General features: G+C 40.1%; 3 protein-coding genes and 1 long non-coding RNA gene across 7 annotated transcripts; 2 read left to right on the top strand and 2 right to left on the bottom strand.

The window, feature by feature from the left end:
* Positions 1–1,909: 1,909 nt before the first annotated feature.
* On the bottom strand, positions 1,910–10,364 carry VIM (vimentin). The gene is made up of 9 exons (XM_054192493.1): positions 9,733–10,364; positions 9,485–9,545; positions 5,334–5,429; positions 5,028–5,189; positions 4,379–4,504; positions 3,446–3,666; positions 3,308–3,351; positions 2,806–2,891; positions 1,910–2,277 (listed from the first exon to the last, which is right to left on the bottom strand). The coding sequence occupies exons 1-9, from the start codon at positions 10,272–10,274 to the stop codon at positions 2,236–2,238; spliced, it is 1,380 nt and encodes a 459-aa protein (XP_054048468.1). The 5' UTR covers positions 10,275–10,364; the 3' UTR covers positions 1,910–2,235.
* Positions 10,365–23,731: 13,367 nt separating this feature from the next.
* On the top strand, positions 23,732–54,009 carry TRDMT1 (tRNA aspartic acid methyltransferase 1). The gene is given in 15 exon segments (XM_054192494.1): positions 23,732–23,851; positions 23,883–23,992; positions 23,994–24,188; positions 30,029–30,081; positions 30,351–30,457; positions 32,428–32,537; positions 34,217–34,293; positions 35,773–35,844; positions 39,553–39,618; positions 41,155–41,224; positions 42,105–42,188; positions 42,687–43,057; positions 47,050–47,107; positions 48,116–48,245; positions 53,280–54,009. Coding segments are annotated over 15 exon segments (1,674 nt in total). The 5' UTR covers positions 23,732–23,781; the 3' UTR covers positions 53,381–54,009.
* On the bottom strand, positions 31,719–37,750 carry LOC128905883 (uncharacterized). Of its 2 annotated transcripts, none has more exons than XR_008465005.1 (3): positions 37,428–37,750; positions 36,597–37,184; positions 31,719–32,176 (listed from the first exon to the last, which is right to left on the bottom strand). It is a non-coding gene; the product is annotated as an uncharacterized LOC128905883 (long non-coding RNA). The 2 variants fall into 2 exon arrangements; XR_008465006.1 differs by having other exon boundaries at positions 36,826–37,184.
* An 8,785-nt stretch (positions 54,010–62,794) lies between the features above and the next one.
* CUBN (cubilin) lies at positions 62,795–211,267 on the top strand. 3 transcript variants are annotated; one of them, XM_054192490.1, is made up of 67 exons: positions 62,795–62,922; positions 63,083–63,212; positions 63,552–63,644; positions 64,643–64,681; positions 65,453–65,554; positions 66,476–66,579; positions 70,242–70,368; positions 71,582–71,750; positions 72,527–72,658; positions 73,904–73,999; positions 74,524–74,645; positions 76,848–77,034; positions 78,779–78,897; positions 80,241–80,475; positions 81,814–81,995; positions 82,796–82,958; positions 83,168–83,355; positions 87,266–87,422; positions 88,065–88,243; positions 88,734–88,896; positions 89,141–89,357; positions 90,384–90,514; positions 98,862–99,048; positions 102,830–102,990; positions 103,520–103,701; positions 104,359–104,515; positions 107,030–107,217; positions 120,245–120,404; positions 129,485–129,666; positions 136,317–136,491; positions 138,124–138,305; positions 144,342–144,498; positions 146,187–146,303; positions 148,621–148,734; positions 150,018–150,146; positions 150,423–150,555; positions 152,769–152,974; positions 154,262–154,443; positions 155,637–155,826; positions 156,851–157,048; positions 157,365–157,511; positions 158,399–158,589; positions 158,874–159,057; positions 160,399–160,573; positions 161,621–161,799; positions 163,513–163,722; positions 164,024–164,164; positions 165,925–166,106; positions 167,684–167,855; positions 168,840–169,046; positions 172,089–172,238; positions 173,089–173,210; positions 175,101–175,326; positions 177,367–177,554; positions 179,876–180,032; positions 181,580–181,729; positions 188,777–188,977; positions 191,242–191,371; positions 192,302–192,519; positions 203,735–203,940; positions 204,799–204,961; positions 205,702–205,910; positions 206,546–206,693; positions 206,809–206,990; positions 208,296–208,461; positions 210,289–210,524; positions 210,920–211,267. In XM_054192490.1, exons 1-67 carry the CDS (start codon positions 62,804–62,806, stop codon positions 211,025–211,027), a joined length of 10,902 nt encoding a protein of 3,633 aa, XP_054048465.1. In that variant the 5' UTR covers positions 62,795–62,803; the 3' UTR covers positions 211,028–211,267. The 3 variants fall into 3 exon arrangements, with proteins under 3 accessions (XP_054048465.1, XP_054048464.1, XP_054048466.1); XM_054192489.1 differs by having other exon boundaries at positions 83,165–83,355; XM_054192491.1 differs by lacking the exon at positions 146,187–146,303 and having other exon boundaries at positions 83,165–83,355.
* Positions 211,268–214,036: the final 2,769 nt, after the last annotated feature.

Genomic DNA, 214,036 nt, shown 5'->3' with positions numbered 1-214,036 from the left:
GTTCAAAATTAGCAATTGCACACACCCCCAGCTGTCATGATGACACAAAGCATCTCCCATGCAAGTTCAGTTGTGCTTTTTTTATCATTCTGGAAGTTGATAGGTAGTAGAAAACCTGGTGTCTATCACCTCTGCAGCATGAGAGGCTGAGTTCACTCTTTCACTTTCTAATGAAGGTAACCTACTCACCACACCATAGACCAGGTTGTATCTGTTCTGCTTTGCAGCAAGCAATGGCTGAGGCTTGGGTCCAGGCACTCTCCTCAGTCACTTCTGTCCCTTTTGCATGGAAGGGTCACCAAAGTAAACACACGACCAGCTGCAGAACTTTTCTCTCAGGTGGGCACCTAAAGCACCAAGCTGAACAGGCCCATATCCCAGACTAATGGATTTGTGTGTTTTGCTGAACATCAGCCCACGTGTAGTAAAATGGGGAAGAGAAAACACCCCCTAGCCTGCCGGGAGGTGGAAGTGAGAGGCTGAAGTCCGCTGTGAAAGCAGGGTAGGAAGAGCACCACCATGCCTAGTTTGAAAAATTAGGTGCTTTTGTGCTGTGAAGAACAGCTTCAGCGCTTCTCACTGGGAGGTTCAAAGATGCAACCTGCAATCATGGCTCGGCCCCTACCTCCAGGTTGTGGGACACCTGTGTGTCTGAGCCAGAGAGGGTCCCAGCTCACCCCAGGCACTGCCAACCTCCCTCTTCAGCATCCTGGCTGCAGAGCTCCTAACCTGGTGCTGCAGGCAACTGGGATGGAAAAGTGGACTCCTACTGCCCCCTTACTCCCGTGCCTGCACTGCACCTGGTTAGTCAGGCACTGGAGCAAAAGGAAGAACTGATACCCCAATCAGATGGGGATAACAATAAGTTACCTATAAGAAAACCAGTAAGATTTTCCTTACAGATCAGTTCCCAAGTGCTTGTGAGAGTGTCTGTACAACATGGAACTACTACCGTTACCCCAAATGAGCACTGAATGCAGTTCATACTTACTGAACAACTCCAGTCTGCATTTACTCATGCCACAAGAATTGTACCTGAGTGAAAGCTTACGGGAGGCAGGCTTTACAGGAGGAGTGATGCAGAAGACAGTAGCTACTTTTGTGGGGCAAGAGCTGTGCTGAGGTTTTCACTGTGTTTTAATTGGAGAAGCATCTTGCTCTGCAGAAGCAAAGAAAGCTTCTAAGTGCTCACAGAGGACGTCAACCTTTCACATCTGCCTCCCAGGAGACCATGGCAGGCCAGATGGCAGTTTTCTGTTCCCCATTCTGCTGCATGTTCAGCAGAGAACACTGAGCATGGTGGCTCTCCTTTTCTAAAAGGGTTTGAATACTAGAATCAAGTCACCACTAAGACAAATTACTCTTTCTGTGCATTGCCTTTAAATACCTCTCCTAACCCCCACTCCCTCTGAAGCCTTCATTTAGCTTCTGTAATACAGACAAGCCTTTGGGAACTAGTCTTTCCTGGAAAATGAACTCAATGCATGAAGTCAGCTGTTAGCTTCGCAAAGGTGCTCTCTCAGATAAGGGCTTGCGTGAACTATTGCACAGCTACTTAACTACTACGTTTTATAGAGCCAAGTTTTAAAGTATTTTGGGCATTTTTAGCTCTTAGTAACTAGGTTAACTAGTATATGGAAGCAAGATTAATTTTTATTAGCTTGAAGTATCATATTTTATTCAAGTGATAAGAAATATCATAATACATTATGCATCTGCCAGTTATAGTCCATTTTAGTTGGTTCCAAAATCTAAGCAGTAAATGAGTAACACAGTTTATCTAGTTAAACTGAAAAAACAGCATTCCACACAACCAGTACTGGAGATGTCAACCGTATAGTAATTCCAGCATCATGTTGTTATGGCTTTCCAGAAAGTTATAAAGTTAACAAATTAGAACACATCAAGAGCCATTTTCCAAAGATTTATTGAAGTAGCGACAGGTTGCTCATACTGTGCTGGAAAAAGCAGTTTTATTGAATTCAGATACTTAAAAACAGTATTGCAGCACAAGATATTGCTATTTGTAAACTAGACTCCATTGTAAACTCTAATCCTTCAGGGAGAGTCAGTTTGCAAGATCTAAGACCTATTTCCTAGCATAATAATCTTGCGCTCATGGAAAAACTGCAGAAAGGCACTTGAAAGCTGTTTCTTCCTTTAAGACATGGACTGTTTAAATCTTGCTGGTAAGAATTTCTCCTGCATTAATAAGTATGCATCTTCACTTCAGCTTTACTCCAAGTCATCGTGATGCTGGGAAGTTTCATTAATAACCTGTTGAAAACCAGAGACACTTGCATTAAGTTTTAGCAGTAAGACTGTTGGGTTTTTTAGAGTTAGAATTGGAACATCCAGTACCATGGATATGTGAACAAATGGGCATTAACTTTCACTTACAAGTGAGAAGGTCTAGTTGGTAAATGGTGTGCACAAACCATTTAAGCTTTATCGACTCAGTCTGAAAACAGTATCTTGTCCCAAACAAGTACCTCTGTTTACTACTGTTTTTCCCTCGGATGATGTGAGGAATCTTTTGAGAACTTGCTAACTCAGCTGAACTTAAATACTCACGACACAGGTAACTGTCAGCCACTTAACGATTTACTATCAGATGAATTTTATGATCATTTCCTCAGAAGCCTGTTTGCTACATCTGTATGTTCAGACACGCAGCTTGAACTGCCAGATGCTGTTCTACTCAATACTTACTACCATATACAGACTCCACTGACTAGTAGACAAATTCAAGAGTATTTTAAGGTAACCAGCTGTGACAGAAATAAAATCAAAATTACCACCAACCTGTCCATCTCTAGTTTCAACAGTCTTAATTAGAAGTGTCCTCTTTGAGTGAGTGTCAACCATTGGCTGAGACTCAATGTTGGTTTCTGCAGAAGAAAATGTATTGTTACCAACAGGTTAGATGAAACACCTCCTCAAAGAAGTAAGGTGTAACAGATTTTAGTGTCTACTTTTAGCATCCCTATTTAGTATATGAAGAAGTCTCCTGCTCTGAAAGATAAGCTATTTTTCTCTATTTTCTCCCTGTTCCCCTTAAAGCATCTTCAGCAGGCATCTAAACCAATCACCCACTATGTACTGATATATAAAAATATCTGTGCCCAGGAACAAAGTAGCTCGTCCCAGCCAAGTTAAGTAATTGCAAATATTCTAGTTACAGTTAAAAACATTCACACACAACTGCACTTATCCACGTTCAAATACTAGAGTAAAAGGAACTATATAGGACCCTTTTGCTAATGATCGAACAGGTGTCTAAACTGGAGTAGCAGAAACAGCTTACCTCTCAGGTTCAAAGAAGCAAAGGTTGGAATAGGCATGTTAATCCTGAAGGAAAAAAAGAAACAGATAAAGTCAGACATGGGTAAAGAGTGTCTTCTTGTAATTGCTGTTTAGAAATGTGTCTCTATGTGACTTTTACCTGCTCTCTTCACCCTCCAGCAGTTTTCTGTAGGTGGCAATCTCAATATCAAGAGCCATCTTTACATTCAGCAGGTCCTGGTACTCGCGGAGATGGCGAGCCATTTCTTCCTTCATGTTCTGAATCTCATCCTGCAGACGGCCAATAGTGTCTTGGTAGTTAGCAGCTTCAAGAGCAAAATTCTCCTCCATTTCACGCATTTGGCGCTCCAGGGATTCATTCTGGAAGAGAATAATGAAGTCAAGCACCACTGCAGTTCAGACACTCTTTCCCACCCTCAAGACCCTTAAACATTTTTAAAAAGGGAAGTTACTTTAGCATCCTTTCCCAAAGCAACCAGGCATGATGCCCCAAATTTGTCATCTCCTTATCTTCCCCCTTGCAAAGTAAAGGTGGGTTATTCCACTACTTGATCTGAGGTGTGCTACATATTTGTTCTACCAGGTGGCAAAGCAATCCCTTACAATAAATCCGACACATGCAGTACAAGTCAGCATGCAGGCAGTCCTCAGAGAGAGGACTTGCAGGTGTTTTACTATGTTAAATCCATTTCAAGCCAGCCTTTAAGGTAGTCAGGTTCTAGCAACAGCAAGATTTGCACCTCCTTTCCACTGCTCCTCCAGCTTTTTGTATAGCTTCAGCTGTACCTGACAGACAAGCCATAAACATCTCCAGGAAGTGTTACATAAACAGTGAACAAGGGAATGAACTCATTGTTGATACCTTAAACAACACCTTAGGTACATCAATTAACCAGTGCACTGTAGTTCATACAGGCAAAGTGAGCCCATAGCATCCTTTTCAAGAAGCACTAATATGCTACTGTATTGCATGGGAGATCAGCTGCATTCACATCTATGTCACCAAACAAACTGCAGTGCAGTGCTTAAAGCTGCAAAGGGAAGAATGTCCCAACCGCTGTCTTCTACTTACGCTTCCCTTGAGGGCATCAACTTCGCAGGTGAGAGACTGAATCTGTCTGCGGTATTCATTAGCTTCTTGTTTGGCCTGGCGCAGGGCATCGTTGTTCCTATTAGCAGCTTCGGAGAGATCTGCAAACTGTGGAAATCCCCAGTTTGGTTAGCGTAACACTTCAACAGAAATGGTATAACAGACTTTTTTTGGACAGAGCATTCAAGGGCAATTGAAGCCATTACAAGCCCTAACACTTGAAACATAAATATTAGTATTATTCTTAAAATGCCTTTCTATTTTTAATTGTTAAATTGGAATTCATAGTTAAACCTTTCGTATTTGTTTCCCCCACCCTGTATATTTTCCATCTTTTCATGATTTTTTCACCCATTAATTCACTCCTTCCTCCAGTATTTCATCCGACATTTGCTTCCAGCTACAAGCATGGGAAAGACTCCAAATATGAACCCATTACTTTGATGCTATGCTTACAGCACAAAGTAATGTTTTCAGCTATACTCTTCCCAGACTAGGATTTCAAAGAAGACCCTGTGCCATCGCTGTGTTCACGTCCAGTAGAGAGACAGAGGGAACACCAAGTGCTACAGCAAAGCTGTTATGTGCAGTTTGTCTGAGTGCCTGATGCACCTGAACAGATTCCACTTACTTTGGACTTGTACCACTCTTCAGCTTCCTGAAGATTCTTAGCAGCAACGCTTTCATACTGTTGGCGAACGTCACGCAGGGCAGCAGTAAGATCAGGCTTAGAAACATCCATATCAATTTGGATGTGCTGTTCCTGGAGTTGGGCCTGAAGTTCCCGGATTTCCTAAGAGAGGAGCAGACACTCAGTGTTATTGCCCAACAACACAGAGAACATACACAGGTGGGGACCTTGGGCCAGAACCAGCAAAGAGCTTACATGCTCACCAGGCTGTCAGCATCTGATCAGAGACTCTGTCATTCAGCTTACCTCATCATGAAGCTTCTTCAAGAAGACAATCTCCTCTTGCAGGGACTCAACTTTGCGCTCAAGATCAAGACGTGCCAGAGAGGCATTGTCAACATCCTGACCAGAGAGAAGAATGATTAGCAATCTTACAAGAGAAGAGAGAAGAATTTTACAGCAAGTTCAGTAGCGTACAGACCGATGCCACATCTGAGCTTCTTAGCAAGACAATATGAAACCAGGACCTGGTAAAAACCTCTATGTTTTTGTCACCTCCTACCCTAGCCTCAGAGACCGCTATATACACCTTTATTGTGATTTTGGGAACTATATAGCACATGTAGATTACTTCAGCTTTGCCAGTGTATTGCTAAGCATGATGAAGAGCACACAGATCGTGGTGGGTGTAAATCCTGCTTGAAGATTAAGCAGATACTTGTGTCACAAGCCAGCAATAAGCTCTTTTAGTTTGACTACACTGAAAAAGACTTAGTCTTACAATTTGCAGACTTCCATTTTTTTCCAGTGGGGCTTAAGAAGTGCAACCCATGAGCCTACGTGCCTATCAGTGGGCTTAATTTCTTATTTATTTCTTATGGACTCCTTGATCAACCCCAGAGCCATTTGATTCCACAGACCACAGCTTGAAAGCATACTTGTAAAGCTTGTGAGGTACATAGAAGAACTGCAAACATTTACTTCTCCAAGCGGTTCGAGAGATCTCCCTTGAGAAAAAGAAGGTATGAACATAAACACAAATCGAGTTAGTCACCACTGCCTACACCCTCACATTAGCTGGCAAGGACTCCACCTTTTGCTGGACAGAGATAGTCTTAATCAACAGCAAAAATTCATTTACAGCACAACAGAAAATATGCCATGAGTGTTACATGGGGGCAGCTTGAATTAGTTCAAAAACACAACTTAAGACTAAACATTGATTGGTAACTTCCTACATTTTAAATGTGCAAGTAAGTCAATTCAGACTTCCATACCGGTTACATACGCAGCTGCATTCTTATATTTACATGGTATTAATGCAGCAGGTTTTCACAGCTTACTCTAAAGCTATTTTGGATTTGCCCAAAGTGTAAGCATTCCTAATCAGCAGTTCTCACTGTTACAGCACCTTTGAAATAGGGAGTGTTTTCTTTAGACTCCTAGAAAGCCATTCCTTGGGTCACTCCCACTCTGGGGGAAGGCTCTTGCTCCAGAAGAATTCTTCTGTTTGATTTATCCAGCAAAACACCCCTTTGATGCGTTGTTCCATAACTTCCCTATCAACTCCAGTTTTACATCCACAGTTCATATCGGCTTTGTTTTTCAATTCAGAAAAATAATTCCTTAATTCATTTGTTCTCCTACCAAAAAAAACTGAAGACCATTCTGTCAGGAAATTACATAGCTATGACCTAAAATGTTTACACAATTAGACAGACATCCACAGAGTTTCCAGCAGATTTTACAGAAATCTGCATCTTGAAGACTATTACTTTTTTCAGGACAACTGCACAGCTACTGGATTTTTAGTAGCTTTTAATAAATCGAAAGCATCTTAAATTGAAGACACTTTGAATATATGGTATGTATTTTACTTTAGGGAGTTTGGACTTAGTAGTTAGCGAGTGATGAATCAGAGTATCTGCATTTCCTAGATGCATAGAGAGCCACCTAAGTGAACAAGCTACGTGCAGCCTGAGCAAAGTGTAAGGCATATATACGTGCAATTGGACAACATATTGATTTTATCCTAGGAGATTGTTTAATGCCAGCCACAGTTTGCAGGGCTGAGTATCCATAGTTACTTCAGGCAAGCCTCATGTTAGCCAGGAGTTGACCTGTTGGTCTTGTCGTAAGTTCAGGATCCATTCCTTGCTGCCAGAGTAGCTGGCAAAGCTGCAGTAAATAACCTTCTCACTAATAATGATGCTTGTTTTGTCCCCAAGGAAAGAATTCGCTGTACCTCTAGGTTTATTTTATGTAGTACACCCCTCAGCATATGAGTAAAATCATGTGGTTTTGTTCAGGAGATTAAAATTCAGTACACCCGAGTTAAACAGTCTCTAAAGCAGGCAGCCTCTGAAAATATAAAGTTTACATTCAAATATTTGTTAGTTTTCTTTTAAATACTGAAGTATACAACTGTTCCATCAAGTAAAAAGTAAATCTGATGCTACGTCAGAAGAGAGAAGTATTCCGAAACCATGTATACCACTTTCCAGTGCAAGAATATAATGGTTTAATGAAAAGCTGTGCATTTTTTACAATGCAAAGCACAACAGGATGTTTCAACTTCAGTGTTCTACGAATTTAATTTCATTTGCAGGAGAACAATACTTACACTGGAACAGATTTAGTTTTCAAAACCTGTGTGTTAACCCTACTCTTTCACAGTAAGGAAAAATTAGATATTACTGTTGTTCAAATAAAACATACTTGCATGCACGACTTATGTCAGGAGTGGCTTTAGTGTAGTGTTTCCACAGAACGATTTTCAGTTCTTACGCATAAGCTGCGCCTTAAGAGGTTAAACGGATCCAGTTCAACCGCACTGCACACACACAGATCTGCTCGTGGCTGAGCTCCTGAACAACGCCTTACCCCAGTGCAGGGAAGAGCTGCATAATTAATGTGGGATGCGCACAAAGCCAAGTTCACTTAAAAGCCTTGAGCCTTCACGAAGCTAAACTGGCTTGAAATAGAGGTAGACATACATGCCTTGAAGTGCACCAATTAAGTATGAAAGATCATTTAAGCCAGCCTTAAGTCAAAGGATCCTTCAACTGAATTCGGCAATGAATCAGAATAGCTTAAGTTCTCTAAAACTTAAATTGCTTCTGCACAGAACTTCACACTACGTTGAATTGGCTTAGCACTCAAAAAAACAGAAGCTGAAGTTAAGGCAGTCTCAAACTGTTCTGTTTCAAACTTCTGTCCCCAGAATGCCAGCAGTGACTCTGAATTCCCAGACTCCGAATGGGTGTAGGTGTCTCAGTTTCCACACGTTATCTCCTGAAGACACCTGCTCTCCTTCAGACTATAAATATGCAATGGTGAAAAGCCTTGCCCAGGGAAATGCTGATAATCAAGTGATGATTTCCTGAATGGTGACATCTAATAATGTCTATGAAGAGCTTTGGGACAAAGTCAGCCTGTGCCCAGCTGTCTGGAGATAAGGGCAGTCACTTCCAGACAGGAGGAATGCCGGTTCACACCGGTGGTTTTAGAGAAGAGACCTTGTTATGAGAAGGCACATTCCTAAATATCTCCTAGTCCAAACAAGGCTTAATCCAAGTTGAAAGCTGGTTTTGCAGAAGTGAAAACCTGAGCTTAACACTTTCTGAACACTGTTTGCACAGTCGGTTCTGGCTGTCACGTAAGTTTTAGTTTATCTGGATAACATAGTAGCTTCCTACAGAGACTAAACTCTAAAGCAACTTGTTTCCTATGTTAACATTTTTGTTTACAAGGGATTAAATTCTGTGTTCTTAACGGACATCCAGAGGAGACACACATGACTGCTGTGAGCTCGCTGCAAGGAACAAGTTGTCCAAATCTTGTGAGCAGCCAACACCCATATGAAAAATGTTAAATTTGAAACTCTTATCCAGTAATGCACTGACCAAAGTGATTCATTAAAAAGGAGCTCTGTTTTCTATAAGAACGGGACCATATACATGATAGACATTTTTTGCTAGAAATATGCCCACACCATTACACATTTCATAAGAATGCAGCCCACTGCGCCCTCCCCTCCGACACAAAGGGATCTATTATTTCAATCTGCTGCCACCACACTTGCCATAATGCCTCTATCTGCATTCCACGGTGAATCCCATAGAAACCATTAATACCCTTCAGCCAAGCGAGCAGATGGCCCCCTTTCACTTTTATTGGATCGGAAAGTGATTCCACATCGGAGCGCTTTTTGTAAAACAGGCTAGACTTGGATAAACCAAGACAATAGTTTCCCCCCCGCACCCCTCAGACCGCAGCATCCCCCTAAAGAAAACAAGGAGGGGTTGCGTGAGAGCTGATAGAATTCCTTTGTGCGAGGAAAGCAAACTCCTGCGATCCCACCCTCCCGTCTCAGGCACCACCACCACCTCCTCCTCCTCGGGCCCTCCTCTCCTATAGCTCCCTCAGGCCCTCCTCTCTCTCCAGCCCCCACAAACCTGTCTGAAGGACTGCAGGGTGTTCTCGGCCTCCTCCCGCTGCAGCATCTCCTCTTGCAACCTGGAATGGGTGAGACAGCGGTGAGGAAGGAGCGGGGGGGTCCCCCCAAATCCTCCCCCCAAGGCTCCCGCCGTCCTCAGCCCAGCTGGGGATGCTCAGGGGCTGCCTCCGCGCCGGCGGGCGGTGCGGGGGGTGGGTAACGCAAGGCGCCGGCAGCCCCAACCCGCCCTCCCCGGCACACACTCACTTCTCCCTCAGACGCATGATGTCGTCGGCGAGGTTGTCCCGCTCCACTTCCACGCGTGCCTTGTCGTTGGTGAGCTGGTCCACCTGCCGGCGCAGCTCCCGCATCTCCTCCTCGTAGAGGTCGCCCAGGCGGGACGTGCCCTTGCCCTTGAGCTGCTCCAGCTCGGCCAGCAGGATCTTGTTCTGCTGCTCCAGGAACCGCACCTTGTCGATGTAGTTGGCGAAGCGGTCGTTGAGCTCCTGCAGCTCCACCTTCTCGTTGGTGCGGTTCGCCTTGAACTCCGTGTTGATGGCGTCGGCCAGGGAGAAGTCCACGGAGTCGTGGAGCCGCATGGGCGGCATGCTGCTCCGCAGCCGCACCGACGTCGTCTTGGTGGCGTACATGCCGCCGGGCGAGGCGGACACGTACCGGGCGGTGCTGGGCCGCAGGGAGCTGCCCAGCGAGTACCGGCTGCTGGAGGTGATGTAGCGGGTGCCGGTGCTGGGGCGGCTGCCCCCGCCGAACATGCGGCGGTACGAGGAGTTCTTGGTGCTGATGCTCATGGCGGCTTTGCGGGCTTTGTAATCCGGGAGAGGAGAGAAAAGGAGCGGGGCGGCCGGAATGCGCGGCGGGCGAAGAAGGGCGGTGGCCCCGCACCGGGCTCCTTCTTATGGGGCGCCGGCGGGCCCGCCCCGCCCCGCCCGCCGCCCCTCGCCAATGGCCTCCCCGCCCGGCCCCGCGGGGAGGGGGCTGCCGGCCGCCGCCGCGGCAGCGGACACAAAGGCGGGCGGGGAGAGGAGAGGAGGAGAGGGGGGCAGCGCCCCGACCTTCCCCGCTCGGCCCGGCTCACCCCGGGAGCCGGCAGATTTCCCCCCGGGGCTGCGGGAGCGCAGCCGCCGAGGCGGGGGAAGTGGCCCGCGGGTGGGGCGCGGGGGGAACTCCGGCAGGGCGGGGAGCGGGGTGCCCGGGGGGGGCCGGGGGGGGTGACAGCGGCGACATCCGCGGCTCGGCAGGGCTGGGCGCTGAGCGTTACCCTGTCTCTCGCTATGCCCCCTCCTCCCGAGAGTTAGCGCCCTGGCTGCAAGGGAGGGTTGGCAGGTTTAATGTTGTTTCGACAGCAAAATACTCCACACAACCCAGGATGCATACATAAAAAACCCTTTATAGGTAGAGATCTTCTTGAGAACCTGTTTCTTTTCTTTTTTAGCTTTCTGAAAGAGAGTAAGATCAGGGAAGAGTGATGCTGACTATTCACAAAGGGCTGCCAAGTGTCCAAAATAAACAGGCAGAAAAATAATAACATCTGCGTCTTCTTCAGCTGACAGCAATCGCAGATCCTACTTCTGTTCCGAAGACAGGACGTTTACAGGCTAAATGTGTTGTCCCTGTAGGTGGGTGAGCATTTACACGAGTAAGGCTTAATTCTGTCATTACTGTAACAACGATCGCAGCAGTAACTATTTTTAAAGTGTGGACACTACATTATTGAAACAGCTGCAATCAGGATCTGGCTCCTGGATGCAATCCTTCTAATACCTAGGATAGTGGCAGGCTTGATTTTAATGAAGATTTGTTTCTACACTGTTGTACCCAACAGTCTTTTGCTATTAAGTTTAGTAAGGCACTAAGTTTAGTAAGAGTCTTAGGAAAGCACCTGGTAAAATGGTAATTATTCATTAGACATGGCCCACAGATATCCTTTGTATGTAGCTTCAAAGGCCAGACAAAAATCCCAGTGTTTCAAGAGCAATTTTGCCATCAAAATGTGCTACCAGCGATTGAGAAGAATGATGTAGGTAGTACAGGGCAATAGCATAAAATTCAATAGATAAAAACTTAGACTGAGTAGCAGCAGCTTGTTTTCAGTATGAATGCAGAAGTCGTTTAAGGGAGATACAGGATCCCTGTCATTTAGATAATTTAAAACTTGAGTGGCCAAAGCATGAAGCATATTCTCTAATCCTGCACTGACACGTCAGGAAAGGCACATCTCTTTCCTCATGGCTATGGGAAGTGACTGATACAATGTAGAGGTATTATCTGTAATTTATCACTTCAGCATTTATGGGGTGCAAAACCACCGTTGATTTTTAATCCTTTTTTAACTTGCAGTCCTGCAGAAGCAAACATCTTCACTGGAAGTTCTGATAATGCCGAACACGAACAGCAGGCAGAGAGAAAAGTAATTTTCACACCCCCAATTCACAGTGAAGTCAGCTATTATACTTCAGGTATTGTACCTTGTGAGGAAGACTAGAGCCCATATATTTTATTAAGGATTTGTGGGGTTTTTTTGGTAAAGGAAACTGTGCTTTAGTTTCATTCTGATGGCACCCAGAAGTGCAGGAATGCAGCTTGTATCTAAATGTAGGTCCTTAAGGTTTTCATTTTCTTTATTCGCTGAAACTTAGTCAAGCAAATGGACCTGACAAGGTTGAGCTACTGAAGTGCTTGCAGCGTGAGTCCTGGGCTACAGCTCATTCCATTCTCCCGCTGAATAGGAGGCAGAGGTCACACGGCATTCCTGAGGCTAAGGGGACCCGCAGCCCAGCCTGGACGCTGTTGTGCTGCCGGGCCCTCTCACAGCTCTTTATTTAAGCCGTCAAGTTTGGGCTGTAAGCCTTTGTGAGCCCTGGCACAAAAGTACACACTCCTTCTACGAGCAGGCAAAAAAAGTAAACCAGCACTTAACCACCAGCCTCCCAGATTAAAGATACTTTACTCAGAAGTACTGATAGTTTTAGCAGGTTGTTGTTTTTTTTAAAGGTGCGCTGTGACCAATCTGTTTTTCCTAACGGAGCACAACTTATTTATGCTTCACAAAATCTTTAATGGCACACACATGCCACAGTCATCCTCTGTTCAGAAACTTCTTTGCCCCTAAAATCTAAGGAGGTCTTTGTTTTAGTAGATAAACGTGACCCCCTCCACTGCCATGTTTCCAGTATGATTTCCATATGTTTATGTCACTGTTGCCATATGTACTCTTGGCCACCTGCCTCATTGCTGTTTCTCATCATGAAATTTTCCTAGAAATGTTTGGATACTGTCAGTTGTCGGGACTACAACAAAGCTTTAAGCGCCTTTTGCTGGGCATAAATGGAGGAAGCTCGAACTTTCTTACAAGGCTATAATAAATTTAACGTAAATTTGCATCCCGAACCCCAAAGGAAAGCAAGCACTGATCTCTTAAAACGTGAAAAGATCTCCACAGTACTCATCAGGAAAGACTCTATCTCAGCATAGCCAAAAGAATCATGGAGATTGTACTTTGAATCGAAATGAAACCACAGTAATCGGCCTAATTTTAAGGGAAGCACCGGGGGACTCTCGGAGACCATGGCTAGTCAGGATCTTGACCATTTACATGAAGGACAGACAGCTGATAGCATCACTAATCACCACGTTGGGGATTATTCATAAACTGCTCTATTAGTTGTCATCCATGTTGCTTATTGCGATGCCTTCCTTTGCAATTCCAGCTGCTATGCCACTGACCTCTACAGAGGTAGATCAGAGGCAATCCAATGGCACTCTTAAAAAAAGAAATGGGGTATTTTTTATCGTGAGCCTTTTGGTTCACACTGCAAAATTTATTTTGGCCTTTTTTTTGGCTTTTTGCCAGAGAACCAATGTATTGATTCACTGTTAGGAATGAAATACATAATCAAGCCCTAGAAGTGTAGCAAAAAATATTGGATTGTTGTGTAACTTTCATTAACAGGGAAAACGGTTGGGGACAGGGAGAGGGTACAGATGCCTGAATGGCTTCACACTGAAAATCTGTTGCATTAAGAATGAAAAAGTCCTCATAACAGTCAGAATTTCTCTGATTTTCTTGCACAAATATCTGTTGGCCTGAAAACATCACTGAAAAGAATGGCATTCACGTTTTTCGATTTGCCATTTCATTTAAACAATAAGAAACTAGAGAAATTTAGCCCAAATATTGAATGTGTTTTCCAGTTACTATAGACCTTAACTGAACAGATGTGAATGCTTTCATTAATCAGATTTGTGCACTGTTAGTAAAGTTTCTGCTTCCAGGAGGCATAAAATGACCCATGAATATTAAATACTGAGGAAAAACACGCTGCTATGCAAATGCAGTCACTTTTGTTGTCAGTACCATACAGCGACCTTAAGCCCTGGCGTGCATGGGGCCGTAGAGGCATTCCCTTCACACTTCCCCTGCTCCATGAATATTGAATGAACTCCAGGGAAAAGGGACATGCTTAAACAGGAGGATATGAAAGGCTCTTACTGTCCTACAGCAAACTGAACAGCGAGTCTCCGTAATGCTCAGCCACAGCAAGCGCTGCGGCTTATCGCTTGAGTGAGTGCTGTAGCTTTTAGTCCGAAAGAGCACTTCCTCCTTCAGCCCTGGTCTGAAAAAACTGAGTACTACGGTTTTGAAAACATAAAGGTTCTGGTTTCCAAAAAAAATGGATTTTGGCTGTAAATCTTCAGCGGGGGCTGGTCCCTCCCTTTAGCTGGGAGCTGTGTAACGAGGAGGCCCCAGGAAAGGCTGGTGCATCCAGGGAAGAGCTGATTTTTCAGAGCCCAGAGAACACATCTCCCTGCACGCTGCCTGGGAGAAGCTGGTTGGGGTTTTTGGACATGGCTGGGCTGCAGAACACCTAAATGTCCAGGTATAGAAGTCTCCCCTTGAAAGCAATGGGACTAATTATGGTCTTAAGAAAGAAATTGTCAAATTCTTTCATGAAATTTATTTTTAAAATGATGTTGCCTACAGTCACTGCCAGTGTTGCGAACTGGTGTGGCTAGCTACTGATTTTTTCAAGGAAATTACTAGGTTCTATACGCAAAACTAGCCAAGTCTCTCTGCAATATTATATTTTAATGTAAAATGAACTATATGAAACTGGCAGGGGTTTCATCACTAGGGAAGTGTTCTGAACATGACTCACACCACCCAGTTGCATGACTTACGTTTCCAAAAATTAATACTGTTGTGTGTAAAGTTCCCCTCTACTATGGTTTCTAATTGTCAGAATAGGATGTTTTCTGTATCAAAATAGGACATTTCTGTACCAAATCAGGTAGTCATTTTCAAAGCCAGTACAATCCTCTGCCTCGAGTCCCTTGTTTATCTCAAACACCATGCACAGTTCTAGCAACAGAGAGAAGACAAAGAGAATTATTTCAGATCTATGATAGGTATAGCAATTTATTTAATCCATCCCTTAAACAAAAAAAAAAGGATGAGAACCTGTCTACTCCATCTGTCTCACCTCACTTAGTAGCAATTGCACTGACTGATGAATGTCAGCAATACATCTAGCAATGACTGGGACATAAAGGACAAGGTTTTCCAAACTGACAAGAGGTTTGGCATGGTTTGATGTGTTTTTTTAGCTAAAGCGGATTATTCCTAAACTGAAAAAAAAATAAAAATCAATAAATACTTGGATGTGTGTTGAATCCTTATACAGGTAACATACAGGAGCACAAAAAAGCAAAATTAATTTCTCTTTACACATCGAGAACTTGAAGAAACATGAAGATATCCAGGACAAGGTACGGGAAAGTCTGAGATTATTGTTTTTACTTCATGGTTCACTCTTGAGGACTGATGTAAAACTAGAGGAGCTACAGATTACTGTAGCTACAAGAAAAGCGATGTTTTGCTGGTGGTCCATTCTGTCAGCCCCACCTTGTGCTTACTGTCTCTTAGTCTCCTATTCTTTGATTTGGTGGTACTAACGTCTGCTAAATATTTTCCTATGGTGCAAAGCTTCCCTAGCTCATCACAAATGAACTGAGGGAGGAATGGGGAGAAATTTTCAGCACTGTTGACTTCTCCCCCTGATACTTCATGTTGGAACTTGTTCATGTAGACTTAATTTTGACTGTGCATTTGGTGTTGAGTGGGTCTCACTAATGGAATAAATGGCCATTGCAAACACTTGCATGAAGATGATTTTTCTGGAATACGTTTTTTTCTTTCAGTATCAATGCAAACAATTTTAGAATGCATTTTGATGACGATACAGGTATTCCTTTTCAAGGAACTATTCAAGGACCATGATAGGCACTTCATAAAGACCTTTTAACTTAAAAATCAAATAAAGGATTTTAATTTATAGTCAGTTTAAGCTTTCAGTAAGATCTTTGTAAAATGTTGTATAATGTGCAGGGCTTCTTTCTGTCCTTAACCACATTGCTGACTTCGCTATCTTGACCTTGCTATCAAGAACAGTGCCCAGCTGCAATCCCTGCAGTAAGCTGTTGGCACAGGTAGAAGTCAACAGTGTGGATGAACATTCATTTGTCACATTACAATGGGAAACCATAAATATTAATGTTTGGGATTGCTGTTTTAAATTTTGAGAATGCAAACCTTTTCAAAGATGAGTCATCCATCCACCCATTCTTTCTTTTGGAAAAAGCTAAAAAGAAGTAATTCTAGCATGCCATTAATGAACCCTGTCAGTTAGACATTTACTACTTCTTTTTGGCCAAGCTTTTTCAAAGCAAACTGCTTAAAGAGCTCCTCTCGCCAAGAAACAATTAAATCTGAGGAGTCATTTTATTCTTCTCTCTCCCCCAGTTCCATCACTTTCACAAAGCATAAATAGCAAAATGTTTTCTTGTCATGATATACCAGGAAATGATGATGTTCATTCTGAGGAAGAGGCAGGACACAGCAATGGACTCGTTAATTGCATGCAGCAATTGTTCGATTCTTCCTTTGAGATGCCCAGGACAAGCAGAACAGTACTAGCTTCTCGAGGGCCAAGCTTTTAGTGATTCCTCAGGCCAAGTCCCTGTGCCAAACCCTTGGTTCCAATGAGACTCATAAACTGAGCGTACATTGTGTTAGCCATTCTGGGATTAGTTGGCTCCCTACAAAGGGAAGAGGCGGTGGTGCACACACCCCAGAGCTGAGAAGACTGAGTTTCTAAGAAGCCAAGTGGTTTTTACATGCCAGCTCTATGCCTAATTTTCAAGCATAAGTATACTCTGTTCAGTTGGGATTGAGGTGGGAAGACGATCCAGATTTAAGCTGATAGTGTGCATAAAACATTGTGGGCTACAGGGAATGGAGTGGAAAAATTTTTAAATAAGTGTAAAGCAGATGGTGCATAGGGCTGGAGAAGGAAGAGAGCATATATCTGGAAGAGTCCATATTTTTTTCAGATGGAAAGGTGTCCTGCTTCCCATTACAAAGACAAATTCACCATCTATCTGAAATTTTCCTTGAGAATTTGGTCTTGCATACGGTCATTGGGTATGAGAGAGCTTGTGTAGGATGACAGGAGCAAGGGCATAACAACAATTTAGGAGCTTTGTAGATGCTTTAGTTTTGCTGACTCAGACTTCTGCCAATGTTTATGGCTGTTTATTTGCCATAGATTGGGTATTTACCATGAACTCCATGACATGGAAGTTACCAAGTCTACCATGTAAGTCCAAACAACACAAGGGGAATTATTCACAGTTTAGGTTAATTAATTACTTGAGTTTAATTCTGTTATTCTGTTCATCCTATACCATAGCAGATGAGTGCTACATCTGACTTGGCACTGTTACTGAAATGAAGTCATCCTCAGGGACTTCATCTCACATGCAGGGTTCCCGACAGACAATTCCAACAATTTCCCATTGTATTTCTCTTATGAATTATGTGAAACATGTTTGCTGGAGTCTTAAATCAGCCAAACTCCCTACAGCTGAGTATTGACACTGCTAGTCCATACTGGCAGATGTCTTGTGCAAGAAGCTTTCTCTTGTTCAGAAAGAACTATTTTAGACTTTCTTGACCCATTTAGGTTAGGCTTATTGGGGCTTCTGTCTCCAGATGGTCTCAGCAAACATAACATTTTAAATTCCTAGCCCTTTTTCGAAAAAAGGTTTCTTTCAACTTTAGGAAAACCCAAAGATATTGTTGAGGCAATACTTAAATGGGGGGAAGGGACTCCAAAAGACCTAGCAGCCAAAAATGACACTTTTATATTTTAGCTGGGATTTTTTTGCAGAATTACTTTTCAATTTTTCCTTCATTTCAGTTCATCCTTACAAAACCTCATTTCTTCAAACCTGTGCTTTTTATTATAGACTGTTTTCCAAGAGTTTTTCAAGACGTTTTGGTAGAAAAGAGCTACGTCCCAGCTTTAGTATATTGGTATGCTTGACAGACATTTGTAGACACATCCAAAGTGAGAAAGAGAATATTTAGAGTGCAATCACTTGTGTAACTGCAGTTCGTAAATGATACTAAATAGCTTCAAATTAGCTTTAAAATAACTCATTTGCAAAGTGCCAGCAACATAGTCATGGTGGAAGACACCTCTGTGCTGCCTAGGCACCAACTGCTCAGCTTCTTGGGCAGCTTTTAAGGCACTTGCTGTGTGCAATTGTGGTTTATCTAATTTCAAGGTATCTCAGCAAGTCCACAGTTACAGCTGTGATGTGGCAGCATTAAAGATTTTCTTTCTTTCTAGAGGAAACACCCCACTACTGAAATCCTGCCAACATGGTGACTAGCACAGGAGATCTCATTTCCTGTGCTAACTACAGTCTTAGTCAAAGATTAAGCTCATCACATAGGACTGAATGAAAAAACAAAGTTCGGGCAGAGGCTGAACTCCTTAACAGACAAGTCCGCAGCATACAAAAGCTTCAGGTGATACTAGATAGCCTTGTGAGCAAAAGGCATGACCAACACCACCATACAGCTACAAATCTTTCTCAGTTTGCACACTAGAGTCTGTGCAAATTGTATGGGGATGCTGGAGATGAAAACTCCTGCCTTAAGCAGAAAGGTAAGAGGCACATCCAGGCTCACTGTCTGCACTATTTTTCTCTCCTTTCCCTCATCCCCCCTCCTCCTGAGAGAGCAGCAGGCATCACACCGTCTCTTCCTGCCCCTGCAAGCGAGCTGGGATCTCCCACGCCATTACCTCATCCCGCCAGACCAGCTTGAACTGATCCCCCCTTTACCATCGCCTGGCTCCGTGCCTGCTGTCACCCATTCCTGTGACCCTTCAAGGGTCTGATTCAAAACACTTTCCTTGCAGCAGCAATCTTTTGGCTGGCTGCAGTGGGCCTTATGGAGCTCAGAGTTTGTTTTGTTCCGTCCAGCAAAGGTTTTATAGAGAGATTATTTTTTTAAATTTTTTTTTTTTGTTACTCGCCTTTTTTTTTATCCTTTATCTTTTTGGTCAAGCACTGGAATGTGTAACTGCAACAAGACAGTCAATAACATTATGTAAACATACGTGTCTCATCCAGCCAGGGTGACTGCTGCAGGCCAAACATAACAAACAGGCCAGATTTATTTAGACTTGAATTTATTTAAACCAGAGAAGTAAAGATTTAATTAGAGAAGCAATGTATCTTTATTCCTTATTCCCTACAGAGTATATGCATAGTTCCAGAACCTGAAAATAAAATCCTGAACTGGAGAGAAGAGAAAGGTTAAAAATATTTGTGTCTAATGACTCTTCTGAATAATTTCAGCTACATAAATTTCCCCTGTAAAGAGTTCTTAGAAACTCATTGGGAGAGACTAAGAAACCTGGTTTGATGTGGGTTTCATTTCTAGTCTTGCAGATGCATGGCATTACAAATGTAAATCGTAGGCTTCGTTAGCCGTACTGTCACCACCCAGCAGGCTTCCCAGAAACGCCACGTCTGTGGCTGACAGCCACCTTTACTGAGCATCACTTCAGCAGAAACCAAGCCTGATAAATTCCCTCCTGAGACATTACATCCAGTACAGATTGATTTTGATAAACTGCAAAAGGTTTTCAGTTTTATTAGAAACCTACTGGGCCAATGGTTATGGAAACAATAATTTATGCTAGACACTCTCAGTGAACTTTTTCAATTCAGTGATTGCATTGCAAGGGTATGACATGCCTCACATTCTTCCCCAGCCACAGTGATTTCTGACCCAGAACATGAGCTTCCCTTCTAGACAGCTGAGATGTCTGTATACTCTCCCTGATCCTCACTTAGGTATTTAGTAGGTTATACTGGACATTTGGACACAAGAATCTTTTGTTGTTCAGCCATGAACATTAATATTTGCCTGTATTGAAGTTTTGCCTGATCTCTGTGAATGCACTTTTAAACATCTGGTGTATCAGCAGAGGGAGATTTTTTTTGTACTCTCTCTCCGTTTTATGAATATAGAGGAAATGCTTACAAACACTTCACAGTTACAGGTCTACTAGCTTCCACTACCTAGTCTTACATTGAGCGTTTACATTCAAAGGAAACTTCAAGCAATTTACACTGCTGTGGTATTGCGGCATCAAGGAAACCCTGTGAGACACGCTGCAGAATGGCAACCTCCAGCTCACAGCTGGGAGCAGGCAGAGTCTCTGCTCTGCTGCGGATGGGAGGGCAGGGAGAGGAGCTAAGTGTAACTGCAGAAGGCTTGAGACGCCTATAAAATGTTTTGTGTGTGTGTGTTGTGTGCATTTGTTGCTGGGGTCAATTATAGAAACACAGCAGTGAAAATCTTCTCACTTGGAGGACAAGAGTACATGGTCCAGTCACAGTTTGTAATTTTACCTTTCAGTTGCCAAGTACAATGCAGAATCTTAAGGCAGTGGTTTTTGCATGTTTCTGTGATGTTGTTTGGCAGCATTGATCATTGTAACATTTTTAACAATTCTAAAGCATTTTAAGAAGAGAAAATATTGCAGTGGTTTCGTTTGCGTGTTCCTCTGACCACATGTTGCTGTTTCACTGGATGTGTTTATTGGTTACCAGGGCAACAGTTTAAGATCTCGCATGATTACCTGTATCATAGCACTCATCAGAGATGTGGGCAAAGTTTGGAAACTTCTACATTGAGGAAATGCTGCTGGTTGCTAGGAGGCAGGAGTTTTCAAAAGCTGTCTCAATGAAAATGCTGGTATAACATGCTTATGTCAACGTCTTTAAAAATGTCATTAAATGATCAGTTAGCTTAAAATACATTTTATTATAAATATATTATTCAAGAAAATAGATGCTTCATTGATGCATTATCACAGTTCTATAGATGTGCTCATTTAGCATAAACTAACATATTTTTAGAAAAGCATATCAATTGTTATTTAAAGTCAGCTATATTGTTGAGCCATAAATGATATATGAAAGAGCCCATACCTGTGTCCTAAAAAATATTAAGAGTGCAGAGGTGGACATTGGACTTCAACTCTGTTATTAATCTCTTCTGTTAATCAAACGAAATGTACATTAATATTTACAGGAATCCTATGCATCCTATATGCACGGAGCAGAGAAGGAAGGAGCTGTCACAATATCCAAATTTCAGTAAATCAGAGAGATCCAGTTGGGAAATTTTGCAGACATGTGGCTGCTTTGGGGTCACAAGACAAAGAGTGAGCAACTGTTTAGCCTGCCCCATGGCAGTGGCAGCATGCGTTAGCAAGATTTTCTGAGTGAAGCATGAACAATCACATTCACAGGGCTCATCCTTTCTCTGCAATCATTCAGCTTTTCTGTAAGAATAAAGATAGGAGTGGCCAGGGAGCTCAGCACTTCTCAGCCATTGCCTCAGTCTCTGAAATAAGCAGCATACCTTAAACACTATTATGTAAGGTCTGATCCAAAAAGTGTGGTTATTATTATGCTGACTTTACATTTGTAAAGGGAAGAGCCCTAAAATAACTGTTTCCAGATTCCCTGTTTTCCTTTTTTGCAGCTGTCAATTAATAATGAGAACCAGGTTAGGGCAGACACAGTTACACAGAATTATAAAACTGACTACTGGCAGTTTAAAAATGAGCACTAGGGAAATTTTGGCGTTTCCCATTCTGTGCAAGCAGAAGCCAATAAAATCCCAACCTAGTTTATTAATTTCTTTGTTGCTAGAGCGGAGGCATGTTGATCAGATTCTCCCATTTACTACACTGGTGGAGGACGTAGGTGGAGGATTTCCCCTGAGCAGGGAATGTTCTGCTGCCACCAGTACCGAAAAGACATCTCTGCTGCTTTCTCCACCAGACTCCACATTTCCCATGTATGAATGGCAAGAATACCTTGGAGCCAGGGAAAGGAGAGGGAAAAACAGGGCTCAGCTATGTCTCCCTGTCTGATATAATTTTGCTCCTCTGTAGCTCTAATTGCTCCAGGTACTGGGCAGCTCCAAATAAATGAATTGCTCCTGGCTGCCCACAGCTCCCACTTATCACAGTGTCTACCATTGCTGTGATGTATAGGCTGCTGAAAAAGTAATACAAGAAGCTCAAAATCATTCATCAGCTTTCCTAATTTTGATAGTCTAAAAACTGCCTTTTTCTTAACCTTCACTCTGCATCTGTATTTTGAAGGGGTTCTACTGAGGCGTATCTTCTTAGCTGATAACAACCTTGCTTCATCACCTTGAACCCTCTTCTTCAGAGCCTTCACTGTCTTTGTCCCACAGCTGTTTTCTCCAGCCATCACATTGATGGTTTTGGTATGCCATGTGATCCAGCCACCTTTCTGCGTTGTCAGCCATCCATGCAGGCAGCCTGCCTCACCGCCGGTTTCAATGTGGGCTGCTCTCCTCTGATACCTCGGCTGCCGCACTTCCTTTCAGAAATTCTAGAAGTAGATCTTGGGCTTCTTGTTTTAGCCACCTGCTTACTTCCATGGCTGAAAAATAAAGCAGCAGCCCCAGACTCTGATGATGAAGATCCACAGGTGAATGACAGAACTGTTTCAGAAAAGCTGGCAAGGACCAATATTCCTACTTTGAAATTTTGTTTCACTGTTTTCCACAGCTGATGTGTCCCATATTGTGGAGAAATGTGTCGAAAGGCAAGAGATTTCTCTCTTTTTTGCCTTCCAGTTTCAGCTAAAAATTATACCTCCATTGAAAGGCAAGAGGTAGGAGCTACTATGACAGGCTGTATGAGGCAGCTTCTAAGGAAAAATAAATATTCCTCAAATCCACCTTATTTTTGACAGGTTTCTAGGAGGCTCCACAAAAATATCATTAACTGAAAAAATTATTAGAGAAACATGTTCAGTTTTTTGTGGAGGTGTTTTTGTGTGTGGTTTTTTTTTTTTTTTAATGTTTCATCTTCACTTTACAATCTAAATCTGCAAACTGGGCATAGGTGAGTGTCTACTTGTATGTGGTGGGTAACCCACGCAGTATCGTACAAGATATTTACTCTGGTTGTTATATATGTAAATGCATCTGTCTGACATTTGTTTCAAAGACAAAATACTTTCCACGGGCAACAATGTCTTTGAGTCACCTCTTCCTTTTCAATTTAGCAAAAGCAATTTCATAGTGTTGGGGCAAATTAGAACAGTTTCATCAGTTATTTCCTTCCTTCCTGTTCCACCAGCAGTACAGGCTTTGAAATTACTTCTCAAAAAACATCACTGCACACTGAAATCACGAAATGCTTGGGCCCATAAAACTGTTGGGGGCCATTTGCACCAGCTGCCAGCTGGACAGCAGGCCAGCACGCACATCCCCGCACGGGACTAAGTGCCTTTTCCTACCCCGTGTCCCCTTCTCTCCCTGTGCCCTGGCCCAGTACAGGCCACCTGAATTAGTTTCTGCCCTTCCCTGCTGCCCTGATGCTAACGGCCGGGCTCGGCCTCCACCTTGCCAGTGACAGCTGGGTGCCCTGTGGTGGCGTGGGGCCTGAGGAAGGGCGATGGGGTTGGGGATTTCATCGCTGCCCCTGTATGGAGCCCTCGGCCACGACAAGATGTTGGCCCCAAGGGGAGTGAGTGATGGTGGGGAGAAGGGTCTTCTCCTGAGCCCCTACTCCCGGGAGGGTGCAGGTGGCAGAGATGTATTGGCCCCATGTCTGCCAGTGGCCCCACCTTGGAGTAGCGGAACCAGTCATGCCCGCGGGTGGCTTCATCCTCCGGGCCTAAGCCCACTTTGGGGTTTAATGGGCAATTAGCAACGCCAAATTAAGCCGCTAACTCCCGGGGTGCGCCACGGGCGGGGTCTGGCAGGGAGCTGCCGGCCCCAAGGAGATCGGGCGGGTAGGAACGAAAGAGCGGCGGAACGGGCGGGCGGCGCTTAGGGAGGCCGCCGGGAGTGCCGGGCCGGGTGCCGGCTGCCGGGGGATGGCGGCGCTGCGTGTGCTGGAGCTCTACAGTGGCATCGGGGGGATGCACCAGGCCCTGAAAGGTACCGGCCAGCGCCTTCCCTCGGTGCTCGCTGCCGCCGCAGCCCCGCCGTGCGCCCCCGTCCCCCTCGCCCCCACGGCCGCCATCTTCTCGACGCGACCCCGACCCCCGAGGGGAAGCTGTGGAGGGCGCCATCTTCTCGATGGGGTGGGATGAGGTGGCCCCTCTCCTCCCGCAGACCCTTCCCCAGCCGGGCATGTCCCCCCCCCACTCCCGCACTTCCTCCGTCTTGCACAAACACCGTGTGGAAAGAAGCTGTGGGGTGGGAGGGCGGCCTCGTCCCCTCATCCCAAGCCGCGGAGTCACAGCCTCTGGCTCTGCAGGGGTGGGAAAGTGACATTATGGTGGGTTGTTGGTGTTAAGGGGGAGAGGGCTGTTTGACTGGGCCTGCTGTGGGGGCAAGTTGTAAGGGGCGATGGCAGCTGAGTTTTGGCTAGGGCTGGGTTTACGCTGTGGGTCTATGGCTGTAAACTGAGCAGTGACCAAAAGCGCTGGTGAGCTGTTGGGTGGTACTGGGTACCCAGGAGCACACTGGGATGGAAATTGTGGATCCATGGTCCTGCTTTGGCTGAGGCCGCTGCTCCTGGGAAGGCCTGATTTTGTGTTCGTTAATATGTGTTCTGTCTTGTGCTGAAAAACCCCTGCTGCAAATGGGATCGGGATCGTGCGGATGCATGGTTTGATACACGGTCAAATTAGCCAGGGTATGCCATAGGCCTGCATGCAGACTTGGTTTTTGTGGCGCATAGCTGGGTGGATAGCTGATACGTGATCCATATGTGAGACTTGCATAACATTTTCTAAAAATGAAAACTGGTATAGTGAGTTCGTCCTAGACCATGTGCCCAGGTAAGTTTTTGTTTTGGTGCAAGGAACCCTGGAGCTGAATTTGCTGTATTGTTAAAGCACGGCCCGGGTGACCTTCAGCAAGCCCTGTAGGCTCTGTGACTTGGCTTCCCCAAATAAAAAATTGAGCTAGGGCTATTGATCTCCTTTGTAAAGTACCTTGGGCCTTGTTGCTTTGCGATACAGGTTTCAACAAAAATTTGTATAATTTAAAGAGAATCACTGTAATAATTTAATTGTAACTACAACACTTCAGATACTTCAGCCTTCATAAGCATTAGCAGCCCTTCTACTACACTCTACAACAGAGAACATTTTCATAAAAACATCAGGTGAAAACTTACCTTGTTAGTTTTCCAGTGAGCTGAGTAATACTAAAAGGTTATGCTTACAGAGCAGAATCCATTTAACATCATACATTCACATAATGCATACTCACAATTGGCAGTGTGGCATTTTTTCTATCTAATTTTTACTTGAATGTGTATATATGTGCTCTCTCTCTGTATATAATATGTAAAAATACATGCCATATCAAAATAGGTACCTGCATTGTTATTGTAATTAATCCGAACTACCTATTGTAGGGATGCATTTTCCTTATTTCCAGAGACATCTTATTAAGAGTAACATATCTATGTATGGAACTGCAGATTTTTGGAGTCTTTGTGGAATGAAAATAGGGTGTTAGACATTGTATATTGTGTTTGTAAATGTTATAATAGTCTACTTTTCTAGTAGTCTGGTTTCTGAAATGTTGGGGAACTATTGAGATTTATGTTATAGACAATTTCCAAATTTCTACAGAAAGTGAACTGCTTCCTGAAACTTAGCCTACACCATGGCCCTTCACTGAACCATTTGTCATGTGTTGGTGTGTTGTATGTATGTAACAAATCTCTACTGAATGTTGTCTAACTCTGTTCTTAACATAATAATAGATGTGAATTCTGAATGTTTGGTAATGCAATAGTTAATAAATTGTAATGTCAGATGAGATATCCTATGGATGACTACATAAGAAAGCATCATTTACAACACAACAAAATACTTAAAAGAATGGGAATATTGGGAATGCAGCCTTAAAAGTTTATCAGAATACCGTAAACCTGTACCCAGTAGATAGTAACTTTGTATATGAAGGCTTGAGCACGTATATCACATTTATATCTTGTGTAGTTTGGAAGGTGAAGGAATTAACCAAACCCCTTGTATGATTTCCTGAAAGGCTAAATTTATTTCCAAGCTTACTGTTTCTGAACTTGCTGAACAAATGCATTAGTGTCAGTGCATGTTGTAATTTCTCTTATTCTGGGCTTATCATTGACTAAAGAAATTGCAGTAAGTATGAAGAGTGAGACAGAGATTTTTTTTTTTAGTGGTACCAGCCAAAGCTGATGAAGGGACTGTGTATAAGAGGAGACTTAAATTATTACTTGTGTAAATGACCCTAGATAGTACTACATGGTTAAATACCAGTTGAAACTTGCAAAGCATATACAGTTGGTATAACTTATTTTCAAATCCGGATACTTACTTTTCTGGGAAACATATGAGAACTCAGTCCATAGGCATTGTGTTGTCTTGGAAAAAGTCCAAACCATATACTTCTAGATGAAAATCTTGTTTTGAGTGTTGTTAAAGCTAATAATCAGGCAATTTGAATAAAAAGGGTTCTATGCAATTTGTACTGAATTAAGTATTTAATGACAGGTCATTATATAAAACTGGTTTTGATGAATAGAATTACTTTCAGGAATACTGATATAGTCAGGCATTTTGGTCCTTTCTGCTGTTTTCTAAGTTTCTTAGACATCTGGATTCAGTTTTCTTTTACAATTTATAAGGAACAAAGTAAAGTCAAGGGGGATTTAAGTGTTTGCTTTTATGTGGAAATCAGACTGAAAAAAGTGAATGTTCCTCTGTAAGCACTTTTTGAACATAATAACAGGGTTTCTTATACGTTTTAGGCCTATATGTGTACATGAAGCCATGCTATTTGAAAATCTGTCTGATACAATTTTTTGGATATCATTTAGCAAATGACACATTGTTTGGCATTTTCCATTTAAATCAAGTACAGAAATATTAGAAGTCTTTTTTTTTACATGTAAATATGAAGCTTGAAAGAAAGCCCTCCATTTCACCAGTGCTTTTATAAACCAGGTAAGTGAGAGATGAAGATTATGTGTAATACTTTATTTTTTTGCTGTGGTTTCTAGTGAATCTATACAGCCAAGAAAAATAATAGAAACATGTAGAAAAGAGAGAGAGCATGGAATACTTAAGTGGCGGCACCCCAGGAAAGCTACTTGTTCTACAAAAGGGATTCTGCAGTTTGGCACGTTCTGGCTCAGTGTTGGTTCCTGGCTGTGTCATGTGGCCAGTTTTGTGGCCGGTTATGTTTAGCAGAGCTGGTCCAACTTTCTACTTTTCTGTCAAATTGCCAGTGTTTTCAATTGGCAAATAGGTATTTTCCAGGAAATCTCACAGTGCCTTTTCTACTTTGGAGCCTCTTTGGCTGTGATCTTTCATGAGTTTAGTTTTAGGATAGCTTATACTTGAGCTTGCAAGACGAGAATGTTCATTGGTTTGGCAGCTGTCGTTAAAGTAGAATGCATTTTACACCAAATAGTATTCAATTGTTTTTGAGATTTTCCTCACCTTCAGTAAGAAATAATTGAATTTGAATAATTGAATAAATTTGTGGAAGTTTATACTCCCTTGCAAGTGTTTCTCTGTAAACAGTATGTAGAGGTTATTGGTACATGCCTACATAGTTGAACCAGTGAAAAGAAGGCTCATCCTGAACTTAGATTTCAGTCAAAACTGAAAAAGAAAAATCTTGGGCTTATCTACTCTGTGTTAATACTTAGCTGTAGATATTTCATCATATGCAGATTTTCTAGTTTTAGATTTTGAATTCTTTATGGTAGTATTTTAAGTTAAACAGCAAAGACATTCTGTGACGTGCAAACAGATATAATTTAGAAAGTTGAGCTTGATTACGGTCAGAAGTCAGCAGCTCCGTTCATATTCACACTCTTGATTGAGGCAGCTAAAAGACGGAAGTGCATTTCTTCCTTCTTCCCACCCCATGCTCCAAACTTTGCAAGATTTGTAAAGCTTGATGTTTAGATCGTGTAGGTCTAGAATCTACAATACTTTTATATATATGTGTGTGTGTGTGTGTCTGAATGTATTCTTTATATATAAAGTGCAGTGTTTCTGCAGTGAAAAATAGTGTTTTATTTTTAGAAAATCAACAGCTACAAATTAATTTCCTTAGCAACTTTCCATCAAACAAACAGCCTGCTCTTCCCCATTCCCAACCAAAACAAACTTAAGCTGGTTTATTAATTCAGGCAGTTTTCCCATGAAAAATGGGTTCCAGGTCTCTGCTACAAGCATTTATAATCTGCCAGGTCACTGAAAAAAATCCCCATGCATAAACCATGAAAGGACATCTTTTAAAAATACCATAATTTTGCAGTGATAAAGTTGGTGATATTTTTCCTCTGCAATTGTTATACTTCAGTTTTACGGAGTAAGAATTTGAGTCTCTTGTACTCTGTCTTCTCTGTTTATTCTTTTATTTGATTATTTCTGTAAATTGCACAGCATAATAAACTGGTGTGCTTAATTACACTGAGCATAGCTATCTTGGGAGGAGGAGTAAAGGAGACAAAACTGGCAAGCAGCTTTAGGATTCAGCACACTGCAAAACAAAAATATTGCCCACTTGAGCAAGTTTTTACACCTAAACTCATTTTGATGTAATGCTTCTCCGAAATATAGCCCTTTGTAGCACAGGATGGTGCTAGTTGTGCTATAATGTAAATTTGCATAGTTTATATGGCTGAACATGAACAAATCCTGTACAAACGGAGCAGTGAAAAAAGTTGCCACGTATCTTGCAGGAAGCAAGTTATCAAGTTTACTGATACTTGTGGTGACTGTAGCCATGGGCAGTTCAGTGTAATCATTTCAGCCATGAGGTGACAACTGCTAAATGAGATCTTTCTCTCTGTTTTAAAAGGAAACAGGACTGACAAAACATATGACTAATCTTCCCTTTTCCATCTGTTTCCATATACCTGTTAGAATAGATAATGGTTCTGGCTCTGATTTTCCAGTATGCTGAGATCCACCAGGCTCTGCCCTTGGTGTAATACCGTTGTCTTTCATGTGCTTTGCTGACATTGATGATTCTATTACGAAAGTATAGTGGTGAATATAAACAGATCTATGTTAGTTTTAAGGTTTGCTAGAAACACATGACAAAGGAATCGATTCTGAAGAGGAAAAAGACAGATATTGTAATGTCAGAAATTTTATTTCCGGTGTTTGAAGATGCTACCCTTTGGGGTGTTTTTTTCCAAATCAGAAGCTAATGCATGCATCCTGTATTCCTTCGTTTCAATGCTGCACCTTCCAATCATTACAGCAGTGTCCCTTTCACTCAAGTGACTACTACATAGCTGAAATGGCTCATAGGCATTGTGTATACAACGAAGTAGAGAATTGGGACCCAAAGTTTGATTGCTGCACCCTTAGGCAATTAAATAGCAGTTAAAAGAGTTTCTGCTGTGTGGATCCTAGAGGTTTTAAGACTCAAGTGTAAAATCAGTAGTTTCCTAATATGATGATACAAATTTGAGTTCACCAGCTTTCAGCCAAGAGAGAGTATTGCAATCTAGTCTACCTAAAAATAAGCTCTAACACCTCCCTCAGTAACTTCCCTATCATGTCTGTGGCTTCCTTTTGAGGTACAACGTCTCGTTTAGAAATGTGAAGTCTTGGTTCAAAAGCTGTGGTGTTGAGGAATATTGCAAAGCAAGTATTCCAGCAGCTACTTAGTTTCACTTAGAAAATGTGTATTTTTTTTTCTTAGTCTGCATAAAATTAAATTATTTTCTGCATAGTTGTAATTCTCTTAAATGGATGTTTTGAAAGTCGGAGGTACTTATTTGGGGGGAAAAAAAGTCTCCAGAGTTAAGTCTATTTCTGTTGAAGTTCTGCTATATATTTTGGGCAGTTGATTTAACATCTCACTAAGTCAGCAATTCAGGGGCGTTTTCATATTCCTGAGTTGCTTTTGTTTCTTTTGTCAGTGGGGATAGTTAAACAGAGTCTTGATTCTGTTTTTTTTAGATTCTGCTTTCAGTCTTTTTCATGATATATTCCTACAGACATTTTCAAGCAATAAATATAATTGCTGTAGCAAAACAGAATATCACAGTTTGACATCAAAGTTATTTAAATTTCAGGAGGAGGAGTTCTTTAAAAATGTGTCATTTTCGCATTGTTTGAAATTTACACAAGCTTTCTTTGTTAGGTTGGATGTGTGAGATCTGCTTGTCTGCTCGAGCTCCTTCATGCATTTCCAGGGTATTTCCACACAAATACGCTTAATCAGCTTTTAGAAGGAGTCTGCTCTGTATCAGGAACTCCCAAGTGAGCTGCAGCTTTTGAGCGAAAGGCGGAGAAGCTTTGAAAAAATTATCAGGACTTTGAATTGGGAAGAGAGGATGTTGGGTGGAGTAGTTCAAGAAAAGTTTCTGTCCCTTTTCCATGTGGGTTAACATCTCTGGTTTAGATTGAACATTGTATTGCAAGGGGATTCAATAAATGACTATTGGCTATACACTCTCTTTCAGTATTTCCAGGCATTTGGGCATGCGAAGTCCCTTGGTGCAAATCCCCAGCACTTCTTTTTTCTTGTATGTGTGCAGAGAGAGAGATTGGATTGATGTTCGTAAAAAGGGTGAGCGTCTGAATCATGAGTTGTGAGAGAAAGCACACTGCCTCTCTTTCCAATTGTAATTTTTAAAATATATGTTAATTTAGATAATAATTTGAGGTTCTTGATTGGTTTTTCCTTTTTTTTTTTTGTCTTCTGGTGTGCCTGGAGCACATAGTAAGGGTCAGCTTGTCAAGACAACATGTTTTAAGAACTGAAAGAATAAATGAGAAAAGGAGAAAAGCAGTATCTTAAAAAATACTTGAAGCTTGTTCCCATCACCCAGGTGTTACAGCTTTGTTTTAGGAAGATGAAAGTGTTGGTTCTTGAATATGCTTGTAAATTGAGACTGTCAACCTGCTAAGGTGACGTTCTTTTCACACTAGATGTCAGTGTTAACATACCTGTTCTGCAACCTCAGGTGTAGTCATTTTGTTGTCCTCGTGAATACACCTGTATTTAATACTTCAGTTACAATTTATAGTAAAAATGTCCAAGACAGTAACTGCAAATAATGATTTGTATGTTGACCCTTGGTGGGCGACCATCTGTAAACATTTTTCTTGTGAAACTCCTATTCTTTTTACTCTCTATTGCACCAAGTAAACCGAGGAGAACCAGGTTTGTCTTTGTTAAAATGTCTGCTACAATCTTTCCAATACCCAGATTTCTCTTTCATCTTAGTTTTGAACAAGACGGCAGTGAAAACCTGAAAGATAGTAAATGGGTGATGAATGCATCACTCAAATCCAATGGGGACATCATAATTGGTTTTTCATACTCTCAAACTGTAAATAATTAGCTGACTAGCAGTAATTCATAAGGTGTCTCATTAGGTCATTTGTTAATGTGTTACTTGAGCATATTGTGAGACTAGTCAAAGCCATGTGGCTATTTGCCTTGTTTCTTTTGGCTTACAATTTTTTTTTAAATTGCCTGTGTTTCATCTGGGGCTTTTGTAATGGTGACTGTAATGTAGATTTCCTGGTGGTTGAAACTGGTCTTGTATATCAGGAAGTATGGTCACTGCTTTCTGCCTGCGGCTGTAACAGTGACCACAGCCTATCTTCCTTGATAAAAAGCCTCAGTGAAGGTATTGTGGTTACTAATACTAAATAGTGTGGCATGATGAGCAGTGGATTAAACACTGTTCTTTTTATGTCTTTAGCTTCTGTAGAACCTATTATTCTATTGCTCCATAAATTAACCATTGTTTATTTACATACTTTTTAGTGTAGTTTTCTTTCAGTGTTTTAGCTGTCAGTAGATTTGTTACGCTGTGCTCTCTTCTTTTCCGTAACACTTCTAAGTGTACAGAAGTACTTCCTCTGATATCAAGAGGAGCTGCCAAATGTTGTCCTTCAAAATGCTTGGTATTTTGGGAACATTGAACTCAAAGGAAGAAGCAGTTGGCTTCAAGGCTCAAGGTTTTTTTTGGAATATAAGCACAAACGTTTTTCAGGCAACTTCTTTCAGGCAAGTTTTATTGCAAGGGTAAAAGTATCTCAAACATATTTACTGGTGCCATTTTTTCACAATGAGAAGTAATATGCTTCTAAAATGACACATTTAGTTCTTGTACGTTGTCAGTGGCTGGAGAGGTTCAGGCAGTGGCAGGGCGTCTCTGCAGGTTGACTCAGGCTGTGTTCCTATAGCTAAGGAACTTGGTGGCCACAGAGGCCAGCTGAGTGCAGGTGGAGACGTTGTGGATATGCACCCTATTCGGAGTTTGTGTAACCGTATCTACAAATAAAGAAATGCACAGTTAGCTTCCGGTTTTGAATATATAAGGAAGGGAAGTATTTGCCATACGATTAGAAACACAGTGTATTTTTCATATAAAGTTCATATAAAAGCAACACAGCAGAGTTTGATCATGTAATTTCCCTTTTTTTTTTTTTTTTTGAACATAGCTGTAACACAACTGAACAAATGCATTTTCCCAAGAGTAGTAAAGAGAAGCTATAGTTTTCAAATTCTTTTTTTAATTTTAGAAAGCTGTATATCTGCAGAAGTTGTTGCTGCCGTTGATGTGAACACTCTTGCCAATGAAGTTTATAAGCACAACTTTCCCAGCACACCATTATGGGCAAAGACAATTGAGGTGAGTAACGAATGTCTTTTTTACTCTAGTCTGGCATTTGTGCAAGTAAGTTGTCTTCAGTATCCTTTTTAGTAACAAGAGAAACAAAAAGATTTCATTTATGTTTTTATGAATGTAGCAGTTTTACAATGACTTTGATTTCTTGTGCTGTGGTTGCTTTTGAAGCTAGAGGGATACTCACACTGCAGTCTTTTATTGAAAGTCTCGACTGCTGCCTCAAGAAAGGTTATGTGAATGTCAAGAGGAATGCTTACCACCAATAAAGGAATGACAAAAATCATATTTTTAGATTAAAAAAATATTTTCATGTATTTAGAGAGAATTTAATTAAATTACTTGGAGGCATGCCTTCATTTTGTAGTTATAGTTGAGCTCAGTAAAACACAAGAAAATATACTGGATGGAACAGTCTTGTGGTTTTTTTTGTGGGCTCAATAGATCAAATGTTTTAGGAATTCTGTCCCATTTCCAAATTATTTGAAGAACAGCTAGGTAAAATTAGATTCTGTTTTAATAATTGAGGGGCAAACTAGGCATGTAGTTTTGCCTGGATTTAGTTAGAAATTACTGTTTACTTCTTAATCTTCTTTTACAGTTTTACAACATGACGGTAAAAGATACTGAATTTGTTTTAAGACACCAGCTTAAGTAAGACTTAAATAGGTGGTTTAAAGTTTAAATGCTTATTCAGGATTCAATAATTACAAGCTAAATGGTAGTTTACAGTTTTATATTTGAAAAGAAGAAGAATGCTTGCCTATTTCTCCCTAAAGTAGATAAGAGCAGATTACAGTCAGGAAGATCTTCTTTAAATTTATTGGGGGAAAAGAAAAAGCAGCTTTTGTGTAGTTTCTGTGGGCAGATGTGTTACATTTGCTATATAGATATCCCTCAAAATAATGTAAGGTAGTGATTTCTTTGTCCAGCCCATAGTAACTTGTTCTTTATCCTTCTTCTCTCTTGGCCCCTTAATATGTTGTCCTTTTACTGTTGGTTAAAATGTAGTCTAGAGGAACTTCTACCTGTGTAATTAATTCATTCCACAGATCTAATTCTTCTCTGAACAGAAATATTTTTGCAGAGTAGAGTGATTTTTACTCGTCAAAAACTATAATGAAGTAAACTTTATAGGATGTGTGAGTAGTGAGCTCCTAAGAGTTAAACCCCACGGTTTGGACTGGTAAAAATTACCATCTTAACACTTGAGCTACTTTTCTGTTCAGATATTTTGTCTTTTGAGAGGGTCTAATATTTTTTCGTGTGTTTTGAATATGTTAACGTTGTTTTTGATGTACAAAGACTTCGTATCTGAATAATGATACTTTATTTGGAGGAGGGGTGGGGAAAAAAAACTAGTGAGTATTTTGATGTGACCTACTGAAAGAACCACTACACACTTCTTCTGAAAGAATGACTAGATAAAAACCTCTAGATTATGTATAGATGCTAACATTGTTAGTGTTTTTAATTCATATTCAAAGCAATTAATGCATATTTTCATTGTATGGTTTGCTAAGGTAGAAAAGATTGAAATCATTAGGTCAAATGAGAGTTTAGGTAGTTTTTTTGCTAGATGAAGCATATAGTGGAAGTAAGAGGGGCAGTTTCATCTGAAAGATGACTTAGAGTTTTGTGCAGTTTACAACACTCAACATTCTTCTGTTTTTTTCCTTATTTAGGGCATAACACTGAAAGAATTTGACAGATTATCTTTTGATATGATTTTGATGAGTCCTCCCTGTCAGCCATTTACAAGGTAGATATAGTACACTTTGGAGAAAAGTGCAGTTATTACAGTATGTGCTCTTAAAGGAGGAACGTTTTCAAGAGTGACACCGTTTGTGGTTCATCTGTGTATCTTTCTCCTCCTAAGCAAAAATATTGTAGCCCTGTTCATCATGATGTTTACTGAAGTAAAAGAAATGCAGCAATTTGAATCTTAATTATTGATAATATTTCTTGTAGTATATATTTTAATTCAGTTTAAGTAAGCTTCTTACAGCACTTATTTTGCATACTGTATTGTTCCTCTAACAGTGAAATTCAAAGATCTTGCTGTTTAGGAGTGCTTCCTTTCCCTTTAGTTATCAATCTAATCTTTTCCTGGGGCAACTCCAGGAAGAGGAGTGGAATTTCTCACTTCTGCCTGCGGCTAAGACTGTAATCTGTTTTTATTTGTGCTTTGAAAATTGCATGTGTGCAAAAATAGTTTATTCTGAGAAATATTTCTATTTTAGCCAAAACTAGGAGACTAATGGCTTTGAAATAATTTTGTAGATGATATAGAGAAATGTCTATCTGATTAAGAACTGAACTTCCTGAGGTGATGTTTGTCAGATTAGTTCCAAATTCATATTGTTTGATAGCAGTGACCAGTGGAGGTAAGATTTTAATAACTGTACTCATGCAAAGTAGATTCATGAAAAAGTCTGTTGATGGTGATGGTACTTGTGTAAGAAAGTGTATTGCATTGAATGTTCTAGGATTAAAAAGAAATCCCTCAGAAGTGGTGCTGATCTATAAAAATATATTTGTGCAAACCTATGGTGTATGTAGGAATCATTCCTTTTATTTATTTTTTTTTTTATAATATGGTGAAAAGAAAAAACTGTGTCTGTCTAATTAATTTAGAGATATGCTAATGCTCTTCTACCAAGGCTTTATTCTTTTTAAAGAGATAATACAAGTATAAGTTAGGGGAATAGAGGCCTGGAATGATTGTATTATATTACCGTTTTTATAATGTACATGAGCTGTCCAGTTTAATGTTACAAAATCGGTTACAAAGTTATTCACATCGGGCTCAATCCTGCAAAATGGTGAGCACTGAGGCTGTAATTCATAGAAATAATTTAATATATTCAACGTAAAGTAGCTGAGTATTCCCAGGAACCCAGTGGGGTCTTTTTGTTCTTTCAGAGCCAAGTATGTTCAAGGGGTTTGCTGGACAAGACCAGAATGCTAAATGCTTTGCAGACTGGGGAGTGGATTTCATTACTGAATGCTTCAGTTTTAACCTCGCTGTGAGCTGATGGATTCCAGGGGCAGGCTTTCATTCCTTAGAGCATTTCTTAGGACACTGCCTCTGTGAGCAGGTCCTCATGTCTGTACATGATGCTTTTGCAGAATCCGTTTTTGAAACTCAAAGTAAAACATGTCAGCATTTATAGAAAAATATAAGTCAAATGTCAGTCTGGTTCATGTAATATACAGGTATTTCTTTATTCTTTCTTAGAATTGGCCTGCAAGGTGATGTATCCGATCCACGGACAAAGAGCTTTCTCTATATCCTTGATATTCTCCCAAGGTATAAATGAACTTCTACCCCAGTTCTTAAGTCTTTGTTGTAACTAAGTAGCTCTTTTATATTTCAGTGAGACAAGTCGCCTGTAATGTTTTGTAGGGATACTACTGGTATTGCATTGTATTACTTGTTTTCACGTGATCATATGCAACTTACAAATACTTGTATTTTACTAATGTCACTATCATCTCATAGTTACTGTATATGCTTTTATTGTTTGGTCTTCTTTTTATTGTGTGTCTGTTTAAACTGTGACTATATCGTAAACGAAAAAAATTCAGTTATTTTCAGTTCAACATCAAAGTTGCACTGACTTTATGTAGGAACAGGGTAGGTAAAATAATAGTTTGCTAACGGGCATACAGGAAATATGGAAATAGTTTTAAACACTAGGTGAAAAAAGCTTTGATGCAACATTTAGTCACCTTTTGAATAGGTAACATTTGAAAGTTTGTTTAAATATGTTATTGGCTTGTTATTACGATACATCTTCTGTCCCCTTCCATTCTTTCTTAAAGTGTCTATTCTGTCTCTTTGCTGCTTCTAGATATCTTTTGGTTGGTGGTACAATCTCTTGTTTTGAGTAGTAATACTAAAGAATTCAAATAGCACTGATTGTCTGAACTTGTATTTGTATTGATCTGTCATTTTTGCCTGGTCAGACCTCAGTTTCTAATAAAATAGCCATAATTATTTGTATTATTTATGCTTTAAATTTGGAAACAGTAAATCCATACAAAGTGGTTTTTGCTGACCTGAAGTGTTCTTACTGAGAGTGTTAAAAATCAGCTCCAAGTAATGCTTGTAGTCTTTTCTGGGAAGAGATACGTAGCGCTGTAAGAACCCTTCCTGGGGAAGTGAATCAAGCAGTTGCTTAAGGAGATTATCCAGCAGAAACCTCTGCTTCTGGATTGAGATGTCCATTGGGCACTAATTGGCCCGAGCCTGAGAATTTGCATCAGTTACAGTCCACCAGACACTTACGATTTCTGGCAGTCCTGCTTCTGCTAGAGTCTGGGACGGGTGCATATTCCTTCATTGGTTAATCTTGCTCTCGGAATTGGAGGAGGACGAAGGGAGGTTTGACTGTCTCTTTTGTTTGTTTGTTTGGTTGTTTTTTTTTTAATGAGTACTTTCTTCACAGAAGGAAACCAGTACCAACAACAGCTTTTCTTTCAAACTGCTGTTAACACTGGGAGAACAGGGTCTTCATCATTCTTCCAGAAACAACTTTTTTGCAGCTAGCAACGTAAAATGGGACTACTGTTCTGCCCTTGTCATCAGCAGATAGAGAACACAGATGCAGAAGGGCTGAGTGGCTTGGCAGGGCTCACCTAAGAAAGCTGTGGCAGAGAACACAAAACAGAACACAATACAGATTCTGTAGCCTAGTAAGTTAGACAATTAATAGGTAAAAAGAAAGGTTATTATTAATCCCCCATTTCTAGCAGACACAGAAAAAAGTTGCATAGGATGTCTTTTTTGGAACAATGAATGTAACTTGGTCTTCCAGACTGACGTTTCAAAATGATAAATTAAAAACAGCAGATAGAATGTAAGTTAATAATTTGTCAGAATAATAGTACCTTCCTTATCTTTAAGGGAATCCTGACCTCAGTGTTCCTTTCAGTTAAACTGAGACACAGTTAAGAGGCTGGCTGCTTTTGGGACACTGTTGTGCATTAATATGGAAACGTTGCTTCCTGGTTGCTGTGGGCTTTGCTGGATAAAGGGCAGAAGCTTTTCCTTCTCAAAACCAAAGCTTTAGAGACTGCAAGACATATGTTTTTCGTCATGATGATGCAAAGGAGCTGGGCTTGGCTGTGGCACTTTATCTCAACACCCCATGAGAGACTGCTGATGTCCCTTATCTCCCTTGGGCAGGTTGTTTCTTGAGGCAGCGCTTACTGTAAGCAGCCTGTAATATGTTCAAGATGGTGGCTTCTGCAGTGTTTCTCAGTTCCAATAGATTTATGTTTTACTGAGATAGTGGCTGTGTATTTTTTGTATATGACGTGTTTGCCAGACATTGAGTATGGAGTATTTCAGCCCAAAAAAGGGAAATTCTTAATATAGGAATTATCACTTTGCATTTTAAATTGGTACGGCATGCGCTCAGTTTATGGAAACTATAAAATAATTTCTCATCCCTTGGCTCTTCCCATCTTATGTTCAGGCTTTTATAATGAAATGTAGCTGAAATGAAGCTCAAAGATAGCCTGGGAAGACAGAGATATGGAAAGGACAATTTCAGGAATCGGAAAGAGCTGGAAAATCCTTGAAGCGTTCAGCCAGCAAAGAAAGCCTGACCCAAATGGTCCGGATACTGTCTGTTTATTGTGCCCAAGCCGTAACCCAAGGAAATCCAATGCTAAGACGTCAAAGTGCTACTTTTACAGACACATTTGTAATGTTAATACCTGCCAAGTACTTCACACATACTCTTTGTATAGTGATTACTTGTCTTGTGATCTGTTGATCCTGTATGAGCTCTTGCATTTCAGGCTATGCTCTGGATTCATTACTTTAAAAACAAGTTTCGTAGTAGGTGATGATGATGTTGAATGTGGGTGAACATACCAACAGATATATTCTCAGTTCCTCTGCAGAGAATTTGGCTGCTGCTTTTTTTCTGTTTGGAATTATTTTTTTCACTATTATTTTTATTAACTTGTACTCTTTCCAATTTCTTGTGAAACACTTTAGGTCTTTAATTCTTCATGTGAATGTCTTTAATTCTTCATGTGAATGTCTTTAATTGATGGTAGTTAAGAACATGCTAAAACAAATTCTGCTGTGATTTGTAGTGGTGGAAGTCCAAAGTCACTTCCTGACTTAAATAAGCATGGAAGTGCTCTCTGCTGTCCGTATCCTGTTTCTATATGTTGTTCTGAGATCCCAATGTGTGACAGACATATTATGTCTACATTACCCTTACTAGAGAATTAATCAGTGCCAGGGAATGTTCCCAGAGACTTGAATCTGAATCATCTATGCTTCTAAATTGTTAAAATGATCCCTGGCACAGTTTGGGCATGTTCCTTTCTCCAGAGATTTAATATGCTATTTTTGGGATGAACCTATTTCCAGACCTCTGCACTGATCTTGCTAAACCTCAGGCACCCCGCCGCACCCCCCAAAATGAAAAAGTTAAATATAGAAAATTGAGAATATATACAGTTTGAGCTCTAAACGTGTTGTATTTCTTAAAGCGGTTAGATGAATACTGGTTCTGATGTGTTATCACTAAAGTTGATGTGACATTTTGACATTGATTTCGGGTTTAAGCACTTTAAAACAAAAGTTTTCTGTTCTATGGCTAAATAGTGATCTTTTTTCCCCTGACAGTTATCTTTCCTTTTACAAACTCAATCTGTTGAATTATAATATTATGCTTTAGGAAATGAACATCAGTAAGCATTTTCAGAAGTACATGCATGGGGTACAGGAGGTTACAGCAGTCCATCTGAACATAAGTGGGTTTTGTTGTTTTTTATAATTACAAGCAGTCCACTTTTTTAATTCAGATGGGAATGATTTGATCTAGGCAACCTTGAAAGTTTTTTTTAAGGATGCTAAACTTAAACAGGTAACATAATGTGGAAATACTGTGATCTCTCTTGTAGCTAAACAAATCTGTGGATGAATATAATGTAGTTTACGTCTTGTTACTCCGATTTGTTTATCTTTTTTTTTTTTTCTTCCTCGTAGACTCCAGAAGCTTCCAAAATACCTACTTTTAGAAAATGTTAAAGGATTTGAATCCTCTTCTGCGAGGTAAAGTCTAATTTATGCAGGTTTTCGTTTTTAATAAAGGACACTTTCTGTAGAAGGGGAAGGCAGGATTTTTATTTCCTTGAATTTAAGTTAGCAAAATAGAGTGAGATGAGACAGCTGGCAGCTATGGGTTAAAAATGTTGTTTGAATTTAGGAGTGAAAATCTTACGTTGCGAAAGGAACTTGCTATTTCTCTAAGCAGATAAAATATGTTATAATAGTTGACTCCATTGATATTTTATTTGATGATCATGTGTCCTTATGAAAGGGTCAATATTAATTTTCAAAGAAAAATAACAATATGTATAGTATTCAGATGTTTGGGGTTTTTATCCATGTCAGAAGCTCATGGAATCTTGTGTTAAGATATACAGTAGGGGGGCTTTCTTCAGTACCTGTGTTGATAGTAGATTATCGCTGATTCACGATTGCCATCAAATGGTCCAGAGATACATTATGAAGACTGTATATGTTCTGTGTCTGAAATGTGGAAGAGGAGAGCTGTCAATAGGATTACCTAATGACAGCAGGAGTGTTCTTGTCTCTTGTGGGCAAAGCAGGAGACAGGAGGTTGTGGTCTTCCTTCTCGTTTCTTGCTGGAATAAAGTAGGATCTTTCCATAGCGTTCCTTAAAGCACCAAGAGAGCAGCCACCCTGCATATCATGCTCCTTAATGAGTATGGCAGGCAGCTGGGAGACATGTTCAGCTCTCTCACTGGTTTAGGTGTGCAGCAGTCCTCTGTGAACGCTTGGACGCTTTGTTGGAGGTGCAGGCTGCTGCTGTAGACCCTGTGATTCCCTAGGCTATACCTTGCGGGCCAGTGTTTGGAACAAGTTGTAGTTCAGAAAACACACCGGTCAGATACTTGCTTTCTCTTATGATGCTTGGAGTGCAGTGTCACATACAGTGCCAGGTATAGGTCACAGCTCGTGCTTTTTGTATAGTTCCAGCCTTGTGCAGTCTGCATGGAATAGAAAAGACAAGTCCTTTTAAGAAAATTTCCATTTTGGTGATTTTGCATTGTTTATAAGGTATAGTCCTACTTCACTGTTATTATCAAAGCCACCGATTTTTGTCATCCCTTGAGTTAGCCTTTTTGTTAGGTTTAGCTGATGCCATGTATGTAAACAGAGGGAAGTAGTGAGCTATTTGTAGTGGTTTTAATCTCCTGTTTTATAATTCACAATAAAGAGAATGTCTTGCCCTCTGATTATTTTCCTTGTCGACACAATATAAGTACTCTCCTAGAGATGGGGTATTTTTTGAAGGAGTGTTTGCACCGAAGTAGGTGTGAGATACCTGTGAATGTGTAATAGTCATTTTTGGCTACGGTAACACTGAACTTTGTATGTTGTCTCCTCAAGTTCAGAAATGGATGACTTCATATCTATAATTCTCCGTACAATTCTTTCACTGAATGTGCTGAATGTCTTGGTACCTAAGGTGGTGCATTTAATGTGTTTTTATTTAGGATAAAAGAAGGCCTAAAGGTTGTTTGAAGGGGGTAATTGCTTTTTGATTCTTTTCCCTGTCAGAAATGAACTTCTGCGAACACTAGAAACATGTGGATTTAAATATCAAGAATTTCTCTTGTCTCCAACCTGTGTGAGTACTAAAATTACTCTAATATTATTTAACTGTTCAAACTGCATTGAGCCCAAGAACATTCGAAAATGATCTTTTGTATTAGAAAAGAAAGTGATGCCCACAGCATACACTTCTGAATGAGAAAGCCATCTGGCATGACTTCTGATTCCTCATCAGTGTACTGGCATAATCATACTGCTGTTATTGTTCAGATCCTAGTCCCATATTACTTTGCTACCATTTGATATTTTTCAAGAAGGCAGGAATTTACACCATGACCAGGAAGGTGGTTTTCCCTGCAGGAGCCTCATTGCTTCAGAAATGCTGATGCCTGTGAATTTCCCAGCACAGAAAATATGACTCTCATTTGTGGGAGGAGGGGCTTTGTTTGCATGTTTCCCTGGCAACTGAAAACAGAGTTGAGAGAGATTTCAGATTGTACAAGACTAAATGGAATCAGTGAAGTACTGTATATATCTGAGAGAAGCTGATAGAGGGTAGCTTGAAAACCAGTTGAGGTGCATTTGTTTCATTGTTAGATGTCTTGTGATTCCGTGTTCAAAAAGGCAAGGAAATGCCTTTTTGCTTTTTTAAAAGAAAACAGATAGCACCTGTAACAAGAAATCATGATGCATGCCATTTTTCTTCTTACCTTGCATAAAAATGTGTTTACATTCCTGTTCGTTTACAGAGAAAATAAAACCAATGAGGTACAAAGAATAATTGCCCGCTTGTTTCCTTGAAAATACCTAGGCATGGAAGTTATAACTGTTCAGGATATATATTTGTGTAGCATAGTTCTATTAGTGTATATAATGGTAGGTAACTTGTATGACGCTATAGACCACTTTTTCTCTCTTTATCATGTGGACTAAAGGCTTGTGGATTTTGCTTACAGCTTGGCATTCCCAATTCTAGACTGCGATACTTTCTAATTGCAAAGCTTCACCAAGAGCCATTTTCCTTTCAAACTCCTGGTCAGGTGAGTCCGTTAGTGTTATTTGAATTTGCTTTGTTTCATGAAGATTGATTATTAAATTTTCACTTTAGTGGTGTGTGTTGATGAATGAAGAGAGGGGTAAGTGATATCAACAAAAAAGTTAAATTCTGTCTCTCTCTTTCAGTCCGGATACTGAGTTTTCTAAGGAGTGAAATGCATGCCAGTGGCTTAGGTGTCTTTAAACAGTTGGGGGTCAGTGGCTGATAGTGGGCTAGAAAACAATGTATTCTGCTACTTTTTTCAAACCCTTGGAAAGGTCTTTTTGCAAAGGCAATTATTTATGGTTGTTCCTGACATCATTGCTGGTAGGTCAGCAAATCTTGATGCTAACAGTTTTTGAAATCTTCATGAAAATAACATTGAATGGTTTTTTGCTTTATTTTGAGCATCTCTGAGGGAATTCTTATTCACTGCAGAGACTGCTCTCAAGTTGTTTGTCAAATGCAGTTCTTTAATATTATTCTCACCATTTGTTCCTAGATTTTGACAAGATTCCCAGATCAGGATCCAGAAGACTTATTCAAGGACAAAGTTGCTGACAAAGTGGGTGAAGCTATTTCTTTCTCGTCTTCTGAAGAGAAGAATCTGGATCCAAACATCGGTCCTGATTGCAGTAGCAAGAAGAGTTTACCGAAAGGGTCCTTTCTTTTTAAGCTTGAAACAGTAGAAGAAATTGAAAGAAAACATGGTCAGGACAGTGATTCCTCTATTCAAATGCTAAAAGATTTCTTGGAAGAGGAAAATGAAGAAATGAGTCAGTATTTCTTACCACCGAAGTCCTTACTGCGCTATGCTTTCTTGCTGGACATTGTTAAACCCACCTGCCGCAGATCCACATGCTTTACAAAAGGGTAAGCTGTCTTGCTGAATCATCTTTTGAAATGTTAACTGTGTTTTTGCTTGTGTACTGTAAAAACAAGGAGAGACATTTCATCAAAAAAAAACCAGGCTTCTGAAAAAATCCTTCTTATATAGTATGCTTCCTGGTCCAGTGGAATGCCAGCATGAGAATCTGTCTGGCAGAACATCATGTGCCCACTCTAAAAAGGCATTCACAAAAGACAGAGCCATTTGTTGTTGACCTTCACAGAAGCTTAATTACCCCTGCGGAAATATGGTTCCAGTAGAATGGTATAGTACTGACTCACTAATGACTTTTTTTATGTTGCTCAATGAAGTGTCATGCATGAGAGATCCATTCCTCATTAAAACTGTCTCCACTGTACATTCTATCGATTTCTTGGATTTTTCGGCTGTGTAGGTCAGAATAGCTGTGGATTGACCATATGTCGTAAAACCAGTTAAGTTGCTGCATTTCAAATTGTATTTGATGGAGCAGGACATCAGTGCTTTTCTGTCTGGTAGTTTTCTGATTTGTACTTTGCAATTTCAAGTTTGACTGCCGGAGGTAGTTGAGTGTTCTGAAACCCCACAGAAAACCAGTCAAGAGCTTTTTCACTGAATGCATTTGTGTTGGAAAATGACAGCTGGAGCCTGGAAGTTTGTGGGAAATGTTAATATCAGTGAATTTTTCAAATTATATATTTTTTTTTAAATTCTCAGAATGTATCAACAAAATGTCTTAGTTGATGAGTTAAAGCTAATTACAACTTTTTTTTCCAATTAGTAGAAATTAGACAGCCAGGTTGGCAGAGTTGCTGCAGATTTAATGATTTCAATTTTCTGACAATAAAAAAGCTGAGAGAGAAAGCATTTCAGAAGTTCAAAATTTGTGCAACAGGAAAGCCTTTCTCCCAGCTCTCATTGCCAGACACCTTTCATGCCCTCACTCTTTTGAGTTGTGGGGGAGTCAGCATCTCGTGGGATCTGTTTCCTAACTAGAATAGTCAAATAAAAAACCTTAGGCCGGAATGATCCTGTATGTATTTCACATATGCCTTAGGTGTCATCAAAAATAAATTGGCCACTTGTGGTTTCACTAGAATACATCATGGTAGTTTGTGGTCATGTTTATCAAAATCACACTGAAGGAGGCTCCTGAGCAGTTAATATGAAGTCGTTATGTATAGTGGTGGGAAATCTGACACGGAACGTGACTGTTGCCCTTCTGCTGATGTGGAAGGAGCCAGGCCAGATAGCTGTGGTAGTTTTTCTTGGCTCAAAATGTAGGGATCTAATTTACTGTCTTTGTTCCCATTTTTAAGAGCCTTTGGGAAGGAAGGTTTCCAACATGGTTCTCCATGGGGTCGTATCATTTACAGCTCTGCATTAAGAGAAGGATTCTAATTACATGTCAGGCTTCATCCAGGTCACTCTTCTGAAGCCAAGAATAAGTTGCTGCTGCATGTGTTCTAGGAGTTCTAGTTCTATGTTTCTCCAAAGCATGAGATTTAGGAAAGAGGACCCTGAATGGAGCAGAACAGCACTCCAAGTAGTGCAGAGAATCTCACTGCTGAGATGCCTACCTGGTGTCTGTCTTACAAGTCATACTGATCATCAGCTTTGAGACTGGAAGAAAAATTTCCCTCAGTTCTGATTGGTCTTCAGATATTTCCAGGTTTGTGTGATGAGGATAATCCAGGTATGCCTTCTCCAGTCCTTGCTAATTCAGGGACCATAAACACTGATATTTCAGCCATGTTTTGTGCCTTTCTGCCTTTGTCATACCAGTATGTCATCTGAAAGGCTTTGGTAGAGTATAGGGCAAAATGTAATGGCCTGTGATGCATGAGAGATCAAGCAGATGATCCTGTGTTCCCTTCCGACCTTAGACTCCTAGGCAATTGGAAAATGATTGCAGAGTTCCTTGAGACTACAGATGCCATGGTTTCTCTTAGGAGTATGTTTGTGGTGACTGAATTTGGAAGAGGAAATTGTCCCTTTTAAAGGACAGAGCAAATGAAAACTACTTCTTTAGATATAATCATTCTGGACTTGTAAATTCTTGCTATGCTATTGACAAGAGAAGCAATGTCTTTTAAAATACTGTAATATTAGTTACAGAAACTCTCTCTAGTATTGTGGAAACTGCCTTTTTGTTAGTCATAATATAGGACACAATATATCCAGAAATAATGTATTATGTGTATGAAATTAAAAGGTTTTTTTGAAAGCTTACAGAAATAAAGAGAAGAGGGAAAAAAAATCTTGAGTCAGATGAAAATGGAAGATGTAATTTCTTAAGCGACCTTCTTTCATTATAACTGGTAATGAAATGTCAGAAAATCAATGCATCACTTTTACTGTGGCAAAAATTCCCATCTTTAATTATGTTCTGAGTCTAAGGTAGGGATGTTAATTTTTCTGTAGTCAGCAACTAGAATAATGATAGCAATCCAGCTAACGTTGGCTGTCTGCCCACATTTGTGTTAAAAAACCAACAGGCACCCCGCAGCCCCCAAACCACTTTTACACCAGTTGGATTTTTCTTTTTGTGAGGAGTTCTGTACTCTAGTGCCAATTATTTAGACTGAAGTGTTTTATATAATGTGGATCTTATTAAAAGATTCTTTTCTCTCAATAAACCTCTAAAATGCCACTTTGAAATTTATCCTCGTTTATTTATTTTGGCTCAGATATATTCATCTGAAATATGATCCAATGCTATATAAGAAGATCATCAGGATTTTGCAGTGCTAAGTGTGTTACATTGTTAAACTTGTTGCATTTTCAGAATGCAACTAATAAGTTAAAGGTGATGTATTTACAACACAGTTTGATTCCATGTGTTTTTAATCTGTATCACTGTTTAGGGCCTTTTGTTCTGATCCTAAGGAAGATTTGCAAGCACTTTATTTTAAAATGAGTGCTGCCCTCACTGATACTGGCAGAATTACTCGTAAGCTTTTACAACTAAAGAAGAAATTATCAAGATTGAGCCATTCTAGGTCATTGTATCTGTGCTGAAGGGAGACCATTCCTTTATTCATTGTGGAATTAGAAAGGCTTGAAACAAAAATTGTTCCAGTGCCTTGCTTTAGAATGGGCCCCAAGTGGAGCAAAAGACTTTTATAACTGACTTTACAGATGCATGGATAAAACTAGAGAATAGTGTCTTTTAATGGTTGCAAACCAGATCCCTCTAATGCAGGGAATCTTCCGAAGTTCTTCAGCTATGCAAAATCCATCTCTTGACTTGACTTAGTCTCTTTCTGTACAGGATGTTCAAAAGCTGTCGTAGTTGAATCAGCAGAGCATGTTTCCGAAAGCCCATAATTATATTTAAATGATATCCTGGAAGAGACTACAGGGTAAACATGTTGTTATGCAATCAACCACAAAACATCCAAAAAAACTATCATATGGTTTTAGAATGTAAGTTTGCTTACTCTTTAGTTGGATTTAATTTTTTTCTTTCTTTCTTCTACTGCTCTGCATAGATGTCTGGCCATCCCCCATCCCTTCCCTTTGGAAAATCCACAAGCAACCGAAAGTTAAATATAACTGAACCACTTTGTTCCTAATGGATTGCTGGAGGCTCACGCTAATGGTTCTCCTTTGAATATGGAGAGCTAGGTCCTCTGGGACCATTTGTCCTTTAACACATTTTGCCTTAATGTAAAATTGGTTTGTGCAATGTAGATGTCCCTTTCTGATGATGTTATGCTTGAATTCCTTGGCCTTGTATAGTTGCCTTATAAGGCATTAGTGTGGGTGAACCCTAGTGCATTGATTACAAACTCATCCCTAGAGAACATGTTCAGAGGCTACTGCGCTCCAAAGGTTAGCATTGTTAATGACAAGGCCTTTTGCTTTATCTATCCAGGACGCTATTTGTTAATCAAAGCAAAGGAACTTTAATTAACCTCCTTGCATCTTTGCAATTGTCAGTCCTGTGAAGTCTGATGAAATACTAATTTAAGATTGTTATTTTTTTGTTAAGGTATGGACACTATGTAGAGGGCACAGGCTCAGTTCTGCAGACAGCAGTAGATGTACAGGTAAAAATGTGTAGACTATCATGTCAGAACCATTTCTTTCAAAACTTGTATTTTTTTGGTCTTCTGCTTTGTTATTCTGAATATTGTAACAAAAAAAAATTAAAACTACATTTTATGGCAACTGAGTTTCCAATCAATTTACTGTGCATTCCTAAACAAGAGTTTATTTTAATCAAAATTATATGTGTTCCCCTCTCAGTGGAGTTGCTATTATTTTATTATCTGTAGTGTCATGCAGAGGTTTCAGAGGGATATGTGAAAACATTAAAAATGATTAATTCTATTGATAAACTACAGTACAGTGTTGCGAATCTAGGGCCATTTTTTGTGCACAGATGATCCAGTAAATATTGTCAAATGTTTAACATGTTTGAATTTCAAAAGTATTATTTGTCTGGGAAGACACAGTATTTTGAAAAGTTCTACTATTAATATTAAGTTCATCACAAAGTGGTATTTTGGCACTGGGGAAGGTAAAAATAAATGTATCGGTGAATGATCATTCAAAGATACTTTTCACAAAGCCTGTTTTGTACACAAGCACCTCCTCGTGCACTTCTGTGCTGTTTGCTAATATTATATGGCATTTCTAAGCATAAGAAGAATGCAACTTTGGAATTCAGGATAATCTCAAAGCGGATGTGTTAAAACAGCTGCATCCATACAGCTTAATTTGTGTGCATGGTCTGCTATGGAGTTATATTAAGTCACTATCCTATTATTAACAAATGTTTATAGTTCTTTGATTGCCTAATTAAGTATTGGTATAGCTTGTAACTGGAGGAAGAAACGATGAATGTCCTCATGGCAACATTGATTTCTTTCTTGCAAGTCCATGTGTTGAGATATTGGCTGCAAAAATACAACACCAATCATACTTTCAGGTAAAACACGTTGTCGTCTTTGGCACTGTGATAATCAAAGAAATATTCTGTTAAGATATGAGTGTTAAATTTTACTTATTTGGCCTGCATCAGTGATATCTTTTGTTTTGGATATTCTTCATAGCTTGAATCAGTGTTTAAACACATTGAGGAGTTACCAGAAGAAGAGAAGCTTATGAAATTGTCAACACTAAAACTGAGGTATTTTACCCCAAGAGAAATAGCAAATCTTCATGGATTCCCTCTGGAATTTGGTATGTGCTGCATAGTACACATTTCTACATCATTCTTCAAAAATGCCAATGTAGCCTTTTTACTGGGGACTAAATCCACGGGTTTTATTTTGGTTGTTTTGTTTTTTTTCTTTTTGGACCACTCAATTCTTATGATTGATTCTGGTTATTTAACTAACTCTGAATTTCTGAGTTTCCACTAGCTTTTTATATTTTATAAGAGCCAGCTTCTGTGGTTAGGTTTATCTTCATAAACTAAGAAAAAAGTTTTGGCATGAAAAATGCTCTCTTATTGAATGGCAAAGAAGGAATACCTTTGTTTAAAGTTGAAACTATTTAATCAGCAGCCAACATTACTCACAACTGTGGTAAGGCAACGTATCTTGCCAGTTTAGGAGGTCTGTTAGCGGTTCTCAGTGCTTGAGCTGCTTGCTTTCTCCCTTCCACACATTTGCAGCTGCTGACAGAAAGGGAATTTTAGAAGATACAGATACTTCTTAGTTCAGGAGTAACCAAACTCTTCAGTTAATGATCTTTTAAGTCATCTCTGTTTTCTAGAAGAGGCAGTCCTAGCCCTTGGTCAGTTACTTCATTTTCTGACTGTTTTTGTGGAGGAGAGGGAGTCAAGGAACAAGACTCAGCAATACCAGTACGTTGGACAAAGGTCAACCAGAACTAAGCCTGAAACATTCACCAGAGTTCCCCTTCTAGAGAAAGGCAGGCAGGAAAGTGTAGCTGTTACTGCCTGCTAAGGAGCTTCGCCTGCTGCCGTCACGTCGTATCTATGTACTGTCTCTCAGCAACACGAGCATCCGTAGAAGATGCCACTGATCTTGAGTAATTTGTTGTATTTTTCTTCGACTTCCTCAGTGACTTAGAGTTCTGAGGAGTGCTAATAACTTATGTATTTCTTTCTTTTGCAGTTTTGGTTGCTTTCTTATTTATTGCTTACAGTTATATTCAAAATTACTACATTCAAGGAACATTATCGAGGTTGAAAAGTCAAATGTTAGAGTTGCCATCACTAAGCTTACTTGTTTAAGAGTGTTTGCAGCACTGTGCTTCAATGAGTTAACATGACAACATGCAGGATTCTTTCATAGCCTCTCTCCTTTAAAAGATTTGGGGGTGTTTTGTAGACAGCTTTTTTCTTAGCACAGAAAGGTAGGGTGATATAGGCTGATGTAAAGAAACTTAAGCTTAACATGGCTGGATTTGGCTTGTATGAGTTTATCATGCTGTTCAAGCTCCCTTTTGAGCACAGAATTGCCCGTTTTCTCTCTTTTTTTAAATTTTTAAGTACAGCTTGTGTTTTCCAAATGCTAAATCAGTCTTTGCAACATCACCAAGAGGTGTAGTAGGGTTAATACTGCTTGTATTTTACAGAGGGAGAACCGAGACAATGGGGAAATTTATGTTTGGCAGACCCCATTAATTTAGGGTGATAAGTTTGCGAAACCTGACCTTTACTATTTCATAGTGCTTAGAATGGTGACGTGCTTTCTCTGTTCAGAGCTCATCTTCAGGAACAGCTGTGAGCTTCAGTATTTTTACAAACCAGAACTGAATTCTCAAGACAAGTCAGGCTTCTGAATTTGAGCAGCATCCAGGTCGTCAGCATCTGTTGTGGTTTTGGCCAAATTGGCTAATGGCCGGCAACAGAGAGGAGGAGGAGGAGAGATAAAGAGATACATAAGTTTAGAAAAAACTGAACTACTTCAATGAAATATTAATAATAAAATAAAAAGGAAATAATAAAATAGATACAGTATATACCACACTGTATTAAGCTCCCAGGATGATGTCACCGTCAGGCACGGGGGAAGTCCCAGACTGGACTCGGCGACGGGTGGGAACTGGATTCCAGAGCTGGAGTCAGGAACACACAGATCAGGATCAAAGGCAGATGAACGGATAGGGTCCTCCTCAGACGTCAGCCATTGAAGAAAAGAGAGCTGACCCTTTGATCCCTCAGCTTTTATACTGAGCATGGGGCAGATGGGATGGAATACCCCTGTTGGTCAACTTTGGGTCACCTGTCCTGCCCGATCCTCCCTGCAGGTGGGACCTCTCTATGCTTTTCCATTTCCGACCCTCCAGTGGGGCAAATAACGAAATTATCTGACTTTGGTTGTTATAGCAATAAGTTTAAGCAAGAGTCTCTCTGCATACCATTCCTTGGTACAAACTGTAAATATTGGTCTTATCACTCTGAGAACGAACAGTTTTTGGCACAATATGCTGTTAGTTTCAGAGAGTTAGAAGAGGCCTAGCTAAGAAGTAAAATTACTGAACAGAAAGTTGGTTCCATTTTACCTCAAACCAGGACAGCATCTACACAGCGCTCATTTAGCAAACTTGTCTTCTGTCACCTGGGAACTGCAGATGGAGGGACAGGGACAGATTCCACGTCTCAGAGGGCAGCACCCTTCTGCCTTAATCATGGGACCTTCTTTATGGTTCTTGCAGTTCCCTGCCTCAATTTTCCAACTTCCACAACACATGAAACAAGCCTCTCCCATCCAGTGGCTTCCTCTCACATATACTCCTGATTCATAGGCACAACAAGCTTTTCCCACTGCGCTGAGTCACAAGGCTGACATTTCTTTCCTTTCTGTTTAATCTAAGGCATTTCCCACTTTGTACTTAGTGTTACTCAGCTCTAGGCTGATTGAAATCTCTGGTGAATTTAGGTACTATAATCTAAGCTTCTTTTGAGGATTTGCAAGATATGGGGTTTTTTTGAAAGTTGCTGTATTTATGGCTACAGCAAAGGGTGTTTCCCTGACAGCATTTCTCCCATGTTAAATTTCAAGTCATTATTGTGAAGTGTGGTATTTCCAGCGGGAAATGTGCTATAATTTCGCTGCTCCTGTGTTCTGTAGTGACAGCAACAGTTGGACTCAAATTTTCAACAACAGAAAGTCTGGAGATGTACCCACTGCAAATATGTTGTTGGTCTAAGAAGCTAAAGAATGAGAAAATTATACGCTGAAAATGAAATAAAGAGAACGTCAGGAAGCTTTGTAACAGATGCTGTTACTAGCTGCAGCTGCAGTATTATCAGAAGAAACATGATTGTGTCTAAATGGTTCTGTATTTTAACAAATTGATGGCCTTTTCTAATATGTGAGATCCAGAGTTAAAATTATTGTTAGTTCTTAACATTAACAGATTTATTGTGCTTTTAACATCTAAATGTATAAATAGTAATTGCACTATAAGTCAATGAAATATTGCAGTCATTCTTCTTACCCGCTGCTGTGAGTCCCACAGCAATATCATTAATAGTGATCAGAGCATTCTTGCACCTGCGACCTGCTTTCATGAGGGTGATGTCAGGATGCCTTTTCCATTTCTCCTGTTAGTGATGTATGTAAGCTATTAGGAAACAAATGGCAGCCTAGTAGAAAGCCAGCACAATGTGGTAGTGCATGTTGCCAAGGCCATGACGTCATCAAATAACATGCATGACCTAAATGATGTGGTGAGAGCTGTGCAGCAAGTGCCAGCATACTATGAGTTGTTAAATCTGTCCTGATGTAGGCTACTCTTGAGCCAAGAAGGTGCAAGATAATTTTAACATGCAGATGGAGGAGGCTTGGGATAAAGGAAACAGTGAGCCCTGACAATTAATTCAGGCTTTCAGTTGCCAAAATGCAGAAGGAGAACCTTTGAAATTTTCAGGATACAGGTAAGCTTCTTGGGCGATAAGTGCATGTGCACATGTGTGTGCACGCATAAATGTGTATTTATTTTTATATACTTTTTAAAACGTATAGATTCTGTACTTTATTCAGTGATTTAATGTGAAAACTCCATCTAAGGAAGTGTGTGGGAGCACAAGTGATTGTTCCAAAGAGAGAAGAACGGTTGCCCAGATATGCATGCCAGAAAGCTGGGCAGAGTGGATGGAGCTGGCAGAAGATGTATTTACCAAAGCAGTCTACATTTGAGGCATTAATAACTGGCAGAGAAGGATGGAACAACTCCTCCCAGACACCTCCTCCTTGGCTTTCCACCCTTGGCTCAGCAACTGCCCAACCATGTTCTCTCCTGAGCAATCCCTGGAAGAGAATTTTTCTGAAGTGCTGTGAAAATTTCGGAACATATATATCGCTACTTGCACTCAAAGCTAGGTTTTCTTCTTAGGGAATGATCAAGTAATTGAATGTGATCAAGTTTCGATGGTTTAGCAAAGGACCCAAATGGTTGAATCACCCCTGCTGTTTGTCTTTCACTCAAATTGAAGCAAATGTACTTTAGTGCACAGGTAGAGTAAGTTACAGCAGACCGGCTGGCTGTTGTCAGCGTCTTCATTCTCAGAAGCTTGGTCACATTTGTGCATTCAATACACAACACAACCCTTTCACAATACCTGGGCCAGTTTTTTGGGCCTTCCTTCTTTCTGCCAGTCCATGTGCTCACCATGTGAAGGACATTTCAGATGCTGTCTGTATTTCTGAGGGCATTTGACAGGGTCAGCATTGAATTACATGGAAAACTGTTCATCTGCTTGATCACTTACTGAATAAGCCTTGCGCATTAGTCTGTACTGGTGGTGTACTGCACTGCAAAACTTGTTTGATTTACCTCAACTGGTTAGAGGGGCTCAGATGTGAAGTACAATATAAAGCTTATTAAGAAATGAGATTTAGTCTATCTTCAGAATCATCACTTTATTTCTGCTGGGGCCATCTTCCTCTGGATATTTTCTAGAGTAGCAGTTGTGCAGTGCTTTAGGTGCTACTGCCCCTCCTTGAGACTGCTGGGTGTTTTGAGCCATATGAAGAGACGGTAGATTGGCATTAGATCTACAGTAGAGCAATGTTTTGAGGCTTGTTGTTAAGCTTTAGAGATGGCAGTACTGCTAATGGAAGGACTGATAAAAATACAATGAACTGGTTGGGAATTATTTTTGTAACTTTGTGATTTTTTTTTTGAGGGGGTGAACCATGCTGCAATCTGAGATAAATGCATTAAGAACTGTTCACTGAAAAAGGAGTAGACTAAAACCCAGACTAACGATGTTGCACTATATGTTTTTTGTTTTAGGCTTTCCTGACAAAGTAACAATAAAGCAATGCTACCGTCTTCTGGGAAACAGCCTCAACGTACACGTGGTGGCAAAGTTGATCTCTGTTCTACTTGGATAATTTAGAACCTGAATCTGATGAGTATGGACTGGTGACAGAAAATACTTCCATCTTTCAAGAGAAAGCCGATGGCAGCTGAACAAAAATCATAGCTTACCAAAATATCTGTGCAGATATTCTGCTGAACATATATATTTTTAATACCTTGCTTTTATGGTGGATTTGTACTGTAGAGGTATTTTATTTAAATGTAAGTTGCCGGGACTTAATTGCTTTATTTTAATGTCTTTTTTAGTTTGCAAAATGAAAAAGAGCAGCATTTACATATACTTCAATGAAAATGGATGACTAGTTTATTTTATATTAAAACTATCTTCTCAGTACAGTATAAAAAGGCTGTAAATGTAAAAGCTCTTTTAAGTAAGTGCAAAGACCAAGTTCTGCATGTAAAATGTCTTCATCTGTAAATATCAGTGTATGATCTGAAATTTTGATTATTTTTTTTTATAGCTAATTAAACTATTAAATTCAGTATTTTGTATACGCTTTTTAAGGAGAGACAGTGTCATCCTTGGTTTATGGTTACCTCATCCTCTCTTAAAACTTGCAGGTTTCTGGAACCCAACTGTATCTGTCTGGAATTATTTGTTTAGTTGCAGTTGAATAAAAATATTTCAAGATTATCACAACCCTGACATTAACTTGCAATGTTTCTGTTCTCACTTATATTATTCAGGATAAGATCTTGCTCCTTACCAAAGACCAACACATAAGACAAAAGAAATTCTAAAACTCCATTTTTACGTTCCTATGGCATAAGAACTGGAGAAAAACTATATGCGCTTCTTCTGAAGATTTCTTCCCACTTGATAGTAGTACTAGGGTTAGGAGTGGGCGTTGGGATGAAACCACTGCATATGGCCATCCAGAGTGCCGCAGCTACACCATCTCATAGAGCTGGACCGAATGTTTTGTTTAATCATCAAGTCTTGTGAATTTAGTATCTCTGAAATAATAGAGAAAATTGTGGGAAAACTGAAAGCCTTCTAAAGAAGCATATTTTCTAGTTGTTATTTTTCCTTGCAGGTAATATTATATTGGTATCCAGAGAAAAAGCAGCTTGAGGGAGAAAAAGGAGAGATTATACTTAGTAAGCATCCATTAGGGAGCAGATGTGTCACAAAACTGAAGGATCTCGTAGATTGATCATAGTTCCTGTGCACCAAAGCAGTAAGTTGTCAAAGCTGCCAATCCTGAAAAAGACCGTTTCTTGTTTTGCTTGTTTGTTTGCTTGTTTTTCATGTAGGATCACATAGGAACAATCATGGTGTATTGCATCTAGGCTTGGTAATACAGGAGAAGCTAGAGACTATAGAGAACAGAGTTGCTGTGGAGATACTGCAGCTATTCTCATCTGCCCTAGTCCTGAAAAAGTCCTTTGTTATTTTGTGCCATAGTTACGCTGACTCCTTGTGTATTTCTTCTTCAGTCTTGATTGCATGCTGCTTCTGGACTGTTAAACCGGGAAAAGCTTGGGCTGACCTACTTCAGCCTGTCTTATTCCCCAGGTACTTCTAGATTTCTTGGGCTGTTCCAGGTATAAAAGAGAAGTGGAAATTGATTCTCCTAAAAGAGCTCTGGACTAGGCTCTAGAGAAGGATGAGCTTGGCCTCTATCTTTACCTGGTCTCTTACAGTACTGTCATGGCAAAAAATACTAGGTTAACTTTAGGCTGTGCATACTACTAAACTACAAAAAGCAAGTGTATTTTTGACACTGTTATGAACCATACTTTCCTATTTACGTGGTGGTTATTGTGTATGTTTATCAGCCAGATCAATAACTAGTACCTGTGTGGTCTTGGGAGAAATATGATAATTGGAAGATCTGTTGCTGTCTAATATGATCCAAATATTGAAATTAAAACAAAGGAGGTCAATTTTATGTATAAATTGTGATTTCTTTCTGCTAAACCATCTAAATATTCTGTTCATTTTGCCTCACTATAATAATATTAGCAAAATATTACTATTAACAATTAGTTTTCAATTCCTTAATCTGTAAAACATGTTTTAATGATTTATATGCCACTTATAAGCAAGCAGTATTAAAGTGTAAGTTGTAAGTTATCTAGCTGCATCTAAAACTAATATAGCAATACAGCCTGTTACATGTTGACAGTGAATTTTAATTGAGTGTGATTGTGAAGTCTGAAATCTGTTTGCTAATTAGAGCTGTTTGTGAAGGAGCTAGTTTGAAAGAACAGATTTCAGAGTTGTAAATACATATTTCTGTATTTTGCCCCTGCTAACCCTGTAATACCAGCACAGCTAAATTGAGTGGCTGCTGCTTATCCCATCAGTTTATCATTCATAGACTCGTTTACTGACGTCTGTTGGGTTGCACCTGCTTGACCTCACTTGGTGATCACGTTGCTTCCTTTTCCGAGCAGTCTGCTAATCGTAAGTGCTTTGTGGCCTGCATCAGTGCTGCACTTCGCAACCTAAGCTTAAGCATTTTCACAGCAATGAGATGTGATTACTAAAAGCAGCTGAAAGGTAAATGAGTGAAATCTGGAAGACGACTCTGGAAGTGGAAGGAGTTTTCCAGAATCTGGTTTTGTAGCTCACTTATTCTGCACATCTGAAATACATTTTGTTATCTGAGTGAGATGATGTGGTTGCATTCCTTCAAACTTGAGAAACTCCCCTGAGGGAAAGGATGTCATATTTGGTGGTGTCATATTTATGCAGTCATTTTTGAAGCTTTGTGCTTGCCTTACAGAATGTCTTACCTACATAAGCTTGTTTTTATCTGAGTTAATCTAGGAATTTGTTACACTCATGAAGAAACCTGTGTAGCTATGAAGTTACTAAAATACCGTTTGTTTAACGCAGTGGGTTTGAATATATTTTTGACACATGCACTCAGAATTTTACAGTGGAGGTGCATCCTTCCCTGCTCCTGCCTGCAGGCTTTTTTGTCTCACCTCTTACTGACCCTCACAGGAGGAGTGTAAGGATTGTCAGGAATCTGTGTGTTACAGGCTGCAAAAACATTGATCTGTGAAAACACTATCGTATGTCTTAAACTTAGTCATGGGTAAGCCCATTTTGTTTTCTAAAGAGACATCTCAATAGAAATCTGAACAGTTCCAATGCTTCAATGACTGTACAATTTTGTTTTAGCAGTTGTCATGTTTCTAAAATAAATAGAAAATTTAGCAAATATTTGTTACATCTCAGGATGAACTATTCATTTTCAGTTCACCCTTTGATTTCTCTTGTCTATTTGTTTGCTATTCATACTGAAGTTTTACACTCTGTTGGCTTAGTGAATAAATACTGAATTATATTTCTTTTCCTTAGCAGTTTAATATATTTTGCCTCTTAGATATATGAAACCACATGTATGCTCTGTGTATTTTTTTCTGCATAGTGTTTAAAGAACATGCCATACTAGTAAGGACGAGGAGACAAGGTAATAGTTGGTTAAGAACACTAGGCTTTTCTGGGCAGTCTTATATAAATAGTGTATGAAGTAGAAATGTTAAAAGAAATACCCAGGAAAAATAATGTGAAAGTATAAGAATACTGGGGATAGAGCCCCAAATGAATTCCAGTAACCATTTTCCTTTTGCCTGTGCAAAGATGAGTATTCTAGTATTGCAACCTCATTAGGGGAAGATTATGCTTGTTTAATAACAACTTATTTGAATAGATAACTGATATCCAAGACACCAGGGAAAATGAAGTACTGAGTAGTGATAGTATGTCAATTTAAATGTTATTGTGAAGAGAGTGTCTTATTTTTATCTTTATTTAGTTACAAAGGTTGGGGAATTTATTTAGCTGTTGAAGAAAAGAAAAATGTGGCCTTAGATGACCACACAGACATCTGTAAAGACAAGACAACTGAGTTGTTCTCTTTGACTTTCCTCCACCTGGTCCTTTTGACAGTGGGAGGAAGCATGGACAAGGGATCTTTTGGTAAGAGCTCTGAAGAAGCAAGAAGCAGAGTTGGAGGGGCTAAAATTGAGTGGAATGCACCACTTTTAGTGAGAGAGGGTTGTTGGAGGGAATTTCAGATGGCTACTGGTTGTGTTGGGTACCCTTCACTGGGTAAATCTCACCCTAAAGTCTCCTCCAGTGGGCAGCCTCTCTGACTGTAAACACAAGAATATGTCCCAAAATCCCAGCTTTGTTGAGAGCATGTTTATCTTGTGCTGTTGTCCATGCACTGGGCTGTTGTACTGCAAACATTTTTAAATTGCAACGTGGCATTTGGAAGCAAAGAACATTGACAGTGCTAATATATTTTCTCATGCCTAGACAGTAATAAAGAGTTGTGATGAGTTCAAATGTTTGCCCTGTATGTATTTAAAAAATGAAACATCCCATTCTGTTTATAAATATCGTACTTCAAAATGGGATTCTAGTCAGAATTAATATTTCTGAGTGGCATTTTGACTGTATATTGATCTTACTTACCTTGTGGCATTACTCATTCATTGTACATGCATTGTAAGGTGAAGAGTTCAGAAGAGCGGACAAGTTCATGGAATGAGAGTCCTTTGAGAGTACTGAATATGTAGACTTCTGGCTGAAAAAGTTCCCAAGCTGCAGATAAATGGAGGCCAAGAGAGTAGCTAGGAGAGGTACTGTATGTGCTTGCCCCTTCGGGTACCCTTCATTTCTTAACTACCTGCTTCTGTCCACTGTTGAGACAGGCAACTGCCCTAGATGGATCTTTTTCTAATCCAGTATGATCACTCTTACTTCCTTATATTTGTATGATGACAGAATGCCAATATTTGTAATCACTGCATCGATACAGGAAATGATTTATGGACGTAGCTCAGATCTAAGCCTCTTGATAAAGCCAACAGTACAGAATAGAACAAATCTGAGGGAGGCTGTGCAGTCAGGTCCATTCATGGCTTTAGGGTTATTAGTGGAGAAGAGTGACTATGCAAATGGAAGTCCCTAAAAATAACTCCAGTGTACGTTAAAGCAATTGGAATGTGCTAAAAGGACTGGAATAATCAATAGAAAAGAACAAAGCCAACGTAACTGACTGTAAACTTTTCATGAACCTAATTTCAAAAAAGAATGAAACAGAAAATTGGAAGCATCAAAGTGGTTGGTGGCTTGTAGAAACAACATGTGTAGGAACAAAAGTCAGAAAGACAGAGGAACTAAAATATGAGTCGCTTAATGAAACTAAAAAACTAATAAATGTTATAACCACCTTAATTTTGATAAAGACACACAGGGAGAATTAGGACAGTAGATCAATTCCAGCTGAAGTAGCTAACCAAATCAAAACTCATCTCTTTGTTAATGGCTATTAAAAACTGAAACCCCCAGATTTCCTGGCCGGTTAGTTTAACTTCATCAGCAGGTAACTTATTAACTTCATCAACTGTGTTGAGGGAGCAAAATCTTAAGCAGGTGTCAGAGGGCAGTATGCTGAGAAGTAAAAGAAATCCATAAGGAGTGGTGTGGGAAATGGAGCCTTGCAGCTGCTGTGGCCCCTGGGGAGGGTGCTGTGCCCATGAAACTCTCCAGAGACATGTAAAGAGAAGGAAGGAAGCGATGATGGGTGATTATGGGTAAGGGACAGAAAGGATTTTCAGAGTTACCCCTGTTTGATGTAAACCTTGTGGTTGTTGATCCTCCATATAGGGCCTAATACCAGCTTAGTGCTCGGTCGTCTCGGAGCTGTAGGAACACACCAGAAGTGCTGAGTTCGATACAGAGCACTGTTTACACTGGCAATTTGCACATTTGTACCATACAGGTAGGAGACGTGATTTCAACTGAGGGGAAGCTCGGGTAAATATGCACTAGTCAGGATTAAACTGGCAACAGGGCTGGATTTGTAATTATTTGTAAATATTTGAATCATAACATTGAAGAGCAGGGATCTTTGTTGCACCTCTGGAACAAAATAAAGGATTATTTGTTAGTCTTTCATTAAAAAAATTAGCCAGGTTGGGATTCACAGCAATAGTTGGCTTTCCCCCATATGAAAAGGGAGCATTGTCACAGACTTGTGTCATGTCTCTGCATCTGAGTTGACTTCCTAGGTGCAATTAATGTGTATGTAATTTTTGGCCGTAATCTGAGTCAACTCTTGTCTTCTACAGCAGCTCTTTGCATTGCAGGCATGTACTCCTGGAGAAGGAGAGGGACATCACCATTTAATTTCACACAGCTACACAAGATGGTGGTAAATTGTATTCCCTGCTAGTACAGGATGAATAGCCAGAGTTAGAGACAAATGCTCTATTACTTCTGCCAAATCTGTGCACAACCTATGCTCTTCAGAGGTGTTTCCTCAGCCATAAAGTCAGTGAGGTAATGAACGATGTGTCCCGGGAGGAGGGGTTCATGCCAGCTCTCTTTGTTAGAAAGAACAGCCCCTATTCTTATGCCAGACATTTGCAGGGTTTCCATTCTGCTCCTCCAAAAATGATGTCCCAATCCGATGTATTTCAGTAAAATTAAAAGGTGTGGACTTATTTTTCTCCTTAAAATGGTTTCTAGATTTACCAACTTGGCCAGCCTCAGCTGCATTCACTAGGAATAGAAAGTAAATTAACTAAAATCTGGAAGGTCTAATGAAATGGAAAATAGTGTGTCATGCCAAGTTTAGATGTCCAGAGCTCTCTTTCCACCCTATAATCAGTCCATAGACAAAGTCACCTTGTCTTAAGGTCAGACATTTTCTAAGCTATAATGCCTGCATGAAGAGAAGGTGAAAAGGGTTATTTCTTCTTCCTCCTTGCATTAGCAGCTTTCTCCTCATCCTCTAAGGTTTATTGCTTGTTGGTCATTTGGTATATTGGAGTTAATTAGTTGGAAAGGGGCGCTTGAATCAAGGATTGACAGGCAGCAGAAAGGGGCAATACATACTCACTATGCAAAAGAAGTGAATAGAGAAAAGGAAGGATTTTGTGGGTCAAAGCTAAAGTCCAGGCTGAAAACTGTCAGCAGCAATGGACTTCGTGAGAGAAAGTCCTTGAAGTATGCATACATTCAGCCAGCCTGCTAGGAAGCGCAGGTTTAGTTGGCCCATAGTTTCAAGTGTACACCCAACTGACAGTTATAAAAACTCTGTTAAAGACTGTTAAAACAAAAACCAAAATGAAACAAAAAGAGTAAAAAGCCCCAGACAGAACTGACATCATGAATGTTTGTGAGCAGTAGTTTAATGGACAGTACCAGGATACCCAGAGGCAGAAGGTGTCCTGTCGACTAGACAGAGCTGTCAATAATTTATTTATGCTCTCCTATATGTGAACAGAGGTTTCAGAGTAAAGAGCAGAATAGGAAATTAAAAAATGTGTGAGGACAGATCCTCAGTTGATGTAAAATATAGTAACTCATTTGGATTGAATGGTGCAATGATAGTTTTCCACAACTGAGGATACAAGTCTGTATTTTCATGTAAACACTCTTCCCTATGATGGCAAAGGACAACACATGGGGATTCGTCCTCAAGTTCCTCTGTTCTGGCAGCAATGGCTGGTAGACTCAGTCTCCTGGAGGCCATGGAGCAGGTGAATATCCAGAGAGCTGAGCTGCTGCTACTGCACCAGCAGGCGTGTGGGATGAGCTGCCTCCTGTGGGTTCAGGAGGAGCTTCACCTCTGGCCTTCCGGACCTCTAGGCAGTGGCAGTAACTGCTGGGTTACCTGCACCACAGTCTGTGTGAGCACAAGATGGTCAGCAGGCTAACGCTGTTCTGAATTGTGAGATATGTTTCTAAAAACACAGATAATAAAATGTAACAAAAATCTAGGTTTTATGCAAACAACAGAAAGTAATGGAGGTGGTGGGATGCAGCTGATGAAATCTTGGACATTATATTTATTCATAGTAAAGATCAAGTTATTATCTGTGGTACTACCACAAACATTAGCTGTCCTGGCTTCACATTCGTATTCACAGTCCACCTCTGTCTCTTTTTGAGGTGACATTAATATTTTTTGTCGCCACATCCAATCTCTTCCTAGAGTGCTTTGACCTCGTAACTTTTATGTCTGTGAAAGCTCTAGAGTTCATTCAGTACCCCAGCTCCAGGGCATGTCCCACGTGTGTGTTGGACATCTGTAGGTGACAAGTGCCAACTGAAGCAGAAAGGAAGGCTGAGCAGGGTTAGGAAGTGTAGGAGCTCTGTGGTCTCCATGAAGGTCTTGGGTATAAAGGATCAGTGAATGGTGGCTACTGTTACCCTCGAGCAAGAACAGCTACAACTGTTGCTGCTCTTTTCCCCCAGTAGAGTTTTGAAATGTGAGCAACATGAATGAGCTTTCTACTAAGCACAGAGAAAAACCAAAAAGAATGGTGGTTCTTTTTGCCCACGACAGGCCTGGATGTTCAGGTAGCTTCTAGCATGAGGAAGGAAAATACACTCAAAGCTCCCCTAAGCAGGGAGAGGAAAGCACAGCAAAGTCTTGTGCAAGGGGATTATGGAGACTCCTGCAAAAGCGAAAGGGAAGTGGGATGTTGACTTTGCCATGGATGCCAGCCACAACAGCGTGGGGTCTCAGGAACAAGTACAGACAAGCACCTGGGTGGGACACTTCTTTTGAGAAGGCTGCAAGGTACTGCTGAAGGATAGAGGAAAATGGGGTCAAGATTGAAATTTTGGCTCTCAGAACATGTTAATTTGTATTTTTTCAATTACTTTTTAGCCTCCTTTGAATTCTTCCTTGGACTTCTGCATTTTCTATGTCTGGCCCTGAATTTGGGAGCCCTAGTGTGTACAATGAAGACAGTCTACACATGCCAAACAAAATGAAGTCCCCTTCGTAAGCGATTGTCTCTCCAGCATCTGGGGACTGAGTCATCCTTGAGTCAGAGCAACCATATTTGGTTAAAATTGTATTTTGCTGTTATAATCCATGGGATGCTGTTTGGTAATGCTAACTCGTTTGTGTCATCTGCCCAATGAATTACTGGCTGGAAGCTTCTCTTTCAATACAAATATTCCTTGCCAGCCACTGTGGGTTTTATATGTGGGCTTGGTGGTGGTTTTTTTTGGTAACAATCTAGGTCCTTTACTGCTGCTAAATACTCTTTCTTTTGCCTGCATGGTGCAGTGTGCTGGGAGAGTGATCCTTTCCCGCAGTAGCCAGCTGCAGATTACAAGGTGCTCTGAGACCCAGGGGTGCTCAGCTGTACAAAGGTCAAAGACGTAATGATAAAATACAAGCATATTTCAATTAATGATCTTTCAAAGCTCCTGAAACTGAAAGACAAAAAAAGAAAAACGCATATAATGTCTAAACGATTTGCATGCTGTCGATCTTTAATTAAGATACTTGAGATAAATTTACCCTTGCAAGACAAGCCAGCAGCATGGGCACCCTGTGAATAAAGAGCTGTGTGAGAGCAAAGGGCACCTGGGCTCACCACAGCACAGTCCAGCACTGGAGATTTCACTTCAAACGCAGGACAGCTGGAGGAGAGCAATGCTTTGGGCTGCTCCGGCTCCTGGGCTTTTAGTTGCATTATTATTACTTACTGGATTAAGCTGTGAATCAAACCACTATGAGAAAAAGAGGCAGAAAAGAACCATTTATGATGAGCAGTAAGTACTATTGCTTGCAGATGCATTTTTCATATGGTGGCTTCTAAGTGCCAGTAATGGCAACAGAATGGCGTTACTGCAGCACTTTTTTACATGCTCTTTGGCAGATATGTGTAACTAAATGATCTCTTTGTTGTTTTTTTTTTCTGTAATACAACAGGCCTCGGTTGTCCTCAGAGCAGGGTAATTTAGTGTTCCATGCTGGCTCCAGCAAAAATATTGAATTTAGAACTGGACCACTGGGGAAAATAAAAATTAATGAAGAAGACCTTGCAGAACTTTTTAGCCAGGTGATACAGTTACTTTTCCTTAATATGTTTTTGTTTTCAGTTTTGCACATTAATAGTTCAGTTGTCTTCAGAATTTGTCTTAGCAAATGTTTGATGTGTTTTTTATGATTGTTGTTTTATATTATCCGTGTCAGCACTCTAATATGAAAGTAAGCTATTGCAGACTCATAAAGTAATTATGCCATTACAGAAAATAATTAAAAGATTAAATCGTGTATGTAACAGAGCTCCCTGTATTTAAGTGGACTTTATAATAGTAAAGTTAATCAAGAACAAAACTTTACTAAGCTTTTGAAAAAGCCAAGCTTGTTTCATATTATCTCTGTTGTTTAAATTTAGGTGAGAGAAAGTAATGCAGAGATTCAAGAACTTAAAAAAGCCACTGGCGCCTCTCAGAACGTGTCCCAGCAGGTTGCTCTGCTGACCTCCAAGGTGAGCCATACCCTTGTGGTATCCTCCTCCAGTGTTCCCAGTTTTCGCTTCCTCAGATTAACATCATTACCTGATTCATTTTAGTATTTCTGGACTCCAATTCAGGGAACTGGGGCAGAGTCCATATTTAACACCAGCTCAGAGTCTGTGTTTAATGTTGAGATACTTATTCAGTAACTCTGGAGACAATGGAAATATTCCTGTAAATCCCGTATTTTCCATTTACCAGGATTCTTCTTTTGAATCTCTTCAACATCTCTATGGACTATATCCTCTAATATTTATGGAAGTGAAATCTCACTAAATTCAGGAAATCGACTATATATGTTCTTACAGGTGTTACACAGACATTCCATTCCATAGGTGAAATGGGCCATAGGGGTTTGCAGTGGAAAGAAAAGACCTATGCAGTAGTTCTGTCTCTTCTCTCAACTAAAGATTTTTCTCCAACAGAAGATTTTGAAACCTGTGTCTGACTTGGTTTAAGTGTCTTTTGTTACAGTGTTGCCACAAGTTCCTTATAGGAAATATTTTAAGCCTAAGAGAACTCCCTGTAGGAAAATTGCGCTGATACGTATCCATCATATTCCCTGATTCAGTTTCAGCTTGCTGGTTGTGATTATAACCCAATGAGATATGGTGGACCTTTTCTTGGCTTTTGGTGTACTGTCTCAGACCTCCATCCTTTGCATGGGCATAAGCACCCAAACAGCCCCATTGGAAAATTCACGTTCTTAATGTTGAGCAGCTGAATACACTTCACAACACTGGGTCTCGCTTTTTGGAGACAAACTGGGACGTATTTGAGCTGTTATTTTCTGACCAGCCTAAAACACTGAAATCCCAGTGAGAGAGACCTGATTTGAACCTGACTGTCACCTGGTTTCACATCCCAGCTATTCTCTGTTCTCAAAAGAAAATATTTTGTTAGCCTGCCAGCATCCAGCGTGTACCTCTGTGCTCACTCAAGCACAACACAATTTGCATTTCTCTTGCAGATCGTGAGTCTTGACAACAAACTTCAAAGCTTAGAACAGGTGAGTAAATGGGAAGCAAACTAGATCAAAAAAGGAAAACCAAGCCCCAAGTAAATAAAGTGAGGTTACAATGATTAAATAGCTAAATGATTTCTTTCCTCTCTTGCATTACTCAGGAAAATTTTTTTTGGTAACAGGAGGTTAAAAAAAGCCAAGATTTGTAGAGGAGGTGAAATGCCCTCTTACAAAATATAAACTGTGTAGGAGCCTGCATTCCTGAAAGAAAAAACCGCTGTAGACTCAAAAACAACTAGATACCAAGGAGAAGCAAATTCTTCCTTCACTGATCTGTCAAGAGGAAGGCTGCAGAACTCAAACTAAATTTCATATTGTACTGGAAACAGCTGATTTTCAACTGTCACCTGCTTCTCCACGAAGCTTGTGACAAGCCACAACTACAGCTGCCAGTTAAAGCAGTTATCAGATGAGTCACCCATGGAATCAAGAAGACAAGATAACCCTCCATTTAGACTCACAGCCTGCTGCCGAAGAACAGTGTCTATTAATATTTACTTCTTACAGGGCTTTTCTCATCCTAGTGCTTGCAGCTGGCCATCTTGTGTAAGACCAATCATTTTAGTCATTATTTTGTACAAGGAAGAGCGAAACAGCTCAAAGACTTTACAAATCAACCTTGCTGAAAAAAAAAGGGGGGGGGGGGAACCCAAGAAAGCATGAAAAAAAAAAGAAAAAGGTTTGTCTTGAAAATAAATGCTAATGAAACACCAAATAAGCAGGAACCTAATTTTCTGTTCTTTTCCTGGATTTCAGGCTATCCAGAGGGAAGCCTGCAGTAGTAACCCCTGTGAGAACTCAGGGACCTGTGTAAACTCACTGGATGGTTTCTTTTGCCTCTGTCCCAGCAACTGGCAGGTGAGTCTTCAGCCTCCTTCAACGCAGAGTGTGTTAATTGTAAGGATACAACTGGCAGTGTAATTGTGATGAAGCGCAGCATTTTAGGGTTGCTCAGGACAGAGTGAGATATACTGAACAGCAAAGCAGCAGTATCACACTCGTTTGGTTGAAGGGCAACACATTTGCTTCTCAACAGTATCAATATATACCAAAAAAGTGAACTGTAAACCACTGGGCCAGCCCCTGCACTGTTATATGCAGGCGATGGCCCATGAAGTCAGTGATGCTTGGCAGTTCCCACAGCAGAGAATTAGTCTTTGATTTTTGCTGAGTGGAGTGAACTGAACTGCATGCCTTGCTGTTGATGTTACGCAAGCATAGAGAGAGAATAGGGGACGGGAATGATGTTTATTCAAGCTCAGACAAATGGGGATGTAAGTAATCAACCCCATTCTGAGTTTTTTAAATCCAAAGACTTTACTGGCATAGGCTTTAATGGTTCTGTTACATGCACTAGACATGGAAAAGTTATATCTTCTTTTCAAAGGCTCTCAACCTGAAAGTTGTTCCAGCAAGATTTGGGTCAAAATTGCTGTGCTTTCAGTCTTTATAAAACAGCATCTCCTGATAGAAACAGTTTGAAAGAAAGTTTTCTGAGCCTTTTGCTAGCAAGTTGGGAAGTAGGGGGGATGACAGTACTGTGCAGTCCATATGCTTTCTATAAACATCTGAAATATTTTATCCCTCATCTGACTGATAAACAGGGTCACAGAAACACAGCTGAAAAATAGAGTTTTGTTATAAAGTTTCGTAAGGGAAGCTGTGTTGATAGCGGTCCATGGTTTGTATATCTTTGGGAACTATATTAAACATTGGCTCCATGGTTTGCTTCATTTCTCAGTTATTTGGAAAATAAACTGGTTTTCCATTTCATCTTAGGGCCTCCTGTGCTCAGTGGATGTTAATGAATGCCAGATTTATGCTGGAACAGTGCTAGGCTGCCAGAATGGAGCCACTTGTGTGAACACACCAGGCAGCTACAGGTAACTTTTCAAAGCTATACACAAAACCCCAATGTAAAACACTTTGGTACTTTTGTACCCCATGTCACACCTGCAGCACAAGTTCTAGGAATAAGTCTGTTTAGTATCTATGCACTATAATCCCTTGAGTCTGAGAGAATCTAAAATCCTCAGTACACGGTACACCCAAGCCCACCGCAAACACAGAAGGCCCTCTGAAGCCACCGCCTGCTTTGAGACAAGAAGAGCAGCAAGAAACAGATTTATGACACAGCCATGCTGCAAATCGGAGACAGGCTCTGGTGACCTGGCTCTCCATTGTAGGTGCAGATGCTTTAATGGAAATTTACTGCACCATGGTGTGCCAATGGGGCGGTGAGATGCACCATGCTGGTCTGTAACCAGCACTCACCAATGTGCCCATCTAGCAGAGCCACGTTATCATCCCTCCGTTATCACCTACCCCTTGAGACCGACAGGAGTGAGGAGATGAAGGAGGTGAACAGCTTTGGCCCAGCAAAGGCTTTGAGCTGTTGGAAATCTCCTGAGTAGATGGGCACCCTTGATCACTGGCATTCCCAGCACACAACATTATACTGAGAAATGCCTTTAGCCCCTCCAGAAATGCGGGCACTGCTGAGGTGGCAGCAGAGCAGGCAATGCACAGTGCTGCCAGGCAGAAAGGGAGGAGAAATGTAGCCAGCTGGCCAGGAGGGTGCCTAGGCTGCCCATGTGCAGGCCCCCATAGACATGAGGTCCCTGGAGCATATCCTTCTCGGCTGTGCCCAGCTTCTTAGGAAAACTGCTCTTGTTTACAGAGCAAGTCAGCCTGTGAACATTCTGCATCTTATTTTCCAAGATGTCAAATAATGTGGTAAATAAATAACTTTCAGATATAATACAAAGCTCTCCCTGTGCAATGGGAACAAGCAGGCTGGAAAGCATGACACAGCTTTCTGCAAAACATTTTGTCTCCTGCTTCTGCATGAAAATCTTAGCCCCCACAAATATTTGCTTGTAGTGCTTATAGTGCTTTGTCACTGGCTTATAGTGCTTTGTCAGTTCTCAGAACTTCACCAAGGTTCTCTTCCAAGAACCTTCCCTTCTTCCTTGGAGAAGGGAAGTTCTCCTGCAGTGGTCCTCACACTTCAGCTTTAACACAGAGCCCGCTGAGGTGTCACTGGTGCGTGATGCTTCCTGCCAGCTTTTCTTTGATTTTAAAGGATGTTTGTAGCTTGCCTGCAGCTGTTCCTAACACTGATATTTGTCAAGGAAACGACACACAAAGCAGCCTGCCTTTACTTGGTTTTTCTTACTGTGCTGTACAGGTCTGTGACTAAATTAAGGTTTGAGAGGAACCTCTCAAACTCTCTGCCTTTCTCACAAGTGTTGTCATTGGGTTAGTACAGTCATGATTCCTGTAAGTTTTTTTCCCAATGTAATTCTTGCCCTCCTTTGTACCTGCTGAATCAGTGCTTCCTGAAATGAACCTCTTCATAAGTCGTCCAAATGTTAATATTACTGCTTTTGCATTATGCCTTCAGGATTATTGAGGGCATTGAGGGATTATTTAGCCCTTTCCCCAACCCCATTGTACTGCCTTCACAGTCTCCCTTCACGTACTGTCTATCTGTCTTCTGTGTACTCCCCATATGCTAAGTCCATCCAGGTAGAGCATGACACGGCTCTTTTCAACAACTGTGGGAACATTGCTGTTAGTTTTTCTAGGGCCCAGCAACCCAGGTGACCCCAATCCTGCTCTGGTGTAGTTCTGTGCACCAGCATGGAACGCGGGCAAATGGTGATATTTGACTTTCCATAGCCCCCAGTGATAATGCCAGGTAAAGGGTGGTACTGGATCAAGTACCATCAAATGGAGCATAAAGCAGTCTTCACTGCCTGTTCAGATTCTCCACTTGCGTGCTTCAAGCCATAATTCAGAAAAGCACTGGAGTATGAGGATAAAAGATCAGGTGTTCAGGAAACACCTTCCTGAATCAGGGCATTAACAGGACATTGCATCACTTGGATGAAAGGCTGTGAGAGTCCCCATGTCCCTCAGACTTTTGTGTCAGAATCAAAATAATGGAGGCCTCATCACAATGTGCCATCAGCAATGGGAGAGAATGAAGGCAGCACATTGCAATTTGGCTAAAGCTCCTTGCAGCATGACTGCCTCTTGAAGATGTTCTCTCAGCAACTTAGTTGGGTAGCAGATTAATCTTTGCCAGACTAGGCAGGAGCCAGTGGTGTTGTCCTCCTCCTTTGGAGCCGTTCTGATTGCCTTGCTGTGTCCTTTGAAGTTGAACATGAATCTCTGAACGTACTTTGAACATACAAAGGTGATCCGGTTCCCCGACCTGTTGCCTCTCTGCTTGCCCACTTTGAGCTACCGCGCTGGCGAGATGGTGTTGGTCTATCTGCCCTCTCTTACAATAATCAACATGCTGCCTTACAGTACTGCAGACTGCAGTTAAGCATTAAGCTATTGTGGTTTTTTTAAGCCTAAGTTCATCCAGGTTGCTTGTCCTGGGTGCAGCGTTTAGTTACCTGCAATTGTCTTATCAAACTGCTACTTTCAGCTCAGCACGTGACACCCTGGCAAGGACAGTAGCAGCTTATTAATAAATTGCTCCAAGGTCCAGATCAGCCGCACTGTAAAACCCTGATTCAAACTCTGCAGATAGTTGCTTTTACAGAGTAGTTTTCTTTAGCCAGCTTAAAAGCAATTCAACAAGGGTGTCTACCTGCCATATGTCTCTGCAAGGAGCAGACATCAGCAGACATCACAGCATATAACTTACATCCAGATAAGTGTCTCACTGTCATTTTAATAAAAAGCTAGTATAAACTGATAGGAGGCTTTCTGCAGGTTCAGATCACTTTCAGGTGTATTTCAGAGCCTCAGATTTGGTCCATGTGGAAATAAAGGGGCAGAGAAAAGGGAAATGTTACTTGATGGCTTAAGAAGCTCTCAATTTCAGTTCCACCACGTATGCACAATACTGTGACTAAAGTGTGCCCTATAAATAGCAATGTGATGCAGCTGGCAACCTGCAAGCCAGATCCCCTCTGCAGGATGCATCCCTTCAGCCCACTACTCTGTTCTTCCCACCCCATCAGCCCCATATGCCTCCTCCTGCCTGTCATACCTGCAAGCTGGCTGTTGCTGAGAGAACAGCTGCCACATGCTGAGGTGTGGGTGTGAAGGTCACCCGCTCTCTGCAACAGGCCAGACATGGCATTTCTGCATATTGCTAGAGGTAGGGGTTCGGGCACTTGGCATCATATGTGAGGGTCATAAACTGAAACACAAGATGTCGGTGCTCTCTGACTGAAGTGGGGATTTCCGGGCTCATACTCTGCCGAAGTCTCATGTTAGACATTTCTTTTTTTCTGGATTTGCACTTATGAATGTAAAAAAAGGCTGTGAATTCTCCCATAGGGTCAGACACTCATGGATATACACGAGTCCCACGAGATTCTTGAGTCGCCGCTGAACAAGTGCCTTGCCTCTGTGCATGATTAATAATAGGTTCGTCAGTATTGCTAAATAGAGGGATTTCATAAGAAACACCACATAAATAAAAGAGTGTGGAATGATCTCTTAGTATGGCAATATGTGTTCTTTAAGTGCTATATATAAATGACATTTTGATTTTTCTGCCTGCTTTCACCACTAGCTGCTCCTGTACTCCAGAAACATACGGACCTCACTGTGCCTTGAAGTTTGATGACTGTCAGGGAGGATCTGAGATGCTCTGTGGGCATGGCACCTGTGTAGATGCAGACAGGGATCAGCCCAACAAGGTAAGGAGCAACATACAAGTTGTGCGTAAGCACAGCATGAATAAGCACCAAATAATGCCGAGCACCACAAAACTGCATAGCACCTGCTGCTGCTGAAAAACAGCAAGAAATGCCTCTGTACAACATAACCTAACCTCCCTGTTGTCCCACGGACAGCAGAAAGAGTTGAAAATGCCTTGTGTCTTGTTACAGGTACTTGTCATAGTATCAATATCGACTACTACATCCATAGGGAGCTTGGGAATATTCTTTGAATAGTCAAAGTCGTACTTGAAGCATAATATTCTTACTGTTCATTATTTGGGGAGTTCTAAGCTGCTTGAATATTTTATTACTTAAATGATTAAGAAGAACAAACATCATGAATCTGTTTTTTCCTGGGAAAAGGCATACCCATGGAGCGTTATCGTCAGTGGCCTGGGAGCTGCCTCTCAGAGCAGCCCTCCAAAACTACCCTGGCATGCCTGTGCTCTTTAACACTCCTATACACCCATGCACCATTCCAGATACACCACATATTCTCCATGCTATGCTATAAAATCATTCTTTTGCTCAATTTGTAAAAGCTTTCACAGCTCATCACTTGTTTTCTGCTCATTTCTGTGGAGAAAGCTTTTCAAAAGGGTTCAGTGTTGGCTTAACAGTGTCTGCTCCTGTGACAGTCAACAATAAAGCTCCCATTAGCTTTAATTGGACCAAAGCTAGAAAAATGCTGAAATCTGGCCATTAGTTAAGTTTACTAGAGAGAAAATTGTTTTCCTCAAAGAAAATGTATATTTGCAATTTTATGTCAGTGCTGCACATGGCACAGATTACTGAATAGTTTGCTTAGAAGAAAACAGCCAAGCTGATTTCAGGTTGCTTGCAGTGATCTGTTTACCCTGGTTACAAAGCAAGTTGATGACTTTTAATTATGTTTATGTACAGCTCATAATTGCTGTTCATTTTCTCTGGGAGCTTTGGGGTAAATTACAAGTTTCTTTTATGAACCTAATGAATGAGCCTGTTGCTGCTTCCATAATCTAAATAGATAAATTCAGAGGAAGAAATAGACTGAGAAAACTACCGAAGCAACTTGTAAAACAGAATGTGCGCTACCATGTAATGCCCTGAAAGCTTTCTTGCTGTGGTTTGAAAGGCATTTTTGTAAAATAAACTCCTTCTGCACTTTTCTTGGCTGTTCTAACTGTCTTAAATATGTTTGCTGTGGCAGCCCAAGTACCGCTGTATCTGTGACACTGGCTGGATGTCCCCTCCTGGCAGCCCTGCCTGCAGTGCTGATATAGATGAATGCAGCCTCCCTAATCATCCGTGTTCACATAATCCGCCTGTGCAGTGCCACAACACACTGGGCTCCTATCGGTGTGGTCCCTGCCCTACAGGTATCACATCCTTCTGTGCTCTCAGGTGGGATGGGGTGGCAGCAGGTAGTACTGCCTGTGTGTTGTAATCACAGACACAGCATCCAGATGAGAGCAACTCCATGAACTGCTTTTGTCTGTATCGAGGGAATAAATGCCTCCAGGTTGTCTTATCTGGGTAAAGTAGGCAGTGGAGTCGAATGCACAATTTATCCCACCCTAAACTGAGCATCTGAATAGATCTGATGTACCTTCGTGTCCCTCTTGTCCTATTACCTTCATGTAGTAGGTCCAAGGTACCTTCACATCCATCTGCTCGCTGCCCTAAGGCAATATAAAAATGTATTTGTCCCCTCAAGCCATATAACCTATGATTCCTCTTCCTGAGTTGGGTAGGTAGTGTGTATAGAAGGGGTATTCAAAGTATATCATAACTGGAGTTATGATAAAGCTTTGCTCCAAATTGTACATGTGCTTTTGCTCCAAACTGTACATGCATCTACTAGACCAGAACTGCCTCCTCTTAAGGTAAAATGTTTTTGATTCTGGAATATTCAGAATACAGTTAAACTAAAATGTTCTTGCACACACATCTCCACTCTAGTGTGTTTATAACCTATTTTGCAGACCAGTATTAATTTTCACCAGTTATTAGAGGGACAGGTCTGCTCTTGGGTTAATGAAATAAAATTCAAAAGTCATATTTTTCAGCTCTATGAAAAGATCTAGTCAAAGAAAAAAATGAAAAGCCAGGCACTTTCTATTTTAATGTCTCTCTCTCCTGTGTTTCTTTTTAGGCTGGCAAGGAAATGGCTACAGTTGCCAAGACATTGATGAATGTGAAAGTAATAATGGCGGCTGCTCCACAGCACCAATGGTTCAATGTATCAACACAATGGGATCCTTCCACTGTGGGCTCTGTCCACCAGGTAAAATGGATTTTTTTGTTGATAAAACTCTAGAAAGGCTTAAAAGATGAAGATTCAACACATGTGAGCCTGTTTTATGGTAGACTTAAGGGGAAGATTGGTTTTATATATAGAAGTGTCGCACACACAAAGCAATACTGTAATATAGAATGCTGTCGTGGTTTGGGCTGGGCTGGCTGCTAAATGAATGACAGATGCTCTGCTCTGCAGAGTCCAAGTATATTCAAACTGCTTCAGCTATTAATGAATATTTTGTAGAGTATGTCTCTAATGATGATCTTCTGAAATGTGTTTCTCTTGTGCTAGGTAGCACTTTTCAGTGTTAGAGCCATGATTTGGCAAAGTATGTCCTTTATAAAATCATTAATGGGAAACAGGGATTGCGTAATTATGCTAGTATTTTCATTGTCTGTATTCATTGTATCCTGTGTGCCATAAATCAGCTGTATTGTCTGGCTTAAAAAAGCATAGATAATTGTTTGTCATGCTCTGAATGCTGTCGAAGAAGGCAGTGTTTCTATTGCAGTACAGGTCAAGCAGTGGAAGTCGTGACTTACATCTTTATAATTTGCACTTTATGATTTAAAATGCTTTATAAAATGCATGCTATCAGTACTAGAGATGCTAGCAGGAAAACGTGTTTCTAATTGACCTTTCAATTGCTACTTAAATGACAATAGACTGCAGGTAGTGAAGGCTCTTGGTTACTGAGCGCTGAAGTGCTATCACCATGCTGGAAATGCAGCCTCAGACAAATTTTGATGTGGTGTAGTGGACCTCAGCTCTGGCCATGCAGAGTCATGCTGCAGGACTTTGGTCCTGCTGAGCCTCCTGAGAGGAGCTGGATGTTGTGCCCTACCCAAGGGCAGCTCTGGTGCGCAGCGGGAAGCCTGGAGGAGGTCGGGGCTGGCTGGATGCAGAAGTGCAGGGAGGGCAGCACATGGTGGCTGAGAGAGCTGAGCTCCTATGGCCTCACTCTGACCCCACCTATATTTGCCTAATGCTAATATATCTTTTTTCTAAAATCATGGGAGGATTTAGTTAAGATCAGAATTCATCCCTGCAATGTAGAAACCACAACAAATATGCCAGGATATACTCCAGTGGTGATCTCAAATTTTTAACTGCAGAAGACTATGATTTTATACCATAAATTAGTTCTTTTTCTCACCCAATGATTGTGTTGCAGTCGAGACTCGGAGAATGTAGTTTGTTATGAACTAACTGAGATTTACCTCTGAACAGGTTATGAGGGGGATGGACAAACATGTACCCAGGTTGATATCTGCTTAATAAATAATGGAGGGTGCCATCCTTTGGCTACTTGTACCTCAGCTCCAGGTATGTAAGTAATACCAGTGTGAATCTAAAGGAGGGTCTGGTTAGGCTGAATCCACTTTGTAGCACCGCATTTATATTGCAGCCCCTCCTCCGCAATCAGTTTAGCCTCACCCGAATGAGTTTACAGGCAGGTTAGCTAAAGCCAGCAGGCCTTTCCACAAACACTAACAGAAATAGATTTAGGCTCCACCAAAGGGCAGATTTCATCATAAAAGTGTGGAGATCTTCAACTTTTTCATGGCAGTTTTCCAATTTCAGCCACTTTTACTGTTCTTCTCTTTTCCGTATAATACCCTTTGACTACTCCTATCACTTCCCATGAAGGTGAGCTTGGACTCTCAGATACCCATAACAAAGCAACAGTAAGGATCTTTCCATAGTCAAACTGGGCACTGACCAAGGAAGGTATCAAAAGATTGAATAAGTTAGAATTCTATAAATGTCAAGGACCTTTACTGTCATGGTTGGTATTCTCATTATAACAAGGACCAAATTATTTTCTGTATCTTGTCTCATCTTTCAAGGGACAATTCCATTTTGTTCCTGCACATCTGGGTACACTGGAAGTGGATATGGGCCAAATGGGTGCTCTCCTCTCAGTGATATCTGTCAGCTGCAAAATCCTTGTGCAAATGGGCAGTGCTTGGTAAGTGCTGGACTCCTCGCAATTCGTGACAACACTGTGTAGTTGTAACCAGGAAAGGCAGGGAGACTGGTGAGACTGAAAGCTGAGTGCAGACACACTAAAGGTAATGAGGCAAGGTCAGCGGGGAATGGGAGATCAACAGATATACCTGGGGAAAACAAAGTGAGTTTCAGGGCACACAAGCCATTTCTTTGTGTTTGAAGTAGAGCAGAAATCTTGGCACTAATAACCTGAGAAGTTGTTGGTGGCTAGCAATAGGATGCTGGTGCTGGTTGGGGAGAACTGGTGAATGGCTGTCCCTGGTGGGGCAGCAAAGTGATTTACCATCTTGGATCATGGAGGAATTACCTGTGATAATAAACCCAGTAACTCTGCTGACCTTCAGACTGCTAATATCTGGTACAGTTAGTTATATGTTCCTAGGCTGATCTTGTGAGATCCCCTCCAGGAATCTCAGGCTGTTTATATGGATATGGAAAGGGTGTTTCATGGGAACTGATGGTAGTCCCGCTGGTAACTGAGTGTTTTGGACCTTTGCTGATTGATGGTGTGAATTCATTCTCATGCACTGCGACTATTTAATTTGTCCACATGGAACCTGTGAAGGCCTTTTGGCTTCCTCAGGGAGGTGTGCTGTGCTCAAGAAAGTCCACGCTGTGCACCTGGGGATTTTGATAATTCTGTTGTGGAGGATATTTATTATTATGGTTTTGGAGAAATGTTTGCAAATCGTAAATTTGCTGTTCCAGTAGAGTCTGATCCCATTTGTCCACATTGCTCTGTAGACATCCTCCTTTTGATGATCCTGGGAGGCAGGGGGAAAATTGGACATACAATGTGGACTTGGTAGTGTTAGGTGAAAGGTTGGATTCAATGATCTTAAGGGTCTTTTCCAACCTAAATGATTCTATGATTCTATGATATGTTACCTTTCCCTTCTCCCATTTTCTGTGTGAAAGGAGACGATCCCCTCACCTCCACTCCACCACTTACCATCATTCCTCGCTCTCTCTTCTGTTCTCTGTACCTGTTGTCTTTTCACCCAGGTATTTAAAGAGCGTTTTGTGCCCAGATCTAATCTACTTTTTCTGACTATTTAGAAACTACTTATTTTAGTCAGTCTATTAAAAGATATGACGTCTTCCCCTAAATATATCCTAACATACAACTGTAGGCATTCATAGCTACAAACTACTACTTAAAGATAATAACACAGTCAGATACTTCAGTAATGGGACTACAGAAGCATCTAATAAAATAGAGGAACAGCAGAGCTATATTTGGCCAGCATAATGACAGATGAAATGTAATGTTAATTGAAAATCAGGCAATGCAGATCACAAAACACCTTTTTGTCTTCTAAAGCAGCAGTCTGAGTCCTAATTCAAAATCAAGATCCTCTTCCATCATACTGAAAATCTCTGTTCAGGACACAGAGGACGTGAACAGAGAATGCAAAAGGAAACAGAGAATATAGCTCACTGATTGTATGTCATCAAAGATGGTATTGTTAGCATTTGCCTTGGAATACCATGTTCTGCTTTACCTGTAAAAAGCATGTCTAGAAAACAAGAAATATAAGGAAAGAGGACATAAGAAATTAAAAGTTAGAGATATGAAAAAACTTGATTATAAGGAGAAGCAGTAAAGATTGAGACAAAAGAAATGGAAGAGAGACATACAGAATAAGGAATAATGCAGAGAAGGCAATGAAATTGTTCCCATTTAACATCCCTCAGGGTGAAAATGAAAGCTAACAGCCCACGTAACTGCAGTGCAGACTTCCTAGAGAATAGGTTTGAGAGAAATGATTTATAAACCACTGTTATCTTCACTTGCTATTTATAAAGTTTAGATAAAATGATTGACTTGTTTCTAGGGTGATCATTTCAAAGCCAAGCAAACAGTTTTCTGAATGGCTAAACGAATACAGATTTTGACTTTTTAGAAAGTAATTTGAAAGAGCCCTGCAAAGAAATAACTTAATAGAAAAAAACAAAGATCTGGATAATCTAATTAGGCTTCGGGTTTATTTTGGTATTCTCCAGTGACCATCAAAGCTGTTAAATTCCAAATGTTTTATTTCTTTGCTCTGATACCTCCACGTAAAATAAGTGTAAATATCATTCTTTCTGCTGACTGCATTGATTCCTTTAGGTGATCCATGCTCATTAAGTTTATTGCATTTGCTTATACCTGTAGGCAATGATCTCTGGATATTTCTGCCTGTGTAATGCAGGCTGGACGGGCCCTAATTGTACAGAGAACATTGATGAATGCATTAGCAACCCGTGCCAGAATGGGGGGAGCTGCACCGACGGGGTCAATGGCTACTCCTGCGAGTGCACCAGTGGCTGGACGGGACCACAGTGCCAGACTGCCCAGCAAGGTACGGCTGGGACCTCCTCCTCAGGAGAAATGGGCCACCAAGCTTCAGCGAGTAGATGCTTGGTGTATATAATTAATAAGAACCAAGTTCGGATGGAAAAAAATGCCCCTTCTTGGATTACAGGTCCCAACCTAAAGTCCCTTGGAATCCTTAGAGTTGTCCCTGAGTTTTGTTTATAGCTGCTTTGTTTAGCAATAGAAGCATAACAACGAAGTTGATCTGCAGGCCCACTGGCCTTGAGTACATGCCAGACATCCTAAAAACAGATCTCTGTTCCTGAGAAAGTGTTTGGGTAAGCTCGTTGGGAAAGAGGATCCGATATAAGGAGAACAGATTTACAAGAAACAAATTAATGTTTCTCTTCTGTGCATACTATTTCATTTGTTGCAAAGCTGAGAGGTCCTGAAATTTTTAGTCAAGACAAAAAGCCAGAAAAGGTTTTCAAACAGAAATCTAATGAAAGAAATTTCATCCATGAAAATGAGGGACTCTGAGTTTTATAGAGTGACTGCAAGGTCCTGCCTTTAATGTTTCTTCTTAGTATCACTTTTTCTGTTTGTTTGGGATTTTTTTTTGTCATTAATTTTAATTAAACAAGGTCAGGATAGCATTCCAGTGAGCATCCCTGTGGCAACCATCTGTCAGATGGCTTATATTTATTGCAGGCTTATATTTATTGCAGGCTGTTGTGAAGAAAGCAGATTAACTTTCACAGAACACAGAATGTAAAACTTTCACTGAGGCCCTGGGAAAGCTGCTCTATTTTAGAGCTACTTCAGGCTTTTTCCTATTTTTCTTGAATATCTAACCAGTAATGTTTTATTATTAAGCACATATGGAAAAAAATATTTTTAACCATTCATAATAGAAGGGATAGAAAATAATTTTTTATCCAGTGAGAAATTAGCATGTATAAACTTTTGGTTTAGTTCCTAATTAAGAGAAAAACAATACATTTTATACATGACAATTCTGAATCTGGTTGAGAATCGTGAGATGTTTTAGATGAACACTTCAAACAAAATTATATTATTTTTACCACTCCTTGAAACAAAATACTTAATTTCATTTTGCTGAGAATTTAATATTTCTTTAGCATCAGTTCAATGTTAAACTACAGCTGCTTGTTGTACACTGTAGCTATATGTGCATTTTATTGTGGGTGCTTTATGGACATATTTTTCTGTGGCTGTTTGGGATTCCCAGTTCACAGCTCCCGTTCATTGAATGGCTCAGTGAGAGAAGAGACCACAGGTTATCATGAGACGTATGAGGCCCAGAAATCTGATCAAAAAGAATAAACAGGACAGTAAGACACCTGAAGGATAACTTCTATGATACACCACCACTGAGAAATAATTTATATCATGTTAGCTTCAAAATGTTATTTCATTATAGGTGAAAAATTTAAAGGTTCAATCTGGAGGTAGCATTCTGGAAACAAACTAGTTTATAGACATTTTCCTGAGACAGAATCAACATCATCTGGGAGTATCCCCATATTCCTGCTGAAAATATCTGTTCTTTTACCAGGAACTATTTTTCTTCCAGGGAGTAGTTTTGATCATTTTTTGTGATGTCATTCCACCTTAGAGGAAATGCTGAGGAGTCTTTTATATAAGTATCTTTCACTCTTGTTTTAAATATTTAGGAAGCCAAAGCTATGCAAGAAAGTTAAGATTTGTTTCAGTCTGAATAGTGATAGCACAAATTAATCCATTTAATTTTCTCTCTCTTTCTGCAGTTTGTGGAGGATATCTCTCAGGCCTCAGGGGGACTTTCAGTTACCCTAACAGCCCAAACAGCCAGCGGTACAACAGGGGGGTCAGCTGCGCTTGGGTGATTCAAACTAATTCCAATAAGGTAAAACAGAGTTCACGTTAAAGAAACTGTTACTCTGCAGGACCCCTGAGCTCATCAGAGCAAACGTGACCATCTTCTTGCCACATATTCCAATATTGTGATCCAATCCCTTCAGATCCAAACCTTCAGTTTTTCGAAAATAATGTTTCAGATCCTTAAAAGCCTTCAGGCTCCTTGGTCTAAGAATTTGCTTGGGTCACGTTTTCAAGGTTCTTCCTATGCAGCTGAGGGTTAGAATTTATTCACCTGTCACCACCTAGAGAAGGTGCCTGTTTCACATCGCTTTAGAATGTGATCTGTGAGTAGCTGCATGAGAAAGGCCCTGCTCTGATGGGCTCCACAGTTGGTTTGTGAGCTAAGTGACCCCAGAACAATTACATGTTTCTGGTTTCTGAGTGCCAGAAATGTGGTATCTGAATTCATATTGTCAATGGCTTTGTGTAGTAACAACATTTGAATTTTTGTAAGGATTAATTTTTAAATGTTGCACTCAAATGCATATTCTGATGATTCTGATCTGCAACTAACAATTCCAGTTGTGTTATAAATAACAACTAAAAAATTTATTACTTCACACTTTAGCCTGGGACTTCTTATTTGGGATCTAAATATTTGATCTATTTTTGACTTTTCATGGAATGAATGAAGTAGTTTTATAAACCAGTGGTTGCTAGTGGTTTATACGGCACTGTATATGTATGTATATGTGATATATCCTCAGCTTTAAGCCTGAGAGCCACTACTGTCTTCATCAGAGCTGTATTAAAGCACGTCAGTGCAGATTCTGAACCTATATAAAGCTCTGTGTGTCACTAAGTATCTAGAGTGGGCTTGTGAGACACTGATTTTGTATGTGCAAAAAAAAAGATCATTTCATTCTTTAAATCCCTTGACAATGCTTTAAATCATAGCAAGGATGAGAGAAATGTTAATTATCTGATGAGAAAACTGTCCTGGGGAATCTGGAACAAAGTATTTTATGCTGTATTTCAAGCCTTTCACATGGCTTGAAATATATACACACATATACATATATATATATTTCCCATATATAACAGACACAGGCAAACTATCTCAATTATTACTTTATAGAAATAATGCTCTTTCCAACCAACTTCCCTGTGCAAATTCTTTCCTATGTATCTTCTCTCCTTTTGACCCTTAAGATTCTGTAATATCTTCTTCTCTCCTGGAACTTTTCAGGAAATGATATAATGGCTCCAAAGCTCATAGATTCTCACAGTTGCATGAACACATGTCTGCCCTATACAGAGTTACTGCATAAACAGTGTCTCAGCAGATCGTAAAAAAAAGAAATTTCTTGTTTTGTTACTTCCTGTTAGATTCTGCGCATTACTTTCCCATTCTTTCAATTGGAGGCAAGTAACGAGTGTAACTCTGTCTTCCTTCAAATCCATGATGGGCCTTCAGCGTCAATGCACATGCTGGGAAAATACTGTGGCTCCTCATCTCCTGCAGAGCTTTTCAGTTCCCACAACTCCCTGTATTTTTGGTTCTACTCCAACCGCACCATTACGGCTGGAGGTTTTACTGTTCAATGGGAATCTCGGGATCCTGGTAAGCTTAATGAAATGTCAAGTAATTTAGCATCTTCATGGCTTTGGAGCAAAACGAATTACTTATTTCCCTTGATTAGGAGACATTAGGAGCAGTAGGACAGTATTTTACGAGGGAGTGAGGCTGAAATGTAGATATATATGTCACTTTATAATATTGAAACTCCAACTCTAGGCCTCTGCATGAATAACTTTCTGCTGTTTTATACCTCCTGTGAGGAATCTCCCAAAGAGCATGTGTTCCTGGAGATGCCGTTCTTCTGATTAGTTCTCTTTTCTCACGGAAGTATCTAGTACTTTGAGCAAGCAATTTACCTTTTTTCGCCACGGCCAATTTACAAGAGGCTAAAGAGTTTGAACCATGCTTTCCAAACATGATAGATTGTTGGGAATTTATTTTAAATTATCTGTGAGATTTTTGTTATGATTTGCTGTACATTTCTGCCTGAATTCTTGGTAACTCCACTTGCATGATTCTTCCAGCAGGCCTGGCAGTGCATTTCTACTGATAAACCCCAAATCATCCTGTGCAATGTCAAGCTCACTTCAATGTTCTGTGTATTGTCTAGAAACAAAATTGTGCAATGGGTTGTTTCTTGAAAAAAAGACATAGAGTAAAAGAAGTATAGAAAATTCAGGGGGGGAACAGTTTCTTTATTTCCAGAAATATTTATTGAAATGCTTTTAATGTGATTTTTGGTGTTTTTTTTTCTTTTAATTGACATTATTAGATAGATTTTTACTAATTGACAAATATGGATACTGAAAAGTGAAACCAGATCTTTTTTTTTTTGGGGGGGAAAGCAAAAAAGGAGAGAGGTATAGATGTGACTAGCTATTCCTTAGATATAACACAAAAGTTATCCCTACCATTCACAAATGTTACTCTGAGAGAGATTTTTTTTTTTAATTACAAGTATATGAAACAGCCTTCCCTGTTATTAACATTTTTTTAAAAATGAAAACAGTCTTGTGCTAGGATAAAACACAGAGACTATTTACAAAGTACAGAAATTCAGATTAATTTTGTAAATCCAATCCAAAACACAGTGCTTTTGATTATTCTCCTAACAACATTTCCATCATAACTGGAAAAGAATCTTTCTTTTACTGTGCAAATCAGGAAAGATTTGGAGTTCTGTTTTTAGAATTGAATTGCAGAATTAAGTGTAAAATTTAAAGAAAGAAGTAACTTGTTGGGTTGTTTGGCTTGGTCTTTCGTTTTGAATTTATTCTGGATTCCAAAGTTGTACCTAGTTTTGACGCTACAGGAGAATTCATCTTCTGTCCTGACAAGTGGTCTTAAAGACTGTGTTCTTCCACGTTTCCTTTCTGTTAGAATGTGGTGGTGAGCTGACGGGTACTTACGGCTCGATAAGCTCTCCAGGATACCCTGGTAACTATCCTGTAAACAGAGACTGTTTCTGGACCATCTCAACCAGTCCTGGCCTCTTCATCACATTTGCTTTTGGCACACTAAGCCTAGAACACCATGAAAACTGCAGTTATGACCATTTAGAGGTAAAGTTTAATTGTGGATTATGACAACATTTTATGGCTATGTTATTGCAAAACAAGATATTTCAAAACTTTTTGTACGTACAGAAGGGGACTGTTTGAAAATTAAATCCTGGGTTAAAATACTAATTTTTACTTATTCCAACCATCGATGCACGCTCAGATACAGGCAGTATAACACAAAGAGGATGATATCCCACTCCACTGAAGTAAGGAGAAGTCTTGCGACTAAAGGGAACAGGATTCAGGCCAAATATCTGGCAGGAAGCATTCACTTTCTTACAAAGTTCAGTCTCCAAACTCCTTGTCAAATGTCAACCCACAGAGAATTAATCAGCCCAAGGTAAACTGTGAGGTAATAGGATTAATAGATTCATATTTTAGTACAGTTCATGACTTGATGTGTGAGTCTAGGGCTTTTTCTTAAGTGCAAAGTAATGGTTACAGAATTCACCAATGCCCAGTCATGGAAATGAGAAGCTGGTGTGTTCTCCAAAGCCTGTTCTCCAAAGTTGTGCAATGCAGAGCATGATTTCAGGAAAACAGTTCAACAGTAGATCTCCTGATACTTTCTTTCCCTTTCACAAAACCCTTGATGACTCTCCTAGGAGCACCATCACAGTTATGCTGTTGGGTCATTTTCTTGGTTCCTGTGTGTTTGGAGGAAACTTCCTATGAGCTTTCCTTCCACTTACCACCTACAGTATCTCCTGGGGCCCCCAAGATAACTTTAAGAGTGTTGGTAGCGTTCACAGTTGGCATGCATCTAATAATCCTAAATGCTGATCTATGGTTCTGTCTAGATTCGAGATGGTCTTCTTCCACAAGACCCTATCCTTGGTAAATACTGTAGCACTCGATCTCCACCTCCACTCCAAACCACTGGTCCATACGCATGGATTCACTTTCACTCTGATGACTTAGTTACTGATAAAGGCTTCCATATTATCTATACAACATCTCCTGGTAAGTAAAATTCAGCATTAGAGGTTGGTCTGTGACATTCCCAAGATATAGCCAACAACACATGAATGGATGTAATTAGCACTTGATAGTTAATAATACAGAAATCCTCTTTGATTTGCATCCATTGTACAGAGGCAGCCTAAACTGAAAGAGTTACCATGCTTTTGACTGTCATCTCAATTGATATATTTTTTCCCTTAATATAGCAGATCCCAGTTGTGGAGGAAATTACACGGATAGTGAAGGGGTTATCACATCCCCTTACTGGCCTAACCCTTATATCAACAACCGACAATGTATCTACATTATCAGACAGCCAGAGGATGAAAAAATATACCTCAACTTCACCCATATGGAGCTGGAGAGTCACACTGGTTGTTCATCGAATTACATTGAGGTGACTTCCCTTAATTAGTTGATATGAAGGTTGATTACATGTGTGTACAAAACCATGCCGCATGATTTCTGTCCCAAGGGCCACTGCAGAAATAGATGTTAATCAAAAGACTATACCAATTTATTAGGGTCCAAAAGTCACAGGGGCTAAAAGAGCAGGACTGTGCATTTGGAATGAAGAAAAGATAAGAGAACAAGAAAGTCTGTCTAGCTTAACGCTAGTTCTTAAGCGGCTGTACATGATTAAGGTGGAGTTTGGACCTCCAGTAAATGCATGCCAAATGCAAGAAAAATGGAAATTATGCCGTAGCCACTATGCAGCATTTTCTGGAGTCACGGTGTTACATGGAAAATCTTGTTTTGTCACAAAAAGGAAGTATACCATATATAGATTTGTATATACATACATATGTAAAGCCAGGAGTTTATTGTTAGCACAACTGAAATCTTACAAGTCTGATTCAAGAATTGTTACTGTCTAAATCTAATTATTATAGAAAAAATAATAGTACAGTTAGAATATTTCTATATGGAAAATGTAATAATAATGCAATAGTAATGTTGATACTAACTGGGATCCACTTGAGGCGATGTTTATGTTTGCTTTTACACCTGTCTCTCTCTTCATTGGTCTGCAGCTTCATGTTACATCCAAATTTGCTAATATAGGGTGCCTTTTAAGTACACTAGATACCATTTCTTCATTGTCTTTGTTATCCCTAAACCCTGTTTTGCCCAGCTCTGGGTCTGAATTTCTTTATCTGGCGGGGGATGAGGTTTGGCTTGGTGCTGTGCCGGTGGGGGCTCCCCGGAGGGGCAGAGCAGGGCCTCACAGTCAGGGCTTGTCCCACCTGGCCAGGGAGCAGGGCAGCCCCGGGCATCGGGCACCTCCCTGGGGACAGGGATGGGCCAGGGTCAGGCTGGGATGTGGACATGTGGTTGGGCCCGGCTCAACAGAGCCTGTGGCTGGGCAGGGCAGGGCGGCGGGGAGCAGGAGTGGGCCCTGCTGCAGTGCGGATGGGGCAGGGGCTCATGGCCCTCGGGGGCTGACGTGGGGTCCTGGGCCATGGCAGGGTGTGGGGCTGGGCCAGTGAGTCCTGGTGGTGCCCTCAGGGCCTGACAAGCTCTTTGTGTCAGTGGTCCGTGCCCCTTCTCCTGTCACCCCTGTGCTCTGCGCTGTGCCCCAACTCGCCACGTCTCAAGGTGTCTGCCATTATATCTGGCTTGTATTCCTCCCCACTGCATCATGATGTTACAGTCATAAATACCTTCTCCTACACGGAACGAGTGCTGGGTACCGCTCTCTGTGTAAAACTGTGGCTGCGTCGCACAGAGGTGGACAGAAGGAAGACAAACAGGCTGCAGACAGCCAGTTGATTAGCCAGGGTGCTGCCACAGCAGGGGCAGGTAGGAGCAAGCCCTGCGGCCCCACTGCAGAACCATGTCCTGTGCTGCCAGCTGTGCAGTACCTGGCAGCCCGGGTTTGGTTTTGTGCTTAATCTCTTCTTTACCAAGCAGGGAATAGGCCCCTGTGAGCTCTGTGCAGTTAATCTGTTTTTAAAAGATGTTATTGTGCTGACATCGTTCCCTTCCCTCCTCTAACTCAGAGACTTTGGTTGGAATGAAGTGTAATTAATTTCTGAAATGAGAGGGGAAGTGTGTTTAATGAAAACAGACAGCTTTTGTTTGTTTGGCCTGGTAGTCCTGTTGCCTAATTGCTGGCAGAACAGCAGCTAAATTCACAACAGCCAGAGAAACAAAACCATTTCTGTTGAACGCAATCAGTTTGTATTAGTGCAGCAAGGCATTTCCCTCGCTGTTTGCTGATCAGTCACAAGCCATTCAGTTTCCCTGTGTTTCTGTCCTCCTCTTCTGCCTAACCTCTCACTTGGTGGCTCAGCAGAGAAACAGGACCGACATTTTCTGAGCAGGACAGTCAGTACAACTAAAGCAGTGTGCTCTTTGATCAAGGCCTGATTTTCCACATATGTCTTTCTAAAATATTGTCTCACAGGGTTTTATAATGAGGTTCAGCTAGGGAGATAGCTTTTGGGTGTTTAAGGTAATTTAAAAGTAAGTCTCTGACAATTGTTTTGTCACTTTGAAAAGGTGCAGATTATTCCCATCCCTGGCAATACCGGGAAACCTGCAGAGTTTCCACAGGGACCAGACACAGCTCACAGGCGCTTGCTCAGCAAGGGATGTTTAGTCTCTTACTAAGGAAGGAACAGCCTGGGGCCAGGGATCTGCAATAAGAAACTAGAGACAATAAAAGTTCTTACTTGAGAAAGACTGTGACATGGTGCTGGAGAGGTAAAGTGTTAGCCAAGGCAGCTCCTTCTCCTTGCCATCCTTCTAACTTGCAACAGGAAACATTACTCACATGGTTTAGAGAACCTGTTATTTTTATCACTACTCTCTGGGCTTTATAAACCAAAAATGTAATGAGAAAAAATGCTCAACAAAAAATGTAAACTCCCGCGAACTATAGTTCTGGAAACTTTCACTACTGTCCAAAGATCTTCTAAATATTCTGTCACAAATTCTGATCACACTTGCTCCACTGTAAATCCAGAATAATTCTGTCACCTCAAACTCAAGTTCCAGGGAAATTAAAGATATCTGTTAGTCAGGAAGCCATCTCACCAGCTGGAGATTGCCAAAGCTGGGTAAGCAGGCCAGCCACTGCCTGCTCACCAGGGCACCGACAAGGTTTCCCTGCCTTCTCTCCCAGCCTATGGAACAACACATCTGAGGAGGAAAGAAGAGGTGATGAGAGGGGACCTGAAAGCTGGATGTCCCTGGCTTTGCCAATGATTTTACTGGAATAATTTTTTAGGGGTCAACAGCACGTAGGTGCATTTAAAAGCAGCTCCAGCTACACAAGCAACCACCACTTTTACAGCAGAAAAGAGATGGTTTGTTTTCAAGAGAATCTTTGGGAGAAAAATTGCATTTTTTTTCGCATGGGCAAATAGCAGGGGACCTGTTTTATGGACCTCAGCTTGTTGGCTGCCCTCTTGGAACGAGATGGGTGCCTCAGAGGGTGTTCAGAGCTCCTTGGCTATACTAGTGCTCTGCCTGGTCCCTTAGATGCACCCACTCTTACTTATGGACTGTGGGTTCAGGGCCTGAAGTTTGGACGTGCAAATACCTCTTTCCCTTCTAGTCCCCTTGATAATCAGGATTTAGAATCAAGTTCTGGGAAAACACGTAAGATACATTTCTCCTTTGATTAGCAAATTGATTGAGGTCAGTAGAGTGGCAGTGCAGAAGGTAAAAGATGGAAGCGATTCCCTGATATTGTCATTATCATGAATTGGACCCTTCAGATAAAGTAATGGAAAGACATCAGTATACCTCTTTACTGCTTTAGGGACTCAGAGTTGCACCTCCTGTTAGTGAGCTGTCTGGCTGCAATTATTTATGGGTGTGATAGGACATGTGTTTGTTCTGGAAAAGTGCCGTTCACTACAGGCTTCATGGCCAGAGCAAGGAAATCAAAAATACCCCCTTTTTTCCCCACTAGATTTTAGCACTGGCAAAAATTTCTTTGCTATCACTGGTGAGAACCTTACCTGTCTCTTTCATATTAAAGGTGTCACTTTTGGAAGCACAGGCCCAACTTGTATTAAAGCTGTGGTTCACAGAGAAGATCCGTTTCATCCTAATGTCCTGTGACAGTAGCATGTGCGTGTGTCTTCTGTGCTGATCATCTAGTCCTTCCTTTGAAGTCTTGTAAATCATGTTCTTGTGCCAATTACTGTGATGGCTTTTTGCCCCTCTTATAAATGTAAATAGTTACTCCTTTTATTATTTAGCAGCTCTTGTGAGATTATAATTTTATCTGGATATCAGATCCCAACACTTTTATGATCTGATATTTTTCTTTTTTTCTTTTCGATGACTAGGTTCGAGATGGTGACAGTGAGATGTCTTCCCTTATTAGCAAATTCTGTCATAGTACGCTCATGTCTCCAATCACTTCTACCAGCAACAGTCTCTGGATCAAGTTCAAGTCTGATGCTTCTGCGCAAAGGGCTAGCTTCAGGGCCATTTATCAAGTTGGTAAGAGGAACTGGTGACTTGCACAGTGAACTGATCTGTAATTTAGACACTGTATTATATGGAAAATACAGTCATTTCCATGCTGTGTTATCCATATAAGGGGCTTAAGACAAACTTCAAAAGAAAAGAGAGAAAGAAAAAAAGAGTTTATTTATTTATTTATTTCTACTTTTAGAAATGCTAAGATGATGTCTGCAGCAGGTCTGGTTTATGCACTCCTAGCATGCTTGGAAATGCACCCTCATTGCTTCTATTAATGATAAATCACATACTGCTAACATATCAAAGGGGATATAGCTATAATTCTGCATAAATCTTTTTGCTTTAATTTTTCATATCTTTTAGTTCTTAATCACCACCAAATCTGTCTGTGTCTGTGGAACAAATGAGTCAAATCCATTAGTTTGCATGGGCATAGTTAGATTGATCGTCTGTATATACATGTTTATGCTATACGTATAGCAACATGTTCTTTTAAATACTTTCTTAATACTACTTGGATGATCTGTAGTAGATGCTGTAAGAAGATAGGTTTTTAGGGATGGTTTTCTTCTAATTTCATAGTGATATTTGCTAGACATCACATTATACATTCCTTGGAAATATTCATCACAAGTACTGATTCTTGGTGTCTCTTGGCAGCCTGTGGAGGCTCCTTGTCTGGAGCAGGCACTATCCGTTCACCTTACTACCCCAGGATGTCCCCTCACCCAAAGACCTGTGAGTGGATCATCTCCCAGCCAGCTAGCAAAGTGGTGATTCTTAACTTTATCGACTTCAACATTCGAAATACAACCACTTGTGACTCAGACTACGTTGAGGTAAAGAATAATGCACTTACACTATGAATAGTAGATAGAATCTTATCTGTATGTTCCTTCTCATACTCATCTCCACAAAAGCAGACAGACAAGCACTTCTTACAGCAGTTATAAAAGCTATTCCAGGTTCACAGTGGGATCTCAAACCTTTTCTTGGTTCTCCAAAGATGATATGACCGTTTTGGTAGTCAGAGTCGAGTAGCAGGTGTCTTTAAATAAACAGACCTGCTTTGGGAGGTTTATGTGCTACTTACTGTTGAGGGTGCAAGATCTCAGCTTTTCTCCATCTGACATGCTTTGGGTGGGACAGTGCTTCTCTGGCAGTCATGAGGTTGCATTGTATATGCCTGTAGTAGAAACCATGCTGAGGAAAGGGTAGGGTTTGATTTACTGAGGATCTCTTTTGCATGGTTCTTATGAATTCATTTATGCTTACAACTTTAATATGATAGAAACTTGTATGGGATATTTTGAATACACTGTTCTTCAGGTCAGAGATGGCAACAACACAGACTCTCCTCTTTTGGAGAAATACTGTGGTACAGCTGTACCATCTAGAGTGCAATCTACACGGAACAATCTCTATATCAAGTTCAGAGCTTCCTCTCTTACCAACCTTGGCTTCAGGGCTGAGTACTGGCCAATAGATACAGGTAAGGATTTTTTTGTTGTTTGCTATGATGTAGAGTGTTGGGCCTTTCCAAATTTTCCTGTACACTGAAAACAGTTGGCCATCAAGTTTTATGATGGTGTAATGGGAGATAAATTCTAAATCAGTTAGTTTAGTGTGCATTGAGGAAAAAGACTATGAAATTTGAGAAAGAAAAATACCAATTTTATAAGTGCCTAATTTTGTAATAAATATATCATTTAACCTGATGTTTTAAATCTCTACAGTATGTGGTGAGACTCTCACTGGACCAGAAGGAACCATTACAAGTCCTGGTCACCCAGATGTCTACCCACATGGTATTAACTGTACCTGGATTATCAACATTCAACCCGGCTACCTTATCCGCCTGACGTTCACTTCATTTAACTTGGCATTTGATTATAATTGCAGAAAGGATTATCTTGAAATATATGACAACAGCACTGTGCAAAAATTGGGAAGGTGAATATGTCCATTAGCATACAGAGCTGAATTACTGTAGAGTGAGCACTGTTCCATAGATCTCGACAACTAATTTATTTCCTTAAATTTTGCGTATAGATTAATTTCTCCACATTACAGACACAATAGCAGCAACTTCTCTGCCTAGCATAGTAAAGGCAGATTGCTTTCTTTGACCATGGAATGAGAACCACTTTTAATAAATAGTATACTGGGAGAAACTAACTTGTGTCAAGAGGACAGCTTTTTTCAGGGCAGGTTTCAATAGCTGCCATTGTCCTGATCCATTAACATTTTGATTTATGTGAAATAAGTTCAAAAGCATTAATATATCTGTGCCCAGGTAAAGATGTCATTTGAAACACTTGCAGAAGTGAAAGAAACATTACTTAAAAGATTGTGTATTTGGATCTCAGCAAAAACTAAACCGAAATCTGCATTTTATAGGATTTTGTTTTCACTTTCTTCTGATATGTGATTTTATCTTAGGATGGAATCATTTCGTTTTTTTTCCTCTTCTTCAATTGGGTATACACAGGGTTTTCTTGCCATCCTAGAATTCAAGAACGTCTGAAATACTTAGGAACAGTATCCAGCTGCAGCTACAGACTGTAAAGTAGTTGGCTGACATGGCAGTATTTTGGAAAATATGGAGCAAATGACTCTCATATTATAATGGAGAGTGTTTTGCAACCTTTGTCTTTGGCCAGCCACTTCGACTGCTACAAAAGAACAGCATATGCTGTAGGTACCGCATAGACTACTTTGAATAAGAATTTGACAGCTGATGGACAGTTTCTCCTCTGATTTTGCCAGGCAAGTTAGGTTTGTACCCTTGTACACGTCGAGTGCTATTTAGTCCCATGATACAGCGTGTATGGCTGGGATCTGTATAATCCAAAGGAGAGATTTGTGTGTGTGTAGCTGCTCAAATTTCTCAGGGTTCAAGAAAGCTGAATCCTCTTCCAGTAATACAGATGCTTCATAAAGTACTGCCATTCAACTTGGGGCATCTTTTTGCTGCAGGTACTGTGGAAGATCAGTTCCACCATCTCTCACTAGTGGTGGCAACATGATGATGTTGTACTTCGTGACTGATCACAGCATTGCATCTGAGGGCTTCGCAGCTAATTATATCTCCCTGAATGCATCAAAAGGTAATATGTCAGTCTGTTCATTATGCAAATTAAATGTTTTCATCTGTCACTGTAAATAACCACTACAAGAAACAGAAACACTATTTTCTGAGTTAGCAGAAGACTGCCTGGTGCCTCCTCTGCCCTTTCTTATTTATCCTGCTTGATTCACAAGCTTTTTCCTACGTAGGAAAGCAGAAAACTATTTCTGTAAGCAACACTGCTGTTTTCTTTAAAAAGCTAGTAAGAGCTGATATGGCAGAACTGCATGAATTATTTAAGAAAAGTATTTTCTGGATTTGCTTTGTCTGTTCTGAGCTGAGTATGTGTGATCTAGGAAGCTCAGCAATCGTGGACAACTCGCTTGAACGGGAGACTCTCAGGTGCCATAAAAATTAATTTAGTCCATATTTAGGTGCAATATTGGTGATGGGCAGAGAAAGGTCATATAGGGTGAAATCTGATAAAATAACCTGAAAGCACAAGCTGGTTTTTTCATTACGACAGTGCTGTGTTTCTGTCTCCAGCAGACATCGAGGCTCCTGTTACGCCTTAACTCTGTTCTTTAAGGATCTCCTTTTAAGGGGCCAAGACACACATTAGTGGGGAAAAGACCATTGAAGAGAACAATGACTGTTCATTCCCTTAAAGCAGAGAAAAACTGAGAAATTACTCAGAATTCTAAATGATTTGAAGGTTTTCCAGGGTGGGAGCACATCTGTGTTTTCAAACTATGCTGAACCCACCATGTGCGATCCAGTGTTTGCACATCTCTCCAGCACTGAGAGCGTTTAACAGTGACTGAACTGCACTTGAAAAAGCAGGCTCTTGGTGAAAGACTGCAACTACCAGTTTCATAGACCCAATTAGATGTGGGTCTGCTGTTGCTCCGCTCACTGCTAAATGCAGATCTGTAGTAGAAGAGGATTTATGTGGGTAGAGAGACAGGTTCTGCCTAGCAGAATTAAACCACCGAAGAGGTAGAGTGGGACAATGAAAAAAAGTAAAAATGAGAATACATTTGTAGCTGGGTAACTTGTGTATCCATCGTTAACCAGTTTCTAGGTGGTTTGTGCATGTGAGTGCAGACTCCAAGGGATATATTAGATGAATACCAGAAATTCATAGTACTCATCTATGCAGCCATGAACTACCAATGTTTGCTCATTGTTTGCTCTTAGTTTCTTTAATAATTTAATTTTTCCTACTTTCTGAGTTTCTCCAACCTGTTTAAAACCAGCAGAACTTCCAATTACTACCTTGTGAAAAATAACTGCTTTCTTGGTGACAGCTTGGAAAATTTGGCTATTATTTCATCTCTCAAGCATGTGTGTAGGCGAGACCGGTACAGATTTTGCCACTGTGTTTTTATTCACTACCAGATAAATTATAAATCCAAATAATCCATTTTCTCAGCTGCCTTCATTCATACTTGAGTTATCTGGCATGGAAATCAAAAAGCCAGTAAAAACAATTAAGATTTAATGAGAACTATTCCAAGGAGGAAATTTCTATTTGTTAGAAATAATAGGCCAAAACCCAAGTTCTACTTTTAAAAATCTTTCAAAGAAAGACTCTCTAGTTTGAAAACTGAGTTCTTACTAGTGAGAAATTGTGAAGTTAGTTATCAGCATTATAAAGTGTTTTATGAGCCTGTTTTTGCAGCTGCAAACTGTAACTTCTGTAAATATAGTTGTTGCTTGTTAATGTGATATTTTTTCTTTTACTTTACCTCAGATTGATATTTCATAGAGAGATTTTATTCCTTCCTAACTGTTCTTACAGCAGCTCTTCTCACAGTTCATCAAGATCAAAATATTCTGTATTCAACATTAATCTATATTTCTGTCTCTGTGTAACCCTGTCTGTTTCTCTGGTTTTGTTAGTTATCTCAGTGATGATGAACCCCAATATTTTCTGTCCAGCTTCACTGCTCTGCCTCCTCTGTTCCATATTTGCCTCCCTTACCACCACCATGGTGACTAGATTTTCACATCTTTCATCCAAAGCACTGCTATATGCATCACATGAGGTTCAAACTGCACCAATACTGTCCCTGGAATCGTATCAAGCTATTCCTTAAAGATGCAAGTCTAGTTTCTCGCCAATGCTATTAACAGCTAGAAAATGTATAAAATTTTTATATGAAATTAGAACTGTATAATATCTTCATCCAAACTCTAAACAACAGGTATGATTTTCTTTTCCCATAATTAACACAGATATCTCTACTACTTTTCAGCTAAACTGGCCTAAATCTCAATTTATTCTCACTCAGACCTAGAACTATGATCTCTAGAATAAATGCTTTTTCATTTCAACCACTACAGTTTGTAGAAGTACTATAAAGTAGCAGATAACTACTGAAACTGGGAGTAATAAATGTATGGAGAAGTTGAAACTATGATCTGTTTTCTTTTCAGCGATTTGTTTCTTTTCATCCCAGCACAAGCATGGTAGTACTATAAAGTTGTCATAAATACTGGACTGCTAACATTCTTTTTTTTTTAAGAATAAAGTGTTTTGAAGCTGCTGTGGCCTGAGAGAAGGCAAGCATATGTGTGTATGTGGACTTTGCTGTGAGAAGCAACTCCCCACTTCCCTGAAATCATATCAAGTTTAGTTTTCCCACTGTGAAATGTTTAGGCCTGATATTCATCTTATGTATATCCAGTTACACTAAGGTAGAAAACTGCTGAACATAATCATATCTGAGAGATTTACCAAAGCTATGGATTTTTTGTTCTTTACATCTGCTGCCCATTTTCATTTTTCTGCAAAGAAAAATATGGTTCTAATAATGTTTCTTGTGCAGTAAGAATCCTTCATATTTTTGAGCTGTGTTTTCTTAGCCAGCTAGAGTGTAACCAATATCAGAACTGGTCAAAGCTGTTCTGGTTCATATTAGACATTTCAATAGGCTTTTGCCTGGAGTTATTTTGCAAAGAATGAGCTATTGAAAAGATGGTGAAGATTATCTCCCAAAGAAGAATAAATGGGAGTGAAAAAAAAAAAGATAAGTAGGAGTGAAAAAAATATTTTCTTCTCCATGCATCTTAACGAACAATGTTTTTGTTAGCATGGTTTATCTGTGATATATTAATTAGTTGAAAAGTCACCTGAAAATAATGGCAAAACTGTATTTTGTGTCAAAAAATTTGAATGCCACGAGATACAGCCATGGCCATGGTCCATAAAGCGCAAACAATTGTTTTAGCAGTCTGCCAGCTAGTAGCTGTGAATAGCTCATATGGCAGCAATACAAATGGAAATTCTTCAATCAAACATGCCCACGTGATCCTCAGTTGTTTAAAATGTACATTGCCCATTTAAATTATCTATACCTCAGATGCTTAATTCTTGACCATCTTTCTGTCTTTTAAAGGGGAAAGTCACGTGGAAAGCAGGGTGATGTTTGGATTTATCTCCTAGAGTCCAGGTCTCAAATACCGGATAGACAAATGTTAGAACAATCATATAAGTGTTACGATGGATTTTAGGATTTTCTTTTGCCCATCTTGGCAACACAAAGAACCCATGTAAAAGTACTGAAAAATCTTTTAAAGGGCTCAGTCTTTCCTGCAAGTGTTGCTCAGAGTCTTGAAAGATCCAGGCCACAATTTTCCAATAGGAATAGCACTAGAGTCAGAGTATGTATTTTATTGTCCTTGACTTCTTCACAAGTAAGTCTGAATTTATTTGTCTTACTTTGAAATGGGGTTGAGGGGGGATTGTTTTCGTTTTCTTTTTCTTTTTCTTTTTCTTTTTCTTTTTCTTTTTCTTTTTCTTTTTCTTTTTCTTTTTCTTTTTCTTTTTCTTTTTCTTTTTCTTTTTCTTTTTCTTTTTTTTCTTCTTCTTCTTCTTTTTCTTTTTATTCTTCTTTTTCTTCCTTTTCTTCTTCTTTTTCTTCTTTTTCTTCTTCTTTTTTCTTGTTCTTTTTTATTTTTTTTTCATTTGTTTCATTAAAGAGGCTTCATTTCATCCTTTCTGCTGAGAAAAGTCAGCCTTAATAAAGCTTTTAGCAGATTGCCTTCCTGATAGAGTTTTTATTCCTGCTCTTTCCTTGGCTTTGGTGAAAGATAATATTTTTCCTCCTTATCATCCTGAATTGTGAATGATATTATTTACCAAGAAGGGTAACTTGGTTTTAAATAGCTTCATTGTGTGGTATATGTTAGCTGACAATGACTGACTGGAGAAGCCAGACTTTGAGAAAGATGAGGAAAGGAAGAAAAATATTTGTGAACCCATGGACTTAAAAGCGCATCTGAAAGCTTGTTAGCTTTCACTAACTCACTCTTGATAGCTGAGTATACGTTGAGTCCCATCTTGCTGACTGAACCCTGTAATTATTAGGAGGATGTTACCTGGCTTTTCTCTTCAGCTGAATGAGCAAAGACAAGAATGGAAAGTAATGTCTGACAACTATGTGCATGCAGAGATACAGGGCATGGTTGAACAAGGCTGAGCTAAGAGAAAAAAATACTGAAATCCTGTATGCATCTTGGGTATCTACTCCGCTTACCCTGAGTCTCAGGAAAAAGGCTCAATCAGCTGGCACCTGATAACTCATTAGGCCACTGTAACTTGGTTGTGTTTCATCAGGGTATTAGTCTGCCTGTATACACCTATATATGTGTATACGACTCTATAGTATGTGTGTTTATCTGTAAATCAGCAGAAGAGAGTTAGAGGTTCTTTTTGAACAGCTGTACCCAGCATTTCTAAGGAGTTTTGGTCTGAAATGGTACAAAGGGCCTTTGTGTGCTTTCTTGGTAAAAGTTAAGCCTGTTAGCATCTGCCAGCAGCAGTAACAGAAGGCCCTGAAGTGCAGATGTGCTTTTCCATTGCCTGTGGAGAGGCGTATACTTCATGTGATAGTTTCTTCCTTTTTTTTTCTAAACATGCATAGTGTTACAAAAAAGTCTAATTGTTAGGGATCCCAGTTTTCCTTTGGCAGAGTGAGATCAAAAGGAAGAAACTGCCATTTTACGTATGACATTATAGGGTGTTTTTTTATTAATTAGAATTGTGGCAACTGATGAATATCTCTTTATGGGAAAAAAAATGGATATGATTTTCTGCAGTATGCAGTCATGAGCGAGTGGTACAAAAGCTGGCATTTTTCTCTGCTGTTGGCTGTTACAGTGGGTTACTGACATTTATTGCATGTTTTTCAGAATAGCAAACACATTTAGTACCAAAATCAGAAAGTAGATTGAATAGCTTTCAAAACCTCACACACTGGCAAGGCAAGATGTGCAATTGTCCTTGACAATTGCCTCCTTCTTCTTTCATGAGCTGCAATAAGTGTCTTCAAACTCAACTGAATTCATATTTTTTCCAGGCATATAATAATCATATTACAGAGTTAGACTGCATTCTGAACTTTGGCAAAGCAGTCAACATACTTTTTTACTGCTGACTTTGCTAACAGTTTTCACTGAAGGAACTATTACTGCCCAAGCACACCTCCAAATACTGTGCCAGTGAGGTGAGTGCAAAAGAGGAGTGACAGCTCTCCTGCTGAAAGTAGAACACAGTGAATTAATCCAATTACCAGAAGAGAGGTGGCTGACACAAAATGTGGGTTCATTTATGCTTTTCCTAGTCATCATAGCAGTGTCTACGCTTGGATTTATTTCACTGGAGCCAGAAGTCTGACATTTCTAAGGTTCCACCTTCTGTATTTATCCCCCTTTGCTCATAAAGGGGGGATATGTTATGTGAAGTGTAGAGCAGTATACAGCATCCAGTTTAAAATAGCACACTTCGGATGTGAGTTTCTGTATGGATTACTCCCAAGAAAGCAAAATTTGGTGAGGGAGGGAACATGGACAATTCTGTGGAAATTGTTCTTAAAACGGCTGATAAAAATATTTTGGCTTCCATGTTGCTAATTTTACCCTAAGGGGCCTTATCTAGTACATCAGTTTTAATATTCTTCAGGCTGAAAGCTAGTATTCATGGTCTCAGCCTCTGAGTGAATAAGGAATGGCAGTATTGCAACAGCTCTAACCACTAAATGTGCATGAGTCAGGCACCTCCCCTTCCCAAAGCAGGAGGAAATAATTAGTTAAAAATAAGTAACCTAATAAATATATACACATTTTAATTTTAATTTTTTATTGCTTTCCATGTAATGAGCCATCAGGAAAAACGTGGGTCACATTTCTAAGTCAGATTTCTAAACCTGCAGGCAGGGTTCTCAAGAAATCATATGACTTGAGGATCTGTGCTTTGATGATAAGCCCTACATATCATGAAATACCACGGGAGCTGGCAGCACAGCAAGGGCATTATAAGGATTTATAAGGCGGCACAAGGTTTTTAAGGTGACCAGGACTAATCTGATTGTTATATGCGTACATTAGAGCATATCTGTGATGGAACACACAAGCAATTAAAATTCTAGATAAAGACTTTAATAGATCATATTTTTGGGTAAACTAGTGCATGAAACCTTTTTGACTTGTCAATACAACGTACAACCCAATGGCAAAAAATTATTGGCCTGTTTCTGTGTCATGTTTCTTTGTTGTACTTGTGAGGAATTAGGAACATGAGTCTGGTAGCTAGCTTGGTGGGTATTTATCCCACAGAAAACATTTTCAACAGAGGCCTCCCAGGTGACCAGGAATTCAAAAAACAACCATTAAAAAAGACACCATTAAAAGCAGGAGTGTTTTAGTAATTAGAATGGATAAAGAATAGACATAGAAATGACCAACCGTAGACATGGAGGGCCTGAACTGTGATTTCATTCCTTCACCATAAATTATTATACATATTGAAGTGCTAAGCACAAGTATTACTACTGCAGCTGTGCTATGTTAGAAAACAGGTTTCAGAGATCTGTGGCAATCAGCTTAAATCAGTGCAAAGTTAATCATAATATTTTGCTTGCTCTTTCAGTTGTACTTTATAATTAGTCTAACCCTGCCTATTTGATAAAAAGCATTTGAGAAATCTACTTTCATTTCTTATAGTTGCAACCTGTAGGACCTGAAATAGGGGAATGCATGACTAGAGTGAGCCTCCAGGGTCATCATATCCAGTCCACAATTTTATGCCCCTCCCCCCTTTGTTTTTTTTGCAAAGAGCTCCCTAATATGATCCCCTTCTTAATTAAAATAATCAAACTGTATCTTAAAAAACAGTGGACTTTTTTCCCCTTTCTACATCTGTTATGTTGGTTGGCTCCAGAAACTCACTTCCTGATAGAAACTTTCTGCTAATTTCTGTGTATCTGTATTCATGGACAGTTTTTAACTTCAGAGCTTGTACTGTCATTGAGAATGTGTTCTATTTTTCTTTTCTTCACGCTGCTTAATATTTATCTCTCTCTTTTTCTCCTGCCTTTGCTAAGCTAAACAAGTTAAGCTCTTCTAATGTCTTGCCTACTAATCTACTAATTTCCTGCTATCTCCACAACGTCTGTCTTACTTGTTCTCATTTGATTTCTGGAACATCAGTGACCATGGTAATCTGTATTTTTCCAGGTGACATGTCACCATGTGCATTGGCATCAAGATTCCCTGTTTCGACTGAAAACACCTGACGTGGATCACATTTCTCCTTGCCATTTTTACAGCCAGATCACAAACCTTACTCAGACTGTGATCAACTAATACATGACAATTGTTGTCTCCAAAATAAGCCTCATGTACCACTGTATAGCAGATATTTTTATTCCTAGTCCTTATGTCTGAAGCTTTGAAACAGCTTCTTTTCAATTATTGCTTTAATTAATGGCTCAGCATTAGTCCACGCTATTTTCTTCTTTGCAGCTCATAATACCAAGATGCTTCTACAGTGCTTACAGAGAATTGATGTAGCTGATTTTAGTATAAGACCTTAAGTAGAACTGCTTTGTCCTCACAATCTAAGGATTATACTATTTTCACTTATGGCACAGAAAATGGGAAAAGAAATTTAGATATAAATCCCTATCTCCCAGGTTTGATCATGGGGAAAGCCTGGGAACAATTCAGCATCTCCTTGTATCTAGAGACTGCATTCAGTTTCCACCACCACTGCTTTTCTTTTGTGCTGATCAAGACATCCCTTTCAGTTTCCTTTCTCTGCTGACCTGGGTTTTAGGTCAAAGCCAATTTAGGCAGCTGGAACTAGTCGTATGTTGCCTATTTATTACAAACACAATGTTCTGGTGAAAGCTGAACAAATCAACTCAAATATAAGAAAACCCGTGAAAAAGCTGGATTCTGGTTTTAGTTTATAGTGATGATATTCAGCAGTAAGATGTGTCCAGGAAGAGTTTGCTCCTCTGTCTGTTGGAAATAGAAATTTCCTGTTAATTTAGCATACATATTAAATTAATTCATCCTTATTTCTTTTCTTTTTAAAGTGTGTTCACACAACTACAGTACTGAAACTGGCATGCTAACATCTCCAAACTATCCCAATAACTACCCTGTCCAGACGGAGTGCGTATACACCATCACAGTGGGGATAAACAGACAGATTGTGCTGCGCTTCACCAACTTCACCTTGGAAGGGAATAAACTCTGTACAGAGGATTATGTAGAAATCAGGCAAGCCTAATTATTTCTCTTGTCCTTGTTATTGATAACCATGGAAGTTGTCCAGATCCACTTAGGGATTTTCAGAAGTATAGTTTTAACTATACACCTGTGCATCAATGTGGGAAAAGGACTTACCAGAGAACATTAAAGGCTATCTTTTCCCCCTCCCATCCTGCTCCATTGTTGTCTTTCCCTCTTGGTAAATTCCAGTTCTCTGAGCAAATGGAGTATGTAAACTGTGTTCCTATGCACTGCATTCTGTTTGTTTTCCTTAGTGCAGAAACAAAGAGTTTTGTTGCGTGTGTTGTGACATATTCTCCACGATAATTGAAAAGTCATGGCAGTCAGATGAAATCCCTGGTGACTGGGAAAAGGGAAACATTGCACCCATTTTTAAAAAGGGTAGAAAGGAGGTCCCTGGGAACTATCAAAATGTCAGCCTCACCTCTGTGCCTGGGAAAATCATGGAACAGATCTTCCTAAAAGCTATTCTAAGGCACATGGAGGACAGGGAGGTGATTCAAGACAGCCAGCATGGCTTCTTCAGGGGCAAGTCCTGCCTTACCAACCTGGTGGCCTTCTATGATGGAGTCACTACATCAGTGGACAAGGAAAGAACTATGGATGTAATCTATCTGGACTTCTGTAAGGCCTTTGACCCAGTCCCCGCAACATCCTGCTCTCTAAATTGGAGAGATGGATTTGATGGGTGGACTATTTGGTGGATGAGGAACTGGCTGAATGGTCGAATGTAGGGGGTAGTGGTCAATGGCTCAATGTCCAGATGGAGATCGGTGACAAGTGGTGTCCCTCAGTGGTCTGTACTGGGACCAGTACTGTTTAATATCTTCATCAATGACATAGTGGGATAGAGCACACCCTCAGCAAGTTTGTGGATGAAACCAAACTGAGTGGTGTGGTTGACATGCCTGAGGGATGGGGTGCTATCCAGAGGGACTTGGACAGGCTTGAGAAGTGGGCCCATGTGAAACTCATGCAGTTAAACAAAGACAGGTGCAGCATCCTGCACCTGGGTCACAGCAATCCCAAGCACAGGCTGGGGGATGAAGGGATTGAGAACAGCCCTGCCAAGAAAGACTTGGGGGTACTGGTGGATGAAAAGCGGGACATGAGACGACAATGTGCACCTGCAGCCCAGAAAGCCAACCATATCCTGGGCTGCATCAAAATAAGCATGGCCAGCAGGTTGAGGGAGGTGATTCTGCCCCTCTACCTCGTTCTGGTGAGACCCCACCTGGAGTACTGTGTCCAGCTCTGGAGCCCCCAGCATAAGAAAAACATGGACTTGTTGGAGTGGGTCCAGAGGAGGGCCACAAAAATGATCAGAGGGCTGGAGCACCTCTCCTGTGAGGACAGGCTGAGAGAGTTGGGGTTGTTTGGCCTGGAGAAGAGAAGGCTCAGGGAGACCTTATTGCAGCCTTCCAGTACTTAAAGGGGGCTTATAAGAAAAATGGGGACAAACTTTTTGGCAGGGCTTGTTGTGATAGAACAAGGTGTAATGGTTTGAAACTAAAAGAGGAAAGATTTAGACTAGATATAAGGAAGAATTTTTTTACACTGAAGGTGGTGGAACACTGGAACAAGTTGCCCAGAGAGGTGGTAGATGCCTCATCCCTGGAAACATTTAAGGTCAGGTTGGATGGGGCTCTGAGCAACCTGGTCTAGCTGAAGATACCCCTGCTTATTGCGGGGGTGGAGGGGCATGGTAGGACTAGATGACCTTTAAAGGTGCCTTCCAACTATTCTATGCTTCTATGAGTCTATATTCTGTTTTATGTTTATCATCTTTAAACAGGATGATAATGATGTTCTATGATGCAGCACTAGGAACATGTACATAATCTGCAATATTTGTCTATACTGGCATCACCATTAAACTTAGGATATTAGCATGGTGATTTCTAGTAAATTTTACAGGACAGAGACAAATGGAAGAAAGTAATATCTGCAGGAAGGTTAGCTGCATGCTTACAATACAGCTGCACCAAGTTCCCATCCTTTCTGCTGTATTGATGTCTGGCATTTTCACTTTGCAGTGTCAGTGCACCCATTTTTGTCCTCGTAAGCCAGCTCTCTAGATGAACCATGTCTTCAGAACGCCAGTGTATTTTTTCACTCTAAGCATGCCATGAGTTTCCATGATCTCCATAAGCACCATGATAAAGCTCATTTGAAAATTATACCAGATATTCTGTATCGGTTATTCCTTGTTAAGTTGTGTCTTATTTTTTAGAACCAGGCAAAAAGCTTCTTGCTGAAGTTGCAGTATTAAGATTCTGAATTCCTGCTGAATTAGCTGTTTTTTTTTTTAACTGTACATACAAACTGGAGAAAGTTATGAAAACCTGAAAGGCTTTTTCAATATTTTCTAAGTAAAGTGTTTCATTTTTTCATTTTAAAAGGACAATCTGAGATTAAATTTAATCTAACTTTATTTTAACAGTTAACACCTTAATTTGGGGTAGACCTGAATTATAACAGTTTTTTCCCCCCTTTTTCACCTCAAGAACTGAAAACATTCATTCATTGCATAAATCTAACTCTGTTGTTACTGTGAAGAGCTCACCAGTCTTAAGCAGGTTTTAAGATACGGCCAGAACACTGCTAAGTGCAACTCAGCACATTTCTGCTGCCATAACTGGATTTCCAGAATGCCTTATCAAACTTGATACCATTAAAAGGGGTAGCTAGATAAGTCTTAGGTGGGGTGCCACTCTGGTTTCTTGTCCTGAGGTGTCCTCTTATAAATTGCATTCAGTCAACTAAGAAAATTGTTCATCTGACCACAGCTGTGGAGGCTGAGATGCAAGTTCTGGCAGAGTTCTTCAACTGCCAGTAAACTGAGACAGCAGCAAGCATTTTAAGCTGGGAAGATGACAAGAAAACAGAGTGGGAAGGTCTAGGTAGAAATTTCTCTCAAAAGCAGGTATAAACCTGTGAAAATGTAATTGAAAGTATTACAGTATTACTGTCTACTTAAAAAGCATCATATCAAGATCACACCCATATATAGATACAAATATATTTATTATTGTCCTAATGGCCTGTAGGATATTTGTAATATGAAAGTGCTTAAAGATAAGGTTAGAAAGCAATTGATAAGTAGGTTGTCACTGTCTTTTTTATTCACATGAGACATGCAGGTAGCATAACAGATCATTAGATGTGCATCCTGATTACAGTATTAGACAATATTACTGAAAATATTACTTATTTTAAAAATAGGAAATAAGTGGTTGTAGAAACAATTCTGAAGGCTAAGAAAATATTTCAAAACATGTGTCGTATCAGTTCTGAGAAATGGGTTCTGATTTGTGTGGTGGCAAATAAACATGTTTTTTTTAATAGGTCAGCTCATCTGGTTTTGTGCCAGGCTAAACAGTGAAAAGTGAGCAAACTGTTATTTCTTCAAATTAGAAGATTACCTTTGATTACACCAATGATTGCCACCTTGTAGAATACAGAGAAGTCCTGCTTCTGCAGCATCAAGTCTACTTGAGACACTTCTTCAGTCTGTCGTTGTATTGATAGACTCTGGACAGGCTGCTGAGATGAGAGAGTGGACATACACAGCAAGCAGGTGCTTGTGGTAGGACTTCTTACTACAAGTTGCAGGATTCCTCCAGTATTTGGTAGCTGTATTGTTGCGAAAGATGAAGAGCCAGGATTAGTCTTTCCCAGGCCTGAAAGAATCCCAAGATTTTTGGTTTGTTAATATTTCTTATGGCTTTCCTCTTTTATCCAAGGTTTTTCTTCTCTATTGTTCTAGAGATGGAGGCTATGAAACTTCTCCTCCTCTTGGAAAATACTGTGGTACAGACCTGCCTCCTGTTACAATCTCTCATGGTAACAAGCTGTGGATAAAGTTTGTCAGTGACATATTTGGCACAAGAAAGGGATTTTTGGCAGAGTGGGATGGTACATCAGCAGGTAAAATGACTGCATCAAGTATAAAACCATTTTACACATCTCATTTTTGATCTTTCATTTGTATTTAATTTCTCACCTTTTCCCCCACATCTTTTCTGCTTTCCATCTTCTAAAATTTGTCTGCTAATTGTATAGCAACATATATTCAGGTTGTTAAGATCAAGGATACAACTTTCTTGATCCTTGGGCTTTCTTTTTCTTCACTGGGAAGGATATACTATTCCCTAGATATAATGTAGCATCAACTTTCTTGTGTGTTTAGGAAAGCAGTAACCAAGAATTTAATGGAGAGGTTTATACTTGAAGATTAACTATCTATCAAGAGCACTCTTCAAATTAGATGATAGTTAATATTTCTAGGTGCTATGTGTTCTCTTCTGCTCTACAACACTGTTGGCTAAATGCAGATTTTTGGGGCGTGAAGATGTTCAGGGTGTGTGAAGGTCAGTAGAATGAACGTCACACATCATGTGTAATTCTCTGCTCTTCTAGGTGCTAAATGTTGGTTTTGTTTCTTTGCCATTTTCAGGGTGTGGTGGGACTTTGATGACAGCAACTGGTATCTTCATGTCTCCCAACTACCCTATGCCATATTACCACAATTCAGAGTGCTACTGGTTGCTCAGAGGAAGCCGAGGAACCCCATTCGAAATCCAGTTTGAACAGTTCCACCTAGAGTATCACCCAAAGTGCAACTTTGATTACCTTGCGGTATGTACCCTGTGATGCTTTGCTCTGTAGGAGGCAGCTGAGTATGATGAGTACACAGGCAAGGAAAAACACATGGTTCTGGTCTTCAAATATTTGTAAGTGAATAGAGCCAGAATAGGAAGACTCCATGCTGGCACGGTGCCTTCATATCGTGGAGCAGTGGGAGGTAAGGCAGCAGTGTCTGTGTAGCTGCTGGTAAGAAAAGCATTTATGTCTAGATAGAAACGCCACTGAAACAAGAATCTGTCTATATCTTTGTATCTTTGCTGTGTTTTGGACCAAGCCCTTATTACGCTCTCTTAGCAAATTACAAGGAAAAAGGCACAACAGTGTCAATAACCCTAATGTTAATCCCAAATTTCATATTTGAACTGTTGCATAAATTATTTGAATATTTTTAATAGAGTTGAAATGTAGTGCAGTTTTCCCCTCCTGGTGAGTAAACCCCTCAAAACCCACCAGTATTCAGTTACTGTCTTCCTGTTTTTCCACCGATTTGCTTGTTTCTGAAATGCCTGTCAGGCTTCCTCTGAGCGGAAACAGAATTTAACCTCTTGTATACCCAGTAACCGTTCCCTAAGCAGACATTTTTCAGGGGGAAATTACTTGAATTTGTAATGCCATCAGCTTTATTAATTTTTTTATTTTTTTTTTAAGGTATATGATGGCAACAGCAGTAATGCTAAACAGCTAGGTAAATTTTGTGGGAATCAGATACCAGAACCCATCCGTTCCAGTGGAGACAGCATGTATGTAAAACTAAGGACAGATGGCAGTCTGCGAGGTGGAGGGTTTTTAGCCAGATACAAACAGGGTAAGTATGTAAAAGATGATGATAAGAACATGTTTCTACAGTTTCAGCTTCTTCCTGAAACTGCTTCTTGCAGCTCATGGTCTTACCTATTCATGAGCAGAGGACAATGTATAGAGCATATTATTGACACAGATTCTCTAGTCTGCTACAGTCACAGAAGACAGAGCGCTAAAAAGTATCTGCCCATCTACTCGTGATGAAGATTATCTCCTCCCTAGAAGAAAGCTGGTGAGGTGGTTCTACTTCTATGACCTGCACCAGCGGCACTTACCACTACAAATTTACTCAGAATGGCTAGTGCTGGAAGTCCATAACAGGGTAGATAGATAAGACTGTTCTTGCTCTTCTGCTCACCCAGTCTCCTGAGTTTTTAACAGAGAAGGCAGAGAAAACAAGCTTCTCTGCTCTTCTAGCTGCCTGTGAGGCAGGATGGCAAAGGAGAAGTGAGTTACCCTCAGGCATCCTGGATCACTGTGGGTGTGCTTAGGATCATTCAGCCATTTTGAAATGAAACACTTCTAAAAGTTTCATTTTTTATATCTTCTGGTAAGGGTCACAAATTTCTTTCAAACATTGTTTTTGTAAAATAGTTCTACCCCAGAAATACCAGAATAATAACACTTGGAGAAAAATCCAAAAAGATACATGACAAACTATTTTGTTCCCAGTCATAACCTTGGATATCATTCTGGTGTTTATTTTTCTCCTTATACACTCCAGCATACATGGTTAAATGCACATTACAAGATTCAGAATTTCAGCACATACAAGATGATTTCCAAGCATCTTTGTGTACCTTAAATGTGACATGCCCAAGTCATAGAGGTTGCTGTAGGTTTATAGACATTAAGTTGTCCTTGGTTTCAACAATAATAAATGGATTACGAAAAAACAAAGCTATTCATCCACACATGGTGCATACAATAATTAGAAAAGAAGAATAATTATCCTTAAAGATATCACAGATTCAGCTACTGTGTACTTTTCAGACTGCAAAGTCAAGACGATATATCAGAAGAGGGTTCCCCCTGTTTCATTAATTAAACAGAAAGAGCACTTTCAAAGCACTCAGATATAGAACCTGAGCCATCAGATAATGTGATCTACATTTTACATTCATAATTAATTCCTGAAGATGCATCAGAGAAAGCTTTCAATGGCTTGCCCAAAAGCTAAAATTATTTAGGAAGCAGTGGTATAAAATAAGGATGCTTAGATGCCAGATGCATTTATGTGTACATGAAAGAAATGTAATGATGAATTGGAAACATTGCAAAGGAAAACATGGTATCGAATTAACATTCAAAGGCACCTTTCTGTCTGATATGTTTCTAATAAAATCCTGATGGCAGGGGGTAGCAGCTTTTACCCATCTTGCATTCTTCAAAATCCGTTTTGTGCTCTTCATCCTGTCCTTTCAAACAGTTGTATGCTTCAGTGTAGCTTTGCAGGCAAGCTCCACTCCACCCGACCCTGACCTTCAGCTGCATCCTGAGCATTTTGAAGTCCTAAAAACACAGACCTCTGTAAATGATTCGCAAAGAATCAAAAAAATTTGCAGGAGGTAGCTGTATTATCTGTAGTGACAGACAATAGAAGAGTTTTGCAAGTGAATCTCAGCTATTTCTGCTCTTCAAACACTGCAGATATGCTGTATAAAGCAAACAGCCTGTTCTGCTCCCTGCCTTCTGCCCATTTCTTCTCTGTGCATTGCACTGGTCTGCTCCCAATCCAGAGCAGGCTGGGCAATCCCCAAGAGATTGCCCACATCTCTATCTTTAGTGAAAGTTGGATATAGGAAAATGAGACTCACTGACTTAATGCCATTATTGTAATTTCACTCTCAATCTAGTTTAATTTCTTTTTAATTTTCGCTGCACTTCAAGGAAAGCTCTCATTATTCCATATGCTAGGATTTTACTGGATGACTCAAAAGGAAAATCATGGCTCCTTTTTAAAGAATATAAAGAATTTCATGGTCACTTCAAGTTCCTGGAGCTAGAAAATCCAATAGTGTAGTGTACTTTCCATTTGTTGTTTTAGCCAGGGATTATTAATTTTTTTTTCCAGTTTGCTGAAATAAAGCCCTTTAATCCATTAGTCAACCTTTGTTGAGCACCCTCCCCAAATTGTTTTAAATGACAGGGCAAATTTCTGTTATTAGTTTAAAAAAAAAAGAGAAGAAAACGTGTTTGAGGAATAACCATGTATTTAGAATTAAAGAAAACTGCCAAAAAATATATATGTACTACCTATACTGATGAGTTGGCAAGTATCAGAGAAGAAGGACATAATAGAGCTGAAGGATTCAAGTTTGGAAAGTCTGGATTCTGTTTGCAGCATATGCACTATGTTCTCCAATAGGTCACAATTCTCTTTCGCACGATTTCTTTAATCTGTGAAATACAAATATGTCTCACCTTGTTAATGCTATCAGTAACTTCAATTAGTATTTTTTGAAATACTGGATTAATAAGCACTGCACAAATATAATTTATTACCACTTTTTTTCAGTTTGCCACGAAGTACTGACTGTTAATCGTAGCCATGGCATATTGGAAAGTTTAAATTATCCAAATAATTACCCATTAAATGAGCACTGCAACTGGACCATCCAAACTACAAAGGGGAACACGCTGAACTATAGCTTCACAGCCTTTGATATAGAAGATGGATCTGACTGTGACCGTGACTTCTTGAACGTATGTACCCAGATTCTAGAAACAAGAAAAATCAGGTCTTGCCCAATAAGGAAACACAATAAGGGTGCAGAAGACCAAGGGGAAATTTATCTTATCTAAATTTAGCCGTTAAAACTCATGTTTTGTCCCTATTTCCTCTGCGATCAGTAGGGTGCGAATCGTTGACAGAGAGCACTTCATCCTACCTTAAGACAATGTCTGCAATAGGGAGGATGAATCACTTTGCAGGTGCCTAGATTTCCTACAGAGAGTGGAGCCACCACCTTAGATTAGATGCCCTGGCTTTTATAGGTGAAGTGAGATGTTATCATTCCAGCTTCATGTAAAGAAGAAGAAATCCTGAGATTAGTAAATTGGTTGCAAAAAGACAATGAGCCCAATTGTATTCCTCCTGTTTTTATCTGAGAAGGAGTGGGGAATGTTTGAAAACTTTAAAATGTTGTTATTTCTACACTTTTAAAGGGAGAGTTGCTGTGTCTCCTGTTTATATTTTCCTTTTCATAATTAATCTGCTTCTTTAAAGGACTGAAAGAAACTGAATTTACCCAGAAACAAAATGAGAAATTGTTAGCCAAATAAAACCATGCAGTCAATCTAAAGCCAAGTACCCTTTATTTTCATAAAATTTCTAGGACAACAGAATAGATATTTTCTTTCTGTTTTGTACCTTGTACTGTGGGAAGTAAGGTATAGTCATGATTACTGCTATACTGAGGATTATAATCTCCTGCCTCCAATTTTGCTGTTTTACTGAACTAAGCCATCCTTCAGATTTCACCCTTGTACAGAATGCCAGCACATAGCCTCTGTGCTCCACTTTGGTTTTGCACAAGAGGAACTGAAATTTAGAGAAGTGTTAGAGAAGACTACTTGCAGCAAAGGAGAGAGATAAGGAATAGTGCCCACATTTTTGGGAATACTTACTTACACTGGGGTCTTTCAGAAGGTCCAGCAACAGGCCTGGTGATGGGCTAATCTGTTCCCCCTAGATGTCCTCCCTTGCTCCCTCTACCTCCTTACTATGCCAACTTTCACAGCTCAAAATTGGTAATAAATTGACAAAAGTAGTGTTCTTCCAGCTTTCTTCTCTTTGTGGCCAGGCATGGAAAGAAAGAATAGACATGTGAAGAAAATAAACAAGGGAGCACTGTATTGAGAACTAACTATTAAACCCTGGTTCATTTTGTGAGGAGGTTGAAAAGGAAACATTGGAGCCAAGTGGAGAGGCCAGTGCTAGTCTCAAGATGCTTAAGCCCTTGATCCATGAAAAGCAGGAGCCCTGCACACAGTAGCCAGCCAGTGAGAAGACTTGCCAGAAGACGCTATTCTAGACGTAAGTCAAAGCTGGAGGAACAGTGCCAGAGGCAAGGACCTGATCCAAAGCACTTAACAGAAATAAAACATATCAGAGGGAGTGAGGAGACAGGGAGCAGAAAAGTACTTGCACTCTTTTTTTTTAACAATTTTTCAGTGCTTCCAATCAAAGAAAATATCTACTGAAAGAGGTATAAAGAGGAAAATGCAAGGGAAAAACAGAATCGTGGAAATGTATTAAGGAGGCTATAATTTGCAGTTCATGTGACATTACTTATAAATCTTTCTCTAAATGCCATTAAGAAATACCACTTGGAAAAGATGTTCTCATTTGGTTGTTGCATGCTGCACAAATATGTGCCATAGTGTAAAAAAAGAGAACAAGGTTGAACCAGCTAGGCAACTGAATAGTGTTTGCTCCCACCCTGTGTCTTGCGAAAGGGGAGCATGTTGGCAAGGCTGTGAGCGCTCTGTGGTGTAGGGGAAAGGGGGAATAATCTGGAACAAGTGTGCAGTTCACTTTCTAAGCAGACTGCAGATATTTGGGACTTTTCTGTCTGAAATCCATGTGGAGTCTGACGCCACTGCAAATTGGAAAACAGTTTAACAAAAAACCCCCCGACTCATAGCTGTTCTGCTAAGATAAATTACTTTTCTGCCATATGCTAGTTTTGAGATTCTTTTATTGTGAAGAGGCATAAAAGGGGAAAGCTCTGATACCCTGGCTGAGTATAACACTGGGAAAACAGAGGTATAATCCTATTCACTATAGTGTGTGGACCATGTGCCAGAGCCCTTCACCATTTTCTTGGAGGAAATGGGAAACTGCTGCTCAGACAGTTTCCATGTAGCTGCACTCGCAAACCGGACTGGCCACTGGTGCTGATCAAGTGCTTTTTTTCCCATCTCCTTTTAGATTTGATGTCAGCAGGTCTCCCACCTCGGAACGTTGCAGCAGGTAGCAACACCCTACTTGTCGTCTTAGCTCTGTGGCAGCCCGAACAGTAGCAGCCTGGTGCTCTGTGGCTCATAGCAGATGGCAGGCTTGGTGACAATATTTGCTGCTGTTAGGTTGGATGAGATGATGATCACAGTTGTGGTGGTAGAGGGAGTATGGGAAAGTGATATGTGATGGAGAATGACAAGCTTAAATGTTGCAGAGGTGTTGTGGTAGAGAGCTGACCTGCCTGAGCAGAGTACAATCAAGAAATGGCAGTTGCAAAAAAACAAACAAACAAAAAAACCAACCCAAAACATAGCAGAGGTGCTTTTAAAAGTCAGTGAGAGAAACATGTGGACATGCTTTTATGACATTGCAAATGTCTCAAACCAGAGCTCTGATTTTTTGGAAATCTTTCTGAATTCTGAAGAAAAAAATCACGGTGCTTTTTGGGGTGGGGACAGCTTGACTGGGAAGGCTGCGTTCCTGAGTACTGCTGGACCTGGCCCGCTGGAGACTGTCATTTTGGTCCCAGTCTCCGTACTGGAAAAGGGCCTGTTCTTCAGCTTTGTATTTAAGTATGTCTTACGCTTCTGAGCCAAACCCATATATACTACACAAGAAGAATATTTTGCCTTGTGATTAATTCAGTCTGATATACACAGAATATATTAACTTGCTATTTGCTCCCTGGCTTAGTCCACATATGAGTCAGAAATTAAATACATGGAATAATGACAAAACCAAAAGTTTCTACGTACAGGTATTCCTAGTGGTTTTCAGTTACTAAAGATATTATCACCACTTAGGGCAAATAACTGTGTCAAAAATGGAACAAGGAAAAAGACAGTCAGATGTCCAAAGAATACAAGTAAGTGCAAGTACAGTGCGCGGCTGTCCCAGACTGAAATGCAGTCACAGCTGTACAATAAGTCAGCCATGTATTGCGTTACCTATTTCCTTTTCTCCTTTGATCATGGGATGCTTCTTGTGACCCAGACCGCCGTTTGCAGCAGCTGGCTGGTGTTACTCATAGTGAGCAGCATTCCCTCTCCGCAGGGAGCCTTGAGTGATTCTGACTCGGTCTGGCCTGGGCAGGGCCTGTAGATCCACCACTTTAGCACATACAACTATTTCTACCTGTGTCAAGTAGGAAGGAAAAAGCCTTGTTCCTCTAACTTGGTGACAATTTTCTGCCCCTGTGCATCAGTGCCAGAAATTGAGAAGGGGCAGTGTGGGAGGGAGGCAAAACTGCAGTTCTTTATGATGTCAGTCTGTAGCACAAATCTCATATGAGCACTTTCTCAACACATGAGCAGTGTGCAGTGTTTCATGGCCTGTCAGGGGATGTTGGCTCATAGCTGGTAATGCTCACAGGATGTGTGACATTTTGGAAGGGGTTTTACAGTGAAGTTTCAAGAATATGAGATTAATTGCTTCTGATAAAGAAGATGTGTACAGAAGTGGCAATGATAGGCATACCAAATAACAAACTTTTTCTAGTGATGCTGCACTAGCTGTAATTAGATTGGATGGTCTTTAAATTATATTGCGTGCTGTGGCTTGGCTTAATAACCTAACATTAGTCTTTCAAGAGGAGTCATCAGGCTGTAGCCAGTGAGATATTGCAGACAATGACATAGAAATGTCATTCCTTCCTCTACATTCACCAGATTATTAGCTGAACAAGCATATATTTAACTCCCCATCTTTATTGATGAATTACCTTCTTATTTAGTATGACAGAACATAATCTCCACAGAGGCAAAGCTATTTTATAAGGAGTATGTCGTGTTATTGCCCTGAAGATCAGAGTCTTGTAGTAGGACTGATATTTACTCCTTTCTTATCCAAGAAAAATATTATTTGAAAACCACTAATCTTTCTGTCCTTCAGTGACAATATCCCTCTATTTTCTTCTGCTGAGAAAGGAAAACCATCCCTTGAAGACCAGTCTGTTTAGCATCTGCTTTTAATAAGAACAGGGAAGACTTTGCCCAGCCTTTTGCAAGATGCCACCAGCCTGATAAGCAGATAGTAAAATTGTGTCCTGCAGCAAGATAAGTTTCAGAGCTCTCTGTTTGAGTCTCACCCCTTTGGTCTGTGCAGCACATCAGCAAGGATGGAATTATCACTGGATTCATGCAAAAGAACGTCTTATGGGGACAAATGACTGCCTGATAACAACAATATCCTTCCTTCTGCTGCAGGGCAGGACAGAGTTCGTCTTTGGAATAAGGCGCTTCCTTGCTTGCTTAATGGCAGTGTACTTAAGCAGTCCAGACTCTTTCAGCAATTAGGCAATTAGGTGGTTAAAATACCATTGCACCCTTATATGTGGATAATATCAAATGAGTACAGTAAATAATATGGCATCTGCTCCTGAGAACTGTTTCATGTCCTTCTGGTGGTAACAGGATATGTCCCCTTTTTTTTCTTTTTTAAACCACAGTAGCATTCCAGGGATGTGCCATAATATCCTTTTTCTCCATCTGGGAATACTGCGTTAGATAATTGTTGCTTGTGCTCAGCTGGTCATCCTCTTTTTTTATTAGTGTATCATAGGAGAAAAAAAAAAGCTTACCCTGTTTCTAATTTTACTCTCTTCTGTACTTGTAATTAGTAAATACGCTTAAAACATATTAGGAGATTAATATTATTACAATTATTTATAAGTATGTCTTTTTAAAGTGCAGCAGGAATTCTTCAAGCACAGAGAATGGCTTTGTTTATGACCATGCATTGATTTACAAAATGTCCCCGGTAGTACATCACCCTGGGGAAGAAGATGATATATTAAATATTCCCATCCAGGTTCTGCACACAGACATCACATTACAGCCTGCTGGCCAGACTGCACTGGTATCCATTAACGTATTACCATGCAAGCTGGCAGCACGCCAGCCCATCCCTGAATTCCTTCAGGGGTTTATGGGCCTCCACAAGAAGTCCTTCAGTGTAAGACTGTAAGGATAAAAGCGACTATTCTGCTTGGGTTTCTGTGGCAGGCCTCACCATTGGTACACAAGGAAATATTAGACTTTGCACAGATTTTCAATGAGAGATCTGGATACTCAGAAGGAAGAGTGTCGGGCCAAAAAGCGCCCACCCTACACAAGAATGGCTCAGGGCTCAGAGTTTTGTTTTCCCAATTGCCTACATTGCCAGAATTGAAGTACACTTTGGCTTTGCTGTTCGAAAGGTTACTTAGAAGCAGACTTACAAATGCACATAAAAACTCACACCCCTCAAGACAGCTAAATGATGATCTCTAGAGGTCCCTTCCAACTCTGAAAATTCCATGATTCCATGAAAGGGTTGCATGGTGCCCACAGAAATCTCGGATGACAAGAAGCACGAGTGAAGCCAACACAGACTCTGCTCTTAGACTCACAAAATGACTCAGACCTTCATGGACTCAATGTTTTCCACACCCTGACAGCTCAGAGCAATGTGACTTTGCCTGTACCTCCAGGAAAAAGCACTGTACAATGAAATGACTGTGAAATAATACCATACGGTGGTAGTGTGCATGCCACTTGTTGAGGAAAGGGCATTTGGAAGTCATCTAGTTGCAGATGGATTCTTCTCTCCTCTGTTCTTCTTCTGTATTCCAAATTTTGCTGGAAAGCCTGCCCAGCATCGGTGAGACTGTATATGCAAAGAAGTGGCTTATCCCACTCAGCACAAGCGTCTCAATACAAAATTACATGGTGGCTGGAGAAACCCCATCTGAATTGGTCAAAGCTTCCCCTTATCAAAGGGGAACCCCCAGATGACTCAGAGAAAACCACGCCAGACTTTGAGAAAGGTCTTGTCCCTCCCCTCCCCATTGTTTCCATAAGCAGGCGGTTTTGCTTTCCTGAAAGCTTAAGCAGCAGGAATATTTCCCTTTTGTCCCATCTTCATTTGCCGAGACCAAGCTGCAGCCCTCCTCCATTGCCATAGTTATTCATGATGCAAATTTTCTCAAGTGTGGGGATTCCCAGAGAGGATCCTGGCCCCTGACGGTGTCAGTGTGATGTTGCTTACACTGGCAGTTTGGTTCATCTGGGCTGGCAAAGCACGTGAGGAGCAGCACTCAGCCCTGCACGCCAGCCAGCAGCACTGCGAACTGCTCAGAGCAGCCTGGGCTTTTCAGAGCAGGCACCCCTTCTCCATCCCCCTCTCCGATTGCTGTGTCCCTAGGCACAGCCCCGTCTCTTTGTAAGGAGCTTTTCCCACAGTAGCAGCATTCTGCTGAAGAGTAACGTTGGAAATATTATTGTCCCAAGCTCAAAAGCAGTCCTGCTCCCTCCACCATGCGTGGATTCTCGCTGCAGAGGAACTGCCCCAATTTCTGACACACTGAGGAAAGCAGGCACTCTACCAAAATAGCCACAGCCTTGTGACCAGGCATGTGTGATCCCACTGCCACAAGGGTGTGGATCCCCAAGCAGCCCCTTGGTCAGCAAAGACAAGAGAGACACTTCAGGGTCCCCTTTGGATGCTGGCCATGACAGCAAACCTCTGCCTGTACCTCAGGGAGAGGCACCCGGTCAGGAACAGGACACTGGGGCAGCCTGGGTTTGCCTTGGGCAATGGAGCCATGATTTGACGTCAAAGCGCCCCGAGTGGTTAGCAGAAAGGCAGGCTTTTCAAACGCGTTCCTGCGGTGGACTACCTTGCTTTCAGTTCAGCCTGCTCCATCTAGTACGCAGGGCTGCCCTGTTGCAGGTGGGCTGAGACTTTCTCTATCCAGACAGCGCGGCTGTTTTCCTAGTACAGGCTTGGGGATGTAAAATATCATGCTGAACAAATAAGGTTTTGAGTGCAGGTCTTGGGGCTGACCAACTAAGTGGATGTCACCAGGCATTCCTTTCTTAAAGAGCAGTTGTTGCCTACTCTGATGTCTAAGACAATTTTAAAATTTCATCCAAAGATACACCCTGCATTTCTTCCATTCTTATAATAAATCCAGAGCTTTGCTAAAGAAAATATATTATTTTTATATCATTTGCAGAAATAAACCTTTCCTAGTGTCGTGGTTTGGGATGAGCAGATTTGCCTGTACTTAGAAATCCTTGTTTCTTTGAGAAATTAGTAAGTGGTAATGTAATGTAAGAGATCAAAAATTCTTTTGAAAAAATATCACTGCAGTCCAACGTGGAATTTAACTTTGCTCGAAACTTTCAAAGGGCTCTGAGTATTTGAGGCTCAGTCTACAAGACAAAATGTAGACTCAGGTACAACTCTTACTATTAAAAAAATAGACATTTATATATTTCCATATGTTAGATAAATCCCAGCGAGATTAATCAGCATGCCTATATGTCTAGTGATGCACAATGTCAAACTCCATTGTACTGTGGAATAAAATGGTTAATTAGTGAATGCATGTCATTGTGCGGAGACAAGAAAGTTGCCTGTGGTGGTCAGAGCAAGGTTTTTTATCAAAGGTCATCTAGGGCATAAACATATTTAAATAATCATATTAGAACATTATTTAGAATGAGTTCTTCAGAAGGGCTTTTTTCTAGTGGCAATTGCAAACACTTCTCATCGTGCAAGCACAGACATAACCTTATTTTGTCCTCCTGTTTGTGCAGAAATAATAAGGCTCCACACAGTAAATCACTCAAAGTCTTAAGCTGCCTTTGTTTCTATGAACTATGTCACTGTGGTGCTAAGCTAGCGCCATGTGCCACATCCTGGAGCTTTAGTTTGTTTGGTTTTTTCTCTGGCTGACAGACCTGCACATTCCTGGACTTGCACTCTAGTTCTTCTAAAAAGAAATGTGTTGCTTGGAAATGGATTATTTTTATTTGAGTTAATTCTTGCTTTAACAATTAATGGTGATCTCACTTTGGAGATCATTCCGTTGCTTGGATTATGATTATATTGTCTGGGTTTTGCTTCATTTTGTTTTCTGGTAACATATTTGTTGCGATGTCATCAGAATTTCCTTTTCAAAAAATGACCTGCTCAGGAAGAGCTGCTCAGATACCTCTAATGACTGCCTCTAGTGTTTAGATCAGTCCAAACAATCCCGTCAGGTTTCCCACTTCTGAGAGGAAAGGGATACTTCTCTGTGTCAGGATAGCTCTTCGAGGATGTCCCAGAGGCTCTGGCAATGGGTGGGGCACTCACAGTTACGCTGGTCTGGTCCACGGCACAACCTCCTTTGCTGAATTCTGCAAGTACAGCCCAGGGCTGTTGCTGCTGGTCCCTGTGAAAAGGCTTTCAGGCTGCAAACAATTTGTTTCAGGACTCAAATTGAGACAATTATTGATATAATTAGTCATAATTTTTAATGAATTAATGACATCTGATAATAGAATTATTTACAGTACAATAGAATGAGAACTGTCAGTATTCATAGGATGCATTTTCCCCTCATATGAAACTGACAGTTTGTCTTTGAAGACTCCATCATCTCTGGATTGAGACGATGTGTTGTGCCTAACTAGTACGTGAGCAGCTTTTTTCCAGAGCAGATTAGGCTGGGGGGTTTCCTTTATAATGATTTTCCTGATGAAAAAACATGCCTTATTACAGAAATAAAGTTCTCCAAGAGAAAATGGAAATTTTGCCCAAAAAAAGAGATCAGTTTTCTGCCAGAAAAACCGAACAGATGGAGTCCCACTACCTGCCTGGAAGCTCCTGCCCATCTCACTTTGCAAGAAGGAATAAACTTGATCAGGCATTCGGCTAGAAAAATGTCCCTGCTACGAGTACACCCAAACAGAACACGTTCAAAGTTTCTTTCCTCCCATTTCTTTGAGATCTTTGTTTCTTTCCATGCAGCAGAAACTCCATTTTCCAGTCAGCTCCATCCTTGAGCCCTTGCTCCACTTCTGGCAATGAGCTTCTCTGTGACACAGGTCATGCTGCTTTGCTTTGCTCCTCCAAAGAGAGGTGAACAACTGGGGCCTCCAGAGCGTCATTACTGGTGTCAGTGATATATTTCCAGGCTGGAGAGTCAGAAAAGCCAAAATGTAATACTGATGACCACGGTGTCTCCTCTGGGAGAGTTGCCTAAGCCAAGCCCTTCCTGCAGCCTTGGCTAGCCCTGCTGTCCCGGCCCCACTCCAATGTCCAGCAGATAGTTTTCAGTTGCCACTTTGCTGCAGGGCAGTCCCACAGCTTGATTCACCACTTAGAGAGCTAGTACCTCCCCTTCTTACTTTTGTGTCAGCCTATACGCTTGCTCCTAGGCAGCCTGATAAGGAGTTTCTCCTAACAGTTACTGAGCTCATGCCTAATAACTCGCCTGGACATACCACATCCCCTGGGCCCGGTGCCGGGGTGCAGGCTGATGAAATGGAGCACTCTGGGTGCTGCTGGGTAATTGCTTTGGTTAAAGAGGTAGGGGCTAAGGATCTGAACATGTGATGCAGCTGTTTGCATATTTTGCCTGTTGGATTGTCTGCCAAAATCATTACGAAGCCCTTGGATATTCTGATGGAGGCTAAAAGGTCTGAACAAATAAATAAATTGCAAACCAAATATCTACACAGAAAAGGAGCAAGCACTTTCTTCCCAATGAGGAGCTGTGAGGAAACCCAATCCCCAGTTCCTAGAGTAAGTGTGGTACCAGAGTGGCTAATAAACTGCCCCAAAATTAAATTGTCTTGCACAGACCACCGGAGTACCTTGCTTCATATAGCCCAGGGAAGAACCTTCCCTTGATGTGCATCGGTTTAGGATAGCACAGCTGACAAAGCAGGCCCTTAAATGAGAAATACTATCTCAGAGATCAGAAGAGAAATTGTGGCTCATGAGATCTGCGTTCAGCTTCAGTTTCACTTGCCTGTATTTGTGTGAGAGCAAAATGTGGTTTGAGAAGTTCAAAATGCCCTGTGAAAACACACAGCTGTTCCCTTCATTTAGAAGTGAAAGACAGCTTGAAATTCTAGCAGTCGCGGTTCTGCCTCTCTCAATGAGTTACAGCTGGCCAGGCACTCGAATTTCCTGCAAAACTCCACTGTGAACCAAGACCCACGGGGCAGTGCGGCATGAAGGGATTGCCATAGTAACCATTCTTTGTGTCTTGAAAAACTGACGAACTGTTTTCAGAGGAAATTACATAGAAATGTGACATTTGCTGTCTTAAATAAAAATAACACTCCCTTAATGAATCAAAGTTGCAGGAGACTCATGAAGGTTGGTTTTTTTTGTTTGGATTTGAAAGTTTCTGGGTATGATCTAGTCTGTTGTTCATTAGAATGGTTTTTCACTTGTAACTCCTAAAGATAATGGCTGATCGTTGAATATATATCTTAATATAGTTTTTGTTTCTGTTCAGAGCACAGATTCATGATCTCCACATTGATTCATTATTTGCCATTCATATTTTTTCTGGTGTAAGATTTCCATGGCTTGAAGCCACAGAAATATGAGTAGTATATACCACAAAGCTGTCAAAGGAAGTAGTACTATTAAAAAATCTAATTGGATCTGACTTGATTTCATTTTGCTGAACTTAAGCCATAAAAGAATGTGTAAAGCTCTCAGCCTGGCTTGGAGGAGGGTCATAACTATAATGCTGGGCATGGGACATCCCATCTGTCTGTCAGGCGGTCCTTCAAGCTTTGCATTTGGAAAGAATACAGATGGATGTTCAACTTCTAACATCTAATCTTTACGACAATTTCATGTGTATTATCAACCACATCTGATCAAGGCTTTGCAAGAATTAGTAGCAATGGGTCTGCAATTAGAAACTTTCAAGCTTTTCTGATCTCACCTAGAGAAATCATACCAAATGGAGTGATAGTTCTCAAGTTCCAATACACTTCTCATGCTCTGAGCCTTTCATTGCATTAGAAGATTGAAACCAAAAAGATTCATTGTCACCAGCCATAAAATAGGCCATGGAATATTACCATAGAATTATTCCTGCAATTTTCCCCTAACTCTGGCTGAACTACATCCATTTTTTTTTTTTTTAATTAAAAAAAGACATGCAAACTAGACTGTCTGCTTGAGGATTTGAAACCATTTGAGTAGATTTCTTGGCCCCAACTATGTCTTAAATCAACAGTGAGATTTCTGAAGGTTCTACAAGACCAACATCTTGAACAGAAAAGCTGAGGGTTTAATTACTCATTCCCATATGTGCGTCTGCTAGAAAATGTGTGCAAAAATTAGTAGCTAGGATGGTTAATCAATATTTACTGTAATATCATACTTTCATACTATGGATATTGAGTGTAGGAGAATTCTTAGTGGAATAAGAGATATTTGGAAAAGAGATTTGAATGGAGAGCAAAGATAAATAAACCTTGGCTGTTTTTCTAGAGATCATAGATTTGATTCTTTGCATGGAGTGAACTTCACGGTGATGGCTTCAGAACAGAGAAAAGTTTTTGTTGAGATTCTGAAAGGAGGCATGCCAAAAATTCACAATGAGAATGTTCAGACATGGTTTCTGTGCCAGTAATTTGCTGGGTTGTGTTAGGAAGATGTGCTCTGTGAGACAGAAGATCAGATGAACTGTGGCAAAGTGATAAAAAAGCACAAGGGTTGCTGTTTTTCTAAACTTTAAGAATCATAGTAACAAAAGTAGAAATAATAAAGCAACTCCTGACTTGACAACAACTGGCAATCTGATATCATAAGTCAAAGGCAATTTAGCTAAAATGTCTAATTTTTACTGATTTTGCAAAAATTATTCACCTCACCCCTGAAAACTGACATGGAGCATTGGGATATTTGGTGAGCAACATAGATGCATATTCAGTGTGATTTAATGTATTTGAAAAAAATCACAAAAATAGGACTTGAAAGACTCTTTAAACCTGTTTGGAGACAAATAATGTACAGAGGCTTAAAATGTCTAAGCATTCACTATCACCCTATCAAAATATATTTTTTTTTGTTTTAAATGTGAGTATATGACTAACTACAGACTTCAAGATTTAAATACACAAATATTTCCTTAGCATTTTATTTGTGGGTTGTTTGTTTGGTTTTTTGTTTTTTATTATTTTTTTAGAGTGATGATGTTTTAAGAGTGAGTCGGAGGATTTCTCACCTTTATTTGGGGAACAGAAAGATTTTCAGTCTGGCTACATCTGCCAACTACAGACTGTCAAAATACCATCACGTAGAATATGACACATAGAATACGAGGAGATCAAACATAAAGTGCTTCTAAGTACAAAAGTTCAGAAAGCATGACTCAGTCCACTTCTCCAAAGCAGGAGACTAGCATAAGATCATGAAACAATAAACAAGCAAATGTGAAGTTTGCCTTGTGTTTTTTGAGTTTTTACTTTGCTTTTAGTTTTCAACTTGTCCTCACTACTCTGGGAGGCCCTCGTGATGCTGACTGCTTGGTTTTCTCCATCACAAGCTCAGTTAGTCCTGAAATCACCTGAATGCAGTCTTAAAGAAATGAAGATGTAAACAGACTTGTCACCAAGGGGTTTGAAGGCACTGATCAGCTAAGATGCACGGTCAAATCAGAACCATGACATCCTTTTTTTCTTTCATTTCATTGCCATTTGCCCTTTATCTTCTTCCTCAGCAACCACCAACACACACCAAAACAGAAACAGCAAAACCTTCCTCCTGTACACAGTGTGCAGCCAGGTTTAAAGAACATATTGCAGTTATACTTGCTCATTATTTCATCCAAATCTTTCCACACTCGCCAGAATGCGTATTGCTGTGCAAAGGTGGCCCATGTGAGAAGTCTCACTGCTTTTTCTTTGACATCCTTCACAAAACATTTAAGAATTGGGGAGCTGCTTTTTACTCACTGGGATATTTTTTGTTTCATTTCAGCTCTATGATGGGCCTGGTGTGCAATCCAACCTGATAGGCACTTTCTGTGGACAGTCTCTTCCGCTGGCAGGGAGCACTACCGGGACCAGCCTTCATGTGGTGTTTTATTCTGATGGACTGAACACTAGAAGGGGGTTCCAGATGCTGTGGCATGTTAATGGTAAGTTAACCAGGTTTCCTCTGGGAAGGTATGTTTCCTTCTTCCCTGTATGTGTAATGGCATCCCAGCTTATGCCACTCTATGTCAGCTAGGTAGAAATAACCCATTACAGCTCTAAAAAAGTTGCATTTCGACATAATTCTTCAAATACTTTCCCAGTGGATGTTTCTGCACATGCACACCTTTGAAGATCATTTCATCAGAGACTGAGAGCTGTTGTGAAATATACTTTCATTTGCAGGAGCAGGCATGGAGATGGGGGGCATCTGATGAATTTCTGTACTGACCAGGAGATATTTGCTATTAGGGGAATCGTAGGTGGCTTTCTAACGGGAAACGCTCAGCCCTCAGTTTGCCCCATTCCTATAGACTTGTGTTTTCTGTGCAGGCTTCTCTCTAGTTTTCTTTAGTGGTGCTTGTTTTGTTGGGTTGTGCATTCACTTCCAGCTGCCCCCCGCCCCCCTTCTCTGCATGAAATAACAGTGGCCAGGATGTGCTTTGGGTGTTTTTTCTCTTGTTCTTGCATGTCACGAAGACTGTCACAGGCCTCATTAAATAGGCAAGCATACACGCCAATTATAAATAAATCTGTTAATGACTGTACAACTGCAAACTACGTTTGTAGTTTCTTCATAAGTGAGGCTACAAATGCAACTTTTTCACTCTGCTTATTTAGCTGCAATATTGGACTGTAATAAGATTAAATTGTGTGCCATTGTACATCCCATCAAAGAGGGTCCAACCTTGAAAATAATTAAATCGCCACAGTTGTCCTGCTTGTCTAATCAGTTCACACCATTCAGCTTTGACAGCATTGTAAAGCAGCTGAAGTCGGCCGCAGAGGCCCCACCATGGGTTGCTGAGGTGTATGGCATGCTATACATTGTTTGAATAGGAGCTCCTCTGCACTGCCCCAGACTGATGGCTTTTGCGGGCTCACGAAGGGCTCTCATCGACTAGACAGTGGTGTTTTTCATTCAGCGGAGGTCAAGGAGCATTTCTGGGCAAAGGAGGGACATATGCGGGAGGAGTGAGATGTGTGGCAGAAGCCAGCAGGGGAAGAGCTGCAGCACAAAGGTACGTTCTTGTGCTTCGAGGTGATGTCATTCTGGGACTGCACAAAAGAAGAAAAAGTGGAGGCTTTTATGTACAACCAGATGACATCAGCTCCATACAGTAGCCATGGTGCTGGGTTAACTTGCTTTTCTAAAGCTCTCAAAGCTTTCCAGAATCTGCCTGCGTGGTAAGCTCTCTTGCGCTTTCCCTCCACGTCTCCCCCCAGAGCATTTCCCGGACTCTCCAGCCCTCTCCCATCCCCCTGCACTCCTTTTTGCACTGACGCAAACTTCTGTGTCAGCCAGCACTGCCCCAAACTTCTGTGTCTGCCAGCACTGCCCCACTGTTAGTGTCTGGACACTAAACTGCAGCCTAACACTGTACAGGGCCGAGACTGCTAATGTGGGCCTGTGCAGCAGAGCAGGATCTGTGGGTTCAGATAGGGCTTGTTCCTAAGGAATGCCATTGCTGGCTCAGAACATCACAGCTGCTACTCCTGACAGCCTGTAATATGAGTGCAAGTCCCTTCAGAGCTGCCCACAGTAATCTTCTTTTTGTTCATTGCAGGCACTTCCGTTTTTTCTCAATTGGTGTCACGCACAAATATGGGTATTCCTCTTACCCTTGGTGGCTACGTTGTCTGGGTATATACCATTGCCCTAGGCTGGATAAAATTAGATATGTTCCTGTGGTCGGGGTGCTATGTTTACTTCTCCCTTCTGAAAATCTTCCAAATACACAAAAAAAATCTCTGTGGAGAAAGTCCCTTAGCCTAGGGGAACTCATCAGGAGATGCAGCTTTGAGTTGGGTATTTCAGAGTAAAGCATTCAAAGTTCCTTCTTCTCTGAGGGCAAATCCCTAAGAGAATCTAAACCTGGATCTAGTAACATCTCACCTGATGAGAAAATAACAAGGCTATATATATTGCTGAGATAAGAGCTTTTACTTCTGCTCAAGTGACAAATGTGTGCTCTAGAGTTCAAGTGGCTGTGAACTATTTCTCAGGCTGTCCATGTGCTCCTTAACTGGCAGTTGTGAAGCATCTATGAGACATATATCAAGGACATTCACATGCTTTGGTGATAAAAGAGGTCAGCACTTATATTTGCCACCACGTGCCTGATACAGTTCATTTCAGACACGCTTTCCAGCAGCTTTGCTTATGGTTATGAGGTGATCGCAAAAAGCCAAAAGCTTACCTCGTTGATAACTGGCATGAGGAGCCACTGCTGCCACACACAACACAAATTTTAAGTGTTTTGATTTGAAACATTTCATCTGATCTTTCCAGTTGCTGAGCCACTGCTTTTCAGTTGCCGAGTTGCTGAGCTGTGTTGCTGAAGGAAACCCAGTCTTTAGGCTTTTCCGAAGACAGAATTAGTAACTGATCTTAGAAGAATGCTGTTATTTATGCTTAAAAGTGTCCTATGTAATTTTAACTTGTATGGAAAGCTGAAGTGCAAATAATTCAATTTAAAAGTGGTTTTAGTTCTGAAATAACACTGTTCATTTAAGGGGCTTTCATTGAGGAGGCTGGATTTAGAATTGATTTTGCGAAATCACTGTTTTCTTCTGAAGCCGAGGCCTCAGGAGGCTTACTGATCAAGAGGAAAGCTTGAATCTGCAAGGTGCTCATTCCACTTCTGCTCTTTGTTAGGAAACTTAATACAGGCAAATACATTTTGGGGCATATATTGGCCCTTTGAGAAAGAACAAACTCTTGGTAACCGTCTGGATGTTGCAAAGATGGCATGCCAATTGAATCGCTTTCCTTAAAAAAGAATAAAACAGGAGGCCAAAAGGGCAAAGGTCTCTCAGTGCAAAATTACACCAGCGACAACTGCCACTATCTGAGAAGACACATATTTCCTAGACTCGTCACTTACCTTATTAAGCAATCTGCATGTAGGAGCTGACTGCTTTATATGTATATCTGCATTTCATTGGAAGCTTACTCATTACGCTGCTTGATTGTCAGTAGAGCTTATAAATTCAAATGGCTCTTAGCATAGTCAAAATTTGCACCTGGTGTTCCGTTTTCTGTGACACAATAATTCCCCCTTTAAAAAAGAAGCAAAGAACACTGTTGAGAAAATAATTATGTAGCCCCAAAGTATTGTATTGCTCTTTTCCTTCACCATCATCTTCTTTCTGTTGGGTTTCCCTAAGAAACCATGACTGATGGACAGGATGTGGAGAAAGCCCACTTGGTTCATGAGAAGATAAATTTTCATTACGCTGGGTCTGTGTTTTCAGAAGATGAAAACTATTAAAAGGCATACAATAACTACAGACTGAGTTTTTCAGTATATGTGTCAGGTAAAATGTGAAATAGTTTGTTAGTTCTTCAGGGAAGCATAACAGAAACAGAGATTAGATTAAAATGCAGAAGCCGTTCAAGGCAGACATTTCCCAGGCATCCGTTAGGATTGCTGGAGAGAATATTGCATTGCAGGTCAATGAGGGAGCTGAGGCCCAGATTTCCTAAGCCTGAATCATAGCTCTGTTGTTGATTTCTTGTGCAGCCTTTGACAAATTGCCATTTGTTCAGTTTTCAAAAATGACTATTCCTTTTCAGTGTCTTTCTGTCACATTTAGTCTAAAGATGCACAAGGCCTGATCTTTTGAAGTCCTGAGCAGTTTGTTTGGGTTGTGGGTGCTACCATGTTCAGAGCTGGCTTTTTGTATTGCAGTCTGGCTGCTAAAAATATGGATATGTTCTCTGGGAGAGCTAAGGATGAATTTGTTTCTGTTTCTTCAGCAAGCTGGACCTCTCCTCAGCCCCCAAAGTAATCTACAAGAATAAGGGCGAAAATTTTCTTAAAATGCTTGTTGTTGAACAGTTCAGTCAATGTCTGAGAGCTAGAAAATGGATTTTTTTTTAACATTGAACACTGGCAGCTGATATGGGAACTGTGGCCATTCAGTATCTTGAAGGATTCAGCTCCTGTTTTAATGCCTAAATTTGCCCTTATGTCTCTGGCTCCCAGTAGTTTATCTTTATTTATTATCCGTCTTACTGATTTCAAATAGGAACATGTTGAAGAAAATGCGAGAATTCAGGAGACTGATAAAACAATCATAATCAAAGGTACCGAATTGATTAACAAATTGTTAAGAAGAAGGAAAAAGAAAAAGAAAAAGCAGTTTATAATTCAATTTTTACTCTCTTGCATAAACCCTCATCGCAGAAATTATCTCACTGGCTCCATTGGATGATATTCTATGAACTGAACCTACTCAAGACAGCAAAAGATTTCAGAATCAAATCCGAGTTATACTTCATGCAAGTATTAGTGTAGTACAGGCAAATGTTCATACTACATGCTCCTTGAAGCTAGACGGTTAATGTTTACTGAAATATTTCACCACGAGCACAGCAAAGGGAACAACTCTGAATCCTGTAATTTCCCTAACTGTGATTTTACAGGAACAGTGCCAGTTCACTTTAAACTTTATGGAAGGGATTTTTCTAGCATGTGGCTAAAACATACCCATGGATAAATCTGAAAACCTTGCAAATAATAGAGGTTTCTGCAGATTACTACTTCTCTATTCAGCTATAATTATTTATGAGAATAGGGATTCTTCTTTGGTTAATGAACACCATCTGCTAACCAGACAGGCAGTAATATGGAAAGACGTCTATAAATCATCCCTTGCACAATCTTCAATGACTACTTAGATTTTAGCCAGAGAAAAGCAAAGACACCAAATACATGTTCCCTGAGCTTTCTATTTGTTGTCTGATTTCCTAGCAACTAACACCAGGTTAGGTAGTTGTTTTAAGCATTTTTCAAGGGAATTACAGGACCTTTACACTCCTGAAAGAGTATCTCCCCTTCCTTTTTTTTTTTCCTCAGTTTAACTGCTGGGATGAAATTTCCAAAATGACTGCAAGGAGGTCTGCGCAAACTGAGCATATGCTGTATGCAGTTCAGCTGCAAGAAACTTCTCCACAGTGCAGCTGTCTGTGTATCTGTACACATAGACCAAGATCATATATTTCTGTGCTGAGAAAAAGGTTTAAAGATGTTTCACTAGGAAGAGAATGGTTTCAGATTATTCACTATTATTTCAGTGAGAGCTGATGTCATGCAGCAATTTATAGGTTCTGCTTCCGCTTTTTTATTTACCTCTGAAGACCAAATCTTTTTTACTTTGTTGCCATAAACAGCACAAATTCCATTTGGTTGAATAGAAGCAAACTCTAATCTGATGTTTGCAGGCAAATGTAAACATTGGAAGAAGGTTTGTATTCATTTAATGGCGATGCCAGAGATGGAATAAGGTTAATTAGCTGAGATGATTACATCATCATTTAAACTTTTCCTATTTCAATATCTTAATAAAGTAGACAGGCTACTTTACTTTTCTATGGAAATTACTTTCCCGGTTATATCAAAGTGTACTTCTCAGCTTGCTCAAAAAATAGGAAGAGGATACAGTACACACAAATGCATGCTTCAAAAGAACAGCACTAACATTTGTCCTTTTTTTTTTCCTTTTAAATGCAAAATCCATACATATATTCACGTATATACATATATGTATATAAATAAATATGCATCTGCATCTGCATCTACATCTACATCCAATCAAAGAAAGGGATAATACTACAAGAATTTTGTGGCTAATGAAAATGGGGGAGGCACTGAATAAATCAGGGATCAAATTCTAAATTCACCTTTTTAAAATATCCAAGACAAAAAGTTTGTAAATAGTAAGGACCCATAACGTCCCAGGAACCATAATATAAGCTGCAAAGTTGGTGAATCAAAGGTTGCTTCTCATTTTGAAACAGTATTCCTGGACATTTTTATTTTCATTTTTTTTTAATTTCGAAGGCTGGGCAAATTTTTCACATAGAATGTTTGTAAGCATTTCAAAAAGTTTTTCTATCATTATTTGAGTTTTCCTCATTTTAGTGTTCTATAGATGTAGCAAGTGAGTTTAAAGGCAGGAACATTTGTTTTAATCTCTTAAGTTTTTCTGTAAATATTTTGTTAAAATCATCTAGCATCTATATTTTCAAAAAAAAAAAAAAGCGCAACAGAACCGATTCTTACTTCATCCATATAAGAGCAGAAAGGTAATATATAGACTTTCTGCCAGTTGGCCAGAGAGTTCAGAGATTATGTTTCTGCTCTGATATGGAGGTTTCTGCTTGCATATGCAGGTCGGTCAACATAGTTCAGGTGTGAAGTTCACATATTCGCAAAGATCAGTAAGTCCTTTTTTTCAGCTATTAGTCAGTGAATAGTTAGGCATAAACTGAAGAAATTTCCTGTCTGTTTGGAAACAATTAATAGATGATTGGCAACATGAGTTCAGCACATCCCTTATAAGAAATGAATCACAGAGATCTGAACTTTACCTCCATTTTACTGGAGCACTTAAGAAGAATCACTTCTCTCTTAAGAAAAAGCCTTTTCTGGGAACATTTGTAGTTGGAAGAAAAGAAATGGCACACTGACAACAGTTTGATGTTCTTATTCCTGTGCTTCACACACCTCGTCCAGAGAATATCGATTGAGCTCAGAGAAAATATAAACTATTCTGGAGAGGGAGCATGAATAATCTCAATGCTACCTGCAAGGGCTGCATAGAGAGAAAGGTCTGTGCCGTAAAACGCAGCATACAAGCTTTCCACTCATCTGAGCCATTTCGGGTTTAAATAAAAAACATGTCTTTGTGGCTATCAGGAAACTCGTACTAGGAGAAGCTGAGTCATAACTGCCTGTTTAGTTTTAAAATGTTCCCAGCTTTCTTCAGGCTGAGATAAATAGCAATTGGCTTTGTTCTCGCCTGCTGAAACTCCCCTGTCTCCCCTTCCCACCCCCTCAGGAGCCGAGCCATCAAGTCTGTTTGTTGAGAAATCTTTTCTGTTTCCCAAGCTGGCGAGGCGGCTTTCCCCTCCTGAAGTCTGTCCTCAGCGGCCGTGTCATTCCTGCTGCGGAGGGAAAAGAAAGAGAGTAACTCACCCAGCAAATTCAGCTGTAAGGCTTCCCCCCTGCTGACGCCTTTTTTTTCTCCAGTTTTAAAAACCCAACGACCTGGTTTCTTTTGAGGAAAATTAGTCTGTCTTCTGGTGGCACCGGGAAATAAAAATGGGGTGGTGGGTTACACTGAAGCTTTCTTCCTCTCTGTCTCTCTGCTCAAATGTTCACGGATATCAAAGTTTCAGGGGCTTAACATCTACCCACCAGTGCTGGCAGGAAGTAAGTGCACTACCTTTTTCTGTTTGTCTCTCCAGAGGGACTGAAGGCAGGATTGGTTTCAAATACACTTAAAAGTATCTTTTACTCCTTGATTGAGACATCTGGTAGCTGACAATGTAGCTTTGTGGCTGCAGGGCAAACCACCTCAGGGTTACGGAGCATCTTGTGCAGCAAGGTGGGGAAAAAGGGAGAACTAAGCCCTTGCCGATTCACCTCTGAGGTCAACCTCTGCTATGTAAAGGCTTCCCTGGGTTATAGATAACTATTGTACAATAGTGGGAATTCTTGTGTTTAAAACGTGGTTTTCCAGTGAGTACTGGGTGATGGACCAACAGAGATCCGTGTTACATTGCTGGCGTGGCTGGAGTCTTCCTCACATCTGGATTTAGATGGTTCTTTTTTAGTTTAAAGTAGCTTCTTATTGCTTTGCTCCCTTTCAGACCTGCTGCTCTTTCCTCTCATAGACTTGTGTTTTGCAGTCCTAGAAGTCTAGAACCAACTGTGGCAAAGCCAAACTCAAATTTTCAATGAGAAGCTGAAAGACACCACGGCAGAGATGATGGCAAATGCTTCTGGGGCTTAGCAGCCACCCTTCAGTAACCACAAGTTTGTCACAGAAGGTGTTGAGGAAAGTATTTGCATTTAATTGAAGATCTTGATTTATAGCTTCCTGAAGAAAAAAACCCAAACACTAAGCAGAGCAATGGCCAAAGATACCTTGTTTAAGTTGCAAATTATGCATAGACTTAATAGAGATCAGGGGAGTTTTACACATCTGTGTGGATTAGTTGAGCAGGTCAGAGGGGCAGTTTATTTCTTATATGTTATAAAATATTGCTTATAACTAAAAGTTAGGGTGTTTGTGCATTCCCACCCTGCTGACACCTGCACCTGGGAACTGGGTCAGGGAGAGCATCCTCCTGGGAACTCAACAAAAGGAGGCGAGTGCAGCAGTTGACACAATCTCCATAAAGCAATGATAAAACCACAGTTTTCGGTCTTCAGCTGCTTTGTGCTGTCAAATCAGGGCCTGCGTTTCATCCATTGTTTTGCATCTTCTTTTTTTTTTGTTTAAATCTAGCTCATAATATGCAAGAACTTAATCACCCAAGGGGCATGGGGAGTGAGGTTAAGACAATAATTTCTTATCTGAAAAGAAAATACGTAACTTTTCAAACATGGCATGTCTTACAATTGCACAGCTACAATTCAATAAAAAAGAACATTAAACTCACCAAATGTCAGAAAGCCTATTTATCCACTGTGACTTGGCAGTTTATAATCATGATCGGTGGGCTGAGAGAAATTGCATTGTCTTTAATTTTATGATTTCTAAAGCAGTGGGAAATGGTATTTTTGCAACAATAGGAAGCCCTCCCCAACAATAGGAAGCCCTCCCCATGTTAACTTAGTTTGTGTATTAGTTGAGGTTAGTTACAGCTGAGGATGGATCCAATTGAGCTTTCTAGAACTGTTTAAAGTTAGAGGCCAATACAAAAAATGTCACTTTTTTTGCTTTGTGTCTCAGTTTCTTCAGCTGTCAAAGCAGATGCAGAGATACAGTGAGAAACATGCCAAAACAGAGGTGAAGTGTGTACTGCACGGGCAATGTCAGCAGGTCCAGCTTGCCATTCCTGAGTTTCTCTTCCCCACTAGACCTCGTTTCCCTGTGATACAGCAGACCCTCAAGCCCAGTATATGCATTTGTGCATGAAATGGGTCCTAATGCCGTCCTCGTTGCAGAGCTGTTGGTGAGTTTTTCCAGAGCCCCTCACTGATGGGCTGCTTTGCTGTGTTGTCAGGTTGTGGAGGAGAACTCTCTGGCCCTTCTGGTTCATTTCACAGCCCTGGATACCCCAACAGATACCCAAGCAATAGGGAATGCATCTGGTACATTCAGACAGCACCTGGTAGCAGCATTCAACTCACCATTCAGGAATTCGACATTGAATATCACCCAAACTGCAACTTCGATGTTTTGGAGGTAAGACCATTAGATTGACTTCTGAAAAATACACAAGTTCCATGTTTTTCTGTTTGGAGCAGATAATCCCAAGAACTGCAGGAGCAGAACAAACAATTCTACTACAGTTTCCCATTTCTGCTGTGATTACAGTTACGTTCCACAGATGTTGTCACAGAAGCCACAATGCTGTTATTTTTTTGCTTTTATGCCTTTAGTGTCTGTATACCTTAATCAATAAAAACGCTAGGCACTGTACACTTCCTAACAAGAATCAAAACTACTTTGAAAAATTCAGTCTTAAGAAGTCCATCTTTTACAAAGAACTAAGTGTAGGGTACTGCACCATGGAGATAAAATTTCCTAATGTAAAGGAATATAATGGATCACTGAGGGGATAACTAAGGTGAGACCTTGTGTAGGACCTTCCAATGAAGTGGGTAGGTTTATAACCCTGAGTGCTGAAAACTATGAAGAATCTTTGTACTCAGAAAAAAGTGTAAAAGCAGAAGCAGTGTCCTAGTCAGCTTAGAGTGATAGAACAGAGAGAAAAGGGACCTCTCTAAGGGTTTACTGACCTTTAAGAGACCCATAAGACTGGATAGTCCTGTTATATATGACGTCTTTGTGGTCATGTTGGGAAGAAGCCATGTGACCAGTCCCAGGTAACAGATTTGAATAGAATTCCACTGCAGGAAGGAGGGATAAGAAATAATTTCAGGAAGAAATTCTTTAGAAGTATAGGCTTTCTGGATCACTCTCACTAGAGACATTTGAGATTACTAATGGAGGTACAGTTGTTTGGTCTTTTGATGTTAATACATGGATGACATTTGAGTGGTTTTGTAATGAACCCAAAAGATTTATTAAGAGATCTTGTACCATTCCACTGTGGCCTTTCTCCTCCTCTTCTCCTGGGTAATGTAATGTGTGACCAACATAGAACTATACAGCTTTCTGTCCAGCACATACACATACTCACTGCTGCCTATTCTCCCCTTTGTACCTTTGATTTCTCCAGCCTATTGTCCTTAATGCACACTCATCATCAATATTCGTGGAAGACTTACCCCACATCCCGAAGCAGGTCCTAAATATACAGTTGCCGGGTAGATGATTGCTCAGCATTTGTATAAGTAGAAGAGATACATAACTTAACTCCAGCTTTCTGGCTCTGATACAGGCTTCCCTAACTTAGCAATGAAATGGAAGTCTTGATCAAATGGACACTGTGCTTTGAGTGTTCTATTGACTTTGGGACTTCTGGGTGTAAGGAAGTCGTTCCATGAATTCTCCACTAGTAGCATTGGCAAGTATGACCAGATGTCACATTGCTGACACCAGTCCCTGTGAGTAGGTGACCTGTGTTGGCTGGTTTGGGTATTGATGAAATCTGTTGTATAGCAGCTTCATTGTTGTTTGTGCCTAGAATGACTAGATTGAAGCTAATCTGCCTGTAAACTTCTGTTATGCCTCTGTTGCCTGGAGAAATCCGTTAAAAAGCTATGAAATCTAAGTCTGTTGTGATTGACCATATCTTGAATAGTGCAAGGACAATTCCTACATTTGCAGGTGGTCACCCAGGAGCTATCACTATCCAGTAAGAGTACAAATGGGTGGCAACCATTTGCTTGATAACTTTTTGATTAGTGGAGGGGTTGGCCTAAAACCAGTGAGTGGGTTGCTGGACACAAATTGCTTAAAGAAGTTGTTTAAGAGGATCCTACAGTGTGCTGCTCTGTGCCCCTGAGCAAGGTATTCGCCTTAGGTTTGGGGTTTTCTTTCTTTACCATTTCAAACGTAGTTGCTATGCTTTACTTCTTTCCAACCTTACTCACTTACCAGCACAGATGCCCGCCTTGCTGTTTGAACTTCCCTGCCTTCCTGCCCTCAGAATTGGTATACGTCTGAGTTACTTGTCTCCTGACCTTGGCTCATCCAGTTCCCAACACCTGTCTCTGATCTGCTAACAGATAACCTAATGTAAATTAACTTATTGGGGAAAATTGGTTCATGTCTTTGTGCAAGATCAATGATCAAAGGTTCTGCCTGGCAGCGAACAGCTTCTCCTGCCAAACTGCAGGCACTTGTGAAGCTTTATGTACCTTGCCACATACACGTTTTCTCGCTTTTGTTATAAAATTACACATTCACAGCACGATTGATATAGTCTGCACAGAACAAATGATGACTCAGATTTAGTGGGGAAAAAACAGGAATGTGGTTAACTATTTTCAGGAGCTGCTCTATCTTGTAATCTTTTCTGTAGTTGTCTGTGTATGTCCAGGATGAAAACCATACCGAAAAGTTTGAAAACTGTTAGAAAAAAAGAGGTTCCTGGTGTGCCTTTGACACAGTGTGTTTCAGTGATCACTAATGTTCCAAACTTCTTTCACTCTCACATTATCTTCCCAAGAGTATCCTGTCTACCAGTTCTTTGGGTTTGGAAGTCTGCTTTTTCTCATAGTTATTCTCCTGATTTCACTTTTCCTTATCTCTGAATAGTAAGTTCTACCGCTTCCTGTTTTCTTTCAAGCCAAGTAACTTTCCCGTTACAATAGGAAGTCAAAATCAGTACTAAGGTAGCTCTGCACCCTGCTGTCCCTCCTTGTCCCATTAACTCTCTCTATTTTCTGAAATAAGAAACTGTCTTGTGATAAAAATTCCCCAGTAATCAGAAAACTTGCTCACCTGGATGCATTTAGCTTTTTGTTAGAAACACTCTCACCCCTTCGAGCTGGCAGAGAATTATAAGGAAATTCTAAGAGATTCTTCCTATCACAGTACCTTTGCTGCTAACTTAATTTTTATACCATACTTTCTTGAATATTTCTACTTTGCACATTTTTCTGAACCATATTTGTTCTGATAAAATGCAGCAACTGTCTCCCCTTTCTTTTGACAATGCCTCCTAAACAAGCTGTCCCTTCCAGGTCATTATCTCAGTACTGCCATGTGTTTTACCAAGACTGTGCAATAATAGTTACGTAAAAATTTTGTGTGTGGAATCTTCAAGTTCTTCCTGTGGCTTCTGCATGCTCAAGTGTTTGACACATTCTCCTTTAATCCTCCTCCGTGTTTCATTTATGACACTGCTGCACTCTGTCTTTCTCTCTTCCCCATCAGATTCCATTGCTTTTACAGAGGAATTGTTCTTAAAGATGTTTTCTAGAAATGCTTCATGGAAATGCTTTGGAAACAATAAAAGGGTTAAAACTATTTTTAAAATCACTTTTATAGAAATACATACAATATGAAAATATTAAAAATACATACAAAATGACCATGTCTGCTTTATTAAATTATGATATCTTCTCTTTGACATGGACCAGATTTTTGTAAACTATAAATATATTCTGCCACAGCAAGATGTAGCTCTGAGCTGAAAAGGAAAGAACGCTGTCAATCTATTGCACTTCAGAGCCTTTATTAGATGCTCTGGTCTTCTCATTTAAATATAAAGAAATATCAAGTGTTACCATAATTCTTAATTCCCTGTCAAAGCTAGGCTCTCTTTTTGCTGGCAGTTATATCTGAACAGGGATCAGTTTTATTCCCAGAAAATCTGTGTCATGAGGGTGACCAACCACATAAAAACAGCTTTCTGTTGCTCATAACTCTGGAATGCTGACTGTTAACAATAAATGGAGCTAATGGGGCAGAAGCAAATGATAAGAACAGATTAAAACCGTGGGTTTTATGGCAGTGTCCTGCATCCCCGCTATGCCATCCAACATCATTTTATCTCTGGATCAGGTGCTCTAGTCAGACTAAATGTTTTTATTTTTATCTGTTTGCAGCTCAGTCATCCTGTGACTCTTTGTGAACCACACCCTGGAATTCATTCTTTCCATCCATTCTCTTTTCCCTCTTCTTTTTTCATGTGGTAACTATTGGTTTTCCTCTTTGTAGCCAAAAGTGACATTTTATTGTTTTTTGTCATGGAAACACTCTAACTTGTTTTTGTTCCAGGCCTTGTGAAAGCATCTGATTAATTGAACTGGCATAAGGGAGAAAAGAAAATACACTCCTAACTGTAAAAAGCATGCCTTTGACTGTGCTTTTTATTTTGAAACTATGCAGAAGGCCGTTGCCAAACAGTTAACAATGTAAAGGAGACCCACAACCCTCAGATTTCCATCAATATTTCTTCCCCATCCTTAATTCTTTTCCAACGGGTCAACTATAAGCATTTATCTTGGGCCAAGTTAATGTCTGAGGTAATACTACAGAAATCAGCAGGGTTTATGTCAGAGCTGGGTTTGGTCCCCTTGCCCATGGTGTGCAGATGGCCCCAGGGGGCACCAGAGATGATGTGAGGGGCTGGTCCATGATGCTTATTAGATGCATATTAGAAACTCCTGCTGTTTCCTCTGCCACATAACTTCTCTGGGCTGGTTTAGATGATTAAGAGCATGTGTTCCTGCTAGGTCTCACGCTGTGGCTCTGACTCAGGGAGTATACCACAAACAGATTTTAAAATTCACATTTTGAACAGACTTCTGACAAATGCAGCTGTCATTGGGCCTCACAAGCAGTAAGATTTTTCTGAAGACGCCGAGCTTCCAGTGGACAAACATGCTTCTTCCCCAGACTGTGACTGCTTCACTACAGATTCTTAATCTGAGCTGTGATTTCATCCATTCTGACTTCTCTTGAATGCCTTAAGACGATCGATTGGACAGAGGAACCATTATCCATTCAAGTCATGCAGCCTCCCTGCAGAATGCAAAAAAGTGCTGTCTCAGTCAAAATTAAAATGTTTAATTTATTAAGCCTGGATAATCAGCCACTAAAACAAAATACTGTCTTCTGAACATCTAACAGACTATGACGTTTATAAAAAAAAATTAATTCCTTGTTTCTTCTGGGGATGCAAGCTTCAGCTTCTGAGGTTTCACATTGCCCTGGAGTCACTGAATGTTTTTCCAGTTAAAAAAAATAAATTATTTCCCTTATACCTCTAACAGCAGAGCAGTGTCAGGCACCATGAGCAGTTAGTGAGCACATGATCAATCAAATTATGTAGCAATGCACTATACTTAGCCCTGGAGGTGGTGGGACTAGCTCAGCTATTTGTAAGACTTGCTCAGATATTTAGCTTGGACAGAACCCAAACTCCTTCTGAGGTTAAAAAGTATCCAGCAGAGCTTATTAAAATACTGAGTTTCCCCTCATCTAGAAGAGATCAGAGGCAAAAGGGCCATATAGAAGGCTGGTTCTTATCGTACTGCCACTTTCAGAGAGAGATTAATGGATTGGGTTTTTTGACCTTTTTGATGTTTACCAGACTAATAAAATATTGGGGCAGACTAGTGGGAAAATCCTGGTAGGATTTTTTGCCTTAGTTTCCTGTTCCCTGGTTTTGTTGTTAGAACTTGCCATTCTCTAGTTTAGCTTTAGGATTTATACATCATATACGCTGATACAATGAGAATCTAGCTATTGCTAGTTCAGTTGCTGAAACATAATAGCACACTCTTTATTTGGAGTGTGTCTCTAGAAGTTTTCACATTTGATATTACTATCAAGCTGACTTTTGCAGCTGCTGTCCTACCAGGGATGTACCAATGGAAGGTGAGAGACTCTTAATATCAGGTGGCATTTCATTAGCATGCAAGAAGCCAAGAAAATTCAATCATTGAAGGCACTAGGCACCAACATCACCTGTCTGGATTTGAAAATTGCACTGAGCATGTGCGTTTTCTTTAGCTTTTAGAGGAAAGACTAAGGAAGGTGATCCAGTTCTGCCAGTTACAAATGGGCCCAAACTGAAATCCCACATCCCTTTTGGAAAACAAGAAACAGGATTAACAAGGCTTCAGTACTGGCACCTAATTCACTTCAATTGGTTTAGGGCAACCTGATCTAGCTGAAGATGTCCCTGCTCACTGCAGGAGGGTGCAGGCTCACTGCCAGATTAGATGACCTTTAAAGGTCTCTTCCAATCCAAACTATTCTATGATTCTACACAACACTGCTGCTGATGTTTAAGAGAGTGGTGGTTTTCTGGTTTATAACTGCCCGAGGCACACTCTTCTGAGTAGGAAATTACTCTTAGAAGTCAAAACCGGTCTTCTGTGACAAATGTGTATGATATATATCCTTGTTTCTGAAGAGTATTATTAAAATATAGTTTACTTGACCAAAATCCCATAGTTTGGGTGTTGATTCTGCTATTGAAGTCAGTAAAATTGCAATGTTTTTTGTTTTATCAGAAAGAGTGAGGAAACCTAGCCCAAATTTAAAAATCAGGCTTAGCTGTGCCTTTAAACATAAAGGGTGCAAAATATCAGCACAAGTTCCTGCAAAGAGATACAGTCTGTTTGCACAAACACAAAAAAAAATCTGGTTTTATATCCCCACAGAAACAAGGTGCTAACTCTGGAGGGATGGTGGAAGAAGAATGTGGCAAAGTCCCCAAAACAGAAAATTCTTATTTAATGCAAGGGTGTTTTGAAATCACCTAGAATTTCATACTTGAGCCAGGTGATTCAGATACCAAGTAAACCTGCAGAGAAAATAACTTTATTAGCTACTTTACATTTCAAAATGTGGAATCACTTTCGATACTTACAGGTTGTTTTTTTTCTCCTAGCTAAACAGCTCTCGTATTCTGTGTGACGGTCAGTCTCTTTGAAAAACTTTGACAGAGTTTCTTCCATTTCTAGGTCTATGGTGGCCCTGATTTCCTCTCTCCTAGACTAGCCCAGCTATGTGTTTCAAGATCAGCACAGAACCCACTGCGAGTCTCTACTACTGGCAATTCAGCCGTTGTCCGTTTCAAGACAGACGCAGCAGTGACAGGGAAAGGTTTTAATGCCTCCTGGCAAGAAAATCCGGGTGGTGAGTATACTGATTAATACCAGGAGAAATTCAGGAAGTCCGAGATCAGCCATGCAAGCATTTGAAGTAATCAAACAGCACAAGACTGAAAACTGAGGGGGAATTTATGTGTTACTGGATTTGGTAACACCAAGAGATGCTGAAAAACACACAGAGGAAAAAAATGTCTAACTAGCTAAAATCTAGGCCTATTTATCTATTTTGTAACCGTCTACCTTGATGGAGTTTCTTCTCTACATAATTTATCAAGACTTCTCAGTAATCAGAAAAGAACTTTTACATGCTAGCAGTTCTCCCCACCCAGTCACCCACGCAGAGTCCTTTATTAGCTAAATGATGCTTTTGGTTTTAAACTGTAAAGTGAAAAATATCTGAGAACGTGGCTTAACTTGGAGAACTTGGCGGACTCCAAAAATATTTGGACTGATTAGTAAATACTTGAACTCTATAAGGTTCATCCACCCCCCCATGTGATTATTTGTTCAAAGCCTTAGTGGTAATCAGTAAAAGAAGAGACATGCTTAAAAGACCCAACCACATGTCTCTACATGGGAGTTCTTATGAAAAGGCCAATTACAGGAAAATAATTGCAATGAAAAGTGAGCAGAGGCAAATTTTAATTCTTGCAGTTTTGCTTGATTAAGCACACTGATTCAGTAGTTTGTCAAGGTTTATACTTCTCCATTCTCACAAGTTTTATGAGAAAGGCACAAGATATTTTTTCAGTAAAAGAAGTTTACAATAGTCCTTTGAATTAATCCCCTTCTGAGATCTGGCAGCTTATTTTTTCTACTTAGGACTCCTGAAGCTTTCTCAGCCCTTCACAGCATCTTGCCTGTTGTACTCCAGCCCCCCTCTAGCCTCTAAAATACCTGCTCACCAGAACACAGTAACAGTACAGTTTTTATCCTTCCAGCAGGCTGCCTCCATCTACAGCATTCCCAATGTGTTTCTCTCACCCTCCTCCATCCCTTTACAACATATAAAAGTCCATTTGTTTGTGTTAGTCCTATTGAAAGCCCTGGCACTTCCCACACAAGATCCATCATTCCAGGCTATTTAGATATTCATGGACACTGGAGCTGTTCTGGTCAGAAATACCTGATGGTGGAGTCCTTATGAAGCCCTCAACTGCATGGGTAGAGAAGTAGAAACTTGAGGCTTTCAATTATTGTACTGCTTATGAGGAAAGTGGAGCTCCCAGCTGTCTTGATATTTTCTCATCCCTGTGCTTAGCTAGGTCTAGTCATTGCTTTCTCAGTATGCTAACTCTGCGGCATTCATATGAACGGTATTTTTGGTTGCTTTTTCAATATCTAGGATAGACGAATACCAGTACTAACACTTCAGTCTTTACAACATCTACTGCCAGCCTGGGGCTAGAAAGAAACATTACTCACAAGCATTGTTGTTGTATATTCACCAAAACTGATAACGTTATACTTCTCTGATAATCATTTCCACTGATTTTTGTTGAGAACAGGACACTTCAACAGCTGTAGCACTCATCTAGCGAAAGTTTAATGTAGAAAATATAAAGATAGAGGTGTTCTTCTCTCAGTTTAAAAATAGAGGTGGAATATCATTGAGCATTAAAGAGCTTCTGATTAAAACTGATTATGTCTTTTTCAGGCTGTGGTGGTATTTTCCAAGCTACCAGTGGGGAAATCCATTCTCCAAACTATCCTCAACCTTATAATAACAACACAGATTGTTCTTGGGTTATCCAAGTTGACTACAGCCACAGAGTCCTATTGAACTTCACGGATTTTGACATTGAAAATCACCATTCGTGTAACTATGACAATGTTGCAGTAAGTAACAATAGAAATTTCAAAAGTTTCCTTATTAAGTCTGGTGAAATGCTTGCAAAAGAGGAAGCTTACTGTGCAACGTAGGCTGCAGTTGGTTTCAGACTGGTAGTTGCATAGTCATATTTATTCACTGATGATCTAAGGCTTCAATTTACAGCTAAACAGTTATGATCTAGTTCCCTTTGCTTTACCAATGAAACAGACTTCACAAATGTATTTCTGCATTCTTCCAGGTTCCCACTTACATCTGGAAGGATCTTTTCTTGAACGCAGTGCTTGCTGCATCCTGGCACCATGCTTTTCCTTTTGGTGGTGTGGGTTGTGGTTAGTACTGCAGGAATAACATCATACATAGATGGCTGTTATTATGACACCCTTGACCATTTATAGTGCAGTTTACCACAGCTTGCTGCAAGCCATAGGATGGACTGCCCACATATATAATAGATTGCCCACACTGTTACAAACTCAGAAGAGAGGGAGGTCTGCATCCAGAAGGAATTCTGACTGGCTGATTTTCTTTATGTATGCACTGTGTATTCAGGTGCTCAGCTAAACAGCTGTCTGTTTAATTGCCTCATGAGAGCTGCCGCTCTCTTAAAGGCTTCACACTGCTGTGTGTTTGTGAACTTTTGTCGATGTCACAGAAATTCAAGTTGCTGCTCAGTCAGTGCATGACAACGAAGAACTCTACATGTCTCCATTTGGCCTTTTGGGAGCAGGGACATGAAATCCTGACCTTTGATGTCAGATTGCACTTCACTCAGTACAAAGGCATGCGTGAGCAGTACCAGTCGGATAAAGCACAGTGGCTGTAGCCCAAAATCCAGCTTTACTCTCCTTGATAAACTGTCATTCATAGAGAACTCAATTTGGCAGGAACTGAGACTCTTTTGAAAACAGCATCAGTTTTAACAGCGTTGCCTCGTAAAGCTTTTTTGTACTGAACCAGAAAAAAGAAAACGTGTCCCCCTTTTGCTGAGCAGAGCTGAACGTTTCATTTGGCCACAAAGCATCTTTGTACAATGACTGTTCATTTCTTTCTGGTTCTGAAGCACAGGGAAATATGGTTGCGTCTTTTTATTTAAAACTACATCAGGGGAATCACTGAAAGGGAAAATCTATTGGAAAAATTTCCAAGTCTGCTGTGATATCACACAGGATTAGAAAATCAGATTGCCTGGCAGAAACACGGGCCATCTGAAACAGCAGTACTGGTAAAAATGCCAAAAAAAATTCACAAATTAGGGGCTAAATTCTGAAAAGACCTGATATACCAATTTCTCTTTTAAACCTGATGCCAATGGATACATATCTAAAAATTTGTAGATTACTCAGCTCCATGAGCTCCTTGCAGCTACAGGCGCAATTCCCATTACCTTTATAGGCCAGCTACAGGCACTGGGGTTTTAATCATTGAAAGGCACCAGTTCTTCAGCTGGTGGAGGAGACGGCTGTGGCAGAGCTCTTTGCATGTGTGGAGTTTGCAGACCATTGCAGTGCACTGACACTCCTTTTCCTCTATTGCCGTAGGAGTATCTGCTGTTTGCTTCTGCTTTTTGTTTTTTTGGGTGTGGTGGTGGAGGAAGTTGCCCGTCAGCCCTAGCTGTGCAAATACAGCTGAAGCAGCAACGTGAGCAGGGAGGGAGATTTAAATTTAATGCAGGCATCAGTCACTGCTCCCCAAGTGGAGGGTGGTTTGAAAATGGATGAGGGGTAATGCTGATTTGAAGCCAAGAGATAACGAAGGGCTCTGAGGTAGAGAAGGGCTCTTCAGCGCTAATGTAAGGAGACCAGCAGAACAAGAAAGGAGTGGGTGGGGTTTCTTTACCAATATGCCAATAAGCAGAAAATCACTTGTTGACAACACCCGGATGTGATTTGTGTTCATCTCATTCCAAGGCTTGCTATATGCCTCACATGGTAAGAGAACAGAGTGAGGGGACAGACAGTGCCTGGAAATATGTAAGTAGATGTCTGACTGTGAATGGTTTAGGAATTTCATTCCGAAAGCTGCATAAACTGGAAAATATGGGCAGCTAAGGAAGCTGGTGGGTTGTTTTTCTCTCTCTACTATAGGAACAGCTACTGTGTATGAGTAACACAGTGGTTCCACCCTTTTCTGTTTCTTAAATTTTTACTTATCTTTATGGATTTTGTTTGCTCTGTGAGTTCTCTTGGGGCTCCCCTCCACCCTTGAGTGTACCAATGGCCTTTTCCTTCATCATTCCCCTTCTAGAACCAGTCGTTTTTCCCTGTGTTATGACTCGAGATTTTTTTGTTGTTTTTTTTTTTTTTTAAATATTTCTACCGTAAATCCTTTTCTATGGGGAACACATGAAAATGTATTTTTTTTCCTGTAATGTTTTCCATTGCAGATTTGTTATGTGGGAAAAATAGAGGAAGGGAAAACACTCATTTCTACTGCTTCTTGGCTATGCTGCAACTCCAAAAAGCCCAGTGCGTTTTTCAATTCTACTCAATGATTTCACATGTGAATCTGAGCACAAATCTAGGTTCAGCCAAATGAATTCTAAGCCTGTAACGGTAACTCACGGTGTAACTGCTCTGAGCTCCCTCTAGAGTCAATGGATGCAGTGCGCAGAGAGCACTCCATGCCACCAAAAAGCACATTCTTCATTCACTTAGCTGCCAAAATTTAGGTGATTCCTCAGTTGCTATGCCTCAGTTCTGTAACTTAACCGTTCTCAGAACAGATGAACATTTCATCTGCTAAATGAGGAGATATATATATATAGTCTTTACTTTCTTTGATCTCAAATATAACTTGGTTATATTCTGCAGAAAGCATAAAATCTTTGAGAAGACTTTTTGCTGTCACTATCACCATACATAAAGAAAAATATTTTAATTTCTCTTTGTGTACCAGTCCATTTCTATCTGGAGAGTGTGTTTTACAGCAAACAAATTTGTTTATTTGAAGGAAAATAGAGGGAAAGAAATAGTGAATGCACTAATTCCTGTATTTTTTGCCCATGTGTTTAACCAGTATTGTATCTGACGCTACACCAGCAGTGCAGGTTAGCAAGAGTTTCAAGTATTTGGAGATTTGAGAAGGGTGTGGCTCATAAAGCAGTGCTTGTAGCACAAGGCAATGAAAAGGGGAGGGAGAAATATTTTGGTTCTTTTCAGCAGCTTTGATTAAGTAAATGTTATTTTTTTTTCCTATTGCAGTATAATAAGTAGTACACAGGAATGTAGAAATGTAAGCCTCTGGGAGCTAGAGAGGAGGTATGACTTCATTTATTCCAGGTGCTGGCAGAGAGGGTCTTCCAACAGTGGACAGCTAGAAATATGTAGAGCTTTTATGGCTCAGAAGATAAAAATTATCTTCTTTTTGTCATGTGCTTTTAATGCAGGACACATTTGAACAAGAAGGCAATGAGTCACACAGATATGTTTATTGTGGAAAGGGAAGAGAAGAGCAAATTGCTGCTGTGCACAGTGCAAATGAAAACTTGACTTTTAAGTGTGCAGATGCATCATTTTCCTTTACTCATGCAGCCACAGAAATGCATTTCTCAGATGTTTTCAAAATAACTTTAAGAAGCTGCCGAGAGAAACAACTCTTTCCTGAACTAGTGTGTGAATACTGTGGTTTCTGATCTAGATTCAAGAACTGAAATCCTCCCTGTAAAATAGTTTAAGTTAATAAATAACAGGTGAGCAAAAATGACGCAGCCCTACAATATCCATGTGTTACTGTTCCTGCTTAACTTGCAGCTGCCATAACCCCTAAGATTGCTGCTGTGTCTCACTAATGCTTATGCAGAGCTGTTGCTTGAATCAGATTTTTAGCAAGTGTAAAGGCTAGGAACCATTTCTGTGTTTCTGAAAGAGGAGACAGTACTATTCTTCAAGCAAGCTGCCCAGAAACAGCAAATACACTTGATTTAGAAAACATTCCTCTGACTTCACGCTCTTCTCCCAGTATTACCGCAGAAAGACTTCTTTATTCCAGAAAGCTCTTGGAATGAAATGCCTGCTTAGTCTCTTATGTTACTCATCCTTAATATCTTCCCGAGTAAGAGAGCTCAACTGCTAGAGTCTCACAACAGTCCATGTGTCAACGGTCACATCCTCAGCTGTGCAAAGTGGCACAGATTCATCAAAACCAGCAGTTTACGTGAACAGTAGCCAGCCCCTCTCTCTACGCTCTGTCAATGCAATGCTTATTCTCAGTTCTAGCATTCAGATAAAATCCTCTCACTACTGCCTAGGGAAAGACAGTACCTTAATTCCTCAGGGTTATTTTTTTAGTCATTACTTTTTTTTCACGTTCCATGGTTTGTGGTTTTTAACTCTAGGCAGTCTGATTTATATACAGAATATATGTACAGAGGAAGAATAAACACTGCACACTATGTATTAAAGGGCTGATTGTGGCAGGATGCCAAGAGAGAAGAAAAGGTTGAATGGATGGATATTTTGGGTCTCTTTACAGGTACTAATTTTTACAGCCATTGCAGTACACTTAATACTCCGTCACAAGGTCCCACAGAGCTAGCTAGTGTTATAGGCCCAAGGATAAATGTTGAATTCATGAATACAGCATTGGCTATGTAGGGTATGTCGGTGGATTAAGCAGGCGCTTTGTCCTTTGTTTCTCAGCTCCAAGGTTTATTTGAGACAGGTCAGCTTTCTCTCAGCTACTGTTTTTATAAATTTTTTCACTAATGTGCTCAAAGGCCTTTGAATACTGGAAGGAGAAACATTGCATTGTGTTATACAGTCTAGTTAGAAATTTTTAATTTATTGGTGCTGCATTGCACAGACTTGATGGAATTTGAGGCATTTTGAAGTAAAAGAAGACAATCTTAATAAGAAGTACACTTCTTCTAATGAATGGCATTATTTTGCTCAAAGTGGGCTTTTATATAGCTTTTAACATTCTAGCACCTGAATATCTTCTAGTCCCGATATCCATATTTTTATCCATTTTGCTATGGGAAGCTGAGTCACAGGTTATATTAAATGACGTGCCTATGGTAATGCAAGACTTTGATGCTGAAACAGGAACTGAATTCAACTCCTGTTGCTGCCCAGTAGCTCAAAGGCTCTTGTTCTGTGGGTCATGCAACTGTGATCATCACTTCTGAAACCAGGCAGAAGGGCTCTGAGACTGGCCCATGGCACCAAACACAGCAGCAACAAATCCCATCTGCTGGAGTGCCAGGAAAGATAACTGGGACAGTGAGACTGTGGCCATTTTTTCCTCTCTGTAGTTTCTCTTTCTATAATTTTTATGTTGCTTGAGCTAGAAACTCATTGGTTTTAACTTCACTAGCCTTGTCTCCGATTGTGAAACAGAGAGGAAGGAAACAAAATTATCAGCTGTAAGTGGAAAAAAGAGAAGGAAGGCATTTGTGGTGAAATTAAAAGTGAAGCTTTTTTTAAAACCATCTTTGCTTTCTTCCTCCCTTTTTTTTTTTTCTCTTCTTTATCCTCTGCTTAAATAACACTTCATATATATGTGTGTAATTCCGCACTCTAAAGCTATTATAAAGCACAGATAAATGCACTCTGATCCTTGATGCTGATTATGTGCATCTAAAAACCATAATCCTAGTTTCTTCTCTCTTTATACACAGTCATAGCTCCCACTGGTGCACTAGTTGCATGTTAGGGCCAATTTAGAAGTCTTTACTGAGGTAAAATGTAGGGTTTAACTGAATGAAAACCACAGGTGAACTCATATCAGCCATTATCAGAAAACAATAAATGCATGGGCCTATCTGGATTGTTAAAGGAGATTTGCTTCCATACCAGATACACACAGAGGAAGATGGCTACTTGCATTTTTGTTATAAAGGCTACAGTAGCTTCAGCCTGAAATATATGCATTTTTTTGTAATGACCACAGAATTAAAATAGGCAATGCATAGTTTGTTTGCAGTGCCCATACCAGGGATGTATTAAGATCAAAATGTATGAAACATAAGAGACGGAATGAAATAAAAATCTTTTCAATACTCCTATTGAAATGAAATACTTTGTTTGATCTTTTCATAACAGGTATTTGATGGTCCTAGCAATGAAGCACCACTTCTTAGAAAACTCTGTGGGACACAGCATCCTCCCCCTATCACATCCTCCAAGAATATGATGTACATCCGACTGCACTCTGACACAACCATCCAGCACAGGGGCTTCAGTGCTCGCTTTACTGAAGGTAATTTTGTCATTTACATTAATGCATATTTATCTGATCACCAGTTTGTTTGTATTACACACAATCTTTCAGCACAGCTGATAACGGGAAGTGTTTCTACACATGCAGCATACCAGTGTGTATCTTTAACAGGACTGAATCTTTCCAATTTATATTTTAAAGAATTTAAAATCTAAGGATCATCTTAGATTCTTTGATTGGGGAAAAAAAGTACTTTTTATAGCAAGGCATCTAGCGCACGTCAGCTGCCTCTTATTCCTCCTCCCTAGAGGGTTAGCTACCCATAGCTGTCCTGAGAAAAATGTGCAACTGGCAGTTTCCACAGGCCTAGTGACAAAATAACATTTTATATGTCTATCCATGCGCATGAATCTAAAACGCTATAAAAGAATTCTGTGTGGTGCTGTTGATGAAGTTCATGGATTCAGGCCTGCAAACCCTGCCAAACATCAACTATCCAATTTGTGGAGGACTAATTGGTATTTTACATGGCTTCCTTTTTAATGAAAAATGATGCCAACTGGGCAGATTTTTTCATGAAGTTACATACTATTTGATGACTGGTGATTTTCTTTTTTTCGCAATAACTTCGGAAACATTTTTTCCCCGAGACATAGCCATTTAGTTTTTGCAGAGTAAAATCCCTTTCTCTCATTTTCTTCTTAGGATTCTTTTTACTATAAATTAGTACTTTTCACAGATATTTTTTTTCTTTGAAAATATTGTGAAAAATCATAAAGAAAAGGAAGAATTTGCATCAGCAAAAATCTCAGGAACCTCAGTTAGTGAGATACCAGTTAGTTAGATAGCTAATTAGTCATTTCTGACTAAGAGCTATGAGAGCCTAATCTGTTAAACACTCTCAGAGCGCATTTACTGGATTAGGCCCTGCACAAATCATGCCTGGTGAGCAAGTGCTCCCACCTAGGATGGAGGAACCCAGCTTCCCTCTTCCTGAGAAAACCCTGTAGGTCCCATCTCCTGCTTGGATGTTTTAGGGAGCACAGCACGACAAATGTATCTCAGTCTGGTACTGAACTCCCCACCCTGCTGTTTAAAGCAGCTGTGTGTTAAACTCGAACCTGAGGGGTTATGGTGAGTCAATATGCTTGGCAATGATGCATGGCAGCACTCAGCACCGTTAGCCAAAGTTATGCAGTCAGCAAAGCTCTTGCACATGCGCAATGTTTCACACAATTGCAGTTTTGTTGACGCAGCTCACAAGAGGACCATGCCAATGCAATGTGATGCCCTCCTTGGGCATTGGAAGTTTCTGGAGAGTTTCTTAGGATTTTTTTCCTTCCTAGTTGGCAACACAGGCAAATGATCAGAGGAATGGGTATGTGATTGCACTACCCTGAAAACAAGTTATATTTTGGCCCCAATATTATCCTTCTGGGCTACAAGGAGTTGATAAAGATGAGATCTGTTCCCAAGTCACTCTGGCTTCTCTCAGATGGTCAGCCAGGTGCAGCACGGCCTGTGGAACCAGGTCAAGAAAGTACATCTGGTGCTGGGAGCTAGTCCTTGAGTCTCTTTTTCTGATAAATTACCGTTGTGAATTTTATCCTCACTTCACATTGATGTAGCATGTTACATTTCATGCATGCATTTTCACCACAGAATCTAAGATATGTGGCTTGTATATATAAATATATATGTGTGTGTGTATGTGTTTCATTCTAAAGCATGCGGAAGTTTCATAGAGTCAGATTCAGTTGGGGCAGCAATTTCCTCTCCTCTATATCCTGCCAAATACCCAAACAATCAGAACTGCAGCTGGATTATTCAGGCTCAGGAACCATGTAAGTAAAAACATCTTTTATAGTTAGCTGGGATGACTAACATCCTCATCTTCTTTCTGTAATAACAATACCAAATTCCTCCTTTATTTCTCTAGGAAGTTCTGCATCCTGGTAGTTGGAGAGTGTGGCTCTCTTAATCTGTCCTAAATCAGATTTCACTGTAAAAGATTTAGTACATAGTGAAGAAAACAATTTATAACTTTGTCATCTTAGCTGATTTAGTGTGACCCAAGTGTTGCAATTATAAATGAGGTGTTGAATACTATGTGAAGTTGGATTGGCCCATGAGAAAATCTAAGGGTTTATACATAATTTAAGCACCTGTATTTAGCTGACCTTATTTTGGTCTGGATTTTTCAAGCTAGAGTTGTGTTAGATCAAATCAATGCTGTTAACATTTAAAAAAAATAAATTAATTAAATAATGAGAAAAAGTACACAGGAATTTCAATTTCAAATTGCAAATAATAAAATTTCAAATACAAATTATAAATAAATAAATAAACTGGTCTTATGTGCATAGATACACCCTCAGATGTTCCTGTCTACTTTTAGGCAGATTTATGATTGATCATAAAATACCAAATATTTTCCATTAGATACTGATATTACCTTTAATACCCAGTATTACTTTTACATTGTATGAGATTCCTGATTATTATTTACAATTGGGTAATAGTATCCTGGTAACATCATTTAAAATAAATATATATTTTTAATAGCAACTACTGAACTTCAGTTGTTCATCTGATATTTAGCCATTGCTGTTAAAATCACAGAATGTTCTGACCACATTTATAAATTTATTTTGCTGAGTTATAAAATGAAAATCAATTTGCCAAATAAAACACCAAAACAAAAATCAGGGGAGATAAGCAATACTTTTTTTTTAGCATAGGTTCTTACACAAATACGCGAAAAGGATGTCACCAAAGCTGTTCCTCACCTACACAACATTTATTTTTAAAGACAATTTTTTCCTGGACCCAGGTGGAAAACTCATACATAGCTGTTGTTTCCTGAATTACATCATTATGAAAGACCAGAAAAACGCTGTATAAGAAGTAGCCTGTGTATGTAGTGATTTCCTCTGCTTACCAGCAGGCCCACCACATACCACAGGTTACAGATACACGTGGCTTCGCTATGCCAGTCACACCGCATCACAGGCCATGGCCACATACAATGGATTTAGCCAATGGCAAACCACAGCAGAGTTCCTGCTCCGCTTTTACTGAGAAGGCCAACAAGTCTCCTGCTCTTGCCACCCACTGTGTTTTCCCTTTTTGCTTTGTATCCTGAGGACCTGCATTGATAGCGGTAATTGATTGACCGGACAGGACACAAAAGAGTGCCGAACAGGCAGACTATACAGCTGAATGTCAGTCACTGGCACCCTGCTGAATGCAGCGCCTGGGTCCATGTCTGTCATTTCAGCTTATTCTAGCTAATTAGTTGTAGCCCAGCGAGAAGCGAAATATTTGTGTCAAATTCAGGCTTGGTCAATGTGGGAGAAAACTCAGTTATCATCTAAATCGTGAGACCTTCTGACCCGCTCAAAGTGCACAGGAGCTCTAAGGCCAGGAGTAACTGGTGTCACAAACTGGTGTTGAGGACAGCCTCTCTTCTTCCAGTTGTAACTTCACCTTTGTTCATATCAGACAAGCAAGAGCAATATGAGGGTCAAAAATACCCTGAGTCAGAAATCCTCTTTTTCAGGACGTAGCCTGCAGTCCAAGGGTATGGAAAATCCAATCCCATACAAATATAGCTAAGTGTAGTTAATGATCCTTTAACCAGTCCAATTGATGTATGTATGTGGAACATTACAAAACGATAAAAGAACCGGGTCTTTCTGAGTCTGGAGCAGAGCAACGTCAATTCACATTTTGTCTGGATCAATGGTATAGATCGCAAAGGGACAGAAGGTCATGGATGTGTAGAAATAAGTTTTGTTTCTGAATGTGTGTAAATGTTCCGTGTTGTATTTGCTGACATTTTCAGTATATAATGAAGCTGTTCAGACTGTAGGAAATTTAGATTCACCTGTATGTCTATAGTCCTACACTTCTAATGTCAGTTGTACTTGAAAGTACTGAAATATGAAGAGATTTACCAGGATGTTTGCAGTAAGGATTAATGCATTTCCATCAAATTCACTCCACATGCCAAGGAATAAACTACTACATATGTTATGCCTTGTGGGGACTGATTGACTTCAGGGCAGAAAAGAAAAGATGGTACATTTGTTTACATGTAATTATTTCTCTGTGAAATGACAAACTTCTTTTTAATTTTTCACTCTTTGCTGTTGCCAGTCAACCACGTCACACTCTCATTCACTGACTTTGATATTGAAAACAGTAGACACAACTGTACGACGGATTTTGTGGAGATTTTGGATGGGAATAACTATGAGGCTCCTCTTCGAGGTATTGTACTTTTCCCTTGTTTATTTAATACATAGAACTACACCCAAGGAAAGCAGGAGAAGGTTGTCTGTGAGGACTCTCCTGCTTCATGGAATTTCTCTGGGAAAGGAAGCTCCTTGTCCCCTCTGGCCAGAGGAGACCGGGGATGGAGGATGAGTCTTCAGTGTGAATGGCCCGGTCCTCTCAGGCACTGACTGTATTCCTGCTAACCTGCAGGTTGGAGTTGACTCCAGCTGCCTTTTCCTTCCTCCTCTGCAGAACAATATTGGGAACCAAGCAATTCAGTTTAAACTGAATTCACAGTTAACTGTAGAAAGACATAGTGTAACCTGCACTCATAAGCACAGTCCACACTAAACACAGGTGAAGAAAGCTGCAGACTTCTGGGAGCAGAAAATGGATTTTCCTCAAGCCCCAGAAATCCTGACTTTCTGCTTGTTCCTGAATTTTCTACAGTTTTCTCCTGACATCTCTGTCCAGAGCTATCACCTACAAGTGGCAGGAACAGCCTGGAGCAGCAACATTCAGTGCTTATACTGCCAGGAAGCCATGAGAGAGCCCTGGCCACAGGGTGGTCCTGACTCCCCTCTCACCCCCAGGGCTGCCTCAAATTCCTTTCTGGGAAATTCAGAATATCTGTGCCTGATTATGCTCTCCCCTATTCTGCTTTTGTATATGCTTCTTTGTCAGGGGTGAGGCTGTACTCAATTTAACTGGTTAGTAACCAAGAGCAGAACTCATGTTTTTGGTCTCCTACCCTTGGCTTTCACTTGGCAAGAGGACCGGGATACTAGCTGCTATCTTTCTTTTTGCTGTCAGATGCCTTTCTGCTAGATCGTGATTCATATTTCTAATCCCCATGTTACAATCCATTACAGGACAACTGGTCTGTTATTTGTCATGTTTTTTCATCAGAAACCAATTGAGTGAAATGGAAACTACTGTCAGATATATTTGATGGGATTTTTTTTTTTCAATTAGGCTGTAATTTCTGGATAGGGTGAACACAGACAAGCTCAATAATAGAATAGCCAGTGACTAGGGTATCTGAAGTGCAAGGGGTCCTTCCTCTGTTAAAAAAAAAAATGCCACAAGAGTTGAGTTCTGTGCTAATGAAACAGAGTATTTCATTTTTACGTAGATTGAATTGACAACTGCAATTGTAAGCAACAAATGTTACTCCTGGTTGCTGTCAGGCATTAACCCCAAAAGTTAAATTAGCCATAGTAATTACATGCTGAACACTTTTTTTCTCTGTTTCTCTCTGTCTTGTTCTCTTTCAGGCCGTTACTGTGGCACGACTTTACCACATCCTGTCACTTCTTTTGGTAACGCCTTGGTGGTGAACTTCATCTCCAACAACAACACTGCTGCCAGAGGCTTCCATGCCACCTATGCTGCATCATCATCATGTAAGTCTATATGACAGGTGTTGCCTACATTATGTCTCCGACTTTTAAGAAAAATAACGGATCCTGTATCTCCCTGTGTCTCTCACATTCCCTGTTTTGAAATCCCATATTGCCCTTCCTCTTTTTGGCCACGGTCTCACCAAGTATATCAACAAGCTAAAGAACAAGGAGACAAGGAGAAATGCTTTCTTGATTAGCAAATGCTCTGGCTCTACCGAGATTTATTTTTTTTTATGTCATCCATCTCAAGCCTCTGCTGTCTCCTTCTTGTTGCAGCCTGTGGGGGTACTTTCCACATGGAGAGAGGAGCTTTCAACAGCCCTGGCTATCCTGAGCAGTATCCGCTCAACACCGAGTGTGTCTGGAGGATTCTCAGCTCCCCTGGCAACCGGCTCCAGCTGTCCTTCATGTAAATGCATTGCCAGGGTTATTATTCAGCCCTTTAACAGACCTGAAGGAAGGATGCTCTGTGTTTATTAGGAAATGTAATTACCAGATGATAAAGCTGAAACATGTTTTTAGAGTAACTTGGAAAGAGAACACAGCAGTGGTTAGCGGCAGCTTGCAATCAGTGTTCTCCTGTCTTAATCACTGCTTGTGTTAAGGCATATACAGCATTATATAAATAGGTGGTTTATTGTTCAAGCAACGTGGGCTGCTGAAGAAGCCAATTCTCACTTGCTTATAAACAAGAAGAGGAAATTTGGCATTGCTCTGCCTTTTCTTTACAAAGGAAATTCCTACTATTTCCTCACTACCAGATTCATTGTAGTATTTATTATATAGCTGAGTAATATAAAGGGCCCAGATACTCTACAGATTATAGGGTTAGGATTGATATTAGAATCTTCAAAATTTCTCCAATAATTATAGCCGTGGAAGTATGATGGGGCCAGGAGATATCTGAAGGAATTTTGTTTTCCCTTCAGCAAAGTAACTTTCCTTTGAAGACTTCTGACAGGACAGTCGTGCGTGATCCACAGAACAATGTGGAGTCCTTTACCAGGGTCGTTAGGTTGTTCTTTACCCATGATGTGGATTTCTGAGCCTCTCTGTTTCCCAGCATCAAACAGTGGCTGCTGCCAAGAAAGAGAGCACTGACCCTTTGCAAAGCTTATAAAAAATCATCAGGAAAAGAAAAGTAATTCTGAAACCTGCATTTACAGTTAATCAGGACAAAAGGAAAATTTTCCCGGTAACATGCTGACTGCATAAGGTGTAATTTGTTAGGCACATACTGATTCACTCAATAAACTCAGTAAAAAGGACATTCTATTTCCCCTTTACTCACTGAAGCAGACAGAAAGTACTGCAGCCTGAAAACATTTTCCAGAATATTTGCTACAAAATAATGAATAACAACTTTTCAGAACCAGAACAGAAATCTAGTGTGAAGCAGAAACTATCAGCGGAACTTACATTCAGTTATATAAAGTGACACTGAGTAGATGTAAACCCTTTTTTTTCAGCTACGCATAGCTGAAAAGCAGCTGAAAATACTGCAAAGCATGGAGTAATTGTGTTAGAAAGCAGTATTTATTTTAATTTTTTTTATTTAACGTTAGTGGTTTATAAAGTTTTGTTGGCATGAGGCATTCATTTTCTTCAGCTCAGTCTGAACAGAAATGCCTGTCTTGCAATTTGAGGCTTAGCTTTAAATTAGGCTGAAGTATATCCAGATGAGTGGTTGGAACCATTTTGCAGCGTGTGTACACTGAACACATATGGCTATATTCAGGACTGAAGGGGGGAGTTGTTACCAGAAAATGAGAATGCACAAATATTTAGGGCACTGGTTATAAGAGGCACTCTCTGGAATCTTTACTATTCATAGCCTGCTTCTGAAAAGTATATTGGATTGAATCAAAGCACTTCACTTAGAACAACATAACGTTTTTTAGAATATATTTAGCATTCAGCTTGGTGCGATAATTTAGAATTTGTAAATTGATTATTAAATCCCATTCCTCTTCTAAGGTAAAAATTGGTTTAGAAGAATTCATAACAATTATTATTTTGTGCACCCAGCTATGTAAGACTCAGAGAGGCCAGAGAAGCGGTAATATTTTCTAATTCTGGAGAAACTGCTAAGGGATTTCTGAGCTCTGAGATGTTAACTACAAATGAATCTAGGCCCCTGGAAATTGTTTTCTCACAAGAGAGCATACTGAAATAATACACATGTGAAGGGGCTGCGAACTGATTTGAAAGGCTGAAGTATTCTGAAGTATTCTCTTCACCCAATAGATGTATACTCAGTAAATAGTCTCACCTGGGCTTATATTAAAAATTGGGTTTATATACCAGGGGCTTTCCATGTTAAATGGTTGTTGTTGAAGACCCAACACATATCACAAGGGCTTGAGAACTCTTTAAAAATTACAACTTTGCAAACTGAAGCTCTGTCATAAAATAAGGGGCCAGAAAGGAGAGAACCCTGTATCAGTAGCACTGCAGGTAATGAGCAATGACTCCTGAGTTCTGGAGGGTTTTGTTGCTGTCCTCTTCTTAACTGTTACAGTAGGATACCAACTACAGGGGGATTTGTCACCTGGCAGGGCAAACCCTGAAGAATGTGTCGGTCATATGCCTGCTAATGCTGTTCTACTGCTATTGAAACAGAGCGTTTCAGGTGGAAAATAGTAGCAACTGCACCAAAGATTACCTGGAGATTCGTGAATGGAACGACACAGGCACGCTGGCAGGACGATTCTGCGGGAACTCCTTGCCTTCAAATTATACGTCTACTGTTGGACATATCCTGTGGGTCAAATTTGTCTCAGATAGCTCAGGCACTGATGTTGGCTTCAGGGCCACATTCTCTCACTGTAAGTAAAGTATATTTAATTGAAGACTCTTTTTCTTTCATAACACTTCCAAAACGGTTCAAAGAAATGAACATTTGGTCCTGTAAGGTCTATTAGAAAATGCTGGTTGTTGTCAGCAAGGGTGTGAATTCACTTAAAAAGTATTTTGTAAGATGTCTGCTGAATATAAAGGGATATTCTAAAACGTGTCAGAACAGAACTCGCATGTATGTAACATAATCAGAAGAATTAGACATTAAATTCTCTCTTTTTAAATTATCATAATAGACAAAATTGATCATATTATGCTTCCAGAAGCAAAAACCTTAATGCATTATAGAAAATAAAATCTTCTCTATTTCATTGACTGTTTTCTAACAGTTTATGACCTGGTTTTCAGATTCTTCCTTCAGCAGTATTGGGCTGTGAAGATATAAATAAAAGCTATATACTAAAAAATTTTATGGCAACCCAAGTTTACCAGTAGCCTGTTACAGCTAAAAATATCTGACCACATGTCTTTGCAACCTGAGAGTGAGCAATGGTATTTAATGTTTATGTTGCCATTTATTAGGCAATTGACAAATTAAGAAAAATGCATTTATTTCCCAGCTGTCCATTTTGCTTGTTGAGTATGACAGTGTCCGTTTTCTGGTTTGGATCTAGATGCCATCAACCAAGGAGTAGAATTAGAAGAAAAAGAATTGATGCCAGTTTATAGCTCCAAAATTGCAAGGGACCATTGCAAACATCAGTCTGACTTGCTGCATGAACAGACTGCTAAAGCTAAACATCCACAGCCACTCTGATTATGCAAGCTAAACTTGTAATAATTTTCCTTACTTTGAGACTTTTACTACTCATTTTCAAAAGGAATTATCAATAGGTCAGAGCTCAGTGAAATCAAAATCATTTTTCACCAGAACACACAAAGGTATTTTAAACATATCATTTTATTACTTAATGCTTCTTGGGAAGAAATGAACGTGAAGTAGGCAGAATCAGGGGGGAATTTAGGTGTGCCATCTTCCCACCTCTCCTACGTGTAGAGCCACATGGCTTGAAAGGGTAGTTTCCTTCAGATAAGGACACATCGCATCCCCCACAAGAAGAAAATAATTAGATGTGCATCCTAGGACCGTCTGAGACACAAGTCTATGCCTCAGAGCGCTGTCTAGTCCTAAGTAAATTAAGTCAGATGGGCTGAACTGAAAGCTATATTCCAGGCTGGGCCCCATTGCTTCTTTTAATCTACGTGAATTTAATCTGTGTGAAATGACACTAGTTTGTCTCTTTCTTGTTTTTCAGTGTATGGAAATGACATTGTGGGAAACAGAGGACAAATAGCTTCACCACAGTGGCCCAGAAGTTACCCTCACAATTGCAATTACCAGTGGCGGATAAGCGTTAATGCTTCACAAGTCATCCAGGGCCATATCCTGCAGATGGATATCGAAAATCATCACAGATGCCGTTATGACAAGCTAAAGGTGATTTCATTGTGATGTTATTTTATTTTAATTAACTTCGATAAAATGATGAATAGAGAAACCTACAAGAGGAATGGGAAGAATTTCTGAGGATCTGGTTTGCCTTATTGTTTTTGCTATGTCGTCTTTTCAATAATTATTAGCTATAGGAAGGGTTACATACTCTTTGGCTCCCTAACAGATATTTCCAAGCTGTAAATTTGAAACTTATCAAGAATAAGTCCACAATGGTGCAATCCTGAATTTTCAAATCCAAGAATTTCAGATACCAGATTGAACTTTGCTCTGTGCTGGTTCAGTTGTGGACAACAGTGACAATAACATCTCAGTGCCTCCAAAAATAAATTGATTTTAAAATCATACAAGGAACAATCCTTTACTTGCGCCTTCTTTGCTCTCTGGATCGATAATTGCTGTTGGCAGTAGGAAGGTACCTCTTTCTTCCTGTTTGACTGTTTTTCTTTACCCTCCTGTAATACGGTCTAGCCTTTTCACCTGGCTAGAAAATACAGTACACATGGTGCTAAGCAAAATGGAGCAACAGAGGCAGCAACTTCTTTCTGAACTTAGCTAAATGTAACTACTTAGTTAAAAAAGGTAAACGTCATCTTGTCTGGGGTTTTTTGTTTGTTTGTATTTTTTTTAACCGGCTGATTCAATAATTATCCTTTTCTTTCATCTTTGGGAAAAAGAAAGTTAATACTAGTTCAATATATTCAGTATATTCAATTCATTATTCATTGACTGATATCCAAATTTAATATTAGTTCAGAAAGGAAAAATAACTTTTTCCTTTATATCATGTCAGATTTTAACAGTGTCTTCTTTCTTCTCACTCAGCCTGCCTTTCTTTGTCCCTCTGAAACCAAAATGAGTTTCTTAAATCAGTTAGACATTCAGTGGATGTGAATCAACCTGACCTTTAACCTGACTCAAGGATCAAATCTTCAATGTGATGTTAATGTTTATTTAATATTTCCTAGCTTTGTCTACTGGACATTTTATACTGGGGGGAAGAGGACAAGAACACAAATGGGTTTGAAAGGTGGCAAAAGAGAAGCATCTTTTAACTAGCTAAGATTTTGGCTTATAAATACATAAAATGAAAAAATATTATTGCATATTTATTTGATAGAATTTGAATTGTATGTGTATATCTGCCTGTGTAAGGAACACCACTGTTCTCTCTGCAGATTTATGATGGGCCCACCATTCATTCTCGTCCCATTGCAACATACTGCGGTGCAGATCCTGCTTCTTTTGCATCCTCTGGCAGTTCAATTACAATCCAGTTCCAGTCAGATCCATCTGTGACTGGAAAAGGCTTTCTTTTGGAGTGGTATGCAGTGGATGCTTCTGGTGTTACACACACCATTGCTCGAGGTGGGTTTTCAGTGGTTTGCACAGTTAAAAGTGATATATCCAGTATATACTGAGCTTTACTTAAAAAATTCCAAACCAGCCTCCCCAAAGAGAAAGCCCCTAGCTATTAGCAAAGGGAAAGCTTTCACTAACATTTTAGTTAAGCATTTTGATAGCTTTTTAAAGCAATTTCTGGGGACTTTCAGATATACAGTGTTTTAAAAATAAGCATGTTGATAGAGGGGCGTTTTTGTTTACACAGGTATTTCATGAAAGCTAAACATTTTATATGCTTTCATGAGAAAGTATCCCTCTTGAAATACCATTCTTAAATCACTGGCCATTGTCATATGAAACCATTCACTATAATGCACCTCATATCCATAAATAAAGAGAATATGCTAAGTATGATCAGGTACCTCTAACAAGAAGAAGAGGGAATATGCTTCAGATTTTCTCCGTGCAAGTTCAATAAGAGAAAGTTAAGACTGACTAGGACATAGTGCAATGTCTTCTCTAAATCTGAAGGCAGATTTTTGGGGACAGAGGGATTAAAGATCCCTGGATAATGGCAGTATGTAATAGGTTTATGTGCTGGCAGAGCACTGAGCCACTAGATATCCCAGCAAGGACTCCGTCTTGATCTAAACCTTAGCTGAGGTGTTAGGAGTGGAGAAAAACTTCAATTCCAAGAGGGTAAAATGTTTATGTATTATTAGGTATGTATGCACTGTTCCTTTCTGATATGCAACCTGTGTTAAACTGTGGTAGATGCTTATAGGTCTTTTGCTAGATGTTCCTCAGGGTAAAATAGGTCACATCATTGCTGCACCAGGTACCACAGGAACATCCTTATAGCTCAGGATTTTCAAGTTTTATACTCTCAGTTCAAACTGAAGCTTGAAGAAATGCATTCCTGTGACTCCACATATCATCATTGTGCCCCCAATGTGCTTAATTATAAATCGGTCATCTTAAATTATATGAGGGGAGTGTTCACTTTAAAAGGAGGATGCTTTCATTTTTGTCTTCTTGTATGTGACAGGTGCATGCGGAGGGACTGTAACAGCGGAAGAAACACCTTCATTCCTCTTCTCACCGGGCTGGCCCATGAGTTACAGGAACTTTGCTGACTGTGTGTGGCTTATCAGAGCTCCTGGATCCACTGTGGAGTTCAATATCCTGGCCCTAGACATAGAATCTCACAGCTCATGCAACTATGACAAACTTATTATCCGAGATGGTGAGAAGCCAATCTTGCCCTACCACGACAGCATGCAATAGATACACAAGGTCCCAGTACCTGGAATTCTCATGTCCATTTTGCTTATGCAATCTAGATAGAAATGGGAGTACGTTCTAAATCAGTATTCTTCCTCTATGCTGAGACATTCAGTTAGTTAAAATAAAACTAGCAAAGTGTAGCAAAATACATAAAAATATATCTCAATCTGTAAGATGTTGAAAAACCACTTGCCTGAAAGCGTGAGCCACAGCAGCCAACAGGCAGATGTGAACTGATTTGGTTTTAACATTAACATTTCTTCTTTTGATCTCAGGAGACACTAGTCTTTCTCCAGTGCTGGCTACTCTGTGTGGACGAGAACCTCCTGGCCCAATAAGATCAACTGGAGAGGTGATGTTCATCCACTTCATGTCAGATGCAAGTGTCATTGGAGCCGGGTTTAATGCCTCTTATCACAAAAGTAAGATTTGTTTCTCTTCTTCCCCACGTAAGTGTCTGCCTTGCTGCTAACAATGGGTAAGGAAAGGAAAGACAAGACTCTGGCATTTTTAACAGTTGTCTACAGTCTATCTAATTAATCACACAGACCAATTATTCACATCTCATGAATATGCATTAATAAATGTCTGACTCTGCAAAGGTAAAATTTTCTATTTTCCCAGTGATGTAATACAATAAAGCATGATTCAAGCAGACCAGTCACTTTTCAGAAGTAAGAAAAGTGTACGCCTGTGTTTATAACAGCTCGGCTGAAGGTGAAAGAATGCCCTACTAAGAGAGGGAAATAAATGACTCAGAGCATAGACACAAAACAGGGAGAGACAGATGCAGAAAGCTGTGTAAGTTGCAGCAGGAATGTCAGCAGTTTCCAGTGGCACTCCTCCCACATGCACCCAGGGATGATAACAGATTCCCGAATGGGCTGAGGCACCGAGGAAAGTGTTATGATAACAGTGGACAGCCAGGGGAAGTTTTTCTGGCTGGCAGCTTGAGTAGGTGACAGTGGTTTGGTCCACAGCTACAAGCAGTGTACTTGGACAGTGTAACAATATGCTCATGCCATGGGAGGTCCCTGGCACAGCTGCCTGCTTACTCCTCTGTTAAGTCTGAGAACTGAGTCTCACTATCACGATGTTTGGTGTGTGTCATGTTGCAATCTAGTAGCTTGTATCTGGGAGATCATTCATTGTGTGCATTGCTTGATGCCCCTGAACTCTTCATACACTTGCTTCAACATTTGGTTTTACCTGTCATATCTTCCTTTTAGGAGACAGGATTTTTCTCCAAATGAATATGTGGATAGTTGACGCTAATATTTTTTCCTTTGCTTCAACTCCTTTTTCTCAGGTTGTGGAGGCTATTTGCACACAGACATGGGTGTGATAACATCCCCCAACTACCCTCAAGACTATGGTCCTAATCTGAATTGTTCCTGGCGTGTAGTGGTAACCTCTGGATCTATCATTGCTGTCCATTTTGAACAGCCTTTCCAGGTTAAGAGTGAGGATACTTCCTGCAACCTTGGAGATTATGTAGAGGTGAGGTTATTATCTAGGACACCAAATCCTCAAAGCTATTAAAGCTACTGAATCCTACGGATTTCAGTGTCAGTAAGGCAGTCCAGGTTGTCAGGGGGTGAAAATACCAAAGAGAAATACCAGAGATATTATTTCTCTTTCTGTGTCTTATTTATTGCTGTGCATTAATTAGTCACTAGATTATTGTTTTCCCCCACGACTGAACGCATTAAGATGGTGTGTGCTCAAAGTTTACATTCCAGGGCTGTTTGTTTGAGTGACATTAGCAATTTTTCTTCTTCTAGCTGAAGAATGGGTTAGATAATGCCGCCCCACCTTTGGTGTCTGGAAGAGGGAATGGTCGGTTTTGTGGAAGCAGCTCCATCTCTACCATGTACACCACAGATAATCAGCTGTTTGTCCACTTCATTTCTGACAGCAGGAATGAGGGTCAAGGATTCAAACTGAAATATGAGGCTAAGAGTCTAGGTAAGTCTAGGAAATAAGCTTAAATTCTGCAACTCAATAGAAATAACTTGGAGTTTGTCCTCCTAAAGGATGTTCTTGTTGTAAGTCCCAACCCTGGAAAAATCAGATGTCTGCAAAAACGTCCGGTTCCCTTTTTTAGTGCATGACTTCCGATCCTACTCCCAAATTTCTTCTTTTTAAAGAGAGTCAGCTCCAGGTCACAGAACCTGGAGATACTAAAGTTAAAAAAACAACTTATGGGGAACCCTTCAGCAGTGAAGTAGCATCATAGTTAGGAAGAGATGTTCAAAATTCATACTGTAAAGGAAAAAAAAACCTGGAAACAAGAACATTATTCTGAACATATAGTACCCTGTGCAAGTGCTAAATGATGTCAGGAATGATTTAGGCTATTGTGTCTAAAAAGGTGGTAACATTTGTCACAAATTTTACTCCCAGCTGAGAAAATAACATGCCCTGCCAAAGCTGACATTTTTTGAAAGAATGAAAAAAATTGAGACTCAGGGCCCAGGGGTAAATCAAGGACTTGGCATTTGCAGTTATTCCACTGTATTCATGACGTGCCACTTGGGACACCAGGAGACCTCCTGTTAAAGCGTGTAACTAAACACAACTAAGGCAACATGTCAATCTACTCAAATTTTTAAGTGCTTGTTTCCTGCCTACTTTTCCCTGCTGCCACAAAAAAATCATTCTTAGCATTACTGTAGGGGATTCATGAAGGGTGAAGGTGAAGCTGTATAACAGTATTTCTACCACTTCAATACATAAAACTTGACTAAAACCCCGTGTTAAACCAGTATTGCCAGAACACAGCGAGGGTATTTGACAGAAAAAGTTCTGGTCAAAATAAAGATATTTTTGCAGGATAAAGGACCTAAACAAATCCTAATGTTTGCTCTGACTGGCATTCCTCACACGTTCATTATTGTCTCAAACAGACATTTCAGTTTTGGAAAGCAGAAGTGGGGAATGATTCACAGAAGCATTGATGTGTCTGACTTGTAGGCTTTCTAGCTCTTGGGAGTTGGGATAGGAACAAGGCAAGAAATATGTTTCCTGCTTGGTTTAGAAACAATCCATGGGAGAACTAATAGCAGTTTAATTCAGGGCCTTAAACATGTGGAAATGAGGACGGCTAGGTAAGTAGCAGCACAGGAACATAGGATTCTACTGCATTAAAATGTTTTCCCACAGTAAGCAGTAAAATGCGCTTGTTTTTGATGTAACTATATGACACCACAAGGAAACTGTGTTGGAATATAGTGATAACTCATATTTTTGATGCCTCACCCATTTCCTTAACGTGCTGTTTTTTATTGGCGATCTTTTGTTTCCCAGCTTGTGGAGGGAATATTTATATCAATGATTTCAACCCCAGTGGATATACATCTTCCCCCAACTATCCAAGCAATTATCCCCCGCGTGCTGACTGTGTCTGGACCATAACTGCTCCTAATGGACATGCAGTAGAGCTGCAGTTTGAAGATCAGTTTTACATTGAACCTTCACCAAAGTATACATCCATATTATTTTGCCTGTGTTTTTTCACAGACTCCATTCTGATTATTCTTTCCCTATTACTTCCTCTAATTCCTCCCGGAGTGCACTTCCAGATTTTCAATCAAAAGTGGTTAGGAAATTTTTGTGAGAGATCACTGAAGCTATCAGGCCATTGGTATATATTCCTAGGACTTTGCAGTGCATGACAGAAATGAAATTAATGTAACAGACAGAGCAGAAGCATCCATGGTACAAAGGTGCTTTCTGCATAATCTGTGCCCTCTAGTATTTTCATATTCAGATTTTCAGACATTATGACTCTCAGGTGCTTTTAAATCCACAAAAATTACCACCACGACAATTTTTTTCTCTGCTCCACTGCTTGTCTGGCGATTTGCAATGGGTCTACGTGTTTTGCATCCGCTGCCTGAAGCATAAAACAAGGCCCAGTTTCCAGCTGATGTAACTTCATTGATTTGGGTCTGGACCACTATGCGGCAAAGGTGAGCCTCACCTGTGAGACCATGTCCAGAAAAAATGGTGCAGGATGGAGAATCCCAAAGGTGTCCATTCTCTCTGGCTTCCCAGCACACTGCACCATTCTGAAGGCAAAGCTGTTAGTCTTTCTATGACCATCTAAGTAAGCCCCCGGATTTGAATTTTTATTGCTTTCATCTGTCATATCTGTTCCTTAATTCAACAGTCACCAAGGAGACTTAATAGGGAAGATCTGCGGAATCTGGAGGCTGCCAAAAACATATGTTAAAGATGGTCACAACTACTTTATCAGTGCTGTTCGTACCCCTCTCCAGGACTTGCTTCTGTCAATTCTGATCTGGTCATAGACTGGGCTTGGGATGAATCTTTCTCAATGTTTCTGGCACTTCTTTTGATTCAAATATTACATAACTATCATCGATTATGAACTTGTTGATTTTGTTCTGGTCACACTGCGTGGAAACTGATCTAATTCACTACAGATCATGGCTTTCAGTATATACTGAAATGATTTCAAACCACAACTGCTATACATTGAACAGAAAATTCTCTCCTCTTCTAGCTGCACTTCCAGTTACCTCGAGCTACGCAATGGCGCTGACTCCACTGCCCCCATCATTGCCAAGCTGTGTGGAGGATCAACGCCAGGCTTGCAGAGGTCCTCAGGAGCTGTCATGTACCTGAGGTTCAGGTCTGACAGCAGTGCCACACACGTGGGATTCAATGCTAAATACTCCATTGGTAATGCTTACATTTATCAATTTCTTTGATTTTAGAGAATATTTTGGTCTCAGTTGTCAGGTTTTTGTAATAGGGCTTAAATCATGCCTATGAGGTGGACTGACAGATACGTGCCTCTCTCAATCGGTGTTAGAGCTAAGGCATCAGAATCATATGGGTTAACATCAGCATGTTCTGCACCTAGCTAGAGGTGAAAATTCTGGAAATAGGAATAGAAAAGTGCTCGTAGATCTGCAGCAGTCAAAAAAAAGACTGGATAACCTCTTGTCAAAGACAATTATCAAAGGGGCAGTAGAAAAAAAGGTTGATGTGGATAAAGTCATGTAACATGATTTGATTTTCAGCATGCAAAATTACTGCCACTTTCATGAGCAGGATCCTGAAAGGGAATGCAAAGATCATCTGAGAGATGGCAGGAGAAGAACAAATTAGGAACTTCTCTATGTAAATGTAAATCAATCTATAATATCAATGCTGCTAGACAAACAGACTCAGCAAAACAATGGACACAAAAAATGAACAAACAGTAAGAACCATTATTTGTCAGCTGGGAAAAGAAATACTTTAAAATTATTTGCTCTCAAGCTGCAAAAACAGGACTAGAAAACACTATCAAAGTTTTAAAATTAAATAGAAAATAGACTTAGATTAGATTCAGAAATATGCAACTTTTTTTGGTTTTGATAATGTTAATAATATTCCAAGAGTAGCAGCTATTATGTTAATGTCGCTCCTATAGAAAAGTCTAGGACTGTTAGTTTCTCAAAGGCAAAGTAGTGGACAATATTGCTTTACACAGAGTTTTGCTGATTGTGTTAGATCTCAAATGCTTAGGCCAATATAGTGTGCTATTATATTTCTGAATGTGAAAAATGAAACAACTTGCAAGAGAACATTGTTAGTATATGAAGCCACAATTTATATTTATCCATAAAAGATCTAGAGTATTTCAGCTGTATGCCAGTCATCCTGGAAAAAAGCACTGATCACTCAGAAGAGCAGACAGTATGAACACAACTGTTATTGCCATGAAAAAATTTCTGACTAGCAGACACACAGAATATCCTGTAAAATCCAATAAATTCCACCTGGGAATATTATTTGCTGTAAGCCTTAGTACTATGAACTTATGTTTGCAGGTACCACAGAGAAATCAGTTTTCAGAAAGAGGGAATATTAAAAATAAATAGCTGTTTCCCAAATTGTGCAGAGATCCCTTACCAAAGCTTCACAAGGAGTGGAACTTGAACAGGAAGGGACTGTAGGAAAGGGGAGTCCGAACCATAGCTGTAGGCCCAAAACAGCAGTCAATTTTTGTCAGTCCTAAAAAAATTTATATCCACATTTAAGAAACTAAATTTCTTTATACTTATCTGATACAGCTGCCCAAGACTTTTTGGTAAATATGAACATGGGTAGAGATTAGATATAGACCTTGAAATCTGTGAGTTTATTCAAATTAATAAGGGATATGACAGAGAGGAAGGGATGCTGGGATGCTTGCAATGGAAGGGGGTGTGTGGGAAAAACAAAAACAAACTAGAACTGGTTGAATTAGGGGAATGTGGAGAATTTTTAACTAGAAGACAATTCCTGTTTTATTCCCACACCTAGAGAACAAGTAAGTTGTGCCTTAGCTTTAGGTCTGATTTAGGAGAAAGGTCATCTCTCTGAGGTCCTTCAATCACCCAAGCAATGTTCTTCCTTTTGCAGCTCCCTGTGGCGGGACAGTGATAGGACAAACTGGCATCATTGAAAGCATGGGGTATCCTGAGCTTCATTATCAAGACAACCTGCTGTGTGAATGGTTTCTGCAGGGTCCCAGGGGCCACTATCTTACCATCAGACTAGAAGGCCTAGATATTCAAAACTCCTCCGAGTGCGCAAATGACTTTGTGGAGATCCGAGAATACAACGCTTCTGGTCTGAGAATTATTTCAGTGTTTGTCTTCCCTTCCCTAATACTACTACGAAACCTCACCAGAGGTTCCTGAAAGCATTTCCCTTTGGGTACAAAGTGAGCCTTTTCAATGTACAGTATTTGCTTCTGTCTGCCTTGCTTGCTGAAGCAAAGTAAGGCAAACAAAGCCCTTCTATTTCCCAGCAAAAACTGGATTTTACTAGTTTAATCCTGCCTGTCTGATTGAATTGGACAGTGATCCTTCAATATAAATATGAATAATATATTGATATAAAATTGTCTTTCTGTATCTGATTTTTGCAGGAAATTTGTTGGGCAGGTACTGTGGTAATACTCTCCCTGATGCTGTGGACACCTCTGACAGTTTTGCTTACGTCAAGTTTGTCACTGATGGATCAGTCAATGCCCGAGGATTCAGACTGCGCTTTCACTCCAGTACTGAAGGTTGGATTTGTAAGACTGCAGGTTACTTTCAGGGAAGCAACATATACCACAGACCATAATTGCACTAGTACAGCCTATATTGTGGATCACTTATTCTTGGAGTGCTGTGTATTTGCTCTGAAATTTAAACTCTGGGGGAAGTATGAACAGAGCTCTCTGATTGCTACTTAGTCGAGCTGAAACTTTGAGCGGCAAGCACTCTCCCGCTATAATGCCATCAGTGGTAGGCCTCACGCAATGAGGCACACTCTTCCACACCTTTTCTATCCATCAATCAGTCCAGGGACATTCTAACATACCCTCCCCACATCCCTCTTGATGAGGAGGAAGGTAAAGAAGCGCTATGGTTTACCTTTGTGTTATTCTGTCCCTCTGAGGTGAGTGGTACTCTTAGATCTCCATAAATCCAATAGTTTTTAACCAATAGGTTTTAAGCAGAATCACAGAACTGCAGAGCTATTGAGGTTGGAAGGGACTTCTGGAGATGAGGTAGTCCAACCCCTGCTCAAGCAGGGTTGGGTAGAGGATGCTGCCCAGGACTGTGGCCAGTCGAGTTTTGAATGTCTCCCAGGATAGAAACTCCAAAACCTCTCTGGACAACCTTTTCCAGTGTTCAGCAACCCTCACAGTAAAAATATTTTCATACGTTGAGATGGAATTTCCTGTGTTTCAATTTGTGGCCATTGCCTCTATTCCTGAGCACGACGACTTCAAGGAGCTACTCTGATCAGAACTAAGGACATAGACCTATCCCTGCTTCACAATTCTCTTTCACATTCTTCAGTGCCCATGCAGTGCTTGTCCTGCCAAAATATGGCTACTTTTTAAGAAATTCTTTGCAGTAGTGGTCATGAAAAATTTGCCAACTCTTCTTAACTCTTTCCAGCTCACTCAAAAGCTCAGCTGAAAGCTTCCTTACTCTTTTTGTTTGCTTCTGCAATACAGTAACACAGGGGGAAACAAATTTCCGAAGAATGTTACTCCACTCCCAGGATGCTGTTCTGCAACCATGGAAGAGAAACTGTATTAGCAAAAATTTAATGCAGGTGGATACACAGATTAGACTATTCTGCAGGAGTCTGTGAGGGTGAGGAAAGGGACTAACTCTCCCACTGGACTCCATTAAACTATATCTCTGTGTTTTGAAAGGAAACCAAGTGTAAGGTGGTAAATTTATACCATTAATCTCAGAAGAAAAATGCACTCTATACCCAAGACCTTTAGTGTTCTTTCCTCAGAGCACACTTTGATATTCATAACAAAGATAGGAAAACCACAAAATAACTGTACTGAAAAAGTGTTGCTTAAAATCCTTGAAAGCTTTTTCTCTACCCCTCCTAACCAGCACAGGAAAAACACATCCTTCATCATTACCCACTCTAAGACCATGCTCGTTCTGTGCAGCTCTGCCCAGTCATCTGAAAAGCAGAAATATCTCAATCCTGCCACAGCGAGAGGCTTGTATCACTTGACATCAAAGCCTGTGGGTCACTCCGAAGCCTGGCATGAGCCCTTCAGAGAAGGGAATGTTAATAATTAGACTAATTGGAGCTGCTATGGTCAATTAATATTCAAGTACATTTATGGGTGAGTGATAAGGACTGGCAGGAACTTAGCTGTTTAGAAAAATATATGGACAGGACAGGCATAATAAGTCAAGCTCTCGGGATATCTTTTTCTTGCATTATTAAAGTTGTTTTGCTATAATTCTATAAGCAATGCTTTACTCTAAGAAGTATCCCAATATTTGGGTATTTCAGAATGTGGTGGGGATTTTACTGCCCCTGTTGGAACATTTACTTCACCCAACTATCCCAACCTGTACCCACATAATCGAGTGTGTGAATGGAGGATCACAGTGGAAGAAGGGCGACGTGTGACTCTAATCTTTAACGATATGAAAACTGAAGAACACTGGAGTTGCTCATCAGATTATGTGGCTGTGAGTATTGGGCGTGAAGGCAGAAAATGCTCTTCCTAATCCCTTTATGGAGCATTAATGGACGTAATAGAGCTGAAATGTAATTTATAGGTCTACATCTGGTTTTAAGACAAATCATAATTTAATCTGGGGAAAACAGATAAATGAGAGAAAGTTAGCTCTGTAGGGTGTCTAAACTCATCTGCTTGTTTTACAGTATGGAAAGTTTTGGAATTATGGTCTAGGCAGAGGGGAGGACTTGAAGAAATCATTGGAGTTGTCTGTCAATTATGGAAGAAAGCTTTGGGGTTTTTGAAAGCTTTCAATGTCTCTTCTCTGTGTACACAAAGACCATCAGTCAGTGCCAGGTCTCTTGACTTTGGAACTTGTTACTGCTGTTGTTACTTACTGTCGTCAATTGGAAAAATAATAAAAAGAAAGATAAAAAGCCAGAGATTGCACCAAATGGCTACTACTTTGTTGGACCTTGCATATTCTGAAAAAAGAAAGGGGAACCCCAGGAAATTCTACCTCTTTATCACCACCCCATGTCCAAAAAGATAGATTTTGGTCATTTTGTCATCGTTATTTTAGATTTGTGGTTATTTAGTACAAAAAATAAAATAAAATAAAACCTGGCACACAGAACTGGACCTGGTCCAATGTACAAATGTGTCAAAAACATGATTCCTCTATGAAATTGCAGGAATAGGAGATCTAGTTTAGTTTTCCATTTGTTCAGATTAGCAGTGCAAAGACAGGAATTAGCTTTAGTGTGATCAGAAGCTAGCCCACGCACAAGTGTGTGGGGGGGAAGTAGCTCTCCCTTGTGATTTGTAAATGATGTTCTCCTGTTTTCCTTCACAGATGCTTTAGACAGACCATGGGGAGCTAGCTTTTTATTGATTAATGAAGTAATGATCTCTTAAAGGAAGATCAGTTCTGCTAGCTTTTGTGCCTTCAGCACTCTAACATATTCCAAATCTCAGTGGGAAACATCATTTCTGCCTCACTTGCACTGCTGTGATAGTACTGGAAAGAAGGAATTAACTCCTAGGCTAAAGGCTGTATGAAAGAAACTGATCAAAATATATCTGGATCATCAAAAAGTGAAATGTTTGAACTAATTAAAAATGCCCACCAGCATTTAATATGTTGGAGGAAATTTTGATAAAGCTGATATAGATATTCTTAACAAGAATACAAAGATGATAATTTGAAATGGAGTGAATATGAACAGTAGCTGGCATTATTAAGTGATTGAAGATATAAATATTGAGCTAAAATACAGTATTTTTCCCAATAAACCTATTTCAATTTCTGTTTGGTTTGTGGTTTGGTTGGTTTTTTTTAAAGAGAGAGGGAATATGTTTGTGTTTCGCCAAAATAAGCAAGGTACTTTTGATGTTTTACTTCAGAGCCTCATCCACTCAAGACAATGGAAATTTGTTCCAAGTTTTTGAGTAGATTGGGGAACTAAGCTGATGTGAGGAACATCAGTGAATCTTGTATTAAAGATGTGAAACACTGTTAAATCATACAGGAGATGCTTGTAAGACTGTATTTTGATCTCATAAGAGTTTATTTTGACCCAACAGGTTTACAATGGCCTCAGACAGAACTCTCCCCGGCTGGCCAAGCTATGTGGTGAGGTAAATCCAGGCACTGAGGTGAAATCCTCTGGAAACACAATGAAAGTAATTTTGGTGACAGATATGTCCCATGCAACCAGAGGCTTCAGCGTCTCATACACGTCTAGTGAAGATGCAGGTAGAGTGTGTTTTTGAATTGAGTGACTGATCTTTGGTGAGTCATTTCATAGCTAAAGTATTGGCACATGTCAAAAAAATGACCTAAACAGAAAAAAAAAAATCTCTGATACGTTTTTTTCTCTCTTACATCTCTAGATGGGAGTAGATACATATCTTTAATTAGTTGAAAGGACTTGAAAAAAATGGGGAATCTCTGGGAGTTATGGACTTCATGTGCCTGTTATGTCAAACTTCAAATGGAAAGAACAACCTCTCTTATGGATCACAGTCCCTTATTCTCACTACTGATTTATGGTTTTGTACTTAGTCTTGAGTAAGAGGTGGTCTGAAGTGGCCTTATTCCATGAAAAATCCAAAAAGCGTAGAGCCATAGACAACTTGAATAATTCAAGTGCTTCCTTATTACTCATGGGGGTAATTAATTTATTGCAGCTTGTGAAAGAGCACAGTTAACCTACTTTTGCAAGCTCAGCCTCCTGAGAGGAGGCAGCTGGCAAAGCCCTATTACTACTACAGCCTTGAGTCTTTTGATTTTCCAACCCCCCCGCCAAGCATCCTACTGTAGCATAAGCATACTGCTCTTGAGAGTATGTTCCAGAAAAATCTTCTCTTGAGTCTAGAATTAGGTAATAGGTAGGGCTGAGCAACACTGAACTGGAGCCGCAGCGGGATTTTATCAAAATGTTAAATAATGCTTGTTGTATTGAAGGTGCTGATGAAATATTTCATTTGATATTGTGAAAAATTGTTGTTTCTTTGCTTTACACATGTGTTTTTAAAGGCTTGCCAATAAATTCCAGGACACTAGGCCAGAATTCCCTTGTACACATCAGTAAATTATGAAAAAAGAAGATGGAAAAGGTTTTGGTCTAATCAGTATATATGCTTGCTGACATGTGTGTATCAGAATAAACATGGGCAAGATTTCTCTTCATACAAGAATTATTACTATTTTTAAAGAAATTATATTTTGTCTCTGCAGTCTGTGGTGGAACCCTGATGGGACATGGAGGTGGGAATTTCTCTTCTCCCGGCTACGATGGTGTCAAAAATTACACAAGTAACCTGAACTGTGAATGGAGTGTTGAAAACCCCTCCCACTATAATTCATCCATATATATATCTTTCGAGGATTTCCACTTGGAACATCACCAGGATTGCCAGTACGACTACCTAGAGTTACGAATAGGTTTGTATGTTTAGCAGGAGAATGGATTAAGGCTATCAAGATTCCAGTTATGCAATTGTGTTTGTGCCAAATCTTTTTCATATATATTTGCAGAGAATGATTGTTGTAGGATCTGAACATTTGAGAGACTGTTCATGCATGCCTTCCATGTTGCCTTCTAGACCAAGAATGGGATTTCACTGCCAGCGCAATGGATTGGGTCACCCTTTCCTTCAGGGGAGAAAATGGAAAAGTGGATAGGTATCTTGAGGTGATAAATTGTTTTGGTGGTTGGAATACACACCTGACTTTCTCTTTACAAGGGACAATACAAATTTCACTTCATCTCCCTTGAAAGATGGCAGTCGGGAGAAGTTGGAGTCATCAAAACAATTTATTTGGTCCACAGCCCATTCTCTCCCTGCTCCTGAAATATCTCCAGGGACAGCAGGAGCGGAGTAAAGAATGCTTTAATTATTCATAGCCTCTGGGCTGCATACCCACTTCATAGCCCCCTTTTGTGCTCTAAAAGATGATTCTCCAAAACCACATCCATATTTCCTGTGAGACTGCATCACGAAATATAGACTAAAGCATTTAAAAGGAAGACAATCACAGGATTAATGCACCAGTAATATCTCTGCATATTTGAGCATCTTTAGCTATCCATAAGAAAAGGCAACTGGAAATGTTGTATGAAAGTCACTCAGCTAATGCCAAGTGTAGTATGAAACCTCCAGCTGTCTCCTTCGCTGAAAGGCTGTATCTATGAGTCCCAGAGAGAGCAGGTTCTAATTTACCAGGAAATCGTTTCTGAAAGGTGTGGGGAGATTGAGAGCAGGAATCCGTTACATCCTTATTTGCATTCATTTCAACAACAGCTCTTGGTTGTATAGCGTCAGTTTGTCCTGTGTACAGCCAAAGCATGCACAGCTGTGTAGCCTAACAATTCCCTCCCATGTATGCACTGGAGCTCCAAAATAATAGAAAGGCAACTCAGAGAAAGAAATAATAAAATATATCTGGTCCATTACTCATCAGTTTCCACTACTGCACTTTATTCTGAACCTCAGGCCTCCGGGCAATACAATCAAATGAAATAGGAAAAAACGTTGTCTTATTTTGCGCTACACAGCTTGTCGTCTAAATAGTAATGTTAATTTTGGCCATACTAATGGATCTTCAGTTTCACAACCAGTCTCATGTCAAAGGCAAAATGCCCCAATTCAGCTACGTATGCTGACAAGTAACATTTAATAAGCACCGAGATGCAAATAGTGCAAAATATCACTAAACTTGGGCGTGTGCTGTTTAAGACTCTCAACACAGCAGATGCGAATTTGGGGAAAGGTCCAATTCAACAGTAAGTCACCTGAGAGACCCCAAATGAAGCTAAGATGTGTAAAATTGCTTTGAGTTATCCATGCAACACACTTAATGGTACTGAATGAAAAAAAAAAAAAGCAGAATTGACTTTGTGTATTCACTGAGAAATGTTTAATCTAAAAAGACAAAATAAATATTTCAAATTTCTGAGGGTAAGGCTTTATATTAAGTTATTATCAGGCACATGCATGTAGTCTGTACGTGGTAGTACAGCTGAGCATGTTGCTACAGTGAAATGTACTTCTAATTTTTGGCTTTTGTGGAAGACTCTTGATTTTGTCTTTCAAACCATTACCTTCAGTTTGAACCAAATCTTACAGCACAATCTTTTTGTTTACATTGTCTGTTTATTAACAGTCTAGATCTCTGGCCAGCTGGCCATTCACGAAAGCAGTGACTGGTGCCACACTGTAGAGACTGAGTAACTTGGGTAACATCTGTCACATAGTCAATCACCTCATAAGAAGTGCAAAAAAGAAAAAGTACACTTCACATTTTAATGCTCAAGGTAGTTATTAGTATTTTTTCCCCAAATCATTACTTATCATGAATGTCTTCCACTTGTACAGCTCAGTATCACTTTTAGTGCACGTTAACAAGACAGGTTTTAGCATTTTTATATGTAATTTACATTAACAGAATTTTATTATATGTCACCTTTTATCCCTGCACTTCAAGGCATTTCAAATGGTGGCTCTGTCACTGTATATGACAGAAAGATAAAGTTACTCAGCCACATTACTTGGAATAACCGTGAAAGGGCTTTGAAGAGCGCCCAAAGTTTCTCCCTCCTGCTCTAGCGCCTTCTTCGCAAGACCAGCCTGCCACCCTGCGTGGAGCTAGGAGTTGCTTTTGAATGGAGACTTTTAAGACCAGCAGCCTGCCGTTATTAGAGAAGCAAACTTAGGAATGGCATTGCCTGGATGTCATGAGGAACACTATTACACTTATTTTCCTTCTCCTGAGAATACACCAGTAATAAACAGAAACTGTTACTTCTGCCAACGTGATGGCTTACCCCAACATGAACAAACATTCAGCATCACAGAAGCACAATGGCCTGTGTTGTGCTTTCTTTTTAGGTTTCAAAGATTTGAGCAAATGCTGGCATTTTTTTTGCCATACAGAGAACAGTATTTTGAGCTCCCTGGGAAAGAGATGCCCACTATTAATATAGCAATGACAGCTTGTTCATGGATGAAGCACTTCCCTATATGGTAGAAAGCTCAAAATCCCTGTTGACTTTTAATGAGGATGTCACCAACACATAGGCTCAATAGGCTTCCACGCAATCAGGTCCTTGGGCCCTCTCTTCCCACTGTTCTGCCCCAAAACATCTGCAGTTTTGGGGCAATTTCTGTGTTTTCAGGTCTGATGGGTCAAAAATGAAAGTGTGCAGGATGGCAGGAAGGGGAGAGAAGGAGCCCAAGATATTAAAAGGATCATTAACACAGCTTTGGAGAGAATTTCCTTGTTGTCGAGATTTAGACCCCAGCAATGAACTGCGGCACTCTACCTACACCCATAACAAATGATCAGTTATTAAGTGCGATAAGTACTTTTCTCTGTTTTCTAGTCAAAACAAAATTAAATGCACGTTTGCCCTATGTATTCCTTTATGTTATTGTAGCTCTTTTAGGATTCAAAAAGTGTATTTTTTTTTCTTTCTTTACTCAGGGGACGCTGATGGAGAGCTAATAGCCAGACTTTGTGGTCAGGCTGCACCATCTGTGCCACTAGTCATAGCTGCCCCGCAGATCTGGGTACACTTTGTAAGCGATAAAAACACAGAAGATAAAGGATTCTTGGCCCATTACACGTTTGAAGGTAAATGGCTTGATAGGCCGTTGCCCATGCTGACTGAGGCACTTCTGGGGAATGCTGCCATTCATTTGGTGATACTGAGAGTACACACTAGGGGATCAACTCTCAAAGAGGTCCTCAAAAGTTACAGCGCCTGCCACTATTTATATCCATCTAAAGCAAACATATGTTAGCAATTGAACTTTCAGATTTATTTTCTGCCTCACTGTTCCCGTTCCCTGAACCGCATTTGAGTTTTTGCAATGTAGTGCAACACACAGAACAGCTGGTTGCTCTTGGGAATAGGGATGTAACAGGTAACACCAGCCAAGTTTGACTTTCTTCAAATAGGCCTCCAGAGTGCTAGAATGGCTGAAATGCATTCTGCTGCTTGAACCCTTGCACTTATTTTGAAATCCACTTTAAAGCCATATCAGTGCAAATTACACCATTTGCATGCCAGCATAACTATTCTTCCTGTCATAGCTGAATTTAGCCTTGGTTCTTATCTAGAAGCATCAGCAATTTTTTTAGTTGATTGTGTTGGTCCAAGAATGGCACTGGTTTACTTAGGAGTCTGAGTTAAATAAATGGGAGATAAGGTGGAAGAGGCAGCTGTAAGTGTCAGCTGGCAAAGGTTTTGTAGAGCTATATTAAGTATCAGAATAAATGCAAAGTTTCAAGGTCATTGCATCTGTTCACTCACTATTCAATGACACGGCTTTTAAAACTTGGATTTTTTCAGATAAATTTTTCATCCTTACCTATATCAGTCCAACTTAAATATATTTTAGTACTATTACAAGCTGAATAATCTTCCACTCATTTGATTATAGTTCCTAACATGTATTGAAATGTTACTTTTTTTCTTCAGCTTGTGGTGGTATACGGTCAGGTGAAAGCGGAGTTATCTCAAGTCCTAACTACCCAGAGCCTTACAGCAGCCTGAGTCGTTGCTCCTGGTTGTTGGAAGCCCCCGAAGGTGAAACCATCACTGTGAGTAACACAATGTCATGATTGTGTCTGCAGCTGGCAGTATGAGAAGCACCCTCTGAATCTTGAGGAACAGGTTTGAGACAATTTGGAAAATCACAAAGGTGGAGGAAGTGTCTCCTCATCGGCCTTACCTAAGAAAGAGGGGGAAACAAAGATAACACAACCAAACTAGACTGTGCTTTTTGAAAAGCAGAAGGATTCTAGTCTAACTTGAGCTCAAACCATAGTACCGACTTCTCCTTTAAACAATGACTTTCTGTATTTGGGAAACTAAAATAACTCATGCTATTAGATGTCCATGGATATTCTCACTATCGTGGGAATAAACATGAGGCTGAAGTTTTTTCATCTCTGCAGAAAATTTAAAAGCCACCAGAAAGTTACTTTCATGTCTTAATGGTTAGTCTGGAAGATAATACGATTTTGCTGGTACAAATTACATCAATGAGATGCTACTCTTATATCCCAATAACTATTAATGGGCTGCCTGAGGTGCTAATTTCTTGAGCCAAACTGCTGAGAGACCAATTTAAGCACCTTTATGACCAAGCAATGCTAAATTATTGCAGTGCTGAATTATTTGACTGATCTTTTGGAGAATGGGTCCAATCAGCGACATTTGCAGTCCAGGTCAGAAAAATATCTGAAAAGCAATTTTTTAAAAACACATTGCAGATTTTCATATGTAATGTCTTTCACTAATTTCCCTATCATGTTTTCCTTATTTACAACTACGAAAGTGTTTCTTAGAAATGCAAACCCATTGTCCTAATTGTTCTGCTGCATGATATTCTGACCATTTCCTAGGTACTTACTTCAGGGAATACATGATTATTTTAGTAGAACACAACATTTCTATTTAATACAAAAATTTGTTTAAAGCAGAACTAATCTTAATCAGATGGAAGTATATTTGTGTTTTAAAAGGACTGATTAGCAGCCCCCTCAGTGAAGGCAGACTAACCTTTTCCAGTATAAGCTGCCAGTTTCAGTTGCTGGTAAAGTTCCAAACTTAAACCATTTGAGCTAAATTTGTATTTGGTCTTTGCCTCAGGCAAGAGTTCTTTTGGAAATGAAAACACACCAAAGTTACAGGAAGAAGTACTGTGTATTTGCTAAACTTTTCCACAAAGATCCCAATCCTGGAACTGGTGAAAAAAAACCAACTTATTGGAAGAGGGCCAGGCACTCATTAGTGTCCATCAATATTTCAGCATCAACAAATCCAGGAGTCTACTGGCTTAGCAATCTAAATCTTTGAACTGGAAATCCCACCCATGTGCATATCACTCCAAGGACAAATGGCATCAGTGTGAGAGGGAGACAGAGTCAGAAGCTGCCTGCCCAGCCCAGTCTATTTACGTGATACATTCAGGCCCACAGGAACCAACCATGCAACTGTTGCTCTCTGATTTAATGGAAACTAGCATTATTTTCAGCAACTGCTAAGTATTCTGATTCAAAATAATAGGAAGAAAAAAATCCAAGGCTTTCTGCTTACATAGCTACTTACATTTGAATGTGCAACTTCATATTTCGTGACTAGAAGCCTTGGGAACAGGAATGTGGTTCAACACCTGCGCATATTCAAGGCTGTTTTGAAGCACATACTTAGCTTCAAACATATGGTTAAGTCCCAATAATGCCAGTTTTGAACCTGTGCATTCCTCTTCCACTTCTGTCTTCATGGGAAGTAGCTGCTGTTGCTTATAGTGGCAAGACTTCAAGCAATACTTGCAGGAAAGCATCAAGGTGAAGTGAAGGTTGGATTTCTGAGCATACCCAGATATCGTTGTGCTAGGATGGCTCCGGGATCTGGCTGCAATTGCTCTAACCCCTCTGCTGGTGTGGCTGGTGTTACCTCCTGAATGTCGCTTTTGTGTGTTACAGCTTACTTTTACAGCCTTCCACGTTGAAAATCATTCACTTTGTAAGTGGGACTCTGTTACTATCCTGAATGGTGGCTCTCCTGGATCTCCTGTCATAGGAAAGTATTGTGGAACCACATCCCCTGGGACTATTCGGTCTGGTTCCAGCAAGCTAGTCGTCATCTTTAACTCTGATCACTCAATTCAAGGAGGTGGCTTTTATGCAACATGGACAGCAGAATCTCTAGGTAAGAGAAAAAAAAATCTGATTTTGTCAGGTCTAACCTAGCAGTACATCATGCCTGTATAGCACTTTTCAGAAATAGGATTCCTCCTCTTTAATTAAATTTGCCTTAAAGAACAGAAGAAATACACGCCAACATCTTCAGCGTTCCTGAGAGAAGCGAGCACTAAAAAAGTCAAGTATTAAACCAGTGTTGTCTGATCTCACACAATGAAATCAAATTTCGACGGATTTTGTACTTTTTAAGCCTCCCACTGGTAGTTTCTCAATGTCTGTAAATTGATACCATGCCCAGGATCCTCCCAGCAGTGGTATCTATTGTCAGTGACTATGAGGAGACATTTTATTTCTTGAATAATAATTGTTTCACAGTTTGGTTTGGTTTAAACACTTAAAACTAGAAAGAGATCAGTTTCAAAACAGAGAGTTTTGAAGCAGCAGCAGACAGAACTTTTCAAAGAGCACGTGTGACAACAGCCTAAAACTCTTCCACTTTAGTGGAGATGTTGGTACACTTTTGAAGGTGATAAACATGCGGGATTGAATTGGTACATTTTAAAAAACTACCTTCTCTCTGTTGAAATTATCATCTCTCTGGATTTAAAAAAAAAAGTTAGCTCACCATTTGCACACTGTCCTTCAGGAGGTGACTAAAGGCAAGTGTAGATGTGCTGGCTGGTGGCAGTGCAGAATTCATTGTGCCTTCATACGTCAGTACAGAGCTGGCAACGTGTTCTCTAGTGTCCCCTCCAGCTGCAAACCTGCATCAGTTAATGATCTAGCAATATTCACACACTGACTTGATGGAGTGTCTTCTTAAACATATCAATAGTCTGTGCTTGCGTGAATATACACTGTCACTTAAGGAGGTTTTTGACACTGTTCCCTGTTGTCACTGGGATTTCACATTCAAGGAAGGCCACTCCTCAATGATGTAGCAGACATTAGCATGCACATGCGATGTGCATAGTCAGTATTCTCTCTGTGAAAGAGATTTCTTTTTTTATATACCTTGTTTCCTTTCCTCAGCTTTCTTCTCATTCGTCCACTGAGAATCTCTGGGTTTACATTCTGTATATGTGAGCAAACCTTGGCCTCATACCCTTCTAAACACAACTGCCATTTCTAACGTAGAAGAATGAAAAAGAAAATCTTCCTTTTAAAGCTAGTATATATTTTTTTAATCAAGAGGAAAAAAAGTAGAATGTTATAAACCTTTTTTTGCTCTTTATTCATCCTTTTACTGCATCGTCTCTGAAATAAAAATGGGTTGCTTGTACTGTATGCATAGCCCTAGTAAATTATTCTTGGCATGGTATTTGCAAGTATGTTTCAAATTAACTGAACTTATTATGTATAAGAACATGAGCTGCCACAGAGCCATGACCAGCTATTCCCGCTTATAAATGAATCTGTTAACAATTTTTGAAGGCATGTTTTGCAGCCCTCTCCATAATCCCACTGAGATCCACAGGGCTGCCTGAGCTGGAGGAGAAGTCACCATTTTGCCCTGGGTAAACAGATGTAGCTTGAGTAGATTCACATGTGGAACTGCAATATTTGCATGTTGCAGAGCAAGGAAAAAAGGGATTAGCAGTAGATTATGTTTTTTTTCCCTAGGGTGCTTTTCTGAATGGCTGTCAGTCATGACGTGCATGCTGTGGGGTATGGAAAGAAACCTTCACAGTCTCTGGAGAAGCTCCTCATTAATGTATTTCTGACCCTTACTCTCTCTCTAAGCAGTACCCACTTCTCATTGTCAGGAGTATATAGATGGACAAGAGCAAAAGGGTATGAACTGGCAAGGAGAAGGAACTTGTGAAGAAGAGAAAGTGAAGTACAAAGAGAGACCTTCTCTAGAGTGTAACTACCTCCCTGCTGCAGGGGTGGGTGAAGGGAAATTAATTAAAAGAGGGGTAAATGAAGTTTGTATAGGTGTCAGGGCTTGCATCTCTCTCTTGCAGCCACAGAAGCAAGCATCCATTCAAAGCTGACACCAACGGCAATATTTGAACATTTCTCCACCTGTTGCTATTATTTCCAGGATGTGGTGGAATCATTCATTCAGATAATGGTATGATCAAGTCTCCTCATTGGCCTCAAAACTTTCCCATGAACACCAGATGCACATGGACCATCATTACGCATGAAAGTAAACACTTGGAGATGAACTTCCACAGTAACTTCCAGATTCCAGATAGCAACGGAAGCTGCCAGAGCAGTTACATAAAGGTAAAATAATAGTTGGCATTAGATTAGCAGAGCAGTGCTTTAAGAACTCATGATTGCAGAATTCTGTTTTGCAATTGTCATGTTTAGGATTGTCAAGGCACAAAATTCAGGAAACGTAAACTGAAGTCCTTGTACCAATACAGTCAATTTTCCTTATGCCTTGAGAATTGGCTTGTATATATTTTTATTTTTTATAGTTCTTGGGGTTCCACCTCCAGCAGAGTCCCACCACCCTACATGCTGCCCCAAAAATGAAAAATATGAAAAAAGTACATATGACTTCAGAACCAGGAAATAATGAGAAAATATAGTGTAATGAAAAGACCTTTTCAATTACTCCAGTGAGTGAAAAAACAGGAATGTGTCACTGTAATTCTACAAAGATTCTTTATAAGGGTATAAACTGTCCAAGTTACACTAATCCTTCTTTTTTTAATCTCAAAAAACAAAGATAGCGTTCTTATCTTGTATAGGTTTTCAAGAGCCACTTGTTTTCAAAGCAACAGAATGGAGTGGACATGCTTTGAATTTTTCAGTGACATTTTTTTCTCAGGCATTTGGCGTATGTTCAGTGGTTTTGTGTTCATTTTCTCCAGAGCAGTACAACTCCCACTTGAAATAAAGGGCAAACGTAATTTGACAACATGTAGGAAGACTTGAGCAGCTGTACATCTGATCTATACTTACCAACTTACAAACCACTGTTGCACTCATTTTTTAAGTCTGTGGAAAAAAATACTATGAGATTCGTCTTTTCATAGCCTGCTCCACTGATTAATTGATGTAATATGTTATGATACATTTCACTAATGTGGAAGTCTTAATGCCACCCAGTAAGGGTGCTTTAATTTAAAATTTCTAAACTGTCCTGAATGACATGGTCAAAACTATGTCACTTGGAGATTTTCTCCGTAGAGGAAAATCTGAGATTTTTGGTGATGTCCACCTCCATCTCTGAATGTCCAATTTGAGATGTATGAAGGTGTCTGGATATGGAAAAGTGTGGAACAGGTGTAAGTTTCTTCCATTCATTCCAAGCTGAGCAGCCAAAAAAGAGGAATCCAAAATCAATAGTGACTTTGCAAGATCTTGGCCAGGCCATAGGCTGTTTATATGAATCCTTTGAGCATCCATGGCCTCAGACACCTGGCCAGATGAATGAGGTGATTCATATGCCTACGCTTACTGACTAACCCTTGGCTAACCCTTTCTGGGATGGTTGCTTAGAGCAATCACAATTTCATGTGGCTGTTCTAGTTCCACTAGACTTCTTTCAAACGCTTTATTTTAAAAATCAAATATTATTTATTTTTCATATATTTTTGGTATAAAAGGCCAGTAAAAAAAATTTTCACATTGACAAAAAATAAATCTATTATTAGAGTAAATAATTGTTTCTTTTTTCTTAAAGCAGATGTTTTAAATTCTTGGCAATAAACATCCTGATTCAGGAAATTATTTAAACATTCAGAAACATCAAACATTTATGCCTGTGTTTCATTTTAAATGCGTGTTGAAATTCAGTGCTTAAACTGTGAGCCTCAAGTACATGTTTAAGTAATTACCTGAAGAGGGTTTCACTTAAATACCTACCTAAACCTGCATGTGTTTCTTGAATGCATGGTTTGATGGAACTTAAATTGGCTATTAGTACAGTTGAAGTGATATTAAAAAAATGTGTATTTTTCTTATTATATTTTTGTGAATTATATTATTTTGTTGATTCTCTACATGATTTGATACTTGTAATTGAACAAGTGAATGCAACATAACAAAAATGGGAATAAGTTTTGATTAGCAAGACTAGATATTATGGATCCAGATCTTCCAGTTTGATGCCTCTTTACTACCCTAGAGTGACAGAGTTGTTTTTTATCAACTTATGAATAATAGAAGGATTGCATTTAATAATTCATTGTATACGCAGATATTCATAGGGTGTATGGAGATAAGTTAGCAGAGACAAAATGGAGGTAAGCAATGATGTGCATAAAATGTTTTTCCCTGGTTCCCTGGACATGATCTACATTGGCCCTGCTATCAGCGGGTATTTGAGCAAATGACCTCTAGATGCTTTTCCGAGGCCCTTGGCAACCTGAGTTATTCACTGTGATTCACTCCTTGGAGAAGTCTTTTTGTCTCCACTAACTGGAAAGTGAGTGAAGAGTGATTAGCTCCAATTTAGATCTCTAATATTTGGTGTGAGATGAATCCTACCCTGAGTCTTTGGAAAGAACAATTGCACGTGCAGTTCCTGGTGGGTTCCCACAAACTACACGGGCTTCGAAAGCACTAAACAATTTCCAATCTGGGCTTCTCAGGTGTGGAGAGGAAATGATGAAGAAGAAGCAGCTTTGTTAACCACAGGATGTGGAAGTTCAGCTCCTGATTCTGTTGTTGCTCCAAACAATGTGATAACTACAGTATTTCAGTCTCAGGATGCTCCCGGGCCAGGTTTCTCTGCATCTTTTATAAGCAGTAAGTAATACTAAAGCCAGCTGCCTGCTTTATTAGTCCTTTTTGGATTAGTTTGATCTGTGTGTAGCAATTTAGACCTCTGTCCAACAAGGCATTGAAGCCTCTGCCTGGCTTTTGAAACCAAGAGTTACCTTACTGAACACAATGGAGCTACTGTGTGCTCCAGAGTTGGACTTGCCAAAGATCCTCCGTGCAGCTATAAGTTTGTAGTTATTCTTAGCTACCTCTGCCTTTTTAGTGTGCCAAAAAGAAATGAATAGGCTCTACATTTTAAGAATTTGTTTCTCTGTAGTTAAACTACATGGAAGCCAAAGCTGTAATCTTCTTAAAAAGGAAAAGTTATCTGCTCTTATTTTAGAATTTTTATCTCTGTTCTTTTCAAGTCACATGCTGAAACTGCCGTAATTTCTCCTGTGTATGGTGAAGTCCATGCCCTTCACATAAATTGCTCTCAGGAGAAGAAATGACTTCTCACCACCTGCTCTGGCCTTTGCTTTGCTTTGTTGTATTTGTATCTCCTGTAGCTCAAATGACATTTCTTGGGTGGGCCTCCCCATTTCTTTAACCATGGCATGTGTGCTTTGTGACAGTCAAACCCACCAGAAGTGCAGGAGGTCATGCTCAAGTGCCGTTAGTTGTTTGGGGTTTCTTTGTAGGATGCTACCAAAAGAAAGGAAACTGCTTTCCCTTCACTGGATTCAGATTAAAACAGTGAGAGATTAAGTGCTTAGAGGAAGACGCTATTGAAGTATACAGAATTCTGAACTGAAACTGCTTTTGTTTTTATAATATCTGCACTAGTGTTGTCAGTAACAACTAACGACCTCTTAGTGGAGACAATCACAGGATTCATATGCCTGTTCCTAATCTTATACCAGCACTTTACTGTGCACTGCCCTCTTTTAAGCCTTTATCATAAAATAAAGAGAAACCCCGAAGCCATGCAAGTTACTAGGATCAGAAGGAGCTCCACGAAAATGAACAGTTCTGTGAGTTTGAGAAGTTCTGGGTGGCAAACCTCTCCTGCTTCTGTGTATAGCAAAGCAACCCAGAGAGATGGCCCTGCAGCAGACTGCATCCTCCTGGCTGTCAGACATGAAGCAAGAATGGTACCACTTGGGCTAACGTAGGAATTTTCAAATAAGGATAAATTGCTGATGTGCCCCAATAACCCCCCATCCAATTCAGCTACATTTGTATGTACTAAGGGATTTTGAAATGTTCAAGGTCCAAAACCATAGGAATGGCAGTGCTGTGTCCTTCTGGTCAGTGGGCTGAGGGGCTATATAGCCTGGTCTTATCAAAGACATTCCAAGATACTGTGTGAGGCTGTAGGTGGGAAGGCCCAGTATTTCCCAAAAACACTGCTCTGTGTGTGTGTAAGACCTACTTTTGCCATCACGATATATACTACTCTCCCTGGTTTTTTTGACCAGCCTCTTAAGGAGGGATGAGATCCTTGTGCGCATTATTGGTTTTCTTACTGTAAAACCAGAATGATGTTATCACCTGGATTATAACTGTGCCCTTTTTATTTATGCTTATAGGATGTGGAGTAAATTTCACCAGCCCTGCAGGTCGTATCGTCTCTCCTAACTACCCTAGTCAGTATGATAACAACTTGAACTGCAGTTATATCATAGATCGGGGACCACAGTCACTGGTGATCCTAGAGTTTGAGACTTTCCACTTGGAAGGTAACTGGTTCATCATAATTTCAATATGTACTATGAAGTGTAACTTCTTACTTGAAAACATACAAGTCGTCTATCATGGAAAACGGCTGATAGTATAATTTGCTTGTCCATTCTGAAAATCATTTACAGACAAATATTTACAGAGATAGTTTCAAGGTTCAGTTTTGCATCACTGAAGGCTTCCAGAAGAGTGAAGACAGATCCTACCTGTTTAATATGTTGCAGCAATGAAGTTGGGCATTTCCCAGGTGGTTGGAGTACAAGAGTGACTGTGGCCAACTTGGATCTTTGTTCCTGACTTTTTTTTTTTTGCCATTGAGTCTTATAAACTTTTCATCTTAGGCCAGCTGTTTTGCTTTTCAGTGCTTCTGTTTCCTTAACTGATAAAATGGATATAAATATACTGGGGTATTTTACAAGGATGTACGAACATATAAATGTGAAACTAGGTGAAAAACCACAGTAACTGAGAACCTATAAAAGCTGTTACCCGGTATGTACCCATGAACAAAAGTTCGTCTTGAGATTTTAAACTTGGTGGGATTTAGCCGAGAAATAACAAGTATAATATCCTGGTCTCATTGGTGTCAATGGTAAAACTTTCCCAACTTTGATAGGACCAAATGTTTATGGGTGGAGGTGTCATGGTAACACAGAGGAATCAGTATGTCCAAAACACTAGGATGGCAAAGTGGGATGCCACACATATTTCGAGGCCATCTTAATTTGATTCCCTTGAAGTCACTCGGACAAAGAGATTTTTGGGTAATTTGTTACTAAGCTGGAGTGCGTAATTTGAATTTTTCTTCAGACCAAACAGTAAAGTCATAAAATAGGCTTCTTTTATTTTCTTTTTAAGTTTTTGAACTGTTCTGAATTCAAAAGTATTCTGGCTGAAATTTAATTTAGGCCTGAGACAAAGATTTGATTTGACTATGATTTTATCTGAAACTTTTTTCATCCCCTGATACAAACTGCTACTTTAAGAATTATTTTTTTTAAATGAAATGTAAACCACACAAATTACATAATTTCTTCACGAAGAAGACATTATTATTCAGCAGACACACTAAACGTTAGGCTGAATCAGATGATGCCAGTTTTGGCACGTCCGTGAGTACATTACTGATTTGTATTCTGTCTGTGCATTCAATTAATTTATAAATGGATTCAAGCTTTTATTATCAAGAAGGTTAAAGCAAAGAGGTGAGTGATACAGACATAATAATAAATGTAGACCTAAATAAATAGAAAAAATATTCTACTTCTTGCAGGGCAATTTGCTTCTTTATTGTTATAAGCTTCCTTAGGCTATACAAACTATGAGTCCTTAGTTACATGAAAGAAAAGAACTATGGATATGAGCTAAAGGACATCCGGTTATAAAAGAGGAAGTGTGACACTCTCCAGTAGTTGATTATTAATATTTTTCACAAAATCTTAAAATATAACCCTCTAGCAAAGAGAAATTGCCTGGGTTTAAATTGTAAAGATTGAAAACACCGTCTTTCAAACTATCGTGCAGAAATGAAAACTTATTCAGCAGTCCCACTGAATATGTTTAGCACATGTGCCTAAGAGTTTCCAGCATGAACTCCCTTAGTTCTTTTGCAAAGGCAGGACAATATTTGGCAGCCTCTGTTAAAACCATTTCTAGCTACTCCATATGCAAAGAAGCATTGCACCTGCTTAGATCGTTGCTGAGTATGTCCTTTAAAATTTTAACCACACTAGTACAGATGTTCTAGCTCCATGTTCAATTAATATAGTTTACTACCTATTTGACCTTTCAAAAGAAATCCAATTGGTTTTTTCATGGTTTTTTAGTGATGAAATGAAGTATCTAAAATAATGCCTGTAAGACATACCTATCTCATTGACCAACTGGTTGAGATATCTTTTCCAGAAAATTAGAAGGCAGAAGGTAATTGGCTATAGTGCAGTAACACATTGGTATAAAATTGAATGACTTCATGGGTTAGTCAAAGATCTCTGCTGTATAGTAGTTATGTTTGCAATTATCATGAGACGCCTGTTCTGATTATGAAGAACGACTCCAAATGAGGCAGTTAACCCACAGCAGTGATACAATGTCAGCATCTGGAACCAAATGAACATGACATGCATGTACTAAATATTAAATATGTATTAAGCACTAAATATAGCAAGGAACAGAGCAAGAGAGAACTGGAGGAAACTGCATTTGTTGATTTTGTGATCAAAATTTAATCTAAATTGGCTGCTTCCCGGATAAATTGTTATCTGACTTTGAGCCCCTGAAAATAGACATCTAATTTAGATCATCATCTAGATTTACCTCCTACTATAGTGAAGTGAAAAAGTGCTTTAAACTCAAAACCAAATGCGTTGTGCAGGTTGAATGAATTGCCTTCTGAAGGCCTCCCTCACTCTCTTTACCCATTGACTATTACAGGAAGCTATAGACAATAGCTTACACAAGATACTTAAGATTTAGGCAGCAAAACATAGGCGTGCTTAACCCTGTGAATGGAGTTTGGCTTAGTGTCTGTGATTTCCTTGCAGCCTGAAGAATATCTCTTCCTATGCCAAACCGAATATGGTTACAGAACCTCTCTTTTGACTTGCCTGTTTCATGAAGTTGCATAGGTTGTCACTTGTTTCTTGTAGCACCACTTGCATTGTTGTGTTTGGTTATTTTATAAAGAACCAAACAAATGGGCGTGAGTTTGTTTTCTCAGCCTCACTTCTGACACCGTGATAAATGTCATCTTCCATCTGTCCCCCCTCCTTGAATCAAAGGTCTACGCAAATCTAACATAATATAATTTGTAAAAAAATCCTTATCTATCTTATTAGACTTACTATCTAAGAATTAAATAATCACATCCATCTTTTGTTCGTAAGCGTTACTCAGATGAACATCCTGCAAACATACCTCTAGGAGAGCTATGGTAGTGTATTATTAAATGGCTGTAATACTCTTCGAGTATAACATGCAATGAAGTCTGAGTTTGAAATCATGAAAAATTAGAGGAAATGGATATGGGCCTCCTGCAATATCTGCTTTAAAATTGTGTAGTATTTATACTCTGTCCATACAAAACAACTGAATTGTGTTGATACCACATCGTCCTGAAAAGTGTTTTAATAACTGGTTTATTTCTCTTTTTTTTTTTTCAAACATGCAACTGTAATTTTGCAATCCGGGACAAGGTCACAGCTTCGTTTTGGAGTCTTCTCTATCTGCTTTCTCTGTTGTTACTAGGCAATTCAGAAAATAGACAAGTTTTGCAATAGATTATTTTGAAAGAGGATATATATATGAAAAAGACTTGTAATTTCTTGCTTTCAAAATGGTGTCTTGTGCTATGCAGCTGGTTAATATATTGGACAGGAGTATGTATCTGTGTAATACTTCTCCTACATTAGTAATTACTAATTGTATTAACATTTATACCAGAAACTACAGTTGTGAACCAAAACCTCATTTCTTTAAGTTTTACAAACTTTAAACAAAAAGACAGGTTCTTCCTCAATACAAAATGAAACAGAATCTATGGCTATAGACCGAGAGATGGAAAGAGGCCATTGTTGTAATCAGATAGTTAGGGGGCCAAAGAGGTCATTGTAGTCATCAGATAGCTAGGGACCAAAATTTAGTCAAGGTTTTTGTGCAGGCACCATATCAAATAAATGACTTTATGGAGAATAATGAGAGTGGGCAGAAATTTCTGCTAAGTGGAAAGGAGACAACACAAAGGCATATTTCAAAACGTAATGTAAGGACAACTGAAGCTCTTATCATGTGAACTTTGAAGGCAGGAGCCAATGTTGAGCAGTACCAAGAGATGATAAATAGAGTACAGACAGATAACAAAAGGCCTTGAAAGCAAATATTCGTAATGTCAGGCCAAATAATTGAATTCTCCAGCAGTATTTGGAAGAAATATTGTCAAGGCTAGAGGAACAAATGGTACAGTCTCCATCTTTGAAAAATTACTATTTCTCTGGTGAGAGTCATAGCCATGTGGCAGGTTATGAAGAGTTTATCTTAAAGATAATAACTGGAAACACTTGACAATATTTACATCTAGCCTGGATGTGAAGACCTAGAGAGATCCACATCATAGACATGGACCTAGTGAGGGCAGACAAAATGATGAGCCTGTAAAGAAAGAAGATACAAGGGAAGACTTGAGGTGGGGGAAAAAGCTCTCTTATTGAATGGTTTTGTTGAGAGATGGAATAAGATTTTAGTCTGAACAGAAAGAGGCCTGGAGGAGGGAAGGAGAGTTATGGGGTCATCAGTGTAGAGATAGTAGTTGCATCTGTCCTTGCAAATGAGATTATACAGAGCTAATGTGGAGATAAAAAGACAGGAGAGGAGATGTCTCGTTGAATCCTCATGGATGAATTGGAAGACAGTATACAGTAATACCAGAAGGATGAGCAAATGCTCTTAGTAGACAAGGTTTTATGAAGAAAAACAGTGCAAGCTATGTGGAAAGTGCCTGTCAGCTCAAAGAGGATGTGGGTCTGACATCTGGCTAGGAAAAGATCTCTGGAGACTCATGAAAGCTGTTCCATTGTAGTGCAAAGGACAGAAATTGGTCTGGAAAAGATCTAAGTTGTTAGAATTATAAACCACAGAGAAGAATTGCTGATGATGTGCTGAGTATGTGTAGAGGCTGGAAGTATCACATGAAAAGATAGAAGAAAGGAAGCTGAAGATGCAGATTATTTACAGAATAATGCATTTTAGTAAGGTGAGAAATTAAGGAAAAGTGTAAACAAGAGAATGAGTTACAGGATAGAGATCAAACAATCACCAGTCTTGCCAGAATTCGTGGGTCATAAATGATATTGTCCCAAACAATGAGGATTCAAAGCTAGAAATTAAGCCTTTTGCTCACAATCCTACGTCAACCATCTTATTCTTTCCAGTGCAGCAGTTTGAAACAATTTGCGATGGGTATTTTGGACCTTTGCTTTGCCGAGAAATCCATTTCACTTTGTGCCTTTCTACAAAGTCTTTTCAGAAAAGGACCCAAGTTGCTTTCTCAAATCTTTTCCATTCTGAAATTGCACTTGTCTCCATTTCATTGTTTTTCTTTTCTTTGGATTTTAAAATTGATTATGTTTTTTTAATGGTATCACATTGTCAAGTATTCTCATAATAGGGTAGGACATGAAGAATATTTTTAATTAACTATTTAATTAACAGTGTAATCAGCTATCTGATGTGGCTGATTGTTTTAAGCTTAGTTACTCTAATAAGAGTTAGACAAACACCATATTTCCCTATTGGCATACTTATAAAGCATATTAGAATACATTGTCTTCATTGAGAGAGAAGGAATTTTTAAACTAAAACTCTGGAGAGGATCTAAAATATAACTGACTGCTGGGATCACTCTGTTGTTCCTTGTGAAACAGAATTATCACACCATTACTATGTGTCATCCTGTTCACTACGAGCCATCCTGTTTCCTACAACACTAGGAAGCAGCTTGTTTTGACTGGACAATCTGCAGGAATCACTCAGCTGCAACAGTAGGCTCAGCGTTTCTCCTGTTAAATTTAGATAATTCCCTATTAATCCTTTGTAGTTTAAGTAACTTCCCATTGTTGATAACAGATCGCTAAACATGATAAGTTAACATCAATAAACATGTGACACCCCGGCTTCCATTATGCTTGTAAATGATGAAGAAAAAGACAAAGAGAACATCAAGTTGTTCTATAAGCATAACAACTAATGAAGCTCATTGTTCAGTAGATGTGTGCTGTGTTTTTCACTGACAGCATTAATCCAGCTTTCTTGCATAACCCATGTTGCTCCCTTCTTGCTCCCACATGATACCAAACCTCTCTAGCTCCCACCATATATCCCTTGGTGGTACCACCAACTTCTCCCCATGCTTATGGCTCCCAGCTGGGCAGGGAGGTGGTGACGTGTCTCCAAGCTCCCAGGGTGCTGGTGGCTCGTGCTCGGCAGGTTTCTGCCCGAACTCACAGCCTTTACACTGAAAGCACAGCTTGTCCTTTGGGGACATGCCCCTGGCACTTTAACTCAGCTACTGACCTTCATGAAACTTATATGAACTTAATACATTTGAGACCTCTCGTCTCAGTCAAATCTGGTTGCAAATGGTGAGGTGGCTGGAAAGTCAGGAAGGTAGGGCAGGGAGTCGGAGAGGGCGGCTTGTTCCTCCAGAAACCTAACTGCAAATGAGAAACTAAAAACCAATGGGAAAAAAATAGTAGAATGCTACATTCCCCATTTCTGTGTTTCTTAGAGCTTCTGAATGGGCAGTTTTTCACTTACCCTAATATCTGCACTGATTTACCCTCTAAAGCAGATTGCTCTTGAAAATCATTGGGTTTTTTACTTTTGCTCAGTCATCTCCAAATCTCCACTGGCTGACACAGTTTCAGCATTTCAGTGGCAAACTGCAAGATTAAATTTACCTTTTTCTGTCTTCTGAGTCAAGCTGAAGAATCTGGGTTTAGGTAATCTGAAGTTTGAGGGAATTCAGAGAGAAAGAAGTCAGCTCTGAAACAAGTGTATGGGCTATTTTTTCATTTTCCCAAATTCTTACTCTTAATGATTTAAAATTTCCTGCGCTGAGTGCTGACTTCCACATTAGGGGAAAGGTAGTTGGTTGCCTGTAACAAAAGGTGCATTGCTTTGGTCTGCAGAGGAGATCCATGCTTTTGTTAGGTTCTCTCATCTCCTCATAGAGGGTGTTCACTCAACTGTGAACTCCCACGAACTCAAGGGGCCTGGAGCCTGTTCAAGATGATAGGATGTGTTGAATGAGACCGGTCTGATGTCTTATATACAAGGTATATATGTCTCATGTACTTTTTCTGCCTTGGTTTTTCTGCATGTTAAAAATTGACATTTGCTTCCTCAGCAAGCGAATAACATCCCAAGATCCTGGAATGGAAAGTAATATAAAAATTAATTCTTATCCTATGTGAGGTCTATATATTTGCAGCTCAGCAAATCACATCATAGAAAATACGCTGCTAACATTTCTGCATTATATGCCCATGCAGCCCCAGCACTCTTGAGCAGAATTTGTCTTTATGATGGAGTAAGCATCTTCAGTGGGACGAGGATTACCCCACATCCTCTCATCACGCTCTGTGGTAATGAGCTCCCTGCCCCAGTCAGTGTCTTTGGACCTATGCTGCTCAACTTCTACACCGACTCCCACATTACAGGCTTTGGATTCAAGGCAAGATACAGAACAATTGGTGAGTAGTCACTGTCCTATGCTTTAGTTGGTGGAAATATTCTGGATAGATAATGGTTCAGTGCAGGAAATGTTGTACCTCATTTTGGGAATAACTTAGATGGATGTAGATGGTTCATATTCCCTCTGCACTTGCCCAAAAGAGCTCTCAGGTCCAGGACATGGGACTCTTTGGTGCGTGTTGTCACTGACTGATGTGGTATCTCACAATTCTCATTTCAAGACACTACCTGGGACCAAGTCAGGAACTGAAACACTTCTCCTTTGATGTAGAAAAGAAATGCAACCAATTTTGGCAGGGGGTTTTTGTTTTGTTTTGTGTTTTTCTACAATGTTTAAGGAGAAACATCACCAGTTTGTTTAACTGAGTTAATTTAAAAGTTTTTATCACATACAGCAGAATGGTCTGATTCTCAGTTACACTAAAACTACATTATACAACATGGGAACCAGAACAATATCTTAAATGAACACAGCTATATGCCTCCATTTGATGACTCTCTTACAGTGCCAGGTACTAATGTAAATAAAAATTGGGATGTAGGTATATATTTATTTTTTAATAAATATTTTCACCAAAACTTTCTGTCATTCACATGAGATCTCTTTTGGAGAGAAACTATGTATTAGAAAAAGAAGTTCCCAACTGAGTTTAGAATTTACATCTGCACAAACATAAATATTCCAAAAGATTAATTTTATTTTCAAAACCAATTTTAATATTTTCTAAGTTTTAACTTGTAGAGACAGTACTTTGATTTTTGAAAGCATCATTTTCTAACTGCAGAGAAAAGTGTGAGTTCTTAACTTTGGTATTTGCCACAGGAAAAAGCATAAGGCTAAATTCTTTCTATAAAATGAATGGCCTGATACAGATAAGACAGAGGGAATGGCACTGAGAAATGACAATGTGCAGTTACTCATGGAAAAGACCTTCATAACTCACTCAAGTCAGTTGCTGCTATCTGACTTGTGACTTCTGACATTTGAGAAAGATGACTGCAGCCTTATTGGCTTGTTGTTGTATACAAAGCAGATTCTAGCAATTAACATTCCTCTTCCCTCTAGTTGTATTGTTTGCTGAAAAAAAATGAAAAAGGCTTCCCCCTCCTAGCGCAGAATAATGCTGATCCTTTATCCTCCCAGCTCCTGTCCTTTATCTGCCAGTGCTCCAGGCCGCCAGCCTGAGCGGGGCTGAGGAGCCAGGGGCTCTGTATCCAGCAGCACCCTGTATGGGACTGCCTTTGTTAAGGTGGTGGCCTGGGCAATGGCGTGTGCTTTAAAACATGAAAAGCTGTGTGTGGCTTTGAGCTATTTATCAACAGGACGCAGGGAAACAGTTTTTTGCTAAGTTAAGATTATAAAATAAAGGCTGAAGCTAACAATGGAGATTAGCGTTAGTTTTATAATAGTTTTTGTTCCCTGGAGCACTGAAGCTGGGAAAAAACATTAGCCACATCCTGGCTTCATCAGCATCCATGGTACGAAACCCTGAGAAGCCAAGCAGTGCCTTTAGTTCAGATCTGCAGAGTTTAACTTGCTCCTCAGCCAGAGAGCAAGTATGCCCGCCTCCAACTCAGCCACCCCCCACTGCTGGTGAGTGCCAGCACGAGGTGAGGTAAGGAACAGTCCCCAGGGTTGGTCACACCTGGGGACTTCTCCCTGCCTTTCTGCGCAGAACAAATGCTACAGCAATGCCCCAGCCCTGCCGGGAGGTGGAGAGATGATGAGGCGCTGTGTACAGTTGTTCCAGAAAAGTCAGGAGCAGGGCTATGAGTACAATTGTGGCTGCTTTTGTGTCAGTGCCAAACTTTCAGACGCTTCCATGGGGCCAGGGTTTGGCTGAGGGAACGTCTTTGCCCACGTATCAGCCAGGTTTCTCCTGGCAAGCTAGAATGGGTGCAGAGCTACTCCAGACACACCTCACCCCAGCTCCTGCATGGGGCACCCGCCCCATCCTGCTGCTCCCTGGTCCTAATGCAGCACGTTTGAAATCAGGCTCTATCTTTTACTGCACAAACATGAGCCATTGCCATTTGGTATGGACTAGTAACCACCTGTTACTTCGATACTGACTAGTCTTGCACTGCAGAGCTCAACCTGACAGGCATCTCCACATTTAACAGTTCTAGGCATGATGGCAAAGATTGCTCCTAATTTATCAAGGGCTTTTCTTTCCTTATGGCTAAACTCCTGTAAGAAATGAGAATTCGGACCAAGCTAGTATTCAGACACTAATCACCCTTTTTTCTGTTTCCCCTGCAGCTTGTGGTGGCATTTTCAATGGCTCTGTTGGTGTTATCAGCAGTCCGGCCCATTCGGTTCTTGATTATCACAACAACATGAACTGCTCATACTACATCACAGTTGGAAACGGCAAAATAGTTGCCCTCAAGTATGTAATCCAAGCTCAGCTTGTCAAGGGGACAGGGAGGTCTCTGATTCCATGTAAAGACATAAATTAGTGACAATTTTCTCTGTCTTTCTTTTTACAAGGGGAAAGCTGAACTAAAATGTGAAATGGCTACTGAAGCCACCTTTATCAATCTCAGCTTCCCTTTCATCTTTCTCTATAACTTGTTATGTGCAAAACATCACCACAATTTTAACTTCCCACTTTGGTTACCAAGAGGACTAAGAAATTGTAAAAATGCAGCTTATGCTTTTAGTTAAATTCTGTCAGGCTTTGAGGAGTTATGAGACTCCTGTGAGTTTATATAAATAAAAAAAAAATTATTTTTGAAAACCGGTACTCACTTTACAGCCCAAGTAATAATACTCACCCAGAAAGAATATACTTCTGAGCGTGTGCTGTCTTGCCTAAAAGGAAGGGTATGGCTGCCACAAAATCTTGCCACTGAGAAATTAAAAAATGCATACATTCTTCTGTCGTATATACGCTGATTGTGAATTAAGAGAACATTTCCCAGCTAAGTGGAAGACCCAGCTGGTCTGCACTCTGAGCATGCATTTCATATGTCCCTCACGTACCTAAGGAAACTGCAGCCTGAGCAATTTGCAGAAGTGAGAGAGGGTATGTTTGCACGGGGGAGATCTGCTGCTTCACACAAAGCCGAGGCTGCTGACAGTTTGCCTTGCAAGAGGCCTAGTGGGTGAAGGTCACTGTTTCTTTGAGGCTGGTTGCCTGCAGTGGTTTGCCATGCAGTTAATAGTTCTGCTTGCTTATTCCTGAAGAGAAATGTTTTGTCTGTGTATGGCTTTGGCTATTGCTATTAGTTGGACCTTTCCTCGAGCACTAAAAACACACATAACACAGGAATAGAAATGAAAACGTGATACCTAAAGCTCCAAGTATATTTTACAGATTCAACAGCTTCCAGCTTGAAATATCTCCCTCCTGCTACAAAGATTACGTGGCTGTATATGATGGCTCAGACACCCGTGCTCCTCTCCTCGGGAAATTCTGTGGCTCAGAACTGCCTCCAAATATTAAGAGCTCCAGTAATAACTTGTTCCTGGTGTTTAACACTGACTTCTTTGGAGCAGACAGAGGATGGAAAGCATCTTTCAGGGAGACCTTAGGTAAGAGTATTATCAGCCTGATAACCCCAAGAACCTGCAGGTAAGTGATTTCCTTTGGTGAGGAGCAGTTATGGTCTCCCTCACTAGGGGTGCTAAAAGCAGAAGGTTTCTGATTTTGTAAAACTTGAATGAAATACACTAAATACTAGCCTTATTGGATCCCTGCATTCCAGCCCTGGTTCTGAACTGATTCCTTTTGTTCTTTGCTAACCTTTCCTGCCCCTCTGAAGGCACAGGCATTTCTTGGGTGACTGAAAGCTTAGCAGCACCCAGAGGCCTCTCTTTTGGGGGAAATCTGTCAATACCTGAGAACTCTCATTCTTCTGTAGTCAAAGGGTGGTGGTCCACTAAAGATGCTTCCTTTCCATCTACCCTCAATTTCCATTTCCTTGCAGTTCACCTCACATGATTTTAAATACTAAAGTGTTAAGTTCAGTTAAGGCTGGGGTTCCTCCTCAGGCACCACTGTGCTGATCTCTACTGATTTTGGAGATCAATCTGGTTAGCTGGCCAAAACATAAATGGGATCATAGTAAGAAGGCACTGGATGTTAAATGTTTTGATGGACACAAAAGTCAGAGGCAAAGCTTGATTATTGCCTTAAAAAAAAAGGCTTAAACCCAGTAGTCTATTTTTAAGATCAAGGTGTAAAAGGAGTTTTTTACCTTCTTATAACATCTGAATTTTTTAGGGAATGATTATTACATGTAAATTGATTTCATGTCATCGCTACTAGTTTCCTGTGTAATTAACTCCATGTTTTTGTGATCTAGAAAGAAGTAATTGTCTGGTTTACAAAGCTGGCACTCAGAGAGTTCAGAATGAAAGGCCTTTGTGGCAGAACAAACATAGTCTTCTGCTGAGTCATTGAATCCCCTCCCAAAACCCCAGCCAGTGACTTTCTCATTTGATACAGTCTGAGAAAGTATTTACAGATAAGGAAAATAACTGGTTCTACAGGCTTTGCCAAGAAAAATATTCCCACAGATCCTCATGGTCATTACTATTATTAACTCTTCCTTTGCTTCACTCTAAGTAATTGCTACAAGAATCTTTAAGACCACTCTTGTGGACTATAATTTCAAGTAACACAATGTTGCTTAACATGTGTCTGTCTTTAAACTGTTGGGTATCAATTGTCAGAGATCCCTCACAGCCTGTGTTCCTGTTTCCAGGGTGAGATCATCAGGAACTCTCCAAGCTCTTGCTCTTCCTGTTGGCATATAGTCAATTTTTTTAGCTACTGACTTTAGATTTATTTGTGCAACTTGCCAGAGATTCTGCTTAAGCACACAACAGCACACAAGCCAAGCTCTTCAAGTCAGTACCGTGCTTGATAATTTCCTAGAGTGAGGAGAAGCCTTTTATGAATAAGCTTTGACATCAATTAGCCTGAGTTTTGGAGGGACATTTCTGCAGGCTCACAAGGAAAGGGAGGTCGTGATGCTGCAGGAGTCACTCAGGAGCAGTGGAGTTGCAAGTTGGAAAAGATGCCTATGCAGAGATGTGGCCTGTGTGACGAAGAGCCCATGGTGGTGAGATGCTTAATGGTAGGTCTTCTTTCTCCGCTGCGGGAAGCAAGCCACAGCGACTAAACCACACAGCCATTAGGAAGGATTCTGACAGTCCCATGCTAGTACAGAATGGCTAAAAAGTAGAAAAGTATATTATAAAAGGAAAACATGAGTCACAGTCCTATAAAAGTTTCCAGTTTGACTTGTCTAAAAAATAGAGCCAGGAAAATCTGTGACACATCTTTGTACTATGAGGTCTGAGATTCTGCTTCAAATGGAAGAGAATAAAACCATGAAGATCTAAAAGCCTGTTATTCTAAATGCTGCTTTAGAGAAGCTCCCTTATGTCTGTCAAAAGATAAAACCCATGTGGTTTTTTAAGAGTACAAATGCAATCAGATGACGATTAATAATGATAAAACTCTTGGATAAGGAAGATGGTATCTGTAGAGAAACAAGAAGCCTCATTCTCTCTTGTATGACAAGCAGCACATTATTCTGCGGTTACCCTAGGGAAGCACAACTGGATAACGTAATTATTGCTCTCTCTTTAATGTGAGTGACCCTTATTATGTATTGGAAAGAAGCGAGCAGAAACAGTACACTCATTTGTAGCAAACTAAACTATTTCCTTTCCTCACAAGCTCTTCCAATTTCTTTCCTGATCAGGCTTCTCTCAGGGCTCCTGCCAAAATCCGGGGTTATCCATTCTTTCTCTCTTGTGAATTTTATTAATAGGGAGTCCATCTGATAACCACTGTGGTGGTAGGGAAGAGAGAGGATGTGAAGTAGGAGACTTACAGAAGCCTTGCAAGACTGACAGAAACCAGTCATTCTAAGAGTTAAACCCTGACATTTCTGAAGAAAAACATGCTCTGTTTTAATTAAAACAATTTGTTTGCATCACTGATCCAGCACCCACTAGAATATTCAAGGTCCCCCCACTAGTCAGAAAAGGGAGACTAACAGAAAGTATGAAATAGTATTACTTTGACAGTACAGCAACATCTCCCCTTTTTTGTCAAATGTCTTTCCTTTCACCATGCTACTCCGTACGCTGTGCAATATAATCTCAAGTGCACGTTTCAGAAGTAGCATTTTTTGTCATAACCAACTCTGTGATATGGTGCATTTGAGGTAGGGGAATATATATATGGCCCTTGTTGGTGCAGTTCAGAGGGTTTGTAATTTCACTATCTCTGCTGCTAAGTTCGGACACTTTCCGGCCTCATTTTTGGAATCACTTGAACATGCTCTCAGGCTGAGCTGGTGAACTGGGCTGACTGGAAGATCCCAGCCTGCCCCAAGCGTCACATTTGTGAAAAGACAGATTCCTCTTGCCTTAGTCACCACTGACCTTTTTTCTGCCTTTGTTTTCAGTCTGTAAAATGAGAATTATATCTCCTTTCCACAGCGAGCGTGCGCTCCTCTAGACAATCAATAAAAGGATGAGAAGACATAAATCAATACCAGCTTAAGGCATTTAGTTACATGAGATGTCTCTGTGAAGGAAGGAAAGCTAAGATCTCTCCCCAAAGAATGAGGTCTGCGTGTACTGAGCCTGTGACTCTGCCAAAGACCTCCTGATTATCTCTCCAGCTCTAAGGGGAGACCTGAGCTTTTCGGCTGACCCTGGCTGGCAGGGACAGAGCCTGCACATACCTCTGCCATCCCTGCTGTGACAGGCAGTACTTTGTACTTCGGTGATAAATGGAACTTCTGCCTATTTCCATTTGGCAGTGGGGTGACCCTCTCACCCCAATTTGCGATCCCTCGGAGGCTTATGATACAAAGGCTGAGAAGACATATATGGGTTTGGGTTTTTTTCTTGTTTTTGAAGCATCACCAACGCCTGTCGGGAGACGTAGCTGTGACCTTATTAACAGCACATCATTTCTCCTTGGGAGCTCTCTGTGCTTGCGTGCATAGCTCCATTGTCTCAGTAATGAAAAATATACCACATTCTAAACCATCGGAGAAGGACCTAGGGGTTTTCCGAAATGCAGATCTGCTCGTTGAGGCTGTCTAAGGAAGCCGCGTGAGTTTACAAGAAGCAGTTACACATGATTAGATTAGTGGGTTGAGTCAGAAAGCTCTTCCTGAGCTTTCTTCACACAATACAGGCAAAACTGAAACAGAGTTGGGACAGTGGGGAAGAGGGCAGGAAGAATGCCTGCTTTTTCTCTGCAGCCCGAAATCCTGCTTGACTTCAAGCTGTAGCCAGCTCTTTCCCCTCCCCTTTTTTATACTATCTCTTGTAAGCATGCAGGAGAAATGCACATTTACACTTCATGAAAGAGCAGTATAATGTACTGCATTAATACCAATGTTGTGCCTCATTTGCATTACCTTGGGGTTTATGAGCCTATGGGCTGTAATTCCACTGCGCTAGGCACTGCACAGCAACAATCTGCTGTCACAAAGAGATCATGATTTAAACACAAGATGAGGAAAACCAGATGGACGTGGACAGGCAAGAAGAATAGGGCGCAACAATGAGAAAACTAGTGTTGTAGGCTCTAAGGCAGAAGAAATGCCTCCAAAACCTTTGGCAACCATCAGGCTGTTGGAATGTGAAGTCCTTAAACACCCTGTCCTCTGCATTGTCCTCAGTTTGACCAGTTTTTCCCTCAAGGGTCCCTCCATCCTTTTTTTTCAAATGAGCATTTCTATTGAGTAAATATTGATCATTTTACCTAGGAAGAAAAATCACAAGTGAGTAGAGTTTAGAAGAAAAATAGTTGGAAAAAGGAATCTTCTCTGATATACCAGAAAAATGCATTAATAGGTAATTTACTTAAATAGCCTCATATGCATATAATAGAAATAGATTATAATCTTTATACTTTTCTTCCTGACAAAATCATCTGTAACTTACCTGATAAACCACCCGGAGGTATCTGTCTTCCCTTATTCTGTTAGCTGGGTATTGAATTACTTGTTTCCTGTTTGCAATACAATACACTCAGTGTCTATCGCTAATGGGTTTACTGTTATGCTCTCTCCTAATGAAATTAAAGTGCACTTTTGAAAAATGGATTCTGTAGAATTTTCACTGCATTTTTATGCTATTTTATCAACAACAAAAAAAATTGCTTAATATAGTTCTAAGTCCAGTTCTGCCCTGCAAACTGAAAGCACTCACTCTATATTCGGTTTCTAAGCGCGGATTTTCAGCAGTGCTCAGCATGCACAGTTGCTGCAGAGTTTTTTTGGATTGTTCAGAATTGCTGAAAAAAATATTTCTGAATGGGCAATATAAGGTGTAAAATATTGGTTTGGCTATTCTATTGCATAGGTCAGGAGTAGGTGTTCCTGTGAGTAATATCTAAATTCTTACATCGCCAGCAGTAATTCATGGCATTGATTTATGTAGATAATGTTAGCACTTGCTGTAGGTGGCACCAGGCACCTGTACTGACAACAGCAGTTATGGCCAGTTAGATGGGAAAGGACTCAGCACAGCTGAGCCTCATGTTTCCTGCAAATTTTTCTCCCTCCAACAAAAACATCTTAGAAGAACATGTCCTTGACTGTGGCACGTGAATGCTGTTGTGTTTTCCTATGCCTTTGGAAAAGCAGCAGTGGCTGGCAGAGATTTCACAGCCCATTAGGACCAGTTTCCAGGGGAGTATCTCAAGGCATACAACCTGGACTTAGAGCCTTGTGCTGCAGAGGGTCTAGCTGAGAAGCAAATTGCTTGAGACCCTCAAGTCCTCTTGCAAAAACTTCTTTGGGCTTTTGGTTCACACAACTTTTTACCAAATATATTACACATTAATATTACACATTTCATATTCATTACATTGTCATGGCTTAACTATAAATAGCTTAATCTATTAAAATAATGAATAAATTGTGGCTAATAATATCTTTTCTTGATCTTATTATAGTCTATGAAAATAAGAACATCCATAACAAGCTCAGAACATATGTTCATAAGTCACAATTCCTGGACTGTTTCTAAATGTATTTTGGGGCTCAAGTATAAAAAATATGCATTAGCTTGAAATGTGACTAAATTTAGAACGCACTTGCAGTGTTGAAATACGTCTCTTCGATATCTCTGAAAAGAATACAACTGTTGAGCTAAGGAATAGTCTACAAATGCCTCAGAAATGTCAGTTATTTAATGTCTGTACATTTCTTCCCCTAAAGCAAAATAAACAGAAGTGGTTTATATCCTCAAACTGGATAGACAAGAAAAGAGGCAGGCTTTTAAATACGACATTTCTGACTGATCTGAAAAAAGGAGATGAAAAATAATTTTCAGACGGAGTGATTAAACATAACTTGGTAGGTGACTAAACAGTTAAAAGCCAATGGGATATTCAGATTAAAGGCACTTCGCACAACTGTGGGCAAACTGCTGGTATGACTGTCTTAGCTTCACTAACGTCAATGACTGCTTCAGCTGAAAATCTGTACGTCGGTGCATACAGAGGGTGAGGAAACATTTCTGATTCACACGGCAAGAGAGATCTGCAAAGGCCTGGGTGGCTGTGATGCCAACAAGTACACTAATGCAGTATCAGAAAGTATTAAAATGAGGTCAGGCTGCGTGTCTGCCTCTGGTCTCTCAGACAGCCATCAAGGAGATGGATAGTACGGTACATACATTGCAGTTTTGCAGAACTAGGGCAGGCTTGGCACAGAACATGTCTGGGCTGTTATATTTGGGATCAGCCAATAGTCTAAAAACTTGAGAACATGAACTTTGTCAGACTGCATTTGTGAAATCCTGCTAAAGCAGGAGACTGGGGCTTTACACTCTTAAATGTGGCTGCTGGAAGCATTGCCAGGCCATCAAACCAGCCAAACCCCCTTTCTGTGTAAAGGCTCGGCTAAGGACCAAAGAGAGTCCCGTGCTTTCAGCAGTCTTCTTGTGAAACATGTCAGGCCCAGTAGTTGGGGCGGGCACCGCTGCCAGGGTCCTGCTGCCACGCGAAGTCACGATGTCTGTATGGTGATTGCCAAACATGGGAACTGACCTCTACAGCTCAGCTTGGGAAGGTTTACCAGCCTTCAGTATCAGCCACGAGGCAAAGTACGATTCCTCTCTCCAGCCCTGTGTCCTTCTGAGCCTTACTATTTGAAGCCATGATCCAAACAAGCTATGAGCTAATTATTACTGCCACAATTCGTCCAGCCACTCCCCTGCACTGGAACTAAGACCCATCAGAAAAGATGCATGAGTCTTGGCAGAGTTAATCTTTGCTTATTGTGATTTTTAGTTCAGATCAGAGAGAAGCCTAGAGTTCTCAGGGATGCTTCTAGGTGAGACCAAATGTGATTCAGAAACCCGGGAGAGGATTTTCATTACTGTTCAAGCAGAATTAGAACAGTTCTTTGAACTTTGCTGCTGTCTAGTTTGCGGTCCTCATTTAGTGAGAAGGGAAAGGTGGCAAAATTAGTTTGTTGTGTCTTGAAATGTCATTGGTTTAGCGGTTTCTGATAGATTTAAAACTATTCAGTAGGCTTCCTTTCATAGCATCCATACCTGTATAAATGAACATTGCCCCTGGCTGTGCTTCAAAGGCAGGCAGCTTTGAAAATTCATCTTCATCTTCGTTCCATATCTAGAGTTTGTAACTCTTAACAGAAAAACATGTACTTGCTCTCTGCTGTAATTATTTTTATTTGCCAAAGGGAGCCTTCAGTTCCTTCTTTCATGAATGGTTCCTCAGCCTTTTAGAATCATAGAATCATTTAGGTTGGAAAAGACCCTTGGGATCATCAAGTCCAACCATCAACTCCACTCTACAAAGTTCTCCCCTACACCATATCCCTTAACACCACATCTAAACAAGTCTTAAACACATCCAGGGATGGTGACTCCACCACCTCCCTGGGCAGCCTAATCCAGTGTCTGACCACTCTTTCTGTGAAGAATTTTTTCCTAATGTCCAGCCTAAACCTACCCTGCTGCAGCTTGAACCCATTCCCTCTTGTTCCATCACTAATTACCTGTGAGAAGAGACCAGCACCAACCTCTCTACAATGTCCTTTCAAGTAGTTGTAGAGAGTGATGAGGTCTCCCCTCAGCCTCCTCTTCCTCAAACTAAACAGTCCCAGCTCCTTCAATCTCTCCTCATAAGATTTATTCTGCAGGCCCTTCACCAGCTTCGTGGCCCTCCTCTGCACTCGCTCCAGCACCTCGATATCTCTCTCGTATTGAGGTGCCCAGAACTGGACACAATACTCCAGGTGTGGCCTCACCAGTGCTGAGTACAGGGGGACAATCACCTCCCTCCTTCTGCTGGTCGCACTATTTCTAACACAAGCCAGGATGCCATTGGCTTTCTTGGCCACCTGGGCACACTGCTGGCTCATGTTCAGCCGCTTGTCAATTAGAACCCCCAGGTCCTTTTCTGCCAGGCAGCTCTCCAGCCACACTTCCCCAAGCCTGTAGCGATGCATGGGGTTGTTGTGGCCCAAGTGCAGGACCTGGCACTTGGCCTTGTTGAAGCTCATTCCGTTAGCGTTGGCCCATCGGTCCAATCTATCCAAGTCTCTCTGTAGAGCGTCCCTATCCTCATGTAGATCAACACTCCCGCTTAGCTTCGTGTCATCTGCAAACTTGCTGATGATACACTCTATGTCCTTATCAAGGTCATCAATAAAGATGTTAAACAGAAATGGTCCCAACACTGAGCCCTGAGTTTCATTAATACTTCCCACCAAAAGCAATTAGTGATGACAGCGTGTGCCCTAGTTCTTCCGATAATTTGTGTTCTCTGGCAAGCTGTTTATGAGCAGGACAAGATTGCAATCTGATTTATGATGACCTTATGAATTTTATTTTAAATAAGAAACCAGAGACTGAAACAACACAGTAAGCCATGTAGTCAATCCATCTGCCTACACACAAATTGTTCTGTAAGGTACATTTCTCATTATTTTCATCAAGTTTAGCTTTTAGTATCTAAGAGGCTATTCTACAAATCAAAACAATTCTTGATCCCACATTTTGCCTAAATTTTAGCTGCAATTTTTTCTGACTATGTTAGCCAACAATAAATACCATTCCATCAATGATCACTAGCAGGTTGGATGGCTACTATTTGATTTGGCCTTCTATTCAGAAATGGTGCTGATTTTTGCGATGACGAGTTGTGTCTTGGCTAAAATGCAGTGCAATAGTGTTTCTCTTAGGGTGACTTCCCTCCTCTTAAGCAGTTGGTTCTTCATTTACTTGTGGGTGTTCCCTAGACCTACACAGCGTCACTATTCCGTAACGTTTAGTGGCTGAAACCAGATCTAATGTTGATTAGTACTGAAAATAACCAAGATACATAGATTTTTCAACAAGGGCTGCTCTTTATTTGGCTTGATGCAGGGCTACTTGATATCTGGTTGGCTTCCAGTCTAGCTGTTATTTATAGCGTACTGTCCTGTAAGCATTTGACTCACCCCCGGCTGAGCAGGCTAAGTATTGTGAAAGCTAATGATGAAACTTCATCTTTATTAACTGTAAATCATACTTTTAATTATTTGTCTCCCCTTAGATGCTATTACTGGCTATACTAGATCAAATTAATTTTCCGATCATGAGGATTTGGCCTGTTTCTCTCTGTCTAGTCCATTTTATTTGCTCTATACACAGAGGTTACCCATATCTGTATTTTTTTTGTCATCTGAGCTATCCTTATAGCTGCACAGCTAGCAGTGAAGTGCACCATTCCAAAGGTCCAGACATTTATCCAAAAAAAGGACAATCCAACAGCACTGAGGGCTTTTCTGTTGCGTGGCTCTGTGGCAATTCCCAGATTCCTGTTGCAATGGTCTGACTGGCATCTCTGCAACTCTAACCCTGAAAAGGGTGAAGGGGAGCTTTGTAAGGTGGCTGACCCATATATCACTACAGCCTCAGTATTGCAGGGCTGGATGGTTGGACCATGGTCTATGTCTAATGATGATATGCTTAATGTTATATTTACTAGATGCCACCCAAAATGCTGAGCAGCTCCAAGGTGTTGTTTCAGGGGGACTGAATAAATAATGCAGAACGGTGAACCCAGAGAAAAATATAGCTAAACTGCCCTCTTAGGGGCCAGGCACCTTCCTGTCTGACATTTTCCTCCTTCCTAGACTATTTGTAAGAACATGATTTATCACTCGCATTTCCCCCGCTGTTGTTCTCGGCTGCTGCGGTGGCATTGGAATGAACGCTAACACTTTTCCAAGTTTCTGACTTCATTAACAGCCCACAAAGCTGGACTAGAGTCTATTAATTCCTGACTTTTTCACTTTGTAGCAAGTTTCTTCTGTTCATTTTTAGCTATAGCAAAACCTTAAATCTCATGTTATTAAGATTTTGGTTTTAAGCAAGCTTCATTTTAGGGTGGGGCTTTTCCGGCTTTGGTTAGTAGAGCAGGACGACATTTAGCCTTAGTCACTCTGGTTTAACCATTGCCGTCTTGCAAGATGGGGCTGTCTCCAGCCCCGGGTTACTGATGCAATCCTGATACTTGGACGCCGATTTTTCACCAGAGTGATCTTTTGTAATACTGCAGCTCAAGTAGGGCACACTTTTCTATGACTGGAAATATATCAGTGTGTCAAGGTTAAGTCACTGCATGTCAGCCAGACAGGCATATTTTACACACGCAGATGAAATTCTGAAACTCTGTTCCTGTTGCTTAGCCACAGCTGTATCTTCTTTTATTATCTAATTCTCCTAAAAGGATTCGCTGTGGGAGACAGCAGGCTGCTTGCTGTTACCTCTTTGCTCTGTGCATTTCACAAAAACTCTCTCAGACTCAAAATCAAGAGTATGAACGACTGTTTATTTGAATTCCTGAATTAAATAAGTGGCCAGGAGACCCCATAAAAACTGGAGAAGGAAGCATAAAGTAAACAAATTGATCAGATTTACTAGTCCAGTCCAACCTCTGGAAATCAAGCTATAAAAAAAAAGTAGAAAAAAAGTCCCTTCGGATAGCCTGTATTTTTTGCTTGTCTGTAATTAGACACAATAAAAGGGTTCTAATCTTCTAATAACTGTCTTTCTCCAAAAGTAATTTCTTTCAATGTGACTGAAAACATTATAGGGTTCAAATTTTCACAGCAAGTAACTACAGTAAGGGACTCTGTATGTGGGATCCGAATAAAAAGCAGCTTGCTTTCCAGAGGGGTTGTAAGTTACCACCACGCAAAACACTTCCAGAAGTAAGTCCCTTTTAGCTAGACTCCTGAATATGAGTCTGGGTGCCAGCATCAGGATGCCAAATTCAGTCCCCCCAGAACAAGGTCTTATTGCCAAAATAAGCAGCTTAATTTGTGACTAGACTTTCAAAATCAACAACCCAGTGCCCCCTGCTGTCCAAGTACTCTTCCTATCCTAGCAGGTAAGAATTACATTAAAAGCCCCTCTAACCACTATTCTTCTATTACATTTCTGTCCTCTGTCTTCTTATAATCCTTATTAAAAAATCCGTTGCTACATTTTCAAAGCGGGTACTGATTTTATATTCAGCAGAAGACAGGAGCCTTTCTTAATTCACTCTACCAAATCTAATTGTGATTCGTATCTATCTAACGCCATTTGTGTTGAAAGCCTTTTAATCATTCAGATAGTCCTTGTGAGACAGGGCAGTAAAATTCTGTAGCACAGAAAAAGCTGCTGGCTTGACATTAAAGATCTGAAGATTAAATAAATGGCAGGAATTGCTTTTAAAAAGCTTCTGCTTCTTCAACAGGACCTCAGAGTGGCTGCGGTGGTTACTTGACAAATTCAGCTTATAGCTTTGGCTCTCCGGTCTCCAATGCGACCAGAAGATATGAGAAAAATCTGGACTGTGTATGGATCATAACTGCACCCGTGAACAAACTGATCAACCTCACCTTCACTTCATTCGTGCTTGAAGCACAGTCTGCTCAGGCTTGCCGATATGATTATGTAAAAGTAAGACAGCTGTGTATTTTAACAAGAAAATATCAGTGAGATGCAATCCATTCTCCTCTCCATGAGGCTAAAACTTAATTAATAGAAAATGGTCTCATGAAGAAATTAAATTGCTTAATATAATTACAATTTTTTTCCTGGGTTAGATCACTACTCCAGATGTCATCCTGCCTTTTTGAAAACCAATAAGAGTTTTAACATTGTTATGGGGACAAGCTTCTGTTCTTAAGACTGCCTATATAAATGAGCATTTCTTTCACAGAGTAGAAACAAAACAAAAGCCAAGCACTTTGAAGGTAAATATGCAAATTCATTATCATACAAAATTGCTTGAAAACAGCTCGTAAAATTTTGAATAAATATATCTTTATGCTAAATGCTTATCTGTGAAAGCTATTATCTTGGAGATGAGCATACAAAATGTAGGATAGCAGAATGCTGCTAAACTAGATCCACCAAGGAGTGTTCTAGATCCTGTTGAGCATTAAAGATGCTCAATGAAACTAGGAAAGAATTCTACATTTTGGTGAATAAAATCAACCTTTCTCATTGAAAAGCACTTTGAGATTACATATAAAAATGAAAAAAGAATGCCAATTAAAATAGAATACATTTTTGATAGATTTGCTGAGATGGGACCAGAATGTCCATAATGAGATTTACACTGTCCAACAGAATTAGTTAATATGGCAGTGAACAATTATCATCATCAAGAACATCCTATTAAAGCACAAGAGCACCTACTGTGCTTTCAAGTAAAAGAAATTGTAACGTCAGGAGGGGTCAGAGAACTTTATTTCTATTTATTTGTTTGTTATGCCTAAACCATTAGTGGCTTATATGCTTTTCTTCTTTCAGCTTTATGATGGAGATAATGAAAATGCCAATTTAGTTGGCACGTTCTGTGGATCTACAGTGCCAGCTCCTTTTCTTTCTACCCGCAATTCCTTGACTGTGAAATTTATCACAGACAATTCTGTGGAAAGGGAGGGTTTCAATGTTACCTACACCACAGTGGATCGTAAGTATACATATAAAATCATAGAATGGTTTGGGTTGGAAGGGACCTTAAAGGTCATCTAGTTCCAACCCCCCTGCCCTGGGCAGGGACACCTCCCACTAGACCAGGCTGCTCAAAGCCCCATCCAGCCTGGCCTTGGACACTTCCAGGGATGGGGCATCCACAGCCTCTCTGGGCAACCTGTTCCAGTGCCTCACCACCCTCATAATTAAAAATTTCCTCCTGATATCTACCCTCTTCCAGTTTGAAGCCACTACCCCTCGTCCTATCACTACATATATATGCATATATATTGTTGTGACTGTTTTCTGGAAATACGTATTTAAATAAAAAATCATCAAGATTTGTGCTAGATATAGGGCCCAGGAAGGTGCAAAGACAGTCCTTAGTATAGCTCTACGGGGCATCTATAATCAAGCTAAAAGCAACACTGCTAGTCCCCACTGCAATTCGCATCGGTCTTGGCTGGCTGTAGAGTGGCCGTCAGTCTGGAGTGAAAAACAGGAACACTCTGCCATACGCTGTTAAAAAATACTCTGATATAGGGAGCAAACATTTATTTGAGTTCTACAGCATAGATTGACACAGCATTAGCATCTGTTTTACTTACTTTTTTTTCCTTCTAGAGAGTCACAGGTAAATACAAAAGTATATTGACCAGTGTAGTTTTGCTCAATAAATATTTTTCCCCAGTTGGAAAGGTTTTCACTCTATGATGCATTTATTACTATTTTACACAGGACTGTGTGGAGGAATACATAATGCAACTTCTACATCCCTGACCGCAACATCTCCTAACTTCCCGAATGAATATCCACCATTTACTCTCTGTACTTGGGTCATTGATGCCCCTCCGCAGCAGCAAGTCAGGGTGGTGGTGGAGGCCTTCCACCTCCACTCTGGCCAGGACTGCTCTCAGAACTACCTAGAGCTCCAGGACTCACCAACAGTAAGATATTTACAGTTGATAGCATGCCCCATTCACATTCAGCTCCCTTCACTATTTGTAAAGAGAGGAGAAACCCACCATTTGGTGGTAGATTAATTGATGATTCTGTGTGAGGGGCACATCCAAAGCATTATGCGCCGTGCCCCACTTGAGCTGTGTTAACTGGTACAGACCTCATGGCAGCACACTAGACACACGTTGAACTAGACCTAGTAAGTGTTACACAATTTTTCACAGTTGCACCAAGTAACAGAGCTGCCAAACTTAACACCCAGAAAATACTGCCCAACAGCAAGTTTTCATAAACTAATTGTACTTCCTCCCACCCAAGAATCATAATAAAAAGAAATATTCATGCCAAGAAGAGTGTTTACAAAAATTGTATTATATAATTGTAAACATGTTTTCATTGTTTCTTATTTTGGCATGAAAATACCTGTTACGTGTGATTTGTTTCTCATAATAATTGAACATAAAATGTCGAGACGTTATTGTGATTTCCATGAAAACTTTAAAATGTGATTGCATAAGTGGCATAGGAAGTGCTGAGAGATCTATTCACCTCAAGTTCAGTAAGTAGAAAACTGAATTATATCATTAAGTAGAAGTAACTTGTGACATGTATTGAATTCCAGCACAGCCAAGGATCAGTCCATAGATTCTGTGGCACTGAAACTTTTCCAGTCCCTGAATTTTATTCTTATGATCGCACTGCCATCGTGACTTTCAAATCAGATGAATATATGATTAATAATGGAGTCAGATTTACCTATCAAGCTACAGGTAAGCCTGAAAAAAATCCAAAAAATCTACCTACCATTCTCTTTGTTGATTCCATACGGTGAAAAGCAATACAGAGATCTGAAATACTTACACGTTTCTGGTTTTCTGTCTCAAGGTTGCAGCAGAGAGTACAACCAGCCATTTGGTTACCTGAAGAGCCCCGGCTGGCCTGGTCGTCACCCCAATAACATGGACTGTTCTGTCATTCTACGAGCTCCACCGAATCACACAATATCTCTCTTTTTCCATGCTTTCAGTTTGGAGGACAGCATCCAGTGTTCACGTGATTTCCTAGAGGTATCGAGCAAGTATACATATTTTGTGGGCCTCTGTCAAAATATGCTCAATTCTAAGGATATTAAAAAGCTTGGATCAAGTCTGAGCTGAACTGACATTAGAGACTAATTTATTACTACAGTTTTACAGTGAAAGGTACTCAAACGTTATAGTAAGAGGTTAAACAATACACACTATAGTAAGTCCAAAACCAACGAATAAATAGTTTCGTTATCAGCTAACTCATCTTTACCTAGCTCTTGTTGATGTTACCCAGTTAACAGAGCAAGCCAGGATAGTTTTCATCCAATATTAACATCTGTGCATGAACAGAAAGCTATAAATCCGAGCGCTTTCGTTCCAGCAGTAGATTCCATCTGCTTCCTATTTTTCTTAAAAATATTTTTTCTAAAAAGGCATTTTTTCATTAAAAAAAAAGGAGCACTTGCAAAGGTATTTTGTGTCAATTAAAAACACATCCTCCTACATAATCCTCACTCTGTCCTTTCACACTTGTTGAAGGTTTCCCTATTCACTGTCCAGCTGACAAAAATCAGGTGTGTGTGGCAAAATCATTATTTAGTTCTCCTTTCATAGCCTCTTTACTGTCTCAAGAAATGGATCTGAGCATCAGCATTATTAGGAAAACTTTTTACACTGAAAGGGTTATTAAGCATTGGAACAGGCTGCCCAGGGCAGTGGTTGAGGCACCATCCCTGGAGGTATTTAAAAGATGGGTAGACGTAGTGCTTAGAGATAAAGTTTAGTGGTGGTTTTTGTCAGAGTTGGGTTGATGGTTGGACTAGATGATCTGAAAGGTCCCTTCCAAACTAGGCAACTCTATGGTTCTATGATTATTGGAGCTTAAAACCCAAACAGATTAAACCTGAGCTATGTAATATGATCTGTCTTAATGTGGTCAGGGAAAAAGAGTGGTCTGCAGGGTAAAAAATTAATCATTTCATCTGGAATATTAACATTTCTTCTGAAAAGTAAAACATGGGCTTGAATTGCAAAAGAACCTCTTAGCTACTAGTCAAGTAATTTTTTCAGTCAGGAGATGTACCACACCATAAAATTTAGTCACCCGTTTCTGATGATACTTGTTCCATGCAATTACTTACAAAACTCAGACAGACTGGTTAATGGTCTCTTCCTTCTATACCAGAATGTATAGTACGAAAAATAACAGTATTAAAATGACAATTATGGTATGCATGCAAGTCAATACATAGTTTGTGCTGTGCTTGTATCACTGCATTATTGTACTAGTGTATAACTGGCAAAGGGAGTTAATGTTGAAAATATTTTCTGTGTCCTTTGAAGGTCAGAAATGGGAGTGATGTGCAATCACCGCTACTTGGCAGGTTCTGTGGAAACACTGTGCCCAGTCCCATCTTCCCCCAAAATCATGTTGTCTACCTTCGTTTCAAGAGTGATTTTTCAGGGGCTCATGATGGATATGAAATTACTTGGACTTCATCACCAAGTGGTAAGGCTGTAATTACAAAATAATTCCACTCAGCAATTGTACGTGGGGGGGAAAATACAGAAATGTCAGTTTGGGCCCTGCCTCATCAACACTTAAGACCTCCCCAAGCACCCATAGTCCACCCTATTTAGTCACTGGAGAGAGGTAGTTGTTCCTGAAGACCAGTAGGGCAAGATCCATTTTATGTCATGGAAGCAATTCCCTCTCTCTAATGTTGACTTTAGCAACCTCAGACGACCCAGTCCACTTAAGATGAAGATCTACTTCTTTCACTGAGAGGTCAGAAAATATCAGGAACACCTATCTTGGGATCCACAGAGTGGTGGTGGTGGTGGTGCCTCAGCCTACTCCATAATCCACTTGTGATATGCCGTAGGATCTAGGCACTACTAGGCCTGAAGAGGACTGAAAATTGCCCCAAGAAAATAACCTAACTGTAATGGTGTGTAATGACTATGTAATAGACACATTCATAAATGGCTTACAAACGCATTACCCAGTGAATAGCTGGGTAATAGTTTGTTCACGACACTAAGTTACTGGAGGTAACACATGGCCAGCTGAAAAGCACTGCAGAACAACCTTACACTATTGAGGGGCTTGGTGATGAAAAGGCGGATAAAGTTCAGTGTAGGAAAGTACTGATGAAGAACATGGGCAAAAAAAGACAATCCTAATTTTACTTACAAGAATATGGGATCTGAATTGACTTTTAGCACTCAGCAACAAGACCTTGGGGGTAAAATAGTTCCATTAAAACAAGAGCTCGCTGCTCACTAATAGTCAAGTAGGCTAGCACAACGCTAGGAACTATTGGGAAAGAAAGAGAAAGCAAATAGACAAACACTTCTAAATCCATAGTTCACACACAAACGGAATGATGTGCACAGTTCTGGTCTCCTCTTATAAAGCATCCAGTACAACTGGAAAAACTTCAGGCAAAGGAGCTCAACATAAAAAATGGTTTCTGCAGGAGGTATGCTGAGACTTCTTAATCTGGTTAAGAAACTACTGAGGCCTATAAAATTGAGTGATATTGGATGGTAAATAGTGATCAATTGTTTATTGACTTAACACAGAAGAACCAGAGGCCTTCAGGTAAAGGCAGGAGGTGGTAGGTTCAAAACAAGCCAAACAAAACGGTTCCTCCCACAGTATGCAGTTAATCTGTGGAGCTCCTTCCCATAGGATGCTACAAATTTACATGGATTCAAGGGCTACCTGAACAAGTTCATGGAAGACATCTGATAAAGACTATTAAACACAAAGATGCCATTTCTGGGAGCTGTGAGCTGAAAATTCTTGGAGACTGTGAGGGTAATCGGGGTCATGATCTGCACATGCTTACTCTTACTCTATAAACTTGCATTTCTCCCAGGGCATCTGCTTCTGCCCGCTGTTGGAGATTGAATTTTGGTATAAATGGCCTTTAGTTTACTTAATATGACTATTTTCTCTGAGTTGTTCTCTGTATTTTTCTATCAGATAAGGATTCACTACTTTTCATTCCAAAGAACAGCCAAAGAGAATTTGTCCCTAGTGGAGTAGCTGGGAACTGAACTGCTCAAGGCACACATTTAAGATTTTGATTCCTTTGTTTGAAACCCTTTGTTCCAAAGAGTTTTGGGGGTTTTGATTTTTAATATCCGGTGATGGTCTAATGCCCATTGCATTATTGGAATAATGCTCTTATCCACGTTCATTGTTCCAGCTCTCAGCGTCCTTCTGTTTTTCAGTGCTACTACTAATACTGTACTTAAGGTACTACACCATGTGGTATCCTGTGAAACTAAGCTTTCTCAGCTAATTAGCAGCGTCTGTTTCCAGGATGCGGAGGAATGTTATACGGCAGCACTGGTTCCTTTGCTAGTCCCAGCTACCCAGCAACTTACCGCAACAACACCGATTGTGAGTGGGCCATTACTGTGCCCAAGGGACGAATTGTCACAGTGAACTTTGATTTCATCAGCATCGATGACCCAGGGGATTGCGGTAGCAACTATCTGATCCTTTACAACGGGCCAAATGCCAGCTATCCCCCAGCCGGGCCGTACTGTGGGATGGTATGTATTGCCTACTGCCTGTGACCTTTAAGTGGTTAAAATGAACCTCTACTGTTTCATATTCAAGCCTGTTTCCCCAATCCTGGCATGAATTCCACATAGAGTGGAAGTGAAGGCGTAAGGCTTGTTTGGCACCTTAGAAGCCTTCCAATGCAGACCTTACAGTGACATCTAGCGGGAGGCATGAAGCTATTTTTCTCTGTATTTAGTTGTATTTGTGATTTAAATATTTCTAATATCCTAAGGGAGAAATGCAACAGCAGTATCTAGCAAAGATCTGACGTCACTTCCAATCTGTGATCCAATTTGTGCCTCAGTTTTAACTCTCTGACTGGCTTTTACAAAGCATCTAAATGTTCTATAAAGCTTTTCATTTTTCTTCTCTTTAATTTCAGGATACAAACATTGCTCCATTTACTGCTACATCTCATCAAGTCTATATAAAATTTCATGCCGAATATGTGACTTTACCATCAGGATTCCAGTTAAGCTGGACGAGCTAGAACACTGTTTATGAGAAATATATTACCATTCCCTGCTATACTGAAGAGACTTTAGGTCAAAAAGTAAGCTTGAAATCCACTTATGATAATTGCAGCTGCAGTAAGGCCTTTTAAAAATTACTGTCAGTGAAGCTGTTTTGAATTTAGAGTTCTGTCCAAAAAATGTGATCTCCCATTGTACTGAAAATAAACTATTATCTACCCAACTGGGAAAGCAAGGTTTTGAAACATATTTTTATATTCTCCTACATAATTTCAAAATTTTACATTTAATGCTATAAAAAGTGAATTAGCCAAAATTCGAAATTGTTAACATGAAGTTGATAAGAGGATTTAAGATATGAAGTTGTCTTTAATTAGTTCTATGGAGTTATGTGGTTTTGTCCCAAGCATCTTTTAAAACGTTAGCTAAAGTTTTATTCAAATTAGGATCAGAAATTGCTAAAAAATGGCCCCTGTCCTACAATCATTTACACAGATAACTTTGCTGTACTTCAAAAAGATTGATTTCACTACGGGAAAAAGCATGTTTCACTTTAAAGCTGATTAAATGTTTTTGGACATTTTTTGATATGATACATACATACTTGCTCTTGGCATGACTTCCTGTCACCAAAAAAAATGTACAGAATTATTGAACTTCTGCAGAAGAAAAGACTGAAGAGCACTACCAATGGGAGAAAGAAAAATTTGTAAGATTTTTTTTTTTTAATCTAACAATAACTTGGTGCATTTTTAAACGTTCCAAGTACTCCATACCTGTGCATGATTTTATTTACAATTGAGTAAAATGCATGAGGTTCTTTAGAAAAAAAATGAAAATCCATCAGAGAATTTGTGCTCATGAAGACTGTTGAATGAAGCTGCTGGTACAAGGTTCAATTGATCTAGCCCGACTGACTCTCGCCAAAAATAGTCAAAGTCTAAAATTAGAGTAAATTATCAAACCATTCTTTAAAAAAAAAAACAGGAACAAAGTAACCCACTGCTGTCCTCTAACATTTTATATGAGGAACCACAACAGAAATACCACTGCAGAAGTATTAAAGTGGAGGTCCTTAGAGGAGAGGGCTGGTGCTAAGCCATGTTTCTGTCTTGGAAGGTGAGTCGTCATTTAAAACACTTGCTTTAAAATGAATGCACAGCAAAAGCAAACAGGAACAACGAAACAGGTAATTTGAAAAGAATTATTCCATGAAACTTCTAGGTGTTTTTTGCAGTGTACAATTCAAAAGACAGAATCTGTGTTTAGCAAGATTTATGGCTTCATGTCACAATGCTGCCATGAATATCTTTGCTTTTATGACTGTGCGCTTTGCTGTCTATTTTACACATAATGTCGTAGCTGTGAATGTTGCGTGTCCGTATTGTAATACCTGCATGACTACACCCAGCCTCCCCCCGTCGGTGACACAGCACGGATAATGAATGTGCATGTTTTCACTTCCTAGAGCCTGCACGTTTTTAACTTAAGTGTAAATCTTCTGCATGTTACTATACATATTTATTTTTATATAAAAGTATGTTTTATGAGCCAGTTATATATGAATGGTAAGGACTCCGAAGACTAGGATTTGGAGAATAAGTACTAAAAGATCCATAACAGTATTTTTAATTGTCCTTCCCATGTGGCGGGGCTATTATTTATAAACAATAAATAAGAAGTAATACCACAATGAGATCGTTAGGGCTACAGTTACTTGAAGTCAAGGAGAGAAGATACACAGCTAAAATGCTAGAAATCATGGTATTGGTCAATTTAAAACATTAGCTAATTTTAGTTAAATTTACAAAGCAATTTTGACTGAAAACAGTTTTCACTCGGCTCGTAAGGCAAAGGAGATGTCTGTTTCCCACAGTAACTGGAGGTAAGTGTCCTAGGCACCAGAATTAACATATTTAGTGTAGTTATTTTTTGTCAGCTGCCAAACTAAAACCACAGAATTATTCTGCAGTCCTGATTAAAATTAAATGTAACAAAAATTCATAGCATTGACTCCTGCTTGTAATAACAACAGCGACAATGCAGGATTACTAACAAATAAGTGTTTAAAATGTTTATTAGCTGATAATAAAAATAGAGGCCAAATCCTAGAAGTTGGCTTTTATAAAGCAAAGACCAGCAAAATAAATACCGTGTGCCAGTTATCACATGTAATGACATAATGTTGACGGACATTTTTAGTAGCCATGCCTGGCAGTACACACCTGGTTTTGAGGTGCATGTTGCTGTTGTATCATTTTGATGATACGCTAACCCTGCGTTAACGTTGACCATTATGAAAGCTTTTCTCAGAGGGGAAAAAAGAAGGATAAAAATAGAATAATAATGTAAAACCTCATTTCCTTGGCTAGAAGAACTACCTCGGACAGCCAGAGCAAGGGCAGCGTCAGAGCGGCTCGTCCCCTTGCTGCTCCCCAGCACAGCCAGAGCCAGGTGGGAGGCACCTCCAGCACCGCTGCCCGGCTGGAGCAGGCTGGGGGCAACCAGGGCAGGGAGACACTCCTCCCTCCTCTTCCCACCCCAGGGCAGCCGCAGCCTGGCCATACAATCCTGGCAATACACCTACCTCCTAGTCACTTACTTCAGCCTGCTGTCCCAAGGAGGCATATGCCTCTCCAAAGAATTCAGACATTTGCTCTACAAACATTTAAGCCAAGTGACAAATTCAGAACAAATCTGACAGGTAGCAAAGATATTTTATAGTTGTTTCACAGGCAGAAAATCAGTAGCTGGATCGTACAGCGAGACCTAAATTGGGAAAGCCTGTAGCGTGGCGCCAACCGCCATACGTGCGGGAGGGCTCCAGCGGCCGGTCCCCAGACACAGGCTGGCCAGCCTCTGGCTGGGGGTATAGAGACAGCTGAGGATATTTGGGGTCAAAGGGGTTACAGAAGAACTGGATGTACTGGGAAGAGGTGGTAGGGGACAAGAGAGAGGAGATCATCAATACTGGCCCTCAGGGGTCAGTACTGGGTCCAGTCTCGTTCACTATATTCATCAATGAT

This window comes from Rissa tridactyla, chromosome 2 (assembly GCF_028500815.1).
Source record: "Rissa tridactyla isolate bRisTri1 chromosome 2, bRisTri1.patW.cur.20221130, whole genome shotgun sequence".
NCBI classification, from domain to species: domain Eukaryota; kingdom Metazoa; phylum Chordata; class Aves; order Charadriiformes; family Laridae; genus Rissa; species Rissa tridactyla.
This window is presented reverse-complemented; position numbering and strand designations above follow the sequence as displayed.

Bases quoted from the DNA above. Each gene is read 5' to 3' on its own strand.
- VIM (XM_054192493.1), bottom strand. From the start codon at position 10,274: ATGAGCATCAGCACCAAGAACTCCTCGTACCGCCGCATGTTCGGCGGG. The intron at 5,190-5,333 runs GTAAGCTGAATG...CTCCTCTCTTAG, and splicing joins TGAAGAAGCTTCATGATGAG to GAAATCCGGGAACTTCAGGC. The intron at 3,667-4,378 runs GTAAGTAGAAGA...ATTCTCTTCCAG, and splicing joins TTGATGCCCTCAAGGGAAGC to AATGAATCCCTGGAGCGCCA.
- CUBN (XM_054192489.1), top strand. From the start codon at position 62,804: ATGCTTTGGGCTGCTCCGGCTCCTGGGCTTTTAGTTGCATTATTATTA. The intron at 169,047-172,088 runs GTTTGTATGTTT...TTCTTTACTCAG, and splicing joins CTACCTAGAGTTACGAATAG to GGGACGCTGATGGAGAGCTA. The intron at 181,730-188,776 runs GTAACTGGTTCA...ATGCCCATGCAG, and splicing joins TGAGACTTTCCACTTGGAAG to CCCCAGCACTCTTGAGCAGA.